The sequence below is a fragment of the Schistocerca serialis genome, chromosome 2, assembly GCF_023864345.2.
Source record: "Schistocerca serialis cubense isolate TAMUIC-IGC-003099 chromosome 2, iqSchSeri2.2, whole genome shotgun sequence".
Taxonomy (NCBI): domain Eukaryota; kingdom Metazoa; phylum Arthropoda; class Insecta; order Orthoptera; family Acrididae; genus Schistocerca; species Schistocerca serialis.
Genome location: NC_064639.1, coordinates 713,218,765 through 713,467,197, shown reverse-complemented (window position 1 = coordinate 713,467,197; position 248,433 = coordinate 713,218,765). Strand labels below are relative to the sequence as shown.

The 248,433-nt window shown below is 39.5% G+C and overlaps 1 protein-coding gene across 1 annotated transcript; it reads right to left on the bottom strand.

The window, feature by feature from the left end:
- Positions 1-24,693: 24,693 nt before the first annotated feature.
- Positions 24,694-188,545, bottom strand: LOC126457896 (transcription elongation factor B polypeptide 3). The gene is made up of 9 exons (XM_050094568.1): positions 188,243-188,545; positions 182,191-183,475; positions 139,214-139,407; positions 128,600-128,790; positions 115,770-115,867; positions 108,250-108,449; positions 84,549-84,695; positions 47,242-47,386; positions 24,694-25,734 (listed from the first exon to the last, which is right to left on the bottom strand). The coding sequence occupies exons 1-9, from the start codon at positions 188,309-188,311 to the stop codon at positions 25,661-25,663; spliced, it is 2,403 nt and encodes an 800-aa protein (XP_049950525.1). The 5' UTR covers positions 188,312-188,545; the 3' UTR covers positions 24,694-25,660.
- Positions 188,546-248,433: the final 59,888 nt, after the last annotated feature.

The window sequence follows — 248,433 nt, the reverse complement described above, 5'->3', positions numbered from 1 at the left end:
TTGTGCAATTGCAGGCACATAAACAGGACTGAAGATGTTGTTAAGATTTCATACAATGTTCTCCTTCAGAACTAAATAACAAAAAATACACACAATGGAAAGTCCAGGATGGAGTAACAACAATATGAAAAGGATAGATTGCTATTCACCAGTAGAGGATGTGTTGAGTTGCAAACAGGAACAATGCAGAAGATGGTTAAACTTTTAAGTATTACGAAAAAAAAAATGAAAATTGGAAGAAAGATTTTTTCATCTGAAGGTTTAAATACATACACACACACACACACACACACACACACACACACACACACACACACACACACACACAGCTGCATTGCCCAAGCCAACTACATTTTCCTGGTGCTGCAGCTATGTACGTATGTTTTTTGTTTGTTAGCTGTCAATCACCTTTTCCACAGAAGACGAAGAAGAAGAATATTTGAAATATGCTGCTACTGAAGAACGTTAAAAATAAATGGACACACAAAGTACACAAACAGGGGTTTCCATAAGTTAATTTATCTCCAGCCTTGCTGTCTTGTAGCAGCTATCTCAATGGAACTACATAGGTGCCACATCGTTCCTAGTGACTGTTTATGCTCCTAGTACAAGGAATTATTGCTGGGTGGCAGGTATCTCACATTTTTTGTTACACCGACATATTAATAACTAAAATATTAACCAAATCATCATTAGTCAATCTGGATAGCATTAAAAATCCAGTGACTACTATTGCTCAAATTCTTTACATAACCGTTACTCAAATAATTTCATTTACTGACATTATTTCATATGAAATTAGCACCTGGAAAGAATGTACAATTATAATGACTTCTTTTGGAGCAACAAAAATGGTAATTTATGATAGATATTTCCCACATGCAATAAACAATATTCAACATGTTTTCAATAAAGAGCTGTGTGTTATTTGTACGCCCATTACTTCAATATGAAGCACTTCCTAAAACCCGGTTACCGTTTATTATTCTCTCACATTTGACAGTTTCCTGTCATTATCTGACTCCAGCCAATGAGTTGCAGAACTTGTCACTAGAAACAGTGTCCAGAGAATGTGAATGACTTACCAAATAAATTATGTAAATAATGCAGAGGGAACTGATGAAATGTGCATTCATTTTTAATTATTATGACAACAAATCATGAAATAAAGCTTTATAGGAAACTGAAAGAAAATTATACAGTGGGGGCCACTAACTAACTGACACACAAGAGCCACTGAATTGGAGGCAACTGTTGTGTTGGTGAGGAGGAGCACTACAGTGGCCTGTCATGGACTAGGATGTCATGGGACCTTGTACTGGCTGTTTAGCACAGAGCGAGCAAAATTTGCAGTATCAGCTAATTTGGTCACAGCTGGATTGGGTGTTCTAGATTTGGACTCTCCATCTCTGAAATTTGAGATCATTCAACATTTTTATATGCATATCAAGAAGGTAATGTGAGCCTCTATTTGGAGGAAACTGTGTTACTAAAGAAAATTGATGTGCACAATGGTCTGTTGATTTCTGGCATTACCATTGATTATCAAAACTTCCATTGACGGATAGACAGAGCTACAGTGTAGCAAATCACTCACTAATTCAGTCCTGGAGAGCAACAACTGATAAGCAGCCAAACAATTCATAACAACATCTTTGCTGTAATTACACTGGTCAACAAATTGAAATTTTTTTCTGCAGTTGATTTCTAGATCGGAAGATTTATGTAATTCTGGGATGCTGAATTCAGAGATGGAACCAGATTTTCTGCATCGTGTTGTATTTCCAATCAATAATAATAATAAAATAACGTCAGTTTTAATGGTGAACACAGATAAAACAAATGTGTGACACACATAATACAAACATTATTCCAACACTTACATTAACTTCCAAACAATAATAATGTTACACAGAAAGTCACATATAGCGCCAAAACAGCAATCATAATAAAAAACGATAATGTATTACTAAATTTAAGGTCAATATAATGGAGGGAAACATTCCACATGGGAAAAATATATCTAAAAACAAAGATGATGTGACTTACCAAACGAAAGCGCTGGCAGGTCGATAGACACACAAACAAACACAAACATACACACAAAATTCAAGCTTTCGCAACAAACTGTTGCCTCATCAGGAAGGAGGGAAGGAGAGGGAAAGACGAAAGGATGTGGGTTTTAAGGGAGAGGGTAAGGAGTCATCCCAATCCCGGGAGCGGATAGACTTACCTTAGGGGGAAAAAAGGACGGGTATACACTCGCACACACACACATATCCATCCACACATATACAGACACAAGCAGAGGCCTGAAAGTTATGTAAGTCCATGTTATTTATGTCTGCTTGTGTCTGTATATGTGTGGATGGATATGGGTGTGTGTGCGAGTGTATACCCGTCCTTTTTCCCCCTAAGGTAAGTCTTTCCGCCCCCGGGATTGGGATGACTCCTTACCCTCTCCCTTAAAACCCACATCCTTTTGTCTTTCCCTCTCCTTCCCTCTTTTCTGATGAGGCAACAGCTTGTTGCGAAAGCTTGAATTTTGTCTGTATGTTTGTGTTTGTGTGTCTATCGACCTGCCAGCGCTTTCGTTTGGTAAGTCACATCATCTTTGTTTTTAGATATAAATTTAAGGTCAGTTTATTTGGAGAAATGGGATGAGGATGTTTTTTTTGTAAGATGTCTGCCTCTGTACCAAGCTATACTCAAACCAGGAGCAGCAGGATAATGAACAGCTTCTTACTGGCCATAGCCACACTCACTAACTCGGCATATGCTTCCCAGTGAAATTCTGGCCTGAAAGTTATGTAAGTCCATGTTATTTAGTGCAGATCAGCTGAAGTTGTCTCAGTATTTTTCAAGGAACATTACTTTTCTGTCAGGAACCAAATGGTCACCTAATCATATATACAGTGATTCACAGAATTGTATAGCCTAGGCAAGCAGTACCAGTACCGGATCAAATCAGAACAGTGGACTGCAAAACGACATATGCAAATAGCATAATTCAGCATAGAATAATATTCAGCACTTCCCAAATGAAGCTGTCCACAGGAGAGCGCTAATACTTGCTAACCTGTTACTGTAGGAGGTGCTGGCAGCAAGAAACATATTCAAACCTACCATCCAGGCTGACATAAAACTGAATTGATCTTGGAAGTAGCAGCAGCAAAAAACAAAGAAATAGCAGTTTTTTACAAGCAGAAATCGTTAGCAGAGCCCAGAACACCCTGTAGGTGTCTGCAGTGGGATTAAATACAAAAACAGTGTTAACTCATGTTGCAACTATTATTCATTCACAGTCACTATGACTGCTTATATTGGAAGGCATTTTATATATTTTGTGCCATAGAGAGCACTAGTTGTCTGTCAGCATAAGGAAACAGCACAGGCAGGGTTGGTCAAATAACATCAAACCAACTGTGATGAATATGGTTGATGACATAAACACTGTTTTTCAGCTTCAAGCTACACGTTCACATTTCTCTGTATTCAGTGAAAGAGTAAGTGTGTGTGTGGTTTAAGGATCTTATGGGTGCCCAATGGCAAGGTTATCAGTGCCCTAACAATGATTAAAATAAACAAATGTGGATAAGAATGAAAACTGTCATACACACATGCACACGAAATGAACACACAGTTACTCTATCAGACAGGCACTCTCACATGCACTAAAACCAATGAGGAGACAAGATAGCTAATCAAGAAATTAAAACAGAGAGTACACAAGACACAGAAGAGCTAAAGGAATAGCACAGGGAAATGTGACTGGCTGACCACTTACAAAAAACTTGGGTGAGCCAGCCACCCTGTTAACACATTAAAAACATCTCCCCAAAATCTTGTTAAAAATGTGGGACTATTCACAAAACTTTAAAATGCGAACCACATTTGTTTGATCATCGCATAAAATAGACTGCAGGTCCACCGGCAAATCCGCTGCAGTTTGCTGGTCAGAAAATAAAATGTGGTCCAATAAAATGTGCTGCACCATGATCTGCACGCCACAAGCACCACACATCGGAGGGTCCTCTCACCGAAGTAAAAATCCGTGCATCATAGGGCTGGGGCCCATGCGAAGACGAGAATGGAACCTCATCCCACCAATGTGGCTGGAAGGAAGTATGCCACGGCCAAGTTGTGGGCTCTTGATGACACAGAGCTTGTTGTCAGTCACTTCTAGCGACACAGGACTTTATACCACAACAGCAAGGTGAGGGCATGCAGGGGGATAGCACACTAAAAGACCTGATGGTCACGACATGCCTCCTCGGTCAGCCCTTTCATTCCCCACAATTCCCATATGCCCTGGTACCTAGCAGAAAGACATCCCCTTCCCCAGTCACTGTGGCAGACTGCATGGTTGTGGTGCTCAGATAAAATGGCAGAAAGGACCACATTAAAAACAGAAGCAGGAGTGCTCTCTCTCTCCTGTACCGCACCAAATCTAAAATCACTCTTGGCCGCTCCTGTAACCAGGGTGGCAGATGGTTAAAACCCTGGACTTGGGGTCGCACTGACACCACACCAAGTGACTCAAGTGACAGACTCTGCAAGAGAGGCGCTCTGCATCGCGGTGTAGATTGCTCGCCAGGTTTCGAGAGGGTGCGTTTCTGGATGAGGTATCGAATATATTGCTTCCCCCTACTTATACCTCCCGAGGAGATCACGAATGTAAAATTAGAGAGATTAGAGTGCGCACGGAGGCTTTCAGACAGTCGTTCTTCCCGCGAACCATACGCGACTGGAACAGGAAAGGGAGGTAATGACAGTGGCACGTAAAGTGCCCTCCGCCACACACCGTTGGGTGGCTTGTGGAGTATAAATGTAGATGTAGATGTAGATGTAGTTGGAGTAGGGTGTCCTGGATAGTCTGGGTTACTTTATCTGCTGCATACAAACGCTGGAGAGAGTAAAAGGCACTCAAGGAATCTGTACAGATGAGAAATCTCAAATTGGGAGATATGTCTCATCTGTGCCAGTGCCCGCAAGATTGCATATAATTCTGGGTCAAAGATGGTAAATTCGGGAGGCAGTCTGACCTTGAGGACACGATCCGGGAAGAGGACAGAGCAACCAACAGAGTCACCCTGCTTAGACCCATCCATAAAAACAACTACATGGTTGTGGTGCTCAGATAAACTGGTAGAAAGGACCACATTAAAAACAGAAGCAGGAGTGCTCTCTCTCTCCTGTACCGCACCAAATCTAAAATCACTCTTGGCCGCTCCTGTAACCAGGGTGGCAGATGGTTAAAACCCTGAACTTGGGGTCGCACTGACACCACACCAAGTGACTCCAGCATATGCTACACATGGATCCTAAATGGCATCGTGGCTTGTGGACAGTTGGAAAAAAAGTGCTCTGTCAGGTTTATATGGGTGCCACCACTTGATTTGTAAACCTCTCCGCATGTCTACCAATGACCATTGCCAGGCAAGCTTTGTGTTGTCCTCAGTGTTGCCAAATGATAAGAGGTTCACAGACATGAGGGTACTTGGGTAGCCCCCACTCCCACTACCCTTTCCAACTATAACTCTATAGATGCACACAAATCAAAGCCACTCTGACCAAACTCTTTGTGTTGTGAATGGCAGTCAACTGAGCAGATGGCTACCCAGCATTTGCAAAGATTTATGGAATACTTCATCTATACACCACAAGCCACCTTACTGCATGTCGTGCAGTGTTCTTTGTGTACCACTGTCACTTCCCCGTTTCCCTGTTCCAGTCAAGGATGGTTCCCAGAAAGAATGATTGCTGATAAACCTCTATCTGATCTTTAATCTCTCTGATTTACCTTCATGGGCTTTTCACAAGATATACATAAAAGGAAGCAATATATTGCTTGACTCTTCTAGAAATGAATGCTGTCAAAACTTTAACATTAACCAACACCATGATGCAGAAAGCATCTCTTGCAGCATCTGCCACTGGAGTTTGATAAGCATGTTTGTGACACTGTCATGCTTACTAAATGAATCTGTAAGGAAATACACTGCTTTACTTTGGATCCTCTTTATTTTCTCTGTCAGTCCTATCTGATACAGATCCCACACTGATGATCAATGTTCAAATACTAGTATAGTGCCCGCTACTTCACTCACATAAAAGACTGTATGGTCTGGATGGATTTAAAAAAAAAAAAAAAAAAAATTTAATCGAATTTTTATGTTGTTCATAATTGCAGCATCGTCTAAGCTTTTCACACTGATTAAGGCTGTAGAAGCATGGTCTTTTCTGAACTTACTTCTGACCAAAAAATGATTCTGGTAACTGGAGTCCGTTTTTGTTAATCATGCCTTTAGCACTCTTATGGTGATATTTCCATAGATAGTTTCATCCCCTAACACATACTTTTTTATATTTAACCGAGAAGTGAAATACCATTTCCATTGATTTAGCTTTACAATTTTTTTAATATAATGAAATAGTTTCTTAAAAATTTTCATCCCTTATTTCACCCACCTTAAGGGCTGAATTTTCAAAAACAGTGATCACATATTTTTTTTATTTCTAATAGAGAATCCAAATTCAAATTTTGATAGATTAGCTTTAAAAATGCTTTCATAATTAACTATTTCATAAAACATTTCATTCCCTATTTCACCCTCTTGGGGCTTGAACTTGCAACAACCCTGAAATAAGTTGTTGTTTACTTATTTATTTTTTAATTTGTAGACAAGAAGTCAAACGCCAATTTTCATAGTAGTTCTTTAATAATGATTCTTTTTAAGAGAAACATTCACCCACTATTTCATTCCCATAGGGGGTAAATTTCCAAAAGTGTCGAAAAATATATGTCTTTATTTCTGACTCAGGAAACAAACGCCAGTATTTGTAGGTCCACCTTCAAAATTTCCATAATAGTGACATAATTTAAAAAAAAACAACCACCTCTCATTTGATACCACAATGCCAGGTCTTGTAGGCGATGACATCTCAATCGGCAAAGGATTCAAGTCCTGGAAGTGAGGCATTTTCACATCGAACAATGGCTAGGGTAAACCACCCACTACCAGAATTACCAGTAGCGACGCTGGTACCAACTTTTCTACAGGAGCGTGTATACAATGTAAATGGCATATTACTATAAACATAGCTTGGTCTACTTTGCATCGTCGGGTCGATACCCCAATGCCAGGTCTTGTAGGCGATGACATCTTGATCGGCAAAGGATTCAAGTCCTGGAAGTGAGGCATTTTCACATTGAACAATGGCTAGGGTAAACCATCCACTACCAGTATTGACGTCAAGCATAAAATTAACCCTGGAGCCACTGAAAAATATAGGTCCATTTAATATAATTGTTTGGGCTGTTCCATTTACAGCAAGCTGCGTTACGTAACAAAGGTCGTTCGCTCCCTATATAAGCGGGCAGTGCACGCCAGCGGAACCGTTCTACTGTGAGCTCTATCTGCAACAGCATTGAAGCACTATGCCCCATCGACATGTGTATCATCAATGCCGCCACCGCATGCTTGTCTACAAGACTCTGCAGGTGCCCACAGGAAAGAGCTATTCCGTACAGGTGCTATAGTAACACTCGTAGCACGCGTACCCTGGTGCACTGTGCCAAGTCGTGCGGGTTGCATCACTGACTCACTAGGTGCTCACTTTATTAATAATTGTAGTACAAAGTAATATCTTCAGTTACAGTTACATTTTCAGCAAGTACACCAAGTCCTTTCATCCATACATGTGTTTTTTCGTCATTACTAACTTTTCTACAGGAGCGTATATACAATGTAATTGGCATATTAATATAGGTCCATTTAATATAATTGTTTGGGCTGTTCCATTTACACCAAGTTTATACACTGCCCGCTTATATAGGGAGCAAACGACCTCATCCAACCCAGAGGTCACTCATTCACAGAAGGGTGCATACCTGCAAGAAAATCATATGAACATTGCTGAGTGTAGTATGATTCATGTGGATCCTAGGGTCGTTGCTACTCACCAACCTTAGGGGTGGAATATTGAGAAACCCCTTCTTAAATGAAGCCTACAGTACAAGATCAATATACTCTCCAAATTTCAAGTTTCTAGCCTTTGGTCCTTTTGTGAATGGACTACACTTCCTGAGGATTCTTCCACTGAATCTCGGTGTGGCATCTGCCTTGCCTGCAATTAGTTTTATGTGGTTATTCCGCTGTATGTTGCTCCGAATGCACACTTCTACATATTTTATGGAAGTGACTGCATCCAGTGATTGTTCTGAAGTCACAATATACAATAATTGGCCTTTCTGCTTATTAATGCACAATATCTTACAACTGTTTATGTTCAGATTCAAATACTAATCCCCCAACAAGCTTCTATCCTCTGCATGTCTTCAGCACTTTGGTACAGTTTCCTAGTATTGCAACTTTTATGTATCCAACATCACAGTCAGCAAGAAGTTTCAGTGAACTTCCTATTGCATTTTGTTACAGTTTCTACTGCTGGAACTTCTCTGTATACAGCATCATAATCAACAAAAAGTCTCATTGAACTTCCAATATTATCAATATACATCTTCATACGTACTCCACTAGCCACTGTGTGGTGCATGGTGGAGGATACATTATACCACTACTAGCGATTTCCTTACCTCTTCCACTCCCAACTGGAGCAAGGGAAAAATGACCATGCTTCTGTGCAAGCCCTAATTCCTCTTATGTTATCTTTGTGGTCCATGTACGAAATGTACATTTGTGGCAGTAAAATCATTCTGCAGTCAGCCTCAATTACCAGTTCTCTAAATTTTCTCAATAGTGCCTCATGAAAAGAAAATTGTTTTCCTCCAGGATTCCCATTTGAGTTCACAAACTATATCTGTAATACTTGCTGCATGTTGATCATACCTACCGATAACAAATCTAGCAGCAAGCCTTTGAATTGCTTCAATGTCTTCAGTTAATCCGCCCTGGTGGGAATTCCACAAACTTGAGCAGTACTCAAGAATGGGTCCCACTAGTGTTCTGTACACTGCCTCCTTTATAGATGAACCACACTTCCCTAAAATTCTCCCAATAAAATGAAGTCTCCCATTCACCTTTCCAACTACCGTCCCTACATGCATGTTCCATTTAATGTTGTGCTCCAAAGTTATGCTTAGTATTTAATTATGCAGCATTCTACTCATGATGTATTTGAATATCAAGGGATTTTTTTCCTATGCACCTGCATTAACTTAAATTTTTCTATATTTAGAACAAGCTGCACTCATAACACCAACTAGAAATTTTGTCTACGTGATCTTGTATCCTCCTACAGACACTCAACAATGATCCCTTCCTGTACACCACAGAATCATTAGCAAACAGCACAGATTGCTACTAGTCCTGTCCATCAGATCATTTATGTATATAGAGAATAAGAGCAGTCCTGTAACACTTCCCTGGGGCACTCCTGACGATATCCTTGTCTCTGATGAATACTTGCCATCAAGGAAAACATACTGAGTTCTATTACATAAGAATTCTTTGAGCCAATCTCATATCTAGGAGCCTATTCCATATGCTCATACCTTTGTTAACAATCTGCAATGGGACACCAAGTCAAATGCTTTCTGGAAATCAAGGAATATGGAATATGACTGTTGCCCTTCATCAATGGTTTGTAGGATGTCATGTGAGAAAAGGACAAGTTGAGTTTTGCATGAGCAATGCTTCCTAAATCCATGCTGATATGTGAACAGAAGCTTCTCTGTCTCGAGGAAATTTATGATATTTGAGTTTAAAATATGTAAAAAAACTCTGCAGTAAACTGATGTTAATGACGCCTGGCCATTCTTTTGCCCTTCTTATACCTGGGAGTCTATCGTGCTTTTTCCAATTGTTCATGACTTTGCACTAATTTGTGATAAATGCAAGCTAAATAAGGGGCCAATGCTACAGCATATACTCTGAAAATGGAACTGGTATTCCATCTGGACCTCACAACTTATTTGTTTTCAATTCCTTCAGTTGCTTCTCTACAGCAGGAATGCCTACTATTATGTCCTCCATACGGGAATCTGTGCAACGGTAAGTTTATTCAATCCTCCTGTGTGAATTCTTTCTTAAACATGAAATTTAAAACTTAATCTTTCTTTTTTGTTGTCTTCTACTAACACATCAGATTGGTTTATGAGTAACTGGATAAAAGCCTTCAATCTGCTGAGCAATTTTATGTATGACCAGAATTTTCTTGGGTTCCTGGCAAGATCTTTCACTAACGTATGACAATGGAAGTAGTTGTATGCTTCACGCATTGATCTTCTTAGACGCACAAATTTTTGCTAACTTTTGCCTGTTGAAATTAGCGTGTTCTTTTTTTCAACTGAGAATGTAACAGCCGCTGCTTCCTCAGCAGTTTTCAAATTTTATTTTTAACCACAGTGGGTATTTACCATCCTTAATCCATTTACTAAGCACAATAAGTCCATGGCACAATTTATAATCAGTTTAAACTTTTCCCATAATTCACCTACATCCATCATACTGGAACTAAATGATGGCGATTTGTTTTCTAAGTGGGATGCAAACAACTGCTTATCTACTCTTCCTAGTAAAATTACTCTCCTGTCCTTTGATGAATTACTTAACTTTACCAACCATTGTCACTACAATGGTATAATTACCACTAATTCCTGTCTTTATACTGTCAATAAGCTCAGACCAGTTTGTACTACAAGGTCTAAAATAAATCAATTGCAAGTAGGTTGTACAACTAGCTGTTCAAGGTAGTTTTCAGAAAAATCTGTTCAAAAGAACTTCCACACAGCTCTCTGCCTGTACCTGCTATAGACAGCCCAATAAGTAGTGGGTATTTTTGTGCTACTGACTGTAGACTCTCTTTGAATGATTCTACATCTGTTATGGGAGCATTGGATAGCCAGTCAAAAGTTCTGATAATTACCTTCAGTACATCTATGCCTGCTACTCGCTTCCATAACTTTGCAGTCAGACTCAATTTTGACCTCAGTACACACAATATTTTTGTCAATAGCAATGAATGCCTTCCTGTGGCATCCAATCTGTCCTTTCGATAAATCTTCCATGTCTCGCTAAATATTTCAGTAGTAGTAGTAGTAGTAGTAGTAGCTTTATTCATCTATAGATCTCTTTTTACAAGGATATAGGACATGTCAAAGTATTTACTAAGTTAGATCAATTTAAAATAAGCTAATTCGTATACACATTTATTTACAGACTTCCAGTTAGAGACAATCATTAGATTTTCTCCTGGTATACAATACTTTCTTTACAAATAACTTATTAAATAATGTAATGCCATACTGTTCACTCATATCTCACTATCAGTCACTGCACACTCTGGGCCATTTTCTGAACCACAACTTCCCATTTGCTATCCTGAAAAACTGAGTCAGCATCCTCCATAATGAGTGTGATTGTTGCGCTCAGAGAGAGGAAGGTGTTAGTATTGTGATATGCGTAGCTTGGGGGTAAGTATTTCTAGAAAGGAAAAAAAAGAAACATAAAGCGAAGGTGTTATGTGGAGTGTTGGATATTTTATACTCATTATTATTTATTTGTATAACATTTTTTATCAAACCCCTACTCTGTTTTAGCTAAGTAATCCTTCAATGTATTACATGCATTGCATAACAGGTACTTTTTAGCTGCCTTTTTTAATAAGTGTATTTTTGCTATTTCTTTAATCTCTTTTGGTAATTTATTGGACAGTTTTATTCCTTGGTAGAAAATGCTGTTTTGAGTTTTTGTTTATTTTTTCTTGGTAAATGTAAGCTGAGTCTATCTCTTGTTGCGTGGTCATGGACAGAGCTGTTTGTGCAGTAATTACCAATGTCATTTTTGATGTGTACAACTGACTGGTAAATGTATTCACAAAGAGCAGTTAAAATCCCCAGTGTTTTTAACAAATCTTTACAATGAGCTCAACTAGTATTTTTGGTTATTATTCTTATGGCTCTTTTCTGGAGTTTGAAAATTGTGTTCATATTTTGTGCATTTGTTCCCCAAAAAAGAATGCCGTAGCTAAGAATTGAGTGTACATACATATGAATAATATGTAACTAAAAGACACTGCATGTCACACACTAATGACACGATTATAAGGGCCTAACATGCTGATGACATTCTGTTTGCAAGTACCCTTGTGTGTTCACACCACTTCAACTGAGAATCAATATTCATTCCTAGAAATTTTCCATTTGTTACATAGACTATAGAGGTGCCATCTACATTTAATTTAACATTGTCATTTTTCCTCTTCAAACTGAAATTCATGGCATTTAGTTTTGTTTATGTTCAATGTCACTTTATTGCTTATTGACCAATCATAAACGTCCTTGAGAGTTTCATTTGCTTTCTCGGCAAGGAGTTCTCTTGTTTTCTCAGTGACTATAATATTGCTGTCATCAGCGTAGAGAATTTTTTCACCATGAGTGACACTACTGGGAAAGTCATTGGTGTATATCAGGAACAATATTGTTTCTAATATGCTACCTTGCGGAACTCCTATATTAATGTATTTTGGTTCTGATAAGTGTTTTACTAAATTTGTAGGGAGCACATTGTGCTCATGTGGGAGTGATCTAGATGCTTGTAAAACAATAAACTGGTAGCCAAGATCGCAGGAATTCTTTTTATTCCATGATTACCGGTTTCCGCGAAACTAAAGCCGTCGTCATCAGATCTTAGGACACATACAGGTTACAACATCAAGGCAAACAATGGTGATATTAATAGTTGCCTATAACATGCAGGTCTTACAAAATTGTCATAAGTAGCACATAGGCATCGAAGAGAGATGACATTATGTCCTAACATCCGATGATGGCGGCTTTAGTTTTGCCAAAACTGGTATCATGGAATAAAAAGAATTCTTGCGATCTTGGCTACCAGTTTAGTGTTTTACTAAATGTTTGGATCTATTTTAAGTATGTGTTATCTCTACTCTTTGTACCCTATCTGTTAGGTATGATCGAAACCAGTCATTACCTACCCCTCTTATTCCTAATGCTTCTAATTTATTTAATAGAATCTTGTGGTCGACTGTCTCAAACACCTTAGAAAGGTCCAAAAATGTGCCTGCGACACACTCATTTTATCAAGGGCATCAAGTACAACTTTTGTGAATTCTACTATGGCTGACTCCGTATTTTTGCCGTTTTGGAAAACAAACTGTGATTCGCTTAAAAGATTGTATTTATTCAGGTAATTCATCAATCTGTCTTTCGTAATTGCTTCTATTATTTTTGAGAATGGCGACAGCAGGGAAATAGGCCAGTAATTTTCTATGTCTTCTGCATTACCTTTCTTAAGCAAAGGTACAACTCTTGCCTGTTTTAACTGCTCTGGAAATGTCCCTGATGTGAAGGATTCATTTATTATATTTGTTAAGGGGCCTTGTATAATCCCTATGCATTGTTTCAGTACACACATTGGTACTTAATCTAAGCCTACTGACTTTTTATTTTTTGAACAGTTTTATTGGCTTCATTCTCTGTGGTTGGAAGAGGAAATGGGCGTTTGGCGTCATTGGCTGGGAGGCTTCTTGCGGGGCACGTCCGGGCACCTTGGTGCAGGTCTTATTACATTCGATGCCACATTGGGCAACCTGTGCGCCAGAGGGGTGAAATGATGATGAAGACAGCACAACACCCAGCCCCTGAGCGGAGAAAATTTCTGGCGCAGCCGGGAATCGAACTCGGGCCCATAGGACAGCAATCTGTCATGCTGACCACTCAGCTATCGGGCAGACTGGTTGGAAGTAACATCATTGTATTTAGTGCAACATTATTTACAGGTGTTATATTTGTTTGGGGGAATTTTTGCTGTAACTTCTCTGCAATACTTGAAAAATGCTCGTTTACATAGTTTGCTAAGTGTTGTGGATCATTTATTACCTTATCCCCCTCTCTTAGCAGTATGTTATTCTGCATTTGTTTGCCTCTCCCCATTTCCTTCTTTATGACATCCCAGACTGCTTTGCTTTTATTCTCTGCATTATATATTATTTTGGCATTAAATGACCTTTTGCAGCAATCAGCACCTTCCTATAGATCTTTTTGTGTCTATGATAGAAATTTAAGAATTCTGGATCAATGTGAATCTTTTTCATGGAACTGAGTAGTTTAAGTGTTTGAGAGGACTTTTTAATACCTGCTGTTATCCATCTGTTTTTGTGAGATGTTGACACAGACATGCATACTTTTGGAAATGCCTTTCCATTGTTCAATTTAAACAATGTGGAGAATTTCATATTCACTTTGGTTTCCTTACACCCTTCATCCCAGTTTTGCTTTTCTAGTTCTTTTTAAAAATCTTTTATTTCGATTTCTGACAGATGTCATTTGTGGGCTTGTAGTTTAGGGAATGATTCAATGCCTGATTTTACTGTTGTTATTTGATTGAGATGGTCTAATAGTCCAAGGTCTTTTACAGCTACATCTCATTTTTTCCTGTCCATATGGTCAATTACTGATGAAGTCGTCGTAGTAACCCTAGTTGCACTATTGACCAATAGGGACATGAAGGTGCTGCTGGATTCATTTATGATATTAGTGTGGATTTTAATGTCCCCACACAGAATTATGTTGACCTTTGTATTTGAGACTTTATCTACAACTTCTGTTAACTTATTGAAAAAAGGTCCACACTACCACTAGGAGCTCTATACATACAAAATGATTAAGTGGTGATATCAAGCCCTGTTAATTCAATAGCTGATATTTCAAAGTGTTTGTCTTCACTTAGAGGTCATGTCTTGATTTGAACCGTGTTCCTTTTCTGATATAAATGCATGATTCTCCACCCCTAGAAGTAGTTCTGCAGTAAGAGTTTGCCTTTTCATACAATGATATTACTAATGTGCAATTCAGAGATTAGAGCTTAACTTCTAATAGTTGTATTTTATTTTTTATTGATTGCATGTTTTGATGGAGGATTGTTAAGTCTGTGAAATGCCCCATGTTACTCCTTCCCATGGTTTGTTTTTCTTTGTGACATTTGAGGTGTTTAAATCTGTCTTGTGAGTGATTATTTCAGTATTTTTTAAAGTGCTGGAGATACTGTTTAGGCAGGGGAACCTGTTGTTTTGATTTATCCTAAAAAAAGATCTACTTTTCCTACCTATGACAACAGGTATTTGACCATGTGTGACCCACGATCCACCCCATATACTTTCATGAATCAGCTGTACCAATCTTCCCTTCTCAGTCCTGCTTAGGTGTAGGCCATGCCTAGTGAAACCCCATCTGTTGATAGTCCTGACGGACACCAGAGAAACATGAGCAAAGTTGACTTCCTCAGAGCCATCCATAACCCCACATTGATTTGCCTCACAGCTCCATCAAGGTGTGGTCAATCATGATGCCAGAACAGATCAACAAAGTGTACGTTGGTGCTATGAGTTGGGAAGCTATCTTGTCCAGGTCATCACCTATGTCATCTGCCTCATCCCTGTCCAAACTGTTGTTGCCGCACCAGCTATCACTACATGGTCCTCTTTTGTAAAGTCCTTACATAAAGACCCTAGGTCCTCTCACACATGACTTGGCCCTGCATTTGGCTTGAAGATACTGGTGGCCTGGTACACTGCCCCTAAACTTTCCTGTAACTGAGGGCCTACACCTCGCCCATGTCTACTACCTAGCAGCAGCACTTTCTTCTACCTAAGACTTTGTACATTCCTAGGCTTCTTAGTCTTGGTTGAAGAGTGCTGCACATGTCCTGCTCCTCATTCTACCTGACGCTCTTCTCCACTTAACTCTGGCAGTGGTAGATACCTGTTTTTGGTGTTGATGATAAAACTGTCAGATTGTGTTCTCTTTCTTCCTATCCTTCTACCAGCTGCCAGTTCCCAACCACCTTCTTCCCCCCTATCTCCCTTGATCGTTACGAGTTCCTTCCTTGCTTCCTCCAACTGTGCCCCAATCAAAATGTTCCTACTGCATACTCTGCAGTTCCTGGAGAAAGCCTCTTCTGTTCTCCCAACATTCTCCCCAGTGAAAATATTTCCTACAACAGTGGCAACAAATCCTTCTACTCACTATCCTATAACAGCTCCCACATTTCTCACTCATGGTCAGTTTCGAAAGAATAATTAAGTTTAAAGAATGTTTTAAATTTGTCAAGGATGCGAGATTGGCTGTGTGTAACCAAAAAAGACTCAAAGGTTTTATATATGGTGGTTGTTGTTTTTGTACTGATTTAGAGGTACAATGACAGAAGAAGAGCTTTCTACTTTGGGTTTCAGTCAGCTCTCGGTTCAGAGAATAATTTGAGCATGACATGACCACTTTCCTGGAGGGCAGTAACTTTGTTATAGATACTTCAACAATTAACTGTTACTATTTTGACAATTGATGTGTCTTTACTCCATATGCAATTGGATTTGGCTCTATGGATATTGACTGCCAAGCACTCCCCAGAGTATCTCAAACTGCCACCTAGTCTAAAAAAAAGCCAATGTACACTTTAGAAGTACTCTGTTACCCAAGTAGCTGCTTTCTATGTTTAGTGCATCCATGACCTATCAAGGGGAGTCCTACAATTCTCCACCCCAAAACCCAACTCTAGAAATTTGCAGCCAAGACCATCACAGGATCAACGGAGCCTTTGGTTAAGACCCTTCACTCGGCTCCAAATGAAAGGTCCCCGATCAATTCTAGGAACGTTGCTGCAAATTGTGAGCTCTGCTTGAACCCCACATGTGAGGCCAACAGTCTTCATCACACCTGCCAGTAAATCGTATGAATTGAGGAGAGCATCAGAATCCACATACAGACATCATTGGTGCCAAAAAGAGCCACAACTGCACACTCAACAGCCGCATGTAAGCACTGCCCCCCCCCCCCCCCCCCCAAAACAGACATACCGAGTTTTCTTTCCATCACCGAATGCAATTTCCCTAAGGGGCTCTTTAACATGCCCAGTATTGGGGCTCACGATAACTAGTAAACTTCTCCATCCCATGTGCCTGGTCAGACCCTGCTGAAGAAGCAGCCACCAGTACACTCAAGGTGAATGGGCGAGGTCAGATGTCCAGCCCGCAGTTTGACTTTCTGCCAGAGTGTTGCGAGCATATGTCACAACCTGACATTCACCCTGTGGTAAGTGCGAATTCCCTGCAACAGGTACACGACAAGGTGCCACAGCAGCTGAGCCCATGGGTGCAACAAGCGACACCTGAAGTGCCCCGTGAGAAGCGCTAGATACTTTGCCATCGTTACACCCTGCAGACAGCTGACCATGGCCGTAATTGTCTTCAGTTGCTTGTGACATGCAGCCAATTCCTTCTGCATCTACACACAGCATGCACACGCCCTATCCCTCCTACGGTTACTAACTTAATAATTAAAATATGAAAACAAAAAGGAAAAAACTAAATATGTAACTTGCTACTCTCCTGGTGTGTCACCAGCAGAGGTTGGTGGCTGAATGCTGTGATCAACGGTCACTTACCCTTCAAAACAAATGACAAATGCACTACAGATTGCCCAAATGTACACTATACAGATGCTAAGTCACGAGACTACGTTCTCAAATACAAAAACACACAACGAATTTAAGAATTAAACTATACAAGCAAACAAAAACATGCCAGGAATTTAAAAATTAAACTCTGTAAACATACAACAGTAGCTAAATATGTGACTTGCAACCCTCCTGGCAAGCCACCAACAGAGGATGGGCATGTCCTTTACATATATTGTGAAAAGTAGTGGTCCTATCACACTCCATTTGGGTATGTTTGATGTTACTTTTACGCCTGAGGCATCATGCTATGATGTGTGTCTGTCATTATGGTGATGCGCAGTATTGCAAACTACCGATCGTAAGATGAGGTTTTTCCCAAAATCTTCATTTGAAAAATACGGTCATCTTGTATTTGCAAATTAAACTATTTCTGCTGAGGTTAACATTTTTACATTGTTTAATGGATTACTTAGTGGTCATCTTTCCTTTACAGATGAAACTTCGGATATTGGTGTCACATGCAGGTTTATTTTGAATAATTCAGAATGGCAGTACTAGGCAAACGATACTCGTTTGGACACGTTTATGGTTTCTTGAAACACTGGAGTGCTCGATACAGAATCAACATTGCTCAAGCTATCATGTGATCTCTGATTTGAGTGGCCCTAGAGCAAGGGATATGCAAAAAAATTATGAACTACCCACTACAACAATCTAATGCTCTGCTTAAAATTTGACAATTTTGTGAAACTTACAAAATGTTGTTGTATTTGAAGAGCCTTGCAATAAAAGTTCTCAAAAAAATGGTTCTGAGCACTATGGGACTTAACTTCTAAGTTCCCCTAGAACTTAAAACTACTTAAATCTGACTAACCTAAGGATATCACACACAGCCATGCCCAAGGCAGGATTCGAACCTGTGACCGCAGCGGTCGCGCGGTTCCAGACTGTAGCGCCTAGAACTGCTTGGCCACCCTGGCCGGCAAAGGTTCTCATACATCTATGGATACCGAGTACAAAAATTAATGTTCCTTTTTATGTAAAGGTAACATTCAAAAATGGAAACATTGTCCTTCAAAAAACATTACTTGATCCTGAATCCAGATCAATATTTTACTGATTATTAGAGACTGTAATGACTTACTACATGGATTGCAATTGAGAAACTCAGTCACTGTTCACATATTAGAATATCAGATAAAAATGTTACTAGCTTTTAATGAGCTTTAGAACATGATGATGACATTCGGATGAAACAAGAAGGAAAATTGATCCAGACAGAAATGTCTAACAAACAACATCCCTCGTATTAAAATGACTATAATTGCTGTGCGAATAAATTAAAGTGGAAAGATCCATTGTCGAGATAGTACCAACAGATGTCAGTATCATGGGAGGGGTGAAAGTTCAAGAATTGAACTGCGATCTTTTATTTATGTATTAGTTGCTCTTCCTACATGACTTACACTGTAGAATATATAGCAGTCCTTGTTTCACCAACATGGATAATTGGCAGGGCTAACTGGGTGCAGCTCAGCCAGTTGGTTGTGTTTGAAAACCATGGCAGCCCCCAGGAATGGGTGGACCACATAATGTGTGAGATCCATCATGCCACAGACCTATCCCTACCACAGTCCTCTCAGGAGGTGACCTGTATCACGATGGACAGAAGACTACCACTTGTCACTGGACAACCTCACAGCTTTTTGAGTTGCAAGAGCCAAGGAGAGCAAGAAAATGGTCATAGCAAGCATTCCTAGACTCCATAAACCATTCCATCAGTTCGACAAAAGTATGGGAAGCTATCTGGAGGATTTATGGTAATGTCGTTTACCGATAGCAACAGTGCTGAAACAGAGGAGGAAAAGGAGGAGGAGATTAGTATTTAACGCCCCATCGACAACGAGGTCATTAGAGATGGAGCACAAGTTCGGATTAGGGAAAGAAATCGGCCAAGTCTTTTCAAAGGAACGATCTTGGCATTTGCCTGAAGCGATTTAGGTAAATCACGGAAAACTTAAATCTGGATGGCGGATGCGGGTTTCAACTGTCGTCCTCTCGAATGTGAGTATAGTGCGCTAATCACTGTCCCACCTTGCTCGATCAGTGCTGAAACAGGGATGTCTCTAAACAATGCCCAGAGACATTGCTCAGATGATGGCCGAAAGTTTTGCCAAAACTACAGCTGATGCAAGCCAGGGCCCGGCATTTCGTTGCTACTGTGCAAAAGCAGAGAGAAGAAAGTTGGACTTTAGACCCAATGATTCTGAAACATACAACTATCCTTTCTACATGTGGGAGCTGGAATCAGCTCTGTCTGAGACTTGTGATACTACACCGGGTCATGACCCCCTGCATGCTTAGATATTTCGCAGCGCATCAACATAAATCCTCCTTCAATGTTTTATATGGCAGACAGGCAACTTCATTACTCATGGAGGGAGGCAGCTCTGATACCTTTCCTGAAACCGGGAAAGTACCACACATCTCCCAGTAGTTGCAGGAGCTTTGTAGGAAAGACCCACGAATGAATGGTTAACTGTCATCTGTTCTAGTTGTGAGAGGCCAGACAACTGCTTAGCCACTCTCAGTGTGGATTATGGAGATTTCAGGCCACTGTCGACAACCTGACCCTGCTAGAGGCAGCTATTCAGCAGTCTTTTCTATGCAACCATCACTGTATTGGTATATTCTTCGATATCAGTAAGGCATATGATACTACTTGGAGACTATTTATTCTTGCACAACTGCATCACTGGGGCTTTTGTGACCACCTCCCCATCTTCATACAGTCTTTCCTGTCTTAACAGTTTTTTCAGGCCTGAGTTGGTGACACGCTGTCAGCTCATTTTGAGCAGGGTAGTGTTTTAAGTGTTACCCTCTTTGCGATAACCATAAACTGTATCACTTCTATGGCAAGGAGTCTCTTAAAATGCTCCTTATTTGTGGATGATTTTGCTGTTTTCTGTTCCTCCTCCAGTGTTGCAACAGCAAGCCGTCAATTGCAACTTACTATGTGGAGGTTGGAGTGGGCTGCAATGACGAGTTTTCAGTTTTCTGCAGATGAGTGTGTGTCTATCTTCATTTTAATCGTTCTTGTTGTATTTTTATTTTTCCTGGTTTGTCTATGGGGGACACCATCCTACATTTCAGAGCAGTTTGTGGGCCTCATTTTTGACTCAAAAATGCTGTGGCTGCCAACCCGAGAGACCAGAAAGCCTGAATCATAAAGACACTGCAACTCTTAAAGTACCTTAGCCCAAGTCTTGGGGAGCAGACAGGACATGTCTCCTCCAGTTTGATATGGCTTTTGTGTGTTTTCGACTGGACTATGGTTGAACAGTATATGGATCAGTGAGGCCTTCTTATTTGAAGATCACTGACACTGCCCACCATAAGGGGATTCAGCTGATCACGGGTGCTTACCTGTAAGCTTACCTTCCCATACCCAGCCTCTGCGCTGAGGCCAGTAAACTGCCACTTACCATCTGGCAGCAGCTCCTCATGGTGCACGAGGCATGTAGGATCCTTGCAGCTCCGACTTCATCCGCACAGCATACTGTTGCTTGTCTGCTTCCAGTATACCTCTTCTCCAACCATCTACGGGCCACAATGCTGTATGGGATCCGCATGCAGCATATGCTGGTGTCTCTTGGTGTTGAGCAAGTACAACCCCAGATCCAGGGATCTAACCATCTGCCACCCTTGTTACTGCAGAGGCCCAGCGCCATTTTAGATTTAGTGCAGTACGGGAGAAGTTGTCCTCTTGCTTCTGTTTTTAGTGCCACATTTTCAGACATTTTGTATCAGCAGCAGATTTATGTTGCTGTCTTTATGTACAGGTCTAAGCAGGGGGCTTCACTGGTTGCTCTGTCATTTTTCCGGATCTTGTCCTCAAGGTCCAACTGCCTGTCCTCAAGGTCCGCTTGCCTCAAGAAATCTTCAACACAGAATTGTATGCGATCTTGTCTGCTCAGATTCTCTGAGTGCTATTTACTCCGTCCAACGTTTGTACCCAGCAGATAGTCATCCAGGATGTCCTCCTCCAACTACGACGACTAGGGAAGGAGGTGTCTTTCTGCTGGGTACCTGGGCACATAGGAATGGTGGGGACTGAAAGGGTGGATCGAGAAGCCAAGGAGACATGTTGTGACCCTTTGGTATTTCAGTGTGTCATCCCATTCACACTATCACGCCTCACTGTTGAGGTACAAAGTCCTGCATCAATGGGAAAACGAGTGACTGGAAGTGACTGACAACAAGCTCCATGTAGTAAAGCCCACAACTAAGCCATGGCATACTTCTTTCCAGCCACATCGATGGGACAACGTCTTCACATAGGCCACAGCTCCGTGACACATGGATTCTTACTCCAGTAAGAGGACCCACCAAAGTGTCGTGCTTGTGGTGTACAGATCACTTTGTGTGACATTTTGCTGGACTGTGCTTTATTTTCCAACCAGCAGACTGTGGCAGATCTCCCATCTATTTTAAGCAACGTTCAAACGAATATCATTCAAGTTTTAAAGTTTTGTGAATCACCCAACATTTTTAACATGATTTTTAGGGAGATGTTTTTAATGTGTCAACATGGTGGCTGGATCACCCAAGTTTTTTGTAAGTGGTCAGCCATCACATTTCCTTGCACTTTTCTTTTAGCTCTTCAGTGTTTTGTTTTCTCTGTGCTTTAATTTCATGTATAGCTACTAATTGGTTTCAGGGCACATGAGAGAGAGTGACTTTGTGGTCATTTCGAATGCATGCGTGTACAACGATTTTAGTTTCTCCCCACATTCGTTTGTATTGTTAAGTGTAAGGGCACTGATGACATCGCCATTGGGCGCCCATAAGATCCACGCACATACACATGTTTCATAGTTGCACAAACACGGCACTACAGAAAGAACTAGATCAGTGCTAGGAGCGGAACAGTGAGCGCACAGCAAATTATGTTATGTTGTTAATCATGTGAAAGTATACTGCATACTTTGGCTTTTCTGCATAAACAGTAAAAGTCTAGGTAGGGGCCAGTGGCTTACTTAGGTTTTTCGTGCTACAATGTCGTTGACACTCGCTGTGATGTATGACTGGAATGAAAGGAGGTGTGTCAGCTACTAGTTTTACGCAGCCAATGAGAGAGCGGCAGGCAGATGATATGTTTGGGAGAAAGTGACTTTGTAATATTCTCATGTCAGTACAGACAAAAAAATCTGATATGAATTCAGATACAAATAGTTGTGTTCTTAGGTTCCCAAGTAACCACAACTTTAGAAATTGCAACATATTCAGAAGAAACAGCCAAATATTGTGACAACAAAGACATAAATTTCACAGCTGTGTCATTATGATTATGATGATGACAATTATTACTATTATTATTAAAAATAGTGACACCACAGATGACAGGGCAGAAGTGCAGAAGTAGAAAAGAAAACAGCCTGCAAATTAATACAAACCATTTCTTTTCATTTATTTTATTCCTGCTCGTTTTATCAAAATGTGGACAACCATAAGTTTAGAATAGGTATAATGTTAACTTTTAGGCAGATACTTTATGTCAATAAAACAGGTTGTTATTCTGATTAGTCCGAATATATTAAAAACAAATTTATCTCAGTAAGTCTCTTGGAGAGAGGGGGGGAGGAAGGGGTGGGGGGAAAAAGAGGGATCATTTTATAATTAGGGTCATTTTATAGTCGGGTAAATATGATACTAGATAGGTGTCTAATACAGCAGAGTTTTAAAGTTATATTTGTATCTCAAGGAACTCTTCCTCCTAGTTGAAGTGCATACCCTCAAATCACTACATGGAGAATGGAAGTTCTGTAAAATGAAACCTTGGTAAATTTGTTTGGGATCCCTTTGAATGTGGAGGCAGTCACATGCAAAGACTCTTTTTTTTTTTTTTAAAGCATGAGGCCAAAACTGAATCTACTGTACATGCAAATGTGTATGAAATGAGGATTCTTCACAAAATATTTTTGATTTATCACCTAGTGAGTAAGTGTGTTGTCACGATGGAGCAAGGTGCTTCCTACGTTAACATGACAATATGTCCATGGTTCTTGCTTTCTTGGTCTCTTTCAGTCAAACACAACTGGAAAATATTCAAACACATGATCAGCATGAGTACTAAAGGCCTCAGTATTGTGCACTCAAATAATACTATCATTCATCATTCGTTCAAACGCATTACCTCAAACCAGGATAAAATTAGTTCTGCCATGTTTTGTGGTTAGTATTAGTTACAGTACTGAATACTGCTTCTGACCTGTTGTAAAAAAAATTATTACTACATTACCAGATATGTTACTCAATTAATGGGTTGGTATTCACAGCCTGGAAACCATTCTTTTATGAGGTAAGCAATTATACAAGACAATAAAAAAAAATCTAGAGTAAATTTAATGCACTTAAAGGTGCACTAAGCATCTTTTTCAATCATTTTGTGAGCACAAAATATCTTCTTCAGTAAAAGAACCGAGTTCCATTTTTGTGTGTGAGACCACAGAAGAGGGCTAACCACCAGACACCAATATATTCCCAAAAGGCACTGATTCTCACACAAATTAAATCTGAAATTATGTAAAATTATTACACACAAATGTTGGTGTTTCAGCTTGATTGTTAACTGATTGATTACTGTACAGAGCGCTATAAAGATCCTTCCACACAGCTAACAGATGTATTGTTGAAACTTGCAACAACTGCCTGATTACATGTTATCATCATGAATGATTCTTTACAGTGAACAGTGGACTGGAAATCAGTCTTCGTCAGAAATTTAAATGTAATGCTACTGTACACTTTTTTTTACATAAACTAAGACTCCAACTATAATACAATGTCTATAACAGCTAGAGTGACTATTACAATGAACAATGTTAAAATATATTAGGATAGTGGACAGTAGGATACAAGCTGGTATATGAAAAATGAGTGTTTTCCTTAAACGTGGTGTTCCAATTGACCATTCTTACTTAGTTTACCAGTCAATAAGCAATTCAATGGTCATGGAGATCTGAAGATATGAATTGATTGAGAAACGAATAAGTTCTGACATGCCATGTCTCCTCAGTTTTTATCCTCCTGGTCATTACATTAACCAACAATTAAAATTACTTTTTTTCTGTTTACTTTTGTTAACAGCTGTAACATTAGAAAATTTCAGAATGTATACATATGATAATATTAAAGGGACCAGTGAAAGCCATCATTCTTTTGAGTACACACACAGGATATTACCATTAAAAATTACAGTTGGCTGAGGCTTTTATTTTTCTCACACATTTTTTTCTTTGCATTTATCAACACAATAGGAATCACAACGGTAGTCTCTCCTAGAAGTTACTATTAAAAATAAATTATCCAACAAGTACGCATTGGAAGAAAACAAGGTAATATTTTTAGATGTCCATTCTGTTCATTTCCTGACTTTCAGTCAATGCATGAGATGATTGTGAGTACTCACATCACAAAAGTATCTTTATTTTAAACAACTCTAAAATTACATAATGGTTATATTTTTTTCCATGGTCAAATAAAGATAGCTTAGCATAAGCAAGATACTGACAGAAGTCATCAACAACAAACCCAACGACTCTTTTGTTTCAGCAAAAGAGATAACTGATAAATCCATTAGCAACAGAATACATCTGGGTGCTTTATAAATTAAAATAATAAAATTTTAACAATAAGAACACATCACAACTTGATACCAATTGTGCAGGCTATCTATTTTTTATAGGAACTAAATAACTTGCTAAAAATGCAAAATTCATTGTTCTTAAGAGTTCAGTTCACCTACTCAACTGAAAAATAGTCCTGCTATACAATACACAGCTTTTTCCAGATGCTTCACAAACACAGTAAGTCACATACTTCTTCCTCCTATAAATATATATCTAATATATATATATCATCCTCCATAAGTCATTTACTTTTGATTATTTCACATTTAAAAAGATTAAAATTATATGCACATCAATGGAGTCCGGATCAGATTGCATCCCGCTGTCAAAAGAGTGGAGATGTAAAGGAAAGAGGTCATATTTTCTTTGTATAACACATCACAGAAGCACATTACTCTTCCACACTGGTTCAACGTATTTAGAATATTTTCTTTGTAAAACTCAATTAGAATCATCGATAAAACTCACAGATGCTAAACGAAAGTAACAATGATCAGCCATCCATGAAATATTCTCTAAATACAAGAATCATCATCTTTTGAAGCTCTTCACAAGTTTCATTGTCTTCTGCATCAAAGGTGCCATCCGAGGTTTGACTTTGGCAGCTGCAAACAAAACAAGGTACAAAAAGATTGGTAAGATAGTACAGTGTAAAAATTTGTGCTATACCACTAATAATGGTAATATTAACGTACTTCTGTAACAAAAAATATAAATTTTAAGTTACAAAATATGGTTACCATCTTGTTGAATTTTTGGCAGAATGAATTACTGCTAAATTCTAAGGTTTCCAGTACTTTGCAAATGGCAAAGGTTATCTGCTGTTTTCTTAAGAATGAAATAATGAAAATTCTATGCTTTTTTAGAGAAATATAAGACTCAAAACCTGTTATTGTTATATTAACTTTACTTCCACCCTCTATTTTTCTTTCTGTAAGCTGGCACTATGCTAACTGTTTAGAAAGCAAACTACTTTAACTTGTAAATGCCATATCACAACTATCGTGAAAAATTAAAGGCTTTCTGAGCTGCTGCTGTCATTTCCAAGAAATACGGTCAGTTGTGACTTTGACTACTATAATTCACACTAGTTTCAGCTTGCTGGTGTTACTGAGTGGCCCCCTAGTATTTTTCATTCTGTCGCATCAGCTGAACTGTCTCTAGAAACCCTCTCCATGGATGAAGCATACCTACAGAACTCCTTAGGAGAAGTCTTTAGCAAGTTATCTGAATGGTTGCTGGGGCACTCAGAACTTTTGGGAGAGTAAGTCTTTTCAAAAGGACTTAAACATTTGATTTCAAAACATGATGAAACAGTTTCAAGACTTGTCCCTTGTATTTTTAGTTTTATGCTTTATCGGGACTCAAATGTTTCTATAAATGAGTTGCTTCTTCCTAGGTTACACAACTGTTCTAATCCTACAGATGGTAACTTTTTTCTTCACTTACATTCAAAAAAACTAGTTACCGAAGATGAACGATATGGTAACTAGTAGTAGCATCAGCCAACATTATACGAGAACAACATGTCTTAACTAGAATATGTATAATCATATGAGAAAAGGAAACTACTCACGGTACAGAAGTGCCAAGTAGGAAATACACAGATCAATTAAGTGTTGGAACTGTATCTCAGTCTGGTTAAAAAAGAATGTGTGTTTGAAAGCTGAGCTAAAGCTTTCAACATCCTTTTTACACACATATCTGGAACTCCATACTATTTTCATATAATAAATGGTTTTCTACTCTCATACAACAGTTAGAACTAAAAGTAAGTCATCATGCAACAGTGAAATACCCTCAGCATGACTGAATGTTATCAACATATAATATTATCATTTACTAGGACTGCTTACAAATGAAGTGAATGAACAGCAATTCAGTTGTCATGACATTTTCATATGCATGCCACTATGATGAATCCGTCTGGGATTTGACTGGTTCCTACTTGAATCATATATTTTGGTCCACTGGTTCTGCTTCACAATACAGCGCAGTGACTATTGTCATTTTTTATTCAATATATATATTTTCCAAAAGATTAAGGCAACAGAACAGGTGAGAGGAACCAGGAATTATTTTTCTGTTTTTGTAAGGGGATATGCAGGGTATCACTCTCAACAACCTGCTATCCATACACAAAGTTTTGAAAGAATTCTGAAATTGCAATACAGTGGTTTGGCTTCTGAAGTTGCACAGGATCATATTTCAACCTACATACTGGAAAGGAAACTACAAACAGAACAAATTGCAGTACCTCGTTGTGGTCATAATGTAACTTCATTATGGAACAAACTTTTTCAATACATAAATGGCTTTCTCCATCCAACTTTCAAGATGCATCCATGAGATGGTTCTTTGAGATAAGAATTTGCAGTTCATTCAGAAACTGATAGATCTTTTTCCAAAATGTTTCAATCAAAACACATGTCTGCCTAAAAACAGTCATATTTTATGCAGTTGTGATGGAAAAGAATGATTTAACTAAAAAGCCATTCAGTGAGAGTTTCATGGGCAACTTTTTCCTACCCTATTCTGTATTAAGTTCAATGACCGAAAAAGGCATAAAATTATCAGCCCTGAACTAGCAGTGAATCTCTCTTTTGTTTTCAAACACTTTTGAGTGTGAAATTTATATTTTAAGTACATTAGTACAAATTTATTCAATTGCTGAATTTCTTATTCATTTCACTGTCATCTGGTAATGGCTACCTGTGCCAGCTCAGTTCTCTTCACAGCTAACAGATGATTGACTCCATGCATGAACCTTGGGGGCTCTTTCTGTTTATGACTGATGAAAAATTGGTATTCTTTTTCGACTATAAGGCTATTCAAAGCAATGACGTGTGCTATATCATAGAGGTTTTGAAAACAACTTGTTTCTTTTCAGTTAAGAAGATCAGATGATCTCTCAGCATTTTTATATTTTTATGTAGCTGCCCCCATTGCTGATACAAAGTTACTGATATTAGTAAGCAATTTCTCAGCTGCCTTGTCGAAAATCATGGTGCTCAGACAAAATGTCAGAAAACATCACATCAAAAACAGAAGCAGGTGTATAATCTCTTCTTTACTACACCAAATCTAAAATTAATCTGGGCCTCTCCAGTAACCACAGCAGCAGATGGTTAAAACCCTGGAGTTGAGATTGTACTTCCTCCACACCAAGTGACTTCAGCACACACTGCACACGGATTCCAAACGGCATCGTAGCTTATTGACGGTTGGAGAAAAGACGTTCCAGTGGTGGACGAGCAACAGTATGGTATGCGGGCGAAGTTGGGGCTGCAAAGAACTTGCATGGCTGACACACCATGAGGAGCTGCTGCCGGGTGGTGAGCAGTAGTTCCCTGGCCTCAGCACAGAGATTGGGTATGGGACTGGTCCTATAGGCACTCAGGGCCAGCCGAATCCCCTCATCGTGGACAGCATCAATGATCAATTAAGAAGGCTTCACAGATCCATACACCATGAAACTATAGTCCAGCCGCGATAGCATGAAAGCCCTATAAAACTGGAGCAGACGTGCCCTGCCTGCTCCCCGCGACCTGTGGCTAAGGCACTTTTTGATGTATGCCTTGAGGGTTCTGGCTTTCAGGTCTCTCGGGTAGGGCAGCCACGACAATCTGGAGTAAAAAATGAGGCCCAAAACCTCAATGAGTCTCTAAACTGTAAGATGGTGTCCTCATATACAAGTCGGGCAGATTAAAAATATGATGAGATTGATTAAAATGCATGCATGCCCACGCGCATGTGCACACACACACTTATGTGCAGGAAACTGAAAACCCATGTTTGCTGTACACTCCTCAAACCTCCACACTGTAAGCTGCAACCGACAGGTCGCTGTTGCAACACTGGAGGAGGAACAGAGAACAACAAATAAGAAGCACTGTACAGGACTCCTCCCGTAGATGTGATACTCTTTACGGCTATGTCAAACGAGTAACAATTAAAACACAGCCCTGAGGGACACCATTATCCTGCTCAAAACAATCTGACAGCCTGTCACCAGCTTGGGTCCTAAAAAACTGCTGAGACAGGAAAGACCTTATGAAGATGGGAAGGTGGCCACAAAAGCCCCATTGATGGAGTTGTGTCAGAATACTATGTCTCCAAGTAGTATCGTATGCCTTACTGATATTGAAGAATATGCTGATACAGTGATGTTTACAGAGGAAAGCCTGCTGAATAGTTGCCTCTAGCAGGGTCAGGTTGTTGACAGTTGACCTAAATCTCTGGAATCCACACTGAAGGTGGGTAAGGAGTTGTCTGATCTGTAACAACCAGATGATGGATAACAATTCGCTCCAAGGTCTTTCCTACACAGTTCATTAAGGTGATATTCATGTAACTTTCCTGGTTTGAGGAGAGATATCAGAATTGCCTCCCTCCACAAGTTGAGGAAGTTGCCTGTGTGCCATTTAAGATTAAAAGAGTTGACGAGGATTTTCTTTGATGCTGGTGGCAAATGTCGAAGCATGCAGTACTTGATTTGATCATGACTGGGTGCAGTGTTACACATCTCAGACAGGACCAATTCCAGCTTCCACATGGAGAAAAGGGAGTTGTAGAGCCCAGATAACTGTTGGCTCCAAAGTCTAACTTGCCCCTTGCTACAAATGCACAGTAGTGATGGAACACCAGATACTGGTTGGAATGGGTAGTAGCTTTGCAAAATGCTCTGCCAGCATCTCAGCAATGTCTCTGAGCATCGTTTGGAGACTGCTGCTATTGGTAAACGCCTGTGTTTACTGGAAATCCTCCAGATGGTTTCCCATACCTATGTAGAACAAGTGGAATGGTTGACAGAGTCTAGGAACGTTTTCCATGACCTTTCCTACTCTCCTTAATTATGCTTCAAGCCTTGGCTGTGAGGCTGTCTGGAGTTGGGTGGTATTTAAATCGTCAAAGAGCTGCATGCCTATCCTGGATCATTAAAAAGCACTCCTCAGACCACCAAGGTAGAGGTTGCCTCCTAAGATGACCTGTAGACTATTGGATAGATAAGTCAGCGGCATGATGGATTACTTGTGTGATGTGGTCCACCCAGTCCTGGTGGGGTCAATGAACTTAACATGTAGAAGTAATACTTTGTGCATACTTGATATTTTTTCTGGAAATTGATCTAAAATACATGTAGCTTCCTGAATAAGATACAAAATGAATGTGTAAAAATGAACGGTTCCCAAAAGGAACGATCACCATTGAATTAATTCCCAAAGATGAACAAGTTGGCCCATTTCTAAGGTGGACATTTGTTTAAATATCTGGGGATTCCTCAATTTCTCTCTTATATTTCTAGGCACCTTGTTAATGATTTTGGTATCAGAATACATAATTCAGTTTTGAACTGGGGAAAATAATGCAATGTGAGTATAGATATTGTTTACTTATTATTTTATTTCAGTAATTATCTTGACAAGATATGACAAAGACAGTGGCAGCAAGGGGGTAGTGGTAGAGGTAGTGGTAGTGGTGGCAACAACAAGGAAAGAAAACCTGCCAATATATTTACCTACCTCATGTACTTAGGAAAAGGAGGGTTCCATCTTTCCCAAGTCAAATAAAACGATTGGTGAAAGAGAAACAATATCACTTAAGTCTTGATCTAACTGACTTGACTGCTAGCACTATGTGAGGACCCTGGGGTTGCACACAAAATGGGATACAGTTCTGAAAGTAGAAAAGGATAGATAAGGTGGAGCAACTATTGTCATCCAGCAGCATCTATACTTCATTTAGAAAGCTGCAAAAGTAATCCGTATTCCAGAAGAGCGGCATGAATTAAGGAACTTTCTTAAGATAGTGGTCTAAATTTCATAGGGTGGAAATGAATGCTTCTGGATTTGGTTTAAACAACTACCAGATTTGGAAGTTCCAGTCCTCATGATCACACTGTCAAGAAAGCTGGGCACTTTAATATGGAAGAGAAGTGTCAAAGTGCAACTGAGCAATCAGAGGGCCTTAGAACCCTACAAAACACACAAACACTATTACTGAATAACAAAGGAACCTTAAATATAAACTGAATCTTGAGAATAGCCAGACTAATAGATGAAAACAAACTGAAGAGCTGCTTATACAAGAGACAATGTATTTTTAATGAGGATGCAGCGCAAGCAAACACACATGATATTTGCAACAGTGAGTCAGAAAAAATGAAGGAAGAAATGGCTTGATACTAAGACACTTTAAAATCATACCTGTACATGTAAAATACATAGGTTATTATTTTCTGTTGCCATGCCCTCAAAAATTATAACAACAGGTGGAAATGAGTCAAAGAAATGTAGGCAAGCTTATGTGATGAACTACTACATATTTTTTTGACTAACCATAAAAATTCAAATATGAGTGGGTAGGTTTCTGATTATTTCATTCCTCAATACTTTCAATGCTGCTGACATTCCCTGATAATTGGAAACACGCTTACATGGCAAACAATACTTTTCCTTCTTAATTCAGGGTGTATATGCGGACAAGGAAAAAAATTCCCGGATTTCCTGGTTAAAAATGCACTTTCTCCTGGGTGAAAATACACATTTTCTGTGTTAAGTGACAGTATACTTTTCCTCAGAACTGTAAAACTTATCAATCCTTTGAATGGTTATGGTTTTATGCATCTGCGTAGAATTTCCCAGCACTTTAGAAAACGAAACTCAGGGAAAAAATATGTTTTCAAAAGATCTACAATGTGCAGCAACATCTACACTGCCTATTTTCGTATTACAAAAGTATAAATTCGAATTCCACCAAACACCGCATGTTACTTTCCGAGACATTGAAATCGAGACTGCGATGTGCTTTTGTAAGCCAGTCATAGCTCATGTCAAGTGATCTTGCCAGCCGATGACAGCGGATATTCAGAGCATAGAACACGTGATGTAGTCAGCCAATAGCAACATCACTGTTAAGCAGTGTGAACACAAAAACAGGAAAAGTTAATGATTTAAATTAATATACATAGTGTTGCTACAAGAAAAAAAAACTTTCACATTTAATATTGGTCTCTAAGACTAATAAGCTGCAAGAGAAGCTAAACTTTCACAAATAATGTTGATCTTTGCGTGTATCACACTGTAAGATACATCACACAAATGTACCAGTAAAATTTTCTAGCAACATCATAAATGTCTGATCTTCTGGGTTCAAAATTATTCTAAATGGTCTTCCCCAAGAGTTGATTTTTAAATGAGAGTCACACCTCTGTGACTTAAGAAATTCATCATACATTTTTGCAATAGTTCCTCTTGCGTAAGAGGAAATTTACTTTGAAGGTAACACTTTTGAAACAACCATTCGCAATACTTTCCTGCAAAATGTAAGTAATAGATTCATTTCAGCACTTGCCAGAGAGAGCTAGGTAACAGATGTCACCGCACTTGTGCAGCTATGATGACACAGGAAGCCCATATTTTCGTACATGTAAAACATTAAAAGACCTTACATTATGTCATAAAAGAAAGAAGACATTGGAGGATACTCAAAGAGCATCAAAATTTTGTGACCCATACTAAAATGCATAATTCAGCATAAAGTGCACATTTGTGTGTCCAGATTCTGACAAATTTTCTTGGAGTACCAGTACTGTATTATCTCATGTATGGATCTTTATTATGGCATAATGCCATACCTGCTAGAAGATGAAAACATGCACTTGAAACGCAGTGAACAGTTGAAAGTAGCCCTCTATGATTTTTACCCTCCACGCTGCCCTCCAGTACCAAATTGGTGATCCCTTGATGCCTCAGAACATGTCCTACCAACCGATCCCTTCTTCTAGTCAAGTTGTGCCACAAACTACTCTTCTCCCCAATTCTACTCAATACCTCCTCATTAGCTATGTGATCTACCCATCTAATCTTCAGCAGTCTTCTGTAGCACCACATTTCGAAAGCTTCTATTCTCTTCCTGTCCAAACTATTTATTGTCCATATTTTCACTTCCATACATAGCTACACTCCATACAAATACCTTCAGAAACGACTTCCACACTTAAATCAATACTCGATGTTAACAAATTTCTCTTCTTCAGAAACGCTTTCCTTGCCATTGCCAGTCTACATTTTATATCCTCTCTACTTCGACCACCATCAGTTATTTTGCTCCTCAAATAGCAGAACTCCTTTACTACTTTAAGTGTCTCATTTCCTAATCTAATTCCCTCAGACATCACCCAATTTAATTCGACTACATTCCATTATCCTCGATTTGCTTTTGTTGACGTTCATCTTATACCCTCCTTTCAAGACACTGTCCATTCCATTCAATGCTCGTCCAATTCCTTTGCTGTCTCTGACAGAATTACAATGTCATCGGCAAACCTCAAAGTTTTTATTTCTTCTCCATGGATTTTAATACCTACTCCGAACTTTTCTTTTGTTTCCTTTACTGCTTGCTCAATATACGGATTGAACAGCATCGGGGAGAGGCTACAACCCTGTCTCACTCCCTTCCCAACCACTGCTTCCCTTTCATGTGCCTCGACTCATCTGTAAAGAATTCGCATTAGTATTTTGCAGCTGTGACTTATTAAACTGATAGTTCGATAATTTTCACATCTGTCAACATCTGCTTTCTTTGGGATTGGAATTACTATACACCCTCTATATAATCCTTCCACCTTTCTGCTTTCCCTTCTTTACTTAGTGCTGGGTTTCCATCTGAGCTCTTGATATTCATACAAGCGGTTCTCTTTTCTCCAAAGGTCTTTTTAATTTTCCTGTAGGCAGTATCTATCTTACTCCTCGTGAGATAAGCCTCTACACCCTTACATACACCCTTCCATCCCTGCCTAGCCATTTTGCACTTCCTATCTCCTATCGATCTCATTTTTGAGACGTTTGTATTCCTTTTTTCCTGCTTCACTAACTGCATTTTTGTATTTTCTCCTTTCATCAGTTAAATTCAGTATGTGTTCTTCTACCCAAGGATTTCTACTAGCCCTTGTCTTTTTACCTACTTGATCCTCTGCTGCCTTCACTACTTCATCCCTCAAAGCTACCCATTCTTCTTCTACTGTATTTCTTTCCCCCATTCCTGTCAATTGTTCCCTTATGCTCTCCCTGAAGCTCTGTACAACCTCTGGTTTAGTCAGTTTATCCAGGTTCCATCTCCTTAAATTACCACCTTTTTGCAGTTTCTTCAGTTTTATTCTATAGTTCATAACCAATAGATTGTGGTCAGAGTCCACATCTGCCCCTGGAAATGTCTTACAATTTAAAATCTGGTTCCTAAATCTCTGTCTTACCATTATATAATCTATCTGAAACCTTTTAGTATCTCCAGGGTTCTTCCATGTATACAACCTTCTTTCATGATTCTTGAACTTAGTGTTAGCTATGATTAAGTTATGCTCTGTGCAAAATTCTACCAGGCGGCTTCCTCTTTCATTTCTTAGCCCCAATCCATATTCACCTACATTTCCTTCTCTTCCTTTTCCTACTGCCAAATTCCAGTCACCCATGACTATTAAATTTTCATCTCCCTTCACTACCTGAATAATTTCTTTTATCTCATCATACATTTCATCAATTTCTTCATCATCTGCAGAGCTAGTTGGCATATAAACTTGCACTACTGTAGTAGGTGTGGGCTTCGTATCTATCTTGGCCACAATAATGCGCTCACTATGCTGTTTGTAGTAGCTTACCCACACTCCTATTTTTTATTCATTATTAAACCTACTCCTGCATTACCCCTATTTGATTTTGTATTTATAACCCTGTATTCTCCTGACCAGAAGTCTTGTTCCTCCTGCCACCGAACTTCACTAATTCCCACTATATTTAACTTTACCCTATCCATTTCCCTTTTTAAATTTTCTAACCTACCTGCCCGATTAAGGGATCTGACATTCCACGCTCTGATCCGTAGAACGCGTTTTCTTTCTCTTGATAACGACGTCCTCTTGATTAGTCCCCGCCTGGAGATCCAAATGGGAGACTATTTTACCTCCGGAATATTTTACGCAAGATGACGCCATCATCATTTCATCATACAGTAAAGCTGCATACCCTCGGGAAAAATTATGGTTGTAGTTTCCCCTTGCTTTCAGCCATTCGCAGTACCACAACAGCAAGGCCGTTTTGGTTAGTGTTACAGGGCCAGATCAGTCAATCATCCAGACTGTTGCCCCTGCAACTACTGAAAAGGCTGCTGCCCCTCTTCAGGAATCACACGTTTGTCTGGCCTCTCAACAGATACCCCTCCGTTGTGGTTGCACCTACGGTATGGCTATCTGTGTCATCGAGGCATGCAAGCCTCCCCACCAATACACGCAAAAAAATTAAAAAACCAAATTTTCAAAAAGATGTTCATTTTGTAGCACAAATCTTTCTGAAGAGTCTCATACATAAAACATATGTGTTTGAGGAAATGTAAGACATGTTATTTGGTCTTAAGAGTGCCACTCCTCTTTACACAGCATTCATCTATCACACGTCACCATATTTCTCTCTGTGGAATTCAAACGTGTAATATTTTGTAATGGATGCCATCAAACTATGTTCAGGACAGTGGCAATTAAACTGACCTGTAGTGCCTCTCCTGCTCCCAGTCGGCTAGTTTGACATCTCTTAAGAAAAACTTGCAATTAATACTGAATGGGAATTTTTGTAACCGAGAGAACAAGAACTCTTCCGAAAATTTGCACTCTTTATTGTTGATTAGCTAATAACTTCTGTTTTGTGTGACATAAAATTAAATATAGGATACATAAAACCAGTAAAGACAAGAGACAAGCACGACAGTACACATTTCTTCAATCCTTCAGTCTTGGAATTTTTTTTCTCTCTAATGTTGCTACAGCTTTACATGACATGCTTTCCTTTCTGTAAAGGAATCTATTACCTCATCAAAGTTCATCAAACATTTTGCTACATGAAAAAACAAAATGTCACTGTCTAATACTGAAACAGCTGTTGATAAAAATAGTACCCAAGACTGGTGTGGTTTCTCGATCTGATTACGTGTATTTTGTCACTGTCTGCTAGATAAAATGAAATAGGCCTGCCTAATATTGCAGCAATTGTAACACAAGCCAAATAAATGAGACTGTTTTAGCACAAATGGTCATTTTTAAACATGACGGAATATAATTCACGACGTACCAATATCAAATGCCCATTAGCCTACTATAAGAAAAAAGCTTTATGTTAGGAAATAGTTTCACATTTCATCCATGCACTTCAACTTCTCAGTACGGAATTTTCATACAATTTTGAATCTCATATTCTTCCATTGTTTTTGTGATGTCTCCATTTCTTCCCCTTCCTCATTCTAATAAACAATCTTGTCATCACCAATTCTGTAATTATTCCTGCCAGTGTCAAAACTTATTCTCTGATTAACTTCACTAACCCTGCCACAATCACCAGTTTAGCTGTCCCTCGTTTATTCTCCGGTTAGGCTTTATTAAGAGTTCGTACAGCTCCTTTTCCGCACAATTCTGAGAATAGAACTTAAGTGGAAACTAATCAGGGACTGTACAACTGACCCTCAATAGTGTAGCAATCAGGCAAAAATTTTCTGTCAAAATTTCACTTTCTTGGATACACTGAGAATATAATATGTAATCTTTCTTACCTGTTATTCCTGTTACTCGTTAATTTCCACTCTAGTAGCCTGAATCTATGGATTTCACTAGTAATTATAACAACAATGATCATTCACAAAACCAGTCAACCATATAAACAGCAATTGGCATTCACCCATTCGGCTTTATTCCACTCAGCTCGTATAGCACCGTCCCCTTTTGTCTGCAGAAAAGTTTAATTCTAGATGCGACGGCATTTCCCTTGCAGAGACATCACGTACACTATGTACGAATCCAATAATCAACTTACGATTCATTCACAAATCAACTCAGAATGTGTTAAAAATGTTCTAAAACCAACAAGGATGCATTTCAATATCACATGAATAATCGATAAACCAACGTGCGCTGGATGCTAGGCGCTTTGTGAAACACGGCTTTTTCCTCAAGAATATGAATTTGGAGCGTGCCCCCCCCCCCCCCCCCTTCCCCCTGACATTGCCGCCCTGGGTAGATATACCAGTTTGCCCCCCACCTCCTAGATCCGGAACTGTTGCACACGCCTAAATCTGGCAGCTTGGGCACGACAGTAAAATTTTTCTGGGTAGCATCTGGCTGTTTGCTGCTTGCTGCTTATACAGCTAACAGCCTAACTTTTGTAGCCATAAACGGCAGAAGATACAACCCATATGTGACTCTGCTGCGCATGCGCATGAGCTCGCTCACAACTGCTTAAATGAATCTAATGTAAACAGTTGTGACGTCACGCTCATCAGAGGCAATTTGTTGTTATGAAGCATTGCATAGTCTTTCTAAAACCTTTGACACATTTTGCTGTTGGCAGACACTTGTATAAGAACTGTACTTTGTCACTGTATATGGCACATTTCCTTTGCAACTTAAGTTTTATTTTGGTTTTTTCCTCTCGTTTGTGTTTTATTGCTGCAGTATTATTCTCTAGTAGTGAGATACAGTAACATCCATTGTTTGAGTATTGGTTCTTAGCAGTCAAATTCACAAAAATTTAACTGAAAACTAAAATAATGAAAAATTCCCAGAATTCCAAAAGATTCCCAGGTTTTTCCCAGTTTTCTCCTGGATGAAAAAATTCCTGGGTTTTTCCAGGATCTCCCAGTTGTCCCGGGTCACATACATCCTGTAATTACACTACTGTAGTATGTAGTCACTGAAGCAAAATAAAATCATGACTGTATCAATAATGATGAGAGTGGCCCTATTAAAACCTATCAGTATTTGAAAATGAAACCCCTCAAAAAAGTCTGCATATTTCACTGTACAGCAGGTTGGGACTGCCTAAGTATGACATGTGTCACAAGTTTTCAGTAATGTATGTGAGATCTGAAGATTATCAGTACACTAAATATGCAGAGGGATTAAAGGTGAAAGAGAGCACACTCTCTATTTCATTTTGTCTTCACTGTATCATCCATTTTTAGTGAAGGTACAATTTTTCCAGTGTAAGTCTCATCATTGGTATCTGGCCTGAAGTAAACTACATGAAGCAGATTAATGTATTCAAATATCTGCCAAAACTACAGCTCAATTTCATCCAGGGTTTTGCATTATTCAATGGAAGTGTTATGGTGGCTTCCTGCCAGAGAGGGCTGTTTTTTGCGCTCAAGCAATTTTTTCACAGTAGTATTTAAAAATCTTAAGAAAAGGGTGATGGCATCAAATCAGCATATTGAGTGTCAAAGTACTGAATCCTCACTATGACAGATGGTGAAGTTTTTTGGTGATGGTTATAGTAAAGTTTGTCATCTTGTTCAAGCAAGTTATCAACATTCTAAGGTTTGTGGACAGTTAGTCACATTTCCATTTCACTATTAAATTATAAACAGATGGTCTAGGTATTAAATACAGAGACTTCCTTTCCATACCACAGGCCTCTTGTAACAAATGATGGACATCTGAGAACTCTACAAAATGTTTCTTTCTGGGTGCTTGCACTATGCTGCTCCTGTGGGGGACAAGATGGAAATTCTTGTGGGGGCAGTGAAAGACAATATGTGCCTTTTCAAATGTTTTCCCACTGCAGAGAATCCATACCTGAAGTGTGATTCTGGAAAGTCTGCAAAATACCCAGCAAAGGATGTCACAATCTCTTCAATGGATTTATCAGCATGAAATTACTTTCCATGTGGGAATAGGTAGAAGTCAGAGGGTTCAACTCTAGGAAATAGGCAGGACCCTCTTTTTCACCCATACAGTCAAGACGACTTACGTATTATTCATCAGTTAAAGTTTTGCCCTTTCCAAGGTAATCAATAGCAATCTTCCCAGAAATCACAGGCCACAGCTTTAATTTTTCAAGGAACTCCTCAACAGAATAGAAGGAGCAACCCATGAGGAAACTCTTCAGTTTTGATTTGAAAGTGTGTGGATTACTGCTAAGATTAATTCTAATGTTAGCTTATTGAAAATGGTTGCAGCAGTATACTGCACATGTTTCTGCACAAGAGTTAAGGAAGTCCGATCCAAATGCAGGTTTGATTTTGCTGAGTATTAACTGAGTAAAAGCTGCTTATTCTTGGGCATAAGCTAATATTGTTAACAAGAAATGACAGTAAGGAAAATATATGTAAATATATTGAGAGGCCAATGTCAAAATACCCAGACTTGTGAACAGGGGTCGACAAGAGGTTCGTGAATTTACACCACTTATTGCCCAAACTGCCCATTACCGAGCCAAAAATATCCTTTTAGAATGGGAAGAGTTATCCCAAAATACAATACCATATGACATAAGGCCCCCCCCCCCCCCCCCCCATGAACCATGGACCTTGCCGTTGGTGGGGAGGCTTGTGTGCCTCAGCGATACAGATAGCCGTACCGTAGGTGCAACCACAACGGAGGGGTATCTGTTGAGAGGCCAGACAAACGTGTGGTTCCTGAAGAGGGGCAGCAGCCTTTTCAGTAGTTGCAAGGGCAACAGTCTGGATGATTGACTGATCTGGCCTTCTAACAATAACCAAAACGGCCTTGCTGTGCTGGTACTACGAACGGCTGAAAGCAAGGGGAAACTACAGCCGTAATTTTTCCCGAGGGCATGCAGCTTTACTGTATGATTACATGATGATGGCGTCCTCTTGGGTAAAATATTCCGGAGGTAAAATAGTCCCCCATTCGGATCTCCGGGCGGGGACTACTCAAGAGGATGTCGTTATCAGGAGAAAGAAAACTGGCGTTCTACGGATCGGAGCGTGGAATGTCAGATCCCTTAATCGGGCAGGTAGGTTAGAAAATTTAAAAAGGGAAATGGATAGGTTGAAGTTAGATATAGTGGGAATTAGTGAAGTTCGGTGGCAGGAGGAACAAGACTTCTGGTCAGGTGACTACAGGGTTATAAACACAAAATCAAATAGGGGTAATGCAGGAGTAGGTTTAATAATGAATAGGAAAATAGGAATGCGGGTAAGTTACTACAAACAGCATAGTGAACGCATTATTGTGGCCAAGATAGATACGAAGCCCACACCTACTACAGTAGTACAAGTTTATATGCCAACTAGCTCTGCAGATGACGAAGAAATTGAAGAAATGTATGATGAAATAAAAGAAATTATTCAGATTGTGAAGGGAGACGAAAATTTAATAGTCATGGGTGACTGGAATTCGAGTGTAGGAAAAGGGAGAGAAGGAAACATAGTAGGTGAATATGGATTGGGGGACAGAAATGAAAGAGGAAGCCGCCTTGTAGAATTTTGCACAGAGCACAACATAATCATAACTAACACTTGGTTTAAGAATCATGAAAGAAGGTTGTATACATGGAAGAACCCTGGAGATACTAAAAGGTATCAGATAGATTATATAATGGTAAGACAGAGATTTAGGAACCAGATTTTAAATTGTAAGACATTTCCAGGGGCAGATGTGGATTCTGACCACAATCTATTGGTTATGACCTGTAGATTAAAACTGAAGAAACTGCAAAAAGGTGGGAATTTATGGAGATGGGACCTGGATAAACTAAAAGAACCAGAGGTTGTACAGAGATTCAGGGAGAGCATAAGGGAGCAATTGATAGGAATGGGGGAAATAAATACAGTAGAAGAAGAATGGGCAGCTTAGAGGGATGGAGTAGTGAAGGCAGCAGAGGATCAAGTAGGTAAAAAGACGAGGGCTAGTAGAAATCCTTGGGTAACAGAAGAAATACTGAATTTAATTGATGAAAGGAGAAAATATAAAAATGCAGTAAGTGAAACAGGCAAAAAGGAATACAAACGTCTCAAAAATGAGATCGACAGGAAGTGCAAAATGGCTAAGCAGGGATGGCTAGAGGACAAATGTAAGGATGTAGAGGCCTATCTCACTAGGGGTAAGATAGATACCGCCTACAGGAAAATTAAAGAGACCTTTGGAGATAAGAGAACGACTTGTATGAATATCAAGAGCTCAGATGGAAACCCAGTTCTAAGCAAAGAAGGGAAAGCAGAAAGGTGGAAGGAGTATATAGAGGGTCTATACAAGGGCGATGTACTTGAGGACAATATTATGGAAATGGAAGAGGATGTAGATGAAGATGAAATGGGAGATATGATAATGCGTGAAGAGTTTGACAGAGCACTGAAAGACCTGAGTCGAAACAAGGCCCCCGGAGTAGACAATATTCCATTGGAACTACTGACGGCCGTGGGAGAGCCAGTCCTGACAAAACTCTACCATCTGGTGAGCAAGATGTATGAAACAGGCGAAATACCCTCAGACTTCAAGAAGAATATAATAATTCCAATCCCAAAGAAAGCAGGTGTTGACAGATGTGAAAATTACCGAACTATCAGCTTAATAAGTCTCAGCTGCAAAATACTAACACGAATTCTTTACAGACGAATGGAAAAACTAGTAGAAGCCAACCTCGGGGAAGATCAGTTTGGATTCCGTAGAAACACTGGAACACGTGAGGCAATACTGACCTTACGACTTATCTTAGAAGAAAGATTAAGGAAAGGCAAACCTACATTTCTAGCATTTGTAGACTTAGAGAAAGCTTTTGACAATGTTGACTGGAATACTCTCTTTCAAATTCTAAAGGTGGCAGGGGAAAATACAGGGAGCGAAAGGCTATTTACAATTTGTACAGAAACCAGATGGCAGTTATAAGAGTAGAGGGACATGAAAGGGAAGCAGTGGTTGGGAAGGGAGTAAGACAGGGTTGTAGCCTCTCCCCGATGTTGTTCAATCTGTATATTGAGCAAGCAGTGAAGGAAACAAAAGAAAAAATCGGAGTAGGTATTAAAATTCATGGAGAAGAAATAAAAACTTTGAGGTTCGCCGATGACATTGTAATTCTGTCAGAGACAGCAAAGGACTTGGAAGAGCAGTTGAATGAAATGGACAGTGTCTTGAAAGGAGGATATAAGATGAACATCAACAAAAGCAAAACAAGGATAATGGAATGTAGTCTAATTAAGTCGGGTGATGCTGAGGGAATTAGATTAGGAAATGAGGCACTTAAAGTAGTAAAGGAGTTTTGCTATTTGGGGAGCAAAATAACTGATGATGGTCGAAGTAGAGAGGATATAAAATGTAGGCTGGCAATGGCAAGGAAAGCGTTTCTGAAGAAGAGAAATTTGTTAACATCCAGTATAGATTTAAGTGTCAGGAAGTCATTTCTGAAAGTATTTGTATGGAGTGTAGCCATGTATGGAAGTGAAACATGGACGATAAATAGTTTGGACAAGAAGAGAATAGAAGCTTTCGAAATGTGGTGCTACAGAAGAATGCTGAAGATTAGATGGGTAGATCACATAACTAATGAGGAAGTATTGAATAGGATTGGGGAGAAGAGAAGTTTGTGGCACAACTTGACCAGAAGAAGGGATCGGTTGGTAGAACATGTTCTGAGGCATCAAGGGATCACCAATTTAGTATTGGAGGGCAGCGTGGAGGGTAAAAATCGTAGAGGGAGACCAAGAGATGAATACACTAAGCAGATTCAGAAGGATGTAGGTTGCAGTAGGTACTGGGAGATGAAAAAGCTTGCACAGGATAGAGTAGCATGGAGAGCTGCATCAAACCAGTCTCAGGACTGAAGACCACAACAACAACACATGACATAAGCAAAGTAGACCAATTTTGATGTCAAATGATCACTCACTTCAGATACTGTTTGAATAGTCAAAATGGCAGCATTAAGTCTTTGAATAAGATCCTGAACATGGGCTTTCCACGGCAGTTTATTTCCTATCTGAATACTTAGGAATTTGAACTGTTCAGCTACACTAATCAAATGCCTATTCTGTGAAATTGAAATGTCAGGTTTTGTTGAATTGTATGATAGACACTGTACAAACTGAGTCTTACTGTGATTCAGCGTTAGTTTATTTTCTACTAGCCATGAACTTATGTCATGAACTGCACTATTTGAAACTGAGCCAATGTTGCACACAACATCCTTTACTACCACACTAGTGTCATCAGCAAACAGAAATATCTTAGAGTTACCTCTAATACCAGAGGGTACACCATTTACGTAAATAAGGAACAGGAGTGGTCCAAACACTGGTCCCTGGGGCACCCCCTGACCGTACCCCATTCAGACCCCACATCACAGCCGTTCTCAATACCGTGAATAATGACCTTTTGCTGTCTGTTGCTAAAGTAAGAGGTGAACAAATTGTGAGCTACTCCCCATATTCCGTAATGGTTCAACTTCTGGAGCAATATTTTGTGATCAACACAATCAAACGCCTTAGTTAAATAAAAGCATATGCCTAGCTTTCAAAACCTTTTGTTTAACCCATCCAGTACCTCACAGAGGAAAGAGAATATAGCATTTTCAGTTGTTAAACGACTTCTAAAGCCAAACTGTACATTTGATAGCAAATCGTGTGATATAAAATGATCAATTATCTTTACATACACAGCCTTTTCAATAACTGTGGCAAACACTGATGGCATAGAAATAGGTCTAAAATTGTCTACATTATCCCTTTCTCCCTTTTTATAAAGCGGCTTTTCTACTGAGTACTTTAATCATTCAGGAAATTGACCATTCCTAAAGGAAAAATTACAAATATGGTTAAATACTGGGCTAACATGCGCAGCACAGCACTTAAATATTCTGCTAGGCACTCCATCATATCCATAAGAATCCTTAGTCTTCAATGATTTAATTATTGACTAAATCTCCCCCTTGTCTGTATCACAGATGAGTATTTCAGACATCAACCTCGGAAAGGCATTTTCCCAAGAGAGTTATATGATTCCCAGTAGAAACTAAATTTTTATTTTATTCACCAGAAATGCTCAGAAAACGATTGTTAAATACTGTTCATATATCTGATTTAACAGTAACAAAAATATTTTTACAATGAACTGACTTTATATTGTCGGCTTTGTGCTGCTGACCAGACACTTCCTTCACAACTGACAATATGGTTTTAATTTTATCCTGTGAATTAGCTATTCTATTTGCATACCACATACTTTTTGTCTTCCTAGTAACATTTTTAAGCATCTTACAGTACTGTTTGTAATGGGCTATCGTAGCTTGACTGTGACTACTTCTAACATTTTGATATACGAGGTGCACAATAAAGTAATGAGACTGATTTTCATTGCAAGATGTGGCAACCCTGCAGGCTTGCGTAGGCACAATACCTTTGACCTTGGTCTATAAGCTGCTTCTAGTCCAAGCGGCACATCGATGCAACTCCTCAGACATGAGTTGTGCTGTAATAAGTTAACACGTGTTTGTGTCTCTCGTTACAGAAATGGAACTGCATAATATTGCGCAACCGTATGCCATTTCTTTTTGTGTTAAACTGGGTGGAACTGCGACGACAGCTTAAGGTAAGCTTCAGAAGGCTTTTGGAGAGGAGGTTATGTCAAGAGCTCAAGTTTTTCGTTGGCATAAAATGTTTAGTGAAGGCCGAATGAATGTTGAAGATGAAGACCACAGTGGAAGACCATCGACCTCACGGACGATGTCAATTTGGCCAGGGTGTGTGATCTCGTACAATCTGATCAAAGATAATCTGTGAAAATGATTGCAGAAGAACTGAACATCAATCGAGAAACAGTTTGTCTAATAATAGCTGGAGATCTTGGTATGAGAAAGAATTGTGCAAAAATAACGATAATGCGCCATCACATACTGCTCTGCCAGTACAGCAATTTTTAACCTCAAAACAAATTTCAGTACTACTACAGCCACTTTATTCACCAGATATTGCTCTGTGCAACTTTTTTCTATTTCCAAGAGTCAAAACGGTGGTCAAGGGACACCATTTTCAAACAACACAAGATGTCCAAAAAGCTGTGACAAGGGTCTTGGAGGATATTACCGAAGATGAGTTCCAGAAATGTTACCACCAATGGCAGAAGCACTGGAAAAAGTGTGTACAATCAGAAGGGAACTACTTTGAAGGAGACAACACTAAACTTGACTAAAACGGTAAGCAACATTTTCTTTCACATCAGTCTCATTGTTTTATTGTCGCACCTCGTAATTCCCACTTTGTTCTACATACTAGCACAGGAGATCGTTTGGATTCTTTATAAAATAGTTGCAACATTTCTGAGAAATGTTGTTTTCACTTCTTTTTTTTGTCAGACTTCAACAGATACAGCACCCGTATTACACACAACTTGCAGATAATTCTTTACATAAAATGTCTGATACTCTTTCTCCTGATATATCTATGGCATTCACCCTACCAGCAATGCCATACGGTATACGAGGGGCGTTTAAAAAGTCCATGCAAAAATAAGAACTACTTACGTCTTTGGGATAAACCTATTCATTTTTTGATTTAGTCTCCTTTTAGACTTATAAACTTCGTCCATTGCTGTTCTAATTTGTTGTTCCCTTCCGAATAATAGGAATTGTCCAAGCCTGCAAAATAGCTATTAGTTGCTGCAATCACCTCCTCGTCTTTATCCCACCAGCCATTTCTTCAAACTGGGGAACAAATAGGAGTCCAAGGGAGCCAAGTCTAGGGAATGGGGGGAATGTGAAACGAGTTGTAATCCTATTTCCATTAATTTTGCTACGACAACTGCTGAGGTGTGTGCTGGTGCATTGTCGTGGTGGAAAAGGACTTATTGCGGTCCAATCGTTGGCGTTTTTCTTGCAGCTCGGTTTTCAAATGGTCCAGTAACGATGAACAGCATGCGCTTGTAATAGTTTTACCTTTTCCAAATAGTAGATGAGGATTATCCCCTGCAAATCCCAAAAAGACAGTTGCCATAACCATTCCGGCCGAAGGAATGGCCTTCACCTTTTTTGGTGCAGATTCTCCCTTGGTAACCCATTATTAAGATTGTTCTTTGGTCTCAGGAGTATAGTAATGTATCCATGTTTCATCCACAGTGCAGAAATAATGCTTAAAGCCCTCTGGATTCTTCCTGCACAGCTGAAAACCATCCTTGCAACACTTCACACGATTCCGTTTTTGGTCAAGCGTGAGCAATCGTGGAACCCATCTTGTGGATAGCTTTCTCATGTCGAAATGTTTATGTAAAATATTATGTACCCGTTCATTTGAGATGCCCACAGCACTAGCAATCTCACGCACTTTAACTCTTCTGTCATCCATCACCACATCATGGATTTTATCAATGATTTTTGGAGTCGTAACCTCCACAGGGCGTCCAGAACGTTCAGCATCACTTGTGCCCATATGGTCACTCCGAAAATTTTGAAACCACTTATAAATTGTTATAATTGAAGGTGCAGAGCTACCGTAATGTTTATCAAGCTTCTCTTTAGTCTCCTGAGGCGTTTTGCCTTTCATAAAATAAAGTGTAATTATCACATGAAATTCTTTTTTGTTCATTTTTTGACAATCACTCTACTTCCTTGATTCACACAAAAGCCAAAAACAAAGAAATAGACCAATATGGCTGAAATTGGTGTGCGTTCTTTCCAAAGATGCTACAAACTACACATGACATCGATACGCGCCAGTGGAGCCGTCTCTCGGACTTTGCACGGACTTTTCATACGCCCCTTGTACTTAATCAATATTTTCAAAAGTGGTTGCAACTCTAGGGTTATTCATATGGATCATCTTTGGGACAAGTAACACTAAACTTGAACTCAATCATCCATTTTTAACTACTGAAAATATACAGGATACCTTATGAGTCTCCATCAACTTTGCATGAATTCTAGTTGGCAATAAACCACAAATGACAGTTTTTCAACATGATATTATTCATTTGCGTCTATTTGAACACAAAATGAACAACACTATTCCTTTAAAAAGCTGCACAAATAAAAGCTGCTCCATATATCAGTTTTACACCTGAATTACATTACAGTACAACTCTATGATAACTGATATCAACATTCTTTCTATGCCAGAACAAGAACTTTATATTTTCCCCTTCACAGTGTAAATGTTTCCAAATTTTCCTAGGTACTGGCTTTATCATTGCATCTGTAACATCCCTCTCAGTTAATGTGTAGATGCTTTTATTCGCAGACTGTGACTAACTTGCTTCAACCAATCAATAGCTAGAGTTATACTTATATCATTTGTGTTCCCTCCAAATGAGTAGCCATTTTGAAACAAGTGATTTGTTTTATATGATACTCAACCTGATTGCACACTCCTTGGTGGGGGAACAGGTACAGGAGCCGCTGATGTGCTAGGACCAGAATTCTGTCTTCCCATGCCTGTCTTTGCTCCTTTAACTGGGCTTCCTTTGCTAATGACAACAGGTCCAGCAGTGCCATATTTTGCCTGAAAGGAAAGATAACAGTTCAAAACAGTTTTAGTAAAGTTTGAAAATTCTTACGTATCTTAAATCTTTTAATGGAAAGTCTTGGTGGAATGTAAATAACTGAAGGAGTAAAGGTAAGAGCTCACTGAATACTGTAAATGCTGAGTAATTGAGAGGCATGTAAACCAAACTGAGAACTTTGCTAACTTTTGGATGCCTTTTTTTCCCTAGCTATAGAGAACACACACACACACACACACACACACACACACACACACACAGCTACATTGTGCCCCCTGCTTATATCATTCTGGCACAGCAGCTCAACAGGAGTGACGGGTTATGCTGTTTATAATGGGTTAGGGAAGAATAGGGAGGTAGCGGGAGGGAAAGTTGGTGCAGGACTGTTGACAGTTGGGACAGGAATGTGGGAGGAAGAGAGAATAACTGCACAGGAGATAAATGCAGCACTGGGAATGGTGATTCATTCTGGCTCCAGGTAGGTTGCAGTATGAGTGAAACTGAGGTCCTGGGGCAGTCGTTGAGCTGTGTGTGAGGCACGGAGCTAGCAGAGTGTTACGACCTGAGCCATGGTCGTGTTGTTATCAGGAGGTAACAAAGAGCAGAGATGAATGATTCTGTGGAGCATGGAATGCTAATGAAACATCATTCAATTAACAATCCTTAATTGGCAAACATTTTACAATCACACTGTCTTCTTAGCAGCAACTATGTTGCTTGAAAGTGTGAGGAACTTGCTGAGCACAGGTCCTGACAGTGTCTGTAGTCATTGCTGTGGCTAGTAAGAGGGTGCAGTGTCACTCATCTTCACAGCCTAGCATGACTGTGAATGCCTGTCAGAGCCTCAGCACTCTCGATGCATGAAGCTGTGCTTACACTTGATCCCAGACTACTGCTTATCCCTGTAGTTGGTTATTGACATGGCGTGAAGACAGAAGACTCAGCAGCAATATGAAAGTCAGCCTGAGTGGTGATCCCAGCATATACCTGGTAAGGTAGTATTTGTAATGCACCAGTAGTCACAACACAGACACCCAGCACCCAAGCTGAACAGCTTGCAGATGGACAGATCAATTTGTCATCTGCAGAAGATCACCCCGCTTCCATCCTCAGTCCATCACCATTATGACTGGCAGTACTGTGCCTTGCAGATCATAAGTCCCATCCACAGTTGGATGGACTTAAAGCCGTGGGCTCCAAATTGACAGCAGATCTTGTAGTCAATTATTTAATTCACCAGAGCATCCTGCAACTTAATAGAGCTGGTCTGCCATTGGTATCCGTGATGCAGCTGGAACAGTCTCACTCTGAGAATGAATAGGAGGGGGAGGTGGAGGGTGTGGAGGTTTTACAACTGGCCATGACATGATTCCCCCCATCCACTAGTGACTGAATGTGTTCTCACTTCTGAGCCTGTCAGCACTCTTGACTGCTTTAACTTCAGGGTTTCAGAGCGTTCCTTTATGTTTGCATCCCAACAGGCATTCTTGTGACACCGCAAGATGAAGTTAATACATTTAGCCTCATTACAGTAGAGCATTCTGTCTGCCCTGCACTGTTGTAAAAGTGCTGACTCAACTGTTCTTGGCTTCTCTCACACACAGTTTCATAGTCTGATAAAAGAAGCTGCCAGCTTGTTTGTACTTTGTTCCCCTCATGTTAGTATTTGGTTACAAAACTGCTGTGTAGCTGGCAGATGTGCCTCACTTAACATCATCTCAGTTGGTTTCCAATAAAGTTTTACTTCTGCACTTACTTACTATTCTACTGAGCAACATTCCCCAATCCTTTATCAGATACGTCCCAAATTTTCACACCTTTCTACTATTCTGTATGTCTTATTAATCTGTCCTTCATGGAATATCCCTGTTACAAAAATCAAAGTAAATCTCACAAATCTTAATGCTCTTGAAATACAGCACTATTTCATAATCACTTCCTTACTCCTACTTCCTGATGATTAGATTTATGATTCACTCTAACTACTCTGTAGTATTTTCTGCCACATTGTCAAACCAAGCAATGGGTAATCCATGCACAGATAATTCTGGGTGTTCTATAGTTTTTCCTAGTAGAAAGTGTAAATTACACAAATGACAACTAGAACCCCTATAGTACTTATGTTCCTAACCTAATTATGCTGCCTCTCACAGTACTGTTGGATGTGTTGTAACATCTGTTCTGTGGAAATCTGTCTCTTCTGCAATGCTATTAGCTGCTGAGCAACGATATCTGGGTTCAGGGTATCATTTAAAAATAGTAAGTTTTGGCAGTGTCTCTAATGACTTCTCTGGCCAAAACAGCAATGGGTGTTTCAAGTCTGTTGTATTTGTAACACTTGCTGGTAAGCAAAAAGTTGTTCCAGGTGTATCACAAACTGTTCCAGTTCTTAAGATTCCACTATTTTTTACCTCCATTTTGGACATACCCGGTGCTTTCCTTTTTTGCAACAATTCTTTTTTATGATTTCTGGAGTACATAACAAATATATCCACTGTGCGGCCATTCTTTGGAAATGCAGATAAGGTGTTAATACTTCCCTCCAAAACTCTGTTTCTTCATATTTCACCAGGAACAATTGTTACTTACAGGTATGCATGTCAGTTCGGACCACTCTGGTTGGACACAGCGTATTACTCTCCAACTGGGAATCCCATAACTTCTTCCTCATCATAAGCACATATGTTTCCCTGTTTTCTGAAATTATCACTAATGTGTACTCGTGGCCATTTTCCTACTGTGTTCCATTTCACAGAATAAGCATGTATAATAAAACACTGATATTGGCTGTTTAAACCTACTACAAGAAAAGTATTGACACATGTAGTTGCGCTCCATCTGTTCTCACAACTACTGACATGTGGAAAAATAATGCTAAGTTGTCCTGAGTTGGTTACACTATATGCCGCAACTCAGTTATAAAATCCTTTTGCGCTTTTCATATTCCTGCTACGAACTGCTGAAGTGGCAACAGTGTAGCACTTAGCTGCCCAAGTATGGCATGAAAAAATAGATTCCTGCAATGTTACTGCCTCCAGGCTCATGTCACTGACACTATCTGTCAAAATCCATAACAGTCTGGCTACAGCTATTTGCCCATCTACTGTGTTTTACGGACTATAAGACGCACTTTTTTCTTTGAAAAATTGCCTCCAAAATTCAGGTATGTCTTATATTTGAAATTAATATAAAAAGTCCAGCGTTTGATTTAAAATTCATGCCAGTCTTAAAAATGACCATACATTCGATGTTGTGGGAAACCTATCTCTATCTGACAACACCAGATTTAACTGGTAGCAACAGTGGATTGATGTCATGAATGTAAGTTGTGAGTATTCATAAGTTTGCTAACACTGCTTGCCTCCTGCTCCACCATCACAAACCCAGACTACGATGCGTCACTGCACTCAACAGTGCTGGTGAACTTGAAATGAAAGAGATTTGTGTTTCGGTAACAGTACAATACTCTTGTTAGTAGCTATTTTTCTAGTGAAAAAATAAATAAATAAATAAAAGGTATTCATATGATGCACGCTGTAAATGGAAAGTAATAGCAAATTTATAACAACGTGGAAACAGAGAAGCTGAATAGCTTTTCAGCATTCCACCAACAGAAAAAACCATTCACGATTGGCAGGCTAGTAATGATGAACTGAAAAAAGTCAGGAAGACTGAATGAGCAAATACAGGACTGAATGCAAAATGGCCAACTACAAGATTTCATTTTTCAGGGATTTTAAGGTCAGTTCAGTTTTATAAACTGGCTTTGCAATCTAATAATAAAAATGGTAAAAATATCATTAAAAATGCTTAAAAATTAAGGTGCATCTTACAGTCCACAGCATCTTATAGTCTATAAAATACAGTATTTCATGTAGTTGTTTCTGGACCCTTTTAAGATCTTCATTTATAATCTACTTATTGCTTTTAGTGTACTGCATCAAGTCCATTGCCAGTTACCATACCACTTTTGTGTTATTTAGTACAGCATGTTGCATTTTCATCATCTGGCTGGTATGCCATTCCGTCTTACACCTCATAAACTCTGCTACTGCTTGTACCTGACCTTGAATGTTATTTATATTTTGAGATCTTCATCATCTGCTTTTCCAAACAATGTCTTCAAAATTTCACACCTGTGTTTATCCATCCTCTCTTCTCTGAATCAATGTCTTTGGCAGCAGGTTGATTACCTGCTTCAAATGTTCTATTGAGTGTTCTTGTAAGAGTGTTGCAATCCACGTATTTCCCTCTATTCTACTGGAATTCCCTCTTTTCCTGCTTCTTCCTGCAATCCCCCAAAGGTAACTTCTAACCCATGCACCTCATTTCTGATCTTCCAAACATTCAGCGTTACATCAAGTGTCCACCGATGACTGGTTAGATTCAAGAGGCTGATGCCATAATTCGCTTATGTACGAGGCAGCAGCAAAATTACAGTATTCTTTCTGGCTGCCCATATTGGCATGCTTCCTGAGAGAAAGGAATTTCTCATCATTTTCCTTCCGGAAAAGCTTCAATGCACAACAAAATACACAAATCAAAAAAAGTTTTGCATCACCCTGGTTTCCACAACTCCTGAAGATAGACGTTGACTGTGGATATTGTATTACAGAGAAAGTCCCTTTGATTTTTTCAGAGATGTCACTAAACCCACCCAAAGATGTAAACATCCATGCATTAGCAGTGCCTATTAGGTGGAGGGGGTCCGACAGCCGATCAGTTCCAGTTGTTCCACCAAGAAGGAGATACACAGCCAGTGTTTCTCTAGTTCAACCATGCCTGGACGGTCAATACCGCAGTTCGATTGTGTCCGCATTATTACTTTGTGCCAGGAAGGGTTCTCAACAAGGGAAGTGTCCAGGCGTCTCGGAGTGAACCAAAGTGATGTTGTTTGGACATGGAGGAGATACAGAGAGAAAGGAACTGTCGAAGACATGCCTCACTCAGACCACCCAAGGGCTACTACTGCAGTGGATGACCACTACCTATGGATTATGGCTCGGAGGAACCCTGACAGCAACGCCATAATGTTGAATAATGCTTTTCGTGTAGCCACAGGACGTCGTGTTACAAATCAAACTGTCCACAATAGGCTGCATGATGCCCAACTTCACTCCCGACGTCCATGGCGAGGTGCACCTTTCCAACCACTACATCATGCAGTGCGGTATAAATGGGCCCAATAACATGCCGAATGGACCGCTCAGTACTGGCATCACGTTCTCATCACTGATGAGTGTTGCATATGGATACAACCAGACAATCGTCAGAGACATGTTTGGAGGTAACTCAGTCAGGCTGAACAACTTAGGCACATTGTCCAGCGAGTGTAGTAAGGTGGAGGTCCCCTTCTGGTTTGGGGTGGCATTATGTGGGGCTGACGTATGCTACTGTTGGTCATGGAAGGCGCTGTAATGGCTGTACGATATGTGAATGCCATCCTCCGCCCGATAGTGCAACCATATCGGCAGCATATTGGCGAGACATTCGTCTTCATGGATGACCATTCATGACCCATTGTGCACATCTTGTGAATGACTTCCTTCAAGATAATGACATCGCTCGACTAGAGTGGCTAGCCATTATCTTCAGACATGGACCCTAAAGAACATGCCTGAATTTTGAAAATGTTGTTGGTGTTCCTCATACTATAACAACAAATCAGGGTACAAATTTTATGTTAGACATTTTTGAAGCAGTTGTGTCGGCTGCTTGTGTCTGGAAACTTCACATTAGTCCTTTCTGCTCACAAGCCAATGCTCATACTGGATGGATTCACTGTACAATTTCGAAGATCTTAAGCTGTCAGGGTTCCTCCAAGCCATAATCCATAAGTAGTGGTCATCCACTGCAGTAGTAGCCCTTGGGCAGTCTGAGCGAAGCATGGCATGGACAGTTCCTGTCTCTCTGTATCTCCTCCATGTCCGAACAGCATTGAAAAGGGCTGTTTATGGACGACGTGACCCGCCAACCACTCTGAGGAATCAATCTACGCTGAACCGCCATTGAGGAGTGGGACAATCTGGACCAACATTGCATTGATGAACTTGTGGATAGTATGCCACAATGAATACAGGCATGTATCAATGCAAGAGGATGTGCTACTGGGTATAAGAGGTACCGGTGTGTACAGCAATCTGTACCACCACCTCTTAAGGCCTCGCTGTATGATGGTACAACATGCAATGTGTGGTTTTCATGAGTAATAAAAAGAGTGGAAATGATGTTTATGTTGATCTTTATTCCAATTTTTGGTACAGGATCCGGAACTCTTGGAACCAAGGTGACGCAAAATTTTTTTTGATGTGTGTACTACTGAATACTATGCAATACAAACTCATTTAGCCACCCAGAACTAAATCCCCAAAACAAAACAAAAAAACCCTAATGGTTGAGTGGGAAAAAAAGTACATAATTAACAAAAGGAAACTAAACACTTGTTTTTAATGTGTAGGGTATGCTATGTGAATTGCGAAAAAATTCTAACTACTGGCTTCTTCGTCTTCCTAGAGTTTTTATTCTGTACCACCTCTGTTGTTGGAATATGCAGCAAAATGTCTACCACTCTAGTGATATTTCTAACTAAGCTTGCATGAATAACTGATGTCTTCATTGCAAACTATACCTTCACCTTCACTGGCAATGTCACATCTTTCACCTGATATGGATCCTGATACGTAGTTAAAGAGTTGTTAGTTTTTTGTGTTGGTGTGTATGGGTTAGTTACCTAGACTCACAAACCTACTCGATATTGCAGCAAGTATCCCATACACTAACCCTTCTTTTCTTGGAGTTCAAGTGCTTTTGTATTTGTTCGTTTAACCTTCCACCATACTTTTCTTATCAGTACCACGAACTTTTTCATTGACTCTTCATTAATTTCAGAACCTCGAAAGGAAGTGGAACATTTCCACCATATACGACATTGCATAGTGAAAGACCTGTAATCTGTGTATTTTTTAATTATATACTAAGACAAATATTGTACATATATAGCCCAGTTATTATAATGGCTTAACATCTTCGAAATTGTATGGTGAATCCATCCAGTATGACCGTTGGCTTGTGAGCAGAAAGGACTAGTGCAAAGTTTCCGGACACAAGCAGCCAACACAACTGCTTCAAAAATGTCTGACATAAAATTTGTACCCTGATTTGTTGTTATAGTATGAGGAACATCAAATGTTAGCATTCATGACTGTGCTTACTCACTGGTCCAGAATTGCTATCATTGCTATGAACCAGGAAAAATGAACCATTATCATTAGAATATACTTGTTACCAGCTGCTGTCCAATGAAAAGGCCCAAGAATATCTCAACCAAACATTTCAAAAAGTTTTGTCACTTCTGATAATCTTTACAATGGCACACATCAGTCACTCAAATCTGCACACGTCACACAGTCTTTCATGTCTTGGTCAACATTTTCCTTTCTGTTTCTCCACCGAAACTTTTGTGCTATGTGTCTATCTGTCATTCTACATCCTCCATGACCAACCAAGAAGTGATCATGAGCCTGTTGCAACACTTCACTTCTAAATATTGCACAAACCACCATGAGTGGTCCATACTTCAAATTTCTGTACAGCAAAACATGATGTGATACCAACTGTGGCTTTGACCTAGAAGCACAACAAGTCCGTTGTCTGCACTTTCTGTCTTTCTGACAGCTTTTGCCTAGTGCTTGTAGAGCTCTCAATTTTTCTACTTGGCATGTCTGCATTAGTATGTGCTTTCTCAGGTTTATGCACTACCTCATAATTAAACTCATTTAATTTAAGTGCCCGCCATATTAATTTACTAGATGGATCTATCGATCCCAACAGCCGCTTAAGCGAAGCAAAAGTCACAGCCTTAAAAAACAACAGCAAAAGGATGTAACACAATAAATAACAGTTAACATCTTTTGTACTTTTGGTGAATAATTGCATTCCCCTCTACTTAACCGTCTCAGTGCATAAGCCACTGAATGTTCCTTATCACCCATGATTCGGCTCAAAACACAACCAATTGTGATCCTGCTTGTGTTGCAGGATAGGATGAACTCTAAGGTTGGAGTTACCAACACAGGACTGGATGCTAAAGCATGCTTCAGTTTCTTGAATGTGGCTTGACACACTACTGACCGCTCATATTTTACTCCTTTTCTTAAAAGGCAATTCAAGGGCTCACCAATTTGTGCAAAAACAATTATGTATTTCCTATAATAATTACAGAAGCCTAAAGCAAATTGTGTATTGCCATCTGTGGTGGTACAAATCATGAACTGTTGATATTAAGCGTGGATCAATCTTTACTCCTTCCTGGCTAATTATGAGGTCCCAAACAGTTTACTTCTGTTTGAAGCATAATAGCATTTATTGGCACTGAGTGTTAAGTGTACTGTCCATAGTCATTTAAAGATATCTTCCAATCATTTCATTTCACGTATTGTTCTGTATCCTTTGCAAATAGAATTATGTCATCAAGATAAACCATGCATTTATTAGGTTTCAATCTGTGAAGCACTCCATTTAAGTCTCTGAAAAGTAGCAAGTATGTTTTTTAGTCCAAACAGCATTGTAAAATACTGGTTATGTCCCCTTGGTGTGAAAAAAGCTGTCTCTGGCTGGTCTTCTGGAACTACTTAAAGCTGGTGGTAACCACTCTTCAAATTCATAGACAAAAAGTATTTACACTGACACAGACTGTAGTGTGTGTGTGATGTTCAGGATGGGATACACATCGGTGACAGTTTTTGCATTTCAAAAGCGATAATTGCAACAGAACCTATATTTTTCAGTAAAGATTTGATGAATTTTTGGGCACAATGGAATGTTCGCACTCCCTCTAAGGACTATAAATATCCTCAATGATTCAATCAGCCAGCTGCTGGTCAATGAATTCATCTATTAGCTCTTGTAATTGCTTTGGGACTCGGTATGGTTTCTTATACATGGGAGCATTATTACCTGTTAGTATTTTCTACTGTATAATCAGTGTCACTGGTGTCCGTCCCTGGTAGCTGAGTAGTCAGCACAACAGAATGTCAATCCTGAGGGCCTGGGTTCGATTGCTGGCTGGGTCAGAGATTTTTTCTGCTCAGGGTCTAGGTGTTGTGTTGTCCCAATCATCATTTCATCCCCATCAAAGCGCAAGTCGTCGAAGTGGCATCAAATTTAAAGACTTGCACCCGACGAATGGTCTACCCCTGACAGGAGGCCCTAGTCACATGACAGCAGCAGTTGTAGTAGTAGTAGTAGTAGTAGTAGTAGTAGTAGTAGTAGTAATGTCACTAGTAACGGATCCACTAAACTGAACAAATCGGCAAACCCAACCAATAAAGCTTTCATTACTTCCCTATCTTTCCCTAGCAGGTGCTGAACTTTATCATGTAATGCAGAACTGTTAATGGTGTACCTGTGGCTGTGGTCGTCACCTGACCTGTCAATACTGTCTTCCTCCAATACACTCAAACTGGCTACCATTACGTCCTTTGGCAAACTCATCTCATCCATGCCAAATTGTCTAAATTCATGGGAACCATAAATTCTCCGTCTACATCTGCAATGCATACTACACTCCTGTGCACCACACAAAGCAACTTATCTAATTCTCTGCGGCATGTCGATGGTTCTACCATGCATAACAATTCTCTCAGTAAGTCTATACCTACACTAACCCAGATCAGTTTTCCTGTATCTGCTGGTACATTAGCCTACAAATTAACCATTAATGTATGTGCACACATTTCATGACAGGCACACCTTGCGATATTGTTTCACTAGCCGCTCTCTCCCATAATGGATACAAAGTTGCATCAAGTTTGATTATACACTGTGCAAGATCAATTAGTGCACAATGTTAGTCAGAAAATCAAGTTCCATAACTGCACAGTATCCTTCACTAATGTGTGGCAACACCTACATGTACTGCTTAAAATTTTCAGGCCCAACTCTAACAGTGAGCAGCATTGTCCTCAACGATTCTGTCTAATTGTTACCCTAACAATGTAACCTGCTCTGTGGAGACTGAAGTATCCTCTTGCTTAAGAGTTCCAGACTAACAACTGACACATGTGCCTCCAATATCCACCAAGAATTTAGGCTCCTTGTTCCCTACTGTGCCAAACAAGCAACAAGCTGTCTCTGCACTTGTAATTGCTGTTTACTGTTATATTGGGAATGACTTCCTACGGCCAAGGAACCTCTGCTTGCAATTAACAAACACTACTTATTATTGCTCTTTTCCTGGTTACTATTTCTGCAGCCAACACCTAATGTACAACCCCACCACATTCAAATCATTGTGGCTGGCAATATTGCCTCTTCATGTGGCCCATTTGTCCATATCCATAACATTAATATCAGAGGAGAAGACACCTTGGCATTCTGTATGGCAATTCTCATAGCACAGGGCAAATAACTAAGATTCTCCATTCTTACCCTTCATGACAGTTCCACTGAAGTAGCTCTCATGAATATGTCCAAGGGCCTATTCTCTGCTTTCCACAAGAACTTTCTGTCTGCCTCTGCCTTGTGTGTTAATTCTGTAGGTTCAGCTTACAAATCCTATCAGAGAATGCCTCTTCTGATTCACTATGTTTCTGCATTAAACCCATGAGCTTTTCTCTGAAAAATCTAGCACTATTGTGCTTAAAATAGTATTGGATTAGTTCTTCAGCTAGCTGCTTACACATCTGTGCCTCACCAAGTGCTTCATTGTATGTGACATATTTTAGTGTCACTTATTAACCATAACTTAACCACAGAATGACATACTGCATCGGGTGAGTTCCCTAACCAGGCTGCTTCGTTAACATCATCCAGAAAAGCTGACACATCCTAATATGTTTTCCCATGAAAAGTTGTCATGAGACTAGCTGGCATAGTACCAACAGATATAACAAGTACATTAACTATCGCATTAGTAGCCCCTCCTTGTTCTTGCATCAGCTCAGTTGCTGCATGTAATGCTTCTAGTTGCTTTGCATTTCTTTGCTAGCCTGGCTCCATTTTGTTTCATCCTGGAGCAATGTGGCTACCTGCTTTTTCTAAACTTCAACAGTTTCACTTAAAGTTACCGAATGCATTTCTTGTCACAATGTAACCTCCATTTTGAACTTCACTTCAGAACAAATGGATTTCCTTTACACTAACACAACATAAAACAGAAATAACTATACTAATCTTTTCTCTATATCATAGGCCAGTGGGACTCAGGGCACTGCTGTGCTTCATAGCCAAATCATCTACAAGTTACGCATGTTACGTACTCGACAAGTTGTTATTGTGTTTTGTGGAAGAAATCCTCTTTTCAAGGTGCCCCACTCACTTTTCATTACATGTAGTCCTGAAATTGTAATAATTTATTTGCGTGGCAAAAAATGTTCCACATAAGTGATTAGATTATTCCATCTGTTTTGCTTAATTACTATCGCTTACTTTTGTTTTGTCTGGTTCCACTGATATTTTATTTTAATGTACTATTATTATCATATTTAAGTGAAAATCAAGCAAACAAACTTTAACCAGTAAATGTACATACTCACCAAACATTAGGGGCTCTGAGTCACTGAAAGACACTTAAGCAAAACTGTGAACTTTTCTAGCTTTTGGACAAATCCTTTTTTGGAGCTATAGTGTACACACCCATATCTGCATATACACACACACACACACACACACACACACACACAAACCTGTGTGGCCAGAATTATAACAGGATTGAAGGACTCATTCTCTTGTTGCACAGTAGAACAGTAAATAAATGCAGCAATAAAATTTTGTTAGAAACCAACTGAGGTGTCATTGCTGCTAAGTGGGGCATGTCTGCCAGCTACACAACAGTGTATTAACGTAATGTTAACACAGGACACCCGAAGTACAAACAAGCTGAACCAGGATGCAAACTTCACATTAAGAAATGTTCCGAAAACCTGAACTTAAACATCAGAGCAGCTGAGAGAGCTGACAGGCCCAAATGAGAGCATGTCAATACCAGCAGAAGGTGATCACATTATCACCTGCTTTAAAACCTCTGCATTCCTCAAACTCATTCTCAGAGTGAGGCCATTCCATCTTAATCACGGATGCCAATGAAAGACCAGCTCTATGAAGCTGCAGGATGCTCTAGCGAATTCAACAAGTGTCTTCATGCTCCCACCAATTTGGAGTTCATTGCTACAAGTCTACACCCATCCAGAATTGGAGGGAACTTATCTCATGCAAGCTGGAGTCCTGCCGATTGCAATGGTGACTGACTGAGGATGGGGGCCGGGCATCTTCCATGGATGAAGAACCAATCTGCCCACCTACAAGCTGTTCCATCTTCAACACTGGGCACCCATTTCACGATTAGAGGGGCAGTATAAGTATCATGTTACCGGCAGTATGTTGGGACTGCCGCTCATGCTGTCCTTCATGTTACTGCTGAGTCTTCTGCCTTCATGCCATCTCAGCAACTGATTACAGGGGTATGCAGTATTCTGGGATCAAGCCTACACACAGCTTCACTCAATGAGAGGGCTGAGGCTCCGACAGATGTCCACAGCCACGCTGGGTTACAGCGATGCGTGGCTGCCATACTATCCTATGGGCCGTGACACTGAATGCCACCTCGCGCTTTCAAGCAGAGAGGACTCAGCACAGCTCTGAGAAGAAGACAGAGTGACTGCAAAACTCTCACTAATAAATGATTGTTCATTAAATGAGGTTTCAGTAGTGCCCCAGCACTCCACAGGATCACTCACCCCCTGACGTTCTGATAACAACATGACCCTGGTTCGGATCATAATATTGGTGTCAAACAGTGGAGCTAACATGTAACTTTAGTGTCACCAGTGGTTCTGACACATTACATTCACATTAAAGAGTTGTTCTGAAATGCTGTGTGGTGCCAGCAGAACTTGCATTCCTCCATGTTGGGCACCTAATGAGCCGATGTTGGCTTTTCACTATTATTGGTGAGCCACACCTGTGCATCAGCAGCTATTGGCATCTATCAGCATGTGGTGCATTGTGTGACCAATTTTGTGGCCTGTTTCCTTTTGTTTTGGGGCCATGTGGAGTTGAAACGATCTGCATGGTAACTTGAAAGTGATATTCTATAAGCCACAAGAGCCTTCAGACCTGTCTTAGTACTGAGGTACCTGTAGGTAAGAGTATTTACACCCGACCTGGTGCCAGTTTTGTAATTAATCAGGCCATGCATACATAACCAACCTCTTCCAAAATTCAGTGTTTAATTCAAGGAATACTGAATGTAGCAAGAAACTGTATATTGTCGAATCATAGGACATGTAAATGAGAGGATCCTACTATGAGAAACAAGTCATTACAAAGATGCTACTGATCACATTGACAGACCATATAGTCATGTTTATTGTTAGTGTTTTTATCTTACCATCTAATCTTTTTAAAAATCTTAAGAAAGTACTGAAATAATCCCAACAATATCTGTTATGTAGAAGGAAAACTAATTTTAAATTGAATTGTTGCCTTTAATCCAAACTCTCTCAGGTTTTCAGGCTTCATTACAATAACAACAGTTATTTAGGAACAATTAGCATAAGCATCACAATTAGCTTAAAGATACATAATATATTACCAACATATAAAAAACTGATCACAGCTGGGTCAATTCATATGAAGTGGTCCAGTGATAGTTGCTTGACAATTTTTAAGTATGAAATATTTACAGTACGTTGCTACCATACAGGTGTACAAACTGTGCAAAAATCATATTTTTATAGTCAGCCCCACCTGAGATAACTAACCCAAAACTTAACAAAAAATGAAAATTTCAAACTTCAAAAATTCATACAAAATTAAGTGTTCTTGCTCTATATGAGGCTAGTAGTGTATGATATCTAACTATAGGAAAAAAAATAGACTCTCATAAATCATTCCTTATTTCTTATTTTTGGGCCTACAAAGTGGATTTTAGAAAATCTCGATACCAAACTTGGGAGGTCATTTTTACTGGTTATTTTTGAATTTAGGGTATTTTGTGTAATAGACAATGTTGTAGAGGACACTTTTCTAAAAACAATCATGTCAGTTTCAATGTTGTAACTAAACCCAGTGAAGAGAGATTCATATTTTTTCTAATGTCTCTAAACTGAAACACTGTTGTGGCTTACAAACAAAGATTGCCGCCATTCAGTGAAGGTGAAAGGTAAAATTATTTAAAAAAAACTGTTTTGAACTTCTTAATATAGGGTAATCACATATAAAAAATTAAAATATTTAAAAATGGTCAAGCAACCAACTTAATTTTTGTTGGACCATTCCATTTGGACTGACCCAACTTCTTCTTCTTCTTCTTCTTCTTCTTCTCCTCCTCCTCCTCCTCCTCCTCCGCTCTCTCTTTCTCTCTCTCTTTACCTTGCTATGTCCTTCCTACAACTACATCTACATTTATACTCCGCAAGCCACCCAAAGGTGTGTGGCAGAGGGCACTTTACGTGCCACTGTCATTACCTCCCTTTCCTGTTCCAGTCGAGTATGGTTCGCGGGAAGAACGACTGTCTGAAAGCCTCCGTGCGCGGTCGAATCTCTCTAATTTTACATTCGTGATCTCCTCGGGAGGTATAAGTAGGAGGAAGCAATATATTCGATACCTCATCCAGAAACGCACCCTCTCGAAACCTGCCGAGCAAGCTACACCGCGATGCAGAGCGCCTCTCTTGCAGAGTCTGCCACCTGAGTTGGCTAAACATCTCCGGAACGCTATCACGCTTACCAAATAACCCTGTGACAAAACGCGCCGCTCTTCTTTGGATCTTCTCTATCTCCTCCGTCAACCCGATCTGGTACGGATCCCACACTGATGAGCAATACTCAAGTATAGGTCGAACGAGTGTTTTGTGAGCCACCTCCTTTGTTGATGGACTACATTTTCTAAGGACTCTCCCAATGAACCTCAACCTGGTACCCGCCTTACCAACAATTAATTTTATATGATCATTCCACTTCAAATCGTTCCGCACGCATACTCCCAGATATTTTACAGAAGTAACTGCTACCAGTGTTTGTTCCGCTATCATATAATCACACAATAAAGGATCCTTCTTTCTATGTATTCGCAATACATTACATTTGTCTATGTCAGTTGTCACTCCCTGCACCAAGTGCCTATCCGCTGCAAATCTTCCTGCATTTCGCTACAATTTTCTAATGCTGCAACTTCTCTGTATACTACAGCATCATCCACGAAAAGCCGCATGGAACTTCCGACACTATCTACTAGGTCATTTATATATATTGTGAAAAGCAATGGTCCCATAATGCTCCCCTGTGGCACACCAGAGGTAACTCTAACGTCTGTAGACGTCTCTCCATTGATAACAACATGTTGTGTTCTGTTTGCTAAAAACTCTTCAATCCAGCCACAAAGCTAGTCCGATATTCCGTAGGCTCTTACTCTGTTTATCAGGCGACAGTGCGGAACTATATCGAACACCTTCCAGAAGTCAAGGAAAATAGCATCTACCTGGGAGCCTGTATCTAATATTTTCTGGGTCTCATGAACAAATAAAGCGAGTTGGGTCTCATACGATCACTGTTTCCATAATTCATGTTGATTCCTACAGAGTAGATTCTGGGTTTCCAAAAACGACATGATACTCGAGCAAAAAACATGTTCTAAAATTCTGCAACAGATCGACGTCAGAGATATAGGTCTATAGTTTTGCGCATCTGCTCGACGACCCTTCTTGAAGACTGGGACTACCTGTGCTCTTTTCCAATCATTTGGAACCTTCCGTTCCTCTAGAGACTTGCGGTACACAGTTGTTAGAAGGGAGGCAAGTTCTTTCGCGTACTCTGTGTAGAATCGAATTGGTATCCCGTCAGGTCCAGTGGACTTTCCTCTGTTGAGTGATTCCAGTTGCTTTTCTATTCCTTGGACACTTATTTCGATGTCAGCCATTTTGTCGTTTGTGCGAGGATTTAGAGAAGGAACTGCAGTGCGGTCTTCCTCTGTGAAACAGCTTTGGAAAAATGTATTTAGTATTTCAGCTTTACGCGTGTCATCCTCTGTTTCAATGCCATCATCATCCCGGAGTGTCTGGATATGCTGTTTTGAGCCACTTACTGATTTAACGTAAGACCAGAACGTCCTAGGATTTTTTGTCAAGTCGGTACATAGAATTTTACTTTCGAATTCAGTGAACGCTTCACGCATAGCCCTCCTTACGCTAACTTTGACATCGTTTAGCTTCTGTTTGTCTGAGAGGTTTTGGCTGCGTTTAAACTTGGAGTGAAGCTCTCTCTGCTTTCGCAGTAGTTTCCTAACTTTGTTGTTGAACCACGGTGGGTTTTTCCCGTCCCTGACAGATTTACTCAGCACGTACCTGTCTAAAACGCATTTTACGATTGCCTTGAACTTTTTCCATAAACACTCAACATTGTCAGTGTCGGAACAGAAATTTTCGTTTTTATCTGTTAGGTAGTCTGAAATCTGCCTTCTATTACTCTTGCTAAACAGATAAACTTTCCTCCCTTTTTTTATATTCCTATTAACTTCCATATTCAGGGATGCTGCAATGGCCTTATGATCACTGATACCCTGTTCTGCACTTACAGAGTCGAAAAGTTCGGGTCTGTTTGTTATCAGTAGGTCCAAGAGTCGGTTCTCTGTTTAATTGCTCGAGGTAATTTTGGGATAGTGCACTCAGTATAATGTCACTCGATGCTCTGTCCCTACCACCCGTCCTAAACATCTGAGTGTTCCAGTCTATATCTCGTAAATCGAAATCTTCCCCTAAGACTATAACATGCTGAGAAAATTTATGTGAAATGTATTCCAAATTTTCTCTCAGTTGTTCTGCCACTAATGCTGCTGAGTCAGGAGGTGTAAAAGGAGCCAATTATTAACCTAGCTCGGTTGTTGAGTGTAACCTCCACCCATAATAATTCACAGGAACTATCCAATTCTACTTCACTACAGGATAAACTACTACTAACAGCGACAAACGCGCCACCACCGGTTGTATGCAATCTATCCTTTCTGAACGCCTTCTGTGCCTTTGTAAAAATTTTGGCAGAATTTATCTCTGGCTTCAGCCAGCTTTCTGTACCTGTAACGATTTCAGCTTCGGTGCTTTCTATCAGCGCTTGGAGTTCCGGTACTTTACCAATGCAGCTTCAACAGTTTACAATTACAATACCGATTGCTGCTTGGTCCCCACATGTCCTGACTTTGCTCCGCACCCTTTGAGGCTGTTGCCCTTTCTGCACTTGCCCGAGGCCACCTAACCTAAAAAACCGCCCAGTCCACGCCCTACAACCCCTGCTACCTGTGTAGCTGCTTGCTGCGTGTAGTGGACTCCTGACCTATCCAGCGGAACCCGAAACCCCACCACCCTATGGTGCAAGTCAAGGAATCTGCAGCCCACAAGGTCGCAGAACCGACTCAGTCTCTGATTCAGACTCTCCACTCGGCTCTGTACCAAAGGTCCGCAGTCAGTCCTGTCGCCAATGCTGCAGATGGTGAGCTCTGCTTTCATCCCGCTAGCAAGACTGGCAGTCTTCAGCAGATCAGATAGCCGCCGGAAGCCAGAGAGGATTTCCTCCAATCCATAGCGACACACATCATTGGTGCCTACATGAGTGACCATCTGCAGATGGGTGCACCCTGTACCCTTCATGGCATCCGGAAGGACCCTTTCCCCACCAGTATGCACACGGAGTGCACATTGGTTTTCTTCCCCTCTCTTGCTGCCATATCCCTAAGGGGCCCCATTACATGCCTGACGTTGGAGCTCCCAACTACCAGTAAGCCCACCCTCTGCGACCACCTGGATCTTGCAGACTGAGGGGCAACCTCTGGAACAGGACAAGCAGCCATGTCCGGCCGAAGATCAGTATCAGCCGGAGACAGAGCCTGAAACCGGTTCGTCAGACAAACTGGAGAGGCCTTCCGTTCAGCCCTCCGGAATGTCTTTCGCCCCCTGCCACACCTCGAGACGACCTCCCACTCTACCACAGGTGAGGGATCAGCCTCAATGTGGGCAGTATCCCGAGCAGCCACAGTCGTAGTCTGATCGGGGGATTTGTGGGACGAGCTGGCCGTCCCCGACAAACCCCCATCCGGACCCCCACAGTGATGCCCATTGGCAACAGCCTCAAGCTGTGTGACCGAAGCCAACACTGCCTGAAGCTGGGAGCGAAGGGATGCCAACTCAGCCTGCATCCGAACACAGCAGTTGCAGTCTCTATCCATGCTAAAAACTGTTGTGCAAAGAACGTCTGAACTAATCTACAGAGAGCACAAACAATTCGACACAAAATTTAAACGGTTATTAAAATACAAGACTGCCTAGTAAATGCAGTAATGCTGCTACTTGCACACTGCTGACACACTGCTGACACACTGCTCAGCGGCGGAAGGAGACTACGCGATTTTACACTATTCAGGTACTAAAACGCGATGCTACAACTCTCAAATACTATAATACGCCCAAAATTTATGAATTAAACAATGCAAGTACCAAAAACACGCAAAGATATTAAGAATTAAACTATGTAACAAATAAGTAAGCTAGGGGTATACGACTTGCTGCTGGCAGCTGCTTATCCAACGGCAGCAGGGAGCACACTGGCTGTGGCCAACCGACACTGGCCGTTCAAAACAAAAAGAGAAGACAGACGACTACGCGAATTTACACTATTCAGGTACTAAAATGTGATGCTACAACTCTTAAATACTATATTACGCCCGAAATTTATGAATTAAACAATGCAGGTACCAAAAACACGCAAAGAAATTAAGAATTAAACTATGTAACAAATAAGTAAGCTAGGGGTATACGACTGTGTGATTTTCGTTCAAATCAATTACCAAAATGTCAGTGCATGAGCAGTTTTCTACAAATGAGTTATTATACTTCACTGAAAAATGTCCTGTACGAGGTATGACACAAAAGAAACCAGAATGAAGTTATAAATTTATATGCTTACTGAAGAATATAAATACAAATAACTGCAACCAGCTACAGATGCCTGTATTTTTTATTCAATTAATAGACAGTCACATGTTCTACAGTATGAGCTTAATCTTACAAAATATGTTCAATAAGAGTACAGATAATTTGAGTCAAAACACACTACTTTCATCCCTTATTCTACTAAAAAACCACACACACACACACACACACACACACACACACACACACACACACACACACACACACAGCACATGTGAGAATTGGAGGTAGAGAGGACCGACATTCCCCTCACCATTGCAGTCCAAACTGTCATGTATGAGATTTTTTGCCTAAGCCTTCCATAGATAACAATGTTTGGACTAAGTTACAAAACTAAATCAAGTATCACTTAATTAGACTCTAGATCTAATAACAAAATTTACTTTAAATCAAGCAGGGAAAATTGAGTTCTGATAGAAGCACTTCCAAACTGAACTTTCACTGTTTAGAAATCACTTGCATTATAACCATAAAAATTGTCCATGGTGTACTTTTGTTGTCTATTTCTTGCGTCTGTTGTACAATTAGCAGTCAAGGAAATTATATAGTAGGTAAAGTAATGACAATTATGAGAATAGCATATGCACAAGAATAAACTATTCAGGGAGTTTAGGATATCGTAAATATGAATTTTGGGGTGCAGACTGAGTCACGGCCCAGTGACATATTTTATGACTCCATTTTGATAGTGTGAAGCTCTATAGTACCCTCATTTATTCCCATATAACAGGGCCATACTGAAATAAGAATACAACTCTTGTTTTTGGTAGTGAGACTAACCATTCAAACTAATTATATACTCAATGAGCATCAAATCACATGATCTGAAAATGAAATAAGTTTTGGTGGACACCAATAGAAATGTGGAACTGTGCTCTTATTTAAGTGTCATAATTCCAAAAATTATGCAACACTGAGTGTGAGAGACGTGATGATTATGTCACTTCTCACACACTTAGTATCTTACGTCATACCATTACTAAGAGGCTGCTAAAGCCACAAAGTAGCAGTTCCCAGCTTGGCACCTCGCTCAGCTGCTAACCTTGCACGTCTCCTACGTCGTCTCTGTACAAGAACAGTGATGTACTCTTATTTATGAACAGTACTTTTAGTTGAGCACTCTTAATTTCATAAATAATACAAGACAAAAGAAATGTTTCACGCCATAAGAAAACAGAAAATAAGAAGAAAAAAGGAAGAGATATACACACACATTTATAATTTGTTGAATTTGGTTTTGCAATAAATTTGGAAGACTAGGGGTGAAAAATATTGGTCCCAAGAAAATGTTTGTGTCAACAAAATTTTGATCAATAACTGAATATGATACATATTCAAATTTTCAGGTTCAATACCAGTATAAAAATTAGTAATGAAATGAAATAAAAATTGAGGAATACGTGACTACGTAAGAGGACGTTTAACTCTGTGAATGAACCAATAGCAGACAGACCAAAATGTTGAATTAAAATGCCTTTCCTCTAAAATATAAAAGAAGCAATAGGTTACATGGAAGTATACCCACAATTCCATGGGTAAAGATTCTGTTTCATTAACTTATTCCTTAGTCCTTTCACTTTTCCCTGCAGTCCACTCTTCCCATTCTGTCCTGTTACAAGATCTTTATACAGATCCTGCTGAATTAGTATAATGTAAGAAAACAAATGCAGAAATTCTTGTAATGTAACCTGCATGCACAGATAAGTACAGTACAATAAACATTTTTCTTACTTTGACAAACATTTTACTCAGCAACTGTTGGTAAGAATCTTTCCTTCTTTTATAAATGTAATCTCAGAATAAACCCCTCCTGTAGTAAAAGATTCCCTCACAGTCAATTTCCAGCTTCAATCCTAGCATCTCCTGCCCAACTACCCCCTAGTAAATTTCCAGCATTTCCTCACTTTCAATCTTCCTGACCTTGCTTTCTGCTCAATTCCTGCCCAATAAACTCCTCATAACCTTCCATGAATGCCTCATCATGCCCTTGCTGCATCTGGAATCCTTGCCCTTCCACAAAAATTTCTTCCCCCTATTCCGCTCCCCCAAATGCAGATTTGACTATCCAATGGCTCTTTGCTCCAAAATAATAGAAACAAAAAATTAACTCAAACACGGCTGATCCTGCAATAGTAGTAATGAGGCATCAATCCAGTAGTTCCTTCTTCATTATTAACATGCTGTTTCATAACATGGCTAAAATGAAGCACAGAAAATACACTGATGGAAACGAAAATTGCAACACCAAAAAAATAATTAATGTAGAACCATGAAATTTTAGGAATACATTTGTCTAGGTAACCCTGATTAACATTGCAGCATTACAGGTAAGTGCAAGGCAAGCCACTGCGAATGTGAAATGCTGGTACATTAATAACCTGTGTAATCACCAGAATGTTGAATGCAAGGATGTAAAAGTGCATGCATTGTGTTGCACAAGTGCCAAATGTCAGTTTGTGGGATGGAGTTCCATATCTGTTACACTTGGTCAGTCAATACAGGGTGGTTAATGCCGGCTGTGGATGATGCTGGAGTTGTCATCTGATGACTGGAGGCAGATCTGTTGATCAAGTAGGCCAAGGCAACATGTCCAAATACTGTAGAGCATGTTACATTGCAATAGCAATATGTGGGTGGGAGTTATCCTATCACAAAGCACTCCTTGGTATGCTGTTCATGAAAGGCAGCACAACAGGTCGATTCATCAGATTGACAAACAAATTTGTAGTCAGTGTGCATGAGATAACAACGAGAGTGCTCCTGCTGTCATATGTAATTGTACCCTAGACCGTAGCTCCAGGGGTAGATCCAGTATGTCTCCCATGCAGACAAGTTGGTTGCAGACCCTGAACTGGCCCCCTCCTAACCAACATACAGTAGTCACTGACACTGAGGCAGAACCACCTTTCATCAGAAAAACCAATAGTCCTCCAACTTGCCCTCCAATGAGCTCTCGCTTGACACCACTGAGGTCGCAAATGGTGGTGGTTTGCGGTCAGTGGAATGCATGCTACGGGTGTCTGGCTCAGAGCTGTCCTTCAACTAACCAATTTGCAACAGTTTGTCAAGTCACTGTGGTTCCAACTGTCACTCACATTGCTGCTGCAGATGCAGTACATACCGTACCACATGCTAAACATGATGGTCTTTCCTCTCGGTAGTGGCATGTGACTGTCCAGAGCCCAGTCTTCTTGTGACAGTATATTCTCATGACCACCTGTGCCAGCAATCATGTGCAGTGGCTACATTCCAGCCAAGTCTTTCTGCAGTATCGCAGAAGGAACACCCAGCATTTCATAGCTCTACTAAATGACCTCATTAAAACTCAGTGAATTGTTGATAATGGCATGTTTGTCACATTAAAGGCACTCTTGACTAACATCAATTCATCACAGCCAGTATCAAAGGTAACTAACACTCACGATTGTTACAGTGTGTACTTGAAGTAAACTTGATTTGCTTCCTCATAGTGGTGCTACTACCATCATTCTTATGTGATTGGTGCAAAATCTGAATAGGCATCATCTTTCACATGTAGAAATTCCTACCAACTTTCGTTTATGTCCCACAACTCTTGCTTGGTATTGTGATTTTTTTTTCCTGTCAGTGTAGTTGACACACCACTATTCTTTATATTTGTTCACAGATTGATTTTTGGCGCTGTATCATAGGCCTTTCACAAATCCATGAAGACTAAATGGGTCTCTATCCCCAGATCTGTATCCCCCTGACAGTTCTCTTCCCTATAAGATTCCGTGATGTGAATATTCCATTGATGCACGAGCCCTCTGGTCTAGAACCATTCTGTTCTTCAGATATAATGGCCTACATCTCCATTCTTTCTTTTGAGATTCAACTGCATAATTGCACTAGTGAGGCATCACACTTATACCTCATTAATTTCCACAGCCCTTTTTGTTTCCCTTCTGATACACTGAAGTATAACTGACTTCTCCCATTCCTAGGGGTATCTGGTCCCCTTCCAAACACTTATTATACAAGTATGCCAAGATATCATGTATGACCACAGAAGCTTCCTTTATGTTTATTTCACCCAGACCCAGTGATTTATCATTTTTCATATGCTTCACAGCTTTGTGGGTCATGCACATGGATGTTTATCTTCTTCCATCAAATTTAACATTCCTTTTATACATATCTTTCTCTTCTCAGTGAGTAGGGCTCGGTAATACTTTACCCACTACTCCATGCTTATTAGAGTAATCGCAGCACTATCTATGTTTTCAGTTCTCATCGTCATAAGTATCTTCCACACTCTCTTGTAACCACAAAAGGGAACTGTATCCAACAACAAGAAAGAGTAATGACTCAGAAACAAACAAATATTATAAAAACTACTGTGCTACATTAAGAAAGGTTATTAAAAAGTCCAGAAGCGTGTGCATCATGTCTGAGATTAATCAAAACAATTTGGAATATTATTACAAGGGAGACAGAACAACCAAGAGTACAGGATGACGGCATCACTATCAAAGCGAATGGAAACTAGATAAACAACAAGCCGGAAGTCGAAAACATTTCGAATAATCATTTTTTAAATGTTGTAGAGAAAATAGGATCTAAATGTTCATTAGAAGAAGCAAGGCAGTTAATGGAAGAGGCCTTACCCACACCATTGATACAATTGAAATTCCAGCCACCTCTCCATCTGAAATTAGGAAGATAATAAACTCTCTCGAGAATAAAAGCTCACATGGGATTGATGGCATTTCCAGCAGGATAATAAAAGCTTATTCCCAGGAAGTAAGTGGGATTCTTAGCCACATATGTAATAGCTCTCTGAAGCAGGGCATTTTCCCAGGTAGACTGAAGTATGCCATCGTTATACCACTGCATAAAAAAGGGGATACGTCTGATGTCAACAACTACTGCCCAATTTCTCTTTGACTGCCTTATTCAAAATTCTTGAAAAAGTAATGTATTGTAGAGTAGCTTCACGCTTTCGTAAAAATAAAGTTTTAACAAAATGTCAGTTTGGTTTCCAGAAGGGTTTTTCAACGGAAAATGCTATATATACTTTCACTAATGAAATATTAAATGCTCTGAGTAACCGGAAGTCACCCGTTGGGATTTTTTGTGATCTATTAAAGGCTTTTGATTGTGTAAATCATGGAATACTTCTAGATAAGCTCAAGTACTGTGGTATGAATGGGACAGTGCTCAAATGGTTTAAATCATACCTAACTGGAAGAGTGCAGAAAGTTGAAATAAACAGTTCACATAATATGCAAAAAACTGGTGCTTTCTCAAACTGGGGAACAATCATGAATGGGGTGCTGCAAGGTCCGGTCTTGGGTCCTCTGCTGTTCTTAATATATATTAATGACTTGCCATTCTATATTCATGAAGATGCAAAGCTGGTACTTTTTGCCGATGATACAAGTATAGCTATCACATCCGACAGACAAGAATTAACTGGTGAAATTGTAAATGATGTTTTTCAGAAAATCATTAAGTGGTTCTCTGCAAATGGGCTCTCATTAAACTTTGACAAAACACAGTATCTACAGTTCCACACAGTAAATGGAATGACCCCATTAATAAATATAGACTTCGATCAGAAATCGGTAGCTAAGGTAGAATATTCAAAATTTCTAGGTGTATGCATTGATGAGGGGTTGAACTGGAAAAAACATGCTGAGGATCTGCTGAAACGTTTGAGTTCAGCTACTTATGCTATTAGGGTCTTTGCAAATTTTGGCGATATACATCTGAGTAAATTAGCTTACCATGCCTATTTTCATTCTCTGCTTTCATATGGCATCATATTCTGGGGTAACTCATCATTGAGTAAAAGAGTGTTCATTGCACAAAAGCGTGTAATCAGAAAAAAATGCTGGAGCTCATCCAAGATCACCCTGCAAACACTTATTTAAAGAGCTAGAAATCTTCACTGTAGCCTCACAATATATATATTCACTTATGAAATTTGTTATTAACAATCCGAACGAATTCAAAAGTAATAGCAGTGTACATGGCTACAACACTAGGAGAATGGATGATCTTCACTAATCAAGGTTAAATCTAACTTTAGCTCAGAAGGGGGTAAATTATGCTGCCACAAAAGTCTTTGGTCACTTACCTAATAGCATCAAAAGTCTGACAGATAGCCATATAGTATTTAAAAGGAAATTAAAAGAATTTCTTAATGCCAACTCCTTCTACTCCATAGATGAATTTTTGGATATAGTAAGTGGGTAATTTCCCAACATCCACAAAAAAAAATTAATGAGTGTCATGTAATATGTTGTCTAATGTAATATCTTGTATAGACACCTTTTATTAATCTGACATGTTCCACATCATTACGAAGTGTCGTATTTATGACCTATGGAACAAGTACTAATCTAATCTAATCTAAACTCTCCTTACACTAGTACTAACAAAGTTTTTTTTTCTATTTATTAATCAGACTTTTTGTTACACCTCTTATTTCACTCTAGTAATGACCCTTTGTGCTGCTTTCTGATGCTATGGTTTTCATCCACCTGAGTGCTCAACCATTTATTATAGGCCTCCCCTTTCATCTTCACAAGTTTCTCTACTTCCTCATTCTACCATGCAATCCTCCTCTCTTTTTTTCCATTTTGTTTTCTCCTGCTTTAACAGACTGAAATCATATCCTCTACAGTTTCATTTCTGATATGTAATGCCTTGGCTGCCAGTCTGACTTGATAGAGGATGTGTGTTGAATCCTCCTGCAAACTTAACAGATTCTACTGGACCTCTGAAGACTTCAAATTGCCAACTCTCTGTCTTCGCAACCAGCATATTACTGCCTATGATGCAAAAGGTTGTGGGTTCAAACTTCTTCAGGGACTTTATTTTTACTTTTTAAAAATCTTTATCAAAGTAACACTGGTCATTACTTTTATTCAGTTAATTTATTTAAATGTGTTCTTTATTTCTATTGCTTTGTCATATTATTTTAATCACCATGTTAATTTTTCATTTCTTATCATTTCTCTTCCTATTATTCCTTTTCCATGTGCAATCTTTGTTCATGCGATTTCAATTCATTTTATTTATTAACTTCGATTTAACTTCTTTCATTTTATCATCCTACATTTTTGTCCATATTACTGCATTCATTATTTCCATACCTCATATTGCTTGAATGTCATTTTATTTATAATCACTTCTTTCATTTAAATGTTCATTTGTGTTACTTTGCCCATTGTGCAATAAGAGTTTATGTTTTAAATTTTTGTATGATGATTACCATCCAAAACAATGGACATCTTGCAATGAAAAATACATTTTTGACACCATTGCACAGACAGTATAAATAGATTTTGTATTTTGTTTTTTAATCCATACATTATCATTTAAATGTTAACATATTACAATAGACAAATAAAAAGAATTAAACTCACATGCACAAATATTCCAAGTGAAAAGGGAATGACAGGAAGAAGAAATGAGAGAGAAAGTTATTAAAGTTATTAAAATGATGGTGTCGATGATGAGTTCCGTTTGTGGGGTGCTCAACTCTGCAGTCATCAGTGCCCATAATTGAAATGATGTGACAAAGGAACAGAAACAAAAAAATTACACTTCCTGGCAGATTAAAACTGTGTGCCAGACCGAGCCTCGAACTTGGGACCTTTGCCTTTCGCAGGCAAGTACTCTACCAACTGAGCTACCCAAGCACGACTCACGACCCTTCCTCACAGCTTTAATTCCCCCAGTGCCTCATTCTCCTACCTTCCAAACTTCACAGAAGCTCTTCTGTGAACCTTGCAGAACTAGCACTCCTGGAAGAAAGGATATTGTGGAGACATGGCTTAGCCACAGCCTGGGGGATGTTTCCAGAATGAGATTTTTCACTCTGCAGCGGAGTGTGTGCTGATATGAAATTTCCTGGCAGATTAAAACTGTGTGCCGGACTGAGACTCGAACTCAGAACTACCAGGAGTGCTAGTGCTGGAAGGTTTGAGAAGAGCTTCTGTGAAGTTTGGAAGGTAGGAGACGATGTACTGGCGGAATTAAAGCTTTGAGGACAGGTCGTGAGTCATGCTTGGGTAGCTCAATTTGTAGAGCACTTGCCCGCGAAAGGCAAAAGTCCCGAGTTCAAGTCTTGGTTCGGCACACAGTTTTAATTTGCCAGGAAGTTTCATATCAGCGCACACTCGACTGCAGAGTGAAAATCTCATTCTGGAAACATCCCCCAGGCTGTCGCTAAGCCATGTTTCCGCAATATCCTTTCTTCCACGAGTGCGAGTTCTGCAAGGTTCGCAGAAGAGCTTCTGTGAAGTTTGGAAGGTGGAAGATGAAGTACTGGCAGAATTAAAGCTGTGAGGATGGGTCGTGAGTCGTGCTTGGGTAGCTCAGTTGGTAGAGCACTTGCCTGCGAAAGGCAAAGGTCCCGAGTTCACATCTCGGTCCGGCATACAGTTTTAATCTGCCAGGAAGTTTCATATCAGCGCACACTCTGCTGCAGAGTGAAAATCTCATTCTGGAAACATCCCCCAGGCTGTGGCTAAGCCATGTCTCAGCAATACCCCTTCTTCGAGGAGTGCTACTTCTGCAAGGTTCGCAGAAGAGCTTCTGTGAAGTTTGGAAGGTAGGAGATGAGGTACTGGTAGAATTAAAGCTGTGAGGATGGGTCATGAGTCGTGCTTGGGTAGCTCAGTTGGTAGAGCACTTGCCTGTGAAAGGCAAAGGTCCTGAGTTCGAGTCTCGGTTCAGCATACAGTTTTAGTCTGCCACAAAGTTTCATATCAGCGCACACTCCTCTGCAGAGTGAAAATCTAATTCTAAAAGTATTACATTTAACCCAAGTAACTGAATAAAAATAATAACCATAGTTACTTCAATAAAGATTTAAAAATATAAAAATTTGAAGAAACTGACGAGATCTGAACACACAACCTTTTGCGTGTAAGGCATGTACCTTAACCGTCACACTGAATGAGCAATCTGTTACACATCTCTTTTCAAGTATCACACTAAATTTTGAAACTTTTTTCATTGATTACTCACAAATGAAGGCACACCAGGGTGAATGGCTGCAAGGTGTGATAACTGGGATCCTAAACCTACATCACTGTACAGATAGTTTCAGAAAGTTGATCCTACTGCTGGGGACCTCTCCTTGTAAGTTACAATTGGCTGTGTCACCTTTGATCATGGAGTTACATTCTGAGATTATTAAAAAATATGACTTAGTGACAAATACAGTTTATAAAAAAATTAGAGATGGAAATACAGATATAAAATAGATTAGAGATTTAATTGAACAGGAATTTACAAATGTACATTAACAAAATTCAGACAGTAATGCCAGTGTTGATATTCCAAAACAAGATACAGATTTAAGTACAGTAGACATTTTCTTTTCCACTTTGGCAACTTTGTAGTAGTGTAGTACTTGATTTATTTGAACTACAGTGTCAAGAGCATGCTGTGTTCACTATTAACACTCACCAGGTATGGTAACTAATCAAACTATTTGGGAAAGATTAATTGATTTTAATGCGTGGTCACAATTAAACTGATGGAACACTTATGGTATCTGACCGATCTTAGTCAACAATTATGAAATAATTGCAGATTTGAATCAGCAATTAGCTTTTGGTGTTCATGTACATGATGTGCAAGATATTTTATAAGATTAAGTACAAGTGACTTACTTATGAATAGTTCAAAGTGAAGTTCAGTATTCATTTAAGTTTGAAGCTTATGTGATGTTAAATAGTGAAACTAAGTATTTTAGGAGAATTAAAAAAAGGGAGAGTTCAGGTGGAATTGAGACAGCCTTGTGCCTATATTAAGCAAACTGAGGTGTGTGGGTTGATGGATGTGTTCAGAAGTATATCTCGTGATACATTTTTTGACACTACATGTATGCACATATGATAGTTGTGTGATTTCATCTCAGGAGAGTTCACTGCCTGCGTCAATTTTGCAGGATGACAACTACAAGACCTCAGTTGTCTGTTATAGTACTTCTTTAACATAATGCGCATACAATGTGTTAAATGTTATGTAGTTGTGATTCCCTTGTAACCTTCAGCATGGGAAATTTTGAAACAAACTCAACCACAAAGTGACTTGTTTTCCCTCTTATAAGAGAACCATACTAATATGAAAGACATATATGTAAATAAAGGATGCTGTTGTGTCTTTACTATCAACTTAACTATGTAATACTCACAGGTAACAATTTTCTGCATATCATCTCACTAGCTATACTTAAGTAGCCATATGATACAGTATTTCACTTACAACTGAGAGACTACTCATTCCTTTTGGACATTCTCATAATTAATCTTAGCATAAACAGTTGCAGAATGCTTATGTTTACGATAAGCATTTGGATGAAAGGGCTGAAATGTATGGACAGGTAATGCTACTATGAAATCAGAGGAAATGTACATTACATAAGCTATCTTTTTTGTCCAAATTCCCATATATGGATGCTGGATGTTAGTGTCTTCAGGCCAAAGAGGGGAAGAGCAGAAAGAATGAAAGGCACCCTTACACAGAAGCTGACTGACATGCTGACACCTAAGTGAGATCCACAAAGGGTCATTAAAATCCACAGCAACACAATTAGCTTTAAATAACCAAAAATATGGCATGGTCATCCTTATTGAAAATGTAGGTGTAGGGTAGGTGTACCAAGGACAGACCTGCACCTAAATGGAAGAAAATAGTACTATGAAAATCTGAGTAGTTGCTACGTAGTATTCTTCTGATGAAGGAAAAGATGAACATCAGTAAAAGAAAAACAAGGATAATGGAATGTAATTGAGTTACATCACATGATACTAAGGGAATTAGATTAGGAAATGAGATACTTAAAGTGGTAGATGAGTTCTACTATTTGGGCAGAAAAATAAATAATGATGGCCAAAGTAGAGAGGATATAAAATGTAGACTGGCAATGGCAAGAAAAGTGTTTCTGAAGGAGAGAAATTTGTTAACATCAAATATAGATTTAAGTGTTACGAAATTATTTCTGAATGTATTTGAATGTATCCGTATGGAGTGTAGCCATATATGAAAATGAAAAATTATCGATAAACAGCTTAGACAAGAAGAGAATAGAAGCTTTTGAGATGTGGTGCCACAGAAGAATGCTGAAGATTAGATGGGTAGATCACGTAACTAATGGGGAGGTACTGAACAGAATTGGGGAGAAGAGAACTTTGTGGTACAGCCTGACTAGAAGAAGAGACCAGTTGGCAGGACACATTCTGAGGCATCAAGGGAACTCCAATTTAGTACTGGAGGGAAGTGTGGGGGGTAAAAATCATAGAGGCAGACCAAGAGATAAATGCAGTAAGCAGATTCAGAAGGATGGAGCTTACAGTAGTTATTCAGAGATGAAGACACTTGCACAGGATAGAGGAGCATGGAGAACTGCATCAAACCTATCTTCGGACTGAAGACCACAACAACAACTTGAAGACCACAACAACAACAACTTGAAGACCACAACAACAACACCCTTCAGAGACAGGAGGTTTAATTGATAACTTCTAACGAAATAGAATAGGGTTGGTTTTGAGGTTTACTCCGAGGTTGCCAAGTAGAGGAACCTCCCCAAGTTGCAGTGGTCCAGTTAATATAACAGGTTAACAAGTGAATAATAAGAAAGCAGCTGTCTGAGCTTTGTTTGCTGTTTTTAATGTAGGCAATGTCCGACCCCGGCAGCTGAGTGGTTAGTGCGACAGACTGTCAATCCAAAGGGCCCGAGTTTGATTCCCGGCTGGGTCAGAGATTTTCTTCGCTCAGGGACTGGGTGTTGTGTTGTCCTAATCATCATTATTTCATCCCCATCGACGCGCAAGTCGACGAAGTGGCGTCAAATCGAAAGACTTGCACCCAGCAAACGGTCTACCCTACGGGAGGCCCTAGTCACATGATATTTACATTTTATTGTATGCAATAATAAGAAAGTATAGTATGCTACAAAAAATCATCCTTGGCCTTAAGAATGTAATTCCTCTTGCTAAATTATGACAATGAATAAGTATGTGTTGTAATCATTATGGTGGCATAATTTGCAAGTATACCATGGATTATTTTAGGATAGCTTGGTTTAAATTAGTATCAGTAATCAAGCTAATAGCTTACTCTGATTTGCCAAAAGGATTTACAAATAAGAGAGAGGTGCACCTGACTAATCTGCTCTCTCCGCAGCGTAGTCCCCATGTGTGGACAAAATGAAACAATAAATAGGTAACTTCCAGAAGAAGTAAAGCAGTGCACATTCAGGACAGGAAATGATCATTACTCGATGTTCCTTAGAATAATTATGCAAGAAATGCTTATTCTTAGTTAAATATGAAACTACAGAGTAAGCTAGAGGTATAAACTGGCTTGCCAGATCTTGTTGTGGTCATTATGGATGAGCTAAGTTAGAACTGTGAAATATTTAGTGATTCAAAGTTTAATTATATGAGCTGATACTTGGTGGAGAGATTCCACTTAACGTAGTTTAAAATTTGAAAATGTAAAAACAACTAGTTTCTCTGCACTTTTTTACAATACGAATGGGATTTCATACTTACAAATACTATCCATGTACACTATATTATAGTGGCAACATCATTTGTCTAATGGTGGAGATACATGGTGTAAAGTGATGTGTTACCAAACGTCTGCCTAAGTGACAAACGATGATTGCGACAGTTAAAACTATTTTATTAGTTAAGTAAATTAGAATCATAAACTGCCTGGAAGTTTTGTTACTGTTTACGCATGTAAATGGGTACGGATGGCTCTCAAGTGCCTTCAAGGTGGGATGATGAGGACAGTTTTACTACACTTCACAGTGCCTGTTGGCTTGGCAGTTATTCCATGCTACGATACCCTGTCTTGGATAAACAGGGCACACTATCAAATAAAAGGGTGTGCATGACAATGGTGCTGATATCACAGAAGACAGATTGTGCTTAGTTAGCTGTCAGACCATAAAGAACTGTCATTTGTTAATGCCAAACAGAATTAATGCAGTGTCATATCACGTGTACAAACATTAACAGAATATGAAGTGTTAACTTACATATTCCAACTGTAATGGAGGGAGCAATGTAACAGAATTTTAGAAGTACTTTCTATTCTTTAGTATGAAGTTGAAAATTTATGAAAGCTCCCAGATTCCAGTTTCCTATTGCAACAGTGAAGCAGTCCAAGTTAACCCTTTACACTCCATAATGCAGACACAGGGCATCTCCATGCAATCTTATTTACAAGGGTGAAGCAAAAATATAAACCAATTTTTTTTAATTAAGCTTCAGAAAAATTCATACATAGGAACTTATTTTTCTATATAGTCTCTTGAACAGGAAATACATTTTCCCAGCAGATAAGCTGTTTCTTGATCTTGTTTCCATAAAATGAGTGTGGCTGTGGCAGCAGCCAGTTTTCCACAAACACCTTTGAAAGCACCATCATCATCAAATCTATGTCCTCGGACTGCTTCCTTTAGTAGTTCAAACAAGTGAAAATTGTAGGGCGATACGTCCGAACTGTAGGGAGGATGAAAGCACCATCATCATCAAATCTATGTCCTTGGACTGCTTCCTTTAGTAGTTCGAACAAGTGAAAATTGCAGGGCGATACATCCGAACTGTAGGGAGGATGTTCTAGTGTGGTCCGGAACAAGTCCTGAATTTTCTGTTGAGTTCAGGCAGCTGTGTGGATCTGTGTGCTATCATGAAGGACTGTCACATCCCGGATTGCACACCTTTTCTGATGATATGCATATTTTGTTTGACCTAAAAGCTGGCAATAGTATGCGGTGTTCTCACTATACAATGTTTATGAAGAAAATCAATGCGAGAAACTCCTTTAAAATAAAAAAAATCAGTCACGCTTGTCCTCAAGCGACATCAGATAGCTACGTTCTTACCTGTTTCCTGTCCTTATAAAAATTGATTGTGCCATACGTAGCACAAGTATTTTCACAATTCTGAATAGTTTCATGCCCTCTATTGTGAGAAACTTGATTATAATGCACTGTGCAACAATGATGATTCCTATTGCTCTGACATTGTGATTATGACTAAAGAAACAGTACAATAACATTCTAGCTATCAAGAACAATCACTGGAAACGAAAGCAACAATTAGCAAGTATTACACTGCTCTCCATTTACAAAAGGGCACATAAATGGAAATTATGGTTTATATTTGATTGGCCCTTTAAAAGTAACAATCCTCCCAATCTGGACATACAGATTTCTCACAGACTACAGTGTATAACACTTCAATATGCACTGTTCATTAGTTACTCTATTTGGTGACTTTCTTAAACAAAGTTTTAGTCTCTTGCTTGTTCTTGTGTTTGAACTGTACTTTATTCTACACTCTCTCAGTTGATGAATCAATGGTGTTTTATCTATTGAGACTTTGTACAAAACATTTAGACATTCACTTGGAAATAGTTTATAACATTGTCATGCACATAATTTACACAGTGGCTGACCCTGATGTCAGTGTGAACATTTTATAAGGGCACCAGGTAACAGCATATGTGAAAGATTAAGGAAGAGTATTTGCTAATGAAATTGTCCAGAAAGTAACTTCAATAGAGATTCTGCACATGAAAATTGTAATGTAATTGAGATGTACTGAATGAAGATAAACTAAGTGACTACCTGTGTAATTATATCCAGTGCAGATAATGAACTGTGACTGTAAATAGTGGATTATGTAGATTATATGCAACCATTTGTTTTTGAATTTGATATGATTTATTGCACCATTTACGATAACATAATTTTCAAGCCACTGCAGGCTCATTCATCAGACGGAGGTGTTCAAGCAACATTATTTTCAGGACCATGTGTAACTACTATCTTATGGTATTGACTACAAAATAATCCCAATATGATATTTCACCCAGCTTACGCGCGCACACACACACACACACACACACACACACACACACACACACACACACAGTACTATCTGGACTCAATATTATTGCACTTGGCCTCCCACAGATATTACCAGAAACACATGGTGACCTTACAGTAAGCATGTACAGTGATGACTAAAAAAATTGTATCGCACTGTCAATTATGTCAAGATAGTTATGCATATACTATCAAGTGCTTCAGTGTGTCCCCATGGAATATCACAATAAAAACTCATGATAAATCACACAAAGCGCCCTCACTCCCACACACAATAGAAGTGTGATCATCTAATACTTAGGTGCACTTGGTTCCACAGTAAAAAACCACTGTGCTTTTGTTTACCTTCACAATCTTGTCTTCTTCTCCTATCTACTCCCTGATTTATTTGTTTTACTGTCTCTCTTTTACAGTAAATGCAAATATAGATGCATATTCTGCCTTCAAAATGTGAAATTACCTACCAAATGCTAGCGCATTTTCATAGCACAATTGTATCTGGATAAATTGTTTTATCAATAGCTTTATTTTCTGCATATAAACGTAATCCATTTTTGGTTATCTGTATTGTGTGTCAACCGGCAAAACCCAATTTGGAAAGATAATGTGTATAAGAGTGTGTTTGAAAAACAAAAAGTGGATGACTGCAATGATGTGTTAGTGTGTTCAATGCTCTGGTGCCATGCCAACAGTGGACAATCAAATGGTGTGTCGAAGATAAACCCCACATAATGCAACATATGACTTAGCCATGGAACCTAGTAACATAGGACAAAGAAATGCATACATTTGTCTGGTAGCTAAAGTTGAAAAGTTGATCTAATGCAGGTACTTTTAACATGACAGTTTTAGGTTGCAGGTGGTTTAAATTGTGATTCGTCAAGTACTGGTAGAGGTCAGGCCTAAACTATCTCATTTACAACATTGCCAAGATCAGCAACATCTGCCTTATAGTCATTGCCCAATCATTTGGGTTGCATGTTAATCATCATTCCTGCATTTTGAAACACGTGAAGAGACTAATGCTCGTCAATCACGAAGTTCAATTATGAAGCTCACAACACCAGGAGGTATTGATAATCCCCATGACCATGCACAAGTTCTGCTTTCACAGGAACTTAGAACACCGGTGTAGAATCGTTGCCCTGAGAGGAGGTGGCACCACTCCTATGTCCTCTGTCAGTCACAATTTTAGTTTATTTATGCTCTTGGCCAACTAGCAGCTACAGAAACTGGTTGGAAAAGGAAAAACAAAACCAGAGAATGTATTTCTACTACACCAAAAGTCTTCCTCTAACATGCAAATAGAGTTATTTTCAGTTCTCTTCTGTGCTAAATTCCTTGTCAGTTCTCTCTATTGGGCTGTGAAGTATTTGGTCAAATGGCTATGAATGCTCATAGAATTTTGAAATCAATATTACACAGATATTGTAGTTATCGAACTGGATGAGACAAGAAAAATAATGTCAAGAAATACTTTAAATCAGAGACGCACTCTGATCACTGGGGAAAAATTCTGCTGGCTCCAGAAACAATCATTTGTTGAAAGCTTAGATAGAGCCACAAGAAAAAAAAAAAAAAAAAAAAAAAAAAAAAAGCAATGAACGTAACTTTTTTTGGTAAGAGTATATGCTAATTTTTAGGTCCCTACTTATTCCCAATGAGCCTCTTCAAAGCTCACAGAGCAACCTCTGTTTTTGAATGGTTTTTACTTCAAAACTCCTTGTCTCATTACCATACAGCTAAATTAGAAGAACACACAGATGTAAAATTTCCTTTTCAAACCCACTGGATGCTTAGTTTAGGACACCCTACTTTCTTTACCAAAGGCATACCAGTTTGTTTTTACTTTTCTGTTTATTTCTTTTCCTGTTCATCCTGTATTTGTCTTTAATTCTTCTAAATTCAAAAATTTGACTCATTGTATGATGCTATTATAGTCTTTATTACACGAGGAGACTTCAACAAGTCACACATTATTGTAGCAGGCAAAGTGACTTTTATTGAAAGCTGCAGTACACTACAGAGTGACTCAGATGTGTGACACTACTTTTCAACATAATCAGCAAGTCTTTGTAAACATCCATCAGAATGTTCTACCAATAATTCAGTTCCTTAACAACAGAAATCCTTAGTGACAGAACCACTCATGAACTGTTGTTTGAACTTCCTCATTGTTAAAAAAATTCTTATCCCTCAGATTTTCTCGCAGTTTGCAGGAAAGACAGAAGTCACTTGATGCAAGATACGCACTTCCCTATCAGCATCACCCATGTCTGTGTAGACTTCATCAAACTGTTGGCACCATTTCACTATGGCTGGACATGACATTGCATCTGATTCATATATCACCTCAATTTAAGAGTGACTCAGTGTACAATTTAGATCTTATTCCCATGAGGATAATACCGTCCTGCGTACATCAACTTTGCAGTAAGTTTTCTGTTGCCATTTCCTCTGACTCTGACACTATGATGCACCTATTATTTGTACTGTAGCAAAAATGTGTCTGCTGGAAGCCTGGAACATGTACTCTTTTCTGACAATGTGCCACTCTTGTTGCACAATGGTCTTAATGTGGGACGATGTGTGTAACTTACTTTCTGAAGTTTCTACATAGTTTTATTAGAAGACACGTGAAAAAGTTTCTGAATACTGGCGAGAGAATTAAAGTTTTCTGAGATGATAATGCTCACTTTCTCACGAGTTACAAAATCAACATGCCAAACCTTCACACTCTTTTATAAAAGAAAGTCTTAAAGCTTTTCTAAAATTTCAATAACAATCATTATATGTGGCTGTTACAGTCACACATGTCATATAATCCCTACTGTCTTATAAAACAGATCACTGATTTCCAGTGTCACAAGGTCTTATTCCCATTACTTCCTATCTACTTATTACACCAATCGCTCCCCAAGTGGTGTTAAGTTCCATATGAAATACAGATATAAACCCTTTTCACCAAGTGTACTGTTTATTAACAAATAACATATTAGCATAACGATGATGTACAGTAGTGCACAGTGATGTGTCTCAAAACAATCCACTACTTATGTGTGAGCTGAGGTTTCAATGGCTATTTCAATAAAACTATTTTGAGTATGCAACCATGACATTCTGTTCTTGTACAGACCTACGTTTCATCCACATGCAACCACGGCCAAAAGATTGATCTATACAATATATGACCGCACTCACCTGTGCTGAATAGTTTTACCAAATAACCCACTATTTATTAACTTATTTCACTATAGATAAAAAGCAAATAAAAAACAGTAATATTCTTACCTGTTGCTTTGCCACATTCCGTGGCGGTTTGGCAATACTGTCAACATATGCCAACTTTGTTTGTCGAATTGGTGTTGATTTTGCAATAGACTGTTGTATGTTGGATGTCAATGCCTTCAGTTTAGCCTCTTGTTCCTCTACACAGCGCTGTAAAGAGAAAATAAGGAATACAAATATTTAATAACATAATAAAATATGTTACATCAAACCACTGTCTGTAAACTTTTGTTAGGGTACTCTGCACTCTCATTTGAACTTGGCTGGGGTTGAAAGACATGAAACATTACAGGTGTTTTGTACCCACAGTCAGCTTTCACAATACAACAATAACACGTGTAATAACACTATAGTGACCACTGCTAAAGGCATTGTACTACGTCTGGCCGGTTTCTTGCAAAAGTAATCTCACAACCCCTCGAAGGTAGACACTTGACATGAGGCATAAAGCATAGGTATAGCAACTGCACAGCATGAGCAATGCTGGGCCTCTTCCATCTGCATTCTATTTTCATCTTGTAGTCTACATATTAAGAACACATCACTTGTGCATGCCCTGCATCTCCCTCTATTGTTGTTGAAGGTTAAAATTTACAAGCAGTATGAGGCTGTTCTTATTTTACATGATAAAATATGTACAGCTGTATTCAAAATCCTTATTAACTTTTCAGTTGCTGCAAAACAGAATATTTGCAACATAGTTAGAAGTATATCTCCTAGCAGACATTTTTAATAATGTGTAATGCTGCATATATTCAGTCACAAAACGTCCTGATGTATGTACTAACTACACAAAAGTTCCCACACAGGTGAGTGTATTCATGTTGTTGGAGCCAACCTGAATCATGCTTTCACCTTCATAGCTTCCTCCATTCACTCCCCAGATGTAAAAAGAAATATGAATCCCACATTCTACCATGCCCACATAGTTCAAGGAACAGAAATGGTATCGGTCCACCTGTGTGTGTACCGATAACCTATTTTTATTACTGGACATAAAAAACTCGCATGGTTGAGGATTAGTCTCTTCACTCACTTCAAAATACAAAAACAATGATTAATGAGCAACCTAAATCAATGGGCAATGGCTATAAGGCAATTACTAGCTGATGTTGAAAATGCTGTAAATGAATAGTTTAGGTCTGACCTCTACCAGTATTTGTTGCAATTTCATGACAGCTGCTTCAAAAGTGAGGTTAATTTTGGCCAACTTTGCTGATAGGTCTGCGTGTTTGTTTGACAATGCCATACATAGAAAACAGAGAATCTGATAAAAAAGTTTGATCAATTACAGGACCTTTTTATAGAGCAATTCAAAATTCCTATTATGGTCTTCTGGAGGCTTTAGAGGTTATAGCAGATGAAGTTCTGATCAGGAACCCACGTCCAGAAATGTATCGTTTGGATATAAAATGGGTTTGAAAAGCATATCAGTTTCAAATCTCCCAGTTCACAGTACAGACACAAGCTGAGAAGAGGAAATTGTTGTCAGCCACTGTTTTAATTATGACATCACATAACACCTTCATCCTACCACAATAACAGCTGCAAGAAAATGGTACATTTGAAACTATGAGGGTTGGGTATCATGCTCTGTGGACATGCTGCACTGTAGACCTTGAAGAGGACATCCGTTGTCACACAGAAGAGGACCTGAGAACATGTACTCAAAACATTGCACATGCCGTGTGCTCCTACAGCATACAGGTCAGATCAGATCTCATTGTCTCTGCTGTGTGTGTAGCATTGAGCAGGAGATTTGAAAGTGATTACGTTATACAGTAACATACTGTGATATTTCTGTTCACCTGCAAGACATTTTGGCACCCAGTTCGCACACAATTATATATGGAGTTCCAGCATAGTTGCTAAGAAAAATATTTATTTGTTCTTTCCTCTAATCATTGTAATGCTCTGTCTGTGAGATGACATGCTCAAGCATTTCTTTCTTCCTGGACAACTACGTTCACTACAATTAGACCTTTGTGGCTGAATTTATTTGTCTATTTAAAACCTTTATCTACTACAGCAATAGACATGTATGTGCACATTATTTGCATGGTTTCAATTTTTACTTTTAACCAAACAGGGTCCCCCCTGCAAGAAGTTGGTGCATAATGAAACACCAAATTATTTATGCTTTATAACTGGAAATGTATTACTTTCGTTTTTCAGCCAAACCATGTTCAGTTCCTGTCTTCATCTTTTCTCACTTCTTTTCCCCATGACATACAAGTAAATGACAACAATTTACATTAATACCTCACTTCTACAAGACACAATTCTGCACAACTGGTTGCTTGTAAATGTTAAAAGATAATGAAATTAACGCAACAACAAAGCATCCTAACAATGTGCCACTGGTAACACTGTGTCTATGACAAGGGCTCAAAAAACATCCCATTGTGTCACACTGATATCTTGTTCAGTTCATCAGAAACTGTTATTTGAGTGAAATGTGGTACAGCATTCATGGTAATTTTTGCAATGCCTCATTTATGGGAGCAAAATGCAATGTGAAATTTTACCTGATAATTGAGAAAACATTTATAGGATAGTCAGGATGGTCCACATGTGAGCTTACAGTATCTAACAAGTTTTACTTGTAACCTGAAGAAGGAGGGGAAAAATCTCATCCAGCTGTAGTTCACAGAAGGGTACATCAGACTTCTAGCAAAGAAACTAATTGTAAGTTGGCACTAAAAGGGAGTAGGAACACGAGGGTAATCCCAAAAGTAAGGTCTCCTATTTTTTTATAAGAACATAGACCTGTTTATTTCTACAATGGTTTATATCACTAGCGGACCTCACATCCAACAATTTTATAGGAATAAATGAACTTTTGAGGAAAGTTTAAGCAGATGATGGTCTGGGTCAAAAGCAGTGTTATGAGTTCTCTTAATTTGAAAGAGATTATTATTATTATAACCCTTGACCAGATATGCCTTCAACCACAAACAGTGGCAATTATACTCAGAAAAAAAGAGGTTTGTGTTGTGAGATTTTAAGTGAAAACTGAGCATGCATCAAGATGCAGCAAATTTGATTCCTTGTTTGTTGACTGAAGAGTAGAAGAAACAGCAACTGAATTGTGAAGGAATACCGTGATGAAGCTGAAAAGGACAAAAGTATTTATATAATGAATCATTGTACCAGAAAAACATTGTTTTTCTAGGTACAACACTGAGTTAGCAAAGGATCTCAATGCCAAATAAAGTGTGATAATCTCACAGATCTAGGTCAGGATAGTCAAAGAGAGAGAGTGGTACGTGTAGACTGTGGGTTGGAATGTCATGCGGGTGACTGTAGTGGGAAATTGAATAGGGAACTCAACAAAGTTATACCATGGAACTGTAGGCTCTGCAAAAAAGATAAAAGAATCACTGAGCAGGAGGCAGAGATTTGTACCCCTTGGGCTGAATTAGATCACACGAAGTCTGAACTTTATAGGTTGAAAGGAGAAAGGATCCTGGTTAATGGGTAAAAATAACAAGTAACGGGAAAAACAGGAACAGCTCTTCAGCTTCATCCACATGTGAGCTTACAGTATCTAACAAGTTTGACTTGTAACCTGAAGGAGGAGAGGAAAAATCCCATCCAGCTGAATGTCACAGGAGGGTACATCAGACTTCTAGCAAAGAAACTGATTGTAGGTTGGCACCAAAAGGGAGTAGGAATACGAGAGTAATCCCAAAAGTAAGGTCTCCTATTTTTTTTATAAGAACATAGACCTGTTTATTTCTGCAATGGTTTACATCAGTTTACAGCTTGAACATTTAGCTATTTTTCGGCATAATCACCATTTCTGTCTATGCATTTTTGTATACGCTGTGGCAGTTTTTGTATGCCCATGTCATACAAGCTCGCTCCCATGCTGTTCAGAAAGTTATGAACCTCTTCTTTCACCTCATCGTTGGAGCTGAATCGCTGGGACCACAATTAACGCTGACAGGTACTGTGAGACTCCGAAAAAACTCGAACGGGGAATTCAGAACTGGGGAAGAGGAATGTTGAGCAAGGGCGTACACATTCTCCATGACAATGCTTGCCCACACATCACTCAGCGAACCGTTGCTCTCCTGCAACAGTTTCAGTGGAACATAATCACCCACCCACCCTATTGTCCTAACTTGGCGCCCAGTGACTATCACTTGTTCCCTAGGTTAAAAGAACATTTGACCGGAAAGCGGTTCAGCTCTGACAACGAGGTGAAAGAAGAGTTTCATAACTTTCTGAACAGCATGCCGGCGAGCTCGTATGACATGGACGTACAAAAACTGCCACAGTGTCTACAAAAATGCATCGACAGAAATGGTGAATATGTCGAAAAATAGCTAAATGTTCAAGCTGTAAGCTGATGTAAACTATTGGAGAAATAAACAGGTATATGTACCTATAAAAAAATAAGAGACCTTCTTTTTAGGATTACCCTTGTAAAAGATTGTTGCTGCTAGATGGTAAAGGATAAATTAGGAACAGGGTAACAGGTCACAAGTATTGTGATGGCAAATGCTAGCCTCAGCCAGGTGACATCAGATGTAGGGAATTTGTGAAAAGATTTTGAAAAAGAGGATTAGGTCATTGTTGTAGGTGAAGCAGGAAACAGCCAGAGTAAGAAAATTAATTACCACATTAGGGGCGATCCGTATGAAGCAATAGTAGCAACTACACACACAAATGTGAGTTCTGTGAAGGTCCTGCAGTGCCATGACCAGCCCTGAGTTGACACTGTTGTGAGCCTTGTCAACACTGAGTTGAAAAGGCTGCCACTGACTGAAATGAAACCTGACATTTTGTAGTGAATAATTCAGGGTAAGCTGTAAATGATTTAATTAGTAATCGTCGTCCTTTACCACAAGCTTGTTTCGGCTACAGCACCACACTCAAGAAAACCTGTAGATGTCACATTTGGTGAATATACTTACATTTATAAATGTTGCACAGAAAGCTCACATTGCAAACATACTTACATCTAGTTGGAACAGATGCCCATACTGCATCAATGATTGAACCGATGACTGTTTATATGTTGCTAGAGCGTAAGTTTTGTCTGTATAGAATATTTTCACAAAATACTTTTGACATTTGGGATGGCAGCTTATTCTTGTTGATGCTGTATCTACACAGTGCAATCTTTGCTAGTCAGTGATGTTAGTAGTGTTTCATTAATATTATAATTTTGTTATCATTTGTAACTACAACAATCTTTGGTTTTCTGTTTACTGTGATTTTTATTAATTCTTGTGTTTCAAAATGTCAATAAAATTTTTAGATAATTTTTATGTTTGAGGTTGATCTGTTCATTAAGGAGATCAATTGGATAATTTTTTGTGCGGGTATATATTTCCAATTCTTCCAAGCTGCCCATGGTATGTCCATTTGGTATTCTGTGTAGAACCTGTTATGCATTTTTGATATGTTCTGCTTTGTGGATTTGGTTTCTGAGAAACTGGAAAAAGCTTCATAGACTGCTGTTGGAAATTTTTGGGTGTTCTTTGAAACCGATGTTAAAATTTCCTCCTCTTTGACAGATACAGAATTTTGCACAGTAGTAGTAGTAGTAGTTGTTGTTGTTGTAGTTGTTGTCTTCAGTCCAGAGACTGGTTTTATGCAGCTCTCCATGCTACCCTATCCTGTACAAGCTTATTCATCTGTGAGTAACTACTGCAACCTACATTCTTCTGAATCTGCTTAGTGTATTCATCTCTTGGTCTCCCTTTATGATTTGTACCTCCCATGCTTCCCCCCCCACCCCCCAATGCTAAATTGGTTATCCCTTAATGCCCAGAACGTATCCTACCAACCAATCCGTTCATCTAGTCAAGTTGTGCCACAAATTTCTCCTCTCCCCAGTTCTGTTCAGTACCTCCTCATTAGTTATGTGATTTACCCATCTAATCTTCAGCATTCTTCTATAGCACCACATTTCAAAAGCTTCTATTCTCTTCTTGTCCAAACTATTTATCGTCCACTCTATACTCAATGTTAACAAATTTCTCTCCTTTAGAAACACTTTCATTGCCATAGCCAGTCAACATTTTATATCCTCTCTACTTCGGCCATCATCAGTTATTTTGCTCCCCAAACAGCAAAACTCATCTACCAGTTTAAGTGTCTCAGTTACTAATCTAGTGTCTCAGTTCCTAATCTAATGTCTCATTTCCTAATCTAATGTCTCATTTCCTAATCTAATTCCCTTACCATTACCTGATATAATTTGACTACACTCCATTATTCCTGTTTTGCTTTTATTGAGGTTCATTTTATATCCTCTTTTCAAGACACTGTCCACTCTGTTCAACTGCTCTTCTAGCTCCATTGCTGTCTCTGACAGAATTACAATGTCGTCGGCAAACCTCCATGTTTTTATTTCTTCTCTGTGGATTTTAATTCTGACTCCAAATTTTTCTTTTGTTTTCTTCACTGCTTGCTCAATATACAGATTGAATAACATCAGAGATAGGCTGCAACCCTGTCTCACTCCCTTCTCAGCCACTGCTTCCCTTCCATGCCCCTAGGCTCTTATAACTGCTATCTCGTTTCTGTACAAGTTGTAAATAGCCTTTCACTCCCTGTATTTTAACCCTGACACCATCAGAATTTGAAAGAGAGTATTCAAGTCAACATCGTCAAAAGCTTTTTTTAAGTCTACAAATGCGATAAACGTACGTTTGCCTTTCCTTAATCTATCTTCTAAGATAAGTTGTAGGGGCATTATTGCGTCGCATGTTCCAATATTTCTATGGTACCCAAACTGATCTTCCCCGAGGTCAGCTTCTACCAGTTTTTCCATTCGTCTGTAAAGAATTCATGTTAGTATTTTGCATCCATGACTTATTAAACTGATAGTTTGGTAATTTTCACACCTGTCAACATCTGCTTTCTTTGGGATTTGAATTACTATATTCTTCTTGAAGTATGAGGGTATTTCGTCCGTCTCATGCATCTTGCTCAGCAGATGGAAGAGTTTCGTCGTGACTAGCTCTCCCAAGGCTATCAGTAGTTCTAATGGAATGTTGTCTACTCCCACGGCCTTATTTCGACTTAGGTCTTTCAGTGCTCTGTCAAATTCTTCATGCAGTATCACATCTCCCATTTCATCTTCATCTACATCCTCTTCCACTTCCACACTGTAGCCCTCAAGTACATCACCCTTGTATACAAGGGGGGACCCATAAGAAACCAGACTCTGAGGGCGCTGCCACTCGTAGAAGTAGTGCAGGGTTCTCACACTAGATGGTGTTAGTAGCGACCTTCATGAAACAGCTGTGCAGACGGCGTCAGTGTAGAGCTGAACGTGCAAGTGTGGTATTGTGTTTCTCTGACAGTTGGCGGGTTACCTCTGCTAAGTCGTTATGTCAACTTTAAAAGAACAAAGGGTGAGTGTGAAATTTTGTTTCCTGCTTAAAAAAACTGCAACGGAAACACACCAAATGCTTCTGGAAGCTTTCCAGGAGGATGTTATGAGCCGCACACAGGTTTTCGAGTGATTTGGGCGCTTTAAACGTGGTGAGATGTGTGCTGAAGACCAAGCTCGTTCTGGACACCCTTCAACATCGCAAAATGAGGAGAACATTGAAAAGGTCCACCAAAAGATCAACGAGAATCGTCGCCAAATGATCGACCAAATTTCATCAGAGACAAGAATCAGTTGGAGCTTGTGCCAGCGGATTTTGAGTGAGGATTTGCACATGAGCCGTGTTGCTGCTAAATTTGTTCCGCACCTTCTCACACAGGAGCAAAAAACCATCCGCATGAATGTGTGTCAAGACTTGAAAACAAAGATTGCACGTGATCCAAACTTCTTGAACAAAGTCATTACAGGGGATGAGAGTTGGTGTTACGGGTATGACCCAGAAACCAAGCAGCACTTTTACTTGGATGTTTTAAGGTGTCTGCAAGAGGATGTGAGGAGGAAACGCCCGGAACTTTGGCAATCAAGTGACTGGTTTTTGCATCACGACAAAACTCCAGCACACATGGCCTTAAGAGTGACCCACTGTTTGGCATCTCAGAGGTGGTCTGTCGTTCCCCACGCTCCATATTTGCCGGACCTAACCCCGTGCGACTTTTTCCTATTTCCACGAATGAAAAAAAACGCTAAAAGGGGAGCGTTATGATGATGTGGAGGCGGTAAAAACAGCTTCGCAAAGGGCACTGGACAATATCAAACTTGAAGAGTTCCAAACATGCTTCCAATAGTGGGAAAAGAGACTTGGCAAGTGCATCGCATGTAATGGAGAGTATTCTGAAGGTGACTGAAGTAATTTTGTAAAAATTATTTTTTATGACAACAATCCGGTTTCTTTTGAGTCCCCCCTCGTAGAATCCTCTATATGCTACTTCCACCTTTCTGCTTTCCCTTCTTTGCTTAGGACTGGTTTTCCATCTGAGCTCTTGATATTCATACAGGTGGTTCTCCTTTCTCCAAAGGTCTCTTTAATTATCCTGTAGGCAGTATCTATCTTACCACTAGTGATACACGCCTCTACATCCTTACATTTGTCCTCTAGCCATCCCTGCTTAGCAATTTTGCACTTGCTTCCACTCTCATATTTGAGACATTTTTACTCCTTTTTGCCTGCTTCATTCACTGCATTTTTATATTTTCTCCTTTCATCAATTACAGTCAATGTATCTTCTATTACCCAAGGATTTCTACTAGCTCTCATCTTTTTATCTACTTGATCCTCTGCTGCCTTCAATATCATCTCTCAAAGCTACCCATTCTTCTTCTATCTTCTGCTGTATTTCTTTCCCCTATTCTTGTCAATCGTTCACTAATGCTCTCACTGAAACATCCTACAGCCTTTAGTTCTTTCAGTTTATCCAGGTCCCTTCTCCTTAAATTCGTACCTTTCTGCAGTTTCTTCAACTTTAATCTACAATTCATAACCAATAAATTGTGGTCAGAATCCACATCTGACCCTGGAAATGTCTTATAATTTAAAACCTGGTTCATAAATCTCTGTCTTACCATTCTATAATCTATCTGAAACCTTCCAGTGCCTCCAGGCCTCTTCCATGTATATAACGTTCTTTCATGATTCTTGAACCAAGTGTTAGCTATGATTAAGTTATGCTCTGTGCAAAATTCTACCAGGTGGTTTCCTCTGTCATTCCTTACCACCATTCCATATTCACCTACCACTTTTCCTTCTCTTACTTTTCCTACTATCGAATTTCAGTACCCTATGACAATTAAATTTTTGTCTCCATTAACTGTCTGAATAATTTCTTTTATTGCATCATACATTTCTTCAGCCCTTCATCATCTGTGGAATCAGTTCAAAAATGGCTCTGAGCACTATGGGACTTAACAGCTGTGGTCATCAGTCCCCTAGAACTTAGAACTACTTAAACCTAACTAACCTAAGAACATCACACACATCCATGCCCGAGGCAGGATTCGAACCTGCGACCATAGCAGTCGCACGGTTCCGGACTGCGCGCCTAGAAGCACGAGACCACCGCGGCCGGCTGCAATCAGTTGGCATATAAACTTGTTCTATTGTGGTAGGTGTGGACTGCGTGTTTATCTTGCCTACAATTATGCATTCACTATGCTGTTGGTAGTGGCGTATCCATGCTCCTATTTTTTCATTCATTATTAAACCTACTCCTGCACTACCCCTATTTGATTTTGTAATTATAACCCTGTGTTCACCTAACCAGAAGTCTTGTTCCTCCCATCACCGAACTTCGCTAATTCTCACTATACCTGATGTTAACCTATTTATTTACCTTTTTAAATTTTCTAACCTACCTTACCTATTAAGTGATCTGACACTTCATGCTCCGATTCGTAGAACACCAGTTTTGTTTCTCCTGATAACGACATACTCCTGAGTAGTCCGCACCCGGAGACCCAAATGGGGGACTATTTTACCTCCACAATATTTTAACCAAGAGGACGCCATCATCATTTAACCGTACAGTAAAACTGCATGCCATCAGCAAAAATTACAGCAGTAGTTTCCCCTTGCTTCAGCCATTTGCAGTACCAGCACAGCAAGGCTGTCTTGGTTAATGTTACAAGGCCAGATCAGTCAATCATCCACACTGAAAAGGAATCACACATTTGTCTGGCCTCTCAACAGATACCCCTCCACTGTGGCTGCTCCTACGGTATGGCTATCTTATCACTGAGGCGCATGCCTCCCCACCAAAGACAAGGTCTATGGTTCATGGGGGTGAGGGTTGTGCAGTTATTATACGAAATTTTGTATATGCCTGGGATGGCAAAAGCTGGGATTTTGTTTTTTCCAGATTGAATTTTCTTTTTTAGATTGTAGTTTGTTCAGGCAGTTTATTTTATGCTTTTATTGTTTAAGATTTGGTTTATTTTATTCCAGTATTAGTACTGAGTATATCATTTGCATTCTGTTTAGTTTTTTCTCTTATTAATGTTATGTCTCTGTGAATGATTTGTGTTTTAGGTTTCGTGTGTTTTTTCCTCCGTACAGTTAGTGCATTATACTCAGACAGAAATTATTTTGTTGGACTATATATTGGAGTATTGTAAGCTCATTTTGTATCATATTGTAACGTAATGTATGCCTTACTACGATATAACCTATGCTGCAGGCCCAACTGAAAAGTGGAAATTATATTTCATATAAGTGCTGTTGCTACAACTGGGAGATGGGGATATAATAGACATGGCCTACACCTGAATAGGAGAGGAACAGATAGGTTGGCTAAGGTTCTCACACATAATATAACAGGGGCCACCATCACAAAAAGCAGGATGTCTGTGGTTATGGTGTCAGAGAGAAACCTTTTTCACGTTAAAATTGGGATTCAGGTACCCTGTTTTGAAACAAGCCCCACAAAATACTTAAGAAGGCACAGAAAAGTAAGGTTAGCTTATTTCTCTAAAATGTTGTAGGACTGAGTAATAAGGTAGAAGAGTTTTTTGTCTGTCTGGTGGAAACTTTAGAAAGCTCCAAAAAGACAAACATCCTCCGTACGCCTGAGCACCGCATAACCACAGCGTTAGATAAGTTACATGTAAAAGATTAAACTCTTAGTAGGTTAATTAAGCAGAACTAATAAAGAAAAAGGAGGAGTTTTCACATGTATTAAGACAGAATACAAGTTCAAAAACATTAAGACAAGTAGATTTTGTAGTGATCAGCACACAGAAAATGTGTGCTTTGAATTATTACTGAAAATATTTCACTTTTAACTGTAACTTTATGTTGTCTCCACTGGGAAATTTTGAACTTTTTATGAGGATTCCGAATTCTTTACTGTGCTATCTGTCAGAAAGTAGCATGCAGTTTTGTCTGTGGTGACTTCAATGTAGATTTTCTGAAGCAGTCTGACAGGAAAAATGATCTGGAAACCTTACTTGAATCCTAAAGTTTGATTCTGGTATTCAGCTTTCTAACATGGGTGGGTAGAGACAGAAGAGCACTAATCGATAATGTTTTCTTTGGTGAAGCTCAAAGCAAGAAAGTAACTGTTAACCAAGCAGTAAATGCTCTCTCTCATGATGGACAGTTAGCCGAGATAAATAACTTAGTGCCTTACAGTATGGATACTCCTCAGAGGAAATTTGTTAGAACAATTAATAACTCCAGGACAAATGTTTTTTTAACAATAGTTTACAAGAAATGAACTGAAATGAAATTTATAAGGAACCAAATGGTAACAGAATATTTAATCTATTCTACGATAAATTCATATAACTGTTTGAAAATAGCTTTGTGCATGACCTAAAAAGCCATGGATTACTACAGGGGTATCTTGTGAAGGGAAAAGAAAAATGTGTATGCTGTAAAGAACAAGTAAAGATTCTTCTGGAGTTGCACACTACAAAAAATACTCAAAATTACTAAGAAAGGTTATTAAAAAATCAAGGATCATACACACAATGTCAGAAATGTGTAATTCTTGCAACAGACATGAGGCTATATGGAATGTAGTGAAACGAGACACAGGACAGCCGGTCACAAAACAGAATAACATCACAACTGAATTGCACGGACAGGTAATAAATGTAGAGTCACAGGTAGCAAATGAATTTAATAATAATTGCTTAAATACATTAGAATGCATAGGGAGAAAAAGTTCAGGAGAGTTACTCTACTGAGAATGCCATTTACATGTTCACTAACCAGGTTTTACAACCATTAAATAATAAAATAGTGTCAGTTGGTATTTTCTGTGAAATATCTCAGGCACTTGACTGTGTGATTCACATTACCCTCCTAGATAAACAGACCTTTTATGGGATTTATGGTATAGCCAACCATTTGATAATGCCATATCTAACACAACAAATGCAGAAACTTGTACTTACTAATTCAAACAATATAGTCAGGGGACATAATTCTGACTGGGGAGAAATCAAAACGGATTCCCAAAGGCTCAATCTTAGATCCACCACTCCTCTTCATATATGGAAATGAATAGACAACAAGCAGATTTAGTTCTTCTTGCAGACAACAGTAGTATTGTAATCAATCCAGCCATACATACAGAAACAGAAAAAATGGTATACAAAGTTCATAAATGTATCATTAATTGGTTTTCTGCAAATTTTAAAAAGACACAACATATCCAGTCCTGCAAATCCAGGTGTACTACACTAACGATAAGTGTAACACGTGGTAAGGAAATAATAAAAAGCATGGAGACTTCAAAATTCTTAGGTGACCCTATTGATGAGAATTTAAACTGGAGAAAACATATTCTGGAACTCCTAAAACAACTTAGTTCAGCCACATTTGCACTTAGAATCATTGGAAATCTTGGGGAGAGACAAATCAGTAAGATGGCACATTTTAATTCAGTAATGTCATATGGAACAATGTTCAGGGGTAACTCATCTTTACGAAAGAAAGTCTTTGTTTCTCAAAAACATGTTCAAGTCCGGCTATCAATTCTTTGTTCAAAGTGAACCTTTGTCCACCACAAAAAATTTTCAGTTTTGGTCGAGATGGAAGTCTGACAGCCATATCAGGTGAATAAGGTGGGTGTGGCAAAAATTCATACCTTAGTTCACGTAATTTTTCCATAGTGACGGCACGAGTGCGGGTACGCATTGTCTTGATGGAACATGACTTTCTTCCTAGCTAAACCCGGCCTTTTTTCATGTATCTTTTGTTGAAATTGGTCCAGGAGGTTAGCATAATATTCTCCAGTAATTGTTTGCCCAGTGGGGAGATAATCTACAAACAGAATCGCCTTCGGCTCCCAGAGAACTGATGCCATGACCTTTCCTGTCAGATCAGCATGTTTCCACTGCTCTGACTGCTGTTTTGTCTCTGGTGTGTAGTAGTGCACCCAAGTTTCACCTGTGGTCACAAACTGGCACAAAAAATCTTGTTCGTTTCTCCTAAAACAATCCAAACATTGTTCCAATTTGTCCATTCTCATGTGTTTTTGATCCAGCGTCAAGAGTCGCAGCACCCATCTTGGAGATAATTTTTTCATTTCTAATTCTTCAATTAAAATGTGATGTACCCTTTCTGATGCCATCTGGCAAGAGTAAGCAATTTGACACACTTTCAATCAGCAATCCTCCATGACCATTTTGTGCACTTTTGTAATGATTTCTGAAGTAGAGACATGTCTTGGCCGACCACTGCGCGGATCATCAAATTTAAATTCATTTGTCCACCTGGCAACACTTGAATATGAAGGAACACAGTCCCCCAGCGTATTCTGGAAATCAGCATGAATGTCCTTTGCTTTCATACTTTCCTTACAAAGTACTTAAATCCTGCTCGAATCTCTATTTTTTCCATCTTCGCAAATCACTACATGGGAACAATAACAGAGTCACATCACCGCAACAACTCCCTTCCAAGAGCACTGATGTGGCATGTGTTTACAGGCAACAGTCCAATGAATATCACACGAACAACTCGTTGCGCTAGCACTGACCTCTCGTGGTGATTCTGAGAACTTTTCAAACCACCCTCGTACAATACCACAAGGAAAAATGACATTCATTACTCCACACTACGGTTGTCTTTTGGACAAAAATGGGTGTACACTGCTGCAACAAAAATTTTTGATCGCTTTCCCACTCATACAAAATGTGTGACAGTCAGCGTAGTAAAATTTGACAACAAACTGAGAAAGTTTCTCCTTGACAACTTCTCCAATTCCGTAGAAGAATTTCTATTATTGTAATTGAAAAAGGTGGTGGTAGGAACTACTAACACACATCTATAAATCTTTTTTCTTTCTTCTATCTAGAAATGTTCAGCATGTAACCATACATATGAATTAATTTGTGATTTGAATGCAAAATTATTAATTCCACATCATTACGATTTATTGCGTAAAATGCAATAACAAAAAGAGAGCACTGTTTCAGAAAAACAACTTGTGATTCTTAGGTTATATAAAAATGCTCCTGCACACTTGCCTTTGCCAAGTGAGGAATTTTGTGCCAAAAAACAAATGACTGTCTTCAGTCAGTATACTTCTCCGGCTTCTTTCCATGAAGTTTAACTTGTTCCAAAAATTAAAATACATACTGAAAACGTACCATTTTGACACTACTGATGACATTAAGGAGAATTTGTCATACATACACCCCCCCCCCCCCATGAACCATGGACCATGGACCTTGGTACTGCGAACGGCTGAAAGCAAGGGGAAACTACGGCCGTAATTTTTCCCGAGGGCATGTAGCTTTACTGTATGATTAAATGATGATGGCGTCCTCTTGGGTAAAATATTCCGGAGGTAAAATAGTCCCCCATTCGGATCTCCGGGCGGGGACTACTCAAGAGGATGTCGTTATCAGGAGAAAGAAAACTGGCGTTCTACGGATCGGAGTGTGGAATGTCAGATCCCTTAATCGGGCTGGTAGGTTAGAAAATTTAAAAAGGGAAATGGATAGGTTAAAGTTAGATATAGTGGGAATTAGTGAAGTTCGGTGGCAGGAGGAACAAGACTTCTGGTCAGGTGACTACAGGGTTATAAACACAAAGTCAAATAGGGGTAATGCAGGAGTAGGTTTAATAATGAATAGGAAAATAGGAGTGCGGGTAAGCTACTACAAACAGCATAGTGAACGCATTATTGTGGCCAAGATAGATACGAAGCCCACACCTACTACAGTAGTACAAATTTATATGCCAACTAGCTCTGCAGATGACGAAGAAATTGAAGAAATGTATGATGAAATAAAAGAATTTATTCAGATAGTGAAGGGAGACGAAAATTTAATAGTCATGGGTGACTGGAATTCGAGTGTAGGAAAAGGGAGAGAAGGAAACGTAGTAGGTGAATATGGATTGGGGCTAAGAAATGAAAGAGGGAGCCGCCTGGTAGAATTTTGCACAGAGCACAACTTAATCGTAGCTAACACTTGGTTTAAGAATCATGATAGAAGGTTGTATACATGGAAGAACCCTGGAGATACTAAAAGGGAACAGATAGATTATATAATGGTAAGACAGAGATTTAGGAACCAGGTTTTAAATTGTAAGACATTTCCAGGGGCAGATGTGGACTCTGACCACAATCTATTGGTTATGACCTGTAGATTAAAACTGAAGAAACTGCAAAAAGGTGGGAATTTAAGGAGATGGGACCTGGATAAACTGAAAGAACCAGAGGTTGTACAGAGTTTCAGGGAGACCATAAGGGAACAATTGACAGGAATGGGGGAAAGAAATACAGTAGAAGAAGAATGGGTAGCTTTGAGGGATGAAGTAGTGAAGGCAGCAGAGGATCAAGTAGGTAAAATGACGAGGGCTAGTAGAAATCCTTGGGTAACAGAAGAAATATTGAATTTAATTGATGAAAGGAGAAAATATAAAAATGCAGTAAGCGAAGCAGGCAAAAAGGAATACAAACGTCTCAAAAATGAGATCGACAGGAAGTGCAAAATGGCTAAGCAGGGATGGCTAGAGGACAAATGTAAGGATGTAGAGGCTTATCTCACTAGGGGTCAGATAGATACTGCCTACAGGAAAATTAAAGAGACCTTTGGAGATAAGAGAACCACTTGTATGAACATCAAGAGCTCAGATGGAAACCCAGTTCTAAGCAAAGAAGGGAAAGCAGAAAGGTGGAAGGAGTATATAGAGGGTCTATACAAGGGCGATGAACTTGAGGACAATATTATGGAAATGGAAGAGGATGTAGATGAAGATGAAATGGGAGATACGATACTGCGTGAAGAGTTTGACAGAGCACTGAAAGACCTGAGTCGAAACAAGGCCCCGGGAGTAGACAACATTCCATTTGAACTACTGACGGCCTTGGGAGAGCCAGTCCTGACAAAACTCTACCATCTGGTGAGCAAGATGTATGAAACAGGCGAAATACCTCAGACTTCAAGAAGAATATAATAATTCCAATCCCAAAGAAAGCTGGTGTTGACAGATGTGAAAATTACCGAACAATCAGTTTAATAAGCCACAGCTGCAAAATACTAACACGAATTCTTTACAGACGAATGGAAAACTGGTAGAAGCCGACCTCGGGGAAGATCAGTTTGGATTCCGTAGAAATACTGGAACACGTGAGGCAATACTGACCTTACGACTTATCTTAGAAGAAAGATTAAGGAAAGGCAAACCTACGTTTCTAGCATTTGTAGACTTAGAGAAAGCTTTTGACAATGTTGACTGGAATACTCTCTTTCAAATTCTAAAGGTGGCAGGGGTAAAATACAGGGAGCGAAAGGCTATTTACAATTTGTACAGAAACCAGATGGCAGTTATAAGAGTCGAGGGACATGAAAGGGAAGCAGTGGTTAAGAAGGGAGTGGGACAGGGTTGTAGCCTATCCCCGACGTTATTATATCTGTATATTGAGCAAGCAGTAAAGGAAACAAAAGAAAAATTTGGAGTAGGTATTAAAATCCATGGAGAAGAAATAAAAACTTTGAGGTTCGCCGATGACATTGTAATTCTGTCAGAGACAGCAAAGGACTTGGAAGAGCAGTTGAACGGAATGGATGGTGTCTTGAAGGGAGGATATAAGATGAACATCAACAAAAGCAAAACGAGGATAATGGAATGTAGTCGAATTAAGTCGTGTGATGCTGAGGGAATTAGATTAGGAAATGAGACACTTAAAGTAGTAAAGGAGTTTTGATATTTGGGGAGCAAAACAACTGATGATGGTCGAAGTAGAGAGGATATAAAATGTAGACTGGCAATCGCAAGGAAAGCGTTTTTGAAGAAGAGAAATTTGTTAACATCGAGTATAGATTTAAGTGTCAGGAAGTCATTTCTGAAAGTATTTGTATGGAGTGTAGCCATGTATGGAAGTGAAACATGGACGGTAAATAGTTTGGACAAGAAGAGAATAGAAGCTTTCGAAATGTGGTGCTACAGGAGAATGCTGAAGATTAGATGGGTAGATCACATAACTAATGAGGAAGTATTGAATAGGATTGGGGAGAAGAGAAGTTTGTGGCACAACTTGACCAGAAGAAGGGATCGGTTGGTAGGACATGTTCTGAGGCATCAAGGGATCACCAATTTAGTATTGGAGGGCAGCGTGGAGGGTAAAAATCGTAGGGGGAGACCAAGAGATGAGTACACTAAGCAGATTCAGAAGGATATAGGTTGCAGTAGGTACTGGGAGATGAAGAAGCTTGCACAGGATAGAGTAGCATGGAGAGCTGCATCAAACCAGTCTCAGGACTGAAGACCATAACAACAACAACAACTACAATATATCCCAAAAGGGACTTTTCCAGGATTTCTGGGCAAAATGGAAAACTACTGGGACAAGCATTTGAATACAGGCAGTGTGTAGTTTGAAGAGACAAAGACTACAACATCTGTAAGTTAAATAAAAATATTTTTATGTATGTTCAGTTGTGTCCTGAATAGATTTTGTAACAAGCAACACTATTATTTGCAATTTACGGTCTCCCAATGTCTGCATTTGCAAACACAGGAAGCAACAACATATAAATGGAAGGATAACTCTTTAGGCTGTGGAGGTGGTACAGTATTGGGAAGACTCTTCTGGGTTACCTGTGGTGCTCCCATTTAATGTCAGTTACTACTTCTGGGTTACCTGTGGTGCTCCCATTTAATGTCAGTTACTATCACTAACTGGGCAGTCTACCTCTATAATTTCATAGATTGAATGTTTTACAACAATAATTATTTTGTGATGGTGGCAGCAAACATTCGTACCTACATAAAATTCAGTGTGCTTTTATTCCCAACTTAAAAGCAACTGTGTGAGACACATCAATAATGAGAACTAAAACAAAAACTAAGCAGCTGACCCATACATTCCAACAATTTTAAATTCAGTTGGTGATTGCAATTTCTGGACAACCTCTTAGTTACACATTAATTTCTCTGGGTCTTCTGACAAAAGTATGAGAAGAATAAGGACCTTTAAATGCAAACTACTTATGATAATACCCCAAGAACAGAATTCGAGATAAAGGGGAACATGGCTCACATTTCTCAGGTATTTTATTTGCAACTTTCAGTCTAAATTATTATAAATAAAGTCTGTTAAACTGCAGACTCATTTACTGGCTTTATACCTTTCATTGATAACTTCGCGGGAAGCATTGGATCACTTGTCCAGTGTTTTCATTTTAAGCTGTGTGCTAGCAGAAACTTATCACTGATTACAGGGGGAATAACGCTCTTGAGATTCAATGTATATTGTATACTGGTGAATAGTTGGTGCACTGTACCCTAATTTGGATGTGAGGTCTGTATACATTCCAGAAAGAAAATATGGCATTCATTATGGCCCTGAATCAACACACATTTTACTGTCTTACTTTTATTGAACTGCATATCCATGTCAATGATCAACATCACAGATTATATTATACCATGACCTGAATGTATTAAAAGAAACAAAATGCAGGATGTCTGGGCTAGAGGTATAGAAAAACATTTGTTTGTGTTTCATTGCCTATTCAGGTTTAGTATAACTATTTGTCCAACATTGTACATGGGGGCTCAAACATTTTTGTGCATGTTGGCATAGTTTAATGTTGGCACTGCTTGTAGCTCTACTTCTTGCCACATGTTCATAAGCATGACACATGTTATGGCCTCTACTGTGGCGTAGATCCATTTTCTTGAATTTACCAGATCTTGAACCTTTGTGCTGTAAATAATGTCCTTGATAAATCCCCATGCACTGAAATCCAGTGGAATCAGATTGGGAGATGGAAGGGGCCAGGCTATGGCATCCTCCCTTCTGATCCAACACTCAGGAAACATTTCATGGGAAAATGTGGTAATGCCCCCATGATAGTGGGGTGGGACACCATAGTGTTGGAATGGCATAGTTTGTCAACTGTCAAGATGTTGAGATAATTAAAAAATTAAAATAATAATTAAAAAAACAACTTTTGGTGTGTCTCTTTCGTACTCAATCACTTCTCCTGGTACCTCACTTCCCCATATTTGACAGTGCACCATGGAGCGAGGGAATGAGGTATGGCTAGTTCGCTACTAACTTGTCTAATGAATTCACATGGGCTTCTAGTGAATGCTTTGTGTCCACAGTCTCGTAACACATATGCATTTTAAGATTTTTCCAGCATTTGAAATCAAACTTCCCTTTCACAAAGAAATCAAGCCCACAGATGAATGGATTTACATGTAAGAGAATCCACATTCCACTCTTTTTGCACGCTGCTGGACATATGCTAAGGATTTAACTCTGTTAAGGATTTATCTCTGCTAACTACAGCACATACTGCACCTTTCATTGTGGCATTCACATGTTGGCTGTCGTGAGTACGTCTGCCAATTGCAAAGTAAACATTTGTGCACATGCACCATACGACTCAGCACTGTTCATGAAATGGCGAGGATCACATCTTGGAGAGTGTCTCTGCATATTTACCCAACAACATAAAATGTTGAATTCTTTCATTAGAAACATTTGTTAATGTATAGCTCTAGCCTGGACACCCTGCAGATTAATTAAACATGGAACTATGAAAATCCATAAAGAAAACAGGAATGACAACAACAATAAATGGGGTCATTATTTCTCATCTCTTATTAGTAACAGGTATGCTGAAATTTACCTGGAAAAATTTAGCAAATTATATAAAATGCTCATGTACATTAAAAAAAATCTGAAGCCTTTTTGCATGAACTTTTTGCACTTTCTACGAATTTAAGTGGTTACCAATTCCAAAAACTTAATCAAGCAGATTTAAATAAACAGTACTGTCTCTATTAAATTCATTTTATTGAGTTGCATCCCAAAACATAATTAACAGAAACTAAACCATTCTTATGTGCAACAGAATGAGATTGGTAGTAGTAAAGCCTTTGAATTCTATTTGAAAACCCATGGTCAGTTATCAACGATACCTCTCGACTCTTGTAAACGTCAAGTGAAAACGCATTTTACAGAGTACTGGATACTTTTTTAAATTGTAGATAAGGATGTGTCCACAACATTAAAACTTTTTCTTTGACTGATATTCAGTGAAAGGAAAATGATGTACTTTTAAAGCTGTTCATGTTGATAACTACAAACCCTGAAACCAGTAGATGTACTGTACTGTCAGTAAAAAAACTCCAAACTCATTAAATATATGATTACAGGGGCTTAGTGAATTAACATGATGTATGGTCCAGATGGCTTGCTTTTGGGCTAAAAACTTTAAGGGAATGTGTGAGTCTGATTGTAGCCACGATCCCCAGTCTGTAGTAGTACAAGTTACAGGGTAGTTAATGAATACTTCGATACCAATAAAAATTTACCAGATTGTATATAACCCAATCCACAATATGTAATGGACCAAAGTTACAAAAGCCTGGTTTTTCTTAGTTTCTATCAGCAAATTAAACTGTATGGTTCACTTATATACTGGATCAACCTCATTAACATTATTTCAGATCACATAATTGTAATTAACAGGAAGTTATAATTAATTATAAAACCTGATAATGTGAATTAACATAGTGTCATAAATTTCAGCAAAATTTATAGTTTCATTCTCATAATTGCATTATTATACTCCCCTAGAAATGTTAGGAGAATTCGTAAATTTCAACTTACCTAAAAACAGACTTTTGGAACATTTATCAGTCATCTGATGTATTTAATGTGACTTGTGCACATTATGTATCATTACACTAATGAAAAATCAATTAAATCAGTTGTAATTAACTTTTTCAGTAACAATTCTCCAACATTATGATGTAAACACTATTGATTTTCAGTCATTTTGATACAATGAATTATCATCCCGAACTTTAACATGAAATTCCATTTTGGAATTTTGTACCGTACCTCAATTAATGTCAAGAATAAAATCCAACATGAAATCAAAATGTAATTAATGGTTTTACAGTAGGTAGTGTTATTGTAACTTCATAACCAAATTCCCATACAAAAGTCAAGAGAACAATATTTAAAAATATATTGACAGAATGAATCATCATTTATTGCCTTAAAAACTGTACTAACAGTTTGCTGTAAATCATTACCTTTTCAGTATAAATAGTAAATGTAATTTTTTTTGACAATAGGCCAAAGAACGTACATTGTTAAGGTAGGGTACATATTGAGTGGTGCAAAGGACTTGAAGTCAATCGCAGTTTGGCCAAAATAATGACAGAAGGTCTGTAACAATTGCTGTTTTGTCAGTCATGTCGGTAGAAAACAATCTGTGTGTGAACATCTTTGTAAATGCTTACGGAAAATACATATGCTGTTAAAAGGATTCATCAGTGTTTTGGAAAATATTATTTTTACATCCAAGTTTTCATCACATTCAAAATCCAGGCAAATTTGCAATATACATACCGTAATGGACTTTACTGGTGGAGGAGACTGGACGATTTGAAGCTAAGTATACCACTGCAAAAATTACACCACTCTCATACTATGATGAATCTCTCCTACAAGGAGAGGTTCCCAGCCATGCGATCAACTTTTTGAAACTATCTATATGGTGATGTGGGTTAAGATCCCAGGTATCATACACTGCAACTATTCACCCTAGTGGGCCCTTGTTTGCAAGTAATTGAAGGAAAAAAATTCAGAATTTTGTGTGATATTCAACAGCATTAAAAGAGTTGCATTATATAGCCTGGTTGCATGGTATAATGGATTGGATAACAACTTCACACGTACAACGTTAGGGGTTCAAATCCCATCAGGTGCATAATTTTTTTTATTTTTAAATCTTTATTAAAATTACTTTGATCACTATTTTTATTCAATTGATTGGTTTAAATATAATTTTTTATTCCTATTTCTTTGTCATGTCATTTTAATCACCATATGAACTTCTTCATTTGTTTCATTTTTTCTTTATATCATTCTTTTTCCAATCAGAATTTTTATGTCTATGAATTTCATTATATTTATCTATTATAATATTCAATTATTTGAAAATAGCAATCTATCAGTTAAAAGACAAAATAATGTATTTATGTTTGTGCCGTGTTGTCAAGAATGAATTTTTGTTACCAGATGTGCAATGTTTTTTGCAAGGTAATAGTCATACAAACATGTAAAACATAACCTAAATACCTATTGCACTATGAGCAAAATGACACACATGAAAACTTCAATGGAAAATGGGGTTATAAGTAAAATGAAATTCAGGCAAAATTTGAAACAAATAATGAATGCAATAATGCGGACAAAAAATAAAAAAATAAATTAATTAAATTGAAATTAATACATAAAAGTAATTAAAACACATGAAAAAGATTTCAAGTGGAGAAAGAATGACAAGAAGAAAAATGAGAGCAAATGAAGAAGTTGATATTGTAATTATAAGTATGTGACAGAAGAATGGAATTAAAAAATTACATTTAAATCACTTTGAAAAAGCGTGCAGGCGCGTGCGCGCACCCACCCTCCGACCCACCCACCCACACACACACACACAAACACACACACTCACACACACACTCACACTCACACTCACACTCACACTCACACTCTCTCTCTCTCTCTCTCTCTTTACACCACCTTCCAAGATTCAAACCCATAACTTCCTGCACGTGAAACTGCATTACACCACACAAGCAGACTACATAATGGGACTTTTTTAACGCTATTGAGATACATAGAAATTCCGAATTTTTTTTCATCAATTACTCGTAAATGAGGACCCACAAAGGTGAGTGGCTGAAGTGTGTGATACATGGGATCTTAACCTACATCACTGTACAGATAGTTTTAAACATGAATAGCACCACTGGGGACATCTCCTTGTTAATGAGAAGTATTTTAGCCAAAACCGCCGTGGGAGTAACACTAGTCTTCCAAACACTCAGGTTTGAAAGTAAAACTCCCACTTAATGGATGTATTTGTGTGATAACCCAGTTGGACCACCTGCTCACCTAATTTGATTGTGACCAATATTTTTTCCTCTGAGGATTTCTGTAAGTCCTATGCACATCATCCTGGAAACACCAAACAGTCAGGAAAAACAAAATGATAATAAAGACAGTTGTTCCACCCGCAATCACTTGAAAAGCTGTTGGAATGTTTCTGGGTATAGTTTCAACACTGGCATCAATAATGCCCATCACATCATCAATTTTATATTTAAAATCAATGGGTCACATATGTTTTTTATGAATGAAATAACATGGATGTTCATTTCTTTATAGGTTAAAAAAAATTAAAAAAGGGGGAGAATTTCATGAAAAAAGTGATGGGCACAATTATTTATTTCCCACTTATATGTAGAGATATCCACTTTACATTACTTTTATCACCATTATATGAACTCACCATATACATTTCTCGCCACGTCTCCATCTCTTCCCGCTCTTTTGTGCGGAATGATTTCTTACAATGGAATTCCCACAGTTCATCAGTTTCTTCAATAAGGTACGGGTTGTAATGTTCTAGCATGAATAACTGATCTGGTGTAGCAATAATGAGGACTGGTTTAAGCAAGTCATATGGTACACCTCCTGTGTACTCAATTGCTGAAATCAAGAACAATAAACATTATAAAAATTAGTGTGAGATTATCAAATGTATAAAAGCAGCTAACGTAACAATAACTAATATGAACAGTCTGCTACAAAAGCATGGCTCAACGATATGCGAATGTAAAAATGTTTCTATGTGGTGGTGTTATTTTTTTATTGGTTTGGCCTACTACAGACCACATGAAATAATTTATGTTTCTTTATTTTGTCCTTTCTTTCTTTCCAGTAGTTTTTCATTCTTCGTCAGTGTTTTTGTCTTCTTTCTTCTGTCCATACTGCACCTGTCCTTCTCTTTGTTTTCTGTTGGAAGCCCTTGAAACTTTTTACTTTTCCTCTGAACTTTTCTCTTCCTCCTATTTCTTCCTTTTTTATTTCCATTTCTCTCTGGTCTGCTTTAATTTCTTTCATTCATGTGATTGATATTTTTAGGTTCCTGTCAAGAACACTAAAAAATTCTTTTGTTATCCTCTTTTGATCTGGCCTCTTTGGGTGCCCTTAGAATACAAGTCTTCTATTGTTCATTGTGTCTGATACTGGTTCTACTTTTACATAAATTTCTTTACTACTTCTTAGTTTAATAAATAAGAATAAGAAGAAGAAGAAGATGGCAGCATATCCCTATACAAAACTGCCTTTGTTCAGTTCACACCACATTCGAATAGAGACTCAAACTTAATTTATCAGTACCAATTTCATCTGCCGGACAATGAATCATGTGCAAATTTCTGCAACCTCTAGTTTGTACAAGTGACTTTAAACACCAGGAGCATTTCACAAAAATATTTTTAATAATTTAGAAAGAGAATGAAAATCAAAACTAATCATAATTCATTTCAAGGTATAATTTCTTATGTCTATATATGCATTATGTTTTCACTTTTTCCTACATTTTGTATGCTCTCTTTCTTTGAATGGCAGAGCTGTTTCAGAAGCAAAAGAATTGGGTTATTGAATGAAAATATGCAAAGGATGCCAACTTACTTATTTAACTCTCTCCACAATCTGCAATGATTCTAAGAGCAAATATGCCTGAACTAACTTTTTTATTTTTATTTATTTATTTATTTTTTGGGTGTTCCGAAATGTGCTTTCTGCAGTTTAAATTCTCATCAATATGGACGCCTGAACATTATGAAGTTTCCATCCTATGTATTATTTCCTCACCATGTGTTACACTTATCACTGGTATAGTACCTCTAAATGTGCAGAATTGAATATGTTGTGCCTTTTTAAAATTGAGAATGAGACCATTTACAGAAAACCAATCAGTGGCACTTTTAAGAGTATTGTTTATCATTTCTTCTGATGCTGTATGTATGTTTGGATTGATTATAGCACTAGTGTCATCCATAAAAAGAACTAATTCTGCTGGCTGTATATTACTCTGAAGATCATTTACATATATGAGGTACAACGGTGGACCTAACAATGAGCCTTGGGGAAGCCACATATGTAATTTCACTCCAGTGAGAAGTATCCCTCTCAATTACATTTGTTGAATTACTGAGTGCCCTTTTGGTTAGAAACAACATAATCCATTGGTTGGCTATACCGTCAATTAATTCCACAAAACCTCAGTTTATCTATGAGACTATTGTGATTCACAGTCAAACGCGTTAGACAGGCCACCAAAAAATACCAAGGGTTCTATTTTGTTACCTAAGGCTTGCAAAATTTTCTGAATGAATGTGTAAACGGTATCCACAGCTGAACAACTCTTCTGAAATCCAACTGTGAATTACTGAGGATATTATTGTTGGTCAAGTGGAATACTATTCTAGAATGCATCACTCTATCAAAAATGTTGGAAAATGTTCTCAGCAGTGAAACACATCAGTAGTTATTGACATCTCTTCTTTTATCACCTTTCTTATAAAGGGGTTTAACAATGGTGTATATCAACCTCACTGGAGAATGCCTTAAGTTAGTGGTGCACAACATAATTCAGGTAAGACAGGGCTTATTATATGCGAACAAATCTTCAGAAAAATCATCAAATGCAGATGAGCCTTTACTTTTGAGAGAATATATAATTTTCTTAATTTGAGAGAGAAGTGTGTGATATCTTCATATGATCAAATTTTATGAGAGTTGCTTTTTCAACAGAATCCTTTAATTTCTCTCTTCAACTTTTTGTCACCATATTTACTGCTATATTTAAGAAATGGTTAGTAAACACATTTGCTACCTATGAGTGATCACTTGTAGCCCTTCCATTTAATTCAGCAGAGATGTTACCCTGTTCTTGTCCAGAAGTCCTGTCTCTTGTTTGACAACATTCCATATGGCCTTATGTCGGTTGCTGAAATAACTGATTCCTGACATAATGTACATGTTTCTTAAGTTTTAATGAGTTTTACTAGTAATTTTGAGTATTTTTGTAATGTGCAACTACTGCAGAATCTATGCTTGTTCTTTCCAACAGATACACTTTTCTTTTCCCTTCAGAAGATACTTTAATCCCTCTAGTGATCCCTAGCTTTTTAGCTCATGCACAAAGCTATTTTCGAAAATTACACGAATTTATCATAGAATAGATTAAATTTTATATTACCATTTGGTTCCTTATAAATTTAATTCCAGGTCATTTCTTGTAAACCATTGTTTAAAAAATTGTCCTGGAGTTATTAATTATTCTAACAAATTTCCACTGAGGAGTATCCATGCTGTAAGGTACTACGTTATTTATCCTAGCTAACTGTCCATCATGATGAGAGAGAGCATTTGCTGCTTGATTAACAGTTACTTTCATGCTTTGAGCTTCACCAAAGGAAATATTATCAATTAGTGTCCTACTATCTTTACCCGCCTGTGTTGGAAAGCTAAATACCAAGATCAAACTGTAGGATCCAAGTAAGGTTTCCAGATCAGTTTTCTTACCATATTCCTTCCGAAAATCTACAATGAAATCACCACAGACTATTAACTGCTTGCTGCTTTCTGACAGATAGCACAGTAAAGAATTTGGAATCCCCAAAAAAAGTTCAAAATTTCCCTTTGGGGACCAATATACAGTTACAATTGAAAGTGTAATGTTTTCAGTATTAATTCACAAACACACACTTCTATCTGCTGATCACTACAAAATCTACTTGTCTCAATGTTCTTGAACTTGTGTCTTAATACATGTAACAAGTCCCCTTTTTCAATATTAGGAGTAAGCTGCTAGAGCAGGGGGACCCAACCTTTTTGCCTACCTGGGTCACACTGGAAGAAGACATGTATTTTTGGACTGTACTTAATAGAATTCAGAGTTTCAGATTGAACGTATTCAATTTATCATAATTTTACATTAACAGAATTTCATGGAAAGTTCCTTCTTTTCTTACCAATCATGTGTTCGATGCTCACTTCTTGGGCCACACTGATACTTGCTTTGTGCTGCATGTGGCTAACAGAATTTTATGGAAACATTTTCTTTTCTTACCAATTGGGTGTTAAATGCTCACTTCTTGGGTCACATTGAAGCTGACTTTGAGCTACATGCGGCACACAGATTGAACATCCCAGTGCTAGAGTGTAACCTTTTATATAACTTTCCAACTGCTGTGGTTATGTGGTGCTCAGATCATTGTCTAATTTTTCCAAACACACAAGAACCTCTTCCACCTTATTACTCAATCTTCTAACATTTTGATGAAATAATTAACCTTACTTTTCTGTGCATTCTTAATCATTTTGTTGGGCTCTTCTGTTATTTTGACTTCTTTCAAACATGGTACCTGAATCCCGATTCTAAGGAAAAAAAAGGTTTCTCTCTGACACCATAACAACAGGCATCCTGCTTTGTGTGATGGTGGCCCTCTGTATATTATGTGCAAGAAGCTCAGCCAACCTACGTTTCCCTCTCCTATTCAGATGTATTTCATTTCTAGGATATTCCCATCTTCCAATTGCAGCAAAAAGCACTGCACTCATGTGCTTTTTCATTTCAGTCAGGAACAGCCTGCTCTATCACATGGCTCACAGCAGTGTTAACTCAGGCTCATTATGGTGCCGTAGGATCTCCACAAAACTCGCACAGGTGTGTGTAGTTGCTACTCCTATTTCATCCAGGTCACCCCTAAATTTACAATCTCTGTCTTTGGCCAGGTTGTTCCCTGCTCCACTTTCTGCAATACTCTAATCCTCTTTTTCAAAACCTTTTCACAAATTCCCTATGACCTCGGTCACCTGGCAAACACTAGCACTTGGCTTCATAGCACTTATGACCTGGTACACTGTGTTCCTTATTTGTCCTGTACCATCTGGCCTACACCCCTCCCATGGCTACTGCCAAGCAGCAAGAATCTTTTCTTCTACTCTCTTTTGGTACTGGTCTACACTGAGTTTCTTTGCTAGAAGTCTGATGTACCTTACTGTGACCTACAGCTGGATGAGACACTTCCCCTCCTACTTCACGTAACAAGTCAAACATATTACATACTGTAACATCAAATATAGATTAAGTTGAAGAGCTGTTCCCATTTTGCCCATTACTTGTTACTGTTACCCATTTACCAGGATCTTTATCCCCTTTAACCCATGTAGTTCAAATTTTGTATAACTAATTCAGCCTGAAGGGCACAAAGTTTTGTTTCCATGGGAGGAGCATCCTTGAGTTCCTATTTAATTCCAAACTACTGCCATCCCAGTGGATTTCCAGCCCTCAATCTACACATACCACTCCTTGCTTGCGTACCCTATGGCAACATCCACACTCATTGTGCATTGCAACACTGATGAAACACTTAAAAATAAATCACTTACAGCACTTTATATTACACAAGTTTTTGTAATTTATGAGCCTCAAAAATTGGGCCTACAGCTACAAAAATCCAGGTGTGTGTTGTAACATAAAACGGTAATTATTTTCACTTAAAGAATGAACTCAGTACCCACTTAACTGTTAATTAACTTGTTCACAAAAAAATGTAACTTTAATCTCCACTTATCCTGAGTATTACTTGAAATTAGACAATGTTTACTATTGACAGTACATGGTCTGCTATGCATGATGTGGGTTTGTGTGACAGTATAAAAACAAAGCCTCAGATCATGAAATCTTCAGTTGCCTATATGAAGGAGATATAAAGGAATGAATTTATGTACAAAATATACTTCACGAATCATTTTACTCTATGAAAATGGACTATTTTTAACCAGCAACACAAACACAGCTTCAGTCGGACACCAGTGCTGATGACCTTGAAGTCTGAAGTAGTAACCAAACAGAATAATTTTAACATCTGTGTTTGTAGAAAAATCACCAGAATATTTTTCCACTTATATTTCATTCACTGTATAGTATTGTTACAGCATCAGAATCCTTGAGCACTGAGAAGTAAAATTAATCAACAACTTATATGCACTAATTAAGCTGAGTCATCAAACCCATCTGACATAATCTGCCTCTTGAACATCTAACCACCATTGTACAGATATATTAAATGTCACAGGATTTAGGTTAGTATCTCATTTCTGTAGAATGGAAATGGAGAACTGAAGAGCTGCCACATTCATCAAGAATAGTCATACATTTAAGAACATAGATGCTAACAAAATTTTTCTACGAATAACACCTGGAAGCATGTGCTACTGAAGCAGAATTTCATAATAAATCCTTTGTAATGGTTAGTGTATATTAGGCACCTACAGAAAACTACATTTGTAAATCAACTCAAAGCTCTACTGACCTATTTAAAAGACACAAAAAAGCTAAAAAGATTGGTCGCCGGTGATTTTAATACATATTTTCTTAAAAATTCTTCAACTACAAATATGCTGCATTAAAATCCAACTTCATTGATACAGTGAACTTTTCAACTAGGGAAGCTAATTATTCCAAAACACCCACTGATAATATCTTTATACACAGGACCAAGGGGGAAAAAAGTTTTAAAAGATAATATATTTTCACATTTGTGATTTATATGAGAAGCATTCATTTAGGATCTGAGATAGGAATATCAGCATATCTTTTCTTTTGTAGATATGTTGATAAGATTCTCTCGCTCTTCCAACCACATCAAGTGGTTTAAAATCCACATGCTTACAACCGAGTACTCCTCAGCCATTGTTAAGTGAGGACTGTCTCATGGTTGCTGCTGCCATCCTTAGATAGGTGTGCTGACTTCTGTGACATCACTGATGCATAATGTAATGCTCTTGTTGTGTGCCCACTTCAACCTCCCAATGACTGGGTCTCAAACTGTGCTCAGCTGCAGGCCGCTATCTTTATTGAGGGCGGTTTTACAAATTTTTATTTCAATCATTTCCTTCATGGCACTGTCCCAGAAACTATTAGTCCATGTAACACAGGATGTATACATGGACAAGGAAAAAAAAAATTCCCGGATTTTTCCCGGTTAAAAATACACTTTCTCCCGGATGAAAACACACTTTTTCCGTGTTATTAAATGACTGTATATCTTCCCTCAGAACTATAAAACTTATCAATCCTATGAATGGTTATGTTTTTATACACGGGCGTAGAAATTCCTGGCACTTTAGAAAAATCATGCATTCATTTGTGTTTTTAAATTTTTTATATATGTTCTTTATTGCTGAGAACATCCTCACTGTAGCTCATGGGAAGGAATGTATCTACCTATATAAATGGATCAGTAACCACTGCAAATAAAACATGTTTCATGTTCAAGAAAATTGTTCAGGAATGTACCTAGTACACCAATAGGTTTCCAGTATGTCAAAATCAGTATTCAACACCATAATTGGTGAGAAAATTGTAGTTGCAACTATTCTACACATAAATAAGGTATGAGTCATGTGTCTAGATCTTCCTGATTATGCCCATACAAAAAAATTAAAGAGAACAAGAAGTCTGGCAGAAAACGGTGAGCAATTTTTTCAGTGTATGCAGGTATGTGCACGCACGCGCACACGCACACACACTCTCTCTCTCTCTCTCTCTCTCTCTCTCTCTCTCTCTCTCTCAGAAAGACAGAACAGTAATTGTGGATAGGAACAAATAGTTCAGAATACCAAAACTGTTGAAATAAATGGAAAAAGGAAGTGGGATAATGGTTTAACATTCCACTTTTGATGTCTTTAGAGAAATCAGCTGACAGCATCCTATTCAAAGGCACCACCTTGCCATTCACCTTAACTGATTTATGGAAACCATGAAAACCTACACCTGGATGGTCATATGCAGACTTGAACATCTTTCATTACTGTTCACATTGTGCACAAAAAGAACACTTCCTTTTTTCTCACAGCAGCAGCAACAGTACTTTACTTAACAGCTTGGCTCTGAAGTGGTTTCTCAGGTCACTACCTATAATTTTTCACACTATTAAAAATTGCACTTACCCTCTATATTTTCCTGCAGAACTCTAACACAAATATCGAAGAGTGTTGGCACTTTAGTCCAACTTTTGCCACTCTTCAGCCCAGAGTACACCTTTGTCCTGTGAAAATAAAATAAGTTTTTGTACAGTTTACATTGTTAAACAAATTCATTGTTTTCTGATTCAATATCATACTGTCATAAATGAAGAAAAGCTACCAAGTAAACTGCAAACAAGGCACATGTTATGTCAGGACATTCTCGTCATTGTCACTATTTTTATAATTACAAATCTTCACAAAAGAAAACAGATGAAGTACTTAACCTTCAAAGCATGAAGCCGCAATGTAAGAAATGCACTTAAAGAGCCACATTCAAAACATATTCCGAAATGTTGATAACATGTACATCACGCAGCTGCAGATCGTCTGCCTGATACGCTCCACTCTTGGCTCCTCATGTTTATATGCTTTGTATATTTGTAACGCAAGGTGAAGATAAAGAAAATTTGAATGTTACTAGAAAACAATAGAAACTGTACATATATCTATCATCAAGCAGGACCACATCCATAGCCATCTAGTTATTTAAGCACCTAGCTGACCAGAATACAGCATTAGTAGTGTACTGCTTGACACAGTCAAGTCAATTAAATATCTAGAGGTAATGTTGCAAAGTAATATGGAATGGAACAGGCACATAAGGATCGTAGTAGGGAAGGCGAATGGTAAACTCGGATTCATTTGGAGAATTTTAGGAACATGTGGTTCATCTGTAAAGAAGGCCACATATCCACAGAGGCGACAAAAGTCATAGGATAGCTATATACACATATATGGATGGTGACAGTATCGCATACACAACAAGGTACAAAAGGGCAGTGCATTGGCAGAGCTGTCGTTTGTATTCAAGTGAGTCATGCGAAAATGTGTCTGACATAATTATGACTGCACAACAGAATTAACAGACTTTGAACAAGGAATGGTAGTTGGAGCTAGATGCAGAGTACATTCCATTTTAGAAACTGTTAGGGAATTCAATATTTCAAGATCCACAGTGTTGAGTATGGAATGACTATCAGATTTCAGGAATTACCTGTCACCAGTAACAACACAGTAGCTGATGGCCTTCACATAACGAATGACACTAGCAACATTTGCATAGAGCTGTCAATCAACACTGCATGAAATAACCACTGAAATCAAGATGGGACATACAAGAAATGTATCCGTTAGGACAGTGTGATGAAATCTGGCATTAATGGTAGCAGACGACAGAAGTGAATTCCTTTGTTAACAGCACATCATCATCTGCACTGCCCCTCCTGGGCTTGTTACCATATTGGTTGGATCTCTGATGACTGGGAAACTGTGGTCTAGTTGTTGTGACTCGCCGATCATTCAAAGCGCCGCCGCGCAATTACTCGCGTCCTCTACATGCGGCGCTGTCTGCCAGCCATGCAGCAGCTGCGCCACCTAAGCGGCCAGCCGAGCAGCGGCCGCTAGACTGGGACTCCATGCTCATTCGAATGCTAACGTGTACACATGTTTTGCTTGTCAACTTACTCTGTGACTTATATGTGTTGTGTCGTTCTGAAATATATGTGTTACACTTGAGGTTATAACAATTGGCGACGAGGTAGTGGATTTTTCCTTTTCACCGTTGACCCACAGGTTTCCATGGCTACTGTAGAGCAACTATTGCAAAATCTCCTTGAACAGCAAACGCTTCTAACAGCGGCGATTCGCGATTTCGTCGCGGTGTCAAATGCGGGGCGTTTCTCATCGTTGGCTTTACCTCCTTTTCCTCCTTAAGACGAGACAGCAGAAGACTGGTCTGATTATGAAAAACGTCTTCAACAGCACTTCTTGGCATTTCATGTCACCAACGAACAACCATGTAAGTCTCTGTTCCTTTCCTGGATTTCACCTCAAATGTGTCGGTTGTTGTCGCAATTGGCTCCTTTGAAGGATCCTGCATCTTTGTCCTTGGCTGAAATGTGCTCACTTCTGTCTGTCTATTTTCAAAAGCAAACGCATGTGGTAGCCTCTCGTGTTGCGTTTTATCGTTGTCACAAACAGCCACATCAATCCTATCGCGCTTGGGCTGCTGAACTTCACAGCCTCAGTCGAAAGTGTCAATTTGTTACTGACGTTCACAAAGAATCCTATGCCGATTCCATGGTACGGGATGCTATTATCCAGTCGGCGCCCGACAAAGAAGTTCGGCAACGGGCCCTTCAGTTGGCAAATCTGACTCTAGATGAAGTTCTCGCTATTGCGCAGTCTTTTGAAATTTCTCGCGCCGCTGGGGCGCAAACAGAGGCGTGGGGTGATGTCGGGGAAATACAACCTCTGTGCGCTGTTGACGACGCGTGTGGCGCGTCCCCGGCGGCCGACATGGCCGCAGTGCACTCCCACGCGCAGCCTCGGCCTAGCCATAAACAACCCACTAAGAAACTGCAGCAAAACCCCCGGCAACTTCCTTCACGTCCGCGGTGTTTTACGAAACATTCACGCGAGGATTGTCCCTAACGTTGGGCTGTGTGTCACAATAGCAAAAAGAAAAGTCATGTGTCTTCTGTTTGTAAATCTGACCGCATACATGATGTTCATGAACATGACGCTGATTCTGATTCTGTGTTATCTGTCAGTTGCACTTCTTCCCTTTCAGGGAAGTTATTCCTCACTGTCCAAATCCTTGGTCGAGATGTTCGCATGCAAGTGGATACCGGTTCTGCTGCCACTATAATTAATTCTCAGACGTATCTTCAGTTGGGTTCTCCACTCCTGTCACCTGTCACTCGGCAATTACGGATGTACAATAAACAGAAGATTTCTCTCTTGGGACAGTTTAATGCTGAGGTATCTTACAAATCCATCGTTCGCACTGTTCTCATATTTGTGGTCGACCAGAGCAACGCAGAAAACTTTTTTGGTTTTGATGCCTTTCGCGTTTTTGGGTTCTCCATAGATGACTCTGTCAATATTGTCTCTGATGCTATTCCTTATGCTCAACTGGATTCCTTGTCGACGACATTTTCGTCCCTTTTTTCTCCTGGGTTAGGCCGTGCGAACGACTTTGAAGCTCATATCATGTTCAAACCCACTGCTCGGCCTAAGTTTTTTCGGGCTCGGCCCATTCCTGTGGCCCTTCGTGATCGGGTAAAACGGGAGTTGGATCGTCTCACTACTTCAGGGGTCTTGCTTCCTGTCACTTCCAGTGAGTGGTCCTCTCCTGTCGTTGTCGTTGCTAAGCCAAATGGTGATATTCGTCTCTGTGGCAATTTCAAAGCCACTGTAAATGCCCAATGCCTCATCGACACTTACCCTATGCCCCGTCCTGAAGAACTGTTCACTAAACTGGCTGCAGGCCAGTATTTTTCTAAAATTGACCTGTCAGAAGCTTATCATCAACTTCCTCTTGACGCTGCTTCCCGGCAGTTTCTGGTCCTTAACACGCCTTTCGGCCTCTATCAATACCAACGCTTGCCATTTGGGGTTGCTAGAGCCCCTGCTCTCTTTCAGCGATTCTTGGAACAATTACTGCTCCCTGTCCCTGGGTGTATCAATTACATGGTCGACATTGTTGTCACTGGCTCCACCACTGAAGAACATCTTCAAAATCTCCGCACACTTTTTCATGTCTTACAGACTGCCGGTCTTAAGTGTAATCTTCAGAAAGCACAATTTTTTCAGGCACCTATCATGTACTTGGGGTTTCAACTCTCTCGGGATGGTATTCGTCCGCTTCAGCAAACTGTCGCTGCGATCGATGCCCTTCCTCGCCCTACATCTGTTAAGGAACTGCAGGCCCTCTTGGGGAAAATAGCATACTATCACAAGTTTTTACCGTCTGCGGCTTCGGTGGCTCAGCCGTTGCATCGCCTGTTTCATAAAAACGTGCCTTTTCACTGGTCCGCGTCATGCGATGCGGCTTTCCAGAAATTGAAGACTATGCTGAAACAGGCCCCGTGCCTGGCTACTTATCGACCTGGCCAACATCTTGTTCTTGCCACAGACGCTTCTCAATACGGGGTCGGTGCAGTCCTTGCGCACCGTTTTTCTGACGGTTCAGAACAACCCATTGCTTGTGCCTCCAAAACGCTCACGGATGCCCAACAAAAGTATTCTCAAATTGAGAAAGAAGCTTTGGCCATTATTTATGCTCTTCATAAGTTTGGTGTTTTTCTCTATGGCTCAAAATTTCATCTTGTTACGGATCACAAACCACTTGTTTCCTTGTTTCATCCATCAACGTCACTTCCCGACAAGGCTGCACACCGCCTCCAGTGTTGGGCTCTTTACTTGTCTCGTTTCAATTATGAGATTCATTTCCGGCCAACAGCATAACATGCAAATGCTGATACTCTGTCTCGCCTTCCCATGGGTCCTGATCAGGCATTCGATAGGGACGAACTTTTGTGTTTCCACCTGGATGTTGCCGAGCAGCGGGTTGTGGATGGGTTCCCCATCACTGGGGACAGGCTGGCGGCTGCTACAGGTTCTGACCCTACCCTCTCCCGGGTTCTACGCTGTATTCAGAAGGGTTGGCCAGATCGCCCGTCCGCTAAGACTTCTGATCTGTTGCGGAACTACTACACTTTGCGCTACCGCCTCACGGCTAGGTTATGGTGTTATCCTCCTTTCCACTGACAATGCTTCGCCGCGTGTTGTGGTACCTGCGTCTTTGCAACCTTCGGTCTTCCGCCTCCTTCACCAAGGGCACTGGGGTGTGTCTCGCACAAAATCTCTGACGCGCCATCATGTGTACTGGCCTGGCATCGACTCTGAAATAGCACACATGGTCGCTGCCTGCGGCCCTTGTGCGTCACAGGCCGCTGCCCCGAAGTCATCTTTGTCACCATGGCTTTCGCCTGAGAAGCCCTGGGAGCGAATTCATGCTGACTTTGCGGGACCCTTTTTAGGTACTTATTGGCTCCTCGTAATTGACGCCTACTCTAACTTTCCTTTCATTGTCCATTGCACGTCGCCTACCACCGCGGCAACCACCAGTGCTCTCGCCCGCATTTTTTCTTTGGAAGGCCTCCCCTCTACTCTTGTTACTGATAATGGTCTGCAATTTGCCTCTTCCGAATTTGTGGATTTTTGTGCTCGTTATGGCGTTATGCATGTCACGGCCCCGCCGTTCCATCCACAATCCAACGGTGAGGCTGAACGACTGGTCCGCACATTTAAGGCTCAGATGCGGAAACTTCTGACTTCTTCAGCTGCTGATGATGCGCTTCTCCAGTTTCTGGCGTCTTACCGTTTCACCCCCATTGGCGACCACAGCCCGGCTGAGCTCTTACATGGCCGACAGCCCCGCACGCTACTTCACCTTCTGCGGCCTTCCACCTCACGGCCGCAGGTGCCTTCACTTGGCCGGTTCACCGCCGCCGACCTTGTCTAGGTACGGGGATATGGCAGGCGGCCAAAATGGAGCCCGGGCCACATCTTACGGCACCGTGGCAGATGCCTGTATGAAATCCAGACGGACACGGGTGTTGTGGTGCGTCATTCGGACCAGCTTCGGCCTCGTGTGCTGGCAACGCCTGTTCCGAATGCCGCTACACCACCTTCAGCTCTACCTGACGCTCGGGATCTTGGCATGTCTCAATACTCCCAACGCAGCCCTCTCACCGTCATCACAATGCCAGCACAAGAACGGACGCCACCAGGAGACGTGCCCATGCAGGAACCGGATGACCACCCTCTGTCAGAGCAAATCTACTCGCCTCCTCCTCCTCCAACGGATGCCGACACATCGCCCATGTCTCCCGTCATATCAACTGGACTTGCCGCAATGGGCAGATTGGTGCATGGGGCCCCAGCAGATTCGACCCCTACGTCTCCTGTCATCTCGACCCGTTATCATCGGGGACACTTCCGTCCGTGCGGGAAGCCTCCTCCTCAAGACTTTACGGCGAGTCAAACAATGCCTATGGACGTTAGCCATCTCCAGGACACCTCCATCAAGACCAGTGCAACAATTTCAAAGGGGGGAAAAGTGTTGTGACTCACCGATCATTCAAAGCGCTGCCGCGCAATTACGCACGTCCTCTACGTGCGGCGCTGTCTGCCAGCCATGCAGCAGCTGCGCCACCTAAGCGGCCAGCCGAGCAGCGGCTGCTAGACTGGGACTCAGTGCTCATTCGAATGCTAACGTGTACACATGTCTTGCTTGTCAACTTACTCTGTGACTTATATGTGTTGTGTCGTTCTGAAATATGTGTGTTAAACTTGACGTTATAAAGCTAGTCAGATGAGTTCTGATTTCAGTTGGTAACAGCTGATGGTACAGTTCACATGTGGCACGGATTCCATGAAGCTGTGGACCCAAGTTGTCAACAATGCACTGTGCAAGATGGTGATGGCTCCATAATGCTGTGGACTGTGTTTACAAGGAGTGGACTGGGTGTCCTCTGCTCCAACTGAACCGGTCATGGAGTGGAAATGCTTACGCTGATCTACTCGGAGACCATTTGCAGTCATTTGTGGCCGTCATGTTTCCAAACACTAGTGTCATGTCACCGGGGCACAATTGTCCATGATTGATTTGAAAATTCTGGACAGGGTTCGAGTGAATGATTTGGCCACCCAGATCGCCAGACATGCAACCCATCGAACATTTATGGGACATAATCGAGAAACCAGTTGCTGCACAACATCCTGCACTTGCAACACTTTCGGAATTATGGATGGCTATAGAGGCAGCATGGCTCAATATTTCTGCAGGAGACTTCCACAGACTTGTTGAGTCCATGGCACGTCAACATGCTGCACTACGCTCTCTTGTCACCTCAGTTTAGAACACTAGTGCAACCGATCCTTGAGTACCGGTCTTATGTTTTGGATCCCCATCAGGTTGGATTATAAGAAGGTATCATAGCAATTCAGAGGTAGGCTACTATATTTGTTACTAGTAACATCAATCCACTCATAAGTATTATGGACATGCTTCAAGAACTCAATTGGGAATCACTGTACACAAAACGAAGTTCTTTCGCAGAACACTATTGAAAACATTTTGAGAACTGGCATTTGAAGTTGACTGCAGAACAATTCTACTGCTGCCAGTGCATACTTCGCATAAGGACCACAAAGATAAAATAAGAGAAATTAGGACTCATATGGAGGAATATAGACAGCTGTTTTTCCCTCGCACTATTTGTGAGTGGAACAGGAAAGGATGTGACTGCTAGCAGTACAAGGTACCCTCCACCACATACTGTATGGTGCCTTGCGGAGTGTATACCTAGATGTGGATGTTGATGAAGGTTTCCCTTGGAAACAAAGTCCGCTCCACACAAGCATCTCACTGTGTGACACGAAAAATAAAGTACAATGCTGTAGAAGGTATTCAGAGTCATAGATCAGAGTACATGACCAAGCATCAAAGAATAACATTCCAAGATTCCATTAAAATGTACAAAAACTTACTTAATTATGGTTATAATATCAAATTAAATATCATACTTAGAAAACACCAATGAAGTTGGGGTAGAGAGACAGAAACTATGGCAAGAAGCCTCAAGCTTCTAGAAATTTAAGTTTCTCGATTGGGAGTCAATGGTGGGGGGAGAAAATTAATACACAATTGCCAATTGATACAGCGTGTGTCCTTGATTAATTTCATTTTATGGGCTTTAAGCCACTGTCCAAGGTATATTTTCCTACTTAATGCTTCGTCTCTCAGTGCCAGACACATCATCAGAAGACTCAGAAAGCAGTTCAAGCTCAACAAGCTGAACTGTTGATACATAGCCATGCAGCAGTTGGCTCGTGACATGATAGGACTGTTGCCTATGATCACAGAGTCACACAAACATGAGCTTGTAGTAGAAAAGAGTTGTGTAGATACGTTTACCTTATACAAATCAGCTAGCTGAGTTTGTTTAAGTCTGATACTGCTTTCCCCTGCTTTCTGTGTCTTTATCGCCTCTGATGATGTCTCTTGCACTGACACCCAAACCTGCAGATGTCAGACACTCAGATCATTACCAAATATTGTAAGTCGATAGAGTATTAACCAAAACACTGATTTAGCTCATGCTGTGTGCTGTCGTACAGTAGAACATGTATAAACGGCAATTAAGAGTATCACCAAAGCTATGGAGCACAGGAAAAGCATATCTGTGAGTGATTATATTGTTGATCTCATGTGGGTGAGGTGATAGAGTGTTCAAATCCCCCTGATGACAATTTTTTTTGTGTTTTCACATGAAACTGTTATATTGGAGAACATTTTCCTGAGATGCAAAGGCCTTTATGCAGTTTGTAGCAATGTTCGTTTGGCAGTCTGCTTTCGCCTTGTTAGTTGAATGTTATGCACTTATTATTGATCTTATTATTTCGTTAATTATAATAATAATAATAATAATAATAATAATAATAATAATAATTATTATTATTATTATTATTATTATTATTATTATTATTATTACAATTACTTTCATACATGTGATGCAACTGTTTCTTTATTTGTATATTTTGTGAAATTACAAATGTCCTCTGTAGGCTTACTATTTTCAAACAAAAGAAGCAAAAGCAGACTGCCAAGAGAAAATTGCTGTACAACTCTAAACAGTTCTTTTAAATGTCATAAACACATTGTCCCATGCAACACTTTCATGCATAATACAGAAGCAAATTTGTCATCATTGGTGTTTGACCCCATGCCCCATAGTATCAGGATCTAGCACTTTACCAACTTCCCTGTGGATGCAACATGTGTTCGTTAGTTCCAGTTATGCTTATCATGTACTCTGTAGTTCTGATGTTACTTTTAATTAATGTTTATGCCCATTCTGCTGGACAACAGCACATAGTATGAATTAAATCGGAGTTTTAGTTGATACTCTATCAACATACAATGTTTGGTACCAATCTGAGTGTCTGACATCTGGAGGTCTGAGTATGAGAGATGTAAATTTAGACAGAGAAACTGAGCTTGCACCACACTCTAAAGCCCAAAAAACAAAAATCACCTGGTATGCAAATAATGGCCGTCAAAGCCTGTGTATGATGATATAAAGTGTGTCTAGAGAAGGGCGTAATAATAATGAAACTCCACAATGAATTTCCACACTGCAGAGGAGTACATGCTGACTTGAGACTTCCTGGTAAATCAAAACTTCATGATGGACTGGGAGTTGAACATGACGCCTTGTCTTCACACTGCAATACCAACTGAGCTCTCCACGCAAACTCATTACCTGCCCTTACAATTAAGAACTGCTTTACCTCCATCCGTATCTGTATCTCATCTCCTATCTTCCAAGATTCTGGCAGAAGTAAAGCTGTGAGGATGGGTCATGTGTCACACTTGGATAGCTCAGTCAGTTGAGCACCAGGAAAGGCAAAGGTTAATTTTAATTTTAAAAATCAACAGCCTCAGTTGCGCTGCAACTGAGGTTGTTGGTTTTAAAATTAAAATTAATATTTATAAAGTTGCTGACAGGGCTGCGAAATGTTAAAAATATTAAAGGCGAAGGTCCCAGGTTTGAGTCCTGGCCTGGCACACAGTTCTAATCTGCCAGGGAGTTTCAGTAATTAAATTTCCTGAAAGAGTAAAAAGTGTATGCCATATCAAATTGGGCCCCAATTTTTGCATTTCAGGCAAAACTTTGAACCAACTGAGCTGTTTGAACAGCTTCACAGCCAGACTCAAAACTGTAGTCTGCCAGTTCCTCTCCTCTACTTTTTATATACAGAACTTCTATTCCATAGTGAAATGTACACTATAATCCAGCCAATAATTTTAATCATGTCAAAGTTCAATAATTCCACAATTACGTCCAATTCTGTGAGTTTTATGCTTCTTGGAATGTGAAGGATTTGACAGATTTTCCAATACATCTCTGACCTCTGATCACTTTTCTTTTTCTTATTATATATTTTGCCCACACTACACGATCGATTGTTTTATATAAATCTTAAGCATTGCCCTCTCTGAATCTTACATCTTTGAAGTTATAACTATAGTAGACACAGAATTTACTTCATAGTTCCAATCTGTTAGTTTCACATTCAGACTTTACAATTCATTCCTCTATTCTCAAGTCTTATCTGTTTCACATGACTCGTAGATAATTTTAATGCATCATTGCCACAAATGAAACTGTTATCTGGCAAAAGAGGAACATTTGTCAAAACAAGAGAATTAGTTTTAGCTTTTAATCAACAGAAGAACGACAATGTTATAAGATTGAGCATAGAATGGTAATTTACAAAATCTTACTATCCAGTTGAAATGTTATGCCCTCCCAACAACACAGTGTAGACAGGCATCATGGAATTCTCTGAATGCTCCAATATCCACAATTTTTCATTTCAAACTATTCCTCTATTTCACACATCCCATTAACACACATAATTCCTTACACAATTCTATGGGATGATTATCATTTCTCATCAAATTTTTTTAAAAATTTTTGTTTGTTATTAATATTTTATTTTGGTCTTTGATAACACACTTCTCTTAAATAACAGCTGTACTTAAAATGATACCTTTTTCCTTTATTTGAACTCTTTCATGCTTATCAACCCACTACTAGCAGTAAGTAATCAATTACAGGCTTCCTTACTATAATCCCCTAAAGTAAACAATTGTTCACTACCAGAGAAACTGTTGCACAATTAATACACTGCTGGCTGTTAAATTTGCAACACCATGAATACAGTATGCAACATTAAATCACACTGGCATGGGTAAAGCAAACCAAAGACAGTGATTTATCGGCACAACACTTACAAAGTCAACAGGTCTGTTGAAGAGACTGCTTACACTACACCTGCCCACCCTCTTCTGGAGTACCGCTGTGTGATGTGGAACCCGCATCAGATGGAACTGATGGAAGGCACTGATAAAATTCAAAGATGGGCAGCTCATTTTGTACTACTGCGAAACAGGGGAGAGAGCATCACGGATATGATATGTGAAATGGGTTGGCAATCATTAAAACAAAGGCATTTTTCATTTCGGCAAGTTCTTCTCATGAAAATTTCGATCACCAACTTTCTCCTCAGAGTGTGAAAATATTTTGTTGGTGTCATCCTAAACAGGGAGGAACGATCATGTAATACAATATGAGAAATCAGAGCTCACACAGAAAGATTTAAGTGCTCGGTTTTTTCCTATGCACTGTTTGAAAGGGGAACAGCAGAGAAATAGCTCGAAGGTGGTTCAATGAACCCTCTGCCAGGTACTTAATTGTGAATTAGCAATCATGTAGATGTAAATGTAGATGTAGAATTGCATTACATGCTTGGGTATGCAAATCATAGAATTTCAGAGCAGCCGCATGAAGTGTGTAAAATTAACACCATGTACATTCCGCATATAAAAGGGAAGATTATGTAGTAGGTTTCTTAATCAGAAATTGCATTTCAATGTTGTTTGTTTGTGTTATGTCTCTGTAAGAAGCAGAAACATCTACCAGGACTTCAGAACTTGATAGCAGCAGGATCTTGGCCTAATCAGCAGGATCTTGGTCTAATAGAAACTATGATTTTCCTTTCTGCAAAACTGCTGCTCGCATTAATCAAGATCCCACACTTGTCCTGCAAATATGGAACTGATGGGTTCAGGAGGGCCATGGTCGATACCATGCAGGTTCTCTGTGAGCCTTCACGACTAGCACCCAACCGAACAAACACATTGTTCGTTTGACCATGCAGGTACACCTTATTGTTCAATTGTAGCCCTGCCAACATGTTCTCCAGATCTCTCGTCCACTGAAAATATTTTGTCGTAGGTTACTGGCACACCACTACTCACTCACCAGTCATTAGGACTGATGAACTCTGCCACAGAATTGAAGAAGTGTGGAATGAGATACCTATATCTGTCATCCATGTTCAGTTCAACTTGATGCTCCACAAGATTAAAGCTATTACTGCTGTTAGTGGTGGCAGGTCTGCACTCTGTAGACCCCCAAATTATTTACAAATCTAATGACGTATTGTTGCTACTACATTGTATTCACACAGTAAGTAAAATTTCATTATTTGCAGACCATCCTGGAGTTGAAATTTGAATGGCCAGCAGCACACACAAAATGTAATGTCATAAATACAATACTCTATCCAAAATTAAATAAACCTCTTTGGATTTCAACTTGAGGAAGACACTGAAAGTTTAACAGAATGTAAGTTAGTCATCAGTACACCTATAATTTATAAATCTCTGTAACCCTATTTCACTGTACTAATATAATGTCGTAAATATAGATAGAGGAACAGATATCCAACATTTACTGCTTCCAAACTACTAAAGATAAAAACATAATTAAAATGTTCCTGGAAAGAGAAAAGTTCAAATTTTTATGCATTCAATGTGAGCACTACCATGTTACCACGTGTTACAGAAATTCTCTAATCTCTAAGCACATCTGATGTTACCTGAATGACACTATTCCGGGGCGATGGATTGGAAGAGAAGGGGCAGAAGATGAGCTTCATCAGCGCTGGCCTCCCAGCTCTCCAGACCTCACACCTTGTAAATTATCCGTGAGGTTACGTAAAAGACAATTTTTATCGCCCCTCCCTCCCCTCCCCCTCCCCCTCCTGAAAGTCTGCAACATCACATTGTTGAAGCTGTGAATTCGACAACAAGAGACCATCTCCTTCGTGTGTGGCAGGAAATGAGCCACTGTTTTGATATTTGTTGTTAACACAAGGAGCTCACACTGAATGCATAAAAATTTAACTTTTCTCTTTCCAGAAACATTTTAATTGTGTTTCTATCTTTAGTAGCTTGGAAGCAGTAAATGTCTGAAATCTGTTCCCTTTAATAGCCCTGTATATCCATATCAGCTTTACAAATTCTAAATGAAAACTGAAAACAATACCTCTGGTTCTTTTGGGACATTAATTGAGCAAGTTCTTCTTCTTCTGACAAGGCTTTTATTTTTTTATGTGGCATTGCATCAAGAGTTGGATGAGGCAATGGCCTATAGTTTGGACTAATTTCTGGTAGAGTTGCATCCAAATCCACCTTGAGCGGCTCCAGCTTCACTGATGAAGAAAGGAGTGGCACTGGCTGTAAGAAAGGTAGAAAAGATCACAAATTTTTCCACAGTTATATGCGTGTTCTGGCATGTTCACCACCACATTAATTACTTTCTGCAATTACAATTGAAATTTCCCTTTTTTCTTTTCAAAAGTATGTGTTGGTACACAGAACTATAACAACATTTAGGCAGAAAAATGAAATGTAGTGTCCACATATTACACAAGAATAGATACCTATAAATCCTTGGGTGACAAATTCAAAATAGTGAATTTGGATAGTTACTGCCATGCCAGTTTTTCTTTTGTTCCTTTCATTCTGCTGTTAGGGTGAATAATTTGCACCATAAACAGAAAAATACATCACTCTGCAGGAACAACTGGAAAGGCTGTTAGGACCATGCCACATAGGAAGCTGTCCAAGAGGGTGATTTGCTCCACCACAATGACCCAGCTCATTTAGCACAGGACACAGTCACACAGGCTGCTATTCGCCTCTCATGGTACCCAGCAACTTCATCCTCTTTCTTTGGATGAAAAACCATTGTGTGAAGAGCATGGGCAGAATGAGGTGGTGATTTTTGAGATGGAACATTTCCTGCAGAGGCAAAATGCAGGGCTCTACAATAAATGTCTCCACTAAGCAACCCATCATTGGGAAAAAATGTGTTCCATTGAAGGATGAATATGAAGAGAAGGAATAACACCATAAGTTTCATCATCGCTTTATGATTTTTCAAAGTGAAAATTTAAACTTTATGACTACTACTCATACAAGCAACGTAAAAGTCAGGCAATATCTCCGAGGCGAGTTTCTAGTAATACTGTGCTGCTAATTCAAAAGTAAGTGCAATCTAAGTGGATTTTGCAAACCTGTTGTAAAACTGCCTTTAAAAAAAGACATTATTAAGCTCAAGTGACTGTTTGAATGAATAAGATCTGTTTTTCTCCAAAATACTTAGGTGTGACCCTAGACAGGTCTTTGACATGTAAGATCTATCTCCAGAATGTGGTAACGAAGATCAAAACTCAAAACAATATGCTCCAGAAGTTAACAGGAACTATTTGGGTTGCCACTGCAGCAGTCCTCAGAACGTCAGATTTTGCTCTTTCATACTCAGTCGTAGAATGCTGTTCCACCTGGCTAAACAGTGCTCACACTAAAATAATTGACACACATCTCAATCAATCAATAAATCAATCTCCCTCATCACAGGGTGTATTCGACCCACAAACAAGCACTTGCTACTGCTCCATAGAAACATTCCACCACCATGCATAAGATTACCACAATCACTCTTGAACATATGGACAAGAATATTAAATGACCCACAATTACCAATTCATTCAGAAATTTCATCATTAGAACCCCAATGACTGAGGTATGGACAACCATCGTGGTGCACAACAAACAGCCTGCAGGACAGTAACTCCATCATGCAAGAAGCCTGGGATGATCAATGGCAGGAGCAATCTTCCCTGAAGCCATCACCAACTTATGAAAACTCCCTGGCAGTGACCAGTATGTTTCATCTACCCAGGTGGCAAAAGTGCATACTGAATCAGATAAAAACTGATCAGGACACACACAGAGCATTGCTGCACCAGTGACGATGGCACTCCTCTTCTGAATGTGACTGTCGAGGAGCAGCAAACAGTACTTTGTATAATATTTGAATGTTCCCTAAGAGCATTCAAAGATACAACAGAGAACCTTCATGAGTTGTCTGTAAGAGCTCCTTGCTGGATCTCAAGCCTGGACTTACTTAGAGCTATGAACCTGTCATGAACTTGAAATTGCATGTACCTGTGTAGAAACACATTTCTCCTGTTATCGTACAATAAATAGATAAATAAATAAATAAATAAATCTGTTTTCTTTTCTTTCTTCTTCTTCTTCTTCTTTTTTTTTTTTTTTTTTTTTTTTTTTTTTTTTTTTTTTTTTTAAAGCATCACCTGAGAAGCACAGACATCCAAAATATGTTCAATGGAAATAGAAATCAGATCCTGAAAGCATATTAAACCTTGATCTATTCTCACAAGATAATGATCATGTAGAAACCAGTTTTGATTTTTTTCCCCCACTGTTGGATAATTTTACTGAAAATACTTATGCAGAATTTTAACTGTCAACATGAACTAGGAGTTACTCCAAAAGAATTCTGAATACTGTAACATTATTTTTTACATGGTTTCTGAACTTGAATATTCCACGTGTAAATTATTGAATTATAGAGCTGCATGATGCAGTGTACTCTTGTCACTGCCTCCATTGGTTTGCTACACATTCACTATACAACTAATACTGGGTGATTATAATTAAAGTTCCAGTTTCCAAATGTTGTAAACACTGAACCACTGTTCAGAGAGACTTCACATTTGAATAGAATATTATTGAAGAAGGGGAAAAACATTATGGAAACAAAAAAATTTTAACAAAAATTTTTTCTACTAGAATATGCAAAATAAAAAACACAGGTACCAAGGCTGTTTTTCAGGTTGAGTCTGAGATACTTGGCAAGACTGCCTCAATGTAGAATTGCGCACTGCTGGTAATGCTCTTTTACAAGATCAGTGGCTGTGTGCCAATAGCTCTGCAATAGTTCCGGACATTCCAAGAGTATGAAAAAAAAAAAAAAAGGGCATTGGTCTGATGTCTACCAAGGATCTGGAGAAAATGGTCACGAAATTTGAAAAGACAGGTTTTCTTTTGAGATGCACTGTGGCAGAGAGAGTAAAACAACTGATCTGATGTCAGTAAAAGATGTCACCACAGAACTGGAGGACAGCTCGAGTGATGCTGTGTAAATATGCAATGCACAGAGCATTGTGCAAATGTTGTACACGACTGTGAGCATGGTGCATAAAATTCTAGGAAACTTTTGGTATTGTTATCCATTCAAAATTACCCATGTTCAGGAGTTGCTTCATCCTAACCTTCCAGTGTTGTTGTTGTTGTTGTGGTCCTCAGTCCTGAGACTGGTTTGATGCAGCTCTCCATGCTACTCTATCCTGTGCAAGCTTCTTCATCTCCCAGTACCTACTGCAACCTACATCCTTCTGAATCTGCTTGGTGTATTCATCTCTTGGTCTCCCTCTACCATTTTTACCCTCCACACTGCCCTCCAGTACTAAATTGGTGATCCCTTGATGCCTCAGAACATGTCCTACCAACTGATCCCTTCTTCTAGTCAAGTTGTGCCACAAACTTCTCTTCTCCCCAATCCTATTCAATACCTCCTCATTACTTATGTGATCTACCCATCTAATCTTCAGCATTCTTCTGTAGCACCACATTTCGAAAGCTTCTATTCTCTTCCTGTTGAAACTATTTATCATACATGTTTCACTTCCATACATAGCTACACTCCATACAAATACTTTCAGAAACGACTTCCTGGCACTTAAATCTATACTCGATGTTAACTAATTTCTCTTCTTCAGAAACGCTTTCCTTGACATTGCCAGTCTACATTTTATATCCTCTCTACTTCGACCATCATCAGTTATTTTGCTCCCCAAATAGCAAAACTCCATTATTACTTTAAGTGTCACATTTCCTAATCTAATACCCTCTGCATCTCCCGACTTAATTCGACTGCATTCCATTATCCTCGTTTTGCTTTTGTTGATGTTCATCTTATATCCTCCTTTCAAGACACTATCCATTCCGTTCAACTGCTCTTCCAGGTCCTTCGCTGTCTCTGACAGAATTACAATGTCATCGGCGAACCTCAAGGTTTTTATTTCTTCTCCATGGATTTTGATACCTACTCCAAATTTTTCTTTTGTTTCCTTCACTACTTGCTCAATATACAGATTGAATAACATCAGGGAGAGGCTACAACCCTGTCTCACTCCCTTCCCAACCACTGCTTCCCTTTCATGCCCCTCGACTCTTATAACTGCCATTTGGTTTCTGTACAAATTGTAAATAGCCTTTCGCTCCCTGTATTTTACCCCTGCCACCTTCAGAATCCGAAAGAGAGTATTCCAGTCAACATTGTCAAAAGCTTTCTCTAAGTCTACGAATGCTAGAAACGTAGGTTTGCCTTTCCTTAATCTAGCTTCCAAGATAAGTCGTAGGGTCAGTATTGCCTCACGTGTTCCAGTATTTCTACGGAATCCAAACTGATCTTCCCCGAGGTCGGCTTCTACTAGTTTTTCCATTCATCTGTAAAGAAGTCGTGTTAGTATTTTGCAACTGTGACTTACTAAACTGATAGTTCGGTAATTTTCACATCTGTCAACACCTGCTTCCTTTGGGATTGGAATTATTATATTCTTCTTGAAGTCTGAGGGTATTTCGCCTGTCTCATACATCTTGCTCACCAGATGGTAGAGTTTTGTCAGGACTGGCTCTCCCAAGGCTGTCAGTAGTTCTTGTGGAATGTTATCTACTCCCGGGGCCTTGTTTCGACTCAGGTCTTTCAGTGCTCTGTCAAACTCTTCACGCAATATCATATCTCCCATTTCATCTTCATCTACCTCCTCTTCCATTTCCATAATATTGTCCTCAAGTACATCGCCCTTGTATAGACCCTCTATATACTTCTTCCACCTTTCTGCTTTCACTTCTTTGCTTAGAACTGGGTTTCCACCTGTGATCTTGATACTCATACAAGTGGTTCTCTTTTCTCCAAAGGTCTCTTTAATTTTCCTGTAGGCAGTATCTATCTTACCCCTAGTGAGATAAGCCTCTACATCCTTACATTTGTCCTCTAGCCATCCCTGCTTAGCCATTTTGCACTTCCTGTCGATCTCATTTTTGAGACGTTTGTATTCCTTTTTGCCTGCTTCATTTACTGCATTTTTATATTTTCTCCTTTCGTCAATTAAATTCAATATTTCTTCTGTTACCCAAGGATTTCTACCAGCCCTCGTCTTTTTACCTACTTGATCCTCTGCTGCCTTCACTACTTCATCCCTCAAAGCTACCCATTCTTCTTCTACTGTATTTCTTTCCCCCATTCCTGTCAATTGTTCCCTTATGCTCTCCCTGAAACTCTGTACAACGTCTGGTTTAGTCAGTTTATCCAGGTCCCATCTCCTTAAATTCCCACCTTTTTGCAGTTTCTTCAGTTTTACTCTACAGTTCATAACCAATAGATTGTGGTCAGAGTCCACATCTGCCCCTGGAAATGTCTTACAATTTAAAACCTGGTTCCTAAATCTCTGTCTTACCATTATATAATCTATCTGAAACCTGCAAGTATCTCCAGGCTTCTTCCATGTATACAAACCTCTTATGATTCTTGAACCAAGTGTTAAGTTATGCTCTGTGCAAAATTCTACCAGGCAGCTTCCTCTTTCATTTCTTATCCCCAATCCATATTCACCTACTACGTTTCCTTCTCTCCCTTTTCCTACTACCGAATTCCAGTCACCCATGACTATTAAATTTTCATCTCCCTTCACTATCTGAATAATTTCTTTTATTTCATCATACATTTCTTCGATTTTTTCATCATCTGCAGAACTAGTTGGCATATAAACTTGTACTACTGTAGTAGGCATGGGCTTCGTGTCTATCTTGGGCACAATAATGCGTTCACTATGCTGTTTGTAGTAGATTACCCGCATTCCTATTTTTTTATTCATTATTAAACCTACTCCTGCATTACCCCTATTTGACTTTGTATTTATAACCCTGTATTCACTTGACCAAAAGTCTTGTTCCTCCTGCCACCGAACTTCACTAATTCCCACTATATGTAACTTTAACCTATCCATTTCCCTTTTTAAATTTTCTAACCTACCTGCACGATTAAGGGATCTGACATTCCACGCTCCGATCTGTAGAACGCCAGTTTTCTTTCTCCTGATAACGACATCCTCTTGAGTAGTCCCCGCCCGGATATCTGAAAGGGGGACTATTTTAACTCCAGAATATTTTACCCAAGAGGACGCCATCATCATTAACCATACAGTAAAGCTGCATGCTCTCGGGAAAAATTACGGCTGTAGTTGCCCCTTGCTTTCAACCGTTCGCAGTACCAGCACAGCAAGGCTGTTTTGGTTAGTGTTACAAGACCAGATCAGTCAATCATCCAGACTGTTGCCCCTGCAACTACTGAAAAGGCTGCTGCCCCTCTTCAGGAACCACACGTTTGTCTGGCCTCTCAACAGATACCCCTCGGTTGTGGTTGCACCTAGGGTACGGCTATCTGTATCGCTGAAGCACGCAAGCCTCCCCACCAGCGGCAAGGTCCATGGTTCCAGTAAGACAAGAATTTGATCTAGAATTTCTGGCTCACATGCAAGTGGACAATGAAATGGTCTGTGGGACAGACGAAGCTCATTTCCAACTCCAAGGACATGTCAATACACTGAATTGCAGAATACGGGCAAAGGAAACTCTCTTGCACATCAACCAGTACAGCTTTGTTCTGCAAAGGTAACTGTGTGGTGCCATCTGACAACATCGTTTATCATAGTGCCGTATTTTTTGAGGAGATGGATCCTGCACGTCCTGTTACCTGTACCATCACTGCCATAAACACTATTAAAGTCTTTTGTGCACCAATGTAATTCCAACCCTTCAACAGCATGGATGTGTGGGTGGCGTCTTTTTTTATGTAAGATGGTGCCTCCACACATTGCAAAGCCAACAAAGTAGCTGCTGTATAGGCATTTTGAAAATTCTAGAATTATCAGCTGTGCACAATGCAGTCTGAACATTACCCCTGAGACACTCCCATCTGTTGTGGAACATGCTGTTCCCAGATTTCAATTTGTGGAAGAAAACAGGACAGCATACGAGGTCTGTTCAAAGAATTAGATTTCTAGGAAATTCTATGTTTTAAATAAAATTCTACTGCAAGCACATCAGTACACTTGTGGTATATTTTATAAGGTTCATTTTCCTGCTCTCATAATGTTGAGTAATATACAGTCTACCTACAAAGTACATAGATCGATTTTTTTCACAGTGCATATACCAATACTAACAAACCCAGCAATGCTTCACAACTGTTAAATATGTATAGGAATTGGATGTATGTTGTAATCTCATTCTCTTATCTCCCCCTGTCCCTATCATCCTCCTCCTCCTCTTCCCCACCTCTCTTTGCCCATCTCCTACTTCCCCTCTTTATGTCCATTTCCTCCCCCCCCCCCCCCCCCCCCCACTCTCTGACCTTGAGCCTTGTTTAATGGTATAGCAAATGAAACTCTGATTGGGAACTGAAGTCGCTTAAGTGAGTGGGTAAACCGGCTCGGATTATTGGTATATAGGGCATGAGAGAGAGATATCCAGCTGCTGTACATGTGAGCATAGAAGTTTCAATGAGAGATTTCGCAGTTTTAATCTGTGAATAGGCAGGACTACAAAGTTTCGGACGATTTACATTCCGTAGTAGTTTTCTAATCATATGTCATAAATACTACTTAACTGCTTCCTATTAAAACTGACTGTGAGGAAGAAAGCAAAACAGCACATTGTTATGCATACATTTTTGCTGAAAATTATATATGAGAAGAAAGAATATATTTGAGAAAAACAGTCAGTCTAATGGTTTCACTGCCTTGGTATTGTAGTTAAAATTGGCTGTGAGAAAGAAAACAGAACTGCATATTTTCACTTCTCAGCACAGTGAAGCATTTTTTTTCTCGCAATTGGTTTTAACAGAAAACATGCACACTGTTGTTTGGCAAAATATATAGCCTATATTTCCCTGAATATTTATTACAGTGTTGCAGGAAAGTTTGAAGTATATTGATTAAGAACTTCTCACAATTTTTGCAAACAATTTTTGCCTGTTATATGTAAGATATATTTTTAAAAAGTTATAGCTTATGCCTGTCCAAATGTTTATTAGAGTATCATGTATATTCAATATTTTTGCTAACAATGTTTCCCCTTTACATATATCTGTATAAATATACCATAGATATATTTAAAATATGTAGCCTATCTCAGTCTAAACAGTTATTAGAGTAACAAATTCTTCGAGGTTTTTGGTAAATGTCATCTTGTCTTGAGTAGCATAGATAAGTGCTTGTAAGTACTAGATAATGGAGGTCTTGCAGAATACCACTTATCTTTTCTGGAGTCTGAGTTTGTTGAGAGAGGTAAAGGACACTTGCTATTGCTGGATGTCACGTCTGTCACAGTCAGAGAACAGATCAGCCAATCGAGAATTACTTCCAGTGTGCAAACACCAGATCGAAAATGTGAAGTTATACAGAGGACACATGCAATACCTATTTACGAGGAATGAAAGTTGTTGGATGGAGACCAAAGAAATTGATAACACTTCAATAGTAATGTGGGCAATCAAGTGCTGCAGGATCTTTTTGTGCAGAGCCAATATCTGACAAGTGAAATGGTAGCATGGGAGCTGAGGACCAGCAAAACTGTTGACACTATTTTGTATGACACTTCTGAGGAAGTGAAAATTGTGTGAAAAATATGTACTGAATCCCTCTCGCATGAACATAAAAAACTGCGGCTTAATACATGTGTAAATTTCACTGTGTGAAAGAGGATAATCCAAGTTGCTAAAGGGTAACATCACTGTTTATGAAATATAGTGCTTTGTGTCCAATCCATCCACAAAACATAAAACCAGTGAACAAATTCTGCACAAATAAAAGTCAACAAAGGTGAGTGCTGTAAAATCAACCAAGACATCATGATCATGGCATTCTTTGCCTGTCATACAAAAATTTACAGAAAAATTGTGCTGTAAGAATAGTCCATTATTGGCAAGTACTAAAAAGACCACCTCAAAAGAGTCAAATGCATGCTAACCAACCTTTAGCAAAGCAAGAGCGGTTTCACAGCTCGATGATGCTCCAGTGCACACCTCGTAGCTCGTCAGTCAGTTTCTACCAAAAAATTTAGTGATAAATCTCACATTAACTAAACACTAATCCAGTTTGACACTGACGACTATTTTCATAAAAACTGAAGAAGCCTTTGAAGTGGAAATTACTGATGCTCAAAAAGCAACCATCAACTACTAGGAAAGTGACCCTAAGAAACTTCTCATTGTGGAAACTTCTCATACATATTCCAAAGACTCCTCAAGTAGAACACAGCATGTTCTGACATTGTCCTGGACATCTAAAAAAAAAAATTTTTTATACATCAAAATGTGTATTTTTACTCATCTAATCTGATCCTTTCCATACCAGCTGCGTAGATTCCTTCCTAACCCATTTAATGCCAGCTTGCCAGATCTATACCAATCCACCTTCACCAACTACAGTGCAAATGTAAACTAATTTATTCTAAATTATAGTAAGTGAAAGAATGGTATCTTCTTGTGTTCAACATCAGCTTTATTTTGTATTTTCTGTTTCTACCATTAGTAACTGATGCAGAAATAATTAAACTGGTGGGAAATATTACCTAAGAAGACATCAATACATATTCCAAGCTATTATTTATCATTCTAACAAATGGAATTAGACCTGTGCTGACTCACTTTGTCATTCTGAGTTATCATACTATGCAAGATATATTATAATAAGGGGTCTCCTGTGCCCTTAAGTGTGATGCACAAAAACTGTTAAGCGGAATGCAATTAGACAAAGGATGGAACATCTACAGCTAAATAGTAGCACCATTTAATATTTAAAGGAATGAGTAATGAACCATAATCCAAGTAAAAACTTATTAGTTGCTCTCTTACAATGTTTTTCATAATTTGTATATAAGGATTTAATTTTTTTGTGAATCTCAAACTGCCACAGCTATAAATATTCATCATTACTGCTCAATGGCTCTCATGCTGAACATATATTCCGACCAATACACTTTCACCTCATCTAAAAATGACTACTATTTTACTAAATTTCAACTCCATTTGTTTCTCCAACCACACCTACTAAAGGAAGTTTTTTTTTTTTTTTTTTTTCTAATAATCTAAATATGCGTCTTCTGTTGGTTTATTATAGCTTAGCCATACTCTTTTGCTCAACTTCATTATGTATGAACTTTCATCGACACAAATAGAGATGAAAGCAATCATTTCATCTTTTATATTTCATAAAAACTTACCAGCATGACACTATTGTTATTATTATTATTATTATTATACACAGTAAAGTCCACAGCCACACAGTAAAGTCCAGCACTGGCATGTAAAATCCAAGCCGCAGCTTCATCTGAACACACCTGAACTACTTATGCAATTGCACTGTAAACATTTATTTAAACAGTGACATCCAATGAATATGAAAGCCACTACTTCACTTAACTTTATGGTCCACACAGCATTAAATCACTAATACAATAAAAAATATGAATATAATAGAGGGAAACATTCCACGTGGGAAAAATATATCTAAAAACAAAGATGATGTGACTTACCAAACGAAAGCGCTCACACATCGATAGACACACAAACAAACACAAACATACACACAAAATTCTAGCTTTCGCAACCAACGGTTGCTTCGTCAGGAAAGAAAAAATAAAAAATAAAAATTTACATTCAAATTACCTCATCTTTGGCAGATGGAATAACTTTGGGTGGCTTCATTTCTTTGCTCTTAGAGCTGCTTTTCTCTACTACTGCAGATGTCTTACTGCTAGAGCTTCGTGCTGTTTTTGAATTTGAGCTAGATCCAGAAGAGTTTGTCGACTTCTTCTTAATCATGGGGTCAACCATACCTAGGGCTTCTGCAAAGCTTGCTCCTGTAAAAATCATCACATCGTTATAAGTGTGAACACAGGTATACAATATATTGTTCTTGAAGGTGGCTAAACTGAGAAAAACATCATTTAACAGACAAAGAGCTCCAAATGGCACACCTACGAAAATTTACTACAGTAAAAATAAACAAAGAAATAAAAATCTAATTGTAGTACCACAATACACTCACTTCAACTACTAAATAATCATATATAGTGTGTGTGACTGACATTACAGTCAGCTAAACAATTAAAAGTTACCAGAAATTTCTGCTCTGCTCTCTCTTGTTTGCTCTCAAATATAAAATAAGAAAGAAGACAAACTTCAACGTAATATGCTTCCTGATAAATACTTTACTACACAATATTTTCAGACTCTGAAAATGCCCATTTTCCCATCTAAATAGCACAGAGACATTCAGAATATAATAAGATTATTGCAGACAATAATAAACATACCATACCAAGCAGACCAACTACAAAAAAGAAATAGCATAAACAACCACCTAGTCCTAGGCTACAATGACAGTCCTTGAATTAGAGTAACTTGGAATATGAAGTTTTTCATATGGTGTACAATTCAAAGCAGTTTTTCAATGCATGAAGTGAAAGAGGAAGTAGCTTTTGGCACCAATATTTTGTTTTTTATGATGAAACATATAATATGAAAAAGAACTTGCCATGATGGGTGTGAAATACAAATGAACTACAGCAACATATTTACACAATATCCATCTGAAAAGACGGCAATGATTACTTGCAACAAATAATAGTTACTGATGTAACACCCACTGCTTGATAATGGCTTCGTATCTACTTTTTCATGTAATTTGGTAATCAGCTACAAACTTATATACTGTTCCCAAGTGTTTCCGAATATCACTTACAGATCTTCAATTAGGTCACTTTCTTGGTCTTCTCTTATCTATTGGAATCCAGCAAAAACCTTCCCTGGTCTCTCGGCCATCCATTCAGCTTACTACAAATCCTGTCCACCTCCGTTTCATCTTCATCAGTCAAAATTAAATCTTCCACTCAAGTCCACTCCCTGATGCATATATTAGTTTTCCTGTCTCTCCTGCTACAAGGTGTACAATTTTGGTTCCGCCGTTTGCCGATAGATAGTGACAACGGTAAGTAGTGGTCGAAAGAAATAGATCACAGACGTCAGGAAGTTAGCTTGGACCTCATTCAAACATTAGTCGATTTGTGCCTGCATCACAAACTTGTGCTTGATTGAAAATGTCAGTTTACGAGCCTAATTCTCGTCATTTGTGAGAGGTGTTACTGTTTTGTTCCAATATGAAGAAAACAGTGGCTGAGTCTCATTGAATGCTCTCAAGTATGTATGGTAAGGACGCTATTAGTGAAAGAACATGTCGTGAGTGGTTTCAACGCTTCAAGAACGGCGATTTTAACATCGTAAACCAGCATAGTGGTGGAAGAGAGAATGTTTTCAAAGATGCAGAATTGGAGACATTGCTGAGTGACGACTTGCGTCAAACTCAAGAAGAAGTAGAACAATTAGTGGGAGTGACACAGCAAGCCATTTCAAAATGTCTCAAGGCTATGGGCATGATTCAGAGAGAAGGAACTTGGGTACCGTGTGAGCGGAAACCAAGAGACATTGAATGGTGTTTGTGAACAGTAGCTTCAGAGGCAAAAACGGAAGGGATTTCTGCATCACATTGTGACCGAGGATGAAAAATGGGTTCATTATGATAACCCTAAATGCAAAAAATCATGGGGATATCCCAGCCAAGCTTCCACGTCGAAGGCCAAACCGAATATTCATGGCTCCAAGATCATGCTCTAAATTTGGTGGGACTAGCTCGGTGTCGTGTACTATGAGGTGTTAAAACCAAGTGAAACAATAACAGGTGCTCATTATTAAACACAATTAATGTGTTTGAGCAGAGCACTATTAAAGACAAACAGCCGAAATACAGCAAGAGGCACAATAAAGTGATTTTGCAGCACGACAACGCTCGACCACACATTGCAAAAGAGGTCAAAACATACTTGGAAACGTTAAAATGCGAAGTCCTACCCCACCCGCCGTATTCTCCAGACATTGCTCCCTCTATCACCTGTTTAGATCAATGGCGCATGGCCTGGTTGACCAACACTTCCAATCTGTTGAAGAAGTCACAAATTGGATCGATTTGTGGACTGCTTCAAAAGACGAACATGCCCGAAAGATGGGAGAATGGAAAATACTTTGAATGATACATGTGTAACCAATTTGTTTCATTAAAGCCTCAAATGTTGGGGAAAGAAATGGCAGAAGCAAAGTTGTACACATTATCATTACCAACATTCATCTCTCCGTTGCTTGCTGTATAACACTCAGTTATGAATGTTTTTACAGTTAAAGTCCATAACTCACAGTTATTAGTCAAAACTGGCAATACATGCCGTTTACATATTTTCTTCTTAGAAACATTAAATGCTCAGTTTTGAAAACCCTATTTAGTTTACCAAATCCCATCCAAGCCATTTTACTCTTCTACCTACTTCTTTTGCTGCCCATCCTCTCGCTGTGTTAAGACTGTACCACATACAAAAGTTTATCAACTGGTTTTATGACTTTATTGTTAATTTGCAATACTTTCTTAATTTATATGTTCATTGTAATTATTTTAGTCTTATTATAGTTTATTTTCTGGTCCTGTTTTTAACTTGCTGTACTATGTTCTTCATTTTATTATTTTAGATTCTCTGCACTAGGGGAAAAACTAAGAAAAGTCTTTGCTTTGTTAGTTGAAATTTCTCAGTATTGCCACTAGTACTGCTGAGAACAGTTTTAGCGGTGTGGAATCTCCCTGTCAGATTCTTCTTTCACAAAAAATTAAAATATGTTCCTTTTTATTTAGGAGACTTTGGAAAGTCAGGCACCAGCTGCCTCATTCTACATACTTCAACACCGTTAAAAATTTTCCCAAAAATTTTGGGTGCGAAATATTCACGCTTTTTTTAACATGCAACTCACCTCAAACTTTCACACGTTTCCCTAACTGTAGCTCACTCACACCACCTGGTCTACTGCTGCAAGTCACTAATATCCCTGTTACCCAGCGCAACTCATTGTTATTACCTCTTCGTGTCTCTCATATCATTGTCTTCTGTGACACAGCTACAATCCCCTTCATTCTGTCCGACTAATACAATCTCCTCTCACTGTCACTGTCTCCCTCTTGCTTACTATTAATATATCTTTCCTTCCTTCCTATTGCTGCTGTCTCTTTTCACCAACAATATCTCACTCTTACTTGTTGTCACTGTCATACACTCTGCCTCTTGCCCACTTCTCCTTTCTCTTTATCCCCCCCACCCGGCACTTTCTCCTTCAGTCCTTTCCTAGTACTGTTTCAGTGTCACTGTGTCTATCACTTTCTCTCCACACTGCCATTGTATCCTTTGCTCATTATATACCAAAACCAAGTTCTACTATCTTCCAGAATGTATTACTTTTCCATCTCTTTGCCACTGCCAATGCCTTCTTCTCTCTCAGCATAAAACACATGACTATGTTTGCCAGCCAAAATTGTTTGGAAAATTTTTAAAGGTGCTGAGCCAGCTAAAATGAGGCAGCTGTAACTGAGTTTTCAGATTATTTTAAATAAAAAGGAACATCTTTTAATTTTTTGGGCTCAAATAGGAGCAATTTTTCATTGGTTTAAAGTTGAAAGAACAGAGTAACAGGGAGATTGCAAACCACCAAAATTGTTCTCAGCAGCACTAGTAGTAATACTGAGAAATTTCAAACAACAAAACAAAGACTTTCCTTAATTTTTCCTCTAGTACAGATAATCTGAAATAACAAAATGAAGAACTTAGTATAGTAAGTTAAAAACCAGACCTGAAAAAAATTATAATAAGACTAAAATAATGTAGAATGAACATATCAAAAAGGAAGTATTGCAAATTAACAATAAAGTCATAAAACCAGTTGATAAGCTTTTATATGTAGAACAGTTATAATCCAGCAACAGGATGGACTGCAAAAGAAATAAGTAGAAGACTAAAAATGGCTTTGGTGTGTTTTAATGAGCTAAATAGGGTTTCCTGAACTGAGCATTTAATGTTTCTGAGAAGACAATACGCAAACAGTGTGTATCGCCTGTTTTGACTTATAATTGTGAGATATGGGCTTTAAATGTAAAAACTTCATAACTGAGAGTTATTCGGCAAGCAACTGAGAGATGCATATTGGTACTTAGTAGGAGAGACGGGAAAACTAGCATACGCATCTGGGAATGGACTTCGAGTCAACGACTTAATTTTGATTGATGAAAATGAAATGTGAGAAAAGGCGGACAGGACATGTAGGAAGCTGAGTGGATGGCTGAGAGATCAGCAAGCTTTTTGCTGGATTCCAAGAAATAAGAGAAGACCAAGAAAGTGACCTAATGGAAGATGTGTAGATGACATTAGGAAACATTCAGGAACAATAAGGAAGTGTGTAGCTGATTACCATAATACATGAAAAAGTATACAAGAAGCCATTATCCAGCAGTACATGTTAAATCAATAATGGTTATTTGTGCCACACAAGCACTGCCTTCTTTTCAGTCAGGTCTTGCTATAGTTCATTTGCATTTTACACATATCATAGTAAAATTTTTCCTCATTATATGTTTCATTATAAAAAACAAAAAACTGGTTCCCTCCCCCAGCAGGAGACATGCCACTCATATGAAAAGAAATGCATCGATTAGTAAAATTTAGACAGTTTACTTATGCAAAATTGAAATAATGCAAAACTAATTTTAAACCTCTGATAGGATTTTACGAGAAAAAAAATTCTCATGTGCTTCAGTACAAGAACATGGGGTTCCCAAATAATAATGGGGATACTTTGCAGCAAACTTATTTGTGCTAAGTTACTTTCACTCTATAAACTACGTTTTTGCCTTGCACTGGATTTTATGAGAGTGTTTTATGTGTACAAGACGGTAACTCTGAATCTCTTTATCTTCAGAATGGATAAAGATACAAAGAAATTTTTCACCGTTTTTTGAGACCAGGATATTAGGAATACACCATAAAAAATTCAGCCATTTACTGTGCATAGCCATCTTGGAGTCCTCAGCTGGGTTTTGGCCCATTGGTGAGGGTGAAAATACAGTAAAAAAAAAAAGCCCTTTTTGGGGAGTTTTCTGAGGAACCACCCTTGAACTAATGGAGCCTCCTTAAGGCCCATACTGACCCCATACAACAAGGTAGTGACAGTAAGATGATCCTTCTGTTGGGTATACATATTGTCCCTAACCCAAGGGCTATTTAAAACATTTGACCCTACCTTTTTATTACCAACAGAACCAAAGGTATGAGCACTGGAAAATCTCATTTTTATGTGCGGTATTTGGAACATATTAGGTATGCATGCTGTTGTATGCATACCAATTTCTCATTGACCTCATGGAGTGTAAAGGAAGCAAAAACTAAACTAAACATTAAAATTAAACTAATACCATTGACACATACATCGTCCCTGGAGGAATGGTCAATATTCAGGGATATGACAGGATTGAAGCACAAAATATCATATGGACATATGCTTATTCTGAACGTTTTCTGAGATAGAAAACATTTAATGTACACTTGTTCTAGAGCTGGTAGCATGCATGTATGTGTCTTACCCACCCACGCTGTTTGACAGTTTCTTCTAACTCAACCTACGTCACTGCTTTCAGCGTCTTTTGCTTGGGATGTCTTTCTCCCATTGAACTAACTGACTGAACGCACACTTGTCCATGGTAGGTTGTGAATGAAGTACCGTGGGGGAGTGAGATTGTCTCAGAGAGGAACATTGGTTAACAGTGTTTATACAGGTGTTGGTAAAATGCCGCACATCTACACTAATGAGGAATATGCATTTATGGTGTATGTTTACGGCTTCTGTGATAGTAGTGCTTCTGCTGTTGTCAAAGAATACTTTCAGCACTGTCCAACACGCTGAACATATGATTGTAGTGTTTAGCAGAATTTTTAGCACACTGCTTTAAAAGCTATTCTTCCAAGTTTGATTTTCTTTCTGAATGTGTAGTTCAACAACCTACACAGGAACAGCAATACATTGTCTAAATGGTGAAGTGTAGTTCTACTACAAGTACACATTGACTTTCCACACATATCAATGCCTACGAACATTTATACAGTGAACAGTACATGTGATGGGTTGAGGAACTAAACAGCAAGGTTATCAATTCCTAAATCAAGGTGTTGTTCATCCGGAATTAGTATCGTCCGCAAAGTACATGCTCTAAAGATCAAAGTATGAAGGAGAGGTAATACCAAGGCATTGAAGGCAATACTGGTGCCACAGCGGAGAAAGAATTTACAGAGAAGCATAAGGATCAGACCGGTACGTAGTTCAGAGTAGATGAGGAGTCTCACAGGCTCATCCAATGGCAAAAAAAAGCCCCACCCCCATGAGACACCTACCATCCTCATGAAAGGCAAAGACAATTAGATAGCAAAGAATGTCTTCTATTATGTAGATGCAGAACAGTAAAAGTAAGATGGCTAAAAATGTAATGGATATTACCTCGACCATGAAAACAAGGGGCATAAAATACGAGCAACTGCATCTAAAAATAATTAAAACAAAGTAAGGGAGGGTTGAAAGAGTGATCTGGTCAAGGAGGCAGGGTCAGGTTTCCCCCAAACCCACTTGGCAGGTGGTGACACTAATAAGCCCAGTCACTCCATCCCCGCACCAAAGGTAACTTAAAACTTTATATATCTCATGGGGAAAATGGAAACCAGTTCAATGGTCCATGAATCATCTGTCAATATATGAAGTAAGGAATTCAGAAGGCCTTGTTTAGCATGGAGGGCCAGAAGAATGGGGCATTCCACCAGGATATCAGCTACTGTCTGTAAGCCTCCTCAAATACAGTGTGAGGGTGTGCATTATATAAAATGAAACTATGTGTGTCCTTGGTACAGGGTGTTTCAAAAATGACTGGTATATTTGAAACGGCAATAAAAACTAAACGAGCAGCAATAGAAATACACCGTTTGTTGCAATATGCTTGGGACAACAGTACATTTTCAGGCAGACAAACTTTCGAAATTACAGTACTTACAATTTTCAACAACAGATGGCGCTGCGGTCTGGGAAACTCTATAGTACGATATTTTCCACATATCCACCATGCGTAGCAATAATATGGCATAGTCTCTGAATGAAATTACCCGAAACCTTTGACAACGTGTCTGGCGGAATTGCTTCACATGCAGATGAGATGTACTGCTTCAGCTGTTCTATTGTTTCTGGATTCTGGCGGTACACCTGGTCTTTCAAGTGTCCCCACAGAAAGAAGTCACAGGGGTTCATGTCTGGCGAATAGGGAGGCCAATCCACGCCGCCTCCTGTATGTTTCGGATAGCCCAAAGCAATCACACGATCATCGAAATATTCATTCAGGAAATTAAAGACGTCGGCCGTGCGATGTGGCCGGGCACCATCTTGCATAAACCACGAGGTGTTCGCAGTGTCGTCTAAGGCAGTTTGTACCACCACAAATTCACAAAGAATGTCCAGATAGCGTGATGCAGTAATCGTTTTGGATCTGAAAAATGGGCCAATGATTCCTTTGGAAGAAATGGCGGCCCACACCAGTACTTTTTGAGGATGCAGGGACGATGGGATTGCAACATGGGGCTTTTCGGTTCCCCATATGCGCCAGTTCTGTTTATTGACGAAGCTGTCCAGGTAAAAATAAGCTTCGTCAGTAAACCAAATGCTGCCCACATGCATATCGCCGTCATCAATCCTGTGCACTATATCGTTAGCGAATGTCTCTCGTGCAGCAATGGTAGCGGCGCTGAGGGGTTGCCGCGTTTGAATTTTGTATGGATAGAGGTGTAAACTCTGGCGCATGAGACGATACGTGGACGTTGGCGTCATTTGGACCGCAGCTGCAACACGGCGAACGGAAACCCGAGGCCGCTGTTGGATCACCTGCTGCACTAGCTGCGCGTTGCCCTCTGTGGTTGCCGTACGCGGTCGCCCTACCTTTCCAGCACGTTCATCCGTCACGTTCCCAGTCCGTTGAAATTTTTCAAACAGATCCTTTATTGTATCGCTTTTCGGTCCTTTGGTTACATTAAACCTCCGTTGAAAACTTCGACTTGTTGCAACAACACTGTGTTCTAGGCGGTGGAATTCCAACACTAGAAAAATCCTCTGTTCTAAGGAATAAACCATGTTGTCTACAGCACACTTGCACGTTGTCAACAGCACACGCTTACAGCAGAAAGACGACGTACAGAATGGCGCACCCACAGACTGCGTTGTCTTCTATTATCTTTCACATCACTTGCAGCGCCATCTGTTGTTGAAAATTGTAACTACTGTAATTTCGAAAGTTTGTCTGCCTGAAAATGTACTGTTGTCCCAAGCATATTGCAACAAACGGTGTATTTCTATCGCTGCTCGTTTAGTTTTTATTGCCGTTTCAAATATACCGGTCATTTTTGAAACACCCTGTATGACCAATGTGGAGGCAACATGGGATAGTGAATTCCTTCTGAGAGAAACAGTAGAAAAGCACCAGGCAGGAGTAGTCTTCTTGATATGCAGAGTTTATTAGAGGGGGTAGCAGCCAACCAGATGTCATTCCATCTCCGTGTGAGCAAATGTCTTATTTTGCACCAGGAATCCACATCTGATGTCGGTAAAATCAGTGGAGTGGGAGGGGGACAGGGGATGGGGGACGGGGCAGCCGGGGAGGAGGGGGGGGGGGGGTCAGTAATCGCTCCTCTAGACAAATGGTCAACCAATTCATTCCCTGGGATAACCACATGACTTAGTAATCAGAGAAAGTCAGCCAAGTAGTCAGTACAACTAAGTTCGGCGAGAAGGTCATTAATAGCAGAGATTGAAAGCTGACAGGAGTAACATCAGTCAATGGGCTGGAGATTATTCGTTGAGTTGCTACAAATTAAAACATGGTCAAGGGAGACCTGTTTAATGAAATGGAGGCCTCCATTAATGCCTATCAGCTCCACTGTAAAAGCACTACATATTCTTGGCAACGAATGGTGTTCCTGACTGGTAGGGTAATAAAAGCATAGCCCATCTTATCCAGTTTTAGAGCCATCAGTGTAAAGGATGGTAGCACCTTGAAACTCCTGAAGAACTTAATGTAACAGATACTGAAAGATCAAGGGGGTGACAGATTTTAGTACCTTAAAACAGATCTGTCCTAATTTGTGGCCTGGGCGCCAACCTTTGAGGATGATGATGATGATGATGATGATGATGATGATGAAGTCCCATGCTACTCGACAGAGCGTAGGGGAACGACATGGTAGACCCGCACCACAATACTAGGCAAGGTCCTAATGGAGGTGGTTTGCCGTTGTCTTCCTCAAATTGTAATGAGAATGAATGAATGAATGATGATGATGATGATGATGATGACAACACACAACACCCAGTCATCTGGGGGCAGGTGAAAATCCCTGACACCATCGGGAATCGAACCCGGGACCCTGTGCTCGGGAAGTGAGAATGCTACCGCAAGACTACAAGTGGCGGACTACCTGTGAGGAGGGTGCAGGTGCACAAAAAAAAGTAGTAATAATAATAATAATAATAATAATAATAATAATAATGGGAGCACAGTACAGGGAGGAAATGCAGAGATCCTGGCAGAGGGCTGGGAGGTGCATTTCAACTGGTAATCCCACCCGAGAGAGGGTATCAGGAGGTTTGACACACCTCATATGCAAAAAGAATGAGACGCACTGGATGATGAGGGAATTGTTGAATGGCACCCACATACAAGGCCAAGAGTTGCTACTGAAGAGGTAATATTCCTGCTTCACCAAAGGGTTAATCCCAAAGGTACAGTTGCCAGACAAACTCCACAATTTCGGAGGCTAAGGTGCTGCTAAGCCATTAAGCTGGCAACCATATTCCAGTCAGGATATGACAGCTAGGGACACAGGATATGACAGCTAAGACACACAATTGTCAGTTGGCTCCTTGAAGCACCCGATGTGGTAGTTGGTCCATCTGGTAGTAGGAACAAAGCAACAGGATCACTGGAAAGTGGTCCCTATCACAAAGACTGTCATGTAGTGATCAATGCAGTGAAGCCACAAGAAGAGGTTATTAGATCAATGGGGGTAAGAATAGCATCATTGAGGAGGCAAAGATCATGGTCGGTAAGAAGGTGGGCAAGTAGAAGGCCCCAACCAGATAAAGAAGTACTGCATCACAGAGTGTGATGAGTATTGAAAGCCCCAACTAGGAGAAAAGGGAGGGGAAGATGTTGGAATTCGATAGTCAGAATGTAAATGTTGCAAATAGTGATTGCCGAGGTCATCTGCACTACCACTCCTATTGCTTCCAATGTGATACAAAGGAGAACCCACTCACCGACCACCTATGTGTGAACCAATGTACAGACTCCTCCAGATGTCCTCCGAGGGACAGCATGGTTCCAACAGAATGCATGATAACCAAGGAGGATTGGGGAATGACCATAAGTGTGTATTTCATGCATACAATGCAAATTGCAGAAGAGGAGGAAATAAGGTGATGTAGTTCAATCATGTGGCAGTAATATCCATTACAGTTTCACTCCCAATCCCAACCCATTGCCACAAGGATCATGTCCCTGTGGAAGACCCAGGTGCAAACCTGCCCAATCCACCCACCGAGCACTTGCTATTTCAGTCCTAACCCATCAGGGGCAGGGCCACATGTGAAAGCATCCATGTCATTTACCAGCTCTGCTGCAATCATTCCACAGCTTTTTATATTGGTATGACTACCAACCAGCTATGTGCACCAGGATGAACGGTCCCCACCAAACTGTGGCCAAACGAGACCACCCTGTGGCACAACATGTAGCGGAACATAACACACTTGATTTCAATGGCTGCTTCACTATCCAAGCCATCTGGATCCTTTCCTGCACCACTGGCTTTTCTGAGGTGCAACTTATGACACATTCTCTGCTCCCATTATTATCCTGGCCTCAATCTACGGTAAAATACTGTCCCCACACCCTCCACCCAACAGTTTCCACCCCATACGTCCTATCATCTGCTTCCCATTTTAGTCTCCCACCATGTTTATTTGCAGCCCTCTGCTGATGCATCCTCCCCTTCCCCCCTCTTTCCTTGCTCTTCTAATTCTTTTTTTTTTTTTTTCCCCCACCTCCCTGCCCCACAACCTCCTGGCACTGTGCCTGTTGGAGTTCAGTCTCTGCACACTCCACAAGAGAGGGTTCATCTCTTTCCCCACCTGTACACTACTATTCCTTCTCCTTCTCCTTCCCCACCCCCTCCAGATTGCTGTTTGCATCCCACGTGATGTTGAATTCGGGCCCGAGATGCTGGAGTTAGTGGTCATGTGTGTGATATGTTATTTCAGATGTTATCCATACGGACATAAGTTCACAGTGATTATTGATCGTGCACCTTTAAAATGGCTACTGGAGCTAAAAGATCCTTCAAGTTGTCTAACTAAGTGGGCTTTGAAACTATGTGAATTTCAAAAGGTTCAAATGGCTCTAAGCACTATGGGACTTAACATCTGGGGTCATCAGTCCCCTAGACTTAGAACTACTTAAACCTAACTAATCTAAGGACATCACACACATCCATGCCCAAGGCAGGATTCGAACCTGTGACCATAGCAGCAGCGTTGTTCCGGACTGAAGCGCCTAGAATCGCTCAGCCACAGCAGCCGGCAAACTGTGTGAATTTCATTAAGATGTAATCCACAAACCGGGTGATAAACACACAAATGCTGATACAATTAGTAGGAAGATTTGGGCATTGCAAGTCTCTGGGTTTGATCTCAAAGCTCTGCAGAAAGTGCAAGCTGGTGATAAAATGTATCAGGTGTATTACAGACAGTCATAGTTTGTCGTACAAGATGGCATATTGTGTAGGTCAACCAAGTGTGGACCATGTTTTGTAGTTCCAGCAGTTTTGTGAACAGAAGCATTATGGCAAGCACATAATCATATATTATTATGTCATGGGGGTAAGAGAACAACAGATGGAAGAGTAGCAGAAAGATTCTGCTGGAAAACAAGATGTGCTGATGTTCAGCAGTATCTTAAGAACTGTATTACATGTAAACAACAAGCTGATTTATGCCATCAAAAGATACAATTACAAAGACTACCATAATCAATCAGGTAACAGGTGTGTATTAACAATTATCCATCACTTCTCAAGGTATTTAGTAATGGTAGCAATAATGGATCAAGAAAGTGAGTACAGTAGCTCAAACTATGGTAAATCACAGGATACTTATATGATTATTACAGACCAAGGGACAATTTTCACGTCTGATCTCATTAAGCAGTCATTGCTTACTGAAAGTTACGAAATTATATATGAGTCCATTCCACTCAGAAGCAAATGGTCATACAGAAAAAATTTTTAGAACTGTATCAAAGATGCTAAGCCATTATGTGAATTCTCAGCATATAGGCTGGGACGTATATCTAGATTTTGCTGTTAGTACCTACAATTTGAAAACTCATACGAGAACAGGGTTATCACCTTACGATGTCGTACATGGACACAAAATTCCATCTCTGTTTGATGTTTCAACCAAAGTTGAGAAAAGGTACCTGCAAAACCTTTAAACGAAGTCTAACAAAAGGCAAAACAGGCCAACATGAATGCACTTGGACATCAAGAGCAACTGGGTTTAAGTAAGAGGAATTTATCTCAGTATTGGTTAAGTCAATGGGTATTACTTGTGAACTCTTACACTCCAAATGGCAAGACAAACAAGGATCTGACGAGGATTTAGGGTCCTTACCAAGTGGTTGATATAAAGTCTCCTGTAAACATGAAGTTACAGTTACCAGTAGGAACATAAGCAGTTCATATCACTACAATTAAATCTTTTCAAGGACTATAGATTCCTTTTCTCAAGTACCAATGGAATTTCCAAGCACTAGTACTAAGAAGCAAAACAGCAAAGAAATGCCACAGAACAGGCCATACAAATTGAGACCAAGGAATACGTAGACTGAGATGTGAAGATACATGGGTAATAGTATGACTTTTTTTGTTTGTTTTCATTGATTCATGTAATGTACTTACAAGCATAGGTATTTTTTGTTGTATTCTCACCTTCTGCTAAGGAAGGAGGTAATACATATAAATTATTTTCTCTAGGTGACGGCAAGGATGATGATCAGATGGAGGTTAGTGAGTGTCATGATGCTGATCATCTCCAGAGCAGAAGGAATAGTCAATCAGCCTTTGCAGAACGGACTTTTGTTCATTCAGAAACCACAAGTAGTCCTCAAATATCATAGTCAGTCATTGAGACAGACCTTCAACATCTCGTAGATAAGGAATGAAGTGAGAAGATTCATGTTCTTAGAAGTGCTAAAGGAAGCAAAATGGGGCAACATGATAGGGCATACATGGAGTGAATATTATGAACTTAAATTTTCTTATGATAAGCTGAGATAGCTGTTGCAGCAAGTAACAGGGACAATTCCATATTCTCTAGTCAGGAGGACAAGAGGATGGCTGAATGTGGGTGGTAAATTACCAAAAACCGTTTGGCACAGCAGATAATGATGGTATTTCAAGTTTGAATAGTACAATATGCTCACCATGCTATGCACAAACAATTAAGCACCATGCTGTTAACACCACAAGGATTTTTGCAAGGATTACTGCAAGCAGAAAAGGAATCTCCCACAGACCTGCAGCATGTAGTTTCCATAAATGAGAGCGACACAGCAATTTATTAACATGCTTTGATAGTTAAAGGTTCCTCTGATAACACACTTTATTAAAGTACAATTCTCAGTAACTAACTTTGAGTGACAATTTGAATGATATATGATTCATGCATATCAAATTGGGTAGAGTCTTACTGAAGGAAGGATTAAATTATTGGTTAATGAAGTATTACGAGGGTGATTCAAAAAGTAACAGAAAACTATTTTTCGTAAAGCGTGTATTTTACTTACAGACTCAAACAAGTAGTCATTTTTCATCATACTTAACTACCCTATTTTTTGATACACTTCTCATACCATTGCATCAAGTTTTCTATTCCATTCAAATAAAAGATTTTCAGTTGTGCTTGCAACCAAGAGAGTACTGCTTCTTTAACCTTAACATCACTTTCAAATCACTGTCCTCAGGGCATCCTTCAGGGGTTCAAATACATGGTAATCTGAAGGAGCAAGATCACTCTCCGAATGATGGCAAGAGCTGTTGCAGTGGTGTGGGGGTACACACTGGTGTGAAGGATAAGAATGCCTCTACACAGAAGTCCTCTGCAATGGCTCCGTATTGCTGACTTCAGCTCATTCCCCAACATAGCGCTGTACCGGACACTGTTAGTTGTTTCATCTCTTTGCTGATAGCGCTCCAAAAATCGGCCTATTCATACCTCAGACGACGGTGAAGAGGACATGTCAGGCAGAGGGCTGAGACTTGAATCTCTTCTTGGCTGAAGAAGATGTGTGTTGCCATTCTGAAGACTGTCTTTTGCTTTCTGGTTCATAGTGATGCACCCAGGTTGGTTTTGTCTGCTGTGGCATTTCATGTCAGAAGGTTGTGTCCTTCAGCATTATATTGCACCAGAAATGTTGTGACAGCCTGAACATGCATCGTCTTCTGCCCACCAGTGAGCAACCTAGGCAGCCATCATGCTCACAAAAAACGGTACTTGAGAACCTCACTAACAATGGTATGAGGGCATCCAACATTGATACTCAATTTCCTGCCTAAAGCTTCTACAGAAATATTTTGGTTCTCACAAATCATGGCATGATCGCATCCCACATTCTCTTTAGTAAAGGCTGTGCTGGGATGACCGGAATATTGCTCATCTGTAACTGAGGTATATCCACTTTTAAATGCATCAACCCACTCGTGCAGCTATCTCCACACCTTTCCAACATCCTTGTGTGGATTTGTCGACGATTTATGCCCTCTGACCGCAAAAATCATATTATTGCTTACTGTTGTTTATAGTGTACACAGTTAGGGACCTCACCTGCCTTTCTTATTCAGCTTGTCATGCCATCTGTTGGCATATGCCAGAACTTCCTCAAAGCATGCATCTCCACTTCCCACGAGTTTCAAATGTCTGACGAGTTAGCTGCATTTAATACTGGCAGTTTGCTGTGCTTTTTGTATTGCACTTGTACGTGTACCTAAATGATGGGAGATGCACACAGTTCTAACAGTAGCATATCTTGGTAAGTGCATTCATAAAATTATTACTATTTGTCCTGCACGAGTAGTCCAAAAGGATAACTGACCAAGTGAAGTACAGCTATATGGTTGCACCAGAGTTTAAGAAGGTAGTTATGAAGCAATGAACAGATTCCCCGTGAGCTGAAAATCCTTATATTTATTCTGTATACAAGCCACAAATGACAATAGTGGACTATTACAAAAACAAAATTTTTACACAAATGACAGGAACTGGAGCTTAGTGGTACATTAATCAGCACAACAGAATGTGATATAATGGGAGTAGACTTTCATCTAACACAACCACCACAGATACTACAGTAATTCCTAATGTACAAACGACAGTTTATTGGCTAGAAAATCCCTTCAGCATTTTACCTATGCAGAATATTTCCTTTCTAAATTATACACTAGATGCTACTGTACCACAGGGAAAATCCATATTAAATAATGTAGAAAATGGACAAATTGCTGTTGAACAAATGTTAAAACACATTCAGGAATATTACCATGAATGAAAGCAGAACTCGATTACCATTAGTGTAACTGCTAGGAGTTAAAAACCACATGATATCCCACTGGAATGGGTTGTACCAAAAAGAAAAATAGAAATTGTAACAAAGGTTAAGCTGGTAAAAAATTCTGTAGGTAAAGCAAGATTTTTATGGAAAAGGATAAGATCTTTTTTGATTTTCCTAAAATTTGGGACAATTTTTTTAGAGGAGAGGGGTATGTCACATGCCAACCTTGTGCAAGGCAGCAAACAGTTAAAATTTTCCAGATCCCAGAGTGAAACTATCTCACTTACATTATGGCAGCCGTATCGACCACGGATAGGCACAAAGAATAACATTTCTCCACCAAGAGTGGTGCAGGGGAAAACACAACATCAGTGCTTCTGGTGAGCCACACAGTAGGCCTCAGCAGAAATGTAGCAGGGCAGAGCAGCTGGACAGCATTGAGCACTAAGAACTTTTAAGAACCAATCCTATACTATAACAAATTTGTTAAGTAAGTGTGGTAAAGAGAGAACCGTTGACGCCCTCATAACAGCAAGACCTATCTGGTCATGACAAGTGACACTGGGTAAATATTAGCCACTACTTCACTCCATAAATACCAAGTATTTTAGCTCGTAAGGCAGTCAGCCAGACAGATTGCTGGCATAAATAATGTTCACATTCGATTCTCTGATTATAGTAAATTGACATCTTGTCCAAGTCTGTTGTGGATATCCTGCACACTACTGGGAGAGAGAGACCTACCTCATCATAGTCACCAACTGCACAGTTCAACACCACATCCAACTGCTGTCGCAGATGGGTGGACCCTGCTGTCTACCCTATCGTTCTACGTCAGGACACCAATGTCCCTGATACTTCAGGGGACTGACCATAGCCTACCTCAATGCCCGGGCAAGATTGTCGTACTACACAGCAACTGTCATCGCGGTTCAACAGATGAAGAAGAATGGTAATGTGTGTGATGGAATGGAGTACATCCCAAATCAGTGCGTTCAAGTCCAACAGACGTACGCCACCTTATCTCACTGCCACGGCATCATGGTATGGCCAGCACCAGAGTCACCGCAGGCAGTGACATATCACAGCAGTAGCTGTGTCAGCTATCTCCAAAAGGTTGAAGGCCACTTAAGACATTCATCCTCAACAGGCATTGATGTCAACAGTGAGTCCAGGCATTGATTCTAACTTACGGAAATTTAATTAATTCTGAATCTTCTTTCACTGCACCTACCAGCAATAACAGGTCACCACCATCCTTCCATAGAAAATTGCCAATGAGAGAAATGGGAGAATACTCCCGACACAGAACCACCTCTACTTCCTCCCTCCCAATGATCCACTCTTGAAAGAGGATGCAAACACACTCACTCACTCACTCACTCACTCTCTCTCTCTCTCTCTCTCTCTCTCTCTCTCTCTCTCTCTCTCTCACACACACACACACACACACACACACTTTTAGCATTCTTCTTTCCTTGATGTCCCAAACTTGGACACCACCTTCACAAGTATCTTCTGCATTCCCAACTCTTGAATTATAATATCATGCACTGTTGCAAGGTTAAATGAAATTCACTGCTGGACATTTTAAAAGACTTACTTATATTTGGACTCTGTGTGTATTTGTGACAGGTCATGAAATTTACAAAGAGATGAACTTCCTCCATTTCAAATTCAGTACCAATATACCCTGAAGACTCTACAATCAACATTTCCCATATTAAAAATTTGAGATCATATTTTCACCAACTTTACACAAAACTTTATCATATAATTCCTATGATGATGGAAAGTACCAAAGAGGGTGTGGTATACCCAGAAACTGCAGTGGCACACGAAAGTCGGCAATGCGAATTATGCCACAGACATTTGCGACGGCTCGCTGCAAGCTGCAACAACCAATGAGAGATGCTCCAGAAGACACATTCTCCCTCTCAGCATAGCAGCGCGCTCACTCTGAGTCCAATATAGTACTGAGCATACATACAGTTTGAGACTTCAGTTACAGCAGTCAATATCATAATGTAGGACAGTGACTCATAAAGTTTCAGATGAACTTGTACTGTTGTAAATTACGAACATTGTACCTCAAGAGAACAGTTTGTTAATCATGCATCAAGTGATGCTTTAAAAGTCAATGACAATAGTAAGTTATCCAGTAATCCTGTGGCAAAGAAGTATGTCCAAGTTAAGTACATCTTTTACTAATTTATGTAATAAGTTAACCAATATTTCATGTGTTCTAGTTGCTATCAAAGAACCCCCAGTTATCACCAGACGAAAGAAGTTTCATCTGGTCACAACAAATGGCGACGATGATTGAGGCTTATCCTACTTACCTTTCACACCGGCTACCTATCTGTGCACAAGTTGCACATGTTTTTCTTACTATTGACCCATTTTTGTTCTGTTGTAATAGTGTGCTCTACTAACTTTCACTATGTCTGAGCTGACACAGGAAACATCTCTAACAGAAACTGCAAAGTTCCATATGCAGCAGACTGAACGCCTGCTGCTCACTGTCAGCCAACTGATCTCTTTACTGAACAAGCATCAGCAGCACTGCCAGTATCTGCTCCACAATTTCACCCATACCACAGCCAAAACAATGAATGGTCAGACAACAGGGTGCAACTAGAGGTACACTTCACCAACCACAAAATAACAGGTATTGAGCACAATGCTTAATTTTTGTCCACCACTGGTTCTGCAATGAAACAGTGTGCTGAAACTGTTTCTGAGAAAGTCATGTATGTCCATCTTGTGAAACTGCTAGGTGAAAATTATGACAGTCAACCCCATGTAGCAGCAGCATGGTTTAAATTTTTTTCTTCAGAAGCAGCAGCCTGGCCAGTCAGTCAAACATTGGATAGCTGAACTCAGAGGTCTTATCAAGCACTGCAAGTCTGTATGTTCGCGTGGGAATTCACTAGCGTGACATCATGTTACATAATGCCACTACTCAGAATATATCAGACCCACACATTTGCTCTGAAATTCTTAAACTGATTTAAAAAAACAGTTCTGTCTATAGTGGATTCTCAAACAACTGTGTAGGTACAGAATTGTGTTCAAGTAGTTCAGAAAAGAGCTCAAACAGTAAGAACAGTACAAGTAAAAACTTCAGTTTCAAAGCACATGGGGTGTGTTACAAAACTTTGGGAGAAAATCATGTCCTCAGGGTTTTTCAAGGCACGATCAGAAAGACTGTCCTTGCTGTAATGCTAGTTGCTTCCAACGTGGAACAGAAGGCCACATTCAAATTGTGCACTTATGTGGCAGGCAGGCTAAAGGCAACAGCCACCATTGTGCTAGCATGTGGCAGCAACAGCTTCGCTGTCAACAAGTGTTCATGGTGCAAGTGATGCAACTCACTTGGGTACAAAGCAAACCAAGTACTTCCGCACCGCAGAAAGCTTCCGCTGCAATATATCGGCAGGTGAACAAACTTTTTGTTCATTTCAAACTGGAACATAAGACGATTAAGTTGCAGTTGCTCAATGGTGCTGTTGTTTCCCTAATAAATAGAGACAGTTGTGCCAGAACTGGTAGTCCACTACTACAGTTGCCAACTTCTATTTCGTCTGCCTACAGTGGACAAGAACTTCCACTTCCCAGTGCACATAGTTTGCCAGCAACTTTACAGAGAGTGACATGGTGTCTTATCATGTACTCAATTCGAAAAACAGCGCAAACATATTTGGGTTAGATTAATTTTGATTTGTTCAATCTGTGCATTCAGAGCAGACTGTTACAAATTAGTGTTTCCGTTCCTCACAATAACGTTTCTGATAGTGTAGTAAGTTCAAGGAACTATTTGACTCAGGAATAGGAATGGCTAGAGACTTTGAAGCTCATGTCACTGTGAAAGACTACGCACAGCCACAAGTTTTTCGTGTGAGACCAGTCCCCCATGCATCACATGAGCAATTTGCTCAGGAATTGCAAATGTGGCTAGACAGTGGGGTTATTCAACCCATTTCTGCAAGCCAAGGGGGATCACCCTTGGTCATTCTGAAGCAGCTTTCAGGTGATTTACATTTGCGTATGGACTTTAAGGCAACGGTAAAACCGAGCGAGGTGGCGCAGTGGTTAGACACTGGATTCGCATTCGGGAGGACGACGGTTCAATCCCGCGTCCAGCCATCCTGATTTAGGTTTTCCGTGATTTCCCTAAATCACTCCAGGCAAATGCCGGGATGGTTCCTCTGAAAGGGCACGGCCGACTTCCTTCCCCATCCTTCCCTAATCCGATGCGACCGATGACCACGCTGTCTGGTCTCCTTCCCCAAAAACAACCAACATCCAACCAGCAACGGTAAACCCACAAACAGTAGTGGAGTATTTTCCCCTTCCACATCCAGAGAAATTGACAGACAGACCGGGAAAAAGCAAATACTTCTCTAAATCAAGTTTGTGAGAGATACACATACAGTTACTGCTGGACAAACAGTCGACACAATAATTTGTGATAAACACTCACTTAGGTTTGTTCCAGATTCAGAAACTACTGTTTCAAAGTGCTTCAGCTCCTGCAATTTTTCAGTGGTTCCCGGAATAGTTAATAGCAAAAGCCCCCTCTTGTACTAACTATTTGGATGATAATGTCGTTGATGTCATACACCTGCCGAACATTTAGCAAATTTGGACTATTTGTTTCAAGTTCCTTCTGCAGCTGGCTTAAAATGCAAAGAAAAGTGCTCCTTCTTCCAAGGAAAACTGAACCACTTAGGTCACGTAATAAATGTGTCGAAGTTGGGGAGGAATTCCTGAAGACAATGGGAGAGTGGGATCTGAAACTGTATACAAGGTTTTTATAGGTTGCTGTCGGGGTAATCAACACAGTACGAGGCAACTGGGCCCTTCTAGGACAGCAAGTGGACATGGCACTGAGCCAGGAACCCTACTTATATAAAAGGCACACATCAGGCACTGGAGGAACTGGACATAAACTGATTTACACAAAAAACCAAAACATGCATTTATGTAAAGAATGGGATTTCATTCACACCAACAGTGAACTTCTGCTCCAGGGACCCAATGACCATCAGAATGAAAGAGCATAAGGAAGGAAGCACGAGGGAATATGTTTTGACCTCAGTTTATTTTCCTTACGAGGAAAGTGCTCCTCCCCCCGAGGAAGTGATGTGGTAGGTCGATAGCTGTTTGCAGCTGAAAAACTGTTCATTGGCTGTGATGTCAATGCCCACAATCTGTTGTAGGGAAGCAGTGACACCAATAGCTGAGGTGAGTACCACCTGGATTACCTATTGGAGAGTAATTTCTGACAACAGTCTGAAAAGTCTTCAGCCTGATAGTAAAAAAGACAATTTATGCTTTCAAAGAAGTTTTATTTTTCAACATAATCTCCTCTAATATCAATACATTTCATCCAGCAAAGTCCCAAAACCATTATCCTCTATCTGGGGTGTTCTCCCAGAAGTGCTGCAAATTACCCATCTACAGCCACAATGGCTTCTTGTTTGGAGGACCATCGAGGAATTTCTTCAGTTTTGAAAACAAATGGAAGTCAGAGACAGCCAAATCTGGATGAAAGGGTGGATATTCCAGCACTTATGCAAGTCCCTCAATTTCCTCACTGTCAAGACACTTTTGTGGGCAGATGCGTTGTCCTGATGGGAGATGATTTTTTTCCTTCTTTAAGCCAGGTATGTTTTTACGGATACTTGCATCCAGTTTCATTAGATGATGCTCGTAGCATTCTCCAGTTATGGTTTCACCTTTTTCAAGACAGTCAATCAACGAAATTACTTTTGCATAAAAAAAGACCAATGCCATGATCTTTCCCACAGATTGACCTGCCCTTGCCTTCTTTGGAGCTGAAGAACCAGCTTCTATTTACTGCACAGACTGCTATTTGGATTTGTGTGTGTAGTGGTGAATCCATGTTTCATCCATTGTCATGTATCAATGCAAAAAGTCACTTCTGATTTTCTTAAAATGTATCAAGCACTTTTCGGAGTGTCATTTGAATGCATTTATGAGCTGTAGCGAGCACATGCGGCAGCAATTTTGCTAAAAGCTTTCTCATGTTCAATTCCTGGGGCAAGATGTGTCCTTTGATATCCATGGAGCATTAACAATCTCACTCACCTTTACGCACCTATCTTCCTAAATCATATAAATCACTTTGTCAATGATTTTCGGTGTGCTTGCATGTTTTGGACATCCTTCAGTTGCACCACCTTGTACGTTTTCACGGCCACTACATTTAAACTCCCATTTTTTATGGTACAAACTGAAGGTGAAGAGCTGCCATACACATTTACAAGATGCAAATGAATTTCGGTTGGTAGTAAAGCTTCTTTCATGAAGAATTTAATCACTGCAAGAAAATCAATTTCTTCCATTTTCAACACCATGCTGCTTCAAATGCCTTTCTACAGTCAATTGCTGTCTGGAGCGATTTGCAATTTTGCGAGACATGTACTAACATACGGGGGGGGGGGGGGGGGGGGGGGGGGGGGGGGGGGGGGGAAACACGAGTGGTGGTGTAATCTATGGGAGGCTGAGAACTTTTCACACATCCTTCATTCTTGATCTTGCATATAGGTAGGGAACCTAGTAGTAGTATGGTACTCTGCCTTACAGCAGGTCTTGTTATGGGTTAAGCCTCTTCCACTTTTGTCTGTCCATAGCCAGTCTTTTCATTTCTGAATATTTGTCTCCTTTGATATTGTCCAGCATTTGATATCTTCTTTTTCCTCTTCCACTCTTTCCCTCCACCATTCCTTATATTCCTTCCTTCAATAAACAGTCCCTCCTCAAACAATGTCCAATCCAGTTCCATTTTCTCTTTCTGAAGACATTCAGCATGTTTTTTCTTCTCCAATTCTTCTTAATACTTCTTCATTCCTTACTCAGTCTTCCCATTTCACTTTTTCCATTCTTCTCCATATCCACATCTCTAGTGCCAGCAATCTTCTTTCATCGTCCTTCCTCAATGTCCAGGTCTCCACACCATACAGTGCAACACTCCAGATGTACCATTTGGCAAGTCTTTTCCTCAGATTTTTGTTTAGTGGTCCACAAAGTAATTTCTGTTTCCTTTTGAATCCTTCTTTTGGCACTGCAATTCTTTTCCTAACTTCTGTTGAGCAATACATATCATCCATTATTACACCTCCCAAGTAACTGAAGTTATTCAATTGCTCTATTATCTCTCCTCCTATTTTCATACAGCATTTTCTCCCCTTTTCTCCTATTACCATGTTTTTCATTTTCTTCTTGTTAATATTCATTCCATATTCTTCTAATTTTGTGTTTAGATCATCTAATATTCGTTCCATCTCTCTTGCACTCTCTGCCATCACAACCATATCGTCTGCAAATTTTACACACTCCACTCTCCGACCCCATATACAAACTCCTCTCCTTCCATCAAAACTTTTATTAATAATTTCCTCCAGATAGATATTGAACACTGTTGGTGATAACAACAACTTTGTCTTACACCTTTTCCCAGTTCAATTTCTTCTCTCACCACATCTCCTATTCTTACTCTTGCTCTCTGGTTCAAATATAAATTTCTAATTAGCCATCTATCCCTGCAGTTAACTCCTTGCTTCCTTAGGATTTCCAGCAGTTTGTCCCATATGACACAGTCAAAAGCCTTCTCAAGATCAATGAACACAACATACACCTTCCTTTTCTTCTCCATGTACCTCTCCCCTATCACTCCCAGTAGCCCAATGGCATCTCTAGTTCCCTCTCCTCACCTGAAACCAAATTGTTCATTTCCTATTAGGCAATTCAGCTTTCCATATAGCCTTCTGTTGAGCAAGACTTTGGCTGCATGCGATCTCAGGCTCACTGTTCTATGTTCCTCACATTTTTTGCTGTTCTTTTTCTTTTCTATAGGTATTAAGATACTTTCTGTAAAGTCCTTTGACCATTTTACTGTCACGTATATTTGGTTACACAATTCAATCAACTCCCTTTTCCCTTCTTTCTCCAATGACTTTAACAGTTCTGCTGGAATCTCATCAATTCCCATTTTTCATCTCCTTTATAGAAGCTTCGATCTCACTAGTTAGTATTGCATTTCCTTTGTCATCATCTGCAACTTTATCTTCTTCTTCTTCTTCTTCTATCCCAAGGTCTTCTTCACTTGGTCAGTTATCTGCAGCGTATACCCATTCTATATATTCTTATCTTCTCATTATTTCTTGGGGTTCACTCACCACTTTTCCATCTGCTCCCTCTACTTCCTTTAGTCCATTGTTGTTTCTCTTTTCCCCTCAATGTCAAATCCATTCCTTCTTTGTACATCAAATCATAGTTTCCTTCTTTCTCTAATTTCTCTATCCTGTCACACTTTTCTGTCATCCATTTCTCCTTTGCTTCTACTGTCTCCCTTCTTACTTCATTATTTACCATCCTGTAGTTGCACTTCCCTTCTTCTGTGTTTACAGTTTTCCATTTCCTTCGATCACCCATCTTGGTTATCACTATCAGTTCACTATAGGGAACCTACCTTCAGGAATAGAAGAAGGTGAACAGTTATTACTTTTGGGTCCACCTTAATGGATAGTTAAGTCAAACAATGGCACAATGACATATGGCAATGGAGCCACTCTTACATGACCCCCAAGTGTATCAAGTTTGCAGTTGAAATGGGTGTTTAACAGAGCTGGCCTATAGGAAACCTAGGCAAACAGACTCACATTCCAAAACATCTAAACTCATGCTTATCCGTCATAAAAACTTTGATAAGAAATCCAGTACAACTTTCACAGATGAAGTGACATCTGCCATTATGACCCCATACTTGGAAAACTGATTTTCCACAAGAAATGCACAAACAGAAACATATCTTAGTGGAACACTAATCACGATTTGCAAAGGAAGTGAGCAAGGAGACTGTACAACTTTGCAAAGAGGAAAGGACAAATGGCAAAATATCAGGAGATACAACCTTGTAAGTTTTGCCAAAATCATGGATACACTCGAATGTTACTCAGAGTAAAAGACAAGATAGCTTTCAGAACTACGTACATATGCAGAGAAACACTATCCTCTGCAACTTAAGTGAAATATACTCTTGCCGGCCGAAGTGGCCGTGCGGTTCTAGGCGCTACAGTCTGGAGCCGCGAGACCGCTACGGTCGCAGGTTCGAATCCTGCCTCAGGCATGGATGTGTGTGATGTCCTTAGGTTAGTTAGGTTTAAGTAGTTCTAAGTTATAGGGGACTAATGACCTCAGAAGTTGAGTCCCATAGTCCTCAGAGCCATTTGAGCCAAATATACTCTTGTTTTAAGTGGGAGAAACCAAACATTAACATTGGTTTTTCTAGACATTGTTTAATCTCTGAAACCTAAGGGAACTATACTCTTGTTTTAAATGTAAGAACACAGAAATTAACATTGGTTTTTCTAAATACTGTTCACTAACACCGAAGTGGTGTGTTTTAACAAGCTCATTTGGCATGGGCCTGCGGTTTCCACCAAAATTTAAAACTACTTTTGGATGATGGACATGCTAAAGAAACACATAAAACACTTACCCAATTTCTTGTATGTCACTCAGAAAACTATGATTGCATGCTTAATCACTGTGATAATGTCCCTGTGATGACACAATGTCAGAATTTTTTTAAAGAAAAATTGGCTTGAAAACATTTTGGTGATGAAATTGAGTACAGCAAGTGGATTAACACAGTCAGAGCTGGTGAAGCAGTCTGCAACTGTTGATGAATATACTGACTTGTTGGTAACAAAACTACAGGCACTTAAACAGTACTCCTTTATACCCAAGCGTCATGCAAGATCCCTAATAAATTTGAAAGAAAATCTAACCTATGAAAAATAAATTCTGCGAATGGACTTAGCTGAGAACAACAGTTTTATAATTCAGAATGAAATTGAGAGTTTTGCTGGACAAGAAGTAGGTGTTCAGTCCATCCTGTTTGTGTTTATGTGATATATGAGGAAAATAAACTGATGATAGTGAACACTGGGTTATAAGCGATGATATGGAGCATGAAAGAAATGGTTGACTGAACTACATTATTTCACAGATGGATGTGCCAAGCAATAAAAAATTAGAAAAAGCTTAACTTGCGTGAACGTGAAAATGATTTTCCTGTTGATGCTGAACATTCCTTTTCTGCCACTTGCTGCAGTAAATCTGTTTGTGATAGATTGGGAGAAACTGTAAAATGTGTACTGAGAAAAGCTAGTCTTCAACTGGACAATGATGTGCAAATAACAAATGCAACTGGTGATTACACTTTCTACAAGGCAAATACTGACAAATGTTTTTGCCACTTCTTAGAGAAAATCAATACTGATTTCTCACACAACGACCTCCAGAAGAGGTTTCTGATAACCTGCACAATACCTGGTACTAGAAATTTTCACTTATGCAAACCACTTTCCAGTGTTTAATTAGAAATTAGAAGATTAACTCATTCTGAAAAGCCTTCCTTGGTTTTCTGACTCAATGAAAATGCCTTGCAATGGACACACATCTGTCCTCAACAAAACTCTTTTGTGGCAGCTGTATATGACAAGTGCTACTTTACCTTCATCAAGAATATATGTGATGAAGGAGATGTTGAACTACATTTTCACCACGCATCTGGCCAGCAATGTCAGTCCTTTGGCCTGAGAAGGAAGACTCTTTTGCCTCTGTAAAACATTTTATGTACTGTTGGTGTACTCAAATTAAGCACATTAGGAAGAATGTATTATTTTAAAGAAAACAATATCAAGTTAACAGAATATAATTTGTCACAAGGAATTAAAAACAGAGGCACTATTAAAACTTTCACTCGAGAACTCAAGGATCTTCACTGCTGAACATGTACACTTTAAATTTAAACATTTGTCTACCTGCAGTAACTGTTATTGAAATGTGCTCATTTGTTTCCCCTAAATAAAGTTAATATTAGTAATGAAAATATTTCAGTCAAAATTATAACTTTTGGCTCTGTACTTTTATTAGTTTAACAGAACATGAGACATGTGTACTAAAACTTTCAGTCAAAATTATAACTTTTGGCTCTGTACTTTTATTAGTTTAACAGAACATGAGACATGTGTACTAAAACTTATCAGTCTACATAATGTGTTTTAAATGATCTCCTGGACAATGGTATGGAATACTTTAATATATACATGGAAATCCCAAGTCTGTCAAAATATATGCTATTTTTTGTTTGGAATCATATCATGTTTGAGTCTCAAAAAAAGGGATGGGGGCCAGATAACAGCTCTGCCTGAAAGTATTTTGCCTATTTAAGAAATCATTTTTGGGCCACAACAGCTTACATCAATTTTCTATATTCCCAGGAGTTGGGCAGAATTATTGAAAACTTTTTTCTCATTAAGATACATCCTATTTCTACTTTCTGGAAAAATATGAAAGTGATGTGTTGAAAATAAGCTAAGTTACAGCTTTTTGAAAACTTCATCATTTGTCCCCTCTCATAAACTACATGAAATATGTGGAAATAATTTACACTGGCTAATAGCATGGAGAAAGTAACAAATACAAAACATTTCATGAAATCTATGGCGGTGTTGTCACGCTTGTAAGTGTGTAAGTGGTGTAAGGCTTGTATGAACTTACTTGGAATGACCCTTTTTTAATCACAGCAAAAAGGATTTTGATTTCAGTTTTAACTGTATGTTCATTCATGGAAAACCCATTAACATTTTTATTTTAATAGAAGCCTTACTATCATGGGAATTATTTAAGACCAAAGCTAGATTTCCAGAAGGTTGGAGAAATTTGATACAAGCGTTTTTTAATGCCCTTGTAGCTTTTCCAGAAATTTGAAAATGACACATTAATATTTTTTGTAATTTGCTTTGTGACTTTACTGCTTAAATAATTGCACTTCTGTTAACTACAAGCCTCTCTTAACTTCGAAGAAAAAAAATAAAAAATAAAAATAATCCAAATCGGAAGCTTCATGAAGACTTGAGTTATGAGTATTTCTGTACATTTAGTACCACTTTGCATGGTCATTCTCGCAGGGCGAAATCATCAAAAGATCACCACACTGAAAATTAAATATAAAAAGAAGTTTCAGACTGCAACCAAAAAAATGTTGCGGATGTCTTATGTTACCAAATGTATAAAGTTTCATGAAAAACTAAGATGCCGGGTGACACGACCTGAGTGATCTGACATTGAGGCTATGCATATAGTTTAACCATAGTAATTCTTGGCAAATTTGCCATTCACGAGACATAGTCTGATTCACTGCTGGGTTGGAAACAGATAAAGGTGATGGGACCAGAGAATAGCCTAGACTAGAGAGTGCCACATCCTTAAGAAAGCTAACCATGATATTCCAGGGAGGCAAAAATATTTATCATCAGAGTATGCAGAGAGGAAAAGATGCGTAGATGCTACAAGAATTGTAGACCCATTTAGACGACCAAGCAGCTCTGAAATCTCTATCTGCCCTTGCAATGAGATCAAAGATCACTGCAGAATGACTTGAATCCCCTGTGAGGCTCGAGAAAAGCAACAGGTTAAACCTGCTGTGGGTCCCTGGTCACTCAAGGAATTGGTGGTAATGAGCAAGCTGATAGGCTGCTCAGGAGTGGAACCTGTCTTCACTGTCTCTACAGTGATGGTAAAATCAAAACTACGTAGTTGGATGAGTGGGCAGCTTGCAGAATATGCAACTAAGATCTAGAAACAAAAGCATGCATGCTAATGATGCTGAAGCCATGTTTAAAGAGAAGTTTCACACGTCTGTGAAACAAGAGACAGATTAAGCTCATGGTAAGACTAATGACTGGCCATGGGAACTTCAGGAAACATCTGCACATGATGGGTATAGAGAAAGTTTTTACTAAGTGCAGACTTAGTTGAGGGGGCTGAAACTGCACCACAGTTAAATCTATGAATGCAAAGCCCTGGAGGTCAAAAAGAGACAGAATATTTGAGTCATTAATTCCTGAAGAAATTGTGTTTAATAAAGACCTACTGCAAGGGGGAAAATCATGTAGTCACAAATTCTTGCACAATGCTAGGAGACTGTCTGGAACAACAAACTAAAAATCCTGAGCAGTGGGGTGGGGAGGATTAACAAGTCACTTTTTTATGCTTTTTTTTCAGGTCACTTGAAAACCATGACTTCTAGCAAAAATGTTCCCAGTACAATATTAAACTACTTTAAATTTCCAACAAAAACTACCTTTTCAAATTTTCTCTAGGACTAATATTTTCAATGTTCAGGGAATGGAAAAATAGCAGACTATTAAAAATAATATTCTAACAGTATAAAATTAATGTTTATCTTTAAATATAGTGGGTTAAAAAAAGCAAACATTAAATGTGTGTATCACATCTAAGAGCAGTAGAGTCATATTAAGGGATAAATTTTGTTTTGGTAGTTTAAAACAGAGGAGGTGGGAGATGTGTGGGGTAAAAGCATGAGGGAAGGTAAGTTGCCAGATCATCTTTACGCACCTCCCTCCGTCATAGGTCAGCAAAGTGAACATCAAGTAGGTGATTTGCCACTCTATCCAGCCCATTACATCGCATGAAGCAACTACAGGGCGCTTCACTAAGTCATACAGGCCCTCCACAACGCGCCTTACGAATCACTGGCGAGACAGTGCGCAGACATGCACAGGGTGTGTTTATTTCGCACACAATGCGTACACACTACACAGAATGCAGATATGAGTTATTAATCACGCTAATGCAGACAATACATATGGACAGAATCTTTGTAAATCTCTGCGCAGTGTTCTACACTACTAGATGAGAAATGGATTTTTAGTCGTCATGTACGACAGCTGTAGTGTTCTTCCGGGGAAGGCAACTTGCCCCCTCATTAGCGCTGCTCACTTTTCAGTTCCTGTTCATTTTTCTCATGTGAGTAGACAAAATAACTTCATTAAGCTGGTGTTTGTAGAGTACAGTTATTTTCAGTGTATTAAGTGAGTACTTACTTGCAGCTGCAAAGTGAGCTTTTATATAAAATGTGTTTCTAAAAGAAATGGCTAGGATGTGTATTACTTGTAAATGTGACATCATCAGTGACCTTTGTAGAGTTGGTGGGAAACAAATTGGATTGGTAAATGTGGCACCTAGCTGGTATCTATCAGTAACAGTGTGTTGTAATTCTGTTGGTACTCAGTGGTGGTGAATTAATGAATGATAAGAAAGTAACTGCACTTCTCCCACCATTCATTGCATCAGTTGTAGTCTGCACAAACTTTTTCATTCAGGAATTGCTCACAGTTGCACAGTAGGCTGTACTGAGTGGAGCCACAGTATACCTTCCAAGTGGATGAGAATGTGCCTGATGGAATGGGACCAATCATGATCAATTCTAAAGCAGTATCTCCTATAAGGCATTGCTTGAGTATGTTGAAATACGTATATGAAGTTCCATAAAATCTAGGAGACCTACTTCTGTTGCAGGAGGAGGCAGTTTAATCCTATGGGCCTTTTCAGATGTAGGGAAAGCGGAGGCTTGTCACCCCACATGCTGTAAAATGTTTCCCAGCCAGTGACATTGTCGGATATATACTGACAGCATGTTACTCTGAGCACAGGCTCTTTTAAATTTAGTGTGAACACATTTTGTGCGAAATAAACATTCCCTCGGCATGTCTGTGCACTGCGCCACCAGTGTGAATAGAGAAAAATTGAATAAGATCTTTTCTTTATGACATTTCATGCAGTTTAATTTTGCACTGTGAACATTTCTGCTACAAGCCACAGATTTCAGGTCATATAAGAAAAACAAAGAAAAGTGTCCTTTAATCTCCCAACCACCCCAACACTCACACCCCACCAGTCAGGATATTTAGTATGTCGTTCATGACACTCACCCCTATCACTGTGAAAAAAATTGTGACGACACGATTTTCTCCTCCAATTTTCCTTTGTTGACTGGACAATTAAGTGTGCTGGCTGGCTCTACTAGAAAGACAGGGAGAGAAACCACACAATAAACACAGTTCTGGTACATGTAACAGCAGGCTAAGGCTGTTGTTTTGCTCCCTGTGTAAATGAAATCAAATCATATCATGGCTGGTAGTGACAGAGGAAACACACATAACACAATGGTATGCCCTGGACATCCTGAACCCTCTAGTTTTACACTCGTGACAGTGTCATGGTGCCCTTTTTCCAAAAGGGCAATGCTCGTCCACGTATGGCCCATGACCCTATGAGCTGTCTACTTGATGATGGCCAGTAAGATCTCCTGATCTGCTCTGATAGAACATATGTGGGTCCAGTTTGGACGTCAACTCCATTTTAGTACCAGTACCCATACGGGGCATCATCATCATCATCCCGTATATCAAGGACCAGTTACAACAGATGTGAGCCAGCTTGCCTCAAGGGAGGATTCAATGGCTCCATGACACTCTTCCCCACCAAATTAATACTTGCATCTAGACCAGAGAGGGTGCAACATCATATTGACAACTGGGCTCATACTGTGAAGTTCTTTGTAAATTTGAGTCAATTTTGTAATCACTGAAACAATATTTTATACCCACTCAACACATGAAGTTTCATTTCGTTTCCTCCTCCTCTCCTGGTGTTTCACTTTTTTGTCAGTCTCCCCCCCCCCCCCCCCCCCCCCCCCCTCTCTGTGTGTGTGTGTTTTCAGCAGTACTAAATATTTTGTCTCTTGAAGACAAGTACCAGCCAATAACTATTATATTATCATTTGCTTTGTATATTATATAATCTTTTTCAATTCATTTGAATAAATGAACAAATATTTTCGCAAACCAATACTATTACTAGCTACAGTAACACTGTGACACATGAAACATACCATTGCTCTGAAAATGCAACTGGACATTGCTAAGTAAATAGCTAAAACACTTAGAATGGAAGGAAAATAATATTGTACTTCTTGAAGCCTCATTTGCAGATTGGTATGGGAAACTGTGTGTCCAAGTAACATTGATAGCTTTCTTAAGGATCTCCGATGCTGCTCACACAAAGATATGCTGTTTCACAGATCCAGCAGAGTTGAACTATCAATGTAGAATGATATCTCCCAACACACGCTGCAAGGCTACAAGGTATTATTTGGTTTCCTTATAATTTTAAATCCAGTTGTTAGTCACCAAATCCAAGAGTTTTCCTAGATTTACAGGAGTACAGTGTAACACTTACTGGGGGAAGATGATCCTTCCCTGGTTCGAGGAAGGAAATCACCCATACATGTTTTGAGTGACTGATAATCAAGATTCCATCTTAAAGGCCTGGAAGGAATTTTGTCTTTATCAGAACGTTTCCTGGTTAAGACCTGATGCAAGTGGTAATGCAATGCAGTACTGGATAAAGACCCAAATATTCACACATTTCTTTATTACCCTGCATGTTCTGTTGGATGTCCATTCTGGTTGTTTCCTTCTGGGAATTATCCTATGTGGTCAATGTATTGGAAGAAATCAATCAGTTGAGAAGACCTCTACCACATTTCCCCGGTGTATCTGACTCCATACGTTTCTTGAAAAACTGTCCTTGTGGTAGGTTGATGTAGACCTTCATCACATGTTACACCATTACACATCACATTCAAGGACGTGAAAGAAATAGGGCAATGGCATTCTGAGATAAGTGAAAGTTCTTTTGTGAATTCCTGGAAAAGTTAAAAAAGGAAAACATTCTGTTGCCACAAACATTATACACACTTTATTGCCATCTACTACATTATCTGAGAGACTGACATTCCAGCTTTAAGCCATCCTCGTAATGGACCTGTTTCTACTTGCAAAGCACACCAGACACAGTATCCATTGTTGTTGCTGTGTGCTCTGGAATGACTTGCTGCATCTCATGTAGCATGCTACTCATTCTGATTTGTGACTGCAGAGCTCTTCACTCGCACCTGCCAGCTACAACTGGTGTGCAGATCAGTCAGTTTGTTTACAAAAAAGGATGCACATAAAACAGCTGCTAGCAATTGTCGATGGATGAGGGAATCATCCAGTGACATAGACAGCAGACTTGCAATTCGTTGGCCCGTGTTCACTAACAGATTCACAAAACTGAAGAAATTCTCTGCTGGATGGAGAGCACTCTTCTTTATAACAAATAACATAGAGTATTGCTGATCATACTTCTATTAAATTAATAAGAAAGTCTCCGAATCTTTTACAAAATTCAAAGAAAACAAGGGGGTGGGGGGGTGGAAGGAACTCAAACGCAAACCAACTACCTTCAATTCACAGTTCATGAGTATCAACTACAGTACAGTTTAAAGTAACAACAGTCTCTAAGTTATGAGGTACACAATTTATACGAATGTCTAAAGGCTGCAACTGTTGTTGTTGTGGTCTTCAGTCTAAAGACTAGTTTGATGCACCTCTCCCTGGTACTCTGTCCTGTGCAAGCATCATCATCTCCAAGAAACTACTGCAACCTAGATCCTTATGAATCCACTCACTGTACTCATCTCTTTATCTCCATCTATGATTTTTATCCTCCATGCTTCCCTCCAACACTAAATTGGTGTTCCCTTGATGCCTCCAAATGTGTCCTACCAACCGATCCTGTCTTCTAGTCAAGTTGTGCCACTAATTCCTCTTCTCCCCAATTCTATTCAGTGTCTCCCATTAGTTACATGGTCTACCCATCTAATCTTGAGCATTCTTCTGTAGCGCCACATTTCAAAAGCTTCTGTTCTCTTCATGTCTAAACTTTATCGTCCATATTTCACTTCCATACATGGTTACACTGCATACAATTACTTTCAGAAGAGACTTGCTGACACTTAAATCTATACTCAATGTTAACAAATTTATCTTTTTCAGAAAAGCTCTTCTTACCGTCGCCAGTCTACATTTTATATCCTCTCTACTTTGACCAGCATCAGTTAATTTGTTGCCCAAACAGCAAGTGTCTCATTTCCTAATCTAATTCCCTCAGCATAACTGCTTTGGTTCGACTACATTCCATTATCCTCATTTTGCTTTTGATGATGTTCATCTTATACCTTCCTTTCGAGACACTGTCAATTATGTTCGACTGCTCTTCCAAGCCATTTACTGTTGCTCACAGAATTACAATGTCAACAGCAAACCTCCAAATTTTTATTTTTTCTTCCTGAACTTTAATTCCTACTTCAAAGTATTCTTTTGTTACCTTTACTGCTTGCTCAATGTACAGACTAAATAACATTGAGGATAGGCTACAGCCCTGTCTCACTCCCTTCTCAACCACTGCTTCCCTTTCGTGCCCCTGGGCTCTTATAACTGCCATCTGGCTTCTGTACAAATTGTAAATAGCCTTTCACTCCCTGTATCTTAGCCCTGCCACCTTCAGTATTTGAAAGAGATTATTCCAGTCAACATCATCAAAAGCTTTCTCTAAGTCTACAAATGCTATAAATGTAGGTTTGCCTTTCCTTAACATATCTTCTAAGATATTCCTACATTTCAACGGAACCCAAACTGACATTCCCCAAGGTCGGCTTACATCAGTTTTTCCATTCATCTGTATGGAATTCAAATTAGTACTTTGCAGCTGACTTATTAAACTGACAGTTTGGTAATTTTCAGTGCTGTGTCAAATTCTTCATGCAAAATAATATCTCCTATCTCATCTTCATCTACATCCTCTTCCATTTCCATAATATTGCCCTCAAGTACATCCCCCTTTTATAGAGCCTCTATACATTCCTTCCACTTTTCTGCTTTCCCTTCTTTGCTTAGGAGTGGTTTTCCATCTGAGTTTTTGATATTCATACATGTAGTTCTCTTTCCTCCAAAGGTCTCTTTAATTTTTCTGTAGGCGGCATCTGTCTTACGCCTAGTGATATGTGCTTCTACATCCTTACACCGTCCTCTAGCCACTCCTATTTAGCTATTTTGCACTTCCTGTCGATCTCATTTCTGACACATTTGTGTACCTTTTCGCCTGTTTCATTTCCACATTTTTATATTTTCTCCTTTCATCAATTAAATTCAATATCTCTTACGTTACCCAAGGATTTCTACCAGACCTCATCTTTTTACCTACTTGATCCACTGCTGCCTTCACTATTTCATCTCTCAAAGCTACTCATTCCTCTTCTACCATATTCATTTCCCCTTTCATTGCTAATTGTTCCCTCTAAAACTCTCTACAACCTCTTGTTCTTTCAGTTTATCCAGATCCCATATCCTTAAATTCCTACCTTTTTGTAGTTTCTTCAGTTTTAACCAACAATTCATAACCAATAAATTGTGGTTAGAGACCATATCTGCCCCTGGAAATGTCTTACAGTGTAAAACCTACTGGTGTCTACAGGCCTCTTCCACGTGTACAACCTTCTTTTATGATTCTTAAACCAGGTGTTAGCTATGATTAAGTTATGTTCTGTGCAAAATTCTGCCAGGTGGCTTCCTCTTGCATTCCTTACCCCCAGCCCGTATTCACCTAGAGCTTTTCCTACTATCGAATTCCAGTCCCCCATGACTATTAAATTTTCATCTCCCTTAACTATCTGAATATTTTTTTTAAATTCATTATTAAACCAATTCCTGCATTATCAACATTTGATTTAGTATTTATAACCCTGTATTCATCTGACCAGAAGTCTTATTCCTCCTGGCACCAAACTTCACTAATTCCCAATATATCTATCGTTAGCCTAACCATTTCCCTATTTAAATTTTCTAAGCCACCAGCACGATAAAGGGATCTGGCATTCCACGTTCCAATCTGTAGAATGCGCTTTTTGTTTCTTCGGAAGATCATGTCCTCCTGAGTGCTCCCAACCTGCAGTTCCAAATGGGAGATTATTCTACCACCAGAGTATTTTACCCAAGAGGACGCCATCATCATTTACCCATACAGTAAAGGTGCATGCCCTCAGGAAAAATTATGGTTGTAGTTTCCCCTTGCTTTCAGCCATTCACAGTACCAGTACAGCAATGCTGTTTTGGTTGATGTTTCAAGGCCAGTTCAGTCAATCATCCAGACTTGCCCCTACAACTACTGAAAAGGCTGCTGATCCTCTTCAGGAACCACACATTTGTCTGGCCTATCAACAGATACCTCTCCATTGTGGTTGCAACTATGGTACAGCTATCAGAATCAGTTACACCAAAAATCACATGCTTTTGGTAAATCATCAATGCACCATAGCATAGAAATGGAATACTTTCATGATATGCAGGTTATAATACAAAAAGCATCAAATACATGGAACCTTTAACTACCAATAAGTTGTTTCCCATTCTTTTATTACAGAAAACTGTACAAAAAAGGGACACATTTTTGATAATCTTCAATTTGTCAGTACTCTGAAACAGCTTGTATTCATACCATGCATGTTATAATATAAAACCCACAGAATACCCGCTTGATTTAATACATTATTGTGTCTCCTGAGGTTTGCTAGTTAGTACCACATTCCATAGATCATTTGAATGATTCTTCTGTCAAAATGATGTGGAATGAGTCAGTTTACAGGTATATATGATCAGTGTTAACATTAATGAAGACATTATTTTGTAGTCCTTGCCAGTACACTTAAAGACTAGGTTTCTTTCAAGCTAACAATTTTTAAATAGAAATTCATCCATGGAATAGAACAAGTTGTCCAGGAGAAATGATTTTAGGTCAGATTTAAAACTTGCTTTGCTATGTGTCAGACTTTTATGGTGTTGGACAAAAGATAAAAACTTTTTGTTGCTGCATATTGAACTTCTTTCTGAGCCACTGATAGCTTTAATAATGGGTAATAAGGTCATTTTTTCCACTACTGTTGTCAGTTTGGATATCACTACTGTTCTCAAACTGTGATGGATTATTTATAACGAATTCCATTGGCGAATATTTGTACTGTGATGGTGCAGTTTAAACGTCCAAGACCTACCCATGCGACCACCAAATATTATTCTTACAGCTCAGTTTCGTGCAATCAATGATTCTTTTTATGTGATGAGTTATCCCTGAAAATTATTCCACGAGGCATTAATGTGTGGAAATATGGAAAATATGTCAGGAAATTAATTCATTTGTTTTCAAGACCAGCAATTATACAAGAGCAAAGTAGATGAGCTTACTTGTTTGAGAAGCTTAGTAATATGCTTCTTCCAGTTCCAGTTTTCATCACTATGTACACTAAAAAATTTGGATCATTCCACACTATTTATTGACTACTGTTCATATATTACATCAACTGTTGGTATAACTTTTTATTTATGGAACATAACTGATTACAGCGTTTTTTCTCAAAATTTAGGGATAGTCTACTTCCAGAGAACCACTTAATAATTCTGTGTAAAACATCATGTGTGATAGATTAGCAATGTTACATCTTACTGACCACATTTCTCTTCCTAATGCAAAAATCTGACCTGGGTGATTCTTCCTTTCATACTACACAATGTGGGAGAATGTGAAATTCCAAGCTGTGATGTAACTAACCTGACAGCTCTTAGACCACACTCATTCACATTCCATGGAAGGACACCTTTAGCTGATTGGCTGGATTTCTTTTTTTTTTTTTTTTTTTTTTTTGCAAGGCTCAAGGTACAAAAGCACCCAATAACACACATATAAAGAAAATGAATGGAACGAACAAAAAACAGAGAAAACATACACCACAAGGAAAAGTAGAAGAAGGTATTAAAACCATAGAGCATATGGTCTAGGTTGGCTGATCACAAAAATAAAACTGGATGAGCCAGCCACCCTGCAACACGTTAAAATGTCCACCCCAAAGAGACAAGGTGAGATGAACAACATATAGGGAAAAGACGACCACCAAGACAAACAAATGCAAAGAAAGTGCAACGGAGTTAAAATGGAGGGAGGGTGGCGACCTCAGAGGGAAGGCTAAATGCCCACCCTTAGATGGTACGATAAAAAAAACTCACGAATAAAACGTAAAACTAAATCTGCTGTTGAGGCATTGTCACCCAACACCAAAGGTAGGGTGTTGGGAAAGTTAAAAGTCCGCCGCAGAGCAGTGAAAAGTGGGCAGTTCAGCAAGATGCAAATGACAGTCATACGTGAGCCACAATGACACCAAGGTGGGTCCTCGTGACGGAGGAGGTTGCTATGTGTTAGCCACGTAAGGCCAATGCGGAGCCGGCAGAGAACCACAGAGCCCCGGCAAGAGGCGCGCACGGAGGTCTTCCACACATTCGCAGTCTCCTTAAGGGCACGCAGTTTGTTGTACATACTGAGATTATGCCATCCCATCTCCTAATGCTGAAAAACCTTGCAGCATAATAATGATCGCAGGTCAGTGACAGGGATGCCGATCTCCAGAAGTGGTGTCGGTGTAGCCTGTTTGGCCAGCATGTCGGCAAGTTCATCTCCCGGGATTCCGACATGGCCTGGTGTCCACACAAACACCATGGAATGACTGGACTGTTCCAGGGCATAGATGGACTCCTGGATGGTTGCTACCAAAGGATGATGGGGGTAGCACTGGTCAACAGCTTGTAGACTGCTCAAGAAGTCAGTACAGAGAAGAAACTACTCGCCAGGGCATGAGTTGATGCACTCAAGAGCATGAGAAATGGCCGCCGGCTCTGAAGTGAAAACACTGGCAAGGAGTGCTGTTCAATATGTCCTCTATGATTATATGGGAAGCCAACGTGACCATCAGCCATCAAGCTGTCAGTGTAAACCACTTCATGGTCCCGATACATGTCAAGAATTGGGAGGAAGTGACAGCAGAGAGCTGCGGGGTTAACCAAATCCTTAGGACCATGTGAAAGGTCCAGGCAAAGCTTTAGCCTAGGTGTACACCATGGAGGGGACACCTTTAGTAACTTTCCTTTTGAAGTTTTAATATCCTTTAGCCTGAGGACATCTGTGAAGTAATAATTTGTATACCCAAAAAATAAACACAAGTCTACCCTCTGACAACACTTCAAAATCTTCCATACATCCTGGATTCTTTGTGATTCTTTGCGTTATTTGACCTTTTGTAGTGAGACATTACCTACCGTTCAACAGCCAAGAGAACAGAGACATTGTAATGGGCAGGGGATAGAGAGGGGAACACCAATGAGACTGCTAAGTCAGTTAATTAGGAATACTTTAATTTACATGATAAAGTAACTACCTTTAGAATCTTCTGATATTTCACTGTTAGCAGGTTCAGAAACCATTTTCCAATCAATTGCTTCATTCACGTTTGCTTCAGCTGGTTGAGAATAGGATTATGGCTCTCAATGATTAAGTTATTAGAATCCATACATAATTTCCCTGGCAAGTGTGGCCAAGGAACACAAAATATATCAGGATACATGTGAAAATAAACAGTACATATTCTCATGCCATCTCTCTCTCTCTCTCTCTCTCTCTCTCTCTCTCTCTCTCTCTCTCTCTGCATCCCTTCTTTCCTATCCCTGAACAAAAATTATATGTAAGCATAAATAAGAATAAAAGTATAATTATTTTGGAACAAAATGCTTCTTAAAGCAAATATGTTACAACTGGCATGTCAGTTTCCAGACTTACTAAAGAGATGGATGTACATTGTAATTTAACTCAGCCCTGGATGCGAAACCAACATTAAAACAGCAGATATACAGCACATTGTCAAATATGTTGCACATCCATTCTGGGTACTTTCTTTACAGAGTTATTCCACACAGTAAGAGGACTAAGAATGGAAATCAAAGTGGATGATCGTGCTGAGGAGAAAAAGCAGTGAGTGCTCACAAGTAAATTACATACACCTCAGTCTGTATGATATGATGTCACTTTGTGTGTGTGTGAGAGGGGGGCGGGGGGGGGGGGGGGGAGGGGGCAAGCTCTTGCACACGCGCGAGCACACACATTTTATTGTCTGAAAACAAATATAACTGGGGAGTAAGGCTCACATTGCAATTTTTGAGCAGTGGATGGGAAGATGATGATACATAAAAAATCAGCTTAACTCAAACAACTGGAACAGTTTCAACCAAACTTAGTAAATTTATGTAAGTCTTGCTAGCCATAAAAAAATAATAAATCCCTGTAGGAATAAGCCATACATTGCAATTCTCAAGGTGGTGGTGCAGGAGATGAATAGGACAATACTCTCATAATCAATTAAAAATAGAAGGCAAGCCCTCTATCAAATCAAAGATGACTTTGTTAATAAAGAGCAAAATACTAAAAATAGTAAGTGGGAGTTTGGCCTTCTCATCTGAGAAGAAAGTGTTAAGTTAAAGGATAGTGTCTTATATGAAGGCAGATCAAAGCAACTTTAACTAGCCTCTGTGGATAGACCAAGATATGTCACAGTTTCTCAAGGCCCTTTTCACATCTCATCTGCTCCACTGCCTTCCGAATACTGGGTTGTACACAATGCTTTTGTTATACTTGGATCAGAACAACAATGCTCCTGACAGTTGTTTATAAGGCCAGCTACCCCAGCAACAACAGCCAGAGCACGAGTTTGATCATACCATCTGCCTTGCACCCAACTATTATATCACTCTGCTATCTCTATTCTTCCATGATTTATTTCTCAAGTGTCGCATTTCTCCTGGGGTATTTGGTAGCCAACTGTGAAATCCCTTCGGAAAGTGATAAGGCTGTTATGACCCGGCAAAGTGAACTCAATACTGCATGTTAATGGGGAACATACAACATACACAGTACAGAACCACAGAGTTGTTGCTACCAGAGCCAGGTAGTCCTTTCGTTTAACAACAAAACAACCATCCCTCATCAATGCTCAACTGTCGTTATTCTGATCCAGGTAAAGGTATACATACCCTCATATCATCGATGGAGAAACAAAGACAGACGCTCATATCATCGATGGAGAAACAAAGACAGACGACTAAAGAATCTCCTAGCCAAGATCCATCAGTGCAGAGAGTCTTAAATTTCTTTTATTTCCTTTCATCATCATCATCATCCTCATCCTCATCCTCCTCCTCCTCCAGCAATGTGGGGAAGTAGTAGTATACGAGATCATATTACTCTTGTACATATGTGTTAGGGAAACAATTTTTTTAAAGCAGGGATAGTCTTTAAGACAACACTAACATCAACGATTCACAACTTAAGCTGGTGATTCATGAGCATATAATCATGTTTACCTCCCACATCCGAGTGAGTATGTTTAACCACCTACCTCAAGGGATATGCTGTAAGCATTAAGACAGGAGAGTCTGGTTACAATTGCAGCAGATCCGTACTTTGGTACCTTAATTTCTGTTTTCATTTCAAAGATAAAAGGCTTTCACAAAGTCGTTGATCATGTGAATAGTTTATGAAGGCAGAAGGAGAATGAATTTTGAGACATTTCTGGGGGCCATGCCACAATCCTCATAATGTGTTTGACCTTTTTATATCACTTAGCATCAAAGATGACGATTAAAAAGGATTGAGGCAAATATTTCCAATTTTTTAAGTCAGACAAACCTAGACTAGCACAATCAAAGAACACTGGAACATCAAAAAACTATGTAAATTAGAACGCAGTGGTATGGGCATTGTTGATTCATAATATTGCATATTTTGTGGCGTTTTCGCCTTCCCACCTGCTTAGTGTCCTACTGAGTACACACAGAGTTTGTTGATGATGATATTATGTTGGTTGCCCAGAAAGTAATGCACCACATTTTTTTTCTCAGCTGAAAACAATGTACAACATTACATATGTATTATTTGAAGTCTCCTGAGAGAGCGCGCCAAGTTTCCGTCACTTCCGACAAATAGCGTACCAGCAGAACAGTTTCAAAATGGCGTCTGTAGATGATGTACGTTACAAGCAACATGCTGTCACTGAATTTATCACTGCAGAGAAAGAAACTGTGGTGAATATCCACAAACGCTTGTGTAAAGTCTGTGGAGCATCTGCTGTCAACAGAAGTACAGTCAGTCACTGGGCACGGAGGGTAAGCTCATCAGAGGGCAGTCTGACAGAACTCCACAATTTGCAGCAGTCAGGGAGACCATCCATAGCTGTCATAGCTGTCACACCTGACAGCCCTGACCTATCCCCCTCAGACTTCCACCTGTTTGGGGCATTAAAGGTCGCCATTTGTGGATGACACTTTGAGGACAATGAGGAGGTGATTCAAACAGTGAAACACTGGCTCCGCCACCAGGACAAGGACTGGTACCAACAGGGCATACACACCCTTGTTTTGCGCTGGAAGAATGCACCAGAACAGAATGGAGATAACGTGAAAAAAAATGGGGTGTGTAGATAAAACATCATTTTTTCGTGTGTCAAATAATGGAAAATCCAGGATGGAATGTAACAATACCAGAGAAGGAAAGTTGCTACTCACCATATAGAGGAGATGCTGAGTCGCGATAGGCACATCAAAAAGATTCACACAATTACAGCTTTCGGCCATTGAGGCCTTTGTCAGCAGTAGACACACACACACACACACACACACACACACACACACACACACACACACACACACACACACACACACACACTCTCTACACTCAGTGTGGTTTCAGATCTGAGACTGCAGACGTGTGTGCAAATTTTGTGTGTGTGTGTGTGTGTGTGTGTGTGTGTGTGTGTGTGTGTGGGTGTGGGTGTGTGGGCGCGCGCGCGTAAGTTTTGTTTGTTTGTTTGTGTGTGTTTGTGTTTGTCTACTGCTGACAAAGGCCTCAATGGCCGAAAGCTGTAATTGTGTGAATATTTTTGTTGTGCCTATCGCGACTCAGCATCTCCGCTACATGCTGAGTAGCAACTTCCCTTCTCTGGTATTGTTACATTTTTTCATGTGTGTAATTCTCATTATGTTCCATAAAGAACTGTTGAATAACAAAAATATGGTGCATTACTTTCTGGGCGACCCTTGTAAAATAAATAACTAAATCACACACCACTCCCACTCCTCTACAGCACAGTCAGCAAACGAAGATCCCTGATAACTGCAGAGGACACGGTTCTTGCATCTACCTCAGTCATGTCACGTGATTTTGTATATCTCTCTGTGACAACATCTCAGTGTTGTCACAGCTTTATTGTTTTTGCTTGCAGCTATTTGCACTTTGCAGTTGAAAGCTGGTGACAGTGCTGTCTGCTGTCAGGGATCTTCTTTCACTGTCTCTACTAGAGCTGAAAAATATACAAGTTTCCTACCTGACATGGAACTAATACCACCAACATCATCATCCTCATCATTGACATGTTCAGATTTTTTTATCTTTTTCTCTTTCACTTCCTTTGGTTTAGAATCAGACGATTTATGGTGCTTGTGTGAAGTGTTGGTTTTTGATGCACTATCTGTTTTCTCCTTTGTCTTTTTTTTGGAATCTGTTTTTGATGAATTGCTGTCCTTTAAAACACTATCAGTTTTTTGTTTCACATTTTCACTTTTTTCCTTCCTCAGTTCACCTGTATTATTACTGAGTTTATGTTTATTATTTTTATGTTCATGTTTATGATCTTTATGCTTTGAATGTTTTTCTTTGCTGTCACTAGCACCTGTCCTTTCATTTACCTTGTCACTATCACTCTTTCTACTATGTTTATCACTACTGTGGACCTTCTTTTCTTTATGTTTATCATGTTTTCGGTGTGACTCTTTGTGATGTTTGTGATGGTGGCTACTACTTGAACTGCTGCTGTGCTGCTTTGAATGTGACCCATGCTCTGGAGCCAATAACGTGCTGTCACGGTCGCTGACATCATTACTTTCATCGTCGTCATCATTATCACCATCACCTTCTTCCTCCTCCTGTTCTTCATCTGTATAACGTTCTGCATTAATTGCTTCAGTCACTCGCTCATCAATTAGCATTTCTTGTGATTCTGAGCCTTCATCCGAAAGGTTTTCATTCTCACTATCATACTTTTTTCTTTTTTCATCACGTCTGTGATTTTTGCTTGAGTCTCTCCTCCTCTTGTGTGAATGTCTCTCTCTTGTGTTGTTTGAATCTTGAGTTTTATGACTGTCCTTATGTTTTTTTTCGCTGCTGTTTACATCCCTGTGAGTTTTGTCCTTGAGTGACTTATATTCATGTCTACTACTGTCTGTCTTGTGGTTCTCATCCTTCCTGCTTTTACTGTGAGTCTCTTTGTGACTATGTCTACTGTTCTCCTTTACCAAAACAGTGTAACCTCCACTATCACCATCATCCTCCTCCTCTTCTTCTTCTTCTTCTTCTTCATCTATGGCATTTGTTTCATCAATTTCTTCAGTGTGCATCTCAGTTCCAGTTTCATCCCCAGCTTCTTCTCCATCATCATCACTGGACTCTTCTTCAGCAACCATCTGCTTCCATTTCATCACAGTATACTTTGCAGCTTCTCCAACTTGCCCCTCATATTTCCTTAATGCATTTACAGTACGGCCAACACCAGTTTCCTTAAGAAGCTGAACCGTTATTGGTAGGCGACATAGTTTATTGATGCAGTGCAACATCTGTAACAAAACATATACTGCATAAAATACTTTTAAACAGAAGTTGAATGATAAGATTACACTTCAAGAAAATATATGTGTAAAGTAAAACACTACACGTGTGTGTATGTGTGTTTTAAACTTTATATTTCCATAAAGCTGAAAGAATCACATGTAACAGTAATCAGAAACAAATGGTTAAAAATAACTTAGGGAAAGACATACATCTCAAAAGGCATCTATGCAACTCATATCTTTAACTGAATTTTGGGATTTAAAAAAGTTAATGAGTTAATTTCCCATTGAGGATGTGGTCATTACATAAGCAACACTTGGCGCATAGAACAAAGATGAGAAAGGCAACTGGTAGAGGCCTATTTGACAGAAATCATTTGGTAAACATTTGTACTGATGGGTCAATGGAAGCGTCCGATTCCACACATCTGCTTTTTTTTAGCCATGACATAAGTGTGTGTGTGTGTGTGTGTGTGTGTGTGTGTGTGTGTGTGTGTGTGTGCTGATTTTGTTTTTCATAGTTTTAGGTGTTGGTTTTTTCGTATGAGCAGTTATAGTTGACCTATAAAGGTCAAGGGAAGTGTCTGATTCCTGTAGATTTTGTAATTATCTTTTTTGTTTGTCATCTTGTGTGTTTTGGGATTGTGGTTCTTTTTTTATTGTTATATTTAGCTTGTCCCCTCCCTAAAACCCCCAATTTCCCACGCTTGTCCCGTTAGTTTGATTGTATTTTTGGAGGGAGATGTTATTGTCTTATTTATATGTATTTTCGCGTTTGTTGATGTGTGTATGTAGTGATATCACAGGCGTCATATTGTAGGCGCTTAGAATAGCCATTTCCGCCATACTGATGACATCATGGATCAAAGCAGATGGGTGGAATCTGACACTTCAGTATTCCCGTAATGATTTATAGACATTATATACATAAGCCCACATATCCAATTCACACACACCTCTATAAGACTTCCCATCATATACATCCAACAACATATTTGTGTGTTGGAGTTACTGATAAATGGAGGTAAGTACCACTACCAGACAACAGTCAGAGATGCTAATATGAAAGTACGACAAAAACTACAAAATGATGCTTTGATGTGAAACTTCAGTTTTGATATCAAAAATAACAAGAGCTCTTACATTAGTGGAATATGTTTGCCTGTAACACAGTTTTTCAGTAAAAAAAGAAATCAAAAATGAGCTTGGCAAGGGCAAAATACCTAAATTAAAATTATTCACATCTCATTAAACAACAGCTAAATTATACAGGATGTAGCATTCCTAAACCACTTTTGAGCTGTAATCAGTCATAGACTCACAAGATGCACAGTAAAAATGGATACTAAGCTAGAAATAAACCATCCCACAGACAGGCTGTCAGAAATGTGGATTATGACAATTATTTAACAGAACGGTTTGCTAGATTAAATTAAGAAAAGAGTTCAAATTCTTTGAAATATGAGATGGAAGAGGCATGGGGGAAGCGGGGGTGGGATATTATTTAACAAAACTACTTACATTGACAGTAAAATACTTTGCAGGTATGAAGAAAGTAAACAGAAAAGAAAATCTGAAATAGATTAAAGAATGGGCCATGAAAATAGGAAAACAATAGAATACACTGAATTAATGTGATCTAAGTGACTTCAAGAGCATATGAGAAATAAAATTAAAAAAATAGGTAACAGAAACAGCAAAAACAAAAGAGGTACAAAGAAAATAAGAAAGTAACCTGCAATGGGCAAAAACCACACTTCATCAGTTAAGACAGCAAACAGCACAGTAAACAACCACAAAGAAAAAACTGTACAATCATTTATATAAATGATTTGTCCAATATGATGACAAGTACTGTAGTTCCATATCAAATGCAGATGACACCGCCTTTGTTACAGTTGATAGGGCCTTGGACACACTCAAAGAGGAAAAAAAGTGCAGAACAATACTGAATATCCTGTATATGGTTTCAAGCAAATGAATTACAAACTAACCACTCTAAAACTATAAATATTCATTTCAGCCTACATAACAACTGTAGTACCTCAACTAAGGTTCTTGGCATTCATATTGATCAAAAATTAATTTGAGAAACTGACACTAAATATGTATGCAAAAAGTTAGCCAGAGTTACCTATATGCTAATTAATTAAACTTAGGACTTGAGTGACAGACCAGATACTGCTGAACTCCTATGACGACTTTTTTCACAGTACTCTCACATAAGCAGTACTGTTTTAGCACAATTCCTCTGGAGTAAAAAGAATTTTTATTTTGTAAATAAAGGTCATTACAGGCACTGCTGGAGTAAGAAACCATGTATCATGTAGATAATACATTGAAGAGTTCAAAATACTGACAGTTGCATCGCTGTTTATTGGTTCAAATGGCTCTGAGCACTATGGGACTCAACTGCTGAGGTCATAAGTCCCCTAGAACTTAGAACTACTTAAACCTAACTAACCTAAGGACAACACACACATCCATGCCCGAGGCAGGATTCGAACCTGCGACCGTAGCGGTCGCGCGGTTCCAGACTGTAGCGCCAGAACCGCTCGGCCACCAGCGGCCGGCATCGCTGTTTATTCTCAGCTGCTTGGTGTATATGACACAAAACAAAGATAGCCATAAACTTCAAGAGTATATACATAACATGTCAAAAGCAGATGATGGACATACCAATTACTAAACTTAAAAAAAAAAATAGTTACACATGCATAGGGATACAGTTATCTAAAATGTTACCATTTACAGCACAGTGTATCACTGAACATCTTCAGAAATATTACGGAAAGGTGACTTGAACAAAAATCCTTCTACACAATAGAATAATTTAAAATACATAATAAAAATGATGTACACTTCTAAAGGTGCTGTATGATATGACAACTATATCACTTTAGCTTTTCCAAAAATGTTATTGTATCGTACTGTTTTGCTTTATTTTCACAATACATTTATATTCACTGATTAACATATATCAAGCATATCTCATTTATATTTGTTAAAATGTTTCTCATTATGTATACTGTGTTATACATACTGTTTCTCTTTTTGTCATTCAGCATGACACATTTATACTCAATGATTACTAAACTTGTCCAATATGATGTTAAAAATATACGACTTATTATGCACCTATGCACTGTATGTAATCAACCAAAGAATTCTTTAAAGTCTGAACAGTTCAAGAGATGCATTATGACAACAAACAATGAATAGTGAGAGCAACAGCAGATGACGCGCATAAAGCCAACACAAGTAAGAAGAATGGAAAGGCACCTAAGGTATTGTTTCAGTAGATATGCTGGAAGATAAGTAATATTAAATGAGCTTGTAAAGTATCTCACAGAATGGCAGGGAAAGGAGACAATTTCCCAAAATGGAACAACGGTGTACCTGTTCTACTTCACAAGAAAGGGAAATTGCCAGACATAAAAGTAAAAAACATCCATCAGCCTTCTTTCCACAGTGTACAAAATATTTGCTCAACTCTGCACCAACTGCATAAAAAACAGCATTGGATTTTAATCAACAGAAGAAAATATATACTTAAAAATGAATACAACACAATGGATCACTTGCAAGCCACACTAAAATTATGGAATGAAGTAATGAACGTCAATTAAATGCTCGTTGAACTTCATGTACTAAATTTCAACAAAATCTAGTAATAGTACTTCATAAACAAGGCACTGGTTGAACCGAAGTCATTATTGTGAAGATTCTACATGTGAATGATACACCTTCCGTTATACTTTATTAGGTTAATAAGATGTGCAGGACTGAAAGAGACCGGCAAATAGATTTCAGATCATCAGAACTACTTTCTAAGGGGAGTTTACAGATTCTGAAACTGGGTAAATGAGCAGCAAATGTGTGTTAATGGAGCATGTTGATCCATCTATGTTTTGTTGATGGCCATCATTCTGCTCGCCCAAAGATGGTGAAAAGACGTTAAAAATAACACAGGAGTAACAGGGAAATGTATAGACGCAGTCCATAACATACGGTAATGCGTACAGGGGACCTTTATCCAAAAGTGACAGTTACGGGGCTACTGGTCGTGGTTGTGGTGTTGGCTTTGTTTATCATTTCTGCTACACTACAGTCAACAACTACAGGAATGCTGGGAGGATGGTGAGGTAACAAAGTGCGCATTTTTATTGCTTGAAATTCTGTGTAACATGCATGCAATGGCAAATAATTTTTTTAAATGGAAGCGTTTATATGCTTTTCGCATTACCAACCTAAATGAAACAATTACGTGAAAAACTTTAAAGATGTAGTACAGATGGGCAAAATAAAATGTACACAAAATTAAATTCAAATACACCACCATGTGCGATACACTACACTAGAAAAACAATCCTCCTACAAGACAGTGTTTATCTTTTTTTATTTTTTCTGTGAGGTAAAGATGGTGAACATCACTTCAGGAAATAGGTTTGAGGCTATGATTTAATTTTTGTTTAGTAAAGTGTACATTATTCCACGGTTACAATTGATTTGACATTGCACGATTCCGGACGTGTCTTATTTTAACATTGTGCTGGTTCATTCGTGTCACAACGAAAAACAAGTCACGGATCTTGAGTAAATGGTGTCAAGGAAATCATTGGGCACCTACTACGAGAAACTCTTACTGCAAGCAGTGTCTGTTACCAACGCGTATTAAACGTGAAAGGAACATAATTTCCGAAATGTTTTTTCAACAGGAGATATGATATACAAAGTTTGCGTCCTGCAGTTCTTAATATGTGTTATTCTCACCCTTTCCTCATCTTCCTGGCATTTTTCTATGCTGCGTTGGTAATGTCGAATGACATCGACAACCGACATTTTGTTGTAACATCTGTTTCCTTACGAGGTCAAAGTTAACTGTTTTTTGTTTCGAAGTACGACTTGACAGTCATACATTCGTCATTCTCGCGGTACAGATCGTGACCATCTACTCCATTAGGGATACATGAGAGTATACATATATATTTTTATGACGACGGTATTTTCCTCTACTTTTACGCCATAACCTTATCAAATCAGACCACCGCACAGATTTCTCCAAACATAGTTGACTCCATAGACGCTCCAATGCATAGTCAAAGGTGATCTTAACTCATAGATGTTCACATTTTCCACCCAGTTCGCACGCAGTAGAACAGGAAATAAATACTGTCCACAGTTCGGTACCGCAGTTATCGTACTCATCGAGTCTCAGTTCATTATTAGTGACCAACACCAGTAAGCCGGCGACTCTTTAAAGAGTCGAAGTCTCACATTTATAAAAGGTTTGAAATTATGTTTAAAGTTTGTTGGAAGTCGCTAACTGTTCTCACTATGAAACACTGGATGACCAGAATGAGTGTAATATGCGATCCATTTTAAGCAAAGGATATTTTTTCACGCATTTGAGTATTATGACGTCCCATCTTCTGAACTTGCTATCGCAAGAGTCTTGTCTGTTTATCGTACAATGATATAAATTTCCAAGTACATTCAGAGGTATATGTGGATACAATATTTAAAAAATTTTGTGAAGTGCATTGGTAGCTGCAACAAGCAGAAGACGTGCTTTGTTGGTGCTGCACATTTTAGCGATTTTGATCGGGATAAACTTTCGCTGCAGCGTTCCTCGTCGGCACGCCAGTGTACAAGTGTGTACAGAATCACCTAATTTAAAAACGCGTGAAATACACACGTTTATTTATATATAAAACATAACTTAGGAATTTTCCCTTGCGCGAGACCGCGTGTACAAAATGGTGTGCCGATTTAAAATTCTAAATTTGCATACCCGCATGTATTGTGATTTACTGTGAAATTTCGCACATTCACGAGTGCCGCAATAAACGAGGATTATTATCGTCAATCTTATTCTTAAACTAAATGGCGCTCTTTTAAAATATTTAGGTACAGTAGGCCTTTCCTCATTCAAAAGAAAATTTCATTGTACAATTATGTGAGAAACAAGTTAACTTGAGAATTTTCGGATGCTTACAAAACTATTTTCATAAGTTAGTGGTATGAGTGTTTTAGATATGTAATTTGTTTCGTAGCAAATCAGCAGTTCAGACAAAGAATACACCACCCAAGAATTTCATTGTATATCAACGCAAACAAACTTGTGTTTTTAGAATTCTGAGAAGCCACTATTCTCCTTTGCATAATCTATGCATAACTCGTAGCAAATCACAATTTGCGATTTAGTTACTGCAGCAGATATTCTAACTAACATATTGCGTTACATCTAGTTTTCCCTTAAGCAGGAGTAGACCTATATACTATCTGCATTTATCGTAAATTAACTCTGTCTTCGAGTTTGCCAACAACTGTAATTAACATCAAAACGTTTTTGGAAACTAGTCATTTTTACTACAGATTTTTGTGTTGCCTTAATAGAAATCTCGTTTTATGTATCTGCTTCAATTATTACAGGGAATTAGTAACTTTTATCTCAGCAGATTAAAATATAAGCAGTTAATTGTTCACTGTCTTTTAATACATCGCATCAGCCAAAATGCAGTCGCAATGTAAATCCCGTACTCAAACACAGAATGACATGGGTGACGTTTGCAAGCAGCTGGAAATCACTCTTGCTACCGTCAAACGACTGGCAGCTGCTGCAAATCAGCGTGTTGAAAGAGCTCCTGAAAGTCATATACCTCAGGTATCTATACCAGAGATACTTCATGTACTATCCTCTCCAGTGGATACTATTTCCCCTGCATAAAGCACAGGATCTATCATTACTCATCCATTTCACTCCGAGTGGCATGTCGGTGGTAGATCTAGGCGTCCTGAACAATGTGGATGGGGACCAGGGAGGACTCAGGGTTTTGTACTGATCCCCCTAACCAACAAGTTTGAGGTGCTGTCTTTCACTGAAACTGAAAATGTGCCAATGAGACTCGCTGCACCTATTTTGGGGAAACCTATTTTGTCCAGTGTAAGGAGGAGGCAAACGCAAAACAGTAGGGGTCTATTAATTGCCAGGAGTTCAAACATTCAGCAATTGACGGTAGCTCTTATTAAAATGGCAGCAATTGTAGGAAAGGACACCAGGTGCACTCTGTATGTTTGCCTTAGGGTCCCATTCAACATGTTGAAGATGCTGTTCCAGCAGCCATTGAGGGAAGAGGATGCAATAAAGTGTGATTGTGGCCCTTTGGTTGTGTGTCGAGTAGAGTGACTGAACCACAGATTTTGTCCATCCTGTGAGAAGCTAGGCTGTGACTTCGTGGACTTGCACCATAGGGTTGAGAACTGTAGGGTGCACTAGACATCAGAGGTTGCTATTCAGGTGGCTGACTGTGTGTGGGATGAACACAAGTGCTTTTTGGATTAGATGACTCTCCATCCAATTCATATAACCATAGTTGTAGGAAACCAAGAAGTACCACAAGTGAGAGTATTACAATTCTAATGATAATTTACCGAAGCATTTGCAACATAGTGCCAGAGTTTGAAGTGTTCGTGAAGAGCGGTGAAGTTTACATAATACTAGGTACAGAAAGTTGGTTGAAACCTAAAATTGACAAAAGTGAAATTTTTGTGGGAAGTTTAAGTGTACATCAGAAGGATAGGCAAAAGGGAAATAGAAGTGGTGTATTTGTTCCTGTAGAGAAGATCCACCAAGATAGAAACTGAAGCTGCGTGTGAGATTGTTTGGGCAAGACTCCGTATCAGGGGTGGGCATAAAATGATAATTGGATCCTTCTGTCACCCACCAGAGTCATCGCTTGATGTATCAGAAAACATTAGAGAAAGCCTCAGTTCGCTTATACATAAGTTCGCCAATCATACTGTAATCATCAGTGAAGACTTTAATCATCCAACAATTAATTGGGAAAATTACAGTTTTGTTAATGGTGGGCATGATAAGACATCTGAAAACTACCTAGAACAGATAGTTAGGAACCATACCCATGCTGCAAATATACTGGATCTAGTGGCAACAAACAGACCTGACCTCTCTGTGGATGTTCACATCGCAACTGGTATCAGTGACCATTATGTGGTTGTGGCAACAATGATTACCAAAGTACAAAGGAAAACTGTAAACTAAATAAAAAATCAGCATTCTCAAATCTCAATGAGGAACTTGAAATTTTCAGCACTGGGCAGGGCATGTAGAGGAACTCTGGCTCAGGTTTAAAAGAATAGTTGACCATGCACTGGATAGATATGTACCCAGTTGAAAAGTTCATAACGGGAGGAAATCTCCATGGTATACAGTCACTGTAATGAAACTTCTAAAGAAACAAAGATAAATGCATAATAAGTGGAAAACAAAGCTAGGGCTATAGATAGAGATATGCTGAATGAAATGCGCTTGGCTGTCTAGAGAGCAATGCACAATGCCTTCAATGACTGCTGTAGCCGAATATTGTCAAGTTATCTTTTACAGAACCCAAAGAAATTATGGTCGTATATAAAGACTATTAGTGGCACCAAAGTTAGGTGTCCAGTCCCTAGCAAACGAGACAGGAAATTGAGGGTAGGAAAGCAAAACCTGAAATACTTAACTCCATTTTCAAACGAACTCCATTTACTAACGAAAATCCAAAATAAGTGCCCCAGTTTAATTCTGGTAGCACTGAAAAGATACATGATATAAGTATTAGTGGCATTGGCGCTGAGAAACAGCTGAAATGGTTAAGACTGAATTATGTTCCAGGGCCCCATCGAATCCCTGTCAAATTCTATATTTAATTTGCGGTTGAGTTAGTCCCACTTCTAACAATAATCTATCGTAGATCCCTTGAACAAAAGACTGTGCCCATTTCTTAGAAAGAGACACATATCATGTCAGTCTACAAGAAGTGTAGTAGAAGTGTTTCACAAAACCACTGTTGAGTATCCATAATACTGATTTGTTGTAGAATCGTAGAACATATTTGAGCTCAAACATAATGAGGTATCTCGAACAGAAATACCTAATCAATGCCAACCAGCTTTAATTTCGAAAACATCGATCATGTGGAACCCAACTCACTTACTTCTTGCATGACATACTGAAATCTTTGGATCAAGGCAATCAGGTGTTCATATGTATGATCATAGAGGGTGTCAAGTGAAATTTGTGACTGGATTGAGGACAGTTAGATAGGGAGAACACAGCACGTTATGTTGTATAGAGGGTCACGGTCAGATGTAGAAGAAACTTCCAGTGTGCCCCAGGGAAGTATGTTGGGACCCTTGCTGTTCATGTTGTATATTAATCACCTTGCAGACAAGATTAATAGTAAAATCAGGCTTCTTGCAGATGATACATTTATCTATAATGACATATTGCCTGAAAGAAGCTGCATAAGTATTCAGTCAGATCTTCATAAGACTTCAAAGTGGTACAGAAACTGGAAATTTACTCTAAATGTTCAGAGAAGTACATTTTTGCATTTCACAAAAACGAAAAAAAACGTAGTTTCCTATGACTATAACATCAATGAGTCACTGCTGGAATCGGGCAACACATACAAATACCTGGGTGTAACAGTTTATCGGGATATGAAATGGAATTTTCGCATAAGTTAAGTTGTGGGTAAAGCAGGTGGTAGACTTCCATTTATTGGTGAAATACTGGGGAAGTGCAGTCAATCTTCAAAGAAGATAGCTTACAAATCACTTGTGTGATCGGTTCTAGTATATTACTCAAGTGTTTGAAACATTTACCACATAGGACTAATGGGGGATATTGAACATATACAGAAGAGGGCAACACGAATGGCCACAGGTCTGTTTCAGACATGGGAAAGTGTCACAGAGATGCTGAAGGAAGTGAACTGGAAAAATTCTTGAAGATAAATGTAAACTATCCTTAGAAAGTCCATTAACAAAGTTACCAGAGCCGGCTTTAAGTGATTACTCCAGTAATATACTACAAACCCCTACATATCACTCATATAAGGATCAGGAACATGAGATTAGAATAATTACTGCATGGACAGAGGCATTTAAACAATCATTCTTCCCACACTCTGTACGTGAATGGAACAGGAAGAAACCCTGAAACTGGTACAATGGGACATACCCTCTGTGATGTACCTCGTGGTTGTAAGCAGAGTATAGATCTAGATGTGATAGATGTGGTTAGGAATTAAGTTATAATTTAAAACGTCAAGCCTTATGCCAGAGTTTTACTGCAAGAGGATCCAACATGTAGTAAGCAATGAACTTTTTCCTTTCATCTTTTTTTTGGTTAGGGGATTTCAGCGAGGAAAAGTTTGCTAAAGGTTTCAAAATATGTATAAAGTTTGTACGAAGTCGCTAAGTGCTCTCATTCTCAAACACTGGATGAATGTAATTTGAGTAATTGTCATATTGACTTTGCTAACTGTAAGACTTGACTGTGTTAAACCTTTAACACACAATTATATCTCTTTATGAGTAGTTTATGACAGACTTTTAAGTTCAGTAAAAAATTATATGAAATATTGAAAATCAAATTGCGTTTGCCCCTGGAAGGCGTTAGATAGGCAAATTGCAACTGAGACTGTGAATCATGAACGATGAACCAGATTGGCTAGTTTGTAAAATAGATACTTGTGTTACAGGGTTTTGTTCATTAAGCACTGTATATACATTACAAAATAGAATCTTTGAAGCCGCATAACGACTTAAAGCGTTAACTAACAGATATAACTACCTATCATAAACTATTTGTGTTGCCTGAATTTACAATAAAGTGTCATCAGTTTGCTATAGTTGGGCCAACTACACTAATGGAAAATGGAAATGGCGCATTCTTAGCTGTAGACAAGAAAATTTCGAATCCACAGAGATAGATACTGAAGTTGCGTGTGAAATCATCTGTGCAAAGCTCAGTGTCAAGGGCAGACATAAACTTATAACTCGGTCCTCCTATAGCCAACCAGATTCATCCACAGTTGTAACAAAAAATTTTAGAGCGAACTTCAGCTTGCTAGTGGCACAATTTTCATCCCAACCAAAGACCATCAACTCTCTTCCCACAATAGTCAACACAGGAGCTCATTCAAGATCATCCTGCAGACACTTATTTAAAGAGCTAGGGATCTTCACTGTAGCCCCACAGTATATAAATTCACTTATGAAATTTGTTATTAACAATCCGAACTAATTCAAAAGTAATAGCAGTGTACATGGCTACAACACTGGGATAAAGGATGATCTTCACTACTCAAGGTTAAATCTAACTTTAGCTCAGAAGGGGGTAAATTATGCTGCCACAAAAGTCTTTGATTATTTACCTAATAGCATTAAAAGTCTGACAGACAGTCATATAGCATTTAAAAGGAAATTAAAAGAATTTCTGAATGGCAACTCCTTCCACTCATTAGATGAATTTTTGGATATAATAAGTGAGTAATTTCCCCACCCCCACACAAAAAAATTTAAAATATTAAGTGTCACGCAATATTTTGTGTAATGTAATATCTTGTATAAACACCTTTTATTAACATGACACGTTCCACATCATTACAAAGTATCGTATTCATGATCTATGGAACAAGTACTAATCTAATCTACAGCTTTCACTAGAAAAAAGTCTCATAGGATTCTGTTTTTTTAATATTTTTATAGCCTAACAAATGCTTGGTTTCAAGCAACATAACCCTGGTTTATTATATTCCTAAGAACTACAGCCAAAAATTTAGACACAAGAAATGTATGCTTTGTGATAGGTTTAAGTTATCAGGTGTCTACTGCATCCCTTGTTAACAACGTGATGCCATGTGTTACCTGATCATGAGATTATCACACTTGGTCTCCTGTGACCATTGTCTGAAACATACAGTGATATTACAATAAACTAGTACAGTGGTGACTAACGAAAACGCATTATACTGTGAATGATTTCAACATTGTTGTGAGTATACTATTAAGTGTTTCATCATGTGCTCGTGAAATACAGCGATAAATCTCATGATAAGCCAATTGAAGTGCCTCATTCCCATGTGCAATAATACTGTGGTCAACTAACATACAGGCAAAACCAGCAGAAGCTTTTCAACTCGGTTTAAAGAGCAAACAAATTTCATGGATTCAGGATCAGCACTAAGTCCGCATTTACATAACAGATGACACACATACACAGAAGTATGCAAATTATATATTTGGAGAATAAGTGCAACAACTTAATATTTTAGAAGACATAGCGATTTTCAGAGCCTTGCAAAAATCTCCTGAGCTCACTTTACATGCGCAGACAGAACTGAAACATAGTAATATTTCAGGAAATGTTGACCACCTAATCATATAGCACATTTTCATAGTTTTCGACAGCGAACTTTGCTGCTTGTAAAATTGTTATATACTCATAAATTCTCCACTGCTTTTCAAATTGCATAGAATAATATTCATTATAAAAATTAAATACTCTGCATCATACAGAATTTACTGTATTAGTTTTACATCCATGCACCATCCATATTTTATATCACCTGCTGATTTGAACTGTAATCTATTTTTATGTACAACGCCTCTCCCTCTTTCACACTTCACCACTTGGTGCACTATGCTCTGTTCATCATAAGAATAAATGTGATGTAAACAAACACAAATGCAATGATTGGTAGAAGCAGTAGACTGGTGTTATTATGTTCTAGGAAGTAGGTCCTACTTATATATTGGATGTCTTATTACTAAGTTATGTTAAATGAAACTTTAAGATATTCTAATGTATTAACAGCCATCTACAGTTTTCTTAATCACAGTTTAGTTATGTAGTTTTTATTTCAACCATCGTGTACAGTCACTGTCTCTGTATTGTTGTAATTTGATTGTCGCGCTGTTAATAGGCAGTATGAAAATGGTTGAGTCTGCTTCCTGCTCCGTAGTGAAATACACATGTTGAACCTAGTTACAAATTGCCAAGATATGGGTTGCTCTTAACGTTTTTCATAAATTTATAAAAAAAAATCGGCTTTGAAGTTTTTTAAAAGACTGTGTTTGATAGAGTTGACATACAAATGGTCGTTTGATGCATAGCGGAATCAGTAGCCTAGTAGACTGATGATGATGATGTCGTGTGATGAGGGCCCCCCGTCGGGTAGACCGCTCGCCTGGTGCAAGTCTTTCGATTTGACGCCACTTCGACGACTTGCGCGTCGATGGCGATGAAATGATGATGATTAGGACAACACAACACCCAGTCCCTGAGCGGAGAAAATCTCCGACCCAGTCGGGAATCGAACCTGGGCCCTTAGGATTGACAGTCTGTCGCGCTGACCACGCAGCTACCGGGGGCGGACAGCCTAGTAGACTAATAATCTGGAGGAGTTCGTGGATTGCTGGTTCAAATCTTGCCCTGGTCATCCTTTTCCTTTCACTCAATGCGAAATACCTACATCTCGTAACTGTGAAATTCATCACCGTTTTTTGTGAATAATGCATGTCTTCTTCTATCTAATTAAATATTGCACGCGAAATTCCTGTGTTTATTTCAAATATAAATTCTTAATAGCGATATTTTATGAAAGATTGTTAATAAAGGTTACTTAAACTAAGAAAATATAACAACTTAATTTTTAGGATAAAAATGAAAAAAACCAAATACTCTTTATTTGGATTATGCCCATTGCTTTATACCACAGATATAGTCTCACAAGAACCAGAGCCATAAGAGTAGTAGGAACATGAGAAACAATCGTTTTCATGTCATCGAGCTCACCATGCAAACGTTGCATTTTTTACATTTGCCACTGTATCAGTACAATATGAATCCAACAGAACTGATCTGCAGCCAAGTTGAGGTACTTGGCGCCAGAATTAACAAGCCCCTTTAAGCTGCCAGACGTAATGGAACTAATGCACACAGCTTTTTCACATTTCACTGCCATAAACTGGCAGGATATGCTCGTAGAACGGCACACCATAAAAGAAGAGGAGAAAATGCGGCGCTTGGGTGGCTATGTGGTCTCTGTTGTTGATCTACTCCTTATCTACACAGCGGGTGATAGTTCCACAGCTGAAATGTATTTCTCGGATTCGGATAGGATAAGACCTAGGAGATTTCCAGGCGACCGACTGTAATTAATACCTTCAGTGGCTTCAGTAATCAGTAGGTTGAAATCCCTGCAGTATCATTTGCATCACACATAGCTCGCTCAGAAAACTTACCCTGTGTTTAAAATAGGAATTTTCATCATTCTTGTTTGTAATTGGAATACTACGCTAAGTGAGAACGAGAGAATTATATGCTTTCTGTCTGGTCACTCAAGAAGCATGCAGTAGTGCTGGGTTTTGCCGAATATTACTTCATTCTCTTTAAAAATTAAATGATCTTGGAAGCTATATTGTTTCTCTGCTCATCTCTTTTTTCATCTGAACTGCAACTGCTCACATCATTGCAGATTAACTAGACCAGCTAGCTGGCCAATGCTGTCCAAGTTAAATGCACGAGTAAAGCTGTTGTCCTGCATTATCGCTCAGTTCATGTGCGTGTAATACAGCATAAAACGTATCTTTATTATCATACTTGACTACCGGACACAGTTTGGCTTCTAGTCCACGTGAAACGAAATCCAGTGAGATTTAGGCAAACGTGGAACAATACGTGGAGTAATGTTTGCATTAGGTTTATTCTTATGATGAACTCGGTACAGTCACACTTTCTCTAGCGCCGTCTCGCTGGGTTTTTGGACTCCACGGACAGTGTACTTTTCTTCATGGCTGTTTGCATAGGGCTCTAGCTATTTTAGTGTTCCTTATGGCTCTGCCCACATCGCCTCCAGCTTATAATATGGTATTTTTTTGGGGCAGCCATATATGTATTTATTGGAGCTATTATCGTAACAGATAATTTGCGTTAAGGTGATGACCAAAAGAGCAGTTTTATTTTTTGTCGATTTCAGTCAGAATTCGCCGGCCGTTGTGGCCGAGCGGTTCTAGGCGCTTCAGTTTGGAACCGCGCCACTGCTACGGTAGCAAGTTCGAATTCTGCCTTGGGCATGGATGTGTGTGATGTCCTTAGGTTAGTTTAGTTTAAGTAGTTCTAAGTTCTAGAGGACTGATGACCTCAGATGTTAAGTCCTATAGTGCTAAAAGCCATCAGTCAGAATTCTATTGAAAACTATCGTGTCTCCTCTGCTCTTTTAGCCATTTCTTGTCCTAATTAATGATCCAAGGCAGATCAAAGTTGACAACGCATTTCTCAGGATGGTGATTAACGATTACCAGGCTTTATCAGAAATTGAGGTAACCGGTTTCTAAAATTTCGTACATCTGTTGGAGACTTAGTACAATATTCTGATGAGGAAGAGGCTCCGTCAAATGATTGATGAAGCATATGAGCACAACAAAACGATGTCATGGCCAAGATATCTGCTGCTCAGCACATATCGTTGACAACAGACATGTGGACGTCTTTGACCACTGAACTGTACATAGTAGTGATGTGTCATTTCATAGATGATACTTGACCTTACAAAGCCTGTCGTTGAATACTGTATGTTTCGCGGATGCTAACACATCCTCTCAAATCGCAATATCATTTTTGGAAACCACAAATGAAAGGAATCTAAATGGTAAAGTGACAAATACAATAACTGACAATGCTGGAAACATGAAAGCTGCCACCACGGCATCGAAGGCATTCAGCATTTGTCTTGTTTCGACCATACAGTAAATCTCGTGGTACGCTTTATCTGACGTTCGTGATGTACAAGAATATCGAATTGTTAGCTTTTTTAAATCTAGTCTTTAGCAAGGGAGTAGCTAGAGATAGTAGAGTGTCAGTTGCAAAAACCATGTCACAAATTGGTTGAAGAAGCACCTCTGCAATGCTTACTCACGTATATGAACAAAGATAGTGTGTTGCTGCTACATTAGCTTGTTTCTGAAACATCTCAGAATTACTAGTTATAATTTTACTGATATTTAAAAAATAGTGTTATTAAACTTTTAAATCAATTCTGCTGCAATGCAGCATGGAAAATTTTAACTTCCTTAGTAATTAATTATCATTCCGCCATCCAGCATCAGACCCCCATCAGACCCATGAGAAAGTTGACTAACCGCATTGTTTAGAGGCCAGTGACCGATCTGAAAGTCACCCACTTTGCATAATAACCTTGCCCAGATACTGATAGAAAAGATTGATAAAAGAGACCTCAGGGATGCTGAAATAAAAGTTTGATAAAGTAAATGCCTATTGAACATTACTAGCGTTCAGCTGCGCCACCAAACAATTCGTCGCCAACCCTCCCTCGCTGCAGCCTGAAAAAGTCCTAAAATGCGACATAATAAATTGAGAAATGGCATTAATCGAAGAGAAAAGAAGGTTCTTAATTCAAACAGGCTTTTATAATAAAATTAACGTAATTATGTAACCATAAGTTACAGTTATGAGAGCGATATTTACATTTTATGAAACAGCCATCGAAAACAACGAGAAACAGAGAGAGAGAGAGAGAGACAGCTCATAAGCTCCTGCTTTTATATAGTCAAAAACATATTACAGCGACTCCTTTCAACTTGTTTTACAGAGCAATATGTAAACATTTTTCTGGAACATTCTTTATCAGAACAGAACAAAAATACATTCCCTACATTAAATCATGACCTTTTCTGCTTACTTTACAGATTTATTTACACAGAGAAAAATTTATTCTTCCTTAATTAACATTTGGAGCATATTCTACTATTTAATCAGAAAGTAACATTTCATAGTGCTTCTTGTGACCCAGTTGAAAATTTGAGGCATAATCTTGTTCAACAGGTTGTAGTAATCCAGCTACACACAGACTACAAAATTAGGACCTAACCTGCTGTGTTATCTAGTTCAGTTATGAATCAAGTCATATGTAGTGATCATGACTCAGCCCTGCCACTAAATTTTCGCCAAACTACCATAAAACACTGAGTCAGTCCTGCTCATTGCAAATCTGATGTGGTGTAAAAGAAAGCACTCTCTGATTTCTACTAACAAAAGTTTTACCATTTTGCCTACCATTTACCGCTGCATACATAGTTAAGTACTCTACAACTGCCTGCATATATGATTATGATGATGTGGCAACAGGGCATTTACTTCTAAGTGAAGACAGAGTGTTCAGTCGGACGCTTGTTATTGTGTTTGATTTGATTTAATTTTACCAGGGGAGCTGTGCTGTTCAGAAAAGTTAGATTAAAGGATCCATGGCTCTTGCTGTGTAAGTAGCTTGAAAATCCTCTTCTTAGCGTTGGATTTTCGTAGTGCAGAGCCAATCAAAGTATGCCATGAATAATAAGCCTAATATATCCACATCTGAGGCCATATTATATAATCTTGTAGTTCCTCTTGCATCGTCCAGTTCACAAGATGTGTGCATTATGCCTTCTAGCCACCCATTGGTTCATGCCACTTAGGAGCCTTACAGTTCGACCACCAGATCCATCTTTTCTATTCCCATCTAGCCAGTTCTGTCCAAGTCTTACATGATTACAAACCTACTTTCACAATGCATGAACCGGTATTACAAGTAAAGTTTTAACATTTCCATTCTTTTACACTATGTTACTTTTGAAATTACATCCATAGACTAATTACAATTACATAAATAGTCATAAATAATGAATAAAACATTCACACAGATGTTATATCAAAGAGCTTGGTGATACAGAAGTCACATTAAGCAAAAACAGACAAAGAAGTTAAATACGATAGGCATAGGTCATGTCGATAATCGTGTTTCAGTCTGATTTTAAGACCTTCATTTTTATTACTGAATAGTTATGCACAAAAATATTCATCCAATAGATGTGTGACAATTTATATGTTTCTCATTGAAAGAGTACACCAGAAGTGCTTCATGGTAGTTTGTTAATTGTTTTACCCTGGAGTTTCTAATGCTAGTCTAATGTATTTCATTTAAAGGACAATGTTTTTGCAGTTACAATTGCAGTATCTTTTTCAGAGGGCATATTTCTTGCTTAAGTACATGTCAAAAAATTTCATTCTTTGTAAGAAATGGTAAAATTATATATTTTGTTTAAAACTATGTAAATATGGCCTGTCTAACATCATCATAGTATGTGATCTATAGTAAAAAAACACTTCTGGTACTAACAACAGTAATATTGCAACATTTGTGGTGATTTTTAACAAAACTATCAGTCAAACGTTCCTCGAAATATATTACGTGTCTCTGAACTCAACTTAGGAAGAAACCACTTCTATTTTGTTATTAGAGATGACTTACGAAAAAGGTTGCAAATGAGAATTTTGTTTCTTGATCATGTACTAGAACAAACAGGTAAAAAATTAACAGCTTTTAATCACCTTGAAATCAAGACCGAATGCATCACGTGAAATAAGGATAAAAATAGTTAGAAACAAAATAAATCACATTAAATAAACTGTAATTACGGAGGAAAACATGAAAGAAGATCAGGGTTTAAATTTCCTTCAACACTGAGGTCATCAGAGTCGAAGCACAATCTCAGATTCTTTTGTTAAGGATATGGAAGGAAAGTGGAGGGCGTTTCAAAGGAACCATCTTATCATTTGCCTGCAGTAGTTTAGGGGAATCACAGAAAACCTAAATCTGGATGGCCAGAGGTGGATTGGAACTATCATCCTCCTGTCTAGTGTGCTGATCACTGTGCAGCCTCATTCACTCTGTAACAGGAATAAATTACAGGGGGGAGAACTGTGTGTAGATAGAACCAACAAACGTCGCTATATCAGGGGAGCATGAATTAATTTAAGTATAAAATTCACCTTCCATTCTTTGAAGTAATGATTGGAGTAAATATTCAACAGGTTATTTACTCTGGAAGACATTACAAAAATAGATTATGTAAATTTCCACGTCCATAAAGTACAATTTGTTCGGAAATCGAAAATAGAGATCGATAGCACACATACGATATAAACTGTGTACACCATGACTTGCGTGTTCAACATACTGGTACTGTGTTTTGTTTACCCATGTTTTTTAAAGAAAATTTCAAGAGTTATTTGTAGAACTATTGAGTGTAAGCGTAAGATGGTAGAAGGAAAAGAAACACTCTTTAGTTTTGAAAAGTTGACTGATACAGTGAATTATAGTTTCTGGAAATTTATCACTGAAGTGTATCTAAAACGTGAGATACTGGAGAACCGACTTATATTCTGGAAGGTTACTTGAACTTCAGTAAAACTGCAAAAGCTGTTAATCGACGATTATTCACATAACTGGTTTCACTGCATTAAACAGCATCTTCAAGTGATAAGTAGTGTCACATAAGGTTCGTTTGGGATACAGTTGCAACTGTTGGAGCACGCGAATGCGTTCGACACTGGCGTTCTCCCAGTTCCTGTGATTTGTAACTGGGTGTCAGCTGTTCGAGTAACGGCCATTGGACGGTTGAAACTAATTTCAACTGATCAGAGGAATCTTTTCTGACTGGCTCCAAAATCCTTAATAAGCCTGCTCCAAATAGATCAACACAAGCATGCTATTGCTTTTTGTGTTCAGTCTCGTAGCTTCCTCATTGAAGAAAACAAATACTAGGTTTCTTCTAGCCTTATAAAGGAACTGTATATAAACAAACCTTGTGAAAATTTAGGACATTCTAGTGTAATTTTATTCCCTTGAGCTATTTTTCTGTAGAAATGTGTTGCATATATAAAGTGTGATCTATTAAAATAAACAGGATCTCACTATCCTCTGTCAACATCACTTTCTCTTCCATACAAGGATCCAATCATAGGATCCGATAATTGGGTGTCACACACTACTCTCATTGCTAGAACTGACATTGCACATGAAGTTGCCTCACTTTAGAGTGCAGGTGGCATAGGTAGAAATAAGCATGCTATGCTGTTAGACATACATTAGTCAAACTAAACTGCATACCAGTTACATAGCCAGCGAAATACTGCAGCCACTCCTTGCCAACTAAACCAACGATAATTTTTCTTCAAATTAGATAATTTCTAGCATTTATAACGCCTGGGCATTTACTACATTGTAGCTTATTAACATTGGTGCTAATTATGTGTAAAGTATTGTCAATCAGCAACAAAATTTGTGTTACCAAAACCAATGAGACAGGTTTATCATTTTTTATCATACATATTTAATCGAAATAAGTAAGAAAATGGATGTTAACGAGGAGAGTGACGTCAGGAATAATTAAGAATGTCTTCTATTAACATTTTGTATCACTGTTTTGCCCAGAAGCGACATCCACAAATTGGGAAGTTGAAACGTTTAACTCAATTTCTTTAATCATAATCGATGTTTTTGGAAAGCCCACAACTGTCATTCATTCATCAAATAATGAAACACTGCACCACTTACGTAGCTTTTCATGCTTACAGCGACGCGTTTCTCATTGTCACGATCAAATATTTACAATGATTTTGTGTTGTGCTTCCTGTCTTGCACTGTAGTTGCCTTTTTGATGTTGTTAGATACCGTGCCTCTTCCGTTATGCAGCAAACCACACGCACACAAACCATCACTCGCACTGTTTGTGAAATAAGAAGGGAGATTTACGCAGTTTTAAAGCCAGAGTAGGTGGGGCCTGCCGCCATTTAAGTAGCCCAAAGCGTTACCAGACTATTGTTTGCGATTGCTGCTGGTTCATTATCTCTGTTGTGTGCATGCAACAGCTGTTTTATTAAACACTAAAAATTATAGAGCTTACGTGAATGACATAGAATCAGGAAGGCAGTTTCGAACGTGTTTCTCTTCTTGAATGCAGATTTGCTCTAGTAATACCACACATTTGGGCTCGATAATGTAACTTGTTTCTTGCTGCTATATTTCGGATAACCAGAAACAGAAGGAAGTGACATGAATAGCATGCTTTCGCAATCCATTTAATTCCACTTTTGCTGTATATGCATCGATAGCAAATGAAACTGGAACTCGAAAACAAATGCTTGTTTGCCTACTGGTATTGGTACTGCGTGTTCTTCGTTACGTTTTCAACTTTCAACTAGTATCTACCAGTTTTAGCGTTCACATTTGCAAAAAACTAACCTATGTGTTCTTTGCTAGCCCATAAACGTGTGCAGTGAGGAAAGAATCAAGGCATGCTATCGTATCTTGCGCATGGCAACGAAGTAAATGATTAGTGAAATTTCAAAGAAACTGAACTGCATAGAGATATACTTCAAAGCATAACAGAGTTCTTGCTTTATTAGATAGCCCGTACACTGGTTTCACTGTAGGCTAATCATCTTCTCACTTTGAAATCTTACATATCTCATGTGATTTGTAGTGTGGCCAATAATAGCAACTTAGAAGGTAAAAAAAGATATAATTTTTAAAGCACCTTCTAGCATTGTGAATGTTATAAATATGATTAAGGGAATGGTCTCAAATCCTTAAGATCCCATAAAATGAATATTTTACTTTAACATGTATATAACTAAGTTTTTAGTAATAGGTAATATGTAGGCTTACCTTTCCAACAGTAGTCTATTTGCTTCTTTTCCTGGCATATTTCTTTCGAGTAACTCTGTCAGTTTTTCAGGAATAACCAAAAACAGCACAACTGGAATGTACGTTTACTTTGATCATCTGCTTCGTTTTACTTCTGAATTTCATTAGAGGTTTTCAAAGCTTATAACCCTCTACCATAATTTGTGATACACCAATAGTTAGTTAGTTAAATTCGCATACCACACATCATTTGCATGATAAATCGTATTAGTTTTATGGTTTATAATAGAACACAGACAGATGTTAGTAATTCTCCATTTAACTATTAAAGTAACAGACAATCGGCAGAATAGGAGGAGTTGTCAAAGAGAAATGTTTTCAGTTTATTTTCAAATTTTACGTTACTTTCTGTCAGGCATTTTATATCAATGGGTAAGTGAACAAAAATTTTAAACCATTTAACTATTAAAGTAACAGACAATCGGCAGAATAGGAGGAGTTGTCAAAGAGAAATATTTTCAGTTTATTTTCAAATTTTACGTTACTTTCTGTCAGGCATTTTATGTCAATGGGTAAGTGAACAAAAATTTTCGTTGCAGCATTGTGAATCTCCGTTTGTGCTACAGACAAGTTTAATGTGATGTAATGAGTGTCATTTTTTCTTTTGGTGTTGTCATTATGTACATCATTCATTCTTCCTGTTGGAGTGCAGTGGATTATTTACAACAAATTTCATGAGGAAATAATTATATTGTTAAATGGATAGAGTGTTACTCACACACCAAACAGCAGACAGGTATGATGAAAAGAGTGTTCACAGAAGTTTTCAGCCAAAGCCTTCTTGAGAAAGGAAGTAAAGCACGCACACATGACCGCTGTCTCCAGCTGTTCTAGCTAGAATCTTTTTCAATGAGGGAGGAAATATAAACAATAAATCATTATGGTGGGAGGAATTTAGGGCATGAAATTCCACCCCAACAGTTATCGTGGTTACATAGCCACGTGTTGTGCAGGGACGAGACCGTCGATACCTGGATGTCAGAGCATTTGCGATTTGGAAGGCAATGAAAAACACAGGAAATAAGAAAAAGGACGGACACTGAGTAAAGAAAAGTGAATCTAACGTTCAATGACAGAAATAGAACCACTACAATGAATGCAAACAGCACAACCATAATTCATGAATACAAAAGAAAATATTGCTTTAACAGCTGCACTTATGAATGAAATGAGATTCCTTTAAAGTTTGGAATACAATCGGAATTATTAGTACACCCGTAAACAATGCAAGCTGGCATTTTGATGAGACGATTACGTCTCCACGTAATCAAAGCGCCCAACACAACCAAAACTGGTCATAGGCATTGCAAAATGACGTCATGGGGAAGTATCACCACTGTGAACCATGGGGGAATGAATGCTGTGAACCTAATGTTCTGGGCTACTTAAAATGGCGTACGTTGGCTTCAAGTCTGTGACATAATGACACCCCTCTTCTATTTCTACCTCCATGCACAGCACGGTTCCTTAACCTCAAAAAGACGACACAGCAAAGTGCATGAGAGGCACAACACACATACAAACAGCACACAAAATGTCTACATAAATATTAGCACTTGACAGTCTCGACATGCTTAGTGCTAAGAATGAGAAAAACATGTACGAGTTGCACTGTTTTATTATTTAAGTCAGGAACATTTGAGCAATGGGAAGAGAACAGAGGTGTCAACTAGCATTGCAGGTAGTCAGACAACGAAACACACTCAGCCCTGATCGATAATCGATGTTCTTATCCAGCCCTCGCTGATGAGCGGCGTCATGTTTCGGAGTGCCGCCGACAGGTAGCGCAGGGACGGGAAATTCGCCCTTTCTTGTTATAAGACAGGGCTTCAGAAATTATAAGTATTAAGGTAATAAACACACCGTATCTTTTACCCGTCTGAGCATTCATACAACAGTACATCGTTTATAACGATTGTCTTTTGGGCGACTTATGTTTGGTTACCTTGTGTGAATAAGTTCGCGGCTTATGCTCGCTACCAGTCGCGTTTGACGTGGAGTTAGTATTTCTAGGCGGCATTACGCCGAGATGTACTTCCGTCTTCCACCGTCGGAGGATGGCACGGAACTTAGAAGTTCCACCGCCACACCTTCAAAGCGTTATGCTCGCCTGTTATTCAGCCGTTGCTTTGAGTCTCCTCTCACTTGTCCACTGAGACCGAGATAGTTGGACTGGAAGAAAAAATTCAGATGGTGTACATTTGTGGAGAAAGAGGGAGAAGTTTTGACGGTGCAATCTCGCATTATGCACAGCGTTTTCCTGGCCAAGTACGATCACGGTCCTCTTTTGTTCGAGTTGTTAAACAGTTTACTGTGGAAGGTAGTATTAACCAGAAAAATAACCCGTGCAGCAACTGTTTGTGGAGAAAACAATCATGCGGCAGTCCTAGCTGCTGTGGCTCATAATCCACATGCGAGCGCAAGAGAAATATCAAGGCAATCACGAATTTCACACATGAGTGTTTGGAAAATCCTGAAGCTCCACAAATTTCGTCCATACCATGTATCCATGCATCAGGAACTACATGGCGATGACTTCCAAAACCGTCTAACGTTTTGTCACTGGGCAGTTCAGCGGATGCAAACAAACCAAAACTGTTTTGCCAAAGCACTTTTCTCCGATGAGGCAACATTCACAAACCACCACGAAGTTAATCGCCATAACATGCATTACTGGAGTGAACAGAACCCACACTGAATTCGAGAAGTCAACCATCAGCGACCTTGGTCAGTTAATGTTTGGTGTGGTATAATTGGCAGTAAACTGATCGGTCCATATTTTATCGACGGTAATTTTAATGGCAACAAATATCGAAACCTACTTGAAAATGAACTGCCAGATCTACTTGAAGACCTGAACATCGAACTTCGACAAAACATGTGGTTTCATCATGGTGGCTGTCCAGCACATTATTCATTAGTAGCGCGCGATGTACTAGATTAACGTTACCATGGTCGCTGGATCAGCAGGGCAGGTCCTGTGAATTGGCCAGCCCGATCGACTGACCTTACCTCACCAGGTATCGTTCATCAGCAAAAGCCTACCACTCGAGAAAACATAATAAAAAGGATAAGAGATGCTTGCGCTGCAATTAAATCAGATATGTTATCAAGATGTGTGCAGGAATTTACAGCACATGTCAATAAATGCATCGAAGTTAGAGGTCATCACTTTGAACATTTGATTTCATAAAATGGTGAGATGCAAGGGAGTTACAGACAACAAGCAGGCCGAAAGTGAGAGGCGATGGGACTCACTGGAAACAAGCATCCAGAAATTCATTTACTTGCAAGTATTTGCAAATAATGAACAATAAAACGAAACCAATCGTTTCTTTTCAGGACCGCCAAATCTTAAACAGGAATGCGTCCATCTTTAGTTAGCGAGTGGGTTAGTCTTTTCTTCAGTTAGTCTTTTACTTTCTTTACTCTGTTAGTTAATGAGTACACTCGTTAGTAAGTAGGATGTTTGGTTAGTTAGTTAGCTAGTCAGATTATTTGTTTGATAATTAAAAGTTGTGTGGCCTCATGACCACAAAACAAACAAAACTTATCCGAATATGAGGAAAAATTTAAAATTTGTAAAACTCTAATTACTCTCTCTCAAAACCACCCTATAGGGAGAGAGAGTGAGAGAGTTTTGGTTTTAGAGAATCAAAATTTACGAAATAAATAAGTATTTTTCATTTATCCTTAACCATTTTCCACGCAAAAATTAGAATATGGATTTTCTTGAATTACAACACCAACTAACAAGAATAAAAAAAAATATCTGAGACAAAATGTACGTAGCTTTTTATGTAGAATCTGATTCTGCAATAGGAAATGCGGATTCCCATTTGAAATTTTAAAGCTGCTTCCTACCCCACCCCCAGGGGGCTGGGGTGGTGGGCTAATTGTAGCACCAGCACATGTCCCCCTCGAAAATAATGAACTTAGGATTCTACAGGTTTTTTTTGTGTGAAGCTTATTTTTCGAGTTGTTCTGGTTTGTCGACTATACCAATATCCCTCATGCCCATGGCCTCGCCACAATTAAACACTACATCTCCCAGCGCCATGCAAATTCCCAACCCACCTCTTCCACACCAACAAATCTCACCTGTATAGCCTGGCCACATATGACGCACGTTTCCTCAGTGATGAGAACTCCCACGCCCAAAATGCTGAAGGCCTCACAAAGGTCTTCACAGACAGGCAATACCTTACAGACCTAAGTCACAAACAGACCTCTCATGCCATATCCTCACACATGCCTGATACTCATATCCATCTAAAGAACTAACCACAAAGAAGAGCTCTCCTTGTCACCCAATGCCACCGATGCTTCTGAGCCATCTCAAAGTAGTGTTACGCTACTCACCCAACCTCCACAAGTTCTTAGTCCATCCCTATGCCACTCCCTCCCTCAGTCCCCTGCCAAAGGAATCACACCCCTGTGGGACACCCAGATGCAATCCCTGCCCAATTCACCCACCCAACACTACAAAATCTAGTCCTATTAGAACCTTATCCTACCCCATCAGAGGCCAAGCCACCGTGAAAGCAGCAACGATATATACAAGTTGTGCTGCAACCAATACGCAGCATTTTACGTTAGTATGCAAAACAACCGGCTGTCAACTAGAATGAAAGGCGACCACCAAACTGTTTCCGATAACAGTGTGGACCACCCAGTGGCACAACATGCAGCAGACCACAATCCCTGGCATCTGGACCCTCCCCACCACTACCAGCTTTTCCGAGCTGCACAGATGGGAGTTATCATAACAGCACATCTTTCACTCCCCTAACCTTCCTGGCCTAAACCTAAAGTAACTCATTGCTCCCCCCACTCAATTGTGTGTGTGTGTGTGTGTGTGTGTGTGTGTGTGTGTGTGTCCACACCATCTCTAGTCCCAGTACCCCCCGCCCCCCCCCCCCGCCCAGTTGTGTCCTGACATTACCTAGTTTTGTGCTGTTATCTCACCCCATAGTCTATGAAATCGCGTGCCCAGCCATCTGCCACCTACCCCCTCTACCTGCACCCCTTTCCAACCCACAGACGACTCCCCATTCTTCCATGAGCCACTAGTACTTCACCCAACCCTCTTCCTGCCTCCCACCTCTCTCCATCCCTCACCGCATCCCATCCCACACCCCCACCTCAACCTAGTACACTCACCGTGGACCAGGGAGACGTGTGTCGATGTGAGTTAGTGTGTGCGTTTTTGTGCATGTTTCCCCCACAAGCATGAAAAAGAAAGCGTATTCCAAAAGCCAGCCAATCTCTATACCTTTTGTTTTTGTGCCTATCAACGAGGCAGCACTTCCGCTTTTCAATGAGACGTCTCTGTTATTCCTAAATAATTCGTAATTCTCAACTAGAACTTTCCATAAATTATCAGTCTATAAGTTCACTCGAGTAAAGCTGTCACAACCGAGTCAAACAGTTTTCAAACTGTCTCTACTGTGCATGTGCAGCTTTGTGATAGCGTCAGCTGTCAGAACCCTTTGGGTTTATTTGGACAGATGTTTCATATGTTTCGTTGTCTGACTACCTGCAATGCTAGTTGACACCTCTGTTCTCTTCCCATTGCTCAAATGTTCCTGACTTAAATAATAAAACAGTGCAACTCGTACATGTTTTTCTCATTCTTAGCACTAAGCATGTCGAGACTGTCAAATGATAATATTTATGTAGACATTTTGTGTGCTGTTTGTATGTGTGTTGTGCCTCTCATGCACTTTGCTGTGTCGTCTTTTTGAGGTTAAGGAACCGTGCTGTGCATGGAGGTAGAAATAGAAGAGGGGTGTCATTATGTCACAGACCTGAAGCCAACGTACGCCATTTTAAGTAGCCCAGAACATTAGGTTCACAGCATTCATAGCCCCATGGTTCACAGTGGCGATACTTCCCCATGACGTCATTTTGCAATGCCTATGACCAGTTTTGGTTGTGTTGGGCGCTTTGATTACGTGGAGACGTAATCGTCTCATCAAAATGCCAGCTTGCATTGTTTACGGGTGTACTAATAATTCCGATTGTATTCCAAACTTTAAAGGAACCTCATTTCATTCATAAGTGCAGCTGTTAAAGCAATATTTTCTTTTGTATTCATGAATTATGGTTGTGCTGTTTGCATTCATTGTAGTGGTTCAATTTCTGTCATTGAATGTTAGATTCACTTTTCTTTATTCAGTGTCCGTCCTTTTTCTTATTTCCTGTGTTTTTCATTGCCTTCCAAATCGCAAATGCTCTGACATCCAGGTATCGACGGTCTCGTCCCTGCACAACACGTGGCTATGTAACCACGATAACTGTTGGGGTGGAATTTCATGCCCTAAATTCCTCCCACCATAATGATTTATTGTTTATATTTCATCCCTCATTGAAAAAGATTCTAGCTAAAACAGATGGAGACAGCGGTCATGTGTGCATCCTTTACTTCCTTTCTCAAGATGGCTTCGGCTGAAAACTTCTTTTCATCATACCTGTCTGCTGTTTGGTGTGTGAGTAACACTCTATCCATTTAACAATATAATTATTTCCTCATGAAATTTGTTGTAAATAATCCACTGCACTCCAACAGGAAGAATGAATGATGTACATAATGACAACACCAAAAGAAAAAATGACACTCATTACATCACATTAAACTTGTCTGTAGCACAAACAGAGATTCACAATGCTGCAACGAAAATTTTTGTTCACTTACCCATTGACATAAAATGCCTGACAGAAAGCAACGTAAAATTTGAAAATAAACTGAAGACATTTCTCTCTGCCAACTTCTCCAATTTTGCAGATTGTCTGTTATTGTAATAGTTAAGTGATGAATTACTAGCATCTGTCTATCCTCTCTATAGTAAATTACCAAAGAAGAAATTTAAGTCATAACAACCATAGAACCATTCAAATTCAGAAGTTCTCATTCAACAAAAACTCTATAATAAATTATTAAATAATAGATACCTAAAATAAAGGTCACAGTTCTTGAAATAAACAAAGAAAAAACTGAAAGAACAAATAGAAAATAAATTCACAGCCTAAGATGAAAATTTTCACATAATTGATCCCACAAAACAATATTTTCAGTTAAAATACTTAAACAATTTAAACAAACAAATATTCACCCTTTAAACAAAGAATATTTAATGGCAATTAATGCGAAAGTAAAAGATGGTGCCCCTAAAAATAACCAAGGGAATAAGTATAAACCCCAGAATAATAGTTCCATGCTGAGAATATGAATGCATATATAAAGTGTAAACAGCTTCAAAAAAAAGATAAAAAATTAGAGCAAAAACTCTAAAAGAAGACCAATAAATAATTCTAAATAATAATCTAAGTTCACCCACCAAATTTAATGATGGAGGAGCAGCTACATTTGATGATCTCAGAAGAAATCGCCACAAAGCCATTCTTGGCATCAAATTAATCATACCCTTATTAACTAATAATCTTTGTCTACCTAAACATTCATAAATAATATTAGACAAACAAAATAAACCAGAACAACATAAACCATGGCCAACTATTATAGAAAACGAACCTATACAACCCCATCAATTCATAGTCAATAATCCAACAAAAACCATTCTTATATGAGCAACAGAAGAGGTTGGGTTGGGTTGTTTGGGGGAGGAGACCAGACAGTGAGGTCATCAGTCTCATCGGATTTAGAGAAGGATGGGGAAGGACGTCAGCCATGGCCTTTCAAAGGAACCATCCCGGCATTTGACTGGAGCGATTTAGGGAAATCACAGAAAACCTAAATCAGATGTGGGATTGAACCGTCGTCCTCCCAAAAGCGACAGAAGAATAAGCAATTAAAGACTTTAAATCAACCTTACGAAAACCAATAAATCTGAAAATAACTCCACCAGATAAACCCAAAGACAACCAGAAATAATTGAACTTCAACCCCAAATAAGAAATAACTTTTATTACACGAAAAATTCCATAACCACCTAGCTTCAATAAAACACCAGCAAGAATTATTCTACCAGAAATAGGAGCCTCTACATGGGCCTTAGGAATTCATATATGAACCAAAAATATTGGAATCTTAACTAAAAAGACCAAAATCACAGAAACATAAAATATAAAATTATAAGAACCAAAATCAACCAATAAAGGAAAATATAAAATATTAGAAAATCATAAACCCTAAATAAAACTAACAACAAAGGCAATCTAGCCTGCAAATGCTCTGGTTGATAACCCCAAGACAGCTGGTGTGGCTGAGCGGTTCTAGGCGCTCCTGTCTGGAACCACACGACCACTATGGTCGCAGGTTCGAATCCTACCTCGGGCATGGATGTGTGTGATGTCCTGAGGTTAGTGAGGTTTAAGTAGTTCTAAGTTCAAGGGGACTGATGACTTCAGATGTTAAGCCCCATAGTGCCCAGAGTCTTTTGAACCATTTTATAAACCCAACCTAAAATCGAAAGCAAAGTAGGAACCAATCTAGCATCAAAAAAAAAAAAAATAAAATAAAAAGAAAGAAGGCTTAGTCTAACAAATGAACAATAAAGTGAAACGAACAGAGAAATAAGTAGATTGTTGCCTCATGTTGTACCTGAAGCAGTCGATCAGAATTTAAGGCAAACTTCCGTTTTTTAAAAATTATTTGGCGATCACTACAACTAACACAAAGGAGAAATTTACAAAGACTGTTATATAGAATTAAAGACACACATCCAAATTGTGAAGAAATGTTAACTGTGATCCTAACTTAATAAATATGTAGCAGAGATTGAAAAAAAATTTGAATATTATTTGTTGGCACAATTATTTTAATCTCTTAGATAACTACACAAAAGACCATTTAATTAATGATACCATTAGTCTGAATTAGATTGAATTAATATAAAAACTAAACTATTTTTCAATAAAAGGAGGATCCAATTAATTTTTTCATAATTTAAGTTTATATAACATGCAGATCGATTTTTGCAAACAGTTAATAAAGTGTATGTACTAAATCGATCAAGCATCTGAAGTTTAAAATTGTCAAGTAATTCTCACCTTATGCCATTCTTATTAACTTTTAGAATAATATCACAATACACTCTCCTTCTTTAATCCCATAATCAGCAAAAATTATACTATAATCAATACCAAACAACTTTAAATATTCAATAATGAATTCAATTTACGTACAAAAAATTTTAAACGTTTAATATTTTACTTATTTACCCAACTATTACAGGATTCATCAATACTTATCCCCTTCACATACCCTTTATCAGCTTTGTTCCCCAAAACTTTTTAAAAAGGTATATATCTCGATAATAAGTTTTCTATAACTCATGGTCATGAAAGTTTCCTTTTACTTCTTCTCCATCCAATGTCTTCAGCTGATATGTAATTGGATTAGAATGGACAACATGAACAACAATAAAAATTTCTATTGTCCAGTTGGCTGAGAGTCCTTTTCTGGAAATTCCTTTCAACTTGCTGAGCCTAACTTCATATTTGGGCTTGACATCACTCACATAAACTGTCTTCACCTGCAGTTCTTTTCCATTATCCTTAGTCACATCCTTTAACTTCAATTTTATTGTCAAAAGCTTTGTATTATTGCATTCATTAATGTAGTTTTCAAGAACATCACTGCATTTATCATTTCCTTGAAGAGCAAAGATACCTATTTATTCCTTCAATGTTCTGTTAAATCTTCCAACAGATGCTTTTAATTCTGTAACTAAGCTGAGTAATGAATAATGCAGTATTTCTTTGAAAACTATTCGAATCCTTTGTTATAGTGTTTTTCTCCATTTGCAGATTTCTTGGAGTTCTTGTGACCAAAATTTTTTCAAAACTATCCAAAACATTTTTACCTGTTTTGCTTTTGTCAAAGTGAATTTTGAAAAACATCAATTACATTTAATAAATATTTACATCATTTGTTTATTTCTGATATTCCTTTCAAGTTGCCTGAATTCATTTCTACAAAGTCTGCTTGGCATAAATTATCTACACAAAGGGAAATGACATTTCTTCTTTTAAAATTTTTTCTCATTGGTCTATGTTATTTGGTAATAACTTTTTCATGAACATTTACCAACTTTTTAACAAATTTGATTTTTTTTAGGTTTGCAAATTGTACAAATACTTTCAACCCTCTGTCTTCCAATTTTAATTATTAGCCTGTGAGGAAGACGAATTTCTGTATTTTTTTTGCATTTCAAGCACCAGAAATGATTATTATCCATTTACAAAGATAACATTTAATAAAATAAAATTATTTTTAAATCTACCAATACAGTTTTAACTGCATCTTTTAATTTTATGGGCATAACATTTATTTTTGCACTAATTTTGTCGACTGGATGTCAGGCATTATCTAGCAAAGATTAACACAGACACTTATTGAGAAATCAACATAATTTAGTGATAGGTCTTTATCTATATTTCTGCCAATAAAAACGACTTTTGAAGGATAACAAGATACTTAAAATAAATAATTTTTGTTCATTTCCTTTCATACATGTAAATTCAAGCACTTTTCTATCATATGCCGTCATCTCTAGCATATTAGACCTGTATAGTTGATGATTAATGGCTGTGGATGCATTAATTATCATTTTGTGGTATTCTTCTATGGCACCATCGCAAATTGCATTTCTTGTGTCGAATTGTAAGAGAATACTTGTAGATTCAGTTTTTAATTCTTTTTCTAAATATTGTTTAGTAACATAGTTACTGACTTGTGTTAGAATACTTCTCTATTCTGCCTTGGTAACAAGATCGTTTAACTCATTTTTTAAATATTGTTTTGGAACTGTATGACTGGCATATACACTGAAGTGCCAAAGAAACTGGTATAGCATGCATATTCAAATAGAGAGATATGAAAAAAGGCAGAATACGGCGCCTGTATAGGACAAGTGTCTGGCACAGTTGGTAGATCGGTTACTGCTGCGACAACTGCAGATTATCAAGATTTAAGCGAGTTTAAACGTGGTGTTATAGTCGGCGCATGAGCGATGGGACATGAGCATCTCTGAAGTGGCGATGAAGTTGGTTTTTTACCGTATGACCATTTCATGAGTGCACTGTGAATATCAGGAATCCAGTAAAACATCAAATCTTGGACATTGCAGAGATAGGAAAAAGATCCTGCAAGAACGGTATCTACGATGACTGAAGAGAATCGTTCTTCGAGACAGAAGTGCAACCCGTACACAAGCTGCAGATATCATTGCTGGACCATCAAAAAGTGTCAGCTTGGTAACCATTCAGCAAAACATCATTGATACTGGTTTTCAGAGCTGAAGGCCCACTTGTGTACCCTTGATGACTGCATGGCACAAAGCTTTACACCTCGCCTGGGTCTGTCAACACAGACACTGGACTGTTAGTGCCTGGAAACGTATTGCCTGGTCGGACGAGTCTCGTTTCAAATTTCAACGGATGGACGTGTACAGGTATGGAGATATGAATTCAGTTTATGTATCAATGTTGCATACCACCCTGAAGTCAGTTTAGTACGCAGCAGTATGTCGGTAAAACTCACAGTCATCGACGCTCACACACGCAGGGTGGAGACAGAAGAAGGGATTAAGAAGAAGAACAGGAATATACTGTTACCGACTACATTAGTTTCACAGCGCTGGCAAAATAGATAGGACATACAGTGCCACCAGCGATAAACCTTATATGTTGGAAAAGCATCCAATACGCTTAACCAGATACTTAATACACGTTGGAGAGGAGGAGTTTGAGTGAACACTTGGTTAAGTGAATCAGATATTCTTCAAAACTTCGAAGCCTGGAGCGTATTTTCCCAAAGAGATAAGATCGTATGCTGAAATATTACTTGTGATTTACGCTCACAGGCTAAATGTCACGCAACATAGACGAATAAAACCTAAGAAATATGTGATTACTATTGGACATGCATTAAAAGCTGTACATGGTGCAGATAAAAGTATAGACATGGAGCACAACAGAACGAACAAACAAACTATGGAATACATTACATGTACTATAACGACAGTGACAGAATCATGGAACGATTACGCCTGCTCACAGCATCGTCCGCCACGGGAAATACAGAGCACAAGCATGAAATTATACCAGTTTATCTCCGACATATTATTGAATGATTATGGAAACTGTTGCCCGACAGCTCTAAAAGCCAGTGAGAAAGACATTTGAAAGCAGATGTGTTATACAGATTTAGATGATTTGTAGCAGTCAGACCTCGTGGATATGAGACAATATTAAAGTGAAAACAGAAGTTTCAAGTATATTTTAATGGCTATACATACACGTGAGGCAATACTAACCTTACGACTTATCTTAGAAGAAAGATTAAGAAAAGGCAAACCTACGTTTCTAGCATTTGTAGACTTAGAGAAAGCTTTTGACAACGTTAACTGGAATACTCTCTTTCAAATTCTGAAGGTGGCAGGGGTGAAATACAGGGAGCGAAAGGCTATTTACAATTTGTACAGAAACCAGATGGCAGTTATAAGAGTCGAGGGGCATGAAAGGGAAGCAGTGGTTGGGAAAGGAGTGAGACAGGGTTGTAGCCTCTCCCCGATGTTATTCAATCTGTATATTGAGCAAGCAGTAAAGGAAACAAAAGAAAAATTCGGAGTAGGTACTAAAATTCATGGAGAAGAAGTAAAAACTTTGAGGTTCGCCGATGACATTGTAATTCAGTCAGAGACAGCAAAGGACTTGGAAGAGCAGTTGAACGGAATGGACAGTGTCTTGAAAGGAGGATATAAGATGAACATCAACAAAAGCAAAATGAGGATAATGGAATGTAGTCAAAGTAAATTGGGTGATGCTGAGGGGATTAGATTAGGAAATGAGACACTTAAAGTAGTAAAGGAGTTTTGCTATTTAGGGAGTAAAATAACTGATGATGGTCGAAGTAGAGAGGGTATAAAATGTAGACTGGCAATGGCAAGGAAAGCTTTTCTGAAGAAGAGAAATTTGTTAACATCGAGTATAGATTTAAGTGTCAGGAAGTCGTTTCTGAAAGTATTTGTATGGAGTGTAGCCATGTATGGAAGTGAAACATGGACGATAACCAGTTTGGACAAGAAGAGAATAGAAGCTTTCGAAATTTGGTGCTACAGAAGAATGCTGAAGGTAAGGTGGGTAGATCACGTAACTAATGAGGACGTATTGAATAGGATTGGGGAGAAGAGAAGTTTGTGGCACAACTTGACTAGAAGAAGGGATCGGTTGGTAGGACATGTTTTGAGACATCTTGGGATCACAAATTTAGCATTGGAGGGCAGCGTGGAGGGTAAAAATCGTAGAGGGAGACCAAGAGATGAATACACTAAGCAGATTCAGAAGGATGTAGGTTGCAGTAGGTACTGGGAGATGAAGAAGCTTGCACAGGATAGAGTAGCATGGAGAGCTGCATCAAACCAGTCTCAGGACTGAAGACCACAACAACAACAACATACATATTCGAGATTTGATTTAAAAGGAAGGTCAGCATTGGCCGTAATATTGATGTTTTATTGGGATCGCTTCTCAGTTTTGGTTATTGATAACTTGATACCAGTGTCCGAGTTTAATTTGTACACCACAGCACTTAAGATGATCATTATGTGATCGAAAATCGATTCTGCTATCAATAAAACATCAAGATTACAACCAATGCTGACCTTCCTTTTAATTTAACATATATGGTCGTTGTGCACACAGCACTCCATGGAGTCGCCAATCAATATGCGAGATTTGGCCCTATCTATGAAGGTGAGGGCTGGTAAGCAAGCAATGGATGCCTTTTAACAACTGCCCCAGACAGGGGCGAATCCATGGATGTCCTGACAATCTTCAAACTGATCATTGAGATGAATTCTACAGGCACTGTTTCAATCTAGTAATGGATCGTTAGAGAATACATCACTCACATGAAAGCGAGTATTGTGTGGCATTTCCATAATCATTCAATAATGTGTATTCCTCTTAGCTCGGAAATAAACTGGTATAAAAAGCCTTATGTAGGTTCAGTTGAAACTTTGAGGATAACATCAGTGGCTCGATGTTCTCCCACAAGTAACTGCACAGTATAATTGTTCTAGACATAACACCATTAAAATGCGATCTATACTAGATTCCATGCTAATGAGCTTCTAAATACGGTATATAATCGCATTAATATGCTGGATCCACAGAGACGGAAATTTAACATAGGCGATTTACTGTGTGTTTCAGAATACAAGACAGTGTTTGAGGAATCATACCTACCAAACTGATCAACGGAAATATTTACTGTTTCCAAAGTGCGGCGTATAAACCCAAGGACTTACATCTTAAAACACTGTGAAGGTGAAGAAATTACGGATAATTATTTCTACACAGAGGAATTACAGATTAGCTCTAAACCCAATGTGTTGCTCAAGAGGGGGCATAGCAATACTGAAATGGTGGGATACCCTTCAAAGCATAACAGCTGGGTTGTTGCAAAAGACACGATATATAAAAATGTGCGCAAACCTTCCGAGCGTACTGCAAGGGTCGACTATTGGGAGGTTGTAAGTAGAGATGCGTCAGGAGGCAGTCTCCCTGTACGCTTCTTGCTAGTTTTCGTCAGAAGGATGTTAGTGACCTATGATCGCCAGTAGTCACAATGAAAGAAGTTTCAGAATTAGTTATTTATTTCCATAAAAACACAGGTAGTGTTTTGAATCGCGGTTGGCATTGTCTGTCAATGCCTGCTGAAGAATCGCGTCATAAGCGGCCTTCAGCTCACTCAAGGCTCCTGATTCCGCACACTCCGTTCCAGCTGGCTGCTGCAATGGCGGCTCTGCACTTTCGGAGACCCCGGCTTCGACTGCGCTATGATCCCACGGCAGTGAGTGATGGTAAGTGTATTGAACTTACACACGCTGTCTTGGCAGGTGCTCTGTCCGCTGCCAATAACGCTGTCTTGGCAGGTGCTCTGTCCGCTCCCAATAACCGCCCTTCTTCGTCGTCCATTGTACTGCGACGGTTGGCGTTTAGCTGTGAAGTTTGAGAACATTGACCTGCCTTCGAGACAGACCTATTGTACGATTCAAACTTGAAATATCATCATTATCTGCTGTGCCATACACGGTTTTTAGTAGTGTGCCACCCACATTCAGCCATCCTCTCTTCCTCCATACTAGAGAATATGTGATTGTCCCTGTTACTTGCTGCAACTGCTCTCTCAGCTTATCATAGGAAAATTTAAGTTCATAATACTCACTCCATGTATCCCCTGTAGTATTGCTCCGTTTTGCTTCGTTTAGCACTTCTAAGGACATAATATGCAACTCTCACTTCGTTCCTTAGCTCCCATATGTTGAAGGTCAGTCTCAGTGACCGTCTGCAATATGTGAGGTCTGCTTCTGGCTACTGAATGCACAAAATCCCATTCCGCAAAGGCTGGTTGACTATTCCTTCCCCTCTGGAGAAAGAGCAACAGCATAACACTCATTAAACTCCATCTAAGCATCATCCTAGCTATCACCTAGAGAAAATAATTTATATGTGCTACCTACTTCCTTAGACAAAAGTGAGAATAAAAAAAAAATATCCATACTCCTAAATACATTACACGAATAAATAAAAAACAAACAAAAGAATCGTTCTATTACTCATGTATTCTAATCTCAGACTATGTATTATTGCTCTCAACCTGCATGGCTTGTTCTGTGGCAATTCACCTGGTACTTGGGGAAAGGAATCTATGGCTCCTGAAAAGGTTAATTCCACTGACATGAACTGCTTAAGTTTCTCCTGGTAATTGTAACTTTAAGTTTACAGGTGACTTTACATCAAACACCTGGTAAGGACCCTAGAACTTCGTAAAAACCTTTTTTGTCTTACCTTTTGGAGCGTACGTGCTCACAAGTAATACCTATTTACTTACCTGATACTGTGGTAAATTTCTCTTTCTTACCCCCACATTCTCTTGATTACCTCATTCATTCATTTTGGCCTGTTTTGCCTTTTCAGACTTCCTTTGAGGTTTTTGCTAGTACCTTTTCCCAACTTTGGTTGAAACACATCAAACAGAGATGGAATTTTGCATCCATATGCAACATTGTAAGATGATAACCCTGTTCCTGTATGAGTTTTCAAATTATTGGCATTAACTACAAAACCTAAACATACATCCCTGTCTAGATGTTGAGAATTCACGTAATGGATTAGCATCTTTGATATAGTCCCATGAACTATTTCCATATGACCTGTGTATGAAATGAACTCATATGTAATTTCTTAAGTTACAATAAGTGACAACTACTTAACGAGATCAGAAATTTAGTTTGTCCCTTGGTGTGCAATAATCATTTGCGGTTTCCCAGATTTAAGTATACTATGATTTACCATAGTGTGAGCTACTGTACTTGCTTTGTTGATCTGTTGTTGCTACCATTACTAAACATCTTGAGAAGTGATGGGTGATTGTTAATACATGGTTGTTGCCCAATTGACTATGGTAGTCTTTGTAATTGTAGCTTTTGATGGCATGTTGTTCACATGGAGTACAGTTCTTGAGATATTGTAGGACATCAGCGTATCTTGTTCTCTACAAGAATATTTCTGTTAGTCTTTTACCTGGTGTTCTCTTATCTCCAAGACCCAATAATAAATAATTATGTAATTGCTGTAGCACTTCTGTTCAAAATGCTGCTGGAACTACAACACACAGTAAACACTTGCTTGATCTACACTAAACCCTATCTTCTGTGACAAACTGTGGCTGTTTTCAATACTCCTGACACTCTTTATAATTTGATCATACTTTATTCAGATCTTTTAGATCAAATCCAGAGACTTGCAATTCCCCAACCTTCCCACTAAATGTGTCTGCATTTGTGTGTTTAACTTCCGGTTTGTGACTCATATCATACTGAAATTCACTTAGTTTCCAAATCCACTTCATTAGATGATGTGAAGGATCTTTTAGCCCGAGTAGCCATTTTAAAGCTGCATAATCAGTATTCACCACAAACTTACATCCATACAGATAACATCTAAAATAAGAAACATTGTATATTAATGCTAACATTTCCTTTTCAGTGGTTGAATAATTTTGTTCAGCCTTATTAAGGGGGATGTAATGGAAAATGTAAAAATCTTTTTAAAAAATCATTAAAACCATATTTATTGATGTACAAATCTAATATTTTGCATGTGTAAAGCAAAAGATCTTTATTTTAAAGGAAAAATATAGTAAAATATGCAGGATTAATATTTTTCTAGAAAATTGAATTTTTAATTTTTTATTGCCATTTTCATAAAAAGCAGTAACACACATTCTTATCATGCAATTAATCTGAAAATTTTATTGTATTTTGGTACATATTGTAACATTAACAGATGTTTTAATGTTGTATATCCAAAATTAACTTTTTTCTGTATACAGTCATTTAAAAATCAGAATGTAATTGCAGGATTTCGTATTTTTTAGTTCGAGGAAGGTATCAACAAGTTGCGAACAGTTCCTAATAATTTCATAGCATTTGTGCATACACTTATTGAGAAAAGACTTCTAATAACGTAAAAAATGTAAAACAGAGAAAATGAGGTTCAAAGATTTTCTTCTCATACTTCTACATGTTATAAGCTTACCTCAATTTTAAAATCCTTCATACTGGTACTCCTCATCCTCCAGGTTTCTCTTCTCTCCTCTTCGACTCTGCCTGGCCTATATTTGCAGGTAAGACACTGATCTGTTAGCTTTCTTGACCCTCATCTCGTCGATGGTGTAAAATGCTTTTGTTGCAAACACACCAGGATCTATACCAACTCTCTTCAGCACTTCAATTCTGCCATTATTTCCATTACTGTAACATAAAACTGCAACATAGACACCTATTTTGAGTACTTCAAGCCCACAGAATGTCCATTTTGAGCATCCTATCCAAATTAAATTACTGAGACTTTCGTTTGCATTTTGTGTCTTTCTGTGAAGACACTTCCTCAGTAAATCAGGGTTTGCAAGAAACCTGAATGTGGGCTTAATTGCATTCATAACAGGTCCTGGTAATGAGTGTTTATGTGAGTTCGTCTCATTTTTGTTGTTGAACTTACGCCAGTCGTCTTTCGGACACAGATTGTGCATTGGCGTTTAGTCAGCGGATAGTTTGTGGAAAAAAAATTGCCCACATAGCACACCTCTTTGCCTCTATATAATTTGTGTTTTTCCTGATAGCTCTCCCATAAAATAACTGCAGAAAACCAATTTCTTTCAGAGTAAGTCTACCTTTTCCTCCTTATCGTTTTCCATCCTCAAGTACGACACCTTACTTCTCTTTCAGCAAGCGACGAAGAGTACCACCAAGCGTCTTTTGGATGTGACCAACACATTCCAAATTTTCTATTGTTGTATTGTATGAATTTTTATGTATTACAGCTTTGAACGAAGAGGAGTCCTCAACACCAAGGTATTTAGATTATCTAACACCATACTGGTCTTCAGATCTGGAGAACATCCTCACAATTGCAGCAGCCTCCATGCCCCCACTTGAGCCACTATAATTTTTAGAGCATGTTACCGCATACTTTTCTTGCCACAGTTTCTCACTGTCTTCATTGTTGGACATTTTCCTTGTTGCACACTGGTGGCAGTATTTAGACACAATTTCTACATTTAAAACTTTATCTGAGTCAATACCAATAACAGATGCAACTCCATACAGAGATGTGTGACCCCTTTTCATCCAGATCCCATCTACAGATACACACAGGTCAGTAACATTTGTAGGAGATTCACTGTCATGAATATCTACCCAAGGATTTATTTTTTTGGTTTATTTCCGCCAATTCTTCCATTGCTTTCTTCATAGAAACTTTGGCACTATCGCATACAGCATCAGACATTTCTTTATTTATTTTTTCAAACGTTGCACAAGGTGGAGGCATGTTCAGAAAACCACACAATAAATTACCGCCTTCCCTGCCCTGTCCAAGGCATCTCAGAGCATATCCTAAGCTAAAATTGCTTTCATAGGTACCAGTGTCAGTTTTTTTGGAGGAGGAAAATGAAAATTCATAGCCACACAAAGTAAAAATTAAATTAAAATCACAAGCTATTCCTTCAACAACAATCATGAATTCTGTATTTTTACAGCTAACACATGGACATGAAAACTTTATAGCCTGGCAGAGAAGCTTTAAATCAATAAGCCTGAATCCAGTGGAATCCATATCAACATCATTCACACACCTGTACAATTTTCCTGTCCCAAGATTTGATGCTGAAGCTGAGAGCTTCTGTTCTTCATTTCGAGTTGCTTCCTCTTTTTTGTTGGTAGATCGATTTCCATGTAACCTCCGTTTCCTAAACACAGTTTTTCCTTCACCCATTATACATAAATTTTGACTTCCACATAAAGGTCTGCGAAATCAACCTTCCACTTACTAATATGTGTGAGTGTTGTCAAAACGCGAATAAACCACATGCAAGAAAGTTTTCAGGCAAAGATATAGATCTCAGCCAAAGATATCGAAAGAAAATAGCCTTCACACTGACAAAAATTCCGTTGAAGCAAGCAGTTTCCAAAATGTTGGAAAAGGTGGGAGTGGCCATCAGTGCAGAGTTAAACAGTTTAACAATGAAAGGCATTTCTAAAGCTGCTATCACGATAAAATTCATACACAACTGTAGATTAAACTGTGTAGATCAAGAAGATAATATTTTTGAAAAATCGATTTTTTGGACCAATAGCGATAACATCCCCCTTAAGCTGACAAGATGCATAGAGAACTAGGTGTTCGCTGCCTTCAGTGATCTGCCTAGATACGCTCCTAAAGCGGTACCACTTGTATCACATGATAATATGAATTCTTTTGTGAAATGTGGAAAAATTAAAACTGTATCTGAAATTAACATATCCTTGAAATTTTGAAATATTGTCTTACACAGAGATGTCCAGCTAAACATAATACCTTTTTGCAATAATTTTATTAGTGGTTGTGCCACTTAAGCGAACCTGTTCACGAATTTTCTATAGTGCTTCGCTAATACGAGGAAAGATTGTAATTGCTTAATTATCTGAGAGGCTGGGACGTCATGTACTACTGATGTAAGGTGTGGATCTGTCCTTAGTCCATCTTGGCCAATTATATGCCCCAGATAGTTTACTTGTGATTGTGCAAAGAGACACTTATCTATGTTAAGTGTAACTCGAGCCTCTCCCAACCTGACAAATACCATCTCCGTATGACGATCATCGGCTAACAGGCTTTTTGTGAATGTAATTGTATTATCGAGATACTCCAAGCATTTATTTGGTTTTAAACCTCTGAGGACTTCATGTAGTAAGTGTTGAAATGTAGCTGGTGCGTATTTGAGCTCAAAAGGCAACCTACAATACTGGTAGTTACCAAAAGCATGGAAAATGCTGTTTTAGGTGTATCCTCAGGGTGTACCTCAATCTGATGATACCCACTTCTTAAATCTAGCCTGGAAAAGAACATGAACTGACCCAGATTACCTAATGTGTGAGTAATATTAGGGATCAGATATGCATCTGTTACTTTTTTTTCATTTAAGAACATGTAGTCGCAACAAAACCGATCTTTCTTTGTTACAGCTGACGACTTCTTACCCACAATCACGATACTCGCTGACCATGGACTGTCACTATGTACTATAATCCCATATGAAAACTGCTGATTAACCATTTCCCCTACTAAACGCTGTAAATGCTTAGATAGTCGATACTGTTATCTGAATACTGACAGATGATTGCCTGTTGGTATTCTATATTGTGTGATTGGTGTTGCAGGTAACACTCCTAGTGAACTGAACAAATCCTTATACCATATTAACATTGATTCCATTAACGACCTATCTTCTCGCCATGTAGGTATGTCAACAGTTCGCTCTGCTCTGCCTTGTACCCTAGAATCCTCAATATCTTTCTCTTTGAGAACCTCTGAAGTGGCTATCAGTAATCCCTTTCGAAGATTTGTAAGGCGTCTTGATTTTATGGACCGTACATCCAGTCCATAACAACAGTATGATACAGTATGAGATCCTCTGAAAACTATATTATCAACAAAAAGCAATTGCAGTAATCTCATGTACCAAAAACTAACAAAACAATAGCTACCAATATAAGGACAGGGGCATGCATAAATAAGTTTAAGTGAAATGCATTTTGGAGACGAACCGAGCAGGTGGCTAATGGCATTGGAAAGCCCCATCGCGCATTAGGCCACAGTAAATGTTGAGTCAAGATTTTGCTCACTACAACCTGCACACGCTTTGACCATTGAAAGTGAAAAGCTAGGATACTAACCTACCCTCACAATGAGTACATGAGAGTTTTTTGATTGGTTTAAAAGCTAAATTTATTCTCCACCAACTTAGTTCATTGAGCAGCTACAATATCGTAGAAGTAAATTTCATAGATGAAGATTTTTGATCATTCTTACCTATGATAACATTTTCATTTGTAGAGATAACGATTTAATAATTGCCAATTCAATATGTCTAAGAGTTAAATATTTTGTTATTGAGTGTTGAAATTAACTGAACGTGATTGTTGTGTATCACTTGACCCCTGAAAGCACAGCTGATAAATTATACTTAGAATGAAAAAGGGAACAGCTGTTTTGTCTTTCTAGAATAGATCCCAAACTTTCACTTTTATTAATTCATGCATTCTAGTTACATGACAGCAGCATTTCTAATGCCCTTACAGGGCCAGATCCATATTTATATACACTCCTGGAAATTGAAATAAGAACATCGTGAATTCATTGTCCCAGGAAGGGGAAACTTTATTGACACATTCCTGGGGTCAGATACATCACATGATCACACTGACAGAACCACAGGCACATAGACACAGGCAACAGAGCATGCACAATGTCGGCACTAGTACAGTGTATATCCACCTTTCGCAGCAATGCAGGCTGCTATTCTCCCATGGAGACGATCGTAGAGATGCTGGATGTAGTCCTGTGGAACGGCTTGCCATGCCATTTCCACCTGGCGCCTCAGTTGGACCAGCGTTCGTGCTGGACGTGGAGACCGCGTGAGACGACGCTTCATCCAGTCCCAAACATGCTCAATGGGGGACACATCCGGAGATCTTGCTGGCCAGGGTAGTTGACTTACACCTTCTAGAGCACGTTGGGTGGCACGGGATACATGCGGACGTGCATTGTCCTGTTGGAACAGCAAGTTCCCTTGCCGGTCTAGGAATGGTAGAACGATGGGTTCGATGACGGTTTGGATGTACCGTGCACTATTCAGTGTCCCCTCGACGATCACCAGTGGTGTACGGCCAGTGTAGGAGATCGCTCCCCACACCATGATGCCGGGTGTTGGCCCTGTGTGCCTCGGTCGTATGCAGTCCTGATTGTGGCGCTCACCTGCACGGCGCCAAACACGCATACGACCATCATTGGCCCCAAGGCAGAAGCGACACGTCTCCATTCGTCCCTCCATTCACGCCTGTCGCGACACCACTGGAGGCGGGCTGCACGATGTTGGGGCGTGAGCGGAAGACGGCCTAGCGGTGTGCGGGACCGTAGCCCAGCTTCATGGAGACGGTAGCGAATGGTCCTCGCCGATACCCCAGGAGCAACAGTGTCCCTAATTTGCTGGGAAGTGGCGGTGCGGTCCCCTACGGCACTGCGTAGGATCCTACGGTCTTGGCGTGCATCCGTGCGTCGCTGCGGTCCGGTCCCAGGTCGACGGGCACGTGCACCTTCCGCCGACCACTGGCGACAACATCGATGTACTGTGGAGACCTCACGCCCCATGTGTTGAGCAATTCGGCGGTACGTCCACCTGGCCTCCCGCATGCCCACTATACGCCCTCGCTCAAAGTCCGTCAACTGCACATACGGTTCACGTCCACGCTGTCGCGGCATGCTACCAGTGTTAAAGACTGCGATGGAGCTCCGTATGCCACGGCAAACTGGCTGACACTGACGGCGGCGGTGCACAAATGCTGCGCAGCTAGCGCCATTCGACGGCCAACACCGCGGTTCCTGGTGTGTCCGCTGTGCCGTGCGTGTGATCATTGCTTGTACAGCCCTCTCGCAGTGTCCGGAGCAAGTATGGTGGGGCTGACACACGGGTGTCAATGTGTTCTTTTTTCCATTTCCAGGAGTGTAGAATGTCTGTTAGAAAATCTGTTTAACATCGTGGGCTTGAGAAGACAGTCCAGATGCATTATCCATTAGCGCATATAGCTTGCAAATGGCGACCCTGCCAGGATGCAAAATTACAGTATTGTGATAGATTGAGAGTTTGCTTTTGATAAGTACAAAATACATAATCCTCCCAAATAATAGGCTGACGCAAATTGGAGAAAAAACATGTAAATGTAAATGTGACTCAACTGTGTAGGAATCGTAGATAGAATTGTATTCATATATTTCTTATTTGCTGGCGCATCACATCGTTGAATTGGGTTGTGTTGAGTTCTGTCTCAACTCCAGTAACCAAAAGGCTATAAAAGACGATGAAACAGATTGAATATAGGACCGTTGATGATAGTTTGGGGTAGAATCAAGTCTTATGATCAGATGTTAACGCATAGTCAGACTCGAAAAATTCGCTAACAGCAACACATAGAGGAACGCTCAAAAACGGCAGAAAATAATAGATTAAGACAAATAGAAGTCACGGAAAATCCTGATAGGATGGTAGATCAGAGTGAACAACACAAGGCAGAATACGTAGAAATACCGAATGAGGCCGAAAAAGCAACACATGATGTTCAATATGGTCGAAAGAATGGTCATGAGAACGGGGTTGCTAATTAATCAGTCGCTGAGTCATAGATAGTGATCCACAGCATATTGAACCAAACGGAATCATATTGAATCAGTCAGGCTTGCAGTTGCATGAAAGAACGAGTTTTAGTGCTCCCACACTATGCTCGGAAATGAAGGAAATGGTTCACAAAAAATGAGTTAGGGAACGGTTACATCAGATGGCAACAGGGGTAAATGGTGTAGATGAAAACGCCAACATATATGGAATGTTTCAGCGTCTATTACAACAATCTCAGGAATCAGAAAGGTGTGTCGAAGGGCACATAACACAAGGCCAAAAAAATTAGAAGGGCGCAAACACAGGGGCAAAAAGATTAAGACAGGCGCATAATATCGGGGCTGAATGAAACTAACAAGGAAATACAAAAAAACGCGTGAAAATATTCAAGGCAAATTAGATCAAATACGAACTGAAGCTAAGGAAGCACAAATCACGCTTCAAACGCTCGTTGCAGGCCACAAACAACTGAGAACAGACATTGACACTGTCCAAACAGACATGATTACGTTATGTGATGTTACGCAACAAAGTGTTAAAAAGTTTAAACAACAGGTCGAAGCTTTTGCCATCAAAGCGACGACGAAAGCGAAACATGTTATTGCTGAGACGATGTCTCACAAAATAACGACAGAAGCAGCAGTGAAGAAATGCTCATATTTTAAAAATACAGGAGAAAAACGAACATCAGTTTCAGTGGCTGAGATCGGAAGTTTTACGTTCGATCGAAAGTCGAGGTGACGTAGAATGCGTTAGTGAGGAGTCGCAGACGACGACAGAATCTACTTTAGTGGCGGTAGATACTACTGTGAATACTGCAGAATCAGCAGTTGTAGTTAATTCTACTGAAAGGGTACGCGAAATTACGTGCGACGTAAGACGGAAAGGCACATGTAGATGTCAGTTCAAAACCAGCGTATGACAGAACATCACGATAACTATAGGGAACAGTGTGGATTGAGACCACTTGTTCAAGAAAAAATAACAGGTCAATCTGGAATACAAGAGTGTGATTTGCAGCAAGGTTGAATACGTCAAGGCCAAAGCGTGACATACGCTGATCAAACCATAGAGACGCGTTACGCAATGCCAAAACCTGTAGGACGAATATCGACGGGTTACAGTATGGCGTCTAACGAGCCAGAATTACTTACACGTCAAAATATAGAGCCAGTAGCATGCAGTATGCGCGCATGTTGCGCAATCTGTAAGTGATTCTACGGCACAAATGACACAAAATGAACCAAGCTACACACGTTTGCGTAGTTTAGATGCAAACCTAGGACAGAATTCCAGTCTTCAAAACCCAGAAGGTACATCACAGAGAGAAGCAAGAGGTTTTGATGACAACCACTTTCTTACAGTGTGGAAATTCCAGCACTATAAGGAAGAAGCAAATATTCTCTATCCCCGCACATTAATTGAACAATTTGAAATAGGAATATCGGCATATTGGCCATTGAAACATATGTTAGATTTCAAACATATCCCAGGACTGGCAAACACCTTAGCAGATTTTCTTTACTGGTGTCCACATGGTACTACCCCAAACAAGGAGGTATTGGAGCAAAGTACCGTTATCCAAGATGGCAGCGATGACGTCATCCAAGATGGTGGCCGTGACTTCATTCAAAATGGCGAATTTTGGCGGGAAGTTTGAATTTTGGCAGGAAAGTGCCACGCACCCCTCGCCCAGAAAAATGGAGCGAATTTCAAATTCCAACATGATAATGCATCACATCCCAGTTATCTCTACTAAGCAAAGAAAATGGCAGGATAAAAGGACTTGTCTTTATTATTTAACCAGTTTCAAGCACATGTATTCGCCACAGGGTCTGGACTCCAATTGGCTTAGTTCATATCATTGCCATCAGAGAGCGCCACCGTGATGTCATCCAAGATGGTGGATTTTGGTGAGAAGATACGACACTTGGGCTACCTCCACTAACCTAACCCTCCTCCCCCCAAGAAATCGCGGAAAGTTCAAATTCCAACATGATAATGCGTCACACCTAAGAAAATTGTGGGAAGATGGTCACTTGTGCTTTCGCTATCAACCTAAGAAAATTGGGGGAAAGAAAGGACACTTGTACTACCCTCAGCCACCTGACTGCCACTTCTGTTTAAGAACCAGCGCCAAGTTTGGATTCTGCCATTAAACAAGGCTCACCTGGGCTTTCGCTAACAATGTGAGAAAATTGTTGCAAATGAAGCTCACCACCACCACTAACCTAAGTCACCAGGCTGCCACCTCTTGCTGGAGGTGGGTGGTAAAATGACTCAGCGTGCACTAGGCTGATGGAGAGAGGAAGGAGTGTGCTTTATTTATTTGGGAGCAATTTATTTAGGGGTGGAGTATATGTATCACAGAACACACGCTCTGACATGCCCCACAGCATACAGACCCGCAAACTACTCCTACATAACTCATGTATAAGTTTTATAGACATGCTTCCTAATTGTAAACCGTCAAAAATAACACACTGCACATCTACAGACATGTGAACCACTCATAAATAATGCAATACATTTAAGACCATAGAACCAAAAAACTCTTAAATAATAATAATAATAATAATAATAATAATAATAATAATAACCAACTCGTAATTACAGTACACAATCGCATACTGCTGCTAAATAATTATTCAAACTGATGTGTAGGCACACTCAGTACTCTTAAACTGACCAAATAGTGCACAGCAGGGCCAACAAAGCTGCACACGAAATAGTGCAATCAACGCATGCAAGCACAGTCCACCATCCTCTGTCCAGTAGAGTACACAGGAGGTAGCAATAAGTGACGCATTCGTTAGATGTCAAACAGCGCACAGCCCCTGCTCAGCTTACGCAAGCATGAGGTGGCAACACCCCCATTCATATGTATCATCTGAGAAATTACTATCCGCTAGACACCAATGATGATGTGATCGCTCGTACGGTCGATGCGGCCATCAGCTGTCATAGCACTCACAGACCTCCATTTAGGGCTGCGCGTCACAACACCCGTGAAGTGAGGCAGCCGCAGCTCAGGTCCCATGCGCTCCGTCACAATAAGTGACGCATTCGTTAGATGTCAAACAGCGCACAGCCCCTGCTCAGCTTACGCAAGCATGAGGTGGCGACACCCCCATTCATATGTATCATCTGAGAAATTACTATCCGCTAGACACCAATGATGATGTGATCGCTCGTACGGTCGATGCGGCCATCAGCTGTCATAGCACTCACAGACCTCCATTTAGGGCTGCGCGTCACAACACCCGTGAAGTGAGGCAGCCGCAGCTCAGGTCCCATGCGCTCCGTCACAGACCCCAATCTGGCGTTGTCGAACACTGGTGAAAATTGCATGGCTCTATACAGTCATCCTTATACTGTCATAGCATTCCAAAGCGCGTTCACGCCAGTCTCAAATTCGAGGTACCTCCAGGCGCCACTTGTCTTTACCATTGAAGGCAGAATAGCACAGAGCGTGTTGACACATACATTCAACCACACATACACGCCCCAGCTGGACTGAAGCATCGCTATCTAAAACACTCTCAATTCTTACGTCACATGGCTTTGTGAAAAAAAAAAATATATCAGCCAAATCCAGCTCGCCGTAATTTTATAGTGCCACAGAAATAGTTAACGGCTGCTTTCTTGTTGTCTCAGCTTGTTTGCACCAAAATTCCTGCCCTAACAAATCCTGTTCACCAAAATATCGCCGACTCCAGTCTTCCTCCCGGATAAACGTGATAGCCTTCCTGCTCTCAACATACGGAAATGTTCTCACCGCTCCTATATCCTATATCAATCGAGCATTTTATTTCTGGAGCTTTTTGTCGTTATTTTGCAAAGATTTCTAAATTGCACCGACAGTTCCCCCAATCTATACACCCCCGACCTATTCTTTCTTTCTACAGATGCTACACTCAGTGGCAATAAACTATTTTACACTGGTCACCTTTTGCACCGACAACTAAACATCGCATTGTTGCCTACAGGTCATCAAATATAAACGATACTCGCAAGAATATTGGAGCGTCAAACTGAGCTCCAACCAGGGCATATATCACCGAGTACCCTCTCGATCTAGTAAACACGCGATTCACATCCCCCACCATTCCAAATCACACCCTTTACATCAGCGAACCGAAGTCACTTTCAGAACTGAAGTGCAATGACAGGCTCGTTTCACCCTGGCACAAATGCGTTACCGTTTCCGCTTTCTTGCTCGCATTTCTACAGACATCTCCAGACTCGTCGATTACAAGAACACCCGTATTTTCGCCACAATATTGTACAATTTTCGTCGTACATCTCCATATCAAGTACACAGCAGTAGCCTCCTGGTCAATAACGCGACATAATGCACAAGATATAGACTGTAAATTATTTCTCCACACACATCAAACTTTAGCGAAGTGCAGAGTTCTGTGAACCATTGACTAACTAGAAACAAGTAGAGTGAACTGATACTTGTACTCTAGAATACCGAAGTCGATGATGTAACAGATTACAGATGATCAATATTCTTTACAAACCAACTAGGGTCTTTCCCAAGTCTAGAGAACAGGCAATCGTGTGTCCAACACACAAGAATCGATCTTCCCTCAACTAAATAAAGGTACCAAATGTGCAGAAGCAGACGACCAAACAATTTACATGGGAGGCAATATCGCTCCACCGCAAACGTACTATCTTCTCAAAGTTACACTTGATCACGAAAGCCGCCCAGCACATACTAAGTATTAGTTCGCTACTCGGTCGCCTAGGAGATGGTAAAGTTAACTATGATACATTCCTACACTCCAACAGGTCTCTGCATTCGGAACACTGCTACCATTAACATGGGTACGTGAATCATTACCACCACTGACTTTCCATACACGGATTCATTCCGGAAAACCGGTCACATATATGTTTATCATTAATCATTAAATGTTTCGATCGCGCTCTCACTTGAACAGCATCAGTGTGGATCTTTTGTATCGGTGTGACAGATATACTCTATCGTTAAATAAGTTGTTAGAAAATAAATAGAGTGCAGTCGATCCTTACTCTCCCCAGCAGCCCAGAGCAGGCTGAGTCGTTTTGCCACCATATTCCCTCACCATCTTGGTTTACGTCACGAAAAGGACGACAGCGTCCTCTGCTGGTGGGACAGTACTAGACGTCGTAGAGAACACACTGTTTGACGCCATCAGGGATAACTGTACTTGCGTCATCAGCTGGTGTCATGGAGGCGTTCTCTGGGGGCGACGAAATGTACTAAGACATTTGGGTCTGGAGCTCGTAGTGAACTCACTAGGTGGCACCATCTTAGATTACGGTACTTGCATCATCACCTGACGTCACTACAGCGTCCTCTAGTGGCATCGATATGAACCAAGTCATTTTGGCTATGGGCTCAGTGACGAATACATTTGGTGGTGATGGTGCCTCTAATTGTTTAAATAAAGGCTGGTGAATGATTTCGACAGTTGACAATTAGCAAGCAGAGTCTTTTGGATTGATTATTATTATTACTGTTGCTTAAGAGTTGTTTGGCTCTATGGTCGTAAATGTATTGCATTATTTGTGAGTGGTTCTCAGTCTGTAGGTTGTGCAATGTGTTATTTTTGACGGTTTACAATTAGCAAGAGTAGCCGACCGGAGTGGACGAGCGGTTCTAGGCGCTACATTCTGGAACCGCGCGACAGCTGCGGTCGCAGGTTCGAATCCTGCCTTGGGCATGGATGTATGTGATGTCCTTAGGTTAGTTAGGTTGAAGTAGTTCTAAGTTCTAGGGGACTGATGACCTCAGAAGTTAAGTCCCATAGTGCTCAGAGCCATTTGAACCAATTAGCAAGAGTGTGTGTAGAGCCTTAAACATGAGTTATGTAGGAGTAGCTTGCAGGTCTGTATGCTGTGGGGCATGTCAGAGTGTGTGTTCTGTGATACATATACTCTATTCCTAAATAAATTGCTCCCAAATAAATAAAGTACACTGCTTCCTCTCTCCATCAGCGTACTGCGGGCTGAGTCCTTTTACCACCCGCCCCTAGGAAAAGGTGGCGGTCTGGCGACTTAGGTTAGTGGTGGTGATGAGCTTCATTTGCAGCAATTTTCTTACGTTGGTAGCGAAAACGCAAGTGAGCTTTGTTTACTGACAGAATTCAAACTTGGCGCCGGTTCCTAGGAGGAAGTGGCGGTGGGGTGGCTGAGGTTAGTACAAGTGTCCTTTCCTTCCCCCAATTTTCTTAGGTTGATAGCGAAAGCGCCAGTGACCTTTCCTTACTGCCAGAATTCAAACTCGTCGTCGGTTACTAGGAGGAGGTGGTGGTCTGGATCTTGAAAAGTAGTTGAAACTAGACAGTTCAAAGTACAGGGCTATTACAAATGATTGAAGCGATTTCATAAATTCACTGTAGCTCCATTCATTGACATATGGTCACGACACACTACAGATACGTAGAAAAACTCATTAAGTTTTGTTCGGCTGAAGCCGCACTTCAGGTTTCTGCCGCCAGAGTGTTCGAGAGCGCAGTGAGACAAAATGGCGACAGGAGCCGAGAAAGCGTATGTCGTGCTTGAAATGCACTCACATCAGTCAGTCATAACAGTGCAACGACACTTCAGGGCGAAGTTCAACAAAGATCCACCAACTGCTAACTCCATTCGGCGATGGTATGCGCAGTTTAAAGCTTCTGGATGCCTCTGTAAGGGGGAAATCAACGGGTCGGCCTGCAGTGAGCGAAGAAACGGTTGAACGCGTGCGGGCAAGTTTCACGCGTAGCCCGCGGAAGTCGGCGAATAAAGCAAGCAGGGAGCTAAACGTAGCACAGCCGACGGTTTGTAAAATATTACGGAAAAGGCTAAAGCAGAAGCCTTACCGTTTACAATTGCTACAAGCCCTGACACCCGATGACAAAATCAAACGCTTTGAATTTTCGGCGCAGTTGCAACAGCTCATGGAAGAGGATGCGTTCAGTGCGAAACTTGTTTTCAGTAATGAAGCAACATTTTTTCTTAATGGTGAAGTGAACAGACACAATGTGCGAATCTAGGCGTTAGAGAATCCTTATGCATTTGTGCAGCAAATTCGCAATTCACCAAAAGTTAACGTGTTTTGTGCAATCTCACGGTTTAAAGTTTACGGCCCCTTTTTCTTCTGCGAAAAAAACGTCACAGGACACGTGTATCTGGACATGCTGGAAAATTGGCTCATGCCACAACTGGAGACCGACAGCGCCAACTTCATCTTTCAACAGGATGGAGTGGCTCTGAGCAAAATGGGACTCAACAGCTGAGGCCATTAGTCCCCTAGAACTTAGAACTAGTTAAACCTAACTAACCTAAGGACATCACAAACATCCATGCCCGAGGCAGGATTCGAACCTGCGACCGTAGCGGTCTTGCGGTTCCAGACTGCAGCGCCTTTAACCGCACGGCCACTTCGGCCGGCTTTCAATAGGATGGTGCTCCACCGCACTTCCATCATGATGTTCAGCATTTCTTAAACAGGAGATTGGAAAACCGATGGATCGGTCGTGGTGGAGATCATGATCAGCAATTCATGTCATGCCCTCCACGCTCTCCCGACATAACCCCATCCGATTTCTTTCTGTGGGGTTATGTGAAAGATTCAGTGTTTAAATCTCCTGTACCAAGAAACGTGCCAGAACTGCGAGCTCGCATCAACGATGCTTTCGAACTCATTGATGGGGACATGCTGCGCCGAGTGTGGGAGGAACTTGATTATCGGATTGATGTCTGCCGAATCACTAAAGGGGCACATATCGAACATTTGTCAATGCTTAAAAAAACTTTTTGAGTTTTTGTATGTGTGTGCAAAGCATTGTGAAAATATCTCAAATAATAAAGTTATTGTAGAGCTGTGACATCGCTTCAATCATTTGTAATAACCCTGTATAGCGAACATCTTTTCATATCTATATGAAGTCAACTTAAGTGACTAATGCATTAGGCAATAGGAGTGCGGCATTCTAAGGGTAGGGGGTGCTAGGTCATGAATGAACACTGCACTGATAGTGGCAAATATGGAACTTCTCATTTGATCATTGAATATTGAAACTGTAATTTGAATTATTGAATATGATTAAAATTGAAATGGTATTAATTACTTAGGTAATTAATAGGTTAGATGCGCAATGTGGGTTTTACTTTAGTTAGCATATTTACAGCAGACTATGTCTGACGTGTGTGTGGAGGCGGCGACTGGGGGGTGTGTGACATAAGCAGTCAAATGCCCGTGGGCTAGTGGCGCGGCGCGGGTCCGGTTATAACATACACAGACGATCTTGCGTCATCACCCGACGTCGTAGTGGCGTCCTCTGGTGTTGACGATATGAACTACACAACTTGAACTCTGGAGCTCATGGTGGATACATTGGGTACAGCCATCTAGAATAACGGTACTTGCGTCATGATCTTATGTCAGGAAAGCGCCCTCTGGTGGCACCAATACACGCACTGTTTCATGATCATAGGTATCGCCACCGCAAAAAGTGTAACACACTCGTTACTCATTGTCACGCCTACAACAAAAGTTCCCTGTTATTTCTTTTATTTTATGTACATCAAAGTTTTGACCAACATGTAACTAAAATTTCTTTCTGCTTCCACGTTTCAGTTCATCATTCACCATCAACATCTATTGAGATTTACGTGGATATCACGTAACAATTAATATGGTTATGGAACTTAAATTATGTGATCTCTTTGTTGTTATAGGTGGTGTGATTGGTCTGACGCTTCCCACGACGCTTTGTATCTTTTCATCTCGAAGTAGCATTTACTGACAGAGGCCTTAGTTACTTATCGTATACAGAATGCCACGGGTATAGATACAGGTACTGTGATTCTCGATACGTTAATATTTAGCCACTTCTGTGTGTTGTTTTCTCTCTGTGTCTAACAGTCGACCCACAAAACACGTCACACAGTTTACTATCTAATTTTTTCTGCATGGTCGTAACCGCACAAGGAAGATGACTACACCTGTGAACGTTCATGTGCCAACACTACAATACCTGACCTGCTGCCCAAGGGAAAAGAAACATTTATGGGTTGCTTCTGTTTTGCACACTTGGAGGTACTAATCCACCTCAAAATATACTACTCGTAATAGCTATAATTATTAGCAAATACTGATGTTATGTTGTTCAGTACACTGTCATCAGTCATCGATAAAAATATCTCCACTCATACCCCTAACACCTTGTGTAGTTAATACTACAATCCCCCCCCAAATTCCCCTTCCATAAATCCCTTCCGTAAATCCACATCTCGGTCGATTCGATTCACTTCTTTTCCAGTTTCCTCGCAGCCTATTTATTTAGTCTATCGATCAGCCATAACTAGAACATACAAACGTACACACATACACACACACAAACACACGCACACACACACACACACACACACACACACACACACACACACACACACACACACAGAGTGTCGCAGGAGGAATGGTCAATATGAAAGGATGTGAAGGGAACGATCATTCGAAGCAGTGAAGTCCAATAAACTTTTGTTTTAAAATGCATACCTTACTTGTTCATCTTCGCTACTTTGAAACACGTGGCTTATACCGAAAAGCTGCTCACAGCTCTAAGTTACTCATTTCCGAGCCATATAAAACTGACTTTTTTGTTTTGATATATACTACGTCCTTCCAAAATATGGAAAGCGAAGAGCTTTAAGTAGATGTGTTCCACAGCACCGAAGATGAACAATGCTCATATGTATTTTAGAGAACATGTTCACAGACACTTTTTCTTGTTTTAACCCATACTATAACCCTCTCAAAACCGTCGGTGGAGTTCTAGTTCAACCAGGGTCATTGTAACTGTCTTTCCAAAGATGTGAAACCGTGAGAAGTTATAGTAAGACCAATGCCAACGATAATTATCTGTATAATAATGTCTTGTTTTGTTTCGCACTCTCTCGTCTTTACCAAGGGTAGCTCATTTGAGAAAAAAGGGTCTGCGTAGTCTTTAAAATAACTGGAAGTGTTCACAACTATATTTCTGATCAGCGGTTTAAGTCAAAACTGATGCACAAATACTTTGCAAATGGAGAAATCAATTGATTTAAGCGACTTTAACAGAGGGAAAGTGTTACGACTTGGAGCCTGGAAACGAGCACCTCTGAAACGACGAAGCTGGTCGTTTCACCGCTGGCTACTGTCGTGAGCACCTATGCAAAGTGGCTGAAGGGCGATTAAACCACGGGTAGGCTACGTGTTGGACGCCCACGCCTCATCACAGAACGTTTGTCTGCTCTGCCAGGCAGGATAGCCGGTGATCTGTGTCACATCTAAGGGCAGAGTACAACGTCGGTGTACGCGCAAGTGTCTCAGAGCACTTCGTTCAGTGCAGATAGTTGAACATGGAGTTCTGCGACAGACGACCAGCAGGTGTTCCCACGTGGAACCAATGGTATCATCAGTTACGACAGCAGTGGGCATGGATCCATCGATACTGGTCATTGGATCAATAGAAACGCGTCGCCTGGTCCCAGATTCACGCACACAAATAACTGTCCCGTTATTTACGGGAACTGTGTGACCTTTCCGTAGACATAAATGGTTCAAATGGCTCTGAGCACTGTGGGACTCAACTTCTGAGGTGATCAGTCCCCTAGGACTTGGAACTGCTTAAACCTGACTAGCCTGGGGACGTCACGCGCATCCGTGCCCGGAACGGGATTCGAGCCTGCGACCGTGGCGGTCTCGCGGTTCCGGACTGCGGCGCCTAGAACCGCACGGCCACTTCGGCCGGCCCCTTAGGCGTACAGCGCCACATATTGGGGTAGACAAAAATATGAGAATACAACACCGAAAATACAAAGCATATGTCTCTGGAAATCCGTTGGCATTCAAAACATCTTCCAGTACGGCCCTAAATAGCTTTCAAGGGGATGTTGCAGCATCCTTCCTGCTAAGCAGTGACAAGTTCAGATAACGATGATGGAGGTGGATAGCCATCACGCGATATTCTTTCCAAAATAGTCTGCATTGACTAATTAATATTGAGATCTAGTGACTATGGTAACCAGGAGAAATCGACAATTCATTCCCAAACTCACAAAACCAGTAGTGGACGATGCGAGCTATTTGAACGCGGACAGTGTCGTCTTGGAACGTAGCATCCCCCTTGGGGAACAAACATAGAGATTCGATCGCGCACGGAGGCTTTCAGACAGTCGTTCTTCCTGCGAACCATACGCGACTGGAACAGGAAAGGGAGGTAATGACAGTGGCACGTAAAGTGCCCTCCGCCACACACCGTTGGGTGGCTTGCGGAGAATAAATGTAGATGTAGATGTAGAACAAAGCCAGTTGGAGTCCAGACCCAGTGGATAACGCACATGCTTGCAACTGGTTAAATAATAAAGACAAGTCCTTTTTCCTGCCATTTTCCTAGTTGTGACGCATTATCTTTTTGGAATTTGAACTTTCCACCATTTTCTCGGGGGAGGTGGGTTGGGTTAGTGGTGGTAGCCCAAGTGTCGTACCTTCCCTCCAAAATCCACCATCTTGAATGACATTGCAGTGGCGCTCTCTGGTGGCGATGACATGAACTAGGCCAGTTGGAGTCCAGACCCCATGGCGAACACACATACTTGAAACTGGTTAAATAATAAATACAAGTCCTTTTTTCCCGCCATTTTCTTTGCTTAGTAGAGATAACTGGAGTCTGATGCATTATCATGTTGGAATTTGAAATTCGCTCCATTTTTCCGTGTGAGGGGGAGTGGCACTTACTCGCCAAAATGCAAACTTCCCGCCAAAATCCGCCATTTTGAATGACGTCACGGCCGTCATCTTGGATGACGTCATCGCCGCCATCTTGGATAACAGTACTTTGCGCCAAAACCCTCCTTGTTCCAATACTCCCCAAGCAACACAAAGTTCAGTGCAGATGAATACCAAATTGGTACATATTAAATAACTGGAGTGCTGTTTGAAAACTGTATAACAACAGCTTTCTCAAACATTTCAAATGAACAGAACAAAGTTCCAGAAGTGTTAAGGGTCAAACATAAGCGGAAATACAAGAACTCGGTTGACATTCATCAGTATTATTTGCTGAAGAATGGTGTGCTGTTCTACAGACGAGACCCAAGTACAAGTTTATGGACAATTTGTGTTCCTGATGAACTCGAAAGCAAGTGTATATGGTACACCAACTTAAGTCGTGGGCACTTTGGGGCGACGAAATGTTTTATGAAACTTAAAGAAATCACATATTTCCCCAACATGGGAAGACGTATTCGGGAAGTACTCAAAAAATGTTAGAATTGCCAACGAGCCAAACATGTTACATTTCAGACTAGACCACCCTTATAATACCGAAAAAACTAAAACATCTAGCAGCAATAGATTTGATGGGACCATCACCAAGGACAAGGAATGGGAACACATTTATCTTTGTAGTTTTAGAGTTAACATCAAAGTGTATCATTTTGACCCCTTTGAAACGTGCAACTGGTATTATGATCAGTAAGGCAGTACAACGTGATTTTCTCAAGTAGGGCATGTAGAAAGGTTGATTTCAGATAATGGGCCCCAATATATATCTAAACCTTGGTTGGCAACTTTAAAAAGACATAAAATTAAACCCATTTTCATATCCAGGTAGAAACCAAGCGCCAATTTTGCACAACGAACGATGAAGGATATTGGGACATGGTGTCATCTGTACTGTAATCAAAATATCCACGGGTGTGCTGCCGGTCTATAGTGACCAACGGGCACAATATTTCGGCGATCATACATGTCGCCATCATCAGGTGAACTGACGGACTGAGCTCCTGTGAACGTGCCGGAACGGAGATCCGTACGCTATGGCTGCTCAGAGGGAACTGGGTTCGGTCGCGGCGGCGGCCGATTTAAATACCCTCCGCCCGCGGCGCGCTCCCTCCGCCGTCCGCGCCCCGCGCCACTGTCGCTCGGTGGAACAGATTGCGACGGCGTCTGAGATGACGTCGGTGTGATGGCTCTGTCCGCCGTGGTCGTCACAACTATACGTTTGCTCGATTTACTCTTGATTAACCCGATCGCTGGTTTCCAAGCCTTGCTATGATTATAGCCACGGTCACGGTTTATGAGGTCGTCATTGGTGCGAATTTCGATGGCCTCTCTAACAACGCTGTCCCAGTATCTCGACGTCTGTACCAGAATCCTCGTGCGGTCATACTCCATGGCGTGATTTTCCGACAAACAATGTTCAGCGACCGCCGACTTGCATCAGTCGAGTGTGCTTCTGGTGTTCACGGCATCGATCCTCGACGGTACGCATCGTCTGACCAATATACGACTTGCCACATTGACACGGAATCTGGTACACGCCGGCCTTCCTCAAACCGAGGTCATCTTTGGCGCTCCCCACCAGTGCACGAGTTTTATTTGGAGGACAAAACACAGTTCCGACCCGGTGTTTCTTCAGAATGCGGGCGATTTTCCCCGAGAGTGCGCCTGTGTATGGAATAAATGCAGTGCCTACCTCCTCCCTCGTGACTTCATCCATCTCAACAGGTTGTGCTGCATTGGTTGGGCGGGGAGCACGTTGAATCTGCCACTCTGAGTACCCATTTTTTCGAAATACAGTTCTCAGATGTTCCAATTCCTGGGGTAGACTCTCTGTGTCAGAGATAGTGCGCGCCCTATGTACTAGAGTTTTAAGTACCCCATTCCTCTGTGAAGGGTGGTGGCAGCTGTCTGCGTGCAAATACAGATCAGTGTGCGTAGTCTTCCGATACACCCCATGACCTAGGGTGCCGTCAGCCCTTCTCTTGACCAAGAAGTCAAGGAAAGGTAATTTACCCTCCGTTTCAGTCACCATAGTGAATTTGATGTTGGGGTGTATGGAGTTTAGATTTGTAAGGAAGTCAAGGAGTTTATCCATACCATGTGGCCAGATGACGAACGTGTCATCCACGTAACGGAAAAAGCAAGTAGGTTTCCATACGGATGACGACAGGGCTTCCTCCTCGAAGTTCTCCATGTACAAATTCGCTACCACCGGTGAGAGTGGGCTACCCATGGCGACTCCCTCCGTTTGTTCGTAATATTCTCCATTAAAAAGAAAATACGTGGAAGTCAAGACATGCCTAAAAAGTTCAGTGGTCTTCTCGTCAAACTTCTGACTAATCAATTCTAGTGACTCTCGCAGGGGTACCCTCGTAAACAAGGAAACGACGTCAAAACTCACTATGATATCTGACTCATCCAACCTGAAGCTATCAAGGCGTTTAACAAAATCCACGGAATTACGGATGTGATGAGAGCATTTACCCACATAAGGACTTAATATTCCCGTCAGGTATTTGGCCAACAAATATGTAGGTGCCCTGATGTTGCTGACAATGGGGCGTAGTGGTACCCCCTCTTTGTGAACCTTCGGGAGTCCATATAGTCTAGGCGGTACCGGACCTTGGGGTAACGATTTCTTAGCGTCACCCTCCGGGGTACCACTACGCCCCATTACGTGGACGACACGTTCGTCATCTGGCCACATGGTATGGATAAACTCCTTGACTTCCTTACACATCTAAACTCCATACACCCCAACATCAAATTCACTATGGAGACTGAAAAGGAGGGTAAATTACCTTTCCTTGACATCTTGGTCAAGAGAAGGGCTGACGGCACCCTAGGTCATGGGGTGTATCGGAAGACTACGCACATTGATCTGTATTTGCACGCAGACAGCTGCCACCACCCTTCACAGAGGAATGGGGTACTTAAAACTCTAGTACATAGGGCGCGCACTATCTCTGACGCAGAGAGTCTACCCCAGGAATTGGAACATCTGAGAACTGTATTTCGAAAAAATGGGTACTCAGAGTGGCAGATTCAACGTGCTCTCCGCCCAACCACTGCAGCACAACCTTTTGAGATGGATGAAGTCGCGAGGGAGGAGGTAGGCACTGCATTTATTCCATACACAGGCGCACTCTCGGGGAAAATCGCCCGCATTCTGAAGAAACACCGGGTCGGAACTGTGTTTTGTCCTCCAAATAAAACTCGTGCACTGGTGGGGAGCGCCAAAGATGACCTCGGTTTGAGGAAGGCCGGCGTGTACCAGATCCGTGTCAATGTGGCAAGTCGTATATTGGTCAGACGATGCGTACCGTCGAGGATCGATGCCGTGAACACCATAGGCACACTCGACTGATGCAAGTCGGCGGTCGCTGAACATTGTTTGTCGGAAAATCACGCCATGGAGTATGACCGCACGAGTATTCTGGTACAGACGTCGAGATACTGGGACAGCGTTGTTAGAGAGGCCATTGAAATTCGCACCAATGACGACCTCATAAACCGTGACTGTGGCTATAATCATAGCAAGGCTTGGGAACCAGCGATCGGGTTAATCAAGAGTAAATCGAGCAAACGTATAGTTGTGACGACCACGGCGGACAGAGCCATCACACCGACGTCATCTCAGACGCCGTCGCAATCTGTTCCACCGCGCGACAGTGGCGCGGGGCGCGGACGGCGGAGGGAGCGCGCCGCGGGCGGAGGGTATTTAAATCGGCCGCCGCCGCGACCGAACCCAGTTCCCTCTGAGCAGCCATAGCGTACGGATCTCCGTTCCGGCACGTTCACAGGAGCTCAGTCCGTCAGTTCACCTGATGATGGCGACATGTATGATCGCCGAAATATTGTGCCCGTTGGACACTATAGACCGGCAGCACACCCGTGGATGTTATGATTATCAAATACGCCGGGAGAAACTCAAGAATCACATCTGTACTGTAGTTCACGACATACCACATGGGATGCCAATTTATATCATTTACAGACTGTTATTAACGAAATGCTACACAATACGAAACGCTTACCACCAGTCACAGTGCTAAAAAGAACTGACCAGTGGATAGAGTAAGAGTAGTTGTACAGTTCCCTCCCATCCAGAAGACCATCACACCAGCAGATCATAAAGTTAGCACTTGAAAACATCGAACGAGCATCTGTGAAAAGGAAGCTCAGAGCAGACCGAGATGCATCCACACAGGTATTCACAGAGGGACAATTGGTTCTTGTTAGAACTCACTTGTTATCTAATAAAGGAAAACAGGTTTGTCATAAATTTTATCCCCTTTATAAGGTACCCACATTAATTAGTAAAGTGGTTAAAGCAAATGCAGTAGAATTGGGGATCCGAAGAACGGGAAAAAATATAGGTCTACATCACGACAGCCACCTTCAGGCTTATAATGAATGATAATTCTTGCAGTGGTCATACAGCAGTTCGCCATGAAAACAAAAATATAAATGGATCATAGATAATACAGAAAAATGTAGATATGTTTCAGGTAACAGCAGATCTCTAGAGGCAGACAGGACGAGCGACAAAAACGTAATTATTCAAAAATAAGTACAATAATACTAATCATTTAAATCGTTAAAGTGGGTCAAAAAATAAAAGAAAACTAATTGCATGAAGTACGTACTAACTAATCTATATATCATCAATCCATGCTCATTCACAAAGTAAAGGAACCGTTATAAAATAAAATATCTTAAGTTGTAAAAGATAAATTTTGTGTTAAGTACTGAGACACACATATATAAATATTAATTGTATTATTCATGTAATTACTTGATGTAAAATTTATTGTAAATTTAGACAAAGAAACTTGTAAGCAGTGGTAGGTGGAGTAGAGAACACACACATAGCCACGCCACTACAATCGTCTGGGGAAGAAAGACAACCTGATGATAGAAGTGGAAAGTCGATGAGAAGAGATCCTCAGAAAACTATATTACCAACAAAAAGCAATTGCAGTAACCTCATATACCGAAAACTAACGAAACAATAGCTGCCACTATAAGGATAGGGGCATGCATAAATAAGTTAAAGTGAAACGCATTTTGGAGGTAAACCGAAAAGGTGGTTAATGGCATTGGAAAACCACACTTAACAAAAGAATGCAAAGCTTCAGCGCAGAAAGGGACAAGGCCAGAACACTACATTATTCCTTTTAGTGTAAATAAGGCGAGGACTGAGGGTAAGTAGCTGCTTGGCTTTAACAGGGCTAGTGGCGACTCGGTAAGAAAAATAAAAATTCACCTCTAACGGGACAGCAGTTGGCTGAAGCCTTACTGGATGATGCAAACGCGACATGGTAGGGAGATCTCCATTATATAAAAGCATTTGAGAACTAAAAATTTCTAGATCTCTCTCATCTCATGGAGGACCGCACAAGTGTGTGGAAAATAGCGAGGGCATTGAGAGCTTTGCATCTGCGAAGTCTGGACAATATGCTTCACATATCATGGCAACAGATGGCAAAGAGGTAGTTAATTATTCCTGCGAGAATTTTTGTGGGCAATAAAATTGTACACATCGCTCCAACCCTTAGTAAGTGTTCAACAGCCATTATTTCGACTAGGGAAACATCAACGTTCTACAGAACGCAGGAAAGTTGACACTGAGTGAATTCAGTCAAGGCCAGAGTAGGGAATTAGCATTTCAGATCCAGTATGGACACAACGCCATTGCACATCCCGGTTGATAAAGTACCATCGTGCTTAAGGCCACAGTAAATGTTGAGTCGAGATTTTGCTCACTCCAACCTGCATACGCTTTGTCCATTGAATATGAAAAGCTAGGATACTAACCTGCCCTCACATTGAGTATATGAGGGTTTTTAATTGGTTTAAAAGCTAAATTTATTCTCCACCAACTTAGTTCATTGGCCAGCTACAATATCATAGAAGTAAATTTAATGCATGTAAATTTCCGATCATTCTTCCCTGTGATGACATTTCATTTGTAGAGATATCGATTTAATAATTGTCAGTTCAATATGTCCAAGAGTTAAATGTTTTGTTATTGAGTGTTGAAATTAATTGAACACGATTGTTGTGTATCACTTGACCCCTGAAAGCACAGTTGATAAAGTATACTTAGAATGAAAAAGAGAACAGCTGTTTTGTCTTTCTAGAATAGATCCCCAACTTTCACTTTTATTAATTCATGCATTCTAGTTACGTGACAGTAGCATTTCTAATTAATTTGTTATGATCCATACCTAATATTAGCTGCCTTACAGGGCCAGATTCATTTTTATATAGAATGTCTGTTAGAATGTTAAAAGAAAAGAAAAAAATCCTTGACGTCTATATTTATGTGCTGCCCCATGACTCTGCTGTCAATATCTTTATTCTTGGCTTGTGTGTAACTTCTGTGTTTTCTTTCAGTAAATGTGGTTTTTTTCGTATCCAGGGTGTAAAAACAAAGCTAATAAAATGTTTTCTTGCCTTTAAAATAATATTTTTCATCAGGTTATGGGCCCAGTACACGTGTAAAGGCAAACAACATAGTTCAATTAAAACAATATTTGAAATGAGCCTATGTCTGTAAAGAAACATGACTGCTATGTCTGTAAAGAAACATGACTGCTAGCGGCGATTATAAGGTCAGCATTGATAAGCTTGAAGGACCAGAGGACTGGGCCAAATGCAAATGGCATATTTCTAAGGTGCTGCGTTCATGTGGACTAGAAGATATTGTTAACGGTACACGTGAACGCGTAGAGTTGCCGCAAGATGCGACAAGTGAACAAAAAGAAGCGTATGTGGAATGGTACAAGGACGACGCAAAGGCAGCAAGTCTTATAGCAAGTGCGCTAAGTAAACCTGTTGCAGAACTCGTCTTAACGTGCAAGAATGCTAAAGAAATCTGGGACAAATTACCCGCCCGATTTGAACGTAGCAGTACTCAGCGTTTGAATATGTTGATTGAAACATTTTTCCGTGTTAAAAGTGATGAAACGGAAGATATTAGTGCACATGTGGCCAAACTGCAAAAGTTATTTTTGGACCTGAACGATGAATTAGCAAAACATGAAGAAAATACGCTATCTGAAAGAATCTTAAATGGTTGAATTTTGTCACACTGGGAAAAGACTACGACAATTTTATGGATCTCTGGGATACGATACCAACAAAAAAGCAAAGCTTGAATTTATTGATTGAAAAACTCTGTACTATTGAACTGCGTGAACAAGACATTAATGGAAGTAAAGCTTTCGTCGTTTCTAAAGCAAGAAGACGATAAACAAGTAATCAGCAAGTAAAGATGACGAAGTCACAATTAAAACAGAAATTTCCGTGTAATATATGCAAACAATTAGGTCACTGGGCAGCAGAGTGTCCACAGAACACTCGTGACAGCAATAAAAGAAAAGAGAAGAAGTGAGAAAGTGAACACGCTGCATTTACTTCATACGCTATGGGTGTGTGTAGCAGTAATCACAGTGACCCAAATAAATGGTATTGCGACAGTGGCGCTACAAATCATATTACTACCAACAAACAGTATTTTGTTTCGTATAGTGAATTTGATGTTCCTCAAGTAATTTCATTGGGAAAACAAGATGTCAAAATGTGTGCGTACGGTCAAGGAACAGTTTACATCCAAATTCGACGAAACAATAAATGGTACAATGCTAGAATGGACAATGTTTTGTACGTCCCTGATGCAAGTGCTAATCTGTTCTCTGTGAGAGCCATTGCCTGCAGAGGCTACAGTACTAATTTTAGTTATAATAATGTCTGTGTTCGAGAACAAGTCAATGGCAATATTGTTATGACAGGTTATGTGAAAAATGGACTTTATGTGTTGAACATGCGTGTTGTTAGAAATGCAGAAATGAATCGAAAGAGTGAATTTTGTGACGGCTGTGCGGTTGGAAAGATGCACAGGCTGCCATTCAAAACACGAACAATACGCTCTACCAGTACTGGTGAATTAATCCACACGGATGTCAGTGGACCAATGAGCACGAAATCTTTTGGAGGTAAGCAT

Bases quoted from the DNA above. Each gene is read 5' to 3' on its own strand.
- LOC126457896 (XM_050094568.1), bottom strand. From the start codon at position 188,311: ATGTCGGTTGTCGATGTCATTCGACATTACCAACGCAGCATAGAAAAA. The intron at 115,868-128,599 runs GTATTGTTTTCA...TTATTTTCACAG, and splicing joins ATGTCCCAAAAGAACCAGAG to GACAAAGGTGTACTCTGGGC. The intron at 84,696-108,249 runs GTGAGTTCATAT...TTCTCTTTACAG, and splicing joins CGTGGCGAGAAATGTATATG to CGCTGTGTAGAGGAACAAGA.